The following is a 288358-nucleotide window of genomic DNA, read 5'->3' as shown; positions in this document are numbered from 1 at the left end:
TGGAGACTTGTCACACTCAGTTATTTCAGTTGTAGTCTGATAATTTGTATCCCAAAAGCATCTAACACAAGTGTGGGATTTACCCAATATGTCACGTTTTTGTTTCATATTTGTTTGGTTATGTGAAAAATGCATTATTTTTAATAGCTTCTGTTACACCAGCACAGATCATAGAAACACATCTGAGACCAATGTGAAATAATATTGTATGACTCCAGTTTTATCAGGCCCACTCACAGGTCTGCAACCAAAGTTGTTTGTCACAAAAGATCTTGCTTATGAGGAAGAACCAAACCAATTCATCTGATAGAAAAGCTACAGCTAATAGTACTTGAATGTTACAACCGCCCTTGTAACATTCAAGTGTGATCCCACTTTGACCATATTCCTACTGCTTTTAGGAAATTCAACACTGCAAACATAACCAATGTGATGACATTATATTTTAGTTAACTTACAAAATAAACCACTTGTTTTTGAGTGTATAGAAGCTACCCTTAGCTGATCCATGTATGAAAATTAACACTATTGTGTTTGAATTACATACAGTAATTGCATTAGTATCCTGTTCTCCAATGTATTTGTTCTACAATAATCAATAATGTTAAGTCTTGTTAATTGCCAGTTTTTTTTAATTAATGGGTTGACACAAAAAAAACGTGCTTGTACCCTAGTGGTCTGTCAAGCCTGCTGTCCAATTTACACTTCCCTTTCTCTCAAAGTTGGTGCTTGAGCAAACTAAGAAGGGAGGGTAATGTGATGGAGCAAGCTGAGGCTTAATTGGGGCCTCTTCCTTCACTGCAGTAAAGTGGACACAGCTGCCTTGACTGAGTGATTGAACTCGACAGGAAAGTGATCAGCTGTTTGGCCTTGTGCTTTAACTGGGCATTGCTCAGCTGTAGCAGCAGTCAGTATAACAGTGTTTATTCAACTTCTGTGCTTTAACATCAGCAGCCCCAGCTGACTGTGCTAACCAGTTTTAGGCTTGAAAGGGTAGAGAAATGAAGGCTTGCAAGGATTTTGTTAGGCGTAGGATTAGGCATAGAAAGAGGTCAACAGAGAGTGTAGCATTTGTTTCTCTAGTTTGTACTCCATTCCTGGATTTATTGGAATTCTCCAGAATCTCTAAGGAGTAGGAGACTAAGGCTCATAGTTTGAAATTGGGTGCCAGTAAGTCTCAGGAGAAATGGTGAATGTGTACTTTCCAATGAAAAGAAGACAGTCTATGAATGGAAGAATCTGGTTGAGTGTGCCAAGGGTTGCAGGGAAAGTAATGTTTATCTAAACATATGCAAAATAGCTGCATGGAAGAGAAATGAAAAATTCTGGAGTTTGTCAGACATCTGTCTGTTCCAGCTCTCTCAGTAGAATAGAGGGTTGGAGAGTTCTTCCACATATAAAGAGGAACTGGAGATCTTTTTAGGGACTAATACCTCTGTGAAAGACTAGTTTTTGGGATTAAGAAGGCTTCTCAGAAAGGGGACCACTTAGAAGCCCAGAGGGGTTCAGCTAGCCAACAGCAACAGATAACTGAATTGTGCACTCTTAATCTGATGAAGTGCTGACTCGGTGTTACATGATTTCCTAGTTTACACATCGGTTTTCCCTACAGACATGCTGACGAAGTTAACGGCAGGTTCTCAATTGAGTGTGTGCCCTGTCACAGACTGATGTCCCATCCAGGGTCTAGTCCCACTTTACACACAGTGCTTCCAGGATAGGATCTGAAATGTCACAACCCTTACCACGAATATGAGGGTTTCTGATGAACCTTTACAGTAGAACAATTAGATGAACATCAGAGCCTTGACAGAGTCTTGACATCTTGACAGTGCTGCTGCCTCTAATTATAAGTTACAAATAAAGCCAAAATTCTAGAATGGTAGGGAGTTAAGACCAGAGTCTAAGACGAGAGATTCACACTCAGATAATCTAGTTGAAGTCTGATCTCTTTTAATCCCAAAAGCATCTTACTTAGTGTGAGAGTGACCCAATTAAGTGGTTGAATATTTGTTTTGTATTATAAATGGAGATGTGCATATTACTGTACATTATTTTTTATCAGTCTCTGTTATGTCAGCACAGATCACTGCTACATGTCTGAGAGCAGTGTCAGTAATACTGTATGACTTCAGTTTCATCGTGCCACCTCAGAGGTCTCCAACCAGAATTGAGGAAATTTAGGAAATACATGTTGATCTGAAAGAGAAGCTACTGCAGAAACAGAACTTGAGGTGCCATAACAGGGAAGCCTCCAGAATGTTTTTCTAGCTCTGCCTGATGGCTAGCCTAATTTAGCATCTCCAAACCATTTGCATGCCGTATTCCTGGCTCAGAGCTCTGTATGCCAAGTAACACTTAACTGTATGCCAAGTAACATAACTGTCATCCCACCCTCGCTTGGCTCATAGGCTACTTCTGCTGCAGGAGCCAGTCACACCCCTTCTCCTTGTCATGGAAATGCTATCAGGAAGCTCGCTTCACCTTCACCTGTGATCATATCATCCCCAGTCTCCGAGTGAAGCAGTCTATATGCAGATGCTCCATTGTAGAGATCAGCTCTGAGCCACTGCTTTGTTCCCAAATTTAGTCCATGTTTTTTTGGGGTCTCCCAACCATGTTTTGTGTTGACTCTGGCTTCGCATCCCCCTTATATTCTCCCAGCTATGTACCTGGATTGCTTCCCTGGGCCTCAGCTTTGAACTGTGCTTGGTTCCTGGCTTCCATTCTGGTGTGTGTTTTATGTCTTTGCAATGCTCACCTGCTGCACAATACTTACCTGTTCCAGCTCTAGGTTTCATAGTTTGACCCAAAAACTACAGTTCCACCTTAAGTAGCAATTTCTTACAATAACTCCCTGTGATAACCCTTTCATGCCTTGCTTTGCTTTCATGACCTCCTCCAAGGTCATGCGTGAGGTCCTACTGCAGCTCTCACTAACTCTTCTTCTTCGCATTTTCCCATTTATGTGGTGTCTGCTTGTTTGCACCAATTTTTCCACTTTGTACGGTCTGTGGCATCTCGGCAGGTGAATTTTGAAAGGCGCTTGTCGTCTTTCAGCTGATCCAGCCAGCGCGTAAATGGTCGTTCACAGGGCCAGCGGCCTTCCACATTCAATTCGAGGGCGGTCTTTGCCATTGATGTGTCATTGCTGGGGAGCACGTGTCCATACCATTGCAGGCGCGATTCCCTCATTTTCTTAGTGATCGGGGTGACTTTGAATGTTTTTCGCACCTCTTCATTCATGACATGGTCTAGTCTTGTGTAGCGGCGAGGCTTAATAATAATGCAGAATTAAGTGTTTCTGAGCTTCCCAAATGAGGCCCCATTTCTCTGTTCATCTCTGTGGTGCAGCCACAGAGAAACCATTCATGCAAGATGTTTTCTTTTGATAAAGACAGCTCCCAAAGGGGGATGCACTTAGCTAAGCCTGGCTATCATGATCAATGGTCATCCATTGGTGCCTATCTGTCTAGGGAGTGCGAGTTGGACATCTGGATTGCATTCCTAAGTGTCAGGACTAAGTGACTCATATCTCACCTTGATCAACCAATCAGGGACTGGTAGGGCCGAGTAACCCACGTGGGACTCTGATGCCCATGGAACTTTCAGCCAATCAATGAGCTGAAGTTCCTCCAGGTAAAAACAGGCAACACAGAGAGCCTGGGAGATTCAGATTCAGATTCAGATTCAGATTCAACAATTCTAAAGGGAATTCAAAGGAGAATTCCAGGGCAGGACGGCCCAAGAGCAGAAGGCGCCCAAGGGCAGGACATTCTCGCAGCGCGCCCCCTGACCATCCTGAGACTTAGCCCGGACAACCACGGAACGGCCAGTGTGTCCGAGTGCCAGAACTTTCCTTTGTTCTATGAGTCTAGAGTGGAGGTTGCCAGAGAGTAACCAGCAGCAGGCCTCGTGAACAGGACGGAACTGTGGACAGCTGAATTACTATTCAGAACTAGCTCTTCATCAGGAACGAACCGGTCTTCTTCCTGACTTGCTGGGACCCACAGTCATCTTTTCTCCTGTGCACAAACTTTGCTAGTTAAAGCCAACAGTGAGCATCAGCAGCGCACCATCACAAGCCGCACAGCACAGCCTGGCACCGAGCCAGAGAGCACGGATTGGACAGCAACAGCCTGCAACTGTTTCTTTGTGCCCGCAGGAGATCTGAATCCCCAAAGATTGGATGAGTATTCAACTTCAATGCATTACAGCTCGAGAATTCAATTGTTATCCCAACCAGTTGATATCAATTTAATTCCTAAGAGTTATGTACTTGTTTTGAGTATCTAATGTAGAAGTTGTAACCAAGTTCACTTTACGAAACGGTCTAAATGAATGATATACTGAACGTATGTCCTCTTGAGATGTGTAACACTTTGTAACTGATTGAATATATATCTTTTGTATTCTGATAACCCTCTTGATAAGATCTGTTAGGTTTATATGCATATTCTATGTATTAATAAATGTATCCTCGTGTATTAGTACCTGTGTGTGTGCGTTGTTTGAGTTATATCGCATGGTTGGATTCTAAAGCCACCAAAAGAATCAACTTTGTGATTTACTGCTACAATTAATAATTGTCTCAGTAAATGCCCAAACCCTACAGAACTGGTGCCTTCAGAGAGCCACTATGATTACATATTTGGCGTCCCTGAACCGGTTTTCCCTACATTATTTGGCGTCCCTGGGCCAGCTTAATCTACATTATTTGGCGTCCCTGGGCCGGCTTAATCTACACTTGTCAAGCCGAGAGTCCGTCGCAGCATCTTCATTTCCAACGTATGGAGTGCCTGTTCATGTTTCTTTGTTGTTTGCCGGCATTCGGTTCCGTATAGGGCCACTGGTCTGACCACTGGTGCGTCTTCCACTCCTGAACTTGCTGTTCGAAGCCGTGTCGTGTTTCACTTGCTATCATAACATCGTCGGCATACAATATCGTCCATGGATGCCTCGTTTGGATACTTTGGTCACCGTATCCATGCAATGTATGAAGAGTAGAGGAGACAAGGCTGAGCCTTGGTGGACACCAGCATTGATCGAGAAGGTGTCTGAAGTTCCAGCTGCAAAACGTACTGAGCTAGTGGCCTTTTGGTACAGGAGCTTTGTCCAGCTGACATAGGCTTCGGGGACGTGGTCCTGTCGCAGCGCCAGCCAGATGAGATCGTGCGGTAATTACGGTAATTTGGTAATTACTCTCACCTTTTCTGTCCATATGTTTTTGGTACTCCATCCAGGATCCTCTTAAATAGAGTGAGAGTAAGATGGCGCCGACAGGGAAGGCAGCCGTCCTGCTAGCTCCCCTATGTCCTTGTCAATTTCCTTATTCTTTGTTGATTTTCGTACTGTGAACTGTTTGCTCTGTGATTAGATATAACCAACAAACATTTATGGACATAAGATCAAATATTGGAGCAGTTAAATCTACACCAATAATTACTGCCAACTATCTGGACTGTGGTGACTTACCTGTACTTGTACTGAAGAAGAAGAAGACAATGTTGGAGGAAGAGGGGTAAATGGGCAGGCATTCTGGCAAGACTGAGGCAGCACAGCAATCGTGCCCCACTCGCGAGTATACTTCTTGCTAATGTTCAGTCACTGGACAATAAACTGGATGAGATCAGAGCAAGACTTGCTTTCCAACAGGACATCAAGAACTGCAACGTGTTGGCGCTTACTGAAACCTGGCTTGACCCGTCTGTTGACCCTGACTCTGCTATCCTCCAGGGAGGATTTTATATTTACCGTCAGGACAGAACAACAGATTCGGGTAAGAGCAAAGGCGGCGGGGTATGTTTCATAGTAAACAATTCCTGGTGCACAGACATGAAGATTATTTCAACATCATGCTCTACACATCTTGAACATCTGACAATAAAATGTCGCCCTTTCTATCTACCAAAGGAGTTCAAATTGGTAGTTCTCACAGTGGTGTATATTCTGCCACAGGTAAATTTCACATGGGCACTGGATGAATTACACGGTTACCTTAACAAACATGATAATTAACAGGAGAGGCCAATGTTAAGAACCATTCAACGTTGGCTGGATTTTATATTAAGTCACTGTTTTGCTATCACTGACTGGCAAATCTTCCACGAAGCTGCCAGCAATAATATCAATCTGTATGTGGACTACGTTACTGGCTACATCAACAATTGCATTGAAGATGTGGTTCCTAGGATTACTGTCAGCACCTACCCAAATCAAAAACCGTGGGTAAATGGTGAGATACGTGCCAAAGTTAGGACAGTTGCTTTCAATTCTGACAATATGGATTGATACAAAAAATCCAGATATTACCTCAAGAAAGCCATCAAAATAGCTAAATACAACTATAGAGGTAAATTAGAGTCATATTATCACGGCTGCAACACACAGAACATGTGGAGTGGTATACACACCATTACAGACTACAAAATGCAAGCCAGCTATATCACACAACAGTCTCCCTCTCTTCCCGATGAGCTAAATTCATTCTATACTCAGTTTGAGGTCGGTAACGCAGATCCAGCTAGGAGGATTCCAGAAATCCCAGACGGATGCTCTCACGAGGCACCAGTTCTGTAGGGTTTGGGCATTTACGGGGACAATTATTAATTGTAGCAGTAAATCACAAAATGATTCTTTTAATGGCTTTAGAATCCAACCTTGCGGTATAACTCAAACAACGCACCCACACAGGTACTAATACACAAGATACATTTATTAATACATAAAATATGCATATAAACCTAACAGATCTTATCGTGAGGGTTATCAGAATACAAAAGGTATATATTCATTCAGTTACGAAGAGTTACACATATCAAGAGGACATACTTTCAGTATATCATTCATTAAGACCGTTTCGTAATTGAACTTGGTTACAACTTCTACATTAGATACTCAAAACAAGTACATCTTAACTCTTAGGAATTAAATTGATATCAACTGGTTGGGATAACAATTGAATTCTCGAGCAGTAATGCAGTGAAGTTGAAAACTCATCCAATCTCTGGGGATTCAGATCTCCTGCAGGCTTGTTGCTGTCCAATCCGCGCTCTCTGGCTCTGTGCCAGGCTGTCCTGTGTGGCTTGCGACGGTGTGCTGCTGATGCTCTCTGAAGACCGGCTAGTTAGTGTTGGCTTTAACTAGCAAAGTTTGTGCACAGTAGAAAAGATGACTGTGGGTCCCAGCAGGTCAGGAAGAGGACCGGTTTGGTCCTGATGAAGCGCTAGTTCTGAATAGTGATATAGCTGTCCACAGTTCCGACCTGTTCACGAGGCTTGCTGCTGGTGCTAACCTTGGGTGGATCCTCTGGTTACTCTCTGGCAACCTCCGCTCTAGACTCTTAGAACAGAGGAAAGTTCTGGCACTCGGACACACTGGCCGTTCCGTGGTTGTCCGGGCTGAGTCTCAGGATGGTCAGGAGGTGCGCTGTGAGAATGTCCTGCCCTTGGGAGCCTTTCTGCTCCTGGGCTGTCCTGTCCTGGAATTGTCTCACACCCCTGGAATTCTCCTTAGGGATTCTCCTTAGAATAGTCCCTACAGGCTCTCTGTGTTGCCTGTTTTTACCTGGAGGAACTACAGCTCATTCATTGGCTGAAAGTTTCATGGGCATCAGAGACCCACATGGTTTACTCGGCCCTACCAGTCCCTGATTGGTTGATCAAGGTGAGATATGAGTCACTTACTCCTGACACTTAGGAATGCAGTCCAGATGTCCATCTGCCACTTCCTAGACAGATAGGCGCCAATGGATGACCATTGATCATGATAGCCAGGCTTAGCTAAGTGCATCCCCATTTGGGAGCTGTCCCTTATCAAAAGAAAACATCTTTAAATCAGCCTGCATGAATAGTTTCTTTGTGGCTACACCACAGAGATGAAGAGAGAGATGGGGCCTCATTTGGGAAAGCACAGCAACACTTAATTCTGTCTTATTAACAAGCATTGCCACTACAACTCACATCAGTTATCGTGAAGTGTTTTGAGCAGTTGGTCAAAGCATACATCACCTCCTCACAGCCTGACATCCTAGACCCACTGCAATCTGCTTATTGCCAGAACAGGTCAACAGAGGATGCTATTGCCACTGACCTTAGCTCAGCATTCAATACCATAGTGCCCTCAAAACTCATTATCAAGCTCCAGCACCTGGGACTGAACACCTTCCTTTGTAATTGGATCCTGGACTACTTGACAGAACATCTGCAGGTGGTAAGGGTGGGCATATCCTCTACCCTAACTCTAAACACTGGAGCCCCCCAAGGCTGTGTGCTTAGCCCTTTCCTCTACTCCTTCTTTACCCATGATTGTGTCACCAGGCATAACTCAAACTCCATCATTAAGTTTGTGGACGATACAAAAGTCATCGTCCTGATCACAGATGGTGAAGAGTCTGCATACAGGAAGGAGGTTGAAACAACCTCTCTCTGAGCATCAGTAAGACTAAGGAGATAATTGTGGATTATAGGAAACAACAAGGAGGAGATCACAAACCTATTTATATCAATGGGACTGCAGTGGAGAGGGTCAACAGTTTTAAGTTCCTGGGAATTAACATCAAAGAGGAATTAACCTGGACCCACCATACCAACATTGTGGTCAAAACAGCACAGCAGCGCTGTCACATCTCCAGGCCAGGTTCTACAGGTGCACTATTGAGAGTATTCTGACTGGTTGCATCACTGTCTGGTATGGGAGCTGCTCCTCCCGGGATCTCAAAGTATTGCAGAAGGTGGTAAAGTCAGTGCAGCTCATTACCGGCTGTGAGGTACCAAACATCCAGGATATCTACTCAGCTAGATGTCTTAAGCAGGCCAGGTCCATTCTCAAGGACCCCAGTCACCCCAGTCACAAACTGCTTTCTCTTCTACCATCCAGTAAACGGTATCGAAGCATTCGGTCAAAGTCCAACAGATAACAGAGCAGCTTCTACCTCCAGGCAATAAGACTGCTAAACAGCCAACCTGTAGCTCCTTTAGCAAATCACCCGTAATGGCTACATGGACATAGTTTTCATCGTATTCGGCACACTGCACTACATTTACATAACATTTTGCATACACCCTAAACACATAGCAGCTCTATTTATATTGAGTTTTGTCTGAGGTTATTTTATTCAATTTCTATTGCACTATTATCTATTATTATCTTACCTCATTTTGTAACTTTAATTTTGTGATTTTTATCCCTCCCGGTGAGCTCATAGAAAATACATTTCATTGCTAGCAACTAATGCTGCACACTTTATTGTCATGCATTTGATAAACTTTGATTGATTGAAATATAATTACACACGTGTTCAATAGAGCATAACAACAACAGAGTTGATTTTCTAAATAGAGCTACATATAATAGATCAGTTAATGATATGCATGGCCACAAGTCACAAGTAGAGCTTCTATGCCCACAAAAACATGTGATTTATTTTAGAAACTATTCAGAATATAGTGCTGTCACACTGGGCCTGTATTTATGTTGGAGTGTTCTAAATGTGGTAGGACTGTGGTCAAAATGGAATCACAATACACTTCAGTCTAGGCATATTAACTTGTCATATGTACAGTACTATATATAGAGTACTTATACAGTACAGTACATATACAGAACATAGCTTGCATGTTACTGTGTGGTGTATTTGTTCTGCTTGTTTGCTTGGTGTGTGATAGCATGCATGCATGCAGGGGGAGAGGATCTCTACAGTGTGCTGTCTTATGCAAGGCTGTGTGTTTAAAGAGACCGATGTTGCATGTCTGAGCAAGGAGCTTCATTCAGATGCTTCAGTAAAACACTCTATAAATGAGTACAAACATAACTATCTTTGGATTATAACATCTGATAAATAAGAAAATAAAAAAGTTACAAACAACAGAGGGCAAGTTGGCCCATCTAGCCTATTTGTTAGCTAGTAGCTAATTGATCCAAGGATCTCATCCAACCATTTCTTGAAAAGGTTACAGTATCAAGAACATTGCTTCTTCCACACTCCCATAACCCCTGTGTAAAGACGCTTCCTGATCTCAGTTCTAAATGCACTTTGATATATTGGAGTGGTGTGGTGGCTCTGTGGCTAAGGTCTGGGCCTGTAGCTGGAAGGTTGCTGGCTTGTATCCCGTGGCTGGCAGAGGAATCCTACTCTGGTGGGGCCCCTGAGCAAGGCCCTTAACCCCAACTGCTCCAGGGGTGCTATATAAATGGCTGACCCCGTGCTCTGACTCCAAGCTTCTCTTTCCCCATCTGTGTGTCTCATGAAGGAAAAGCTGGGGTATGTAAAAAGACATATTCCTAATACAAAAAATTGTATATGGCCAATAAAGTGATCTTATCTTATATTTGGGAAACTTTGTCAGTGCATTTTGAGGACTTTGAATACTTGGATCAAGTAACCTTAAAATGTATCAACAGTAATTATTGACACAACATTTCCACTTCCAGACAATTACTCCTTTTATCCTGTGCAGCCAATATGATTAAATTCACTGAGAGAAAAATGAACTGCCTCAGCCACAGTGAAGATATATGTTTTGAAAAATATAGCACACTTAAAAAATCGAGAAGAAGCTCTGCCTTATTTAGGAAACCACAATCAAGTGTTAAAAGAGCAAGATCCTGCTCTGCTTGTCACCAGAAGACATAAATAGGAGGAACTAGCTTTACTGCATTAGTGCCAGGGAGATACAGAACAGAGCTTGATGCAGAAATTAAGATGTCTATTGTTAAATAAAGGACCACAGTCTTTCTGCTTGCTGGGTCAGCTCTGAAATCAGAAAGGTGGCGACATTATAAAACAGCTCAGTCCTAATTTCTTGAAATCCTTTTCTTTGAAGGGAAAGACATCTTTGTTGGCTGAAGTGGGTCACAAAGACCAGACTTCCACCAAGAACAGCGCCCAGTCTACACAACAGTACAGCAGCTGCAGCTTGGACCTGTTGGGTTCGTACAGAGTGACTCTTAATGTACATCTCATTGATTTTAACTGTTGTTCTTGTTTGTTGGTAAAAGGCTTCTTTGTGATTCATAGAGGAGAGATGAAGAAGAAAATGCTATGGAAACTCAGACTGTGTAATATATATACATGGATGACAATTGTGAAATGTCTAGTGTTGAAATGATAAGGTGTTAAAAATGGCTTAACTAATGTTTCAGAGAAAAAGAAGACTCAAGACTCAAGACTGTCCTTAGATGTGCATTTTTTGAAGAGCCAATGGCCACATTTCAACCTAAGGTCTTCAATAGATGCTGTTAAAAAGGTTAAATAAATTACCATAAAAAAATAAGAAAATCTTATTTCAAAACACCAAACGTCTAATGACATCACCAATCAGATAATCAATTGCAGCTAATATCTATACGAATACATAGATGAACATGATAAGTCTATTTAAACCGAGGCATCAAAGGTGAAACTACAACTTTTCAATGGTCTAATTATATAACAGTATGACCTTCAAAAGGATACACCCACTCTCAAATAATTTATAAATCGGTCATTTGAAAGTATCACTCATCAGAGAAAACAGTGCAATATAATAGCATACAGTACCATTACTGCACTAAAGTTAGGATCACATGTAACATCATCATAAAAATAATATATATAAATTATACTAAGATAATTACGGGCTAGGTAACACAATCTTCTTGGACCTTCTGAATTGTCCAGTAAAAATATTGAAAAGGCTGGCTAAAACTACTTCATGAGAAAATTTCTGAGAACTACCTAGATAACAATTAAAAGCCTATCAGATTGTGAAGAATAAACCACTTACAACTGAAAGAAATGGAAGCAACCGATAACATGTAGGGTATATTTAACCCCATTATTACCTGACCCCCAAATCGTTAACAGTTTAAAATTTGAAAACACAACCAACAGCGCATACTGAATGTAACACAGTTATAATTGTGCTGTGAAAATCCTGCAATAAAATACAAACCTTTTAATTTATAAGGGTTCATTTTAAGCTATGTAACTGTGTAAACTAGTCAGTTGTGAAAACAGTTATAATAAAAATAGTAAATTTTTAATTTTACAGTATGTTCTTCAGCTTTTCTCAGATATTATACAGTGGTGTGAAAAAGTGTTTGCCCCCTTCCTGATTTCTTTTTTTTTTTTGCATGTTTGTCACACTGAAATGTTTCAGATCATCAAACAAATTGAAATATTAGACAAAGATAACACAAGTAAACACAAAATACAGTTTTTAAATGAAGGTTTTTATTATTAAGGGAAAAAAAAATCCAAACCTACATGGCCCTGTGTGAAAAAGTGATTGCCCCCTAAACCTAATAACTGGTTGGGCCACCCTTAGCAGCAACAACTGCAATCAAGCATTTGCGATAGCTGACAATGAGTCTTTTACAGTGCTGTGGAGGAATTTTGGCCCACTCATCCTTGCAGAGTTGTTGTAATTCAGCCACATTGGAGGGTTTTCGAGCCTTAACCGCTTTTTTAAGGTCATGCCACAACATCTCAATTGGATTCAGGTCAGGACTTTGACTAGGCCACTCCAAAGTCTCCATTTTGTTTTTCTTAAGCCATTCAGAGGTGGACTTGCTGGTGTGTTTTGGATCATTGTCCTGCTGCAGAAACCAAATCCGCTTCAGCTTGAGGTCACGAACAGATGGCCGGACATTCTCCTATTGAGTTGTGAAAATCTTTATGATAAAAAATAGTAAATAAATTGTATGATATGTTCTTCAGCTTTTAAAGCTTATAACTACGACAAAAAATAGTCTTCAGAAACATGGGTGTTCAATAAGCCCCATGTTTTTTTTCCCTTGAAGGCTAAAGACAAGTCTCTCCCATTGGAGAGAGTGGGAGAAGTCAGTGGTCCTCAGGCCTGGTTCTGAAGAATCCCTGTGTTTGTCAATAATCTACTTGTCGGTTTAGAATTTTTCTGCCCTCAATACTTCAAAAATACACCAATTGAAGTGCATTATTTCACCTCCAGCACACAGAACCTTATGCCATCTCTCCTCAGCTTGCTAATTAAGAACAAGCTCCCTTATTTCAGAATACACAGATCTTAACAGGTGACCATGAACAGACACAGGTGGGAATGACACTGTATCACACAACTCCCACAGTGAGTCATTCCAATATTTCAGCTCACACACATGAATAAGGGCATCGCTGATTAACACAGGGTTCGAACTGATTTCAAATCTCATTCAGCTCGTTAAGAGCTGAAAGCATTTTTTTTAAGTTCTGACAAAGAAAATTGAACAAACGATTTGTAACAAAGACCTCGATGAGAGCAAAACAAGATGATTCAGGGTTACCCAGAACTAGGATTGAGAACAAATAAATTAAGTAATTCTAGACTTCCTTAATTTTAAAATTAATTTACAAACTCAGAAGAAACAGCTATTAGATCAAACAATGAAAGGCTGTTACACTAAATGAAGATAATCCCCAAATTTATGTCAGACCAAGAAAGCGATCAGCTTAATTCATTGTTCATTGTTCAAGCATGTAGGACTGAAATTCTTTCCTTCTGTATTTCCCACAGATCTTGAGTACAAGGAGACATGGTGAAGATGGTGATAATGGGCCTTGCCTTGCTGGCACTTCTGCACTGTGCTGTCCAGCAAGCTTGCTACTATCAGAACCAACATGGCTATGACAGCTTCAGAATAAAACATATTCTAGGTTCCAAACCAACCAACAATAGGGGATGGAGTAGTTTAATGCGCCAGAGAAGACTGTGTCACAGGAAATTAAACTCCTTTATCACTAACGGCACTTCAGAAGTGATCAGGGTGTGCCAGAATGAAGGACAGAGAGTCAATCTTAATAATCTGTGTAAAAGTATTAGACGGTTTGAAGTCTGTGAAGTGAAAAAGAGAACAAACACACAATGTTCCTACAGAGCCAAGTGTAAATACAGGAAAATCATTCTCGGCTGTGACTTGAAAGACAATACATGTAAACCTGTGCATTATGAAGGAAGACCATACACTATCCCAAGGGGAGCTCCTTTATGCCACTGAAGTAAAATTCCCCTCACAGGTCAGTCCAGGCACTAGGATTAGGACCTGTGACAGGTATACATACAACACAAGAACAAGCAAAAGTCTCACTTTATTTTTCTTGCATTACGCATAACAGTATCCTGTCAGTTTCCACCAAGCATCATTTCCTTTCCAATATTGTTCAAATATTATATGCATACATTTTTTTTTAATTTACTTAAGATTTGAATTAATTAACTGTCAGTATGTTGTAGAACAGGGGCAGCCAGTGGCAGTGCTTCAACGTCGCATTTCGGTCCCGTTTTCATTCCTCTTTAGACCTTAAAGAATCAGAACAGAAGAAGAGAGCTTGAAGAAGAGTGGAGGCCAAATGGTCACCTACAGTGGTGCTGTAGGTTGATACGTCTCTTCAAAGCTGCAGCAGCTGAAGAGCTGCAGATGGAGAAGCTGGAGAATTGGCCTTCAAGCCACTCAAGAGCCACCACTTACTGCAGGTGGTTAAGAGCTGAGCTCAGCTTTGATCCAGTCTAGTGGTTGCCTGTCCTGGTGCCCCACACACCTCCATCAGATCATTGAAGCCTTGATTGATCTAAGAAGTGACTTTATTGGAATATTTGTAATTTGTTGCTAGTCGCAAGTTTGGGATTTTATTTTACTTACAAAACACAATGGGCAAAGCTACAATGTGTTAAAGAGCTGGGAACAAACAGTTCAGATTAATCTGAATTATTATCAAGTCAGAGATGGGTTTGATTATGTTACTAGAGGCTGGGCTGCAGCAAAAAACAGCAGGTGTGTGGGTAACCAGAACTGGGAACCACTGATCTAGAACATTTGGTAGTTAACAGATAATTGATCCAGGAATTGCACCCAGTCATCCATATAGATGTCCATTAATTGAACTAATTAAGAATAACAATCAGTTGTGTTTTAATCATGTGCTGCTGCCGTTCAGCAGTGCCAAAACCTGCAGGACTGGAGCTGCCTGTCCCTGATCTACAATCTGCAGTATTACTGTATCTTTTGTTTTATCCTTCTTATTGTATCTTTTTGAACAATTTTGTGCACTTTTCTCTTACCTTTTGAGTATTGACTCTTAAGTGATTGATTGTACTGCTGTTTCTTGAATAAAGACTTTGCTTTGACTGCAATAAGCCTCCACTGCCTTCTTGTCCACATCTTGTTGACAACATTGTTCATGAAACAACCATCTATATGAAACTGTATCTACAGTACTGTATAGTCACATACTGTGTCCTCCGATCTCTACAAATGTTAATTATAATTATAATTATAATTATGACTTTGATTAATGATAAACTGGGAGTTTCAAGTTTATTTCCTGTATGGCTGGAATATATCTTAATTGGTCTAATTACCATTACTTGTTAATTATTGTAATTAATTTCAATTGCTATTGATAATCTTTCATGAATTAAATTTGGGTTTTGAAGAATTTGCTTGTTAGTAGCAAATACAAGTCAGTGACTAAACCACCAAGTATTGGGAGAAGCTCAGTTAGAATATGAGTCTTCATTTTTATAATTTGATGTTAAAAACGTGGCCTTGTAGTCAGTGAGAATTGTGTGCCCTAGGCGTGCCCAAGCAGTTGACAAACCCTGCCTAAACCTTGACGGGTTCTCCATTCTGTCTCTCCTCCTGTCCTACACTTTCTGATCCCTACACAAGACTTCCTCTACTAGCTTCGCATTCACTCTCAGTCTTCCTGCTGTAGGCTTTGTCTTTGGTCTTGTAATAGACTCTTTAGAAATGAAACCAGCTCTAATCAGCTTTCTTGCATATCACCTCAACGAAAGAGTCTTTTAACACCTATTTATACATCAGCACCATGACACCAAGAATCCACCCACCATCCATTTTCTAATCACTCTATCCAATCCCGGGTCACAGGGGAGCTGGAGCCAATCCCAGCAAGGAAAGTTTGCCAGGCAGGATACACCCTGGATGGGACACCAGCTCATCACAGGACACACTGAGGCACAGACACTGACACAAACACATGTCTCTGGAATACAGGATGGACCCTAAGAATTTCCTGTTTAATTCCTACAAGTTTCAATTAGATGCAAACATTATTATTCTATTGCTGTCCTTTCTTATCAATCCAGGTGTCCAGCTGGTTGTGCTGGTACACATGGCTTTCAACTCCTTTCAGATTGACCGTCCCCGTTATAGACCTCTGCAATCCTCTCAAGCCTCGGTTTGCCCTGGAGGGAAGGATAACTGACACGGCTCACTGTTAGAGGTCCTCAGAGAACCAGGAATTCGATTCGGCTCTCACCTCCTTGACAGCAAGTACAAGATCATTGCCAGCAGCCCCTCCCACTCAGAGGAGCAACGATACAGGATACCCATGATTCTTTGTTCATTACAGAACCTTGCCTATAGCTCCCCAGCCAGGGCTCAATTGTTTGTTTCAGTCCCAGAAAGTAAATTGTATTTCTGTCCCAGAGAGAGATTATATTCTACCTCTGAGCCACACAAACTCACCTTAAAAAACATTTTTTTTCTCACAGTGACCTCATGCTGGTCCTCTACCCCTGTCAAAGAGACATTGATTCAACCCTGCGACCGCTGCGGCACCTCTCAAACCCCACACTGTGACACTCATAGCTGCTCACTGCTGACTGTGGGAGCATGTGTCCTTGTGTCAGTTTGGTCAGTCTGTGGTCACTGAGCCTCATAAAACAAAGGCATCCTCTCTCATCCTAGCGTTAATCCCGCATCAGCAGGGTCCGCTTGTCGGCACTCCCGTCTCCATTTGGTGGTTTGAACCAAATCTTTGAGCTGATGTTGCCATTAAATGCGACCGAGAATACTCCAACCAGCGTGTAGCTCTGCCTGCCGTCAGAGTGGGGGGGGGGGAGGAGAACAAAGTAATGTAGCCAATTCATAGAGGGGGATTATTAGGAGGCATATGAAATTTGGCCAGAATGCCGGGGTTACACCCCTTCTCTTTTCAAGAAACACCCTGGGATTTTTAATGACCACAGAGAGTCAGGACCTCGGTTTTACATCTCTTCTGAAAGACGGCGCCTGTTTACAGTATAGTGCCCCCGTCACTATACTGGGGCATTAGGACCCACATGAACCACAGGGTGAGCGCCCCCTGCTGGCCTCACTAACAAAACAAAGGCATCCTGACAAGGACTAAATTTCCTTCTCTAAACAGATAATGTAGTAACAGGTAAATGACCAGGGAGACAAGAAGGTCACTGAGCTCTGCTTTCACCTACACATTTTGTATGCTCATGCAGAACAAAATGTCTCCATACATACTGGGCGGTGCCCCATCACACAGTATGACAATGACCCAAACGACACAGCCAGTGCAAAGTGGAAATTCCTATACTATGTAAATCTCCAGACTTAAATGCTTTTTAACATGATTTTTTTTTCTTCAGCAAGATCAGAACACCCCAAAATAGTGAAGAACTGAAAGTGACCTCTGCAATACATCTCGAATAATTACACAAAGTGTTAGATAAGCTCACAGGCTACATGCAGTTATTGCTACAAAAGTAATATGCTTTCTTCAACTTTTACTTGAAGTGAATCTATCCTAATCCTAGCAGTACGGCCACTTGAAATTACTGAGTTGAATGCAAAGTATGTTTGTTCTAATACGATAAGTATATGCATGGAATTAAAAATTAAAATGATTAATTTTATTAATCATTCACATTAATCAAAAATACAAATATCTTGACTGCAAAGCAACATTAAGTTTTGACCCTGCCTTCCCAATATTATTGTAGGGCACTGTATACTCTGTACTTTGTCGAAAGAAATCCATAGTATGTCAGACTGTAATGTTAATCAATCAGTATTGTTACCTGCTGATTCTGTTATAGTTTTATTGTTCATCAGTTTAATTTAGATATACTGTATGGTAGACTCTGAACCTTGATAGAAAGAATGAGGCCCAGATGGATGAAGAAATATTCAGTTAATGCAGTTTTTCATTATGTATGCCTCTAAAGATGACAACCAGTTTGAAAATGCATGTCCTCGATTTACTCCACAGAAATCACGATCAGTTTCTCATTATATGATAAAAGAAAAAATAGAATCACCCTAAAGGTGACAATACCATTTTCATCCCATCATGTCAGTGAGGCAAGCCAGCTGTAGGGAGGATGGTAGTTACAGATGACTTGCCACTAGAGGTCAATACCTCTGTTATCTATGAATAAATTCATACAAGGCACATTGTGTATTTATAGAATTTATATAAGTGGTTAATTAGAGGGTAAGATACATAGTTTCATATTGGGATTAGACTAATATATATCGTATACCACTCACAGTGGTAGTTGGGTGTTGGGGTATTTTAGAGCATGTCTTGTTGGTCTATGTGGCAAATAAGGACTCTGTACACTGCATTTTATTATTCATGATGAGATTCGTGTTCTCAGCCCTCAAGATCCACCTACAAATTTGGAGACGTCCCCAGCACAAAGGTGAGAGCAGAGGCTCTGTGGTTAAGGATCTGTGCCCGTGGCTGGAAGGCTGGTTCAAATCCCATGGCTGGTAGAGGAATCCTACTCCATTGGGCCCCTGACCAAGGCCCTTAACCCCAACTGCTCCAGGGGTGCTGTGTAAATGGCTGACCCTGTGCTCCGACCCCAAATTTCCCTCCCTGTCTGTGTGACTCATGGAGAGCAATCTGGGGTATGTGAAAAGACAAATTCCTAATGCAAGAAATTGTATATGGCAAATAAAGTGATCTTATCTTATCTCATTATTTTGTATTATGGTGATGTGCATAAAGGATAATTTTTTAGCAGCTTCTCTTATACATCCGAGATCAGTATATATTGTGCAACTCCGGCTTCATCAGGCCTACTCTGCAACCAGAATAGTTTGTTGCAAAAGATCTTGCTTATGAGGAAGCGCCACACTTGTGTTCATCTGAAAGAGAAGCTACAGTTGCTGATCTTCAGTGATACTATGTGAATGTTACAACATCCCTACAGTGTAGTGTGATCCTGCTTTGACCACAGTCGAGACCTATCGCATTTAGGAAATTCAACACTGGAAACAAAGCCACAACACAAATAATGACAACACTATACCCTGATTAACTTACAAAAATAAACTACTTGTTTTTGAGAGATAGAATTTGCACTGAACTGATCCATGTATGTCTATTTAGAAAATCAACTTTGATGTATTTTGAATTTCATAGTTGTATCAGTTCCTGCTCTCTCTATATTTATTCTACAATAATTGACCATGTTTAATCTTGTTAACTACATGATTTCTTAAACTAATGGGTTTATACAAACAATATTTTCATACCCTGGTGGTATGTCAAGCCTGCTGTTCAATTTACATTCCCCTTTTGTTCAAATCTGGTGTGAGGGGTGGTAATGTGATGGAGCAGGCTGAGGCTTAGTTAAAGCCTCTTCCTTCACTGCAGTAAAGTGGACACCAGCCTTGACTGACTGATTGGGCTCCTGTGGAATGGAATTCCACAGGCAGGAAAGTGATCAGCTGATTGGCCCTGTGCTTTAACTGGACATTGCTCAGCAGTAACAGCAGTCAGTATAACAGCAGGCAGGTGCAGAGGTCATAAGAGCTGCATCTAAGCTTCTGTTGTTCAGGGAGGGTGTGTGTTTTAATATATTATTGAATTATTGAAAGTTTAGATAGCACAGGAGTTTTTCTTCAAATGCCAGCAGCCATATCACCCTGCAACTCACAACTGGCAACCCACTGAAGCTAAGCAGGTGTGAGCCTGGTCAGTACCTGGATGGGAGACCTCCTGGGAAAAACTAAGGTTACTGCTGGAAGAGGTGTTAGTGAGGCCAGCAGGGGGTGGTCACCCTGTGGTCCAGGTGGGTCCTAAGGCCCCAGTATAGTGACGGGGACACTATACTGTAAATAAGTGCCGTCCTTCAGATGAGACGTAAAACCGAGGTCCTGACTCTCTGTGGTCATTAAAAATACCAGGGTGTTTCTTGAAAAGAGAAGGGGTGTAACCCCGGTGTCCTGGCCAAATTTCCCATGCCTCCTAATAATCCCTCTCTATGAATTGGCTACATTACTTTGTTCTACTCCCCCCCCCCCTCCCACTCCGATGGCAGATGGAGTGACGCGTATAAGTATTTCTTAGTCGCAGTTAATGTCAACGTCAGCTCAAAGATTTGGTTCAAACCACCAAATGGAAACGGGCGTGCCGACAAGCGGACCCTGCTGATGTGGGATTAACGCTAGGAAAGAGAGAGAGGAGTGTTTCTTCAACTCCTGTGCTTAAACATCAGCAGCCAGCTGGCAGTGCTAACCTGTTTTAGGCTTGAGAAGTTTGAGACAATGAAGGCTTGCAAGGATTTTGTTAGGCATAGGATTTAGTTAAAAAAAGAGATACAGAGTATAGCATTTGTTTTTCTAGTGTGTACTGTATTCCTGGATTTATTACAATTTTCAGGAATCTCTTAGGAGTAGTAGACTAGTACTAGTAGTTGTAAACTGGGTGCTAAAGGGTAAGGCATGTCAGTAAGTCTCAAAAATCATGGAACACATATCTTCCAGGGAAGGGAAGACTAGTTGTGGAAGGGTAAGCCCAGCTGAGCGTGCCAGGGGTCCTGGAGTAGGAATGGGACAGGTTTGTCCCTTTCATCCACACCCCTATCTGATGAAGACCAAACTCACAATGGCTCTGATCTTTATAGAGGATGGGCCTTCCCCCCCACAGCCTCCACGCTGTACCTAATTTTTTAAACAGATGATTCTAATTATTCTCATAATTGAGCCATTGAAACTATGGATTCACTTTTTCACATCCAATATTTTTTAAGACGATTTTATTTCAAGAAGGATTTTCTGGTAAAAACTGAAATTTCCATTATCTTTTCAGGCTTTTTTTCAGCACTGTGTGTGCAGTTATGCATATTTATTTAAATGTATCTAATAATCAAAATTAATATGTGCACTGTTGCTTTATTAAAATGATTAAAAAACTGAAGGAACTCAAATTATTAAACCCTTAGGTACCTACCAGATTGGTTGATAATAAAAGGATCACATCTAGTCATTTATTGGAAAAAAAGGTATTAAGTTATCAGATTCAAGAATATGGCTGGGTAGCTTGTTCCATACTCCCCCAACACTATGTAGAGACATGTCTCCTGTTCTCATTTTAAAATACGCTTCAACAAAGTTGCTTATATCCTCTGGTTTATTTGGAGAAATGCATTGGACAAACTTTTTTTAGTGTATTTGAGGATTTTTAATACTTTGTCACCTCAAATTATGTTGATTGTCACTATTGACACGCAGTGCAACTTAAAACTTTCTCTTTCAGATAAATCAGCATCTTTTGTTCAATTATTCCTTTTATTCTGTGAAGCAGTACTGAAGAAATCCAGTAAGAGAAACAAACTACCTCAGTCACAGCAAAGTGAAGATAATAAAATACACTTCACTTGACAATTTAAGAAGCAGTTTTGCCTTTAGGAAACAACAACAGTGTGTTAAAGAATGATATCTAATCACACTCAATATCAAGATGCTGCTCTGCTTGTCACTATAAAATGCAAATAAGAGGAACTTCAAGCCACACGTCTCTAGAGACAGGGAGAGAGGTAAATACAGTAACTTGGTGCAGAAAGTAAGACATCTGTTCTTCTATAAGACACATTCTTTTTAGTTTATTGGGAAAAGCTAAGTATTATCAGCTCTGAAGTCAAAAAGGTTGTATTATAAAACAGTCCTAATTTCTTGAAGTCCTTTTCTTTGAAGGGAAAGACATCTTTGTTGGCTGAAGTGGATCACAAAGACCAGACCCTCCACCAAGAACAGCGCCCAGTCTACACAACAGTACAACAGCTGCAGCTTGGACCTGTTGGGTTCGTATAGAGTGACTCTTAATGTACATCTCATTGATTTTAATTGTTCTTCTTGTTTGTTGTTAAAAGACTTCTTTGTGTTTCACAGAGGAGAGATGAAGATGAAAATGTACAGTACTAATTTAATTTAGGCCTAATGGAAACTGTTTACAGTATAATATATGCACAGGCTTATGAGAAATGTCTAGTGTTGAAATAAGGTGTTCAAAAATAACTTTAAGTGCCTTGCTGCAACCTTGTTGTGAAAGGCACTATATAAAAATCAATTGAATAGGATTTTAAAATTGCTGTACTCAAATAATGTTTCAGAGAAAATGAAAACTACACACCTAAGACATTACTTAGACGTGTATTTTATGTTGAGGCAATTAAAACAGTTAAATCTAAGATCCTCCTTTATATGCAGTGAAAAATGAAGCACTGAATGAATTAAATAAATAGGAACAAGTAATAGGTTTATTCCATGCTGAAAAGAGAAGAAAGAAAACACCATGTTTCGGCTGTGGAGCCTTCTTCGGGTGAGACCAGTGTCTTTTCAGCATGGAATAAACCTCTTGCTTTTTCCTTTGCAGCCTACGCATGCTGACAGAGCTACCCACCTGAATTAAATAAATTACTATTGAAAAAGTTCAGAATGGCAGAAAATCGTTGCTGCCTATTTGAATTCACCAAACATCTAAAGATTAATGACATCACAAATCAAATAATTGATAGCATCCAGTATCTATACGAATCCATTTAAAACATTATTCACCAGACACAGATCAACATGATTAGTCAATTCAAAGCACGTCATCCAAAGGTGACATAAGAACTTTTCAAAGGTACTATATAATTATATAACATTATGGATATTATGGATATAACAATAAGGATACACCCACTCAAATCATTTCCAAATCCAAAATGCATTTGAAAATATCACTCATCAGAGAAACAGTGCAATATAATAGCATACCATCACTGCACTAAAGTGAAGAACAAAAACTAACGTAAAGAACAAAGCTAACATGTTGACAGTCAGTGCCAAAGCAGAACCATATGAATTGTCCAATAAGGATGTCGAAAAGGCTAGTGGAAAAATAATGAGAAGTGATAGCACATAGGCCAGGGTATATTTGCACCTCGTATTGTCTGAATACCCAAATCTGTAAGTTTAAAATTGGAAATTATAATCAACAGCTCTTACTGAATGCAATACAAAGAGTTATAATTTTGCAGTGAAAAAAATCCTGCAATAAAATATCAGCTTTTTAATCTAAAAGGCTTATTTTAACCTATTGAGTTGTGAAAATCATTATGATAAAAAATAGTACATAAATTGTATGATGTTAATAAATTGTATGTTTTTCAGCTTTTAAAGCTTATAACTATGATAAAAAATAGTCTTCAAAAACATGGGTATTCAATAAGCCCCATGTTTTTTTCCCTTGAAGGCTAAAGACAAGTCTCTCCCACTGGAGTGCAGTGAAGTCGGTGGTCCTCAGGCCTGGTTCTGAAGAATCCCTGTGTTTGTCAATAATCTACTTGTCGGTTTAGAATTTTTCTGCCCTCAATACTTCAAAAATACACCAATTGAAGTGCATTATTTCACCTCCAGCACACAGAACCTTATGCCATCTCTCCTCAGCTTGCTAATTAAGAACAAGCTCCCTTATTTCAGAATACACAGATCTTAACAGGTGACCATGAACAGACACAGGTGGGAATGACGCTGTATCACACAACTCCCACAGTGAGTCATTCCAATATTTCAGCTCACACACATGAATAAGGGCATCGCTGATTAACACAGGGTTCAAACTGATTTCAAATCTCATTCAGCTCATTAAGAGCTGAAAGCATTTTTTTAAAGTTCTGACAAAGAAAATTGAACAAACGATTTGTAACAAAGACCTCGATGAGAGCAAAACAAGATGATTCAGGGGTTACCCAGAACTAGGATTGAGAACAAATAAATTAAGTAATTCTAGACTTCCTTAATTTTAAAATTAATTTATAAACTCAAAGGAAAAAGCTATTAGATAAAACAATGAAAGGCTGTTACACTAAATGAAGATAATCCCCAAATTTATGTCAGACCAAGAAAGTGATCAGCTTAATTCATTGTTCATTGTTCAAGCATGTAGGACTGAAATTCTTTCCTTCTGTATTTCCCACAGATCTTGAGTACAAGGAGACATGGTGAAGATGGTGATAATGGGCCTTGCCTTGCTGGCACTTCTGCACTGTGCTGTCCAGCAAGCTTGCTACTATCAGAACCAACATGGCTATGACAGCTTCAGAATAAAACATATTCTAGGTTCCAAACCAACCAACAATAGGGGATGGAGTAGTTTAATGCGCCAGAGAAGACTGTGTCACAGGAAATTAAACTCCTTTATCACTAACGGCACTTCAGAAGTGATCAGGGTGTGCCAGAATGAAGGACGGAGAGTCAATCTTAATAATCTGTGTAAAAGTATTAGACGGTTTGAAGTCTGTGAAGTGAAAAAGAGAACAAACACACGATGTTCCTACAGAGCCAAGTGTAAATACAGGAAAATCATTCTCGGCTGTGACTTGAAAGACAATACATGTAAACCTGTGCATTATGAAGGAAGACCATACACTGTCCCAAGGGGAGCTCCTTTATGCCACTGAAGTAAAATTCCCCTCACAGGTCAGTCCAGGCACTAGGATTAGGACCTGTGACAGGTATACATACAACACAAGAACAAGCAAATGTCTCACTTTATTTTTCTTGCATTACGCATAACAGTATCCTGTCAGTTTCCACCAAGCATCATTTCCTTTCCAAAAATGTTCAAATACTATATGCATACATTTTTTTTAATTTACTTAAGATTTGAATTAATTAACCGTCAGTATGGTGTAGAAAAGGGGCAGCCAGTGGCAGTGCTTTAACTTCGTATTTCGGTCCCATTTTCATTCCTCTCAGACCTTAAAGAATCAGAACAGAAGAGAGCTTGAAGAAGAGTGGAGGCCACATGGTCACCTACCTCGGTGCTGCGTCTGCAGGTTGATACGTCTCTTCAAAGCTGCAGCAGTTGAAGAGCTGCAGAGGGAGAAGCTGGTGAATTGGCCTTCAAGCCACTCAAGAGCTTATTTACTGCAGGTGGTTAAGAGCTGAGCTGAGCTGAGCTTTGATCCAGTCCAGTGGTTGCCTGTCCTGGTCCTGGTGCCCCACACACCTCCATCAGATCATTGAAGCCTTGATTGATCTAGTGAAGTAGAGGCTTCATTGGAATATTTGTAATTTGTTACTTGTCACAAGTTAGGGATTTTATTTCACTTACTAAACACAATGGTCAAAGCTCCAACATGTTAAAGAGCTGGGAACAAACAGTTCAGATTAATCTGAATTATTATCAAGTCAGAGATGGGTTTGATTGTGTTACAAGAGGCTCAGCTGCAACAAAAACCAGCAGGTGTGTGGGTAACCAGAACTGGGAACCACTGATCTAGAATATTTGGTAGTTAACAGATAATTGATCCAGGAATTGCACCCAGGCATCCATATAGATCATGTCCATTAATTGAACTAATTAAGAATAACAATCAGTTGTGTTTTAATCATGTGCTGCTGCTGTTCAGCAGTGCCAAAACCTGCAGGACTGGAGCTGCCTGTCCCTGATTTACAATCTGCAGTATTACTGTATCTTTTGTTTTATCCTTCTTATTGTATCTTTTTAACCAATTCTGTGCACTTTTCTCTTGCCTTTTGAGCAGTGACTCTTAAGTGATTGATTGTGCGGTTGTTCCTTAAAATAAAGTCTTTGCTTTGACTGCAATAAGCCTCCACCGCCTTCTTGTCCACATCTTTAGAACGTTGTTCATGAGACAACCATCTTTGTTATCTGGTCTCTTTTTTAGGACCCAACTGTATCTATAGTCACATACACTCTGATCCTTACAAATGCTAATTATAATTATGACTTTGATTAATTATTAACTTTACTAATTATCATTACTTGTCAATTATTATAATTAAAACAATGATATCATTAATGCCATCATTTGAGATTAAAAACTAGAAGATACTGCCACCTTCAGCACTAGAGCCCGAGACCTTTACCTTAAAACAGAAGTTCTCAGTTTTGAAAACACAGTGCCCCCGTTTCAGTTATCACAAATCCACAACACTCCCTGTCTAGGTGTATGGGCTAATAATTTGATTTTAACACTTAAAAAAATAAATAAATTGCAATTTTATTTTGGGTTTTGAAGAATTAGCTGTTTAGTAGCAAATACAAGTCAGTGACTAAACCACCAAATATTGGGAGAAGCTCAGTTAGAATATGAGTCTTCATTTTTATAAATTGATGTTTAAAACGTGGCCTTGTAGTCAGTGAGAATTGTGTGCCCTAGGCGTGCCCAAGCAGTTGACAAACCCTGCCTAAACCTTGACGGGTTCTCCATTCTGTCTCTCCTCCTGTCCTACACTTTCAGATCTCTACACGAGACTTCCTCTACTGGCTTCACATTCACTCTCAGTCTTTCCGCTGTAGGCTTTGGCTTTGGTCTTGTAATAGACTCTTTAGAAATGAAACCAGCTCTAACCAGCGTGCTTGCATATCATCTCAACGGAAGAGTTTTTAAACACATTTATAGATAGATACTTTATTGATCCCGTGAGGAAAATTGCAGAACTGATGGTACCATGACACCAAAAATCCACCCACCATCCATTTTCTAATCCCTCTATCCAATCCCAGGTCACAGGGGAGCTGGAGCCAATCCCAGCAAGGAAAGGGTGCCAGGCGGGATACACCCTGGATGGGACACCAGTTCATAGCAGGACACACAGAGGCACAGACACTGACAAACACTTTCCCAGAAGCCAATTAACCTGCAACTATGTATCTGGAATACGGGATGGACACTAAGAATGTCCTGTTTAATTCCAACAATCTTCTAGTAGATGCAAACATTATTATTCTGTTGCTGTCATTTCTTATCAATCCAGGTGTCCAGTTGCTCTCAGTTTGTTGTGCTGGTACACGTGGCTTTCAACCTTTCAGACTGACCATCCCCATTATAGACCTCTCCAGTGCTGACAGACAACCACCTCAATTGACAAGTGTTTCAAGTTTACTTGTAAAAAAAACAGATTAGACTCTTTTGAGGATGGAATTTGTAATGGGAGAGAAGAAATGAGGGGGAGAACTGAAATTATAGAAATATTTTGAGAATCAACAAGACAGCAATATTTAAATATTAGCAAGTCCAAAATAATAAAAACGATACATTTAAAAGATAAATGACCTGTATTTTGATACATGGTAAAAAAAAAACATTTTCAGTCCAGCAAAGGTTTAATACCTGTGTTAAATACTTCTGTTAAAAGTGTCAGATATGTGATGGTTCCAGTTACCTAGCCTATGTTTGTGTTTAAAATAACCTTGGAGTCATAAAGGGTCCTAGGCTTGGCACATGTTCACATCACTATTTCTCAAACGTTCCCACATAAACAAACCCATTTCTGATTAAGATGACCACAGTGCAGTACAGATGAAGCCTGATGCCTGACAGGTTTTTCTCTACAGATAACAGATAAACTTTATTCTTTTGCGTTTACTAAAATGCATTGGTTTGCGGTTTAGATTAAAGTCCACTATAAAGAATCTTAAAGCATTCAGCTTCAATCTTTCTCTTCCTCACGTCATTTATATTTACATTTGGCCTCATATTTATTCATACCCCTGCTACAATGTAATTAAATGAAAACAGGTTTTATGAAAAAAGACAATATGTATTAGCCAGATCAATGTTGTTAGAGAAATCATTCAATCAATCAATAAACTGAAAGATTGGTTTATACCACCAGGTAGGCAGATGTATCCATTGAACTACGAAGTTTAAAAATGGTATTTAATCCCACTGCATAAACCATCTTAGGAGCTGTACTCAAAAATATTGCATCTAGTCCAACTCAGTCCATATACACTGCAGTACATTGTCTTGTTTAGTCAGGACTAATGCTGAACACATATCAATTGTAGGTCAGTATTACACCATTCACTCTGCTGACAAACTGCACTATTTCATGTGACCAAATTAGAACTGGACTGTAGATACCCCACCTTGTAGTAGTCTTTAGTCCAGTTTTCAAGTACACTATTAAATGGGCTGCACTGTTGGCATATATAGCACCATCAAGCCACTTTAAAGGTGACTAAAGCATGTAGGGTGTGGAAAGGGTCAGAGTTGCTTCTTCAGACTTGAAAACATTTTACCCCTGACCCACCTGACTGATCTTTGTTGTTAATGTTTCTATTAGCCCTTTCACAACAGTGCAACATGAAGCTCCCCAACTATTAGTACAAAACAACACCCATCTACCCTAGAAGCACTAAGGAGCAAATCTACAGAAAGATACAGGCAGATATTCATGGACAAACTGTCAAAGCTGCAGAAGTATTGCACCCTCTTTAAATCTAACAGCACCTGATTCAATAAATAGCAATTCCATGTACACCTGAAGTGTAGTTCCTATAGTCCTGTCAAAACCTGACCTACATAGAGTAACACTCCATATTTCAGCATAGAACTATCCAATGGAAAAGAAATAACTGGCTTAGTGGCAGATCCAGAATATTTAAATAAGACAATGTTGCCAATGACAGGAGTGTAATCAGATTGGAAAACAGCAGATAGTTTCTTCGACTTTCATGATAAGAGCAGTTTTCAATCTATGTGACATCAAAACCTTAACATCCTTGAGCATTTAGTTTTCCAAGTGAATTGAAATAATTTTACAAAAATGTTACAAAACAATGTTGTAATGATGTCAATTAATTTAGAGCAACATTGTGTTGATACATTAATCTTAGGACATACAATCAGGAATATGTATTTAACAACCTGTTTCCTCAAGGCATTAAAATACAATTACCCAGAAACAGTGGGAGCCACTCTGTTAACACAACCCCAGACAAATCTTTAATAAACACACAACCAAGTTTATATATATAAAAAACAACACAAAAAACAATGTAATTCCAGAATCACAACTCTTCTTTGGCACTGTGCGAGTCCACTGCTGCACTGACAGCAGGTTTGCTATCCTCAGTGTCTAAACCCTGCGCCTCCGGAGAGGAGGAGTCCGATCTGTTAATTGTAGAGGGGTCAGAAACAGATGCCGTCTCAGCTGGTACTGATGATGTCCCTGAGTCACTGCTGGGGGGCTCAGCAGTGGCCTGTGTTGTATCCTTCCCACCTTCAGACTGTGTGGGTGTCTCTGGGATGCTTTCTTTAGCTGTACCCTGAAACTCTGCATCCACAGGGCTGATGAGCATCTTCAGAAGGTCTTCAGCTTGTATCCGTTCCTGGAAGAGAGATGGAAAAATTAAAAAGAGATGTTTTACACACAGACTGCACAGAATGTCCAAGACTCAAGACTCAAACACTGTGGGAACAAAGTCACAAGATATGTGGTTGAATGGGTTATGTCAACAATGGTGGAAGAGCTGAAAATGTAAAAGGTGGAATGGGTTAAAACTGCTTGCAATGCATTTATTGTAGGATGATTCTTCATCAGGAGGATTTAAATAAAATCACTGATGCTGCAATACAACACCCACCCTTTATCAGGAAGTCACTTGTGCCTGGTAAAAATTGCCACAACCTGCAGCCTAAACTGGTAGCAAGAAACTACAGACTCTAGTCCATCGCAGGGCACACACAGATAAGTTAGAGACAACAATACTCAACCTAGCCTTTAGAAGCTGCAGAGAACATGAAGCGACTAGCAAAAACCCATGTGAACACCTTGAGAACATGAAAACTCCACCCGTAAGTCTGCAGAGTCAGGAGCTGTGAGGTAGCAGTGCTAGCTACCATGCCACCATGCTGTGTGCAAGGGAGCAGGAAAGGGGAACCGAAACGCTTTTTTCATATTTCTGGGTTACAAAGAATCACCACTGATAAGTACATTTCTAACCACAATGAAAGTAAAATATAACAGTAACATGTAAAAAAATAAACTGAATTTACAGTGCAGCGCCATGTTGCCGTCAATGCCTGCAATTCAGAACAAGGCAACAAAACGTCCAATGGCTTGAAGCTGCCCTATCACACTGCAAACAAGCAGGGTTGTGAACACATCTCCTTTAATATTGCTCACGACTTCAAGACGGCTTTGCCGACATAATAGTTAACTCTGCCTGCAGATCACTTTGCAACATTTCTGTGGTGAAAAGCCTGCTGCACAACCTGTAAATTGTTGTACTTTGTTACAGATATTTTAAAACTGGTCTGAAAAATTGGGACTTCGGTTCCCCTTTAAAATGTCAAAGCAGCCAAAGCTGAAGCTGCTTGGAATACATAGAACCGTAAACTCTAGGTTTGACCTAAAATTAAGACGGACTTGATGCAGCTGTGCTGCTGAATAATTAGTGTTCTAATAATCAGTGAACAGCTGCTTCACTACCAGTAGACTGTAAAGGGGTGTCCTTAAGAGCTACAGTTTTAAACATGAGAATATAGATAAATTAACTAAATAATTACTCACCATTTTCATACCTTACTGTACTTTTGCAATTATACCCGAAACCACTTACCAAATATCTTGCACAGCATTATTGCTTTGGTGCGACTCAACAAATCAGTTATATTTCGTAACACATTAAATAAATGTTTCAGGGAGATAATAGATAATAATAAGAGCTTTCATTTGTCCTACATGAAATTATTAAAACCTTTACACAGCATGTCTAGCAGAGAGGTGAAAACTTTACCGATTGATTTCACACCAAAACACCATCTTAGGAACAGTTTCATGGATTCTTTAATGACCAAGTAGTCAGGGTTTCATGTGAATGACAGTTCCTGTATCTCCTAAAGCCAGGTGTAGAATCAAGCTTCAGCTTGGTTCAGACTGAAGAATAGGCCACCTATTGGCCACTAATACCATTCATAATGGCCAACTTAATTTTAAATAAATTGGTTTAAATTAGGGAGACATGGTCATCCTGTGTTTGTATGGGTTTCCTCCCATAGCCCAGAGACCAGGTTAACTGGCTTCTGTAGAAACTGGCCCTGGAGAGAGAGTGTGCACATCTGTTTCTGTGTCTCTCCTATATTAGCCCTACAGTGAACTGGGCTGGTGTACCCTGGCTTGCGCCCACTGCTGGCCTGGATAGGCTCTGGCACCCTTGAAACCCTGAATTAATAAAGCAATGACAGTGGTCATCTGATCCAGTGCTGACCAGGCTCAGCCTTGTTTTGTCTCTGAGACCAGGCTGCAAGATGCTAAATTATTATCCACCCACCCAACTTCTAACCATTCTTCTACTCAGGATCACGGGGGAGCCAGAGCCTATCCCAACGGGCACAAGGCAGGGTACAGCATTGGGATGGGACTCCAGCCCATCGCAGGTCACACACAGACACAAACACACTCACAATCACACCAGGGCCAGTTTTCCCAGAAGCCAATTAACCTGCCATTATCTCTGGACTGTGTGAGAAAACTGAAGCACCTGAAGGAAACCCACATAAAAAAGAGAGAACATACAAACTCCACATAGACAGCAGCCTAGGTCTGGAATTGAACTGCAAGGCGGCAGTGCTAACCACTGCGCCACAGTGTCATCCTAAACTTTTATTAATAACAGCAATAATAAATCATAATACAAACTGAGATGAAATGAAATCAAGGTAATGTTGAATCATGACTCCTGAGGTAATGAAGAGCCAGGATTTAAAAAGCGAGCACCAGCTTTTATTGTTCACCCTGAGAAAGTGGAGTGGAGCAGATGGCCGGTTGTCACTGCTGTACCTTCTCATTGTGACGCGGGTCCAGTGTGAACCACAGAGCCACGGCGCAGCGCTGCCCCCTGGTCACGGCTCTCACTCCGTGTGGGTTCTCCTTCCCGGCCCCGAACCCCACCACTCGGCCGCACTGGGGCCTGACCACAGCCTGCAACACAAGACACCTCCTGAATAACAGACAGACTCACCCCTCAGAGGGCTGTACAGGTAATGGGGATCCCCTCCACCACCACCAGTGTGCAGCCCCACCTGGAGGGCAGCCAGAGTGCACCAGTCTGCTCCCCACACACCAGCTCTCAGTGGGGAAGAGAGCAGAGTGATGAAGCCAGTTATGAGATGGGGATTATTAGGAGGCCATGATTGGTAAAGACCAGTCTCATCTGAAGGATGGCACCTATTTACAGTATAGTGTTCCCGTCACTATACTGGAGCATTAGGACCCACACAGACTGCAGGGTGAGCGCCCCCTAGTGGCCCCACTAACACCTCTTCCAGCAGCAACCTTAGACTTTTCCCAGGAGTCTCCCATCCAGGTACTGACCAGGCTCACACTGCTGAGCTCCAGTGGGCTGCAAGTTATCTTCTTTTGACTTTCTGTGAGAAAGAGCTTAGCCTTCACATCCAATTTTACAATAAATACTTTCACTCAGTAAGAATGAAGTCTAAATCTAAGGATGTACGTGTGTTTACAAAACATTTCTACAAGCAAACCAAACCTCCCTGGATAGTTTGTTCAAAGAAAAGACCTACATTTAATTAATTCAGTACTAAACGAGAATATGGTCTTGTTCTGCTTACATCAAATAATTAAACAGAAACAAAACACATACTGTACAATCAAATCACTTACTGTGACAGTTTTGGCATCCAGCTGAGTGAAAATGAAATCACCCCCTTCAAAGTCATCATTCAGATACAGGATAGCACTGAAATACAGGGGAAGATTTAGACATTTGCAAGTCTTTGAAGAAAGTCTACTTTGGTCTAAACATAAGCTGCTAATTAATTGCTTACATTTGGTTGGAAGACTTCTACCACTGTCTTTTTGGACTGGGTAGAAACGAGAGCACCCAGAGGAAAACCATGCAAACAGAGGGAAACATACAAATTCCACATAGATAACACCCCAGGAATTGAACCCAGAGCCCCAGTGTTGAGAAGCAGCAATGCTAACTACTGCAACACTATACTGCCTGCTTAGGTGACACTCACATGATTAAAATATGTAGGATCATCAAAATTGGAAAGGTGTTGAAAAAGTAATAGCTCCAAAAAAATGTTTAAAATGTTGTTGTTTTTTATAACACAGAAAGAAAAAAAGTGAAAGAAATTCACTTCTGGTACGATAGCCACCGCCCTGCAATTATATTGAGAAATCCAGCATCTCAGTCACTTAAGACTTGGAAACGGTTAGTTAAGACCAGTAAAGAAAGACACTGACTGAGTTTAGACTTTAAGGTACCAAGACCAGCAGCAAGGTTACAAAACACACTGTAAACACTTAAAGAGCCACGTAACCTCAGCTGGATGTTAAAAAAAGTTTGAATGAAATTGCTGTGTTTGACTGCTTGAATATTAAAGGATCCTCTATTGATGAACCACAAAGTCTAACCCAGGTGTGCACAACCCTGACGTCACAGAGCAACAGGTCTCCAATATCACCCTCATGTAAAGAAATGTATTAAAGTTTGGAGCACCTGCTGGTTTTTAAACAACACACAGGGTAATACAGTATATTCAGGTACATGAGAAGTAAGCAGCTCTGACACTAAAAAGTTGGTCACAGTTCAATCAAAATGATCTCTAAATTACTGAATGACCTGCAGAACTGGATACAACATCAATATGTGACATGCCTTTCTCCAGTTTCACTTTTAAATGTGGCCTCGATGTACTCTGATTCAATATGAAAGCTGCTGGATGTATTTGAGTGCACCGTGATCTTTCCATGTTTCAGTGGGAGTTACTGTTGCCCACAGTGTACTGATATCATTTGGCAGATTGGCCTGAGTGGACAGTAATACACTTATTCACCATCCCGTGTGTGAGTCTGCAGGTTTTGAAAAATGCAGGATGGTGATGAGACATGAAAAATGCAGGATGGTGATGCCAAATCAGGTGGGTTTACAACAAGAAAAAATTGGCAATGTGTTTAAAAAGAAGCCCACTGGTGGACACAGCTGAACCATACCTGTAGTCTCTGTATGTGTAGGCCGGGGGCTCTTTGATGCACTCCATGAGTTCTGAAACCAGCAGGCAGTTATCCACATGAACAGAGTGGCTCAGATCCTCACGCCCCTCCTGTTTCTCTGGGTTGCAAGAAAGAAAAATATTCAGGGGAACATGAAAGTTGTTTTTACTCAGTTCCCAGAGACAGCAATCAGAAGGCATCTTTGGAATCTTTTGGAAAGCACAGATACTTCCACTCCCCTCCCTGGATAATCTGACAGTAACCCATGCTTAACAGGAGTCATGTTTGAGATGCATTGCTCTGTTTCCCTTCCTATGGAATAGAATCTTCAGAGTTTCTCTAAGAGCATATTCGACTTAATCATAAATGATTCTGAAAACACAGCCAGACTTGTGCATCCTTAATCCAAGAATGACAGACAGAATAATAAGATTATCCTTTAATCTTTATAATGGACCTCTCTGCTCCAAGCTCACTAAAAGACCAGAAATATGCGACCGGGTATCCTCGATTAGGGTGGGATGATGATCAAAAAGTCAATAATATTGTCGTAAAAATATTCAATGACAAACATGCTATAGTTTTTATCATCAATGTAGTTATCCAGATGTTCTGCACCAGGGTGCGAATTACATCTAGGCATAAGGGGCACCCCTGGAGGCACGGGAGACATATTACACATGAAGGGCCAGTCGACAGGAGTGACCACAGAGGTCTGTGCTTAGCTATCTTTGGTGTCCATCATGTTGCCCATGAAGTTGTCTGACGAGCAACTCCTATCAGCAACAGTCAGATCGCCCAGTTTTGGTTGTTTTGTGAACCCAAAATTAGCTAGTCAAGTTCCCTGTTTTCTCCTGGGCATTATTGTCGCTTTTCAGTCACATATATAGAAAACTAAATGTAAATAGAAATTTTCTATGCAAATTCACTGTCTGCCTTTTTTTAAATCTAAAGAAGAAACATTGCCTACTAACAGTAACAGTGCTGCCAATGGCCTTGATCAGTAATAGTATTAAGTTGCTTAGTTATTTCTATGGCAACAACATGCTCAAAAAAGAAACAAATAAACCGGAAAAAAGTGACGTATATAAACAGGAAATTTTTAAAGTTTCCATATTTTAGAGACCCCCACCAAAATTTCACAAATGGTCTCTTCAGGGAAGCTTGTGCCTTATTCAGAGGAGCTCAGCTCCCCCTGGTTCCCCTGTAATTCACACCTCATTCTGCACTATTGCCATTAGCACTGACCACTTCTCTTTCTGCCTAACAGACACTTCGCAAGTAACTGAGCTCACGAAACCAGACGTTTGATTTGAAGGGTATCTTCAGTTCATCTGCCTGTATTGGTGACACAGCTCTACAGCCCTGCTCCACAGTGTTTCAAGAAATGTCCCACTCTGAGGAGAGTGAAACTTTTCAGTCTTGAACACAGAAGGCTACAAGTTGACCTTATACAAGTACTGAAACTATACAAGCATTGACAAAGTCAACTCAGTGAACGTTTTCAGAACAAATATTGCAAAATAAACCTCAGGCACAAATGGAAGTGCATTTAAAACCAATAACTGGATGTACTTCTATACCCAAAGAATTGTAGGAGGATGGAACAAGCTTCTCAGGCATGTTATTGAAGCTCATACCCTTATAATTTTGAAAGAAACAATCATTGGATCAATTACAAGATGACTATCATCCAGGCTAGGTGGGCTGAATGGCCTCCTCTTATTTGTTCTAATGCTCACATGCTAGACAGAATTCTCACTTCCTTTGACTCTAAAGTGTTCCAAGTGACTCAAGTATTTCAGACTCGAGGCAATGACTGCCTTGCATAATACCTGGGCGCAAACTACATACAAAGATGTGAAATAATGAAAAGGCAAAAAATTGCCACTTAAGGCTTAAGGCTGTTGTGTTTGCAAGATGCTTCACTTAAGTTCAGAGGTGCTTTGTTCATAGTAAGCTAGATTCCTCGCCTAACTCTAGAAAAATGAGGATGATGCCCTAAATTGCAGTACAGTCTAAATATTTCTGTAAACGTCAGTTGATTTTTTTTACTGTATTCATCGGAAAATAATTTGCATCTCTTAACGAGTTTTAAACACTGCATCAAGAAATGTGAAAATACACTATCAGCCTAATCCATAACAAATTGCATCATTACACTGGTAGTGCCCAGCTTTGACAGAGGGACAGTTTAAAGAAGCAGCCGCAATGCCAGCCCATGCCACTTCTGATGCACAAACGTATACAGGAAGTTGTTTTACCCTGCACATCACTCTGATTTCAAAATGGCTGTGAGAAAGAGGTCTACTGTTCGACAGGAAGCAACAGAACTAGGCCTGCTGCCGTTGCCATGGTTTCAAAACTTTGTTCCTCCATTATCGTCCCAACACCAGGCCTCACCGTCAATGGCAGAGCGGCACACCAAGTGTGTGTAAGAGAAGTAGAGGGGAGTCTCCAGGCGGAAGTAGGACTCCACGATTTTGCGGACCTTCTCACTGATGTCAAAAAACAGACTGGCGCTCCTCATGGACACCTTCCCCTCCTGGCCCAACTGCAGCAGCAAAAGGGACAAAATCCACTATTACGTAATGACTGTCCCCCAGGACACAACGACAGATAACCGCAATGATGAGAGATCACCTGTCTATAAGGGAATACTAAATGAAATGTCTTGTTAAATTTTGTTAAACTCTGGCCTTATAACTAAGTTATCTTACAGAGTTAAATGGTTTAGGCAACAGTGTGCAGGAATAATTAGACCTCTGGCCTTGAAAATGGAGGGGTGCTCACTCAAAGGTTACAATTACCGTAGTGCCGTTGAGTAAAGCACTTCACTCACATTACTGCAGTAAAATACCCAGCTGTATAAATGGGTACACATGTAAGTCCCTTTGGATATAATATGTCAAACAAATAAAATACAGATAAATTGCAGGAAGGCAGCGCTGAATATAGACTAATGTTTGGACCACAGGTACTCAGAATACTACAAACCACTATGAAAGCTGTGTATGAAAATAATAATAATAATAATAATTGCTTACACTTATATAGCACTTTTCTGGACACTTCACTCAAAGAGCTTTACAAGTAATGGGGACTCCCCTCCACCACCACCAATGTGCAGCCCCACCTGGATGATGCGACGGCAGCCATAGTACGCCAGAACGCTCACCACACATCAGCTATCAGTGGGGAGGAGAGCAGAGTAATGAAGCCAATTCATAGATGGGGATTATTAGGAGGCCATGATTGGTAAGGGCCAATGGGAAATTTGGCCAGGATGCCGGGGTTACACCACTACTCTTTTTGAGAAACACCCTGGGATTTTTAATGACCACAGAGAATCAGGACTTCGGCTTTACATCTCATGCGAAGGACAGCGCCTGTTTACAGTACAGTATCACTATACTGGGGCATTAGGACCCACATGGACCGCAGGGAGAGCGCCCTCTGCTGACCTCACTAACACCTCTTCCAGCAGCAACCTTAGTTTTTCCCAGGAGGTCTCCCATCCAAGTACTGACCAGGCTCACACCTGCTTAGCTTTCAGTGGGTTGTCAGTTGTGAGTTGCAGAGTGATATGGCTGCTGGCCATATCAATAAACAGTTTATTTTTAAGGGATCTGGAACTGCCACAGTGTTGTGCAGGATGCTGGACATCTTGGAGCACCAAGATGCCGTTTTTAGGGCAGTATTATGTGTAGGTAGAGGGGGCATTCTGGCTGTTAAGAAATAGCAATAACAATACAAAACAAGAGAGCCAGTAGTATATGAAGATTTCTAATGATTTTTTCTTGGCCTGGACTAACTCAGGGACTGTCCTACAGTATGTTGGTATACCTATCAAGCTATATATAAATTACTTCCAGAAACACTTGAATATTTACTAGCACCACCACAGTGTGATGTTCTAGATGGAAGTAAACACTGGTATAATTTAGCAAACTGCAATATTTACCAATGTAAAACCTGAAAACTTTGGCATATTTTGTAAAACACTTTGTAATATTTTACATGGTAACCTTTGTTCTTAATCAGCATAGTATGCTTAATCCTAGGAAATACTTTTAAATACTATTACAAACTTTTTAAATACTTTTTAACAAACAAAGATTTATCCCCGTGGTGCATGTGAACTGAAATCTTACAATAATTACAGGACATTCTGTAATACGACATTTGGACACCAGAGAGCAGTATAAGTGAAAAAACAACACACCCTCAATACCACTGCACTCAAAAGCAGAAACACACAAGGTAAAAGTCTGCAGAAATGAGCTGAGCTAACACTGACACTTGGCAGAGGTAACAGAACTACCGAGACCACAACAGCAAAACCTGCCTTCAGAGCTTTGAGGACAGTGACTCCCTGGAACATCTCACTGGGTGTGTGAGGAGACGGTTTCCCCCTGTATCCATCACCCTTCAGAGCAGCAGCCTGGGAAACAGAAAAAACACATGGCTGTTCTCTGTGTACTCCAAATAATCCAGCCACAACTACTGTGCGTTTACCTGTTTACAAACAACCAGCACAGCATATGACACGGCGTCACTTGGATTGTGGGTCTGAAACAAGGTGCCCAGAAACACTGGTGAAGCTGAAACCCTGGTTTCCTTCAAGGCTGGGACTCTCTCACCAATTAGCTATTAACTCTCAAATGTGACAGACAGGCTGAACTGACTCCTCTCCTCTGCAACCTTACATCGGTATGACATTTGACCGCTTGAACAATATAATGTGCAGAAGCCACAGATGCAAAACAAGACATCGAATATTTTATTTTTCTTTGCTTTTTACTCCCAATACTAGAAAAAAGGGAACTGTAAATGAAAAACAAAACTCATGAGGTTAACCAGAAAAAATAGTTACAGGTTAGAAGGAAAGATCTCAAATGAGAGCTTTAACCTCTGCCTGCGAGGAAACAGCACATCTGAAACACACTAATTACTTTCAGTGGCCAGTAGAATAATTCTCACTGTGCTGAGTGCTGGTATAACACAATACTTATTACATTATTCCTTATTTCTTTATAAAAATAAGAATAAAAAAAAAACACATCCTATCAGTGTATAAAATGCCAGACTCATAGGCAGTCTAATAAAATGCATAAAGTCAAGGTAAGAGCAGCCACGTCACAAGATTAGAATTCTGCATTGCCAACTGTAGGCAGCCAATCTCTCCAGTTGGGAGCGCTTGTGCAGTGTGCAGACACTACTGAGGGACAGGGTCAGGGGGAACTGTCAGGATGAGATGTTAGAATAATCAGGGTTATGATGAAGAGCAGAGTAAGGATTTAGGTGGGGTTACAGTTGAGATGCAGAGCTGCGAGTTGGCTTGAGGAGCTCGGAGGAAACCTGCACACCTACATTGGACAGGCGGTGGAGCTCCCTGCACTCGTCCTCTGTGATGACGTCATCCAGCACCACCCTCTGGGACCCGTTCAGGGCTTTGGAGGCCATGGTCACCTTGATGCCATCGTACAGCACGCTGCCACCTGGAGGAGCCAGCAGGGAACATGAGGCACAGCCTCTGCAGCAGGCACATCAACTCACAACCCTTAACAGACGTTCCAGCAGAGCTTCCTGAGTGAATTTAAATTTTTATTAAGAATTCTTAGAATAATAGGCTTGTAGACCCAATGTACTCAGTTGTCTTGACTGCTGTAGTTCCCTGAGCCACATGCGGTGGAGGGGATACATGAGGCTGAGGCTGGTTTAAAAAGATCAGGGCCTTAGGCAAGGCAGGACTTTACAAGTATACAAGAGGCACACTGTCACACCACCTTTCATGTTCTTTCTGTGCCATTTCTGTGATTACTAGCTGTTCCTAAGCAAAACCCTCAGGAGGCATGGGTTTTTAAGAACAGAAGCCTCTTGAATATCTTCTTTCCTCCTTTAAGACTTGTTTTGAGAAAAGGCTTGTTACACAGATGACCCCCAATGTGTTCTGGCAAGCACAAGTAACTGATGTTACAAGTTCCCTACCCATGTCTCCGATGCTCACCTTCCCTCACCATCCTGGAAATCTCTGTGGACTCCTTGTTCTTCTCCTCCACCAGAGTCTCAATCTCCTTCATCAGATTCCCAATTTCCTCAGTGATTCTAGCTGCCGTTTCCCGCTCTGCTCTGGAAAAGCAAAGGTACAGACATCCATGTCAGGCACAAGGAACATGAGTTACCAATATTCCAGGTCCGATGCACTGTACATTACCAAAGTCCAGTATATGTAAATTTCTGCAAAATAATTCTGGCAACATATGCAAGAAATATCAGGGATACATCTTGCTTTGTAGCCCAGAAATGGAGGAAGGGATACATAAGTGCATCCCAGCCCAGATCCTGAGAGACAAATGTTTTGTTCCAAATGGGACCCTTAAATCACCAATACTTACTAATAGATCTGCGTGCTTGTTTAGGCTTTTTTCTGTATTCTGTCCTTTCTTTCAAAAATACTCTAAAGCATAATATTCCCAAGAATGTACATACAGAATTTCACACATCCTTTCCTCAACTTCATAAATAAGAATTTGTTCTCTTATTTCTAACTAAGAAGTTTTTAATAGGTGAGATATTTATGATGAACAGATACGGGTGGGAATGACAGTGTGTCAAACTCTCCCACAATTAATGTTTATTTTTTCCATCTTGCCTAAGATAGGTTGTTTATATTGTAGCCAAGCACACCTGAATCAGGGCAGCTCTCGCACTCATTAATTAACAAAGTGCTCAAATAATAAATTACAAACCCTATATAGCTTGTAAAGAGCTGGAAGACATTTTAAGAACACACCTAAAAGAGAAAATTGAAATCAAATTGCCTGTGATTAAAAACGTAGCTGGAACACAAACCAGGAGACACAGTGATCCCTCAGGACCAAGGCTGAGAACCACAGCTCTACTTTCAAATGCTGTACAGATCTGTCCACTCACACATTTTTAGACTTATTCATGTCCGCAAGAGTCAAAAACACACGTGAGCTGCCATTAACCCAAGCCCACAAGCAATTCTGTGCTAATTGCTTAAAGAGGGGTAATTGTTCTTAAAACAGATGTCAGGCCTGCTACAGGCAACATGTTTGAATGACTGTGCAAATGCTGAAATATTACATGATGACCTGGAATCAGGACTATTTATTATATAAGGGTATGCTGTAGGAGCTTCATTCCTCAGATTAATTGATGGAAATCAAAGTCCCACCTGCATTTTGGACTTCATTTAGGAAATTGTGCTACTCTACAGTCTAGAATTTGCGGGCATTTCCTTTCCTCTCATCAGATCACAACCTGTTTCTGGCCTGTTTTCAGCAAAAACCCTAATGTTCCTTATTACCAAAGGATTCTTCTCAAAAAAGAAGGTGATTATTATTATTACTATTACTAGTTAACCAGTCTGAATACAGAGACTTTGGAGACTCATGTGAAAGCAGAACTGTATGCAACTGTCAATGTAACTATAATAACACCATTCATTGCTCTGTAAATGCATCCTACTGAGAGTGCAGTCTGGAGAACAGGGTCTTACTTCTGTTTCTCCCGAAGCTTTGGTGGCATAATGTCTATGGGTGTCCAAGAATCCTGAAAAACAAGATTGCAAGAGGATTAAAGTGTTTACAGGCAAAAAAGCTTTTACAGTTGGAACTGAGATACAGATGACATGACTATGATCCTTTTGCTATGTCATGATCGTGCTCTTAGAGCATAGCTGATGCAGAAAAGATGGCAACCTTGTTTGGAGCACAACAGCAGTAAGAAGCAGTAAGAAGAGGCTTATGTGTTAATTGGTGATATTTGCTATTTGGATGCCAGAGAGCAGATACTCTGTTTGCAGTCTTGCCAGAGGATAAAGGACTGACCATGAACTTTAGAGCTATGAGATCCTAGTACATGTGGAAGTATTCTGAAAGAGTGTGAGAGGGGGGGTGTCTGTGCTTGGATGACTGTTTTTTGTAGATAGTCTTTGGGAGAGACTTCTGTTTGAGATGTTCGCAAAGAGGTCACAGAGAGAAACTGAAGCTGTTCGTTTTGAAGCCAGTATGCAAGGATAGTCAGGGACCTGAAGAAGTAAGTTAGGAGCTCAAAATGGAGTTAGGCTTTTGTTTGGCTTATTTTGTTTCCTTTCACTGTAAACAAAGATCACTATTTTGAACCTTCCAGTTGTGTATGTGTGTCTGCTGTCCTGGACCTGCCTACTTTTAAATATCTCATTATGGCACGCCGTCACAATGTATTATCATCTCACAGTCTTTCACGCTATTTCTTACAAACTTTGTATTTATTTTTGTGAGAAGCACATGCGTGTAGAGTTTGATGTTGTAGAAGAAACAATCTGCATGTAGTTCGTCAAAGCCCTGCCATACACTGGCATCTACCTTGTTCCCTATACTTCTGGGATACATGCTGAGTTGCTGATACCCTTGCCAGGAATCAGTTTTCTTATAATAGGTGGATGGAACATGGCTAGAGAGAAAGAAACAGAAAGTTAAATAGTATAAAAGATTATTTAAGAATTCACTTATCCTTCTGAGAGTGTTTACTGTGGAGGTGCCTTATCATTATTGCTAAGGGGAGGTTTAAAACTGCATTAACTAAAAAACAGAACTGTCATCTTGCGCACAACATTTTTTAACGGATCCTCTCTACCATAAGAAACATGTGTCATCAGGTGTGAGAAGGCTCCACAGCCGAAACATTGTGTTTTCTTTCTTCTCTTTTCAGCAAGGAATAAACCTATTACTTGTTCCTTTGCAGCCTATGCATGCTGACGCAGCTCCCCACCTGAACTATCTTAAAATAAAGATGGGGAAAAATGAAATCAGAAAACACAAATGCTCATAAATCTTTTGAGTCAAATGCATGTGGCTAAAATGCTGTGGACAGCTACAGCATTTGTTTAGTTGAGCAGTCACTTAAAAAAGAAACATTACTTTAAACACCTTCACTGCTTTTCTGTGCTGCACTTATACTAAATAACTAGGTATAACTGCATTTAAGACCTGTGCAGCACATAAGTGAAGAGTCCTATCACTTTCAGCTTCTTAATTTTCTTTCTTTGAACAGAACAGTCTACGGCACATTCATAGAACTATATGATGCTAATGTTAGAGAGATGTGTGTTCTGAGAGAGTCATCCATTTATCCAATAGCAGAAAAAGATTTACTCCTGGTAAGGATCCTGTAAACTCAAGAGCCTTACCTAGGAACATAGGGCATAATGCAGGACTACGCACTGGACAGAACATCAGCCCATCACAGGGTGTTACACACACATATACACAGGGACAATTTAATGACACCAACAGACCAGGCTAGCATGTCTCTGGAAGATGGGAGCACCAGGCTCATGAAAATGACAAAGGACAAAGAGAGAACAAACAAATTTCACATACAAGGTGCTCCAGTCTGGAATTTAACCCATAAAACTACAGCTCGGAGGCAGTGGTGCTAAAGGTGACTCATTTATGAGTCAAATTTATAGTAATTCCAGTAAAGGACTATTCTGGTACTCTCTGCTACAGAAAATACCAATGTATAGATTCTGATATAAGTCATAAAAATGTTTTATTAAAAGCTACTGGAATACACAAAAGCATAAACTCTGGATCACTCAAAATAACGCCTGTGCTTGTTTTACAATATGGGAAAGGTTTCACAGTATGCATTTTATTAATGAATACATTTTTTATTATGTATTAATTTAATCAATCCATGAATACTTGAATTTTGTAGAATCTTTGGAAGTGTAGCCTCATTCAGTTCCTGTCCAGCACCTATTACTGCCAAAAATCATACTTGTTTATGATTACTTAAAGGACTAAAGGGAAAAATAATTTAACAGATGAAATAAAATTCACCTACCGGATCAATAAAAGTGATTCCAAAAACTTCATAAGCAAAATACAGCAGCTCTTTCTCCAGAAGGGATTGCTGTATGTACTGGCGGACATTCTGAGAGAACATTGATCACCAGTAAGTTAGTATTGCATTCTACACTTTCAACAATATCAACCACCTTCATCATGAAAAATGCTTTCGAGAAACACAAGCAGGAAAAACAATGACATTTTAAAATTCAAAAGCCTTTTTGTCTCCATACAGTTTCAGATTCAAAGTAACCTTAAACTACTTCATTATATTTTAGAGGTCCTTATTTATTTATATGCTGTTTTATCTTTTCTGCTAATGCACCATATAATTTACTTGATGTAAGACAATTAAATCTCCATAGTTAATGAAAACACAAAAACAGACGCGTTTCCTACACTTATAATGAGGCACAATTCAACCTACAAAAAGACTTAAACATTGGAGGGTGAATTAATCTTTTTTTAAAAAACAAACATTTTATGGTGTGATGTAAAAGCCAGTTTATTGACTTTAAAATGGCTATAATAGATAGAAAATGATAGAAAACATGGTCAGCTCACTGCTGCTCACCTCTCTGGGAGTGATGGTGGCAGCCTTCTCCTCCCCAAGCACTGCAGAATAGTAAGCCAGGTTCTGGTTCATAACCTCTTCAGCAGGGTGGAACAGAAGGTATGTTTTTGTGCACTCGATGGCCTTCTCGTAGTTTTCACCTGCAGAAGAATCAGAATACGTGTCTGTCTGGAAGGCACAGAGGGCTCCTAGGCTTTGCACATTTAAAGGGTTGAGCTACCTACAGTAATTCAGATGGATTCAAGACTTTCAGTAACATCAGTGTCAGGCACAGTAATACATGTACCTGCTGAGATATAATTTGTGAACCCCTTCAGCAGGTCTGTATTCTCTTAAATTTTAGACCCAAGATCTCATAAAGTAAGAAGACCTTCATGAAAGTCTTAATTAAAACACAAAGAGAGAAGATATATTTGAATTGTTTAATTAACAAAATGTTTGGATTCGGTGGCCCCTCCTTAAACAGAAAAGACTTCAGCTAGACCTTCCCTGTATCTTGCATCATACTTTAGGGATTTTGGCCCATTCTTCCTTAAAAGAACTGCTTCAAGCTGGTGGCATTTGGGGGTTTCCTTGCATGAACAGCTCTCTTTGGGTGCTACTATAACATTACAAGTGGGTTTAGAACAAGACTTTAACCTGACCAATCCAAAATACACAATTTCTTCCTTCTTCACTATATACTGTAGATCTGCTTGTATATTTAGGATCATTGTCTTGCTGCATGAACCACTTTCAGCTGAGTTACCGCTGACAAATCGATCACCTGACATTCTCTTCCAAAGTTTGCTGACAACACCAAATTCATGGTTTTGTCAGTGATGGCAAGTAGCCCAGGTCCTGAGGCAGCAAAGCAGCCCCAAACCATAATTTTCCCACCACCAGGCTTGACGGTCAGGATGAGATTCTTATAATGTAAGGCAATGTCTATTTTTCACTGCTGAAAATATTCCTTTTTGTGGTATAACGTTTAATTTTTGACTGGTCTGTACAGAGGACATTCTTCCACTAATCTTGTGGATCATCCAGCTGCTCTTTACAAAATCCTAGATGGGTAGCAATTTTCTTTTCTAGGGAGCAATGGTTTCTTCCCATGGGGGCTCTGCACCCATGAAAACCTTTCCAGTTCAGTCTTTTCCTGATGATTGAGGGATGGACAATGACATTAGCCACAGCAGGAGAGGTCTAGAGGTCATTAGGTGTTAGTGTGGGGTTCTCTGTGACTCCTGTATGATTTTCCAAGTCTCTCTTGTGGAGATCTTGGCAGGACAACTGGTCCTAGAAGACTCACTGTGGTGTTGAATATCTTCCATTTGTATACTGCCTGTCTGACAGTGGGTGGATGAAGCCTCAAAGCAAGCAATAGTTTAGAAATAGTTTTGTATCCCTCTCCAGACTGATGAGAAAGTAGTTTTCTGAGATCCTCTGAAATCTCTTTTTATTGTACGAGTAATGATGTGTTTAACCCGTATGATGAAGATGAAATTCATAAACTCGTTTTCTGATCATTAAAAAGAACAGGGCTTCTCAATCGCCATTAACCACAGTTAAACCACTTGATTCTTATTACTCCCTTAATTGTGCAAAAGCTACTAGGGCTTCCTTTATTATTTAAAAAACAATACTGGGATTATAAACCTTATTACTTTTTTAAGAATAACCAATATTGATTAAAAAAGTGATATGAAGTTGTAATATCCATAATTATATTGGGGTTAATAAACTCTTTCTCTGCACTGTAACAAACATATGACTAAAGTCACTATTTTCAAATGGAAAGGACTGAAAGACGCACAGCATACTAATCACTTTCCTACTGCATACTCCCTCAACACTGAGATAGCCTCCAGGCTTGGTGACCCTGCCGTCTTCTGCACAGTGCGACAACAGCGATCCTTGCCAAGTCGAGCATTTAATGTTTGCGCATTTTAATCCAGTGAGGATTTCCTCCTCTTTCTAGTCTGAGGCACTCAGAAGAACATAAAACTCTAAGAACATAAGATGGTTACAAACAAGGGGCCCCTTCGTCCCTTCATGCTCAATGGGTTTCGTTCTGTACATAGGTGCTCTTCAATTTTTCTGGAAGAACTGGGATCAGCAACAAGCCTGAGAGCTTGTGTTTCACAAGCTTTGCCCGAAACAAACTCCCTGTACTCATTTCCCTGTCACTATGGGTTGTGCTCTCATGTTCTTGTGCCACTGCTAGATGTAAACTAATCCACTGGGTGGCTTTGTGATTTTCACAATGTCTTCCAAGATTCTGAATGATCGCATGAAGTCTGATTGTAATCTACTTGTCTAAACATTTTCCTGCGTGCCTGATACTATAAACCACAAAGGATGTAACCAAAGGTTTAACTATAAATCTGAATGCCAGACATCACTGGCATTTCTCCGGACTTACTGTTGTAGTACGCAAACTGCAGGTAGTTGAAATGGGCAGGCAGGAAGTCTTCAACAGGCTTGTCTTTGCCTGGTTTGGTAGCCAGTTCCACTGCACAGTTCTGCTTGCAGTTCAGCACCTGCATGTAGTGGTCTGTGAGGGAAAATAGCAACAGTGTTAAAGACAAAAATAGACAAAACATGACAGTAGACATAACTTGTTATTTAGTAGACAGTCTCCTCCAAATCAGATAACAAAAACTGAGGATGCATGAGTAATTGCTACACCATAGTCACTGATGATACAGAGAATTACTGTAACTTAATACTTACAAGTTCATTTCATTTTCCAAGATTAATATATGTTCATTAATATTAATATTCAATTTTATCTTTTTAGCTTTGTATAGCCATTTTTAACATGAAAGGCTCTTTGTAACACAAGACTATCACAATAGTGTCCTTGACTTCAGATCCCATCCAAAGTTTGAGGAAGCTAAGTATTTTGTTCAGGATGATCTATAACAAGTCAAGACTTGAACTGGGAACATCCTGATAAACTCTTTACCACTGGACAGCACAGCCCCTAAAAGTTCTGAAATTCACATGAGGAACATTCAAGGAGACTGAATGTGATAATCAAGTCTGTTCTCCCCTGCCAGCTCTCAGAGGGAAAATTAAGGCTGCAAACAAATCTCAAAAGCTCAATTTTCATTGTAGTATACCACATTCCAGATCAACTGTGTGACTCAAATCTGTGATTCTCTTTGCTATTTCATTTAGTTAGCTTTTTCTTGGAAAACATGATAAATATTAGATCAGGAAGGTCCATTTTCTGACTTATACAAAGTATTCACATGTATGTTGTGGTTTCTTGTCATTTTTAGTGCGAGATTAATTGTGATACACGCTGTTGTAAATATGAGATCAGCTTGTTAAATTCAAAATAAACTAGTCTGTCATTCTAAATTAGTTCAAGATTAGTATTTTTTATTGGTGTATTGATGTTTTGGGAGTTTGTAAAAGTTCAAAGAACACACTGCTTAGCTGGTTGCTCCAGGCAAGGTTGAATAAACGTGCACAAAACTTGCATTTCTTATGTGGCACCATTTACCTGTGATCATGTTATGTGATAGTCAGGAAATGTATCAATTTTGCTAGAAAAACAATTTTCACAGACAGGAAAGATTTGACTAATTCCATGCTGTAACAGAAAGCCAACTCTCTTTAAAACACCCACAGCTGAAAACAGCTCTCGGTTTTGGAAAAAGTCAGTACTATTTTGACACCAGAGTGTCAACAGCAGTAAATGGATGTGTATTCACCATCCTGTCAGTTAAATATGTGAGACTCATAGTGCTAAGTGCATATTCACATTGACAGCTCAGTAGCTTTCATTAAGAGGTGGATTTTTTTCATTCAAGCCAGTTCTACATGTGAAAGGTAAGAATGAGCAGAATTGGTTTCCTGTCTGTGTGGAGAAAAAGAACTTTTACCAAAAATTATGTTTTACCTCATTTGAATAAAGGCTAATGGGGGAAACTGGAAACCCTTGGTCCAAGAGAATACAAGATAGAAATATCAATACCGTGGAATTACATCAATTACAACAGAGGAATAGTCTTTGCACAAAGAGACCTGGTGTGTCAAACAAATAGTCCTGTCATCTCGTGGATACGAAGTGAAGACAACTGATTGTTTTATTTTCATTTAAACTTGAAACAAACAGATGAATAATTACCGTTCTCTTCTATACCATTTGCTCTGTAATTAAATCCTAACATCTTCTCTAAGTCTGTCTCCATCACAACGCCTAGATCTCAAATGGACCGAAAATTAGTGAAAAAGAGTAGTTCAGTCCCACACACTTCTAATCAAACCACAGCCTAGTATTTTTCCAGTTAGTATTTGATGCCTTCAGCCTTCTGAAACATATGCATTATATTATACTGTACACGCATGAACATCTTAGCTGTCTTGAGGAAATTTCAAAGCTCCATTCAGCCAAACAGTGCTCACCTGTCATAGACTGGAAGAGGTCTGCACTGTAATCCAGGTAGTTGTAGCCCTCATAGTCATAGTCTCCCTCACAGAGCGCACGGCACTCCTGATAGGCTACGAAGTACTCCTCCACTGCGGCCTCAAAGTGTTCAGTCGCAGGGAGGAAACTGTCTGCTGTGTAGAACTTCACACCTTGTTGGAACTCTTCCTGAAAATCCAGAAAGATGGGCAAAAACACAAGTAAGAGAGAGATTCTGAAAGAAGTGAACCTGATACAGAGAGATTGGCTGTTAGATGTCATTATCATCATGATCACTTTCAACAACCACTTATCCAAATCAGGCTTGCAAGAGAGACGGAGCCTATCCCAGGAAGCACTGGGGACAAGCAAGGATACAACCTGGACAGGAAGCCAGTCCATCGCAGGACACACACAGACACAAACATGCACCAGGGCCAGTTTTCCCAGAAGCCAATGAACCCACCAGCATGTCTTTGGACTGCTGAAGGAAACCGGAGCAACAGGGGGAAACTAACATGAACACAGGGAGAACACAAAACTCCACACAAACAGCACCCCAGGAACTAAACATAGGACCCCCGCACAATGCCAACCTCTGCACCTCTGTGCCACCTACTGCACCTATAGAACAGTGGGTCCCTGTTGAAGGTACTACTGGTTGCAAACAGATCAGGTTTTTATCCAAAACAAACAAATGGTGCACAAACTGACTGAGGAGCATACAGCATGCTGGGTACCAAAAGCAACTGTTCAACACTCAAGAAATACATAAAATATTCTATCACACTTTGATTAAATAAAGATTCATGTGGTAACTAGCACTTTAAAATCTGGATTCCATTAAGGATAGAATTTGGCACACATGACATGAAGAGTTTTGTTTATGGTAGCAGACTCATGCAGATTAATGCAGAACTTTCTTAGAAAAGTTTAAAAACTCATTGGTAAAATAAATGGTCCACCAGTATAGACAAACTGGAGCCTTTATTGGAAGCACAAGTCAGGACTAAATCCTTATGGGACCAAATTAAATCCCATGTAGGGAGAACATGCAAACTCCACACCAAGGTTGGGCATAGATTTGCGAAAACAATGCAAACCTGAAATGTAATTTTCGGTTTAGTACACAATTTATCGAATGTATTAGATACAAATACACATATAAACAGTGTTAAAGATATGTTATACTGAGAATTTTTCAAAACATTTTATATGTATGTTATATATAACATTATACAGTAGTTCAGGTGTGTAGCTGCATCAGCATTATACATTATACATTGATATACATTATACAGTATATCAGCAACAGCCCAGAGGTATGCTGTTTTTAAGAAGCTCTTGAAAAGATCATTAATGCACAGACAAGAGAGCAGCCCCTCACCATGTGGGTTCTCGCCTCCAGGTCTTTGAAGTCAGTCTCCTGCACCCCCGCCATCATCCTGTAGTACTCCAGGTTCTGCCTCATTTCCATGTGCTCGGGGTTGGCCAGGTAGAAGGTGTGCGCAGCTGCCACCGCTTTGTCCAGGCGGTTGATCTAGGAGAAGGTAGAACAGCGGGATACAGCACAAACCCGTCTCCGGAAACCTGCGCGGATTGTGTAGAGGTGCGCCTGGGTAGCATATTGCTTTGCAGTTCATCCGAGCACACAGACGCAAATTAAATTACAATGTACAAGCATTGGGAAAGTGAAATATTGCACTGGACCGATTTATGTTTCCTTGAGAGAATGAAAGAAAATAAAACAATTCACGAAGTGTACCATTTTTATTTAAAATCTCATTGTCTGAAGTCTTCGGTATGTGAAAAGTCTTTGGCCAAGTTCCGTCAGAGCGTGTGGGACGTTTCCTTTGATTTGCAGTCTGACCCGCTGGAAAGGGCGCCTGTCCCTTTAAATTTTACTTAAACATCGGGGAGGTTAAAAGCACAGAGCCGCCACCTAACTACGTGGCACAGAAATTGTGGATGGGGGGGAGGGAGAACTATAATTGAAGCATGTGCGAAAGTACATAATACGCGAAACAGTCAGTTACGATTTTAAACTGTTTAAGTTACTGTTCATTGCGACAACGTGGAGTTAAATTGTTAAACATTTAGACTGCTCTACCGGAGTCCTGGGCGATTTGGAAACATTTTACATATTTAACTAGTCCTTTTTCATGCTTGAAGCTGTTTTTCCATAAAACCCTGAACGGGATATAATGGTATTTCTGACAAATCACCGTAGAAACAACAGTTACATTGAAAACTGAACTGTGCCAAAATACAAGTGGCCTGTAGGAGCCGTGAGACTTGGAAACATGCAGACATCCCCATGTAAGAAAATTCATTCTACATACTTTTCGGGGGTTTGTTATTAACATTTCAATACATCTGCACGATTGTAACAATAAATAAACTTTATTCCATTGTTTTAGTAGACTTAGAACCAATTTTACTTCGATATTTGCATGTATTGCATACTTTTTCATACAAGAACAACTATTAAAAGTTGAAAAAGACGTTGTTTCAAAAAGTTTTCAATTAAAAGTGACTTCAGCACTACCTCTTGCATTACACTATATGCATGTGGTTTAAAATGACTGTGTTACCTTGAAGTAAGCCACTTGGAGATAATTATAAGGAGACCTCTTCCGAAACTCGATTTCTACTTCTTCGCTGATCTTATGCAGAGACGGTGGTCCCAGTTTCTCTTCTTCACACGCACTGACGCACTGGGCCCGTTTTAATACGTTTTGGAAAAACCCGAGGTCCGCCACAGCTCCGTTGCCTGGCACGGGTATCTCCCCCAAGCCTGGTAAGGACTCCCCAAACCCGGTCTGGTTGGCGCAGAGGAGCCGGCAGTGCGCCTTCACTCGCCGTAATGCGCCCTTGTTCAGCAGCGCCCGCTCCATGTTCAGGATGACCGACTTCCAGTCCCCCTTGTAGTAGGCTTCCACCCCGTTATCGAAAAGCAAGTCGTACGGTTCCAGGGGGACAGTGCCGCTGAGCTGTACATCCGTGGAGGATCTTGGAAGCAGGGAAAGAGCAAAAAGTACGCCGATGCACAGGAACATGGTGGTGGTAACCGGGCCTCGCTGGTGGAAAGCGAGCGATTCCAAGAGATCCCGTCGGCGTGTGCCTGCGCTGGAGAAGCCTACATTCCTGGCCAGAGGCAGCAGCCCAGATTTGGGAGGGTGGAGTTAACGGAGACCCGCTCAACACTCCCCTTAAAATCTCAGCACCTCTTTCGCAGCCTGCGTGGACGTGGATTTTTCCTGTCCCGAGTTAAGATCAATACTTGTAAACCGCTTCCAGACGATAGCTCCCGAGCGAGCACCGAGTTACAGACTGGTTTTATTACGAAGGAACACGCATGCAAATATGGGCGACCTTAGAGCGTGTTTTAATCTGCTTCCAAAACGGGTAAATCTAAAAATAAGTAAAAAACAAGCAAAAAAAGACGTAAAGCGTATTAGTATTTTTAACGTAAATCCGTTTGGAAATCTTCGATACTACTTTCATATTATTTTCCTACTTTAATACAAGTGTTTTGTTCTTCTTGAATTATGATTTTTGAGTGTAATTTCTGTAAAAATAATGTGTTACTAATTATGGAACGAACACGTCTCAATACTCCCATGCCTACAACCGCCACACCTTACATGCAGTGACCTTACTGTATTTTTACTGCAACGTACTGTACAATACTTAAATTATTTCATTTATTTCACTTCGTGAATCTGATGTTCCCTTTACAGGAAACTTGTGATTGTGAAGAGCAGCACACAGTCATGGGGGTCAGTGCTCTTGCCTTGCAACTCTGGGTTTTGATGCAATATGGGACACTTTCTATGTGGATTTTGCATGTTATACTCACGTCCACGTGGCTTGTGTCCAGGTGCTTTCTACCCACAGTCCAAAGACATGCTGTCCAGGGTAACTGATGTCTCTTAATTGCCCTTTTGAATGTGTGTAGCGTGCAATGGACTTGCATCCCACACAGTGTGTTGTCCTGCGTTAATTTCTGTCTCACCATTACCCTCTAAGGCAGGGGTATGAGTACGGTCAAGGAACCCACTGTCTCCTGGTTTTGTTCCACCCATGTTGTTAATTACATAGTTGGTCTAATTATTCAATTAACTGCATAATTGTAATACTTTCATGCGGCTCTGAAGGCAAGTTATAGGTAACTGTACCCTTAAAGTGATGTCTAGTGTAATCAACTTCAAAGCCTTTAAGAAAAAATCTAGTTTTGCAAATAATTCGGTGAATTTTTTGACTGACTTCTCAGGGCAGAATAAAAAACATAACAGGCCTACCAGGAACTGAGTTTGAAAGCATTTGAACCCTGGTCTTGGGGCACTGATACAGTATGTCTCCTGTTTTTACTCCTTCTTAATCATTGGCTAATTGAGTGAAGTCTTCTAGCTGGGGCAAATTGTTCAATTTGCTTTCAGCTTTTAAAAGCTTGTATGAGATGTAAATTGCTATGATCCCTGTATCAATTCTCTGAGTTTCAGAGCTCCCCTCATTCAGTTGTGTCAGCAGAAATGTGACCAATTGCATTTCCTTTGCAGAAGGATAAAAATGCATGCAATTGAAAACATTGCATTTATGCTTATACGGCACTTTTTTGGACACTCCACTCAAAGCGCTTTAGAGGTAATGGGGACTCTCTTATCTCTCCCCTCCACCACCTCCAGTGCAGCCCCACACCAGCTCTCAGTGGGGAGGAGAGTAGAGTGATGAAGCCAGTTCGGAGATGGGGATTATTAAGAGGGCATGCTTGGTAAAGGCCAGGGGGAAGTTTGGCCCGGATACAGGGGTAACTCTCCTACTCTTTAAAATAACACCTGGGGGCACTTTTTTACAGTATAGTGTCCCCCTGCTGGCCCCATTAACACCTCTTCAACCATCAACCTTAGTTTTTCCCAGGAGGTCTCCCATCCAGGTACTGACCAGGCTCACACCTGCTTAACTTCAGTGAGTTGCCAGCTGTGAGTTTCAGGGTGATATACAGTAGCTGCTGGTCAAATAAAGTTGTAGCTGAACCACTTTCTGACATTGCCATTGAAACTCGTTTTCACAACAATAGATATGGAGTTATTATCATGATTTAATGGTAAATGTAATTCTTAAAAATCATAAGCAGAAGTGTAACCAGGTACAATAACAATCGTATAATGGATGCTGCACATTGGTGTTGGTGGAGGGGGGTCCCCATTACTTGTAAAGCACTTTGAGTGGAGTGTCCAGAAAAAGCGCTATATAAGTGTAAGCAATTATTATTATTATTATTATTATTATTATTATTATTATTATTATTATTATTAACTTGCATTGCGGATCTCCTAGGTCTTGCCGTCGTGAATATTTCATTATTCATTAGGCCGCAAGAGGTCGCTCAAACCCAATGATCTGGCCATATCAGGCTGTTTCTCAAATCCACATTGGCACTAAATCAGTATTATCTAGTGTTATTTTCAAGCAAACAAGGGTAGGAGTTTAGCTAATATTGAAACCAGCCACACGACTATTACATAAATCAGGAAATAATGGTCACTTTTATAAAATGTGTACGTTCATAAACGTAATATTAACTCACAAAAACAAACACACACTGGGCTATTTGCAAAGAACTGAAATCAGCATACTAACCTGGAGTTAAAAACCACCCTGCTCAGTCCTTATTCTGTACATGTACGGTTTATACCTTGTTTTTTAATGCTTTATTTATAACCATTAACAAAAACACGAACATCCTTAATTGACATTAAACGAAGTAAAATATTGTAAACATACATTATAAGAAAGTCAGAGGTACTTAACTAATTTACAGAAACAGCTTAACATAACTTAACATGTCAGTGGTTCAGTGATTTTTAATAGTTTTAACGTAAAATTCCATTTCTATTTTAAATAGGTTAATTGTTGGAGTGGACGTTGTCCATTTCATTTTATGGAGATGGTATCTCCGCATAATTAGTAATAAATTTATTATAAATATAAACTTTTGGTACATATCCGGGCAAGTAAAATAAAGTAAGGTGTCAAACCCATTAAACCGGCTTATATCATCTTGCATGGGATCGTGTTCTTGGTTTGCGTAACTCTGTCAAAAGACATTTAGGTGGCCTTCGCGCAGTCTAATAGTAAACAGCTTGTTATTTATCTACAGTATTATTCGCAGGTTTTTAATGGTACCAGGTGAGCTAAGAGTTAGTTAGAAGCCAATACTTGTTTTGTTAACATCCACATACCCCATTATCAGAGTCCATACGGGTGATTTACAGTCAGGCGTTATCTACGGAAACCATAATGAACCTTGCTTGCCATCTAGGACCCAGAGACACCCACAACTAGGGAACTGGACTTCATTCTGGGAGATTAGTTGTGCAGCAGTGTGTTTAGTGTGCATTTGGACTTCGCTGATTTTAAACTACCTTTTACTTTGGAAGACAGTTCGACTTCTTTATTTGAAACGCTTCTGTACACACAATGGAAAAAGCCGTGAGCTTATCAAAGTCAACAACAGCTGGAACTACAGCAGGTAAGATATGCAGCACACATGTCTGTGTTATACAATCCGTTTGCTGTGCTTCACTGATGTAACATCACAGTAGTATCGAGAAGTGATCTGAAAAACGCTGTATACATGTGGATAATTCATTTATAATGTGCATTTGTTCTGCAGGAGGTTGTTTTGTTCATTTTAGTTATACGTCTGGCTGAAGTTTAGAAAATTAAAAGCTTAACATAAACCAAATGTAAATTTCTAAACGTATTTCATAAAGATGGACTGTAACTATTATTTTTGTAAGTTATATAAATACATTTCCTTAAAATACGCCCATAGTTTTGACAAATTAAGGTGTAATATCTCTTGCCTATGTCAAGTGTTGTATAATCATTACAGTCACAGCCTCTCCTACCAGAAAGCCTACATGTATAAAGCTTTCATTACACAAGAACTCACAGCCTCCATTTACGTCTAATCGTACCTTTCCAGACGAGGGTAAGGGAAGGAGAGAAGACAGTTGCCTCGCGTGTCCTGTGGAGCAATAAACAAAATGTAATCAGGATATTATTATTATATTACACCTTATTTGTTTAGGTTTAAAACAGATATATAAAACCCGATTTTGAAATAATTTACATAATCGAGACAATAATCGAGTTAATTTACTAAATTGAGTCTGGAGCTTCAAAGAGGAGATTAATGTTATCGCTTATTTAACGATCCACACCCAATTTTGATGTTTATATCGTCTTTTATTTAAAAAAGTAAGTTAAAAAAAGTGTTGCAGCAGTAGCACATTTTTCTTAAAACCTTAAATATCAGAACATCATCTGGCACTTTACTGTGCTGCATTATGCCAGCTCACATTTCCTTTTTCCTTCTGTTATGTTTTTGGTTCGGAAGAGCTAATGTAGTATTACAGGCGCCACTTGTGGGCGCAGGGGTAGTTCGCCAGTTGGGCAATGGGAGCCCAGGGGTGAGGGGGTGTCAACTATCCAGTGCTGACTGTGCTGCCCTGTTGTCTGCTCTGCAGTGGTCCTTGTGGAGAGCAACAGCAATCCTACAGGCCTACAGCTGGTCAGCTCCTACCACACCAACCGCGTGGGGGACCCCATGGACCTCGTAGCTCTGGCCCAGCAGGTGCAGAAGGTGGGTGAGCCATTAGAGCCATGACAGCCAGCTCTTCTCTTCTGCCTTCTGAAGCCTGAGGCATAAGCGCCCATTCATTTACTGTAGGCTTCCTCTTTCAGCTTGTAGGGTCCTGCAGGGGAAGAAGCAGGAGAAATGCAACGCTGTTTTTATATTTTGGGGTTAGAAAGAATCAGGATTGATGAGAGCATTTTAGATCACAAAGAAAGTAAAATCTACACAGCAACTTGTAAAACCTCCAATTTACATCACAAAGTAGATTAAATTTCCAGATAGGCGCAGCGCCATGTTCTACAATTCAAGTAACAAAACCTCCGGTGACATGATGCAGCCCTGTGACATTGTAAGCTAGCAGGCTAGTGAATACATCTCTATTAATCCAATAGAACTATTGCTCTCGATTTAGAGACGGTTTTGCAGACAAATGCCAGCAGCCATATTACCCTGCAACTCACAGCTGGCAGCCCACTGGAGCTCAGCAGGTGTGAGCCTGGTCAGGACTGGGATGGGAGACCTCCTGTGAAATACTAAGGTTGCTCCTGGAAGAGGTGTTAGTGTAGGCCAGCAGGGGGCGCCCACCCTGTGGTCTATGTGGGTCCAAATGCCCCAGTATAGTGATGGGGACGCTATACTGTAAAAAGGTGTGGTCCTTTGGATGAGACATAAAACCAAGGTCCTGACTCTCTGTGGTCATTAAAAATCCCCAGGGCGATTTCTCGAAAAGAGTTGGGGTGTAACCCCGGCATCCTGGCCTTTAGCAATCGTGGCCTCCTAACAATCCCCATCTTGAATTGGCTCTGTTCTCCTCCCCACTTAAGGCTGATGCGTGGTGAGTGTTCTGGCACACTCTGGCTGCATCATCCATGTGGGTCTGGTGGTAGTGGAGGGGAGTCCCCATTACCTGTAAAGTGCATTAAGTCGAGTGTCCACAAGAGCGCTATATAAGTGTAAGCAATTATTATTATTATTATTATTATTATTATTAAATACTACAATCTTGTTAACTCTGCCTGCAGATCAGGTTGGAACATTTCTGTGGTGAAATGTCTGCTGTACAACCTGTACTTACTCACTCATACATCACATTACATTAGTCATCACGGTGACTAGTGAGCAGGAAGGGCGGCATCAGGTTGCAATTCTCACAAACTCTCGCTCTCGCTATTGGCAAGACCAGGGCTTTGCAACAACAATGCCAACTGTACAGTACTTTCACAAAGTTCACAGTTTTGTGCTTAATTCAAATGTTTTAATTTTTTCTACAACTTAGAGTTTCATCAGTGCTGCTGCCATGTTTGTCTACCACTGTTTCACGTATCAACCCAAACAGGTTGTAGGAGGTTAACAACAGTATCCTTTTAGATTAGTGCTCCATCAGAAGGGATGATGGGAGGTGGTGGATACAGGGCCTGGATGCGTCTTAAGTGTTAAATATGGAGACAATAAGAAACATTTAACATTTAACGAGCTGTCTCATGCAGTTGACCCTAGGGAATGAACTTGGCGTTATTAATGTATCACATGAACAACTTTACATTATCTCGGAGATAAAATGTTAGGGTAATATCAGGGAAGGGCTGTACTCGATCCTTCCTGTTCGTAAGAATGTATAAAAAAAGGTTACATTTGAGACCCAGAGTTCATTCAGTAATCAAGCCCAACCAAATATATTTTGTTAATTTAATATCCCTGCATCCCTCACCATACGTAGTTAGAAAATGGATAGATGGAAGTATCCTCAGCTCCAGTAATGTTGATGACCAGTGGGCATGTGAACCAGTTTGGGTACATTTTGTTCTTAACTATGAATGTGGATTTTGAATAATCTAGTGTTCTGAGTGTTTAAATTCATATACTGCATATTTTTTTATAACAGGTTTAAAAATATTATGAGGACCCTAGATCTCAGTTTGAAAAATGAAGCATGTGAACTCTACACATCGAAGTGTGCAAACTTTAAGTTATGTAGTTTAAATGGAGAACCAGTGCCAATTGAAAACCTTTTTTTTCTCCGACAGGCTGATGAGTTTGTTCGAGCTAATGCATGCAACAAGCTGACTGTCATAGCAGAGCAAATCAGACACCTGCAGGAACAAGCAAGAAAGGTATGACATAAGGAGATTTCTGAGTAAACATATTCATAATTAAAGAGAGAATTCTGACAAGAAGTATACAGAAAAGCCTTAAATGGCTTTGTGTTGATGTCCATACTAACTTACAATTTACATCTTAGATCAGAGCCAGAGGTCTCAAGCCTTGGTCTTAGGACCTTGTTCTAGTTAGACTTATAATATACCTCTTTCTAAACATTGGCAACACCTGTCAGATATTAATAAATTAAGTGAGTGATCCTTTCAGTTTAGACAATGCTGATCCTTGAGTGCTAAAGAGCACTCAGATTGTATACCAAAGTGATCTCCAAATACTTAATTTAATGTCCCCTGCTTAACTGATGACGATGAAATCCAATCTACTAGATCCATGACGGCACCCTATGAAACATTACAAATATGTACTAAAAGAAAACTGGAAGAGAGTGACATGGAGATCAGCTCCTGGGGCCTTTGACCAAGCTAGGTGGAGGAAGAATATTCTTGAAGAAGCCCAGCACTTTGAGACCATAAAAAAGACCCACCAGGGAGTGTGTGGAAAAATTAATAAATTCCATGGAAATTTCCATAAATTCATGGAAGTCGATCGTCTTTCCAGAGGGGGATAGCCAGTGAATGATAAAACCTGCTGGACTGGGGCTCTCCAGGTCTGGAGACTCCTGTCCTGGGTGATTTTTAGTCACTCAAATAATGGGGAGAAGAAAGATGTAATAAGGAGGCTTCTGAGTTACAAATAGATTAAAGCATCATCATTTATTTTGGTATTTGGTATAAGTTTTCTCAGGTTCCAGCCTTAATTAAACCAGGTAAAACTGAACTTTCCATTTTGGGTTAGCATTTAAGAATTGGGTTAGCTTGTAACTCAGGCTGGGCCAGTTCAGAAGGAAACGGAAATTGTATCTGGTTATGTATGTGTCAGGTTTAAACCACTGGTACATTACTTTTGTATTGCTCTTAATCATAGCAGTGGTTGAAAGCTGGAGTAGGCCATTCAACTCCAAACTGCTTTTCTTGCAGCCTCCTATCAGCTGAAAATTTACATCAAGCAGGACAAACCGGAACAAATTTCAGGTCCCTTTCGATATGTCGCAGTTTCCGCTGGGAAAGAGATGCCAGTTAGACGAGTTGAATTGCTCTTCACTTTGGCAGTTCTCCAAAGGCCTAGTCCTTTGTGAAACTCCCCCTTTGTGTCTTCTTCAGGTTCTGGAGGACGCGAAGAAGGACGCTGACCTGCACCACGCCGCCTGCAATGTTGTCAAGAAGCCGGGGAATATGTATTACCTGTACGTGCGCGAGTCTGGCCAGCGCTATTTCTCCATCCTCTCCCCGCAGGTAACTAGAGATTTGAGACAGGAGCTAAGAACAAAACGCTAGATTGCAAGGAAAAGAGATTCCTCACAAAACACTGATTGGAAGTCTCAGCTGTGTTTATGACACTAGATATTGGGAGTTAAACAATGTGACTTGAAGACACAATCTCGGACATCTAGGTCCTAAGCTTCGTTACTGTATGTATATTATTCAAAACAATTTGACTTGATGCAGCTTGCAACACTTATCACAAAATTATACTACTTAAATTCACACTTTGAATTACACAAGTGAGTATGAATTCTGACCCATTCTTTGTCTAACTGTGTCATACAATTCAGAGTCGCGGGGGGCCAGGAGCGTGTCCTGACAAGATTGGAGGGTGCACCTGGTACGGGACACCAGTGTGAATCCTGAATCTTACCGTACAAATTGGACACACAGACTGACTAAAAAGAACCATTTTAAGAAGTTAAAAAATTGTTATAATTAACCCATGTAACCATGTGTCCTTATGTGACCCTGGAACTCCTGTCTCTTTAGCGCCATAGGCTTGAGTTAACCCCCTTCTTCCCATTAGTAGCGGCTTAACAATGTGAATTGACAATGAAAATTGTTGGACAGAATGAAGTATATACAAAGCAATAGTCACGCAAGCTGATGGAATCGTACCAGATGGTGTGGTGTACTGTAAGAATGCTTGGTGTGTTTGGGACTGTGTAGATTAAATTAATTTCCCTTTCTTTCTGCAGGACTGGGGACCCAGCTGCCCACACAAGTTCCTTGGCGGCTACAAGCTGCAGTACGACATGTCCTGGACTCCAGCTGAGGAGATGGACAGGCGGGACTCCGAGATCAACATCATTGACAAGCTGCTGACCCAGCAGACTGCCCTGCCTTCCTGCGCAGAGCCCAACTTCCAGGGCCTGTCTTCCTAAACCAGGGCTTGGCAAAGACTTTCGTGGTGACTGAGACTTTGTTGGATTCATGGGTTTTACTTTGGGGTTTGTGTGGCATTTGAGAGATATGGGTGCAGTGGGAGATGTTTTTTTGTGTGGTTTTCATGAATGCAAGTAAGGGCAATATTCATCCCCTTTTCTCCAATGTCCTCCTTGATCGGATCATGTCTATCCAGTCAGATTCTGCTGCTAACTACTGATCTTGAGACCTGGAGCAAGTATCTAGTCTTTACTATCGGCACCTGCAGAGAGGATACAGATAACTTTTTGTTTCTAGTTTTAAGTGACATTCACCAATTTTTAATATAGATAATATAAATGGTCGGATGTCGTTTGGTGTATTGTTTTTAAATCTATCAGTGCCATTTTATTTGTAGGTTTAGAATAATGGCAAGTTGAAATGTCTGCCCACTTTCCTGGGTGACTCCAGTGGTGAATGGTGATGGTCTCTGGGGATGAAAATGTCTGTGGGCCTTTGAGAGACCATCATCAGACAACTGTGTCCCTCTCTGCTGTCTTGAGAGGGCAGCTGTATGGCTATTCAGTGGAAGTGTCCATTTCCTTCACAGCTTAATCTGTTGCCATTTTCCTCCTCCTGTTTCTCAGTTTAGAAGTTCAGTATTTCCCTCTTCAAGGAGGGAGTCTGTATGGAGCTGCTGTTCTCCACAGCCATGTCTTCACTGGCTGGGTCACAGCACACATCTTCACAGTTTACAGCAGCTGCATGCAAGATGACTGCGTGTAAATACAATAGTATAAATATAAATTGTGTTTTCAATTACATTTCTAACTTCAAATTGTCTATCTCCAAATTGTATTATTGGAAACGGTACTTTTATTGAAGCGAATATTATGAGTTATTGAATGTAAAAGGTCATAAGAAACATCCTGTATGTGTCTAAGAAAGTAATTAAGTTAATTGGTCACATTTATGAATACATCAGAGATATAAAAGAGGCAAAGGGCACAGTATACCAAAATACCATTCCATAACAGTGTGGTCTAAATATAAAACAGGCTGTTCAGACTTTGTAAAAACTGCTTTACAATAATGAGGTATATTAACTTTCCCTCTAGGAGAGAAGATGAAGATCCATATGACCTCTTACTGTATGCAGGACTGCTTTGTGTAATGAGAAATACATAATGGAGAACTTTCAAAGCCACTTCTGATTCAGATTTTTAAATTACTGTAAAGTTTATTCTGCTTACATGTACATCATATTTCTAATATTAGATTTTTACATTTAAAAGAATTAACAGAATTGATTAAGCTAGCTATTGCTATTATCAACACCAAATACAAACACTAAAAACATGGACATGAAGTATGTTTATTTTTACTGGGTTAGATAAATATTTTTTTGTGCATTACTGTGCATTAAACACTGTTAACACAGTGTGACCTTGACCTTTTTATTTCTTCTTTTACTTGGTTACTGAACTGCAGGGCTCTTGTACCGTGTTTACACAGTGGATGTCACACCTATTTTAAAAAGAGATCAGATTAGGAGAGGAGTTTCCACCCCTGGTATTGAAGAGCCGCCGTACTCCAAGATTTATACATTTTTCTGTAAAGCAGATCATTAGTTAAACCAACGCCCGAGTACCTTTCATTCCTCAGTGGGCACAGTTTGCTAACGTGAACAAAACATAATCTGTATCTTCAGAAACAGGTGACCTGAACTGGACCCAGGAAACACACACTCAGTCTAACTTAACTAACAGACTCTATTCCATTAATTCTTAATCAATTAATCAATCAATCATTCATTCTGCTTTAAGTCACTGGGCAAAATTTACATTCTTAACGATTCTGAACCCTGCATTAAATCGTTCTTATGGGGAACAATTTCCTTTTATACATCATTTAGCTGTATGTCGTGACTTTCTGATACTTAACCCTGAGGTGCATCAGAGACCACTTGTATACAACACTACAGTATTGTAATCATTCACTGTGGTAAAACTGTTAAACTATTAAGAGAGATTATAGAGGTAAACTCATAAGGAAAATAGAAAAATTCCATAACTATTCAGGAAGAGTTATGTTTCAAAGTAACTTTAATTTTATGATATTTCCACTGACATTCTTCAGGCTTTTCTAGGACAATTCTAGACTTCAGTCTTGGAGGTATTGCTCAGGATTCTGAACAAATAATTTCAAATAATACTGTACGTCTAGTCATATCATGAATGCACAAATGCCTTATGTAAAAAATATATAGCTGATGTGACATCTTGAAATTTGTGCAAAGTGACTTCCTAGTTGCTTGACCAATAAAGGTTCACTTAAAGGGTCCAGGTGGCATCAGTTTAAGCCTGCGTTGCCACACCAGCTGAGCAGCAGCCTGTAAGTGTTTGAGGATCCAGGGTTGGAAAGCCTTTAGTAAGCCATGGTCCCACCAGATTGGCGACTCTGTGGACCTGCTAGGCTCCTGTGACATTGCTGTTACATCAGCAAGAGCCTTGACATGACTTCTGTAAGGCACTATGAAGCTTGCAGTATATCAGACTGTCAGGTGTGGACAAGTCACAGGATCAGTTGTTTCCAAACAATTTAAATGAGTCCCTGACCCTGATCATCCCAGGCTGGATTTGTAATGCTTTTAAGGTAAGAGTTAATGAAGGGCAACAGCTTCCAATTGTCCATGGCAACATCAACACGAGCCGCATCCTCTGCGTTCCTGATCTTCAACAAGACATGAAACTGTGGAGGGAGGAAAAGCAAGGCCTTCTGCAACTCCTGGTCGGCCTGCTTAGAGATTAAGAAGCGGTGAAAGTGGGAGTCGATGATATCTCTTAGAGACCTCTCCCCAATTTCAAAGCAGAACAGGCTAATGGCAGACTGTCGAGACTCATCAGCACACAAGGACTTCCACAGGTTCTCAAAGAGCTGCTCTCTGGTTTCCAGCGGCCAGTCCGCTGGCACAGGCAAGGGTTGGAAAATATCTGGGAAAGCAACAGGAACGTCCGCCAAATCAGTGTGCCAAGAAAGCCCATCCTCCGTGGTGAATATGGCACAGGCACGCAGTGAGGTAGGGTACGGCTGCCGTGGCTTAAGTTTAAGGAAGACCACAGGCGGCTTTCTGTTTATGAACAAACAAGGCACACTGATGTCACTCATTTCTTCATAATTAGAGTCAGTGAGATCAAAATGCAAGCAGATGGAGAAAAGCTTGTGAAAGAGAGAATCTACCTCCCCTGCAAAGGTTAAATGGTATTTCAGAACTACCTCAGAGGCAAAGCCAGGGCTGAGGAACTGGTCGTGATAGTTTTTTAGGAAGTCTTCACCTTTGCTGATCTCTGTTCTGCCATTACACAGTGTGCCCAGCATGCCATCATCTCGTAGTCTGACAAGTTGCAGCACTGGTTGTTTGGTTGGCTGAATGGTCAAGCAGCTGGACTGCTCCTCACTCTCAGCCATGATGGATGACAGAGATCTGACCTTGGCTTGGCCCACTTCGGGCCCCATCGCCAGAACCCCAGAGAGCTTTTCTCGTGACAAATTGGTCAGCAGAGTGTAGTAGAAGCGGGCGTGATCTCGGATGTCTGTGTCCTCGTAGCGGTGCATCATGAACTGCAAGAGATCCGCCAGGTCAACGAACACCTGATCCAAGCTGGGATGCTGGAGCAAGTTGCGACAGATGGCAAGAATGGCATTGCCCATACGCCAGTCTCCAGACCCACACAGGTCAGAGCTGATAAGGAGGTTAAAGAGGAAGTGCACAGTGCTCCTCTGGGAAACCTGAGTCTCCTTTGCTACCCTACCCAGGATTTTGAGGTGCCAACACAGACTCTGAAGACTAACCTGGGACACAGGCAGCTCCATGATTTGATTTTGCAAGGCATTCAGCAGTTTGATCACCCATCCAGGGTCTTCCAAATGCTTTTGGATTTGATCGGTTAGGTTAATCAGATTTGGTGCCAAGTTGCAGTGCCTGGAATAGAGTTCACAGAGGCTCTTTGTCATCTCATTAGCAAGTTTTTCATTGTGGTAGAAATAACTTAGGAAAAGGAAGACCGCTTTAAAAAAAGTGGTTGTCATCTCTCGGGTGCCATGGTTATCTACAATTTTACGAAGCGCCATCAGATGATCGTAAAGGTAGCCAACTCCTTCCTCATTATCGGCCTCCAGGTAGACAAGGCAGAGGAGGTTCATTCTGCAGAGCATGGTACTGCTGTCATTGAAAACAGTAGGCAAGAGCGAGATGGCCAAGCGTGGGGTGACCAGCACTGGCAGGCTCTCCTCTCCGTTTAAGGACATGGGACGATTCTCAGGGAAGTGGAGGATGCAATCCATATAGAAAAGCTTCTGCGAGGTGTTCAAGAGTGGGTGTTGAGCCATGCCCAGTAAGCGCTTGAGAAGGAAGTTCTCATCCTCGGTTGTGAACAGGCTGTCTGTGAAGGCTCCCTTCATCAGGAGAGTGGAGTGCAGCAAGCTGATGTCCATCGTCCCAAAGAGACGCAGAAGCTGGGACTTGAAGATGGCAGGGGAGAGGGCCTGAACCATAGCAACCACCTGAATCAGCTCCCGAAGCAAGGCAGATTGGGAAACCGGGTTGTGCAGGTAGGACTCCTCCAAAAGCAAGGAGACGACCGACTTCAGCTCCTTGGTTTCTGTGCTGGTCTGAAGCATGGGGATCTGCTCCATGGTGCTCACGCGAAAGGGCGGCAGGGTCTTCTCAGTGGCCTGCCAGTCAAAGTCTTCGTTGCCCGCCAAAAGAGACTTCAGATCACCATCTCCTGCTCCTGTCTGCTGAGAAAGGAGGTGTACAGCATTCTTTAGCACCAAGGTATACAAGAGAGAGTACGCCTGATGCAGAGTTGTTGTCTCCTGCTGCTTTAGAAAGTAAAGAGCTTCCAGCTTCTGAGATAGCAGTCCAGGGAAGCAGGTCTCCATCTCTCTGAGGCAGTCACATGCCATGGCCCTGAGGGGCCGAAAAGCACTACCATCCTTGTGATCATTAGTGTCCTGAATCGTCAGAACTAACAGGTCCAGAAAGCTTCCCGCCACTTTCACGTCCCTCTTCATACAGGACGTGCATATTAGCACACTGGTGATGGCCAGCATCAGGTGACACCTGAGATTCAGCGACTTGGGCGGCGCATGTGCAAACAGAGCCATCAACGCCTCTGCTGTTTCCTCCCCCACTGAGGCGGATGGACAGAGGACAAGAGGGTACTCCTGGAGAGGGGACAACAGGAGGACCTGAAACACCAAGGTGAGACAAGGCTGGTTATACTGCAGCAGCAGATAATGTGGAACATTCCTGATATTGATAGAGTGGCCCAGACCTCCCAGGTGGACTCCCTGGTAAAACAAGACCGACTCAGGTTCAGCTTGGGGAGCTCTTCCCTCTCTGGACACATGATGTCCCCCGTGTGTCTCTTTACACCCTATATAGAATACTGATTCAGGTGTAAAGAGACACATGGGGGGGGCATCTTGTGTCACTCCTCTTTTCCAGTTCTTTTCAACTGGTGGGTTTCCTGGCTCTTCCTTTCCCATGTCCTCCTGGTACTTTACTCTTAACTGCATAAACTTTTCCCTTGGCTACAGTAAGAAGGGAACATGGTGGTCACAAAGAACCTCCTTCTCTGAGCCCGAACACCAGCCATGAACTGACACTGTTCAAGCAGTATTTTTTTCTTGGGACCCATCCCTGAACTTTGGCAGGTGTGTGCTGTGACTATATCTAGTGTGTGCCACATCGGCAGACAATCTGGATGAATGTTTCATTCCACATCATTAAAGATCAAAGAGCATTCCAATAAATGATTTTTTGAATTGATCCTTGACTGATTAATTTAAATAAATTATCCAGTTTCAGGCTCATTGCACTCGTACAAATGTCAAATAAACTGAACATTTTTATTCTATAATATAATATTTAGCTCAACTCAACAGTCTTTTTTACTTCATAGTTTCACACTTCCTATTGCTTTAGTGCTTTAGGACAGAGGCTCTGAACCCTGGTTCTGAGGACCCATATGCCCGTTGTAGGCTGAGCTGCAGATGAGGGTTTTGCTCAAATCTACAAGCTGGCTCTTTAGAACATTTGCGTGTTTCTTTTTCTACTCAGATGTTGGAGATTTTGATTTATTTAGGAAATGCTGTAGTTAAAAGGCAACCTTCCACATGTTCAGAAACTGCAACCAACTCAAGTTCAAATTCAGCCTATTAAGAGGTCCGTTAAGGGCCCTGTTTTCAGTTATTTAATTAAGTGCTCAGATGGAACCAGTGTGTGGGTCTCCATGATCAGAACTGGGAACTTCAGCCTCCAAGGGTACAGAGTTAAACCCTGTACTGAAAAATCGATATTCCGCGTCCGTTATTAAAGCATCACAGAGCATAACCAATGTATCACCTCCGTTTCAGTATAATAAGAAATTATTTGCTGCCATATGGTTCCATGATGTCAAAACATAAACATACAGTATGACATAATGGACTTCTTTCGTCTAAATAAAATATACTACGAAAACCAATAGCACAAAGCTATTTCTAATCAAAATGTTTGGAATAACAGCGATTAGCCATGTATTTGAAATACAGTTAAGCAAAACAATCCTTTGGTCACTGAAGAAAACTAAAAAATGTGTTTATCGTTACCACTTAAAATTTCCGAAAACAGCAAATTAGTTTTTAAGTTCTAAAATGTTGCAATTGCTTATGAACTAGTTTAATAATTAGACTATAATTAGTAGAGTCCCTGCATTAAAAAAAAAATACAATTGACTAACTTACGTCCTGGTTTGCATTGCACAGAGACTGCAATTAAGAACAGTTATTTCGTTAACGAGGCAGCCGTGCGCCATATTTACGACCCAAGCAGGAAGCCCTCCTCCCACCGCGAGCCCCCCGCGCACCTTGGTGGCTTCGCTGGTCCGGTCGTCCCGCAGGTCCCGCAGCAGCTCGCCCAGGAACGCCTCGGGGCTCGTGCCGGAGAGGAACCGGCTCGGGCTGCCGGAAAAGGCTGCGACCCGCGGGGCCCACGAGATCGGGCCGGGGGCTGCCATGACGACGCTCTGCTAGCCTGCAGGCTGAACCCCCTCTCCGGGTCACCCTCACCGAGTAGACCCTACTCGAAACACTGCGCCCACGACCTAAAAGGAAACAAGCTGCGATATATTAATGTGTAGAGATAGGTACCCTTCGACAGCTCTCCGATCCACAGAACCCACAGGCAGCTGTGTTTTTTTTTTTAATTTATAAAAGCTCTAAATATGGGCTACTGTGTCTTAAGCATCTCTGCGTTGAACAAAAAGTAACCTTTTTTTTTAAATTGGCAGCAGGTTCATTCATGAGCTAAGGGCAGTGATCCAGTGAGTTTTAAAACGCGTTATAAACTAGTACAGACACCTCAGTATATACATTCTAAAAACACAAATTCACATTTTCGTACAGTTTCACTTACGCTCTTAAATAATAAGGGAAAAAATAATGCAGTTATATGCTCATTTTGGAATTCTCTTCCCTCGCCATTTACTGTATTCTCCAGTTCCTGTTTTCAGTATCATGTGACTACGCTGCTGTGTCATATGACAAACTTGTTCTCACACAAACGGGCTCTCTCGTCCTCTAGAGGGAGACTAACGCAGCACAATCTGTTTAGAAATGCAAAGGGTCTATTTTTCCGGATCCTATTGCACATCTCCTAGGAATTGTTTCACTACTCTGTTTTCCTGGAAAACCTTAAGGTGTCAAAAGCACACCGAAACATGCAATACTACTTAACGTATGTGGTATATGCATCAGGATGATTGGATATTTTCTTTAGATTACATTGAAGCCCTGGCTGATTACAGTACTTTGAGAAAACTTAATAATCTACTCCAAAGTTCTGTGTTGCTTTTTTACTCATCTATGCTTTGTGTTTTATAGAAAGACCTTAAGTGATGCTACCAATCACATAATTAAAATTGTACCATCCGTCCATTTGCAAATTGATTTTTGTCCAGTACAGGGCTGCGGGGAAGCCAGAGTCTATCCCAGCAAGCAACAGGCTCCAATGATACAAACTGGACAGGATGCCAGTCCATCACGGAGGAAACACATATATGCACACTAGGGCCAGTTTTCCCAGAGGTTATTTAACCTATGGTATGTCTTTGGACTGTGGGAGGAAACCCATGTGAACATGGGGAAAACATACAGACTCCACACAGACAGCACCCCAGGAATTGCACCCAAGGACCAGCGCTGCAAGGCAGCAATGCTAGTTTGAACATACTTAGCATGCTTTCATAAACGTCCTAATCTTTATACAAGAGTGGTCTATAAAAACTGTTGAGTGAGACACTGCAGGATAGGGTTGGAGACCCCTGGCCTTATTGGGAAAGTATAATGTATACTTTACAAATGGAGATGTGTAGAATACTGTTACTTTGCTGCTTGAGTATAATCACCATGGGCAGTATGTAGCTGCAGCAGGAATGGTACTTCAATATTGTGTGTGAAACATTTTCAAACCAACCCTGTGAAACAAAATGTGACAAACCCCTCTGTGGTGCTCCACAGGTAAACAAAAAAACATTGTCTTCATTGCCCAACTAAAATTCAGTTGCTGACTGACTCAATCAAGTTCCAGAAGTAAAACTGGACTGGAACTCATGGATGTCCGCATTGTGAAAGTCCTTATGTGTCACTAGTGTGGTTATGAAACAGGGTACTAAGCAAAAAGTGTGATTTTGTTAGCATGCGACTATTGAGCTAATTTCTATTCCAAAGTTCAGGTATAATCAAGATTTCTTTCTAAGCAGGGAATTATGTTAGGAAATGAATAACTTAAGACTGATTTGACTATTACAAACTTTTTCCTTCTTCAGATGCAGGTACTTTTCTATTAACATATAGGAGATGCCACTGATTCTAATACTAGTGTGACTTGCTGTGACTGTGTGATTTGCTTGCAACATCTCTCCTAAGGGTTTCCCCAGTTAGTTTAATAACTTTTAGGGAATAGTTTCTGGAATGCACCACTTAACAATCACCTCACCCTTCAGCTTTGAAAACACTGCAGGATTTAATCACTGAACAGTCACCTGCCGAGAAGGCCTAAAGCTAACAACAGGAGGCGTTGAGTTTTGCGAGCATTGGAACAAGCAACCCAGACATGTTGTTGAAGCGGATACCCTGGCTTCTTTCAAGAAGTGGTTGGATGAGATGCTTGGATCAATGAGCTGTTACGTACCAAGCAAGCTAGAATAACAAAACAGAAATTTTCTTGTTAACCAGCAAATACTCCTTAAGAGACACACCCAGGTCTGTTGAGATACACCTATGGTGCCAGAATATCATGTTGGATGGAATCTGAATTTACTTTATTGTCCACATACAGTGGAAATTGGCCTTTGGCCTCACTGAGACAACAATAAAAATGGTGTATATACACAGTACATAAAACATACATTGGGTTTTAGAGATGTACTGTATACAATTAAACTAATATAATTAGCAATACCATTCAATACAATACAGTTCAAAACATAAGATTCAAGTGTAAGTTCCATGCACATACAGTATATATATACGCTGTCAATGCAATGCACTGAAGGGGCTCATTCATCAGAGTTTAAATGAGTAATGGCACTCATTAAAATTGTTTTCTGCAACCTCCTGCAATGTCATCCTGATGGCAATTTTTCAATTTGGAAGTGTATTGGATGTGAGGCATCATCTATTATTAACATGGCTTTCCTGTAAACACTCCTAGTATAGATGTGATTCAGCTGGTTGTGTTTTTGACCAATAATTCTGCTACCTATACCTATGCTACCTCCACAAACACAGTCTCTTTGCATGTATTCATCAAATAAATACGTATTTGATCTGAAAAATAGTGAAGGAGAACGGCTCAATGGTATAGAAAACTTATCTGTAAAGCCTGCTCTAAAAAGAGTATTGTCCCCTCTTGCTATGTGCTGTGTGTTACTACATATCCTCCATCTGTTTCCTTTATGGTATATGGTGAGTATTTTTAGGACCCCTTTGGAATTGTTTCTTCGTTGTACAGTTGGCTTAATATGGTGGTGCCATATTTGAGCTTTAGTCTCTGATCTCTTTGTCCTTTCACAATCTCACTTCCAGCAGAAAAGTTCAATATTGCTTGAAAAGCAAAACCCCACATAGCATCAAGCGGGGAGCTATGTCCATGTGTATGCTGCAAAGGTACAAGAAGAACTTAATTCCACGCAGAAAAATGGAGAGAACAAAAACATTTTGACTGCGGAGTCTTCTTCAGGTGTGTGGATGAATGAGGAAGAGCAGGAGGAGGAGGAGGCAATGTTGAGAAGGAGAATGAGGGAGAGTGTCCAGTGAAATCGAAATCTGCTAGAGGAGGGGAATCCTGAAATCTGTAAATCATGGTTATTTCCAAGAATTGAAAGTTCGCACATTTCTGCAGCTCTACATGATAGACCACATTTAAGGAAAAATACATCTTCTGATGGTTTTCTTAGTAAGATTCCTCTATCCCTGTGAAAGGATACAGTCAGAAAGGTGAGTATTGCCACGGACAGAGTACTGTCCTGATATTTTCCCTGAAAGGATCAGCCAGTCTTTTTGTTTCACTGATGTAAATGGCAAAAAAAGTGATGCAATAAATACAATTGTTGAACTAATCTGATGACCTCTCTGTAACCCTGGAATGTCTAGGTTACGTGTGTGCACTTGGTATAGTCTATACTTGTTTAAATATCCTCATACTTCAGGTACCGTACTGTATGTCAACAGTGCTATAATGGCCAAATCCCCAGACAGGATATAATAAAATAAACATAATAAAACGTGTTCTGGATCAAATTGCTTAATTGAGTAAAACTCTGTTTCGTGCTCTGTCCCTAGGTCTTTTGTTGGAATGATCTCAGTGGAACTTCCTTTTTAAAGATGGGTTAAAGAAAATATTGTAGCTTCCCAGATGCAGGGTGGGGTGTAACAGCTCCTCTGGACCTTGGAACAGCTTTGCAAAGTTGGAAACTGCCATATTTTGCAGGTCACTGCTGGACGTAGATATGAAAGACAGGCATGACCCCCTGTGAATACAACGTGTTCTGAGGTGTCTCCTGCACTCCCACCATGCTGGGGTCCATGCTACAGGGAGCATGGCACACAGAAAAGCCTTACCCTTCTGCCAAAGTTTCAGGATATGCACATCCTTGGCAGTCATTTAGATTTGTATTATTTTCCATGGTTTTTGTGATGCTAATGCTCAGAACTGGTGGTTTGTGTTCTCTTTCTTCTGTGGGTGAGTTTTGTCTCTCTTTCTCTCATACATTGAATTAAGTTACTTTGTTTTATAGTGAATACATTATTGTTACAAATATACTGTTAAAACGTCATTAAATGAGTACAAAATATCAGCCATTTAACTAATTTATGTGTTTATTTCAAGAATCTAAGTGTTTGGAAAAGCAATTGATGATAGGTAGTAGAGAAACTTTACTTTTAATGCTTCCTTTAATTAATGTGAGTCTATAAAAATAAAGACAGCCAACAGCCATGTCACCCTGCAACTCACAACTATCAGCCCACTGAAGCTAAGCAGGTATGAGCCTGGTCAGTACCTGGATGAGAGACCTCCTAGGAAAAATTAAGGTTGCTGCTGGAAGACATGTTAGTGGGGCCAGCAGGGGGTGCTCACCCTGTGGTTTATGTGAGTCCTAATGCCCCAGTATAGTGACAGAGACACTACACTGTAAAAAGGCATTTCCTTTGGATGAGATGTAAAACTGAGGTCCTGACTCTGTGGTCATTAAAAATCCCAGGACATTTTTCAAAAAGAGTAGGGGGTTTAACCTCAGTGTCCTGGCCAAATTTTCCATTGGCCTTTACCAATCATGGCCTCCTAATAATCCCCATCTATGAATTGGGTTCATTACTCTGTTCTCCTCCCCACTAATGGCTGATGTGTGGTGAGCGTTCTGGCGCACTATGGCTGCCGTCGCATCATCCACGTGGATGCTGCACATTGGTGGTGGTGGAGGGGAGTCCCCATTACCTGTAAAGCGCTTTGAGTGGAGTGTCCAGAAAAGCACTATATAAGTGTAAGCAATTATTAATTATTATTATTATTATTTAAGTTGGTGGTTTTCATTCTAACAGATGTCTGTTCCGATCATTCTGCTCTTAAATTTACCTGTTTGGATATTTAAAACCATTTGAGTGTTAGCAGAATGAGGTTTGAGGCACATAGATTGTGCCAGTCCCTGGGTTTCAACCCTCCTCTCACTTTATAGTCAGGTTTATTATTTAAAAGACTTGATCGAGTGAACAATGGGCCCATGCAGCACTAAGAATGCAGGATGTGAGAGTGCTCGACAGTATCACCCCCACCTTTGTCTGCACATCATTAATACACAACAATAGTTGTTTAGAAAGTTCTAGAGGAACAATCATTTTAAATCAAGTTGAAAGCTCACTCTGTTTCTTGGAAAACATGCACATAAAAGATATAGTGAGATAAATCCTGGGCACCGAAAACATGTTAAAAATCAATCCATTGGGTCAATTATGGGTGACACAGTGGCACAGTGGTTAAGCATTTCTGCCTCACAGTGCAGGGACTCTGGGTTCTGGACTAAGGGTTATCTATCTGGGTGGAGTTTGTATGTGCTGCTCATGTTTGTCAGGGTTTCCTCTGGCTGTTCTGGTTTCCTCTCACAGTCCAAAAACATACAGGTAGGTTAATTAGCTTCCAGGAAAACTGGAACTGGGGTGAGTGTGTGTGTTTGCTGTTTGCCCTGCAACAGACTGGCGTCCCACCCAGGGTGTATCCTGCCTTGCACCCATTACTTATTGAGATAGCCTCCAGCTCCCCTGCTACCCTGAATTGGATGAAGAGGTTAGACAATGGACGGATGACTCGGCAAGTGTTATTGACTAAAAGTTCAGATGGAATTCAAGCTAAAAGACACAAGGGTACTTCAAGGACCAGATCTGGGAAACAGCGCTTTGGAGAAGACACCTCGAACTCGGTTCATGGAGGGCATAATGGCTTCTGTTTTTGTTCCAAACTGAACAGTCAATTACACAACTTAATCTATTTCTTTGACATAAGTAAAATCATTCTTTCATAGCTGATTATTACTCAAAACTACATTACAGTTCACTACATTAAAGTACAGCAGACTATGAACATGCTCAATGAAAAGCTCAATTATAGAGTTAATTATAAGGCCAATAATTAGAAACTGAGGGCTTGGAAAGAAGAAAAAATAGAAGATATTTGTCTCTCCAGGAGGCAAGTTGGAAATTCCTGCTTTAGAGACTGACTTCAGTTGTGTTGTCCTCATCACTTCAGTCTTTGTAGGTGGTGCATTCCTGCTGAATCCTTTATTAATTAATTAAAACCCTTAAATGAACTAATTTGATAAGTGAATATCCTGTCTTCCATAAAATGTTGCAGATTACTTATAAAACTTCAGACTTGAACCACTTTAAGAAAGAAAAACACTAAAAACAAGTAATCAGTTCAGTAACTGGGATGACCAAATAAAGACAGCAATTGACAGCTCAGCTAGACTGACAGCTAGCAGGACCAGGACGGACTGGGACGCCTACAACAACAGCTGGTTTCAAAGTTAGCTCTCCAGAAACATTTGTTCTTCCTTAGAAAACAATGCTTTCATAACAATAAAACACCTCAAAATACCATTCCTTCAATTAAGAAAGGGACAACGTCGTGATTGTGCTGCTTTCAAGCCCTGCATTAATCATCAGATTAGAAAGGATTTCCTTAAGACTGACCAACGCTGTTGAAATGTTGGGAACTGGTGGCTCGGGATACCCAGGCACGCCACAGCGCTGCCCCGCCCCCGGTGACGTCACTCTCCCCAGCGACCGGAAGTCCGACGCGACGCAGTACGTGCCCCTGTAGCTTTGAGTGAGGAACCCCGAGCGCGGAGCTGCCAACGCCCGGCGCAGAGACACCAGCAGCGAGCGGCACGGTAAGGCTGCCCGTCCGAAATTTATTTCACATTTCTCCCTAAAAAAGCGGCGGATCACCTTTCGGCTCCCGTGCAGGGTCGCGTCTCTTCTCTCGCCGAACGTCGGTTTTCGCTTTTGTTTTCTCCTAGTGTGCGTGAAAGCCAGGAGCTTTTGCGGACGAGCGAATTTCTCGTATTCAGCAATAAAAAAAAAATAACAATAAAATGTTCTGCGGCGGACAGTTGGGGAAGTGTCCGACCGTCGCACCCAGGAGGACAAATGCTTGCATTAAGATCGGGAGCGATTGGGACTGTTTTTCTGTTTTAAATGTAAAATTGAGACCTCTGTCTTTTATGCGCCGGACGGCAGCGGAATGGCGATGAGCCCGCAGGAGGGGGAGGAAGGAAACGGGAGACACATCGACCAGCGGTTTATAAGGCCGGCTGTCGACCGGTTGGGATTTCCCGATACGGATGCCCCCGTTAAGCGATTTAAAGCGGTTATTGTACGGCAGCGAAACCCGTGATTGCCCCCCGGAAGCGGGGGTCCTGGGCGATTTAAATGCCCTCCCGGAAGCCGGGCGCTGAGGGGCTGCTGGCCGGGCGAGGGATTAGGGCATCTGTGTGGGTTTGAGAGGCGTGACCTGCTTAGGATAAGAAAAAAAAACCGTTAGGCACATGTCCCTCTCCCTCTGGAGTGGTAACGGGCTGCGGCTGGAGATTGCCAGAGCGTTACTGCCCATGTCCGGGGAGGGGTGCTCCTGTCCGTACCGCCGGGACACGGTGAAATGCAGCTGGTGAAATGCCACCGATTTCAGCTCGCCGTGCCGTCCCGTCCCCTTTCGCTCGCCCGGGTGTGTTTCCAGCAGGATCCCTGTCCTTGTTCGTGGCAGCTTCTCACGCCCCTGAAAGCGCTTTTCAGTTCCTGCCACAGTGATGTTGTGGGGAAAATGTTTTGAGAGCTCCCCCAGTAGGGGGGTATGGTTGCCTGGCTGGATATGCATATCGATTTATTATTTGACAGCATATCAATAGTCTGTAGCTCTGAGATTTGTCGGAGGTGGGCAGTAGTCTTTTAATGTAGTTTCAAAACCGGGACTTGGCAGAAGAATTAGCTCGCAAAGACACCTCTTCTCACATAGGGAAGAAAGTGCTTCTGAACGTAGGTCAGTTTTGCTGCTGGGGTGTGAGGTACTGGTAACCCACTTTCGCAGAGGTCCCAGAGGGGTTTTGTCTAGGAGTTGTATTTTTAGATGTGTGTCCTGGAGCAGTGTAGTTTACTGAACACCGCGGTAAGGGCGCTGAGTTAAGAGGACATGATCTCCTTTCTTAGTCTAGAAAACAACCAGTTGTTTAAAAATAAATACTGAAAACAAATTATGGCAACAACGTATGGGGGGGGTTGTTCAAGAAAAACCTACATGTGAAACTGGCTTGCTTATTTTCAGGATATTTCTGAAACCATGCATCTGTTTCAAGCAAAATAAATCTGAGCCCAGTTGGTCATTTGTGGGAGGGGAATCTTGGCTATGACTGTATGTACTAGCTGGAGGATTTAATACAGCAACATTTCGATGGTAGAGGTTGATACGCTGGTTGCCAGGGCTGTTTTCAAAGGTTGCTGATGCTGGAAAATAACTTCATCCCTTTTCCTCTTGTGCCTTTTAAGAGCATTTGCCTGTGTAAATGTTGCTGAAGAATCCCCCAGTATTTTTTAATCCCTTCTCGTTTTTTTCACTTGTGAAATGATTTAGAAAGGATTTTACATTATCGTGTCAGTATAGTGCTTGGAAAAGCCTTTCATGATGAGGAAGGGGCAATTGATTATTGAGAGATGTTGAAATTGTGCTCTGTAACTCCAAAATCTGTTTTACAAAGAGAATCATTGAATGGAATTGACAGGGCAGTAACTTTCTTTTGAAATATGAAAAGTAGCTTGACAATATAAGTTAATCGCTTGTTTTTCTGGATCTGCATGGACTGTTTTTGTCATGCGTGTTTTATTATTTTATGTGAACTTTTCAAATGAGTAAGCATTGTGAAACAGGAAATCGGTTATTTAGGAGTGGTACTTTTTTCTCCCCTGAGATTTTTTTCCCCCACTTTTCTTTCATCTTCAAATGACATCCAATTTGCTACTGTTATTGACTAAAAGCCATGATCAGATATATTGATTCAGTCTGTCTAAATGATGGATTATCAGGATCTATAGACAGTAAAGGATAGATTTTTAGGGTCAGTTATTTTACCTTCTGCTTTCTCCGTGTTAAAACTAGTCCTGGCCTTAGTGCTTTTTCAGCTGCATATTTGTGTCTTTGTCTTCTGATGAAAAATGCAAGAACAGAAGAGGTCTGAGATGAGATGAGAGGAGGCCATTCAGCCCAGCCCATCGCATGCTTGGTTGCTAGTAGCTTATTGATCCAGGGATCTCTTCTGTTTCTCTTGAAGGATCCAGTGCTCCAGAGCTGTAGTTGTGTTTTTCATCCCCAAAGGTCCCAGAGACCTTGATGTAAAGTGAAGCACCAGGCCTAGGTGACAGTGCAGCCGTTCTGCCCCAGCAGAGCTACTGCACAGCACATCAGGGGAGGAGTGAGGAGTCAGTTCACCACTGGAATGTAAGGGGGGACGTTGGGGGGACCAGATGGTTCCAGGCCAGGACCCTCACAGTGTCTCTTGTCGCCACACTGGGATATTTGGTTAGGAAAATGTGGTCTTGAAGGAAGGCGCGGAGCACACGGTGGCTCGCTGGCTCCGACTTTGTGATATAGATCAGTCGTCATGTCCCGCTGTGTAAACGTGGACGTCGCACAAAATGCAAGAAGGATGCTAACGGAGACAGGCTCTTCTTTTTCTGCGCAGACGACGGCACATCGTCACCTCTTCTTGCCAGCTGATGGCTTTGACCCAGAAGCAGCCTGACCTCCCCCATTGCTGACCAATTCAAAACCGTCTCTTTCTTCTTGCATCAGTGATCGTATGCATTTACCTCCTATCAACTGAAAGTCAGACATGTTCTCTGTAGCTGTCCAGAAGACTAATTGCTCCTGAATTTATTACCGTTTTCCCTTACAATGCATTAGGCATTCTGCTCTCCTATAAAATTTAGGAAATGGGATATTTAACTTCAACCTGTTCTGTTTTGGCTATAAATACGTTTGTATCTATACAAGTAATAAATCTGTAGCATTTTTTGTTAATACTGTTGAGTTCAGAGATTTTTGTAGTTGTAAGTTAAGCACGGTTGTCTTTCTTAAGTTGATGAGTGATAACAGACCGTAAAAAAATTATTGTAATCTTGTTGATCATTTTTGTAGCTTGTTTCCCTTTGTGCGTCATTTTGGTACACACTGTAGCCCTGAAACAGTCGTGCAGCTTAGATAAAGCTCCTTGCCAAATGAACAGTAAATCTGTGTGTAAATTATCCAATGCAATGCAGATCGATTCCAGCCATATTTATGTTAGTTTTGTAGCAAGACGCCTTGGTTACTTCTGACTGAAATTTAGTCCTGGTTGCCAGATCAGTGTTGTATCTCAACTGCTGTCTTTATTAGTGCAACAAGACAGGGTGCTGTAGAATGTTATTACGCATTGTTGTTACTGTTAATATCGAACAATAACCAATCTTGTTATATTGGAGCTTCCCCTCCGGGGTGCGTGCTTTGCTCGTCTTGCTGGTCGTGCCGTGCGAACACTTTGCCCAGTGGGCCGCTCGTATCCTGGCGGTCCCGGAGCGGTGACGGGGATTGAGGCTGACTGCTTGCCACATGAGTGGAGGGCGACAATGTGCCCACGAAGCGTGGCTGCCGGTGCAGGGGGAGGGCGCGTCGCAGTTAGCGGAGCACGCCCGAGGGCCGCGTTGGAAACCGCGTTCGCTGCACCTGGGTCTTTGGCAGGGCTAGCTGGGAGGGCGCCCAGCAGACAAGCCCGTTCTGTCTATTTGCATGCTGTCTTCCCCTCCTCCCCCCCTGGTTCACTATTTTGTTTCTGCTTGGAACTTGATGTAGTTGGCGTTGTTCTGGACTGTGCGGTGTGCAAAGCTGATCTCTTTTTAGTGGTCCTTTAGCGATTTTGATTGTTGCTTAAGAGGCTTCTTTACCCGAAGGGCTGTGGGTGTCTGGAGCAGCTAACCAGTCATGTTATGAAAGCCGATACCCAGGCTTCTTTCACACAACAGCTGGGTGAGTTCCTAGGTTGAAGGGCCTCTTGTTTTGTAACCTTTATTTTCTTACTTCTGCACTTTATCACTGTGACCAAAGGGTGGAGCGCATCCTTGAATCAGGGTTTGTCAGCTGGAGTTTAAGCAGCTTTCCCATGTTTCAGAATGGGTGTGCCTTTGAGCACAGTCTGGTCTAATTATCAGAGCCTAGACTCTGTTCCCTCTTCCTCCGGTCCCTGCTTGAAGCCTTATGCGGTGAAGCTCGCTCTGCACCCTTCCCCAAGTCCTAACACTTTTCCAAAGGGTTAAGTGTCTGTAATCTGGGGGTTGCTGATGTTCTGTGTTTCATAATAAAATACTCACGTCCTAATTCTGTTTGAAATAGGGGATGTGTGAATGCTTTTTGCTCTGAGGAGCTATCTGGTCACAGTGTTGCAAAACCAGCAACACTGATCTTCTCAAATATGGAATGACTAAATGTTGCGCAGTTTCAGTCGAAGTCTGATCTGTGTTTTATCTCTCCCCTGTCAGATGTTTGGGTGACAGTCATCAGAATATGCACGCCTGCTTTTAATATTAATAATAATTGCTTACATTAATATAGTGCTTTTCTTGAAACTCCACTCAAAGTGCTTTACAGGTAATGGGGATCCCATCCACCACCACCACCAATGTGCAGCCCCACCTGGATGATGTGACAGCAGCCATAGTGCACCAGAACGCTCACCACACACCGGCTCTCAGTGGGGAGGAGAGCAGAGTGATGAAGCCAATTTACAGATTTTACCTTTTCGGATGTAAGATTTTTACAGGTCTCCTAGCTTTGATCTGCAAAGCCTTTTACAGCCACACTGAAGAGACATTGTGAGGGTGGTGTAGGAAAGGTGCAGTCCAGTTTTGGCACATTTCTGCAGACTGTGCAACTTCCTCTCCTATTGAGCAAGAGATTGAGTTTAAACTGCTTAACAAAATAGTCCTGTGAATGAAACCATAGAGCAGCTTTTCCCAAACCTTCAGCTTGTAGCACACCTAGGGTCCCAAGCTTCACACACCAAATAATTTTAAAAAAATCAGTACTAATACTGCAAGAAATAATTAATCAAATTGTAATGGGGCTAAACTTTAATGTGAAATGTTAACTTCAAAAAATGATTTCAGTTTGGGATCGAAATGCTAGATTTAATGTAACTTCGGTTCAGTGTCTGAAGTGCTGGTGAAAAGGGCTGTTGAATTTGTGGCTCTTTTGAATTTAGCTTTGCTGATGCTTGGTTCAGTTTATGAATCTCAATGAACAGGGATCTGCTAAAACATATGGGAAGTTTCTTTTTTCACAATTTGGATATTTTGGCATTTTAAATTATCCAGCACCTCTAGATTCTTATGTGGTTCTACAGGTTTATTCTATCAAACTTAAATATATGTTTGACTGGATTTTTCTACAGTAGACTGGAGTTTGAGGTTACAGAAAGTAATCCTCTGCAGTTTTTTTCTCTGTCTTGCTGAATTAAAGTTAGGGCTGAGGGCAGCGGGGAACTGCTGCTTCCTGTTCAGTCTGTGGTTGGGAGTTTGTGCTTTACAGGAAGGTGGCTGCCTTGTGTTTCCAGCTGTGCCAGAGAAGTATGGAACATTTCTCTTGATAGGATGCAAAATAATTCTGCTATGTGACAGGCTGTATAACATTTTACCCTTGTTGATGGAAATGAGGTACGAGTTAAAAGCAGTTGTAGGGTTTTCTAACTGGAGAACAAGGAAAAAAACCAAGAAGTTGCATGCATCTCTTTGATAGTTATTTTAGTTTTTAAGGGGATCCGCCAAGACTAATACTACCTTTGATGTTGATCACAGCACAGATTGGAAAAAAATAAAATGGAATATCATTAAGTCACAGTACCGGGAAGTATTACAGGAACTGCTGGTGATTTTTAATCCAATGTAAGTATAAGAATCAGAATTCAAGATCTCTTTCCAAAAAGAGATGGGTTGGTATTGTTTGACTTTTTTTTTCCATTTTGATTGTTGTGACATTCAGTTGGAAAACTCCTCTCTGCTGGACAGTCTGGGGATGTTGAACTGCTGTTTGAATGTTTTAGGTGTTGAAGCATTAGGGCCTCAGCAGCAGTGAAGAGATCTCTTTCTGCCTTCTTCAGCAGTGCTGTTTTCAATGATTGTTAGGAAAAAGGGGATTACTTAACGCTGCTTGGATTAACCAAACTCTGCATTTGTGCATGGCTTGAACAATGGATCTTACTTTTTGTTTGGTTTCAGAAAAGTACTGTTTTTCCATGTTGGAAGTTGCAGTAAGAGAAAAATAAAAGCTAAATGTCATCAGACATCTAAAACATACTGAACTCCGGATATGCTAAAGTTAAATAAGCACCTGCTTTTCTACAGCACTTCTTGTCCTAAAGGATCTCAAAGATCTTTGTCTAGGAGAGGATCAACCACCTGCCTGGGCGACATACGGTAAATGTTTTTCTTTAGTAATCCCATTAAACAATCGGGTAGAAATGTGCGAAATTGCTTTGATTTGATTTTAACTGGCAAGAGGTAAGTAAGGAAGCCCCGAGTGGAATTCAGCCAGGCACTAGGGTTAACACCTTTTTTTTTTTAGGAACAGTGCTGTGGCATCTTTATTGACCAAGTGGTCAGTACCTTAATACTGCTGTTGCTGTACAGTCCTTTGGTCACCACTGTTGGACTTGGCCATTTTGTTGGAGGATTGGTTTTAAATTCTCATCCAAGGCGAAGAGACCTGAATCTCTTGAGACAGCACATAAGTGTCCACTTTTTGTAGCAGTGGGATGTAATCTAGTTTCTGTGCTGCAGGCTCTTGCCCAAGTACACAGCAGGTGTTTGATATTTCAGGCTTGTTTCACTAATTGCAATTTTTTTGCAAATTGAGATGCATAAACCTTTTTTCCTGCCTCAGAAGTATAGGTTGTAAAATTCTGCAGCTTCCAATTCGTAAATGGACCCTAGTGCTCTGCAGTAATTTTGGTTCTCTGAGCTGAAAAGCTTTTGAATGAAAAGGGAGCACGGTGTTAACGCACTGTGACTTACTGGGTCAAATAAAAGCATGAATATCGAAAGCTGCTGTTCATTGTAACTCCCATAAATTTGATACTCCATCTGTAAGGCAGCCCGCTGCAGTTGGGGAGGCTGGGAGATGGCTGCAGTGCAGTTGCTCCTCAGGTCTGAATTGCAGAGATGAGGTCAGAGCCGACTTCCGCAGCTGTCGGGCTGCGTGGAAGGAAGTCAGGGCTGAGCAGTCCCCCTTGGTTTCAGTGTGCTGTTGCCTTATTGCAGCGCAGCTCTGCAGAGGCAGTGAATGCACCGAGGAGAGAAGCAGCCTGTCACGGCCTCATTGCAACAGGAAGGAGGAGGTAGAGACGTTTTAGAATGTTCTCTTTTAGAAAGCAGGGGGAGATGTATCTGTCTGCACGTTTAGCATTTGCTGCAAGCGCTCACGCCTTATCATTATAGCTGGTCGCAAACGCCCTTGCTTCTTGTTTTATGCATGGGTGGTGTAGCTGTTAACGAGATGATGTCATGCTTTATTTTAAAGCCGCAGTGCCCCCCCCCCCACTGCAAGCATGCACGGGAGGGGGGGTGATGAACTGAACGTTGCCGTGGTTTTGTTGAGTGACAGGCTGTGTTGAAAAGGATCGTCTCCCAGGGATGGGTCAAGGATGCATACTGGTTGTTTATTTCGAGTTACCTCTAGGCAGCCTGGAAACAGAAATAGGCAAATTAATATCCTAACGGGCTTGTTGTGGAAACAGATGTCTTCATACTGCCTTGCTGGTATTTGATTCCCGTTGTACACTTCTGCTGTTTGAGGGAATTTCTGTTATATGCTGGTGAAAGCACATACATGTTGCCTTGTGTGTTTCATATGGGTTTGGGGACAGTTTTGGTCAAGGAGTTTGTCTGTTTTTCAAGCCTGTATGTTAATGAAGACCTTTCTTCTCCAAAGTTGCTTGGGCAGTGATGAGCAGGGTATAGTATATGCCTGGTATAGTAGTGATCCAATTATGTATATTGGTTATTAATCTGAAAGCTTTTGATCTAGATATATGCTGTAATACTGTTGCTGTAGGTTCTTGTTCCGATTAGTTTGAATGCCTGGTTTTTAAGTGTCTGTGTGCAGACAGGCTCTGAGGGTTGATGCCTTTTTAAATTAACCTTTTTTCTGTTTCCTGTCAGCTGGGTGGCTTTGCTCCAAAACACCAACATATATTCATCAATGTTGTGCTGCCTGTTTTTCAAAGAGAGATGCAATGTGTTTTTGTGAATGAAATTTTAAAACTGTGATGGGAGATTTCTTCAAGTCCATAATGGCATAATTAAAAATATTAAGCTGTACTATACAGTTTTTTTATTCCAATGTTTCGTATCTGGAGATAGCATTTTAGAAGGTGAGCTGAATCTGAACTTGAGATGCCAATCGTTAGTTTCGTTCTGAATGATTGTTCAACTGCTTGGGAGCTGGAGATGTTTGTTTCGGTTCTGACCAGACTCCACGCATGTACTCTGAGCCATGTGGAGCGTTTCCTTCTTGAACCAGGTGAACCGGACTTTCACACTGGTTCAATGCCCGTCTTCCTTCAATTTGAAGTGTGAGTAACTTCAATGTCTTTCTGAAATAACAGAAAATCTAATCAGATAATTGAATATAACGGTTTTGTGCATCTTGCCATTTGTAGGGATGCTTTGATCTGAAAGATCTTATTGAAGGTTTGCTTTTAAATGCATCCTGTCTAGTTTACTTTTGTTAGTTGAGGGGGACTCCGTATCGCAGCCTTGTACAAGTCCTACTTGAACAGCCCCTTTCTGAACTGATGTATTCTCTCCAGTAATCAGAGTTTTTTCAAAAATCCATTCTGTCAGAGCCTGTGAGGAAATGCATTTTCCACTTCGAGAAGCTCAGCGCACCGTTCAGCGCGAGCGGTTGTTACTCTTGGGAGTGTATCGATTACTTTGATTTAATACGGCCACTCAGGTCTCAAGTGGAGCTCCTTTCGGAATTCAAGAGCCAGAAAATGTGAAAGCTATATGTCGGTTTAATGAAGGTTGAACCTGAATTTGCCGAGTATAGCGAGTGGCTGGACTGCAATGGTAACATACATGGAACTGCTGTTAATGTTTTGCCTGTGTGGACCATAGGAAGATGTTTAATAATAATAATAATAATAATAATAATTGCTTACACTTATATAGCGCTTTTCTGGACACTCCACTCAAAGCGCTTTACAGGTATAAATATAGGGGGATTATTAGGAGGCCATGATTGGTAAGGGCCAATGGGAAATTTGGCCAGGACGCCCTAGGGGAGTCACCCCCCTACTCTTTTCGAGAAACACCCTGGGATTTTTAATGACCAGGTTTTACGTCTCATCCGAAGGACGGCACCTCTTTACAGTATAGTGTCCCCGTCACTATACTGGGGCATTAGGACCCACATGGACTGCAGGGTGAGCGCCCCCTGCTGGCCCCACTAACACCTCTTCCAGCAGCAACCTTAGTTTTTCCCAGGAGGTCTCCCATCCAGGTACTGACCAGGCTAACACCTGCTTAGCTTCAGTGGGCTGCCAGTTGTGAGTTGCAGGGTGATATGGCTGCTGGCATGTCTGGTTTAGACCCCCCCTACAACCCCTATGTCTGGTTTAGATCTCAAGAGGCAGGTGGCTTGGTTTTCTAATTCAGTCAGAGCCCTGGTCCTTCAGAATTCTGTTTGTTTTTGTTAGTTGCTAAATCCTTCATGGGCTTTAGAAACATTTCTTCGTTTTCCGATTGGGAATTGTCTTTGGAAACCTCAAGTCGTGAGAAACAAGGCTCTGGGATTAGATCCGTTAAAGCTGCTGCCCAGAAAGTCTCTTAAGGTCGTTAGCCACTTAAAACCTGTAATGAAGGGTGAAACCTGTTCAGTTCCACCTTCAAATGGGACAGTTGACCCATGTTTAAAGCTGTTTATTAGTTTTGAGTTAAGTTTTGTATTTCTGTTCTTCACAAAGAACTGGACTGCACTGGAAACACTTTTTCAGTGCTTTATTCTGAAGTGGTTTTAATTTACTTAAAAAGTCTTGTTTAGCTGTTGACAGCAGAGGTTACAAACTTAATGTTCTTCGCCTCTCAAAACTAATATCAGGGGCAGTACCTTAATGCTTGTAAATTAGTTTTCACCAAATATGAAATGTTGTGTTATAATATTTTGTTTAACCCAAATCAGCTATAGAAGTATTTCCAAACACCTGAAGAAGGCTCCACGGCCGAAACGTTGTGTTCTCTTCTTTTTTTCAGCATGGAATAAACCTATTACTTGTTCCTTTCCAAACAGAAGTCCGACTTGCCAGCCTGTAAGGCTACAGTAGAGAAACTCTTAAAATTAATATTTTATTCATGCGATTGGACTGGGAAAAGAGATAATGAGGCAGGTATGCCTGTGTGCTTTGGAGTACTAGATTGCTACTGGTTATAGCAATCCAGCTGATTTTTCTTAATCATTATTGATTGGGCTTCTATCTGTGGCTTGATATTGTATGTTCTGGTACTATATATAGTTCGTGTTCTGAATTTTATTGTAAGTTGAGGATCCAAGTCCTTCTTGCTGGATCAGGTGTTAACTGGTGTTCTGGCCAAATTTAAACTGTTTATTAACGCTGGTTTCCCAGAAACCCCTCAGTTTTAATTAAGCTGGTAGGTCTGTTGCTGACACAGCTCTCACCCCTGCTCTCCCTGTGCAGAGAGATCTTGAGTTGAAACCACCTGACCATGAAGCATCTTATTTGTATTTTGTCAGCGTTCCTTGCAATGGATTGTTCTTTCAGCAGGACTGTAGATTTCATTTAAACTCATCACCCTTTTTCGAGAAATGTAACAGACATGTTTGTGCCTTAGGGTGAGCCATCCTCCCTACATACCTTTGTTCTTTTTGTTTGCACTTAGAATACATTAACCACTTTTATTTAAGTCCTCATGTAAAGCACTGACTCTGAACTTGACCTACAGCTTTAACCCTGAGTTGCATTCTGAGTTGGTTCTGTTGTAATAACCTGCCATGATGTGCACATTATAGTGGGGAAAAAAGCTTGTTCTTTGGGAAGTAGTTCCTAGCAGGTTTAAATATATTAATGAGAAAAACAAAAAAAATTGTTTTTGACACTCATGATTCAGGCACTAGTGACCACTATGAGCATTGATGGAAGATTCCATTTTAAGTGTGCTGTTAGCTTATTTGCTATGCTCTAAGGGCAAGAAGAGTCAGCTAGCTTTCTTGATTCTGGTGGCTTCACCCTGAGGTACCCTGAGGTTCCCTGAGGATGCAGTTAGCATCGTTGTAGGAAAGTGGCTTAACTGCTTTCACATCAGTCAGCTCACAGCACTCATGACCTAGAGGAGAGGGGACCCAGGAGGGTCTGTGGAAGTTGCTGGTCCCTCGCTTGTTACAAGAACACCGCAGTAAGCATATTAGAAAAATGCACACTTGGCCCTCGTTTTTCACCTAATCATCACGCAAGTGGGTCCTGAGGAGACTTTGCTGCAGAAAACCAGCAGTTGGCGCATGCATTGTTCAGAAATTTGCCATGTTCCGTCCCCCCATTTTTTTAACCCCTTCATCCAATTCAGGACCACGGGGGAGGCGGTGTCTATCCCGTCAAGCAGCAGGCGCATGGTGGGCTACACCCTGGACAGGACACCAGTCCAGCACGGGACAGACATGCACACACGCACCAGGGCCGCTTTTCCCACAAGCCACTTAACCTGCCAGTATGTCTTTGGACTGTGGGAGGAAACCCAAGTGAATACGGGGAGGAATCCTCCACACGGCTAGTTGATACAGCAGTTGAACCCCTCAGCAATGCTTATCACTGTGCCACCCAGCCATGGACCAAGTTATACCATATATATATCTTCCCCTACTGATTGACTTCATTTCTAAAGTAGCACATTTCTGGAATAAATGTACGGGTTTCACTGCTTTTTCACTGATATACTGTAAACAATATATTGTGATTAAAATGGATGTTTCGTTTTTAAGGTTATAACATGTTTTTTAATTACATTTCCAGTGTGATTTCCAAAACTCTTGCAACTGAGTAGTCTATCTAATAATTTAGTCTAATTCAAGATTGAAATTTTATATTCCTGTGTTTGTAAGAATCATACTTAATTTGCATACCTAAGAATTCTTACCCTCTTCTATATCTGTAACTGCAAACTGTTAATTTGATGTACTGTTAGATTGGAAGAAATTCTGAAACACTCTCACTCTTAATTTACACCAAATGTTCAGTACATAGATGACGAACGTCCTAAGCTATTTTGGAGCTGAGAATCACAAGTGTCATCGGCAGTGCTAATCAGAGCTTGTTTTCGACGTTCCTACCATCCTTGGGCTGCTGATTCCAGTTTTTTCTTGTCGCCAGTGAACTCGGGGCTTTCAGACACCGATCAGTGATATGCCTTTGAGAGAGGTGACTGCATTTCAGAGGCGAAGCATTCACAGTGCAAACAATTGATCTAACTTTGTGGGATAAAATAGAATTGTCATGGCAGCTTCCTTGTGCCAGGGAGTTTTACTCTGTGGTGACTTTTTCAGGGATCCATTCTGTTGCCTGATAAGCAGGTTTATGTTAAAGTATCCTGTCTCAGTTCTAAGCAGCGTTGCTTTGTTTTAAGCAAATGGTGCAGCTTGGACTATTTGTCCCTTTGTTCGGTCTTTTTGCCAGAGAAATAAAGCTTGACAGCTCTCATTACTTACAAAGCTAAGTTAACCCAGCGGTATTCCACTTGTTTCACTGTTGCTTACTTTGTCAGTGGGGAAAGCTAGCTGTGATTCGATAAGGAGTCTTGGGTTCCAGGCGATTTTCTCTAAAATATTCACCACCTGCCGTTAATTCTTGCTGTAATGATGTTTCGTCATCAAACTGTTCTCTTGAACGACTTGCCTCCTAACTGGTAACTTCTGATGGCATATTTGTAGGGGATAAATACTCGGTCCTGTATTTTGTTTAATACAAGATCTTGGGTTGCATGAGGAGACCTATTCTGTACTGTAAACTCTCAAAAAAGCTTTAGTATCTAGTTGTTTACTAACTGGAATTTTCTCCATAAACCACTTTAAAATCATCCTCTGTCGCTGCCATCATTCAGTGCGCTCCATTACAGTAGACATTCACCATAGCACAGACAGTAGATCATTTGCTTAGTTTTATCACAAAATATTTTCACTATCCAGCAAAGCTTGAGTCGTATCTTCCTTTACATGCACATGGTCTGGCATAGGTTTTACAGTTTGTAGTATAATATTGTAATTACTTACTGCACTGTAAAAAGTTGAAATAGTGAATTTACAGTACAAAAAAAATAATGTGCTCCAACTTGCTTTTTGTGATAACGTGCTTATATTTTGATAACCAGCTTATTTGGCACCATGAATGCCAGATAGTAAAGATTGTACTGAAATTTCCATTCAAGTACTACACAACTGTGCTTACTGCAAATCCCAGAAATCATTCAAAATAAGCTTCAGCTTCCTGCAGAAGAATCTGCAGTAACTTTCAGAAATGTTACCACCTTGTGGACCGGTTGTGTCAGAACTCGGAAGACAGGCCAGGCCTGATCAGTACTGGGATGGTGGGATGGGCGACTTCCAAGGAAAACCCATTTGCCGCTGTGCTTGGTGCTGGAAGACCAGTAGGCAGTGCTTTTCCCTTTAGACCAGACTTTGTAAACCAATACCCTAGACTGGTAACTGGGGACGTTGTGCTGTTTGATGAGACCTTTAAATTTATATTTAAAATACTTCAATTAAATGATTTAAGGCCCTGATATACACATGCAATTGATCTAGGAAGAGAAAAACAAATAGTGAAATAACTTGGTAGATGTATTTAGAATACTACATGGATTTATTATTTTTTCTATCTGGGAATAAACCTTGACAATTTCAAGATATTAATGACCCTTGCCGTCAAGTGCAGGGACTAAGAACCTAACTTTCCATTTTATCATGGGCTCAATCAGTATGTGAAGGTGTTGTAATAGATGTAACTGACATTGTCCAGGATGTGGGGTGAATAATAAGAAAACTGCGTGTTTAGTGGTGTGCTGTTATGTTCAGAGAGAGCAGCTCAAGAGCAACATTCTGAGGGTTTTGGCTTTTCAGCTTAACCAGAAGGAGCCACAGAAACAGCTCCATCCTTTCTTAAGGTGGTGGTGAAACTGCTACTGCATGACAAGGCAGAAAGGACCTTTTTTTTTCTTCTGGGGAAAGGATACTTTTTTAACATCAGTGCCACAACCCTACCATTCAGGGTCACATTTTCATCATTTCCTTATAATTCAAACTCAACCTTATTTGATGTAATTGGCCCTTCTTTAATGCATCTTAACTTCATTGTGCTTTTGTTTCTACGCTTTACAGGCATAAATGAGCAACTAGTAGAGATTTAGCTATTACTTTGGTTAAAAGCATGAATGAATAATTGACCCTCGGAACTGGGATTCTAGTGCCTTTGATTAAAATTTGCCATTGTTTTCAGGTATAGTTTGTCATTGGGCTTAAGTTTGTAAATGAGCGCTGACCCACTCCGTTAGCGAAGTTCTACAGCCGTCGCTCTGTTAACAAGCTGTGGGAGCTGTTTGCATATGCCCTCCGTGAGCAATAAAGTAGTAGTTAAATGCGATGGTGTGGCTGGCCTAGGAATGTGTTAATTTCCTGCGAGAAGAGCCTGGGTCAGCATGTACAGGCCCCTCCAAGAAAAACAATAAGCAGCGAAGAAGGTGGACTTAATAAAGCTCTGTCAGCGCCGTCCATCTCTTCCAGGCCAGCGGCAGCCCTGTTCATTCAAGCGGTTTTTCTCCACCGCCAGGAGTATTCTTGTCTTTTCTGGCATGAAGGATGTTCTTTTAGGACTTTTCCAAATGGGTTGCTGCTCTCTCTGGGCTGTCCAGGATTTCCAGAGGTGGCTTTCTCGATGAGCAGCGTGACGCTTGATGAAAGCTCCTCTTTAGGAGCAAGTTTCACTGCTTCACACCTGTGATGAGCTTTCACGGGTGTGAAAAGGAGTACGTTTGCCCTCCATCCTGATTTCTCCAGGTATTCGTTATCCTTCTTTTAATACCTACATGAATTAAAATGAAGCGAATGAAGTTGACTGTCTGGAAGGGGGTCATGTGGAGAAATTGAACACGCTACTGATCTCTTTAGTTTTTAGATCACACTTGTACAGAACTCGTGTTTGCTGTTCAGATCTGTTTCAAGTCAATCTCTGATATGAAGCAACTTTATTCCATCTGCCAAAGGGTTTCTTGCATTTCTGTATACAGAAAAGGGTTTTGGAAAAAATACTGAATTAAAAGAAGATACATTGCATATAACAAGTATGTTTGAACTACAATTACCATACTTATAAATTGAGAACTGTATGCTGTATAATTTGTACATATAAGGTATTAAAGGTAATGCTTCCAGCTATAGAACAGCCCATTACAGGCCACTTCTGTGAGTTAATTAAGCAAAAGGAGTATTTTTACTGTAATGACTTTTTCATGCTGTAAGGCAGCACGAAGGTTGAAAGCTGTTCTGTTATACTGTGAATTGCAAGCTTTCATTTGAGTCCGCACACTGTAAAAAATACAAGGGGCTGAATGGTGTAAAATGCATAACTGCTCTGTGAAAAATTTATTATGACTTTTTTTTCCCCACACGTTTGTGTCCATTGTTGCTCAAATATGGATTTCTGTGGTGTGGTTTTGAGCAACAAATTTAAATATTTCAAGCAAAGCCATTAACTGTTGCTGTTTCAAGATGTCCGTAAAACACATGAGATTGCTTCTTCTGCAGTGTGTGTTGCCTGGGCGATCAAGTGAAGGAAGATTTTACGGAGGGAGGGTGGGGTTCATGTTTGACTGCCTGCTTTCTGTGATGCCTTTTGAAAGGCTGTATTTTGAATTTATGTAAAATAGATTTTTGCACTAGTTCTTTTTTATCTGCAAATCCGCGATACCCTTGAAATGAGAAACGCCTGTTCGGGCTGGCACTGTACAAACCCCAAAAAGCCCTCCAGCTGGATCCACCCTACTTTTACACAGCTGTTCTGAAGACCTGTGCTGATTTTTCTCTTGTGCTTTGCACATGTTTTTAACCCAGAGAGAGTGAAACACAATCTGCAAAGAAACGCAAACTTCTCCCTTCAGGCTTAACGGATTCTGTTACGCTGCAGTCTGTAAAAACAGAACAGCCTTCAGTAAGAAAACACTGCTGACTGAGCCAGCCGCAGACTGCTCTCAATTATCTGGGCTCGTGGGGAAAGTTACAGTATCCCTTACAGTATGAGGTCTGAATTCAGAATGCAGTTTTCTGGCATTTCTGTATACAGAAAAGCAGCGTACCTTTCTGTGAGGTAGCGAAGTGGGTAATGCAAATACACATTGAGGACTAACACTATAATCAAATCAAAATATGCCAAACTGCCTTTTCTCTATTAATAAGAAATGGTGAGGGACTAACCTGTTGTATGCTTTTGAGAGGTTGGCAGCCATAAATGTGGTCAGTGAGTACTGTAATGTTTAGAAAAACAAAAGTACAGAGGAGTTGCGCTTATCCGACCTATGTTTATTCGACATTTTGTTTTATCCGACATAGCCAATCACCTCAGTGTGCAGTGTATACAGTACAGTGTATACAGTACACTGTGTGCGCGTGCATAATATTTTGCCCAGTCCGATGCTGCTCTGTCTCTCCGTGTGTGACGTGCTTCGCTTGCTGATATCACGCTCGTGATGATTATTTTTCTGATTATCTTTTCGGAACGGCACTAGCTTACGTTGAACAGCAAGAGGAGGCCACTGCTGCTGCTGTCATGTTACTAAGACGTGGGCGATACCTTGCTGTAAGGAAGAGAAGCACATCTGGGAAACGGATTCCAGTCACTCATTTTTTTTTAAAATAATAACTATCAATAGTTCTGTACTCTGTTATTTTAGTATTACAGTAGATTAATAAATCAAATTTTATACTTATGCTGCTCTTCAATTAATATATGATTTGTCTACTCAGTTTCCGTATTATCTGACAAACTATCTGTCCCGTTTAGGTTGAATAATCGGGACTCGACTGTAATGTGTAAATTAAAATTAGCAGGCTGCATTGCATGCAATCAGACGAAACGATGAAAAACATGCATCCTCTGGTCAGTCTTGCCTCGTTTCACCCCTTCAAAGATCCTGCATCCGCACTTCCCCACTTCGTTTACATGAAGACAAGTTGTCCTTCGAATGAGACGTGAAACTGAGGTCCTGACTCTCTGTGGTCATTAAAAATCCCAGGGCGTTTCTTGAAAAGAGTAGGAGTGTCCTGGCCAAATTTCCCATTGGCCCTTACCAATCATGGCCTTCTAATAATCACCATCTTTGAATTGGCTTCATTACTCTCTGCTCTCCTCCCCTAGTGATAGCTGACGTGTTCTGGCGCACTATGGCTGCTGTCGCATCATCCAGGTGTGGCTGCACACTGGTGGTGGTGGAGGGGAGTCCCCATTACCTGTAAAGTGCTTTGAGTGGAGTGTCCAGAAAAGTGCTATATAAGTGTAAGCAAATTATTATTATTATAGGAGCATTACCGCTTTGGAGCCTCAGGTTCACGTTGAAATCTAAGTAGGACTAAGTCTGCTCAGAACTATTAAGTGACTTCGAAAGAAAACTCCAGGCTGCTGCCGTAAGTGATCCAGGTGATGCTCTTCCTTGTGCACCAGAATTTCCGAACCAGTGCTCTGGTGTGGTGGCAGGACTGTGCTGTTCTGCTTTGCGCTCACCCGGCCTCACCTTCACCCTTAGCGGAATCATTCCTCACTCCGCTAGCTCATCTGGTGTGTAGAGGGGCTGCTGGCACAGGATGGTTACTCCTCCTCACCCAGGTGGGCGAAAGCACTTCGAGATGGTCTATCCAAATGCAAATAAGACCTTTCGTTGGAAAGAACAGGTCATCAGTCTGGGCCACATATACTAAGATTTCACAAACTTGAAATAACAAAAGATGCAGAAACATACCCTGAAGATGGGTGATATCCATTGTTTTGACAAAAGAATGCCCCTCTTCCTGTCTTGGTTATAATATACGATATTGCTGTTAGATTGACAGCTGTTGATTTAAAATTAAGGATTTCTATGAAATTGAGGTTGGCAAACTGATCATGCAGAGTTTCCGTAAGTATTCAGTTTGTATTAAGGGGTAAGACTGGGATTAGGCAGGGGAAAGATCTAGATAGCAGCATCATGGAGGAAAATTGTTACACAATATTGTATCTTACAGTTCTGTGATATCGTTCATTATCTGAATGCTTGTGAAAATGCTTGAGTCAGGAAATGTTGCAGTGGAGGATGGGAAAGAATGTGATGAAGATGGAGGAAGGGTTTACATTTTAAGTGAAAACTTAATTCGTAACAATAATAATTACCACTCATGTTGAACTGTTTTCCACGTTCTTGGTCACGTGATAACTAGGTCTCACTCGTGTTGTAATTCGACATTTTATATCCTTTATGTGCTGTGAGAAAAGGTATCAGAATTGACTTTTTTTAAGAGTGTCTGTTAATTAAAACGTATATCCCTATACTGGGGCATTAGGACCCACACAGACTGCATGGTGAGCTCCCCCTGCTGGCCACACTAACACCTCTTCCAGCAGCAGCCTTAGTTTTTCCCAGGAGGTCTCCCATCCAGGTACTGACCAGGCTCACACCTGCTGAGCTCAAGTGGGCTGCCAGTTGTGAGTTGCAGAGTGACATGGGTGCATTACTATCATGCACAACACCAAGTTTAATTATTACATCTTTTTTTTTAGTGTACAATTAAAATTGTGGTCTCAGCTATACAACTGAATGCTAACTCCTACTCTGTCCTCTTTTCCAGGTCCTGGTGAATGAAAGTAGCAGATTTTAACCGAGCGCAGCCATGCAGACAATTAAGTGCGTTGTGGTGGGGGATGGTGCCGTGGGTAAAACTTGTCTCTTAATCTCGTATACAACCAACAAATTCCCCTCTGAATATGTACCAACGGTAAGTCCTGTTCTCTTCGGAGTTAATATTCTGTTTATTTGTGGGCATTGTTCTTTAAATTCGCACCACAGCTGTCATTGTTGTGTGATGATTTAAATGCAGTCAAATGCTGTGGAGGTCTAGATTGGGAGGCGAGTTGAGAAGTGTTTTATTCTATCGTGCAGGAAGCATGTTGCCACATTATGAGCTTTGTGTTGCAAATGATGAGTGGATGAGCTGTTATAGGTGTGTGCCCAGAGGGCAGGTTGTTGCCTGTAGTCCAGAGGCAACTTGCTCAAATTGGGATTTTTTCAGTAGATGATTTGGGGGGGTGCTGAAGGGCCCCCGGGTGTGGGTAGCTGACTTTAGGTTCTTTGTTTAATAGTGGCCTCTTACTAGTCATTGTGGGAGTCGCCACAGTCTCGATCTGCTGCCTCAGCTCTCTCTGGTGTGTGGACTTGGTCTTCCCATTGCACCTTCTGATCTTGTGGTTGAGATCTTAGCTCATAGATTAAGACGCAGTCATGATCTGCCAGTTCAGAAAGCAGTATCTTGTATACAGACTTTTTAAGAATCCCAGACTGAAGTGGTAGTTGCCAAGTAAGGCTTTTCAAACACTGATCTAGTTGCTTTAAGAAGTGAACCCACATACCCATTATGACCGGATCCTCATGAAAATGTGGCTAGTTTGTTAGAGGAAGATGGGTAGTTTGATTTAAGTGGAGACACTAACTGGATATCGGAGATAATGTTGAAGTTTGACAAGAAAATAAAATCCTTTTGCTTTTCTGGTTCAATTTGTGATACGAAATGCATTAAACATCTTGGCAGTTGAATGGTGTGGAAGTCAGACTTTGAAATGGCAGATAGCTGTCAGAATAACATTCTCCACATGTCTTGATCACAGGCTCTGAAGTGCAAGGGCAGAACTGCTCCTCAATCCCTTGTGGTTGCTTATTGTTTCTTTTAGAAAGAAAATACTGTGAAGTGGCTCCTTCTAGTGTCTATTTAAAAATAATTGAAATATTTGTACTGAACAAAGGTCTCATTTATCTTTTCCCTGTCTTGTTTCAGGTCTTTGATAATTATGCAGTTACGGTTATGATTGGTGGGGAGCCATACACCCTAGGATTATTTGATACTGCAGGTACAGTATTTTTTTTAATGACAGTATTTTTTTTTGTATATACAGTGTCTACTTCAGATGTTTAATGGTGTGAAACACCATATATTGAAAGTGCAAAAACCAGGTCCTCTTGTCTGTCTGTATAAAAGTGTGCTAGCCTGGATTTTCATGACTGAGTACCAGATCTCCTTCATTCTGACTTGTTGCATATTAAATCTGGAATGAAGATTAACAGAAACCTTTAAGTCTTTGCTCAGGTTAGAATTGAGATTTAACCTTCAGAAGCAGGTTACAGTGATAATACTGTTAAATAGTCAATGTTCAGTTTTTCCTTTTGAATGTCTATCAGCCCCCTGCAGGTTGGATCCCTACTCTTTTCCTGTTTAAGCATGATTTAATTGCTTTAAGATCGGAAACCTTAGCCTTAGAAAACAATTTTGCTCTTCTAGGAAAAGCCTCAAATATATGAAATAAGGACTGACATGTATCCAGATGTTCTCTACCCACTGTTGAAAATAGTTAGGGTTTGTTCTCCATACACAAGAGGCGTTCCTGGAGTTGACCTCATTTCTAGCTCTCATGCGCTCTGGCTCTGGGAGACTGTGGTGTGGAAAGGGAAGTGCTGGATCTGTGCCACTGGGCGTGCTTCCTGCCAGAGTCTCCTGGCGCGGAGGCCAGCTGTGCAGGAAAGGAGTGTGCCGCAGCACTGGGCGGCTCAGCTGCCTGCCATAAAAACCCTCCCATGTCGGTTCAGCGGGGGTGACTGGTAAACTTACCTCAGTCACGTTCGGCTTTGACTGCACATGGGATTCAGTGGCTCGTTTCTTGGGTGTGACTGAGCCGATCATGCCAGTGAGCATTTGTCTTGCATGCCTTTTACTCCGGTTTCAAGTTGCGCTGTGGAGGCCTTGCCCTGCCCAGCTGCAGGACTGTGCCTCCTGCCCTCCCAGGCAAGACGACCGGTGAGGAAGTCTCACCTGCAGAGGAAAGGCTCTTACTGACCTGGGTGTCAAAGATACATAAACATATCTGAATGTTCATAGCAGTTTTTTTCATACATTTATAAGTTTAATTCCAAAATCTTTCTGGCGTGAACACTGCATTATAGTATTAACAGAACATAGCAGTACGCAATGCATTATAATTAACATATTTAAGGTGTAAGGAGAAGAAGACGTGAATAAGCCTTAAAGATATTTGTACACATTGGTTTAGTTTTCTTTTTAGGGCTCAAAAGATTAATAGAAAATATAAACATGGCAAATTTAAAACTGGCCAAAGATATTTGAATATATGAAACAGGACCCCTCCCTTCTGCTCTCTTGGCTGCAATGCTGTGTTGGGAGGAAGTTATTTGGCAAAATCACTAAATAAAATACACATTTAAATGTACGTGATTTTGAGACTAACTCACTGTTGTCCCATTTAAAAACAACTGTTTGCTCTGAAGTTTTTCAATAATTTCTTACTTGACCAGTACAGACCTCATCCTTTAACTTGGACAAGGCAGAGCAGAAGCAGGAACAGTATTGATTTTGACTTGAACGAGGTAGTGGAGACGTGTGACGAATGCTGGAACATAGTGATGTAGAGACGCACTATAGATTCACACAGGATGTGTGGCTGTTAATTGAAGCTTATTTTCATCCGGAACTTTAAAATCTGTCATTGTCTTAACAACATTACAGCATAATCCCTTAATGAAAAAACAGTCAGTGCACCAATACATGTTCTTATGCATGTTTTGTTCTTGGGTGAAAATTATCATCAGTAACAAAAGTCAGATTTTGGGTGGTTTTTGTTACTGCAGCTGCTCTTATTTATTTTTGTGATTATGTGATCATTTCAGAAATGTTTTCTCAGGATCTAACTACCTCATTGTATTTTAAAGCAGTATACTCATTATTTCTTTGGTTATTTAAAAATCAGTGTTATGTCTATCCATACCAGATAGTGATAAAAACCTCTGTCCCTTCCAGTAACTTACAATTTGTTTTATTCTTGAGTTTCAAGGTTAGTTTTTCTGTTGAGTTCTGTTTTCCTGGCTCTTGAGTATCCTTTGTGAAGATGGTGCCCACTCACAGCTATTTGTCCTGCATGGGTGTAAGAGATGACACCAGGTGTGGAAACCGGCTTGCAGCTGTACCTGGCTCAGGCCCGCAGCAGGACACCAGACATGAGTGACCACAGCTGTGCTCATGTGCTCACTGGAAATGTTCCTCTGCGAGAGCTCTGTCTGAAGGAGCAGTGTTGTCCCATGAAGGAACACCTTTTCAGGCACCTTCGTCATCCGATGGAAACCTTGTGAGAGGGGTGTAGTTCTAATTGGTTACACTTTTATATAGCACTTTCTGGACACTCCACTCAAAGCGCTTTACAGGTAATGGGGATCCCCTTCACCAATGTGCAGCCCCACCTGGAAGATGCGACAGCAGTTATAGTGCGCCAGAATGCTCAAGATACATCAGCTATTAATGGGGAGGAGAACAGAGTAATGAAGCCAATTCATAGATGGGGATTATTAGGAGGCCATGATTGGTAAGGACCAATGGGAAATTTGGCCAGGACACCCCTACTCTTTTCGAGAAACGCCCTGGGATTTTTAATGACCACAGAGAGTCAGGACCTCAGTTTCACGTCTCATTCGAAGGACAACACCTGGTTACAGTGTAGTGTGCCTGTCACTATACTGGGGCGTTAGGACCCACACAGACTGCAGGGTGAGCGCCCCTGCTGGCCCCAATAACATCTCTTCCAGCAGCAACCTTAGTATTTCCCAGGAGGTCTCCCATCCAGGTACTGACCAGGCTCACACCTGCTGAGCTCCAGTGGGCTGCCAGCTGTGAGTTGTAGAATGATATGGCTGCTGGCTATTAAGTCCCCTTGCTGGAAAACCACTTGCTTGGAGTTCCTCTCTGCAGCTCACCGAGGCAGAAGCCAAAAGTAGTTTTAACCCTTTTTTTATTATCTTTCAGGTCAGGAAGATTACGATAGGTTACGACCACTGAGCTACCCTCAGACCGATGTCTTTTTAGTCTGTTTCTCTGTTGTTTCACCTTCTTCATTTGAAAACGTTAAAGAAAAGGTGAGTTCTCTTATTTTGTAATAGAGAAAACTGACTGACTGCCACCTTGAACTTTTTGACCTTTTCTTAGTGTGTAAGTGGGAGTTGGTGTAAAGTAGTAAGTTTCTGAACTCCTTCCTGGAGGATTGTGGGTTTGAGAAAAAGTAGTTATTTTACCCACATTGCTCCAGTCCACCCAAGTCTATAAATAAGTACCAGCATTGTTGGCGATAAACCTGTTGTCAAAAAAAATGTTTTGACTCTGGGAGAAGGCTGAGTCTGATGAGCTTCTAGGCTACAGTATGCATTTAATATGATCTATATCCATGTTCTGTTTTCAAAAGCCAAAATAAGGCTCATCTGGACCAACCTCTGTACTAAACTGCACCTCTTCCCACGCAGTGAAGTGTGATGTTGGTATTGCCTTTGGGAATGGTGTGAAAAACAAAACTGTTTTTCTAGATTTCTGATGGGAGTTGGTTTCATAAAGTTTCATTATTCATGGGGTTTTCATAAGAAAAAATGCAGTAGGTAATGCATGAAACCAGTGTTTTCAAGTTAGCCTTTAGCAAAAAAAATGCTTGTTGAATGGCTTAGTTACCTGTGTCTTTCTGTGACAAGTATGTTGCTATGTGCAGATATAAAATCAAGTGTAGTTTAGTATTTTCCTTCTACTAATGGCATTCCAGTATATTACAGTAGAAAAGTCTAAGAATTTGGCCCTCTTGATGGCAAGCTGAAGTGAAATGGACTGGGAGTGGATGTCGAAATGGATCCTTCAGTTTCCTTTCAGAAAGGGAGTTTTTGACGAGGTCTTCATTGTTTGCAGTGGGTACCTGAAATCACTCACCACTGTCCAAAGACTCCATTCCTACTGGTGGGGACACAGATCGACTTGCGAGATGACCCCTCAACAATCGAGAAGCTTGCCAAGAACAAACAGAAGCCCATTACTCCCGAGACGGCCGAGAAGCTGGCCCGCGACCTGAAGGCTGTCAAATACGTGGAGTGCTCCGCTCTCACGCAGGTAAGACGCACAGCCGAACTTTTATCAAATAATACCAAAGCCCGCCCCCTGACATGGCAGTGCCACTTTGCCTTCTGTCATGGGAGGTTTGGGGTCCATAAGGTGCTGGTTTCTGTCATTTTCAGCATTAAACATGAGCTAATAAAGAAGAGGGACTAAAGACAATGATAAGCTCCAGGGGCCAATAATAAGTGCAAAAAGGAATAATGGAAAAGAGGCTATTGATGTTTTATAATGTATCAAAGTTCCATTACACTAAGATATAATCAAATACATTGCAGTAAGCAGGGGAGTCTCATGAAGCCAGTGGAACTGAAGTATTTGGAGCCTCAGACTTTGCTACCTTTAGTGCAAAGATAAATGATGTAATAGCTTAACCTACACAATTAAAATTCATTTAGCAGTCGTGTATAATACACTAACTTAATTGTTGCCTAACAAAATCAATGGAAGTATTCAAGCATGCAAATGTTACCATTATTATATATTGTTTGCTTATGTGGTGGAACTTGGGTTATATTTGTTAAAGGACTACATTGCTTTTCACTACTGAAAAGAGTTTTCTTTGCATTCTGTACAATTTCTGTGACTGCCCAAGGTAAGTTGGAGTGTTTTTATTTCAGCACTGAGGGGAAAATAATTGTTGCCAATGGAATGCTTCATATTGTGACTTTTTAATACATGAAACGTGGAAAAAATGTAAAAACAAGAAAGTGGAGGCATGACCTTGTTTGTTTGCACAGAGACACGGGCATAAATGGCTTTTTGTCATTTGGAATGCAGTGGTTAAATTTCACTTATGTTCCCAGCTAGATTCCTGCCAGTGTTCTTGTATGCAACTTTGCATGCTAAAGTCATACCTTGCTATATAGACTGTACTGTCATTAGTAGATGAGGTTCTGAACTATGGCTCTGTGTGTCTGGATTTGGTAGTTGGAATTTTACAGGTGATTTAATCAGTTGTGCTGTTTTTTCCCCAATCTGCCTATTCCACCTATTCCTTTTTTTCCCTCAATTTATTAAGCCAGTGCAGGGTTAGATTTAATTTGTTGCTTTATATTTCCTGGGAGAAGCTTAAACATTGCATAAATTCACCTAATAGATTTTTGTATCAAACAATTGAAATATACAGGTCAGACTGAAATGTGTTTTTGGACTGTGGGAGGAAATCAGAGTATGCTGAAGAAAGCCATGTAAATGCAGGGAGAACATACTAACTCCCCACAGACAGCACCCCAGGGGCTGAACCCAGGGCCCCAGCACTGCGAGGCACCAATGCTAACCACTGTGCCACCATGCTGCTATTGTGTTTGTGTTGGACTGGAACTAAAGCATTGGGAAGTATTGGGAGTTTTTATTCCTTTAATGATATTTAAAGGCAAAAAAGCAATTCTAATAGAAGACATTTATTGTGCTGTTGAAAGTGAGTCCGAATATGTAGATCTGTTTTGGAAAGTTGATAGTATGATGCTGTTTAAGTTTTACCTGCCCCATTTTAAAGAAATGTTTACTCCTAATTTGTTTTCAAAACGTGAGCAAAATCCACTGAACATAGGGGAAATTAGTATATTCTGTAGAGTCAGAGTGACTGCTGAGGTAGGAACCTATTGCAGAATTGCTGACACTGACAGTATTTTTTGCATATGGCAGTGTTTCTTTTTACAAGCAAGAGTTAATTGAATGTGGTGATGATTTCATGTTTTTATCCTCCTAGGCCTCGGCCCTCAATTGTCGTCATTTCTCCCATATTTTACACAGTCCCTACAAGCTAACCTTCTGTTAGCCTTCTGTTTTAAACAGTGGGAACCTTCTGCTAAGCGATCAGTGGGCAGATGAAGTATGAGTGTTTAAATGCATAATGATTTTTATTGCATTATTTCTCCAGAGGGATGTATTGACACTAGGGGGCTTGACGTCAGTCCTACAAAGTTACTTAGAATAGGCTTATAGTTTTTCTCATTTACCTCTTACTCAGGTGTGACATGCAGTGAATCAGTAGCTGCTGCCAGTATTTGAAATAGAGAGCCTGCCTAGTAACTCTGTGACCTCAGAGTGCATGGCTGCATATATATGTATGATCTGCTTTTCAGACCTTTAAATGCATTGCTACCAAAAGCTCTTGTGCAAAGTACAACAGATTTGTCAGATGTTGTTGCTTCCATAGTATCAGGATTAATCAAAGGTCATCACTCCTTGTAAGGACACAACTGTCCTCTGAAACCTGCTTACAAACTCTTTGGTAGCATGTTCTTCAGCCATGTTTGGGATTGGTTACTGCACTGTGACATTGTGCAGTCAAGAAATCTAAATATTTTATGGACACTTGTTAATTTCCATAATTTTTCCTTCTCTAAATCCAGTTGCTGATCTCTTGGCCTAAAATATGATAATGGATCCAGCTAAAAGCTTATGTATCTCACTGCATAAAACTGAATTTTAGTAGAAAAGTTACTCTACTGATGTGCACCTTTTGTACATTGGAGTTTGTAGTTTAAGGGTATAAGATGGTCCATTTAAACATGGATATCTTAGATAAGACCATAAAACCTAGCAGCATCACCAGGCTATTTTGTCACACATTAAAGGAGAGAAGACTGTAGAAGTAGTTATTATCTCTGTGATTAATAAACATGTGAAATGAACAGGTCACAGTTCTTCAGCATGCCCTGTTAATGGCCTAACAGGTGTGTGGATGTCTCCTTTCTTGGAGTTCCTATACGTTAAGGGCCAGAACGTATATCCCAACGGGATAATTTAATTTCCTGGTTCTGCTTCATAAAGTGTGCTACTAAACTGCATTTTGTGTAAAATCCCTCCTAGATTTAAGCGGCATTCCGCAACTGTACCAATGGCAGTGTTTTCCATTCATTCTATGTAATATGACATTTCTTTTAGCAGCCAAGTGTAGTCTGGCAATTAACCTTTATTTTAATATACTCAAAGCTCTTAAAATGTTAACAGATGGACAAGTTAATATCCAAGATAGTCAATTAAAATTAATCTTCAAACTGTGAGGACTGAGTTTAAGTACTAGCAAAATATTTTCAGCTGAGGAGTTCTGCTTTCTGTCCTATTAAGAAAGCAGGTTGAAAAAACAATTGTGCCTAAGAACATAGTTTCCAAATGTGATGAGGCTGTTTGGCCATAATGCTCATTCAGTTTTTAGTGGTTCATGATGGGGAGCATCACCATGTTGTAACTGCTTAAGAAACATACTCGTCTCGTTTTGCTCCCATTCTAATGACATTTTAACCTTAAGCTGTGTTTAATGCACTGTCATACAAATTGGTACGCCAGTGCGAATCTTTGAGGCAGCTGTCTGTCCTCAGCTAGCATAAAAATGTATTTCTCTTACAAGGACACACCAAGGACCTACAGGATACATTTTTGATCCTAGAAGAATGGATCTATACTTGTACTCTGCATTCTGTTCTGTGGTGTCATGGGTAATAGGATGGACTTTGTTCCACTTCTGTCTCTTGAGAAACCTATATTCTAATGTCTGGGGTTGTCCAGCCTGCAACAGCAAGTGGTTCTCAACAGGTGAGACTACATTTTAAGCTGCATACACTTGTTTTCGTACCCTGCGTTCCTTTTGCAAATTAGTTTTTCAAAAGGCACAGTTTTGAACAATAAATGTATCCATGATGATATTCTATGGCATCACTGCTGAAAATCAAAGGTTAAGTTTCTTCTACCAGTACGGTTTTGAGTTTTTTCTGCTTTGGAAAACACCTTTGTAGCTTTGCATGTTGACTAGTCAGTAAAGATACTGTAGCTCTTGATAGGGAAACTTTAAGCATCATTTGTGTATAAATCATTTAATAGTTGTGCTACCTCTAGTATTTTGCAAAAGCCGCATGGGTTATGAAAACCAGTGAAGAGTATGGAGGTCTTATTTTTGTGGTGGTGCATTAAAACGACCATTTCATGGTCTGACTTTATTCATTTGCATCTCTAGTTCGGGAAAAACCTCCAGCAAATGCCTTGTCCTTGATGGCCAAGCTTTGCCTTCCTTACCTGAGAAATGAGTAAAACTGGTTCAGTGAGGTGAATATTTGGTTCCAATTATACTTCTGTTTTTGCCTAAAGAGCAGTAGACCTTTTAGCTTGAGGATGGGAGTTGAGGAGTGCCAAACTTTCTAACATGCTTTCAGATGCTGGCAGCCTTTGGGTACTTGTATCGGAGCTTTGTTCTCTCATACTGTTCCTCTCTTTCAGCGCTATCGTTGCCAAGCTTAGCGTCTTTTCCTGTCCGGCCGCTGTGCCAGGTCCTCGAGACGCACAGAAGGACTCCTTGTTGTGCTTGCTCTCTAACCTGTTTGCTGTGACTGCTAACCTTGATGCTGTTCTCTCCCCCTTCCCCTCTGTCTTTGTAGAGAGGTCTGAAGAATGTATTTGACGAAGCTATCCTAGCTGCCCTCGAACCACCTGAAACTCAGCGAAAACGGAAGTGCTGTATATTCTAAAAGTCTTTTTTCCCCATTGTTTGCTGCTTCCTTTTTTCCTTCCACCTCTTCTGTAAAGATGTCTCTACATCCAATAAACTCCGCTACTCCCCCCTTTTTAAAATTGTGACTGGTTTCCTAGCCTCGGAGGGAATCTTGCTTTACTGTAAATTGTGCTATTTTTTTCTTTTGCCTTACTCTAAGGACTAATAACACATTCTTGAATAACCTCCAGTAAGAGGATGTTAACATGTATTCCTCCATTGAAAATCGCCTTCTCTACATCAGCACTTTATAGGCATTTGCGATAAAGATGTTGAAATAGTTCTTGGAGTCAGTTTTTACTTTCTTTTTAAGGAAAAGAAATGGTTTATATGGTGTTCTCAGTGGTTGGTGTTTTTTTGATAGGATTCAAGAGAAGCTGTTTTTTCTTTATCTACAGTTGAATGCATTGTGAATTAATACTGATTTTAAGATATTTTCCATTCCTTATGTCAATGTATTATTTTTTTGTACTACTACAAATGTATGATAGAATATTAATTCTATACATGGTACACCATGGCTGTAGTTTGCCATAGGAGGAAGATGTTGGTGTCAACATGAGATCTTGAATGCAAACCCAGTATACTCTTGTGAAATGATGTGTGAACTGAATAAAGGAAACTGAAATTGTCACCCTCTTCTTGTCTATCTCTTGCTTTCCTGCAGTATTTCAGCAGAACTCCAGAAAACATACTGTTGCACCAGTTTGGACTGTTACAATAGAGCTATGGATTATAGTGTTATCTTTAGAGCAATGTGAAAATTGTTTATTCCTCCTACCTAAAACATCATTTTATTGCCTAGGGAGAGATTATGCTTTGATTTCCTTGTAGGTTTATGGTTAAATCATGTGATTACAGACTGTGTTTCAGCCTATAAAACGGGCATAATAAAATCTGAATTGAAAACTAGGTTGGATGACCTCTCTGGTCTGTGCTGTCAGGTGAATCGATTGTTTTTCCATCACAGGTCTTATAATCTGTATGAACTTCCTATTGCTAATGAGCAGATTTCTAAGCCCCTACAAAACTGAATTGTGGATTTTTGCTTAGTTGGTATATTTGCCTGGTTGTCAGTTGATCCTGCACCGAGAACAAAGCCAGTAATAACTGTAAGCTCCCTGTTACCTGTTTAAACACAAGGACTGGGGTCTGTGATTGACAGATTGATACTGCACTCCCTCAGGCAGGGAGGCAGTGTGACTTACCGTGAAATCATGTGTGAAGGTAATCAAATACTGACGGCAAGCGAAGATTGAAATATCTGTAAAAACTGAGGTATGTGCATCAAGGGGGATGAGGCTCAAAGCCTGCAATTCGGAGTAAGCAGGGAGTCCCGTTTTCTTTTCTTTCTGTCTAAAGCCAGGCTTTGTGTATTGCAGCCCCTCACCCCTCACCTAGGCCCCAATTGTTTGAGTCCTGAGCAATCCGTGTCTACCTGTGCTCCACACCTCCACTTTCTTGTTAACCGTCTCGTTTTCAGTGGTCACATTCCTGTCTTGAGTTTTCATTTTTTGGCATGCATTTCCTCCCATTGAATGTGGGTTTTTTTTTCTTTGCCAGCAAACTTTCCCACTTGTCAAAAGCATGTTGACTAAACATTTTTTTCCCCATTGTAGGTTTTGTCAAAATAATTGACCAGTTATGTCAAGACTCTTATCAGCACAATGTCTGTACATCTGTGCCTTTATGTATTTAGTGATATTCACACGGTACTGTGTAAATGACTGGCTTGTTTTCAGTTTTGGATTTGCAATTGGGGTTGTTCCTGCTGTTCAACATAAGCTATAAATATGGCTAAAGGCACGCCTGACGTTAATGGGTTGAAAGTGCTGGAAAGCCTGTCAAATCCTGTTGAGGTTTTATACAGAGAATCTATCAAAGTTCCACACTTGTAGAAGTTTCACATGACCCAAGTGTGTAAAATGTTAAACCTGATATATAGAGCAGAAGTGGACAATCCTGGTCCTGAAGAGCCACTACCCATTAGGTCTTCTGTCACCCTTTACAATTGACTTGAAGCCTGTGTGAGTGTTGAGCAGTTTAGAAAGTTAATAGATTTGGTTAAATCAGGAATTGCTACTCTGCTGAGCTTTAAAGCTACAGGGAGTTGGTCCACTGTTTTAGGCGATAACTGAACTAATTGAACAAATGTAACTTTCCAGGGAAAGAGATGGAAAATCAAAATATTAAACCAACTAAACATTTACACAATTTAAAACAAATCTCCACATGGTGCAATTTATTTTAGGTACTACTTTAGAATGGAGAAAGACATTTCTAAATGCTTTATTAATGCTATCTAGTAGTGTTCATAGAACAATTTGAGAGCCAACCTCTCTATATCTATATGGATTGAGTTTTTATATGGATATCCTAAACTGTACCTCTGACCACCCAAAGTGGAAAGTGCAAGGGGCTTCTCTAAATTGATCTCTCCCAGGGATACAAATGGACCCACTTGCATCCACTCCCAGGTTGTCAGATCTAATGCCCTTTCAGCTAAAGATATAGAAGCCATTTTCTAGGAAATGCTTGTTTTTATCATGATTTGTGCCCTCTCTTCCTTGTTCTCTTGTTTTAATCTGTGTTTTCCGAGCAATGAAATGAGGCCCGACCTCGTCTCCCACTCTCTCTGTTTTCAGAAAGGACTAAAGAATGTATTTGACGAAGCAATTTTGGCTGCCCTGGAGCCACCAGAGCCCAAGAAGAAACGCAAGTGTAAGCTGCTATGAGCACCCTGCCTCTCCCCTTCCTTCCTCCGCTAAGAGCTGCTCGTCAGCTTTGTACTCTAAAGCAATGTTTGAAAAAACAAATACAAGATTCAGATTTTTTTCTGCAATAGAGAATTAAAGAAATCCCCCTGCATTCGGCATGGGCTGAAAAAAAATGAAGCATACCTTTTTTGTGACCACATTCCCTTTAATCTAACAATGTAGTAGTTGACGTTTTTAATGATTTGTACTGTCAGGATCTTATTTTATTTTATAGAGCCACTGCTGTGATTTATCAATTTGTAACATTTCAGTAAATTGGGTTGGGGGGAGATCTTAATTGCAATCCTGAGTGCCACATTGGAATAACCAAAAACAGGGTTATGTAGATTTTTCTTTTTCCATTTAAAACCGTGACGGGTGACGGTTTAAAATAGAAGTTCATAGGCAAAGCATCGTATGACCATGATTTGCTGACTAAGCCACTTTTCATTACAGTTCCAGCGTCAAGCTCAGAGAGTGTCTAGAGATTCCTTTAGCAGGAGCTTGGCTTTCTTTATTGTTGAGCAGTGGGAGATGAGCCTTAATTCGTCCCCCTTCCGAAACAAAGCAGCGGTCTGCACGAGTGGCCCTGTGTGCACGTCCGGATTAGAAAACGTGCCCTAGTCACCACGCAGACTACAGTCTTAGCAGCTCTGTAGTTTACTTACTGTATAATAGGAATTTAATGAAGTGCATGGAGATTTTTATGCCAGATGTATAATTTTATGTGTTTTTTTTTGTTCCGTGAAACTCACATTAGTTTGCAGCGTTAACAAAACCTTTCTTTAGAGGAGTATTTAAGGGGGCAAGGGAGGGAGAATCAGAAACGGTCTGAAAGGCAGGTAACTTTACAGTATTGTGGTATTCTGGTATTCTAATGTGGTGCCCGGGACCAATTAGGCGTTGGCCAGAACTTGTTGAAGTAAATGTGAGCAAAGTCTGGTTCCTCTGGTTAGATGAATATTAATACTGATAATGTAAGCTGGTAAAGTTGCTGTTGTAGACACCAGTGTTATGTATTTTTATCAAAACCTTTTTTGTTGTTTTTCATTTTATAAAGGAACGTTTCACCTTTCACCAACTAGATCTTATAACCTTTTGGTGTTGAACCAAATGCTTTGTCTGATGTCTCAGTTCTTTGTATATGCATTCTTTTCAAAAATATTAAACATACTTTAATTGCCTTTACTACCTTCTTTGTTTTTTTTTTCTTTTTGGAATATTGATTTTCATTCTGGAAGATACACAATAAGCCAAGCTCCTAAAGTATCCTGATTTCTAACATAGCAGTGCTCTCCACAAAACAGGCTTGTCCTTTCAACATTTGCTGCAGTAAATCGATAGAACCTCTTTCATTGTGACTGCATTGGTATTGATCCAGTGTGGGTTTAACATTGCTTAACGAGTGAAGTAGTTGGTCATTTTAAACTTTGGAAAAAGTTTGAAAAAGCTAGCACTGCTGATGACCTTTTGCAGACATCCGGTTGCAGGGAGCCACAGGTTCTGTTTTGCCACCTTCTTTCCATTCAAAGAAGTAATGATTTTAACTGACACAATACCGAGCTCAGAGTTCTGAACAGAAAATTTGCAGATTAATGTAAAACTTTACATGTGAGTTCTTTGGACAAGTGGAGTTACAAAAAGGGATGCAGATCAATTTGAATTTGTGCATCTCGATTGATCTTCAGCATGCAGATTGTTAAATCCCCTTTAAAAGCATCCAGCTACAGATGAATGTAATGTAAGACAATAATATAAAAGTGTTACTTTGCTATGTCTAGCATCAGGGTTAAATGGGGATCTGGGCAGCTATACCTGTTCTGCTACAAGCTAGAGGTGAATACAGGTAAATGCATCCTCTTACCAGTACTTGACTAATCAAGAATGAAAAAGACCCTTTGTATTGAGTGTTTCTCCAATAAATCAATCATGCAAGTCCTGGAGTGTTTAAACTTTGTTATAAGCAGATGTTTTATTTCAGTGTCCAAGTTTGGAAGACTCCTGTTCTTGTAAAGATTCATTTTATATCCTTCTGGTCCCAGGAGGACAAAAATCCCTTTTGACTCTGCAAGACTTTCAAGAGCCATTGTGACTGTTGCTTTCAGACCTTTCGGGTACATGGCTGCAGTGAAGGTACATGCTTTCCAGGGGCTAATACACTTAGTGACTCTTCAGAAACTGCTAGTCCAACTTAAAATGTGTTAGGTATGCTATAAAACTTGTGAACAATTAACCACCCTTGAGGAAGGTGCTTCACTTCGATTCAGTTAAATGCACTGTTGTACAAATTAATGTAAACAAAAAATTCTCAATTGACTTATACAGTTAAATACTGAATGCTAGCATAGTACAGTGTACAAAAATAAAAACATGAGGGACACCAAATATATTGAAAGTAAGGGCTTCCACACCAGCATGGCTGATGTGTTAATTAAGGATGCTGAGCATGCCAGCATGCTTAGGTCATGTATGAAGATGTGGGACAGCCCTGGTTGGCTGGCTGGCCTGTAAGAGGAGACCTGTCAGTTTAACAGAGGGGTGATTGTTGGGGCACCTGTGGTAGTCGAATCCATGACCAGGACAGTTCAACCTGCAGCTGTGTAATTAGTAGTGTCTTAGGTGTCAGCATGGAACTCTGGGGGAAAGAGGGGCAGCGAGATTAAGGCTTAATCCATAATCTCCGTGCACTCATTTAAAGTTCAAGGCAAAAGAGGTGAGCATCTCTTAACGGCAATTTTTAACCGGGGGCATGAGCAACCAGTTTCATCACGTATAGTCACCGAGAGCTCCACAGAGCAGGTTCAAGTTTCCAAACGGCACAGCCAATGGACTACTAAGTGGTGAGGAAATGTGACGCGGTTGGATGAATCTTCCTTCACCATACTCTCCACACACGGACCAAATAACTCTACAGTCCTGAGTGCTCGGTTCCAGTAGTGAAGGGTTCTGCTAGTTCTGTCATGTTATGGTTGTGCCTTTTCCTGGCATGGTTTGGATGCCCCCATTCTCTTAAGAGAGCTGATCATCACCATTCCAGGATCTTATATTCCAGGATCTTGTTCTTGTTGGGAAGGGTATATTCTAGGGTGACCTTTTGTGGATAATGCCCTTATCCACAAAACACGTGATGCTTCCCAGTGTTTGATGAGCCTGACACTGATGTTAGTGATGACACTAACCACGCTTCATGGCCTTCATAACCCTATCAAACATTAATTGGTGGTTGTGGATCAACTCACAAAACTGCATTTTCCACCTCTATCACCCAGATGTGAGCTAATTAACATTCTCATTAAACCGTGATACTGTCTGTCATGTGAAATTCCAGACACTGGCAGACTCTTTCACTGGTAATAAAGACAATACAGTAGGTTAAATGCCCTATTACAGTGGTCTGTCCACTACCTGTATATTTGCATATTGTGCACATTTTATGGAGAGCACTCTTAAAATTCACAAATTAAATGGTAATGTGAATACTCTCCACGAATGAATGATGGTGAATGTGAAAGTGATTTGATTTCTGTGGTGTACTTCATTTTTTTTCCGTCAAGAAGATCAAGTCCTGGACGAGTAAAGAATTCAAACAGCTGAGTTCCTTGGAATTTGATGTCGACTTGTCGGGAGCTTTGTGTGGGCATGTGTTTCTCAGAATACACATCCCGTAGGGTCAGTGTGGATTGAAGGAGTGGCGTCTCTGAGCCTGCGATGACCCCTGAGCTTCAGCTGGCTTATCCAGACAGTGGAGCGCCACTGCTTGGGGCGTCCTGACCTGAGCAGCTGACCTGACCCAGACTTGAACCAGCACCTGGGTTCGAGATGCTCCTTTATCAGCTGAGCCGTCCTGCAACCCTGGGATTTGTCTTTTAGCCCCCTTCATTCAGCAGGGATATCAGACCCTCTACACCACGATTTCGCAGTGGGGACTAACAAGACAAGAAATTAGCACAGAGATCACAAGCTGGAACGTCTTGAGAATGTGCTTTGCAGTTTGATATTTGATGTAAAAAGCAACATTTTCTTCAGCTTTTTTAGTACTGCTGATTTGCAGGGCAAAACACATAGTTTAACCCTTAAGTTAAGAATATTGGTGCTATCTGCTCTTTACTGGTGCTGACAATAACACACCAGTAACTGTTTCAGACACACAGGACATGAACTTCCAGCATCAGTGCAGGTGAGTTTTTTTTAAGCGGTAACATGAAAAAAATAACCATTAAATACTCCGCTGGATGCATATGAAGTGCGATATACTCTGAGTATTATTCTTTCTGTCCAAAGTTAATAGATTTATTAAACACTGAAAACAAACCATCAAAATAAAAGCTCCAGGAGATCAAATCCATTTTAAAGTTGTTGTTTTTTTGTAAAAGACGAGTCAAGAATTCAAACAGCTTAGTTCCTTGTAATTTGATGTTGACTTGTGAGATCACAAGCTGGAACTGCTTTTATAAGAGAATGTGGTTTGGAGTTTGATGGTAATTAGTCTTCAATGTAAAAAGCAACATTTTGTTCAGCTTTTTAGTACTGCCAATTAGCAGGGCAAGAATAATAGTTTAAAAAAATCACCAATATCTCTATCATATTGATTTGATATTCTCTTAAGATTATTTTTAATATTTGAGCAAGTTTTGATTGGCATATTTCTAGATAAATTCTTGTTCCTACACTTTGGTGTGTTTACTCAGTTACATATACTACTGGTCTCAAAGGGCTTTCCAGTGGTGAAAGAAATGGTATTACTCAATATGCTTAATTGAATGTTTTATTTACTGTAAGCTTGTGCACTCAGAAGAGCTCTTAACCATCTCTATTTAAATATAGCATCTTTCAGAAAAATGCAAGTTATAAAGAGGTGAGGGTTTAGTGTCTCTAAATATTTCACACAGGATAATAAATACTGTTAACAGAGGGCCTGCAGTAGCTGTTATGTGCTCATACAGAAGGCATTGTGTGCACTGGGTATGCCTGATTTACAATAAGCAGGCCTGCTGTCGCTCAAATTTCACAAAACCTCAACATAACATTAACAAAACACATGCTTCCCCTAAATCAGCACACAGGGCGATAACGCATTTTTAAGTTGTGTGGGGCTGTTGTTTTATCAGCATACAAGCAGGTAAGAATGCTCCTAGTTGGCGATAGGAGCCTGTCATCTGAATTCCTGGGTGACTGGGATTAATTTGATGGAGTTGGAATTAAGCCTGCATTCTTATTGGTTTACAGCCACAGCAAATGGCTAAAATTGCCAACCTGCAAATGTGCCTCAGCCAGACCAGATGTGCTTGTGTGAAGTACTTAAGAATTAACAGCTGTTTAAAAAGCACATTAACCCTTCATTCTCACGTAGGAAATCAGGGTTACATTGTGGTGGTGGTGGAGGGGAGACCCCATTACCTGTAAGCGCTTTGAGTGGAGTGTCCAGAAAAGCGCTATATAAGTGTAAGCAATTATTATTATTATTATTATTATTATTTATTATTATTATTATTATTATTATTACATTACTGGGCTGCAGTGAGGTTCCTTTCAAATTATTGGGACATGACATCCATTCTGCAATGTTTGCACTGTTTTTGTCTCCAGCAAATCTGTAGAACGTGTTCAAGGCTACCAGACATTAAGGCTGATCTTCACGTACTTCACGTATGCCCTGAGCAATAGCAAAATATTTAAAGAAGAAATGGTTACTGCAAAAAGGATAAAGAAATGGCTTGTTAGTTGCAGACTTTTTGCAATCTAAATAATGTATTAGAAAAAGTAAAGGTTTATTCCATGCTGAAAAGAGAAGAAAAGAAACACAACGTTTCGGCTGTGGAGCCTTCACACCTGAGCAGCAGACGCAGCCACCTACTTGAACTAATGTATTATACTTAATAACACATCTATACATAAAATACATTACAAAATGTGTACAGCAGTCATTTAACAAACCTATTTCATTCCACACAGTATAACAGCATTGTATAACAGGAGCAAAGCACTGACAGACAATATGTACATGTGAGATACCAAAATAAACAGCATCTAAATGTTCTCCAAGTTACCTTTACAAAAACAAAACAAATTACTTGAACTGCAGTCCAAGATCATTTATTTCCCAGAGGAAGTGCTGTTGATCCATGAACCTGCAGCTCAGTTATGTCAGAAAGCCTGTCCCACAGCTCAAGGCCATGAAAAACAGGAGCAGTTTCAGATACTTTCTAGAGAACTGCCAGCACCCATCAATATGCAAATACAGTACAAACGGGTCTCGGTCGAAAAAACAAATATTTGTGTTTTTCCGCAAACTCTGAAAAGTAAAAATTGTCTGTTAAATGTAAATATTATGTTTTTCCCTAGCAAAGAATTTAGTGGAAATAAATGCTTGGACATTGGCTGTGTGCAAGGTAAGTAAACATGATTTAATAGGATTTTGCAGGACACGATTTTCCCACTTTAGAACTAAAAATAAAAAAATACATGTTTTGGTTGATGCCAATTATGGAGATTCTGTTTGAGCTATGTTTTCATATGACAAATATTTACATTACAACATCAACACTGGATAAGGGTAACACGTACAGTGTTGCAGAAGAACAAAAGATACAAGAGGAGGCCTTTTGGCCAATTGAACTTTTTTCAACTTTCTAGCAGATAAGTTATCTGAGCCAGAGTATAAGTTGCTTGTCCTAGACATCAACAACACTTTGTGTAAAGAACGTTCAGTTTTAAATGCGCTTCTCTATACTTTCCACTTGTGTCTCCTCTGGTTCATTAAATGACTCTCCAGTCAAGCTGGAAGTGTGTAAATTAATGTATCACATTCTGAAATGCAGAATATGCATATATACTGTATATTACACAGACTAGAGACTTCAATCTGTACTGACACAGCTTTGGTTACTAAAACCAAACTGTAAAACTACCCATTCTGTCAATAGTGATCATTTATCTCTATTAACAGGCTATATAATGCAGACATCTTGATCATGTAACAAGGGATTTAATTGTGTTTGCATAGCACCTTTAATCCTCAAGGGTCACACAGTGCTTCATGTATAGGAGTGGAGTCACTTCACCCTCCACTGGAGCGCAGCCCCACCTGTGTGACACACTTCAGCCCCACTGCACACAGATCCGGGGCAGAAGTGAGAATTGAAAATAAAGGCAGGTCAACATGATGGCCACGTTGCCGCTCTTGGTCTGCAAATGTTAACTTTGTTCAGTGTTTTACATAGTTTATTAATAATCACCTTTATGTTTATTATAAGCAGATTTTAATTCCACTGGTTGTCACGTTCGTTACTCCTCCTCTTAAGGGCGCTCCAGCCCTTCCTCGTTCTGTCGCATTCCCCACACCTGTTCCTTATTCCAGCCCCTCTTTAGTTCCACCTTTAAAGCCAGATGCAGGCGTTTGCCCGAGGCTTCTCATTGAATCCCGTTTCCTGAGATCCCGGGGTCCTGCTGCGTCTGGCTCCGTTATGGTTTTAGTTTCCTGTTCCTGATTCCCTGCCCCGCCGGTCCCGACCCGGTTCTGGTTTTTAATTACTTTGGACGGATCCCCTGGTCTTGGACTCTGCCTCCCGTATTGGATTTCCCTTTTGGATTCATGCTTGGATTGTTCGCCCCGGACTCACTTCCCCTGGACACCTGCTCACCTCGGACACGCCCCCCTGTGTCCTGGCCCACTCCTGCATGATATTTTCCCCTATTGTTCCTTCACCTTCCGGATCGTGTCGTCCGCATAGGGCCCGGAAAGAACTGTTTGTGACACTTGGGTTTTGTCTCTGATCCCCAGCTAAGCTGGAAATCGAAGTGAAAAAGCTCATTGAATTAAAGAGGAGTGGAGGAGTGGCCCTGAGCACTGCAGGTCAGAAGAATGTGATGTTTCATGGTTAATTTTTCTTCTTGTGTCTCTGATAAAAAGAAATGCTGTGAGCTGTACATATCTTATGCCTATACTGTACATGCTAGTCCTCAGAACATTTGAAATTCTAACTGCTTGTATTTTTTTAATTTCTTGTTTGTGTATTTGATTTTAATTCCATCTGGTCACTGTAGTCTCCAACATGTTGTTCCCCAAACTCGATAAAAAGAACATCCATTTTGGTCAATACCAGCGTGAGGGAAGTAAATATTTTCTTAGACATGTTTTTAGCCCTCTGGTTTAGCTCCGAAACCAGTGCTGGAGACGTTGAGACTTGATCTTTGCTCACTGTGGATTTTGTCCAGATTAGAAGGAAGAACAGTGCAGCAGCCCTAATAAAGAATGTGATGTAATTTCTCCTTTATGATTGAAGGAAAAAGTCCTTCGAACTCTCAAGGAGATGCAGTAAGAAGGGCTTTTTAAGGCACTGTCAACTTGGGAGAGCCTCAAGTGTTAAACTGCTTGGGGCTGGAGTGTGTGACTCTCAGAATGAAACTGAATAAGCAGAGCTGGGACAAGAACAGATACAGGGGCTGGAAATATATCTGTGGTAGATGTGTGCTCCACATTTTCCTATTAATAACTACAAATATCACCTATGTTTTGTTCAGAAAAACCAATTGTGGGAAGTAGACAGAGCTCCGCCATCTTACCTAGGAACCCCTAGAAGTCCCCTAGAGGAGAGCATCATTTAGAGTAATGTCACGCCTGAAAGATGTCATTTGCATTTTCACACCCCCAAAACCATGTTGGCATTTGGAAAATTTGAGGAGTTGGCAGTTAGGGTAATGTGACCCTAGTTAAATATTAATAGTCATGTTACAAATGCAAGACTCTGAACCACTGGAACATGTACTAGCAACTTAAGAGGAATAACGAAGGAGAGATGGAACTGGTCCCACCTGGGGGGCTGTGTCACCATGACTCTCCAGATCGCCTCTGCAGGAAGAGCGAGCCACTGGCTGAACTGCCAAAACACCATCAAGAACGAGCAGGAAAATAAAATTAAGATCACTTCCAACCTGGGATACACGACACGCACCTAGAGAGAAAACACAGACACTCTCCAGATTAGTTGTTTTTTAAAAAAACAGGATTTATTTAATGTCTTGCGAGGAAAAAATCAGTTTTGCCTCCAGTGTGTTCACCCCCCCTCCCTGGCTGTGGCAGTTATGGGAAGTTCTCCATGCACCCGGAAGCGATACACACACGTGTAGTCTGGGTGTCCCCAGTTGCTGAAAATGTCCAGCTTCACCAGCTTGAATGTCCCAGCCACAGGTTCCTATAGCCAAGGGGAGAGAGATTAGCAGTGGTCAGCAATCCTGTAACACAGAGCTAACTGATTCCCACAGTCATCTGTGTCTGAGAGAACACATTAGGGGACATGCTCTTCATCTCACTGGCTTTTAGCGTCTCATACATGCTGATTAGAAATAGGCAGCCTTGGTGCTTCTATTGCACTCCACTGTGAGCCCGAGCTCTAACAAGTCCTTCATGATGTACGTGATGCTGGGGAGCGGGGTTGATCTACTGAGAAAAGAGCTGGTCAGATCAGAGTCCCCCATTGCACTGGAATGGGGGACTTATATCACTACTTATATCACAGGATAAGGCTGTGTTTCAAAGCACACCAGCCACTACAACATCACGTGCTGAAGCATCAGCAGTTTCTTGTGAAGATGTTGTTCTTTTATCACTGTATAGTATGTGCACCTCTCACAGTTTGAAGGGTGTCCTAGTGTGGTTCCTGTCTTACCGAGATGGTGAATGTTTGGATGGGACTGCCGTGTTTATTGTAGGTGAAGGTTCCCAGTAGAGTCCCATCTTCCGTTTCATCATTCATTCCCTGTGGAGAGAGAAAATCCCTTCACACACGAATCACCCTCTCCACAAGTAGTGTGTACAAGAAGTAACTTCTTTTGCCTTTCCACAAGTCTCTTAGCTCTGACCACCGGCCAACACTATCTCCTTTAGTTTTGTTAGAGAGTCTGTTATTGTGTTATAATGTGAGGTACAGGGTTTTATATTATATTTCATTGGCACATTGCTGCCTCGCAGAGCTGGGGCCCTGGGTTCAATTCCTGGGATACTATCTGTGTGGAGTTTGTATGTTCTCCTCATATGTTTCCTCTGGGTGCTCGAGTTTCTCCCAGTGGTCCAAAGACATATTGGCAGGTGAATTGACTTCTGGGAAACATTGGCCCTGGTGTGAGTGTGTGTGTGTGACCTACATCCCATCCTGGGTGTACCCTGCCATGTGCCTGGTGCTTGCTGGGATAAACTCCAGCTCCCCCTCCACCCTGAACTGTTAAATGTGGTTAGAAAATGAAGAGAAGTTCCACTGTCACACAATACTGTTACTCACGTATACAGTGAAGTCTTGAGGAGCGCTGTCAGTCTGGCCCAGTGGGGACACAGATTTTGGGACATGCTCTATTGTGAAAGCTGTGGGCTGGATCGGCACAATCAGCTGGATAATCACAGATCCCTGAGAGCCCCGGAAAGCCCAGCACTTCCCAGGATGGACGTCTGGCTGAGGGAGGAAAAGGGGGATCGAGGGGACAGACAGTTCAAAGGTATTAACAGTGTAAGCGACACTTTAAATTTCAGCTCCAGGACAATTTCAGCAAAAGCCTGCTCAACTGCAGAATACAACCCCAGTACAAAGGAGTATTCTCGAAACTACAGGTACAGCCCAATCCAGTCCTGGAAATCTGCAGGGCTTTCAATTTTGTTTAACACTAATGTGCTCTAGGAAAGCTTTTGGATTGTGGGTCCCCAGGAGCAGAGGTGCCCCCTAGTTTTACAGCCTCACCTGTATGAGGGACCGGGGAGTCTGGGTGTTTAACCAGATGGTAACACCAAACAGGCTGAATACTGACACCTTGGCCTCATACGTCTCGGTTCCAGGAGTGCTTATGATACTGCCACCTGGGATAAAGACAGCAGTACCCAGCACAGTGTGAGGCATGCTTGAAGACATGGAGACATGGAGTTTCTTCCAGGTATCTGGGGACTTGGTGACAGCAAATCAAAGAAAAAGAAGCTGCAGGCATAAGAGTGCCAATCAGACTGAAAGCACATACCCAGGAGCTCAAGCTGATTTTATTTCTGTCCTCCCCACACTAGCTTTTGGAAGTGCTAATTAACAGGAACTTAATTTGCTGAATTCTTGTTACCTGCAGATTCGAGAGCATAATCCGCCAATCCAATGTTGTCGGCTCTGAATTCCTTGAGCGCTCTTTCAGTGATTGCATGGACATCCTGGGTCAGAGAGATAAGCACTGCAGTTCATGAGGCACAAGCACAGAGAGAGGAGACAACCCATCCTTAAACATATGAAGAAATAGAAACAGACAAGTGGGGAAAACAGACCCACATTTTAACACAGAGGGACAATTTACTGTTCTGCTTTAAAATATTCTCTATATTTTCTAAAACTCAATTTGCAAAGGAGGGAGAATTAGGAAGAGCCATCAAAGGTAAGAAAAATGATCATTAATATTTTTGCAGTTCAACGTTATTTTGCAAGATGGAGCTCATCTGGACCGAAACAATCAGACTCTCAATCACTCTGACCAACCTGCAGTGTAACTGCAGTGATGTCCTCACTCTCCAAAATCTTGTCCACACTGTGCCACGCCCACTCCTGCTCTTCCCCCTGCACCAGCCTGGCCAGAATCTTCTGCTCCAAATCCTGCAGCTCTTCCTGCAGCTCAGGACTCAGCACCAGGGGCACATCGCCCTCCTTTGGGCTGGAGCGGTACTGCACCAGATACTCTGCCAGCTCTGAGCGCATCTGCAAGGCAGTGAGAAAGGGGCCAAAGACAGAGCAAGGAGAAGCAGAGAGAGAATGATTGAGTGACACGGAGAGAGAGGCACAGGAGGAGAGCAAGTAAACGGGCAGTAGGAAAAGAGGACAGAGGCACAAGAAGACAGGGAGACTGATTTATAATCAAAGTCCATTTCATCAAAGATAAAACTAACAAACTTGCATCTACTGTCACTGCCGTAGTGTGAGTTAGTGAAGATCAGTGTATCTGGGCCTGTGCAGCAGCTGTGTCAAATGGAAAGCTTTGGTCGAAATGATGATAAACAATTCCTTCCACTTCACCTGCTGTAGGATTCTGTATGTTTCAGTAAATCAGTACCTGGCTTTTCAGACTTTCCAGCAAGTCCAGTCGGTCCTTCTGAGAGCAGTGGTCAGTGCGCAGTGCGCTGAATTTGTGCCGTAGTGCGGTCAGACTCTCTTCCAGTCGAGAGAGTCCCGCCAGGGCAGGGCGGTTGCTCCCGGACTGCACACTAAAGACAGCAGACAACAGGAGTCACCACAACAGCTGTGACTGACCGACCGGCAGGCTTTGGACTGGGAACTGAAATTACGGACTCTTAGTTACTCCTCCTGAGCTGTTTTCTTGGATATTATGGACTATACTGTGGCACATTTTCATTCCCCTGGAATCTATTAATTGTAAAATTATTCACAAATTTTGGCATCTTTTTAAGTTACAAATTTTGTCATTTACGGATTTTAGACGGACTGGAGTGAACAAGGTCTCAGGGTTGGGAGTTCTTATTCCTTTCTTTTTGGGTAGGGGTGAAAGCAGGAATTTGTTTTACTGATGTCTAACCAGAACTGTAGAACTAAAAATAACTGAGGGAAGTGTCGTCTCTTGCTCTTGCTCTTAATTCCCTTTAATATAATTCAGACTTTAAACCTTCTTGTCTTAAAGCTCATCTAAAAGCTCAAGGTGGTGAGAAGCTTGCATGGAAATTACAACATTTCAAATAGTTTCCATACAAGGGCCACAGTGGCTCACTGGCAAAGAGTTCATCCATGGTTTCTGTTGTTTTAAGAGGACCAGAGAGCTTGTGACTCCCTCCCTCTCACTGGACAGGACACTGGTCCGTCACAGGGATCACTCCCGCCCAGCAATGCTGGTCCACACTCATAGTGCTGGGTGGACTGGAGCCACTGGGGTACAGTACCTCACTCAAGGTGCAACAGCAATGTCTGCAGCAGGGACTCTGACCCACAACCCACCGGCTATTAAACCACTTACCACTACATCCACAGACCAGTGGACTAATGACTGGAGGTTCCAGTCTAAGGTAGGTATCAGGGGTATAAGACCAGTCTAAGGTAGGTATCAGGGGTATAAGACCACACCAGTCTCAGGAGTAATACAGAATGCATTCAGCCCCGACAAAACAGGATTAGTGAACATTCTCTTACCTTTTCAAAGCAGTTTTCATGGCCAACAAGTCAGCTTCCCATTCCTGAAGGAAAGGCAAGTCAAAAGAAGAAATCGGTGATAAGAGCTCATTAATTTTATGCTTACACAGGCATTCTCTTGCAATGACAATATGCATCTATTCATTTTCTCACTGCTTTATTCAATAGAGGGTTACAGGGGAGCTGGAGTCTATCCCAGCAAGCAACAGGTGCAAGGCAGGATACACCCCGGGCAGGGTGCCAGTCCATTGCAGGGCACACAGACACAAACACCACCACGCACACACAAACACAAACACTGCCACACACACACAGACACACCAGGGCCAATTATCCCAGGAGCCAGTTAAGCTACCAATATATCTTTGGAATGGAACACCTGGTGGAAACCCACACAAACACAGGGAGACCATACAAACTCCACAAAGACAGTACCCCAGGCCTGGAATTAAACCCAGGGCCCAGTGCTGTGAGGCAGCAATGCTGACCACTGCATCACCTGGCGCCGCTATTCAATAATCTTTTCTTAAAATACAAAGTGTTTCATAAAGGATGCCACCAGTGTTACTGATTGCATATGCAAACATGCAATACCCTAGGTGCATGTTTGCACTTGTGTGTATTTCTTGAGCCGTGCACATCATCTGCACAATTAATGATGGAAGTGTTTATTAGCTTGCAGTTGCAATGAAACAGATTTCCAGTCCAGAGATATTCTGGAGGGCATGCTGATTACATTCTGTGACAAGCTAGTCTGGGTTTTTGAGTGCATGGTACCTCAGATACATGGTGAAATGATTTGATTATGTCAGTCCATCTCCTCTCTCCTTCTTCTTTCAGCAGCGCGATTTCTTTCTGCAACAAAGAAACGAGTTCAAAACACTACCACCTGGGAACATTTTGACAAGGGAGATGGGTGCTTGTTAAACTGTATTTCTGACTGGGCCAATAAAAACACATTACAGTCATCAAATGTAACTGGAAAAGGAGGCAGGACTGTTAATACTTTGCTCATCACAAGATCCCCCTTCCCCTTCCATATTCACATGACTGTGCTGCCCCAACGGGGTACCTGGATTCTCCCCCATTTTTCAGTCTCGGAGACCCCAAGGTAGGCAAATTCAGGTGCTTGTGTCCCCTTCAGTCCTCCCTCCCTCTGTTTCTCATGCCCTCCCTCTCTCTTCAGCCTCTGCACTTCCAACTCCAGAGCTGACAGACGCGTCAGGACTTCAGGGTGCTGCCAAGACAGAGGGGAACAGACAGTGAAGAAGGAAAGTGAATGAAAGACCTCATCCATTCAGAGCAGTACCTATAGTACCTAACCAGTGCAGTTCCTTTTAGAACCAGCAGGTGGCAGCACAAACACAAAGCTCAGGCAGCACACTTGACACCTGTGACACTATGCCTGTGCATGTGTGATTTATTGGCACATAAAAAGAAGATATCATTTATACTGCATATTTTTCTACTGTGACACCTTGCAAGGTCTCTGGATTGTGCTATAATCTCAGGCTGAAACTGAACTGCCTTACTGCTGTCTATTCCAAGCCCACGATCCATCCCCTCCAGGTAAATAATGCTGAAATAACGTCCAAATATACAGCATTCTTTTACATGGGAAACCTCAGATTTATATTTAGAGTTAAATATTTAGTTTAATATTAGAGTTATTATTTAAACTAATATTAGAGTTAATATTTAGTTACTCAGATTTAAGATTTAACGTAAACATTTATTTCAAGGTTATTTTATTATATATTGTCACATTTATGTCTGAAAATGCTCAATTAAACACTTAATTCTTAATTCTTGAACCTGAGTTTTTTAATGTTCATTGGCTTAGTCCCTGCACTCATTAAAACAGCATGAATAAAGTATAATTGATGTATGTGACTTTATTGGCATGGATTGAGTATTCTACTTCACTGTAGTGTTCTTACTCTAGTTTCTTTCTCAGCATATTTACAGCCTCAGGAAGGCTGGAAGTATCACTAAGGACACCAGTCATCCTGGCTTCTAATTTTTCTCCCCCCTTCCCTCTAGTAAACGTTATAGGAGCATAAAGGCACGAACATCAGATTCTGTCAGATTACTGATTATATTTTTGGTGTTTCCTAAATGTCTTGTATTGGAGCATACATGCAAATAAGCATTTAATTGCACTTGTGCATATGACAATAAACTGAACTGAACTGATTACATTTGTTACATAACCAGAAAGGAAGCATTAAATGATTCTGGTGGGCAATCAAAAGGCAGCAGAGTGCAATAGTGAAGGCTGGTCTGGGCTTAGAATCAGAAGGCAGTGGCTCAGATCCCCGATGTTGATAAAGTATACTTTTTGTGTACTGTTCTGGTTTGTTCTTTGTATGTTCTGGACTGTGAGTAACTCTTATTAGTGCACTTCTCACTGTACTGATTGTATTGTATGTATTATTATTATTATTATTATTATTATTATTATTATTATTATTATTATTATTATTATAATATCATTCATTACACTGTTTTGTGTTGACTGTGTTAAGCTGCTGGTGCACTGCAATTTCCCTCACGGGATCAATAAAGTATCTATCTAAAGGTACTTCACTCAATTCAATTCAATTCAAGCCTTATTGTCCCCTGGGGGAAATTTGTTTTATGGCACAGTCAAACACAACACAAACAGACATCACCAAAATGGAAGAGAACACAGTAGTGTTACAGGAGGTAAGAGACAAGGTAGTTACTTTGCATTGTTTAAGAGTGTATTTGCAGTGGTAATGAAAGATTTCCTGAGTCTGTTGGGTTTACACCTGGAGGCACAGAGGTGTCTCCCAGATGCTCTCTCAGACTGCTTAGGTAAAGACAGTAACAGGTCATCAAAAAGTAAAGATTTCTGTAATTCAGGGTCATTCTGGGTGTGAGACACTCATCCTACCTTGGCACCTCCACTGCCTGCCAGAGAACCTGCTGAGCTGGAGGAAACACTGAGCGGATAAAACCCACAGCAAACGCCTGCCAGGAACAGAGACGGGAAGACTGAGACCCCTGTTGGAGAACAGTGCCCAACACAAGCCGCCCCGAGGAAACACGACACTCGCCACTACACAAGCTGTACACAGTTGCTCTAGCAAAAAAAAAAATAATTCAAAGCAAATATATATTTTCCTACTAATGAAATAAACTTTAGATAAACAGTAGTGAGAATCATATTGCCTTTTGATTGGCTTATTTACGGCTATTACTCCTGTGCCTTGCGAGGTTTTTGGTAACTCTTCAGTTAACAATCTTTGTGTTCATTTTTTTGACAGTTGATATTATATTTCTTCGCCAAATCCCTATTTTACACCCCTCTGCATTATATATCCTTGCATTGTTGTTCTTTTTTACAGTTTATTGGATTTTAATATTGCCTCTGATATAGGTATTAACTGAATGAAGTATTATTAGTCAAATGTTTTAATGAATTGCATAGTCTGTATGCTACAAGGTACATCGCTGAATACAGAAATGTGCTATTCTAAACTAATGTTGCACTGGTCTTGGCCTGATGACAAATACTTTTACAAAGGTGCTTCTTATGATAAACCAAACTCCTAAGGAAATACCACAGTAGTAAAAATGCGGTTGCAGACGATAAACTCCTATTTCTTTCATGATCTAAGAAACAAACACAGTCACACAAAGAAAAACGACATTGTAATAGTTACGAAAATTCAGCATGACCACTTACCAACGGCCAATAATACCAGAAGAACAAACAGAAGAAGCATCTTTTTCACAGAGCTGTGAGGAGACACATAATATTATTATTATTATCATTAATAATAATAATAATAATTGCTTATATACACTTATATAGTGCTTTTTCTGGACACTCCACTCAAAGTGCTTTACAGGTAATGGGGATCCCCTTCACCACAACCAATGTGCAGCCCCACCTGGATGATGCGATGGCAGCCATAGTGCACCAGAACGCTCACCGCACACCAGCTCTCAGTGGGGAGGAGAGCAAAATAATGAAGCCAGCTCATAGATGGGGATTATAAGGAGGCCATGATTGGTAAGGGCCAATGGGAAATTTGGCCAGGACACCAGGGTTACACCCCTACTCTTTTCGAGAAACATGGGATTTTTAATGACCACAGAGAGTCAGGACCTCGGTTTTACGTCTCATCCGAAGGACGGATGCACCGAGTCAGACAGAAAAATACAGCAGCAAAGCATAATGCACAGGCTGGATGGACAGGAGAATAACCATGCCAACACAACTTCAAACACACCATCACATATGTACCAAGACCCTGCTATACCTCTTTAACAGATTGGGATCTATTGTGGTGTTTTACAGAACAGTTACAGGACACACAGACACTGGGTTTGCTTACCTGGACTGCACAGCAGGTTGTGCAACTTGTGCTGTAAGAAGGGGAGAAAGAGGTTAAAAAACAGCATATCTGAGCTAGACTGGATCTGTTATTGAGAATTTACTAGGCCTGAGCTCCTTGTGGTTTTAAGGATTTGGTGCTGGAAGAGTTCACAGATTCTAGTATGATTCTGGTCTTGAGAATATTTCATATACATTTATGGGCTATAATGAGTCAGAGCAATAATAATTAAGTTTAAAACTACTATTAGAAGTGCAAAACTGGAAATAATTTATTTATTTTTATGGAATATACTAGAGGCAATAATGTGGTGTGTTCTTCAATGGAAATGTTAATTATTTGGAATTTCATCAAAAGAGAAAAGATTAATGTCACCAGCCTTTTGATTGCATTTCTTTTTTTTTTTACCCTAAAAAATAATCGTGGGCCTTAGAAAAAAGCAAAATGTAAAAAACAAATCACACCTGAACAACACTGTAGAAAAATGTCACCTGCCTAGTGAATGAGAGGCATTAATCTATCAACAGAGCAAAGGCAAGACACACCCACCACTGGCTGATGTGGTGGCCCTGACTGGCTCCTCAGAATCACTGCAGGTACATACAGGTGCATGACACCTGACACGCACACCCCTCCTCTTCTTGAAGATCCTGCATCAGAGAAGAAACACTGACACAAACTGCACTGGGCTGACAGGCACAGGGAGAGACAGAGAGAGACTGCACTGGGCTGACAGACACAGGGAGAGACAGACAGAGACAATGCACATGGCAGAGAGACACAGGGGAACAGAGAGAGACACTGCACTGGGCTGACAGACACAGAGAGCCTGAGACACTGAACTGGGCTGACAGACACAGAGACAGAGAGAGACACTGCAGTGGGCTGACAGACACAGAGAGACAGAAGCACTGCACTGGGCTGACAGACACAGAGAGAGACAGAAACACTGCACTGGGCTGACAGACACAGAGAGACAGACAGAGACTGCACTGGGCTGACAGACACAGAGAGACAGACAGAGACTGCACTGGGCTGACAGACACAGAGAGACAGACAGAGACTGCACTGGGCTGACAGACACAGAGAGAGACACTGCACTGGGCTGACAGACACAGAGAGAGACACTGCACTGGGCTGACAGACACAGAGAGCCTGAGACACTGAACTGGGCTGACAGACACAAGGAGGGTGAAACTCTCCAGGATCTCTAGAAGATAAATTACTTGAAAGGATCATAATGTGTATTTATTTTATTTCCAATGACATTTACATGGGTTGTGGTATGGGCTGCTGTTTTGGGCAATTTTCTATTCAACTCGGGCAGAGGGATATTTCTCTGGGTTAAGTGCCTGTTCGGAGGGGAGGATGGGATCCCAGGTCAAGCGATTGCCCTCCCTTGGCCCACCAGGGGGCACTAATCAAGGCTGCGCCCCCAGCAAGCCTGGCATCACCTGTGAGTCTCCACACTCCAGGGCCACAACCACCTCGTGCCCATCTGGATTCACATCACTGCTGGTGACACACGGGGAGCGAGAGAGGTTCACCCACAAACACATGGCCATGTGGAGTCTCTGCGCCTCCAGTATCGCCACCTGCAAGACCCTGCGGCTTCCTCGGACTGTGACCCAGCCCAGTCTCAACAGGGTTCAGCACACTGGCAGGGAATCGGGGGGTACCTGACAGGCGTCTCTCTGTAGGAAACCTGGCTGTAAGTGGGGATCCCAAAGGAAGCTTCATCCTCCGACCCTGTTCTTAACCTCTGGCTGCGCCTCGACATCCCTGCGGGAGGGGAGTCAGGGTTAGAGCACCGTTAGAGACAGTGAACACTGGACCAGCTCCTGTATCACCACTATCTGAAATGACAAAGAGCTCGAGGTTAATGTTAAATATTAAAAATGACTGAACAGCACAGGTAAGGTGTCGTTGAACTGCAAAATAATGCATTGGGTGCAATTACCTTTAAACGGAAGACTCGGTGAAGAGAGAGGGGTTACGAGAATTAATACCTTTACCAAGTATAGATTTATCGTAATTGTTGTGTCTGGTATTGTTTAGCTGACAGCAGAATAACTTACATGCAAACCTGTTTTGAATTTAAAGGTGCCTTTAATTAAGTTACGAAGTTTTTACACTAACTGCATACCATTGTGTCAAAAGAGTAATGTATTTCCACGCATATTTATGGATTGGAGATCGGACAAACAAGCATATAAGAAAAAACGGTTAAAGATGACAGAATTTTTAAGAATGTGGACATATCGCAACATCCCCATTCTACTAGATTTTACGTTTCCCAAATCAAAATGAAACCCTCTGCTGATTTACCTAGCGCGCTCCTTGTCCTGTCTCGGCGAACGAAAGAGCCACAGGATGTTGACATTTATCCGTTAGAGACAGAAGAATCTTCGAACATCGCGAAGTGACGTTTAATGGTTTATGACATCATCGCACATCACCTAACCAGCACAACGTGCTCGACCGTCCAATACGACCTCAGTTCGAATTGGCTTTGTATGTAATTAAAAAAGTATATTATTATTAACACTACTAATACTAATATGCAGAACATAACTTAACAGACTAAAGTTCCTGCATTTGCACAAAACTGTATCAGACCGTGATACCACTAAAATATCGTTATTCAGCGTGGATAAAATCAATCAAAACTTCTAATCTGAAAAAAAAATGTTCTGCTAAATTTAATCTTTATTAAAATATCATTAGCTGAGTGAACATAAATGTAATTGTCCAATCAGAGCTGGTTTACCTACCGGACTGTCCAGGAAAGAAAGCGATCCACAAAATGTAATGAAAACACAGGTTTTATAAGAAAAAACGGTACTGGATATAGTCAAGATAATGCGGGGGAAAAAAAACAGATAATATCGATGATAATGTTTTGCTCTTTTATGACGTTACCTCTTTCGTCACGATATATCACAATCTGCATTACAGGGCTATCTGCAGCGATATTTTCCCCGCAACAGAAAATACCCAGGTTAAGGTTGACGACCGGTACTTCTGATGTGAAAACTTAATAATGCATTTCAATACGTGGTCAGTGTATTTTAATTTCAAGTGGAGGCCCAATTACTATTAAAAAATAACTCCCCACTGTATTTTCGGAAATTATTTTAAGGGACTTTCTTTGCTCTAGAAATAAAATGAAACCTATTGTAGTGTGTTGCCGGATTTCCTTATATCAATGTACAGTATATATATATATGATTCCGGTTATTAAAAGAGTTGTCATTACTCAGTAATGACTTGCAATATTGGCTATGCTGAATACTTAAGGACAATGGGACCTAATGCAAAGCCCTTAAGTTCTTAAATTTCCACACATTCCGCGGTTAGGATTTCAGCGTTTAGGGATTTTGTAGATTACATAGGACCCGACGATTTTTAGTGTTTTACAGCACGTTCAAATACAGTACTGTATACCCAAAGTCCTACATTTGGTTAGTTTGTCATTTTACTAAATTAATGTATAAAACAAGAGTTTAATCCTGCTTTGAACTGTATCTGGTATTGAACTAATTTTATACGGGGACAATTAAAAAAATACGAAGAGTAAAACCAGGTAAAATTCTTAAAGACGTGATTAAATATGGACTGAAGGGTACAGTCTTCTTCTTCATGGGAAATTGGACTTTGTGAATGTCTTTAATTCTGTTGGTTTTTCGGTTTTGTTGAACTGTAACGCGTATAGCAGAACTATTGAATCCCATTGATTGTTAATTCGTCAATATGTACCTCAATAATGTCCATAAAACTAGAAGCAGTTTTGGTTGGGGTGTAAGGACTGATCAAAATGGGGATGAGATTTGGGGATTCCTAAATATAAAATATATTCAAAGAAAGACAACATTTTTCGAAATCACAACGGTTGAAAAAAGAAATTAGTCGCTTTAGTCTTCTCATAACAATTTCTGAAAACACTGGAAGATGGCAGTACTGCACCGCGCGCGTTTTAGTGCAGCTTTAAATGACAACCTTATTATTAATTCAAAGCTTCTTCTGAACTCTCTGAAACGACGAGGATGGTTAATCTGTGCGATTTTTGTATTTGCATATATACAAAACTGAACAATGGCTATTTTGTTTCTTAAACGTCTTGTTTTGCGTTATAGTAGATTTTGTGCCTTTGTCAAAAATTGTATTCATATCGTAGACAATATATCAGTAGTCTGCATCATTGTATGGTTGATCAGAATGGATTTACATGGGTGTCTCCCAGCCTGAGGTGTGCTCTGGTGCTCCTGTTTTCTCCCATAGTCCAAAAACATGGTTAATTGGCTTCTGGGAAAACTGGCCTTGTTGCGAGAGTGTGTGGTTGTGTCTGTGTATCTGCCCTGTAATGGACTGGCATCCTGTCCTGGCTGTACCCTGCCTTGTGCCTGTTTTTTGCTGACTCCAGCTCTCCCGTAACCTGGAATTAGAAGACGCAGTTAGAAAATAGATGGAGTTAGTTAAAGCAGAGTTACTTTAAAAAAGTTATCCATTACAGTTTTAAGTTACATGGGTAAGAGAATGTAAGTGATGACATTAAAATTAGGATCAGTAATTTTAATGTAATCACTTACCCTGATCCATATAGTGTGTGTATACTTACTTTGCAAAGTAAGACATTACCTGTTCAAAGCAATTTCCCCCAATTTCAGTTGAATTTTCAGAAAGTAATCCCTTACATAAATAACTTGTGATGGATTACCATTTAAAGGTAACTTTCTCTAACACTACTCATAAGAGCAGAGGGTATCTCAGATTACTGTACCGTTCACCCCTGGGACTGGACTGTGAAACACAGCCCTCTGACCACTCACCTGCTACCTTTTCCAAACGCACTCAACCCCCCCTTCTCTCTCCTCATAAAAAGTGGGGAGGATCCCTTCAAATTCAAATTCACGGGGCTTTATTGGCATGACTGGTTAATCAGAGTGTTGCCAAAGTAAATATAATTTACCCATTTACAGACATTAATAGTACAAATATATTATTGGACATTTACATACATTACATAAAACATTACTGTAAGACAGACTCTGTCTACTCCACTTGCTGGGACAGGGGATCACATACTGCTCTGCATCTCTTTTGATTTCCTTCCCACAGTAAAACTGGAGCTTTTCTGATTTTGGCATCCGCCTTGAGGATTAATAAAGTGTATCATATTGTAAGAGCTGGAATTCTGGGATTCGTTCATTATTTTAGAGAAGAATGTTTGTCTAATCCCAGAATTTTTCTTGCAGTGCAGCAGGAAATTGCAGCTCCAGCTCTACTTCTCCCTGCTGGCAGCAGGAGCACAGCCTGTCCTCTCTGGGCAGCCAGGTCCAGCTGAGTCGCTCAGTTTCCATGGCCAGACTCTGGTCACTGAGCCTGGACTTCGTCAGTGTCTGTTTCTCCCTGCTGTTTCTTACCCTGGTCAGATACTCATCTAATGTGTATTGTGCTTTTAGCATTCTGTGGCTTTCTCTTTCTACTTCATGGAGTGCTACAGTAGCTGCTGCTGCACTCTCTCTCCTGGTTGCTGGTTTCACCCCTTTCCAAGACCAGCACACACACACACCTATTGATCAGAAGAGGCCAATAAACCCTGCTGGGCATGAAACTCTGTTCTCCTGCCTCTCCTTCACTGACACAACTTGGGAATATAGGGGAGGATAATACTATTAATTCCTTACACTTAAATAGCACATTTCAGGACACTCCACTCAAAGTGCTTTACAGATAATGGGGATCTCCACCACCACCAGTGTGCAGCCCCACCTGGATGATGCGATGGCAGTCACCACACACCAGCTCTCAGTGGGGAGGAAAACAGAGTCATGAAGCCAGGATGGGGATTATTAGGAGGCCATGATTGGTAAGGGCCAATGGGAAATTTGGCCAGGACACCAGGGTTACACCCCTACTCTTTTCGAGAAACATCCTGGGATTTTTAATGACCACAGAGAGGTCAGGATCTCGGATTTACATCTCATCTGAAGGACAGTGCCTTTTTACAGTATAGTGTCCCCTTCACTATACGGGGGTATTAGGTCCCACACAGACTGCAGGGTGAGCACCCCTTGCTGACCCCACTAACACCTCTTCCTCCAGCAACCTTAGTTTTTCCCAGGAGGTCTCCCATCCAGGTACAGACTAGGCTCACACCTGCTGAGTTTCAGTGGGCTGCCAGTGGTGAGTGGTGAGGTGAGGGTGAAATGATTGCTGGATCACTACTTTGTCACTATGCATCCTCAAAGTGATACTGTAATAGCATCTAACTCAGGTGTCTGTCTTCCCCTTCTCAACTCTGTGCTTTTCTTGGTTCTGATTCTGACTTCTAATTTCTGACAGATGGTCTGATTCAGAGTGATTCTGAACTCATTTCAGCATTCTATGATCCCAAGACTTTAAGTCAAGCTCATATTTAAGCACAATGTCAGTAAAAACCTTTGAGGAAATAAGATTGTTTTCCAAGAGAGCAAAATGTCACAGAGTGACTAAAGTGGGTGACAGTTGTCAGGGACTGTACTGACTTGAAGTTTGCATCTGATGGCCAATGGTTTTGATGTCTGTTTTCTCCCTCTTAACAAATCCTTCACATAATGGGGCAGGTGCCAATCAACACAGACTGAGTGTCACTCAATAACCACACAGAAAGGGCTGGCATGGTGAGGCATGCGGACTGGACCTGGGGCAGAGCGGGCAGAGCTCCAGGACAATTGGTACTCTGCAGTCAGTTCGTTAATTGACCCCCAGCCGTCAGCTCTGGCTACACCCCATGACTGGACAAGGACACCTTCACCGCTCATAACGAGTCCTGAGCCCCGGCCAGGGAGATGCTTTTTAAGGCCTCGGTAGGGAGGACTCAGAGGAGGAGAAGAGCAGAATTTGGGGGCACATGGATTACAGTAGTGGACACAGGAGAGGACTCGAATGTCCGAGGGTTGATCTGCAGAGAGCGTTTGGCATCATAGTCCTCCCTCCCTACCTGATACTGGACTTGGACTTGGAGAAAACGGGGTAGGCCTGTTCCAATGTGGGCATAATAGACCACATTGTTTGAATCTGTCGAGACTGATATGGATGTCTGAGATCATCATAAAACTACACCGAGTTTTATGTACACAAAGGAGGCATGTCAGGGTGCTCGAGGAGAATAGCAACGCTGGACTTTTGGGACATTAAGTTTTGCGTAACTGGGGGTCCATGACGATTCATGTGTGTCTGTGAGTGCAAGTGTCTCACTCATGGGAATACTTCTTTTTTTGTTGTCTTTTGGGGAGTAGATAACCAGTAACTGATTGTAGCTGAAGAGCAATAAACATAACTACTACAGTAATGTAGTAATGCTGTCTTCTCTGGTCTGTGGGTGCGCTGGTGGCTCTGGGAGATATGAAGAACTTGGAGGGAAAAATTGTCCTTGTAGCCTTAATGTTGCTAGGAAACATAATCGGCTACAAATTATCCTGCTCTTTGGGTTCACATACCAAGGTTCTATATATATAGTATATGTGTGTGTGTATGAGTCAAGTACTTTAATTAACAGATTCATGCAAAAGAAGAAACAGAAAACACTTTAACTCTGAAAAACTAGTGTGGCACATTACCCAAAATAGACTAGACAGAAGCTTGTGTGCTAAGGAATGTAAACTGGACACAGGGAAGGAAAAGACCTGACAAAAGACAATTTGGTATCCTTTTGGTATCCAACAAACAGAACCTAACAAATATGAATCACTTTCTGTGTATGAAAAAGGCTGTTTCCAAATTCTATTTTTGGTTTAAATCTGATTTTGCGCAATAATAATTTATGTCCACTGCATTTTTCAGGACAAATTCCATTTAGAATTAGCTGCTGCAGTCAACCTTATTTATTCATTTTAATATTGTAAAGAGCTTAAGTCTCCCTTTAGTCGCTGTGTGCTGATGACATACAGATAAATTTCTTTCAGGCATAATTCATCTTCTACAGACCCTCCTTTTAAACCTCTCCAAGGTATCTACATTAGCTGAAAATTATTTGATTACACCTATCTTTAGTTCACTAGGTTGTGCATCTGCAGTTGAGAATTCCTGAAAGGCACTGCAAACTCTGAAGAACACATGCAGGTCTTAGAAGAGCTCCAAGCTGCTCATCTGGATCATGAGGACAGTACCCTTGTTAGTGTCTTCCTTCTCCTTAAGAAACCTTCACTGGATCCATTCCCCCAATTTAGTAATCAGTGAAAGAAATGGAAAGATCCTCAAAAATGGTGATCACCCACCCAGGTTTGCAGCCTGGACTGAAATCTCTGGCTTTATAAACTCACCTTCATGATGAGCCGTTCATGATAAGGTATGTGTTCAAGGTTAAGAGTGTGTAAGTCCACAGCAACCTCCTGGCATTGTGGGTTTGATGTCCTTCTAGCTGTGTGGCGGGATGAGAAATGAGTCCCATGTCTGGCTGCATAAACTGCACATGCATGACCCCCACTTCCCCTAGACAGATGAGACAACATGTAGAGCTGTCCTGGCCAAAGGTATTTCTGAGGGGAGGGAATGTCTTGCTGCACATTTATTAGTGTAAATGTTGCTATTTACTTGATTGGTACAACTTGCTCTTAGAACTGCACTTAGAAATGTAAAGAGCATTAAAGGGAGGCTTTGCCAGTAAAAGTGCACTTTCAGAGCACAGGTCGAACCCTGTCACTCAGACATCCCCGGTTTGAGGACTGGGTCACCGAGCAGTGGGGGGCACCGCTGATGCTGGTTGGGTTTGACTCATCCAGTACATCCTCAGCTATCAGCCCGATAGCAAGCCGGGAGTTTCTCACGGATTGACAGTGGGACCTTATTTTCTACATTAAAAAAGTTCACACTGTACAAACATCCCACAGAACAAAAACAACACATCGGCTTAAAGCTGGCGCTTGCCCCTCCCTGGAGCTCTGTGTGAGGTAGCTTCAGCACTGCTGTGCAGCCAGCCTGCTCCAGGGCTCTGTGGCCAGATCCTCGTCCATCCGCTGCTGCGCCTCAGCAAGGTGTGGCCCCTGCAGCTCAGCTTTTCCCCATCCTCGGACCCCAGCAGAGCGGTGCTGGCTGCGTTCGGCTCTTTGTCTGAGGCCCAGTCTCCTTGCGCCTCACGTCCAGCCCCCACTTGCTCCAGCTGGATCACCGAACAGCACCCACCAGCTGTACTAAGCACCTGGGTTTAACCAGTGCACATCCCTGTGGCTGGAACCTGGTCCCCTGGTCAGGAACACTTGTCCGTACAGCCACCCTGGTGGACGACACCCTCTGCACCCCTTTTCAGCAAGGGTTGTAATGTGGGATAGGAAAGAAGAAAACATTATAGATATTATGAAAAACAGGGAGCTATTGGGCTCATATAAATCATTTAGTTTAAGAACATGAGAATTTAAGAAATGTTATGGCCCTTGGCTAGTTAGTAGTTAATTAATCAGGGGATCTCATCCAGCTTTTTCTCAAGAGAACCCAAAGTATCGGCTTCAACAGCAAGGCTGGGTAGCTTGTTCCACACTCCCACAAATACCACGGGACTGAGTGCTTGTTGAACCAGGACACTTCAACAGGCGATTGATCTCCATCGTGCTGGAGCCACAGGACAGTTTTTGTTTGCTGGGAAATTCCAACTTGAACACTGCCGGAACTGTGCTGCAATGACAATTTCTGTTTTCTGTTCTTGAATGTTTAAATCTGTGTATAAATACAATTTAAACAGATGTAAACACAGATACACAGATTTTTAAACTTTAATTATAGAGTAAATCTTTTAATTAAAGAGATATTATGTGGCTGTGGTGTTTTTCATTTTTTTAATCACAGACAGGTGAACTGAGAGCAGTTGATGGAGCATCAAGTGAATCAAAAGGAAATGCAGAGTGATCCACATTTTGGGTGTAAATAATAATTGTGCAGCTGGAAGGGCCGTATATCTTCATGCAACAAGGAAATTTATTGCCAGCAAGTGGATTTTGTTCAGTGCAGACAGATGCTCTATTTTTGCCAAGACAAGTCCATGATTCTCTCAGAGTGCCATAAATGTCAGAAATACAGCACAAGGCAGAAGTGAGGGGGCAGGGTGGATGGTTGTGAAATGAATCCCATATAATCCTCTAATGGGAAAAGCCTGCCTGAAATCAATCTGCTTGATTTAAAACCCTGTGAGTGGGGCTTTGTCAGGTTCAAGAGGCACCACTGTCCTCTGTCCCTTTCATCTGTGTACTGTGGTACCATTGATTTCTGATGAGATACGGTCAGGTAACTATAGGAGGATCTGCAACTTATATTTTTTTCGCAGAACTGGAAAAAATAAGTTTTAGTCTTCTTGCAAGCAGTCTGGAAGAGAAAAGCACTGTAAGTAAAAATGAGGAACTTGATTTTGTTGCCTCCTTTCTCCTTTTCTGAATTGACAGTGACTTTTTCTTCTGCTGTTCTTATGGCTGCTGTAAGTCACACTGGCGATGTCAGAATAATCTGTAAGAACTCTAGTGTGCATTTCACAGTTTGATGAAGGTTTATTTCTGGAGATCGAAAAAAGAAGGTCATCCTCTGTTCTTCTCCAAGTTTGGAAGGCTGCAGGATTTGCAGAATGTTTTTATTGCAATTAATATCATACGTTACCTGTTCAGTTGATCCAACTGAAATTCTATTTCCATGGTTTTCTAAACGGTTGTAAATCTGAAGTTTGTAAACCCTCCTGAGTAATGCTGGGTAGTAGCTCTCCAATCTCTACGTTTACTTTGTACTCCGGATGTTACATCTGGGTTATGTTCTCAATCTATGAGTTATTGTTAGTGGTTGTGTATGTGAAATACATTTGAATATAGAATTACTTTGGTATTCCAAATGTCAATCAATAATCCTAATTGTTTTTGCAATTAAAGCCTGGACAAATATGGGATTAAGGGAGGGATTGAGTAATTCTTGGCAGAAAACATAATGTATTTGTAGGTGGGAATCTTTTGTAGTCCACCTTGCAAGTTCATAAACTGCAGGCTGTAATTGAGCACTGACATGAGACAGTTCCAATACTGACTAGACCTGTCAGCTATACAGCTCTTGTGCTCTTCTGAGGTGATGGCCACCAGCCCAGCTCATGAGTGCATGAGCGTGGCAACCGGCCGCCTCTCGCGACACGAGTGAGAAAGCCAGCTGGGCCCTGCCCCTAAACCCCCAAAACCGAGGGAGGTGGCAGGAGGTTTGGAAAGAGGCGAGGCCGGCATCCAAGCGCAGTGACTTTGGCAGCCGGGGCTCATAGTTCCAGGCCACCGCAAGACCACAGTGGAAAGCAGAGTTCATTTTCACACGAAATGCCAATTAAACATGTATTTTCACAAAAGAAATGTTGTATATAAAACACAAAATCCACAAATGCTCCAGGGTTGGGTTGAACAGCATACAAGAGATATTGCAGACATTCAGAGTCTTCAGTAAAGTAGAGACACACAAGTATAGTGCACATACAACGTGAAGTTCTGTGCATCTACGGTATATTCATACTTCATTTCCAGAACCACTTATTAGTGTCTGTATTTCCAATATAATCATGCATGAAATTGCACAGAGAATATAGAGAGAATATACAAGCATGTACTCACATCATTATACATTATCTGTGAATCCTTCCATTTTGTAATCTCTTTATCTATCCTGAGAAGCAATGGGCTCAAGGCAGGATACACCCTCAATGGTACACCAGATCATCACAGTACAGATACTCACTCACACCAGGGCCAATTTTCCCAGAAACCAATTAACCTACCAGTCCGACTTTGCGCTGTGGGAGGAAACTGGAGCACCTGAAGGAAACCCAAACAAACACAGGGAGAACAAACTCCACACAGATAGCACCTCAGGAATTGAACCCAGGGCCCCAGCGCTGCAAGGCAGCAATACTAATCACTGTGCCAATCCTGTACATTAGTTAACACAAAAAATGATTTTACACACTTATAAAATGTCTTCTGACACACACCAGGGATTCGCAGCCAGTGGCTCTTCTGGTAAGGAGGTTTGCTGTAGCCAGGTTTACCACAATTTCCATTTACGTACTGTTCAAGTCTGGACGGAACTCATAAAAATCCAGTGCAGACTTGCCCCTTCTTCAAACAGAAGACCCACCATCAAATCATGGATTTATAGTCTTAGGATGTAAAACTTTTGATGTAATCCGGGACATGCTCCTCCTGACTGTACACTGTTTAGCCTTTCTAATACAGTACTTTCTTCCCCACCAGTGTTTCATTCCCTGTCTGTAATTTGGGGTTAAATGCAGTTTGTGATGCATTCGTCCACCACCCTGCATCATGGCAAGACTTCGTGTTTTTATACAGCCTGTCCTAGACCTGCTGTTGCTGTGTGGGAGGAAGAGAGGAAGAAGGAAGGAAGAAAATACCGAAGCAGAGAAGGAAGAGAGAAGAGAAGAGGGATACAGAAGGGAGTAAGGTTGATTCCTGTCAAGTGAGTGGGAGCAAACTCCATACCATTAATCCTGGGCTTTATTGTCCTTTAATGCCAAAACCAACAGGCAGGAGTTTTCAAGGAGGCAGCGGTGACAGTTTTATTTGCTTTATTAAAGCAGATTCGTTTTGTTTTTCTCATGCTTGGTCAGCCACTTAATGCTTGAATCCCTCAATCTAGTGCAGACATAACCCAGACTCTTGCCTTTTGGGTTCGAATGGAGTGAGGGGGTGTGAAGATATAAGCAGGCAAGACGTGTCCTCTGACTTTCATTCCCACTAATCTCGACTTGCTTTTTGAGGCCTCAAGGGTGTCTTTAAAAGTTGAGTGGGAATTTGCAATTATTATCGTCATATACTCACCTGTCAATTACAACTAATGAATCAAACCTAGTCAGAGCAGTTTAAAGAGGTAGGAGTAAACTCTCAGCAATAACCCAGTTGAACACAGCAGAAACATGCAGACTTCACACAGCTAGTCCTAGCTGCAATAAAACTCAGGATGCTGGAGCTTTAAAAAGACCTAATGAAGCAAGTACTACAATGAAAGGAATTAATTGTCTCAGTTAATGTAGGGCTTGGCTTGAAGACAAACAAGAAGATACAGGAGTTCTCTGAGACCAGTGGTAAGAACCTTGGTGTAAGACAATTATAACACAACATTGCGGATGCACAAAGGCTCAGAACCTTGTCCTGTGAACATACTGTACAGGTCCTATTGTCTAACTGTGCATTTCGATTAGTATGAAACTAACAAGTTACAGTCTGGAGAAAAGCAATCTCTGTTACTGAGGAAAAGCAAAATAAATTAGAGCCTGGAGATGCATTTTTATAATTTAAATAGAACATTTTTTTGAACGCCACAGGATCATTAAAATTAATTGTAGCTGTTTTTCTTTCCTTTACAATTCTACGGTACGACCTGTACCATTTTATTTTGCTGTTGGCTTCTTAATTCTGGATGTACCTAGACAATTCTAGTACAGTATGTGGCTGCATAACACATTGTAGAAGAATCCCTTAAAAGAAAGCCATTGGACTGCTTACACCCGCACATTGTGCTGATGTTACTCTGCATTAAAGGAACTTAAAATTTACCCAGTTACTACAATACACTTAAGTATTTTGTTTCACTTGTCATAGAGCATAAGGTTTTAAAAGCCATTCCACACAGTTTAACTTAAATATACTGAATTAAAAAAAAAGAAACAGACTATACATAATCAAGAAATTAAGTTTATTAAGTTAAAATAAATACAATAACAAAATTCTTCAACACAGCATAATATGAAGTAAAACTGCATTGAAGCCTTTATGGCTCAGGAGTCATCCTTCAAAATTAAGAATTGTAAGTGGATTACAGCAGTAGCTGTGAATATTGCATCAGCTATATCTCCTAAGGCTACAGGTTAGATTTTGCATATATATTGTTTATGTTTTCTCTTTAAAAGCTCAGTGCCCAAAATAAACCCTTGTTTGCCACTATACAGTTATCAAGATTTTGTTGTACTTTGGTTTTAACCTTTGATAAAGCCACAACTTTCACAGCAATTATCTTTTCTAAATAGCATTACGTTTATTAGCCTTCATGAAAAATGTAAATGCAGAAAGGGAATTGGTATAAAATTGCATATGTAATTTTATACCACAGAATATATGAAGTCATTATAACCTGTTCCTTCAAATGAACCACTACCAACTCACCCATTTACTGTGACTAAGGTTAGCTTTTGACCCAGAAGTTAACACCACCATTTATTTAAAAAGCAAAAAGACAAAGTTTCAATCACATTAGAACACACTCCCAAAAAAAGGAACATGTCAGTGGTAGATGGACAACTAACTACTACCAACTGACATGTTAAGATGGCCTTTTTTGTGACCAAAGGCTGATGATTTGCATAATAAAGTAACTGAGACATTATGAGGGACTTAATTCCAAGTAGTTTCCTCAAGTGCCGAGTTCAGCAATTAATTAGGGGGCGAATCTTATATAAGATGAACTGGAATGAAGATCTTCAGGATCACAGCTCAGGACCCCTGATCTGGAGTTATAAAATCAAGTGATCAAACAGAAATGAGCTGCTCTATTTTGTGTATTAAAAACTGAGAAATGCAGTGGGCAGAAGATTCTCCCTATAATTTTCATGAGAATGGATACTGTAGTATCACAGTGTCGAGACTGAGGCTGATTCTTGTTTTTAAATACACACGCTATTCCCAGTTTCTCGTAAATACTAATTCCCAATTTGAATTCCATTTGCAGGACAGATCTTACTGTGTAAATAAGAACATGTGTTGATGTAGCTGTGTCGTCCAAGCAACCACACAGTTCTAATTTAAATCTGCAAGCACGTTTGACAAGCTGTATACATGTTGCTCAGTAATGCCTTATATAATGAGATGGAAATGGAAGACATTAAAAGGGAATAGTAACTGAAAATGAATTTAAAAGGATTTTGAAAATGGAACTGGATTTCAAAATCTGAATGCATCTCTGCCAATTGTGGTGTACTCAGGTTTAAAAGAAGAAAGTTATCCAAGACTGTGAATGCGCAGTCTCGGAGGATAAACAGAAGGAACGGATTTTACAGTGTTTATTTTTAGGCTTCGGAATCACCATAATAGTAAAAGCACTTATTTTTCTAGCCAGGAATAAGAACATTTCTAACACTGGCACATAAAAGTAGATTAATCGAAAAGATTGCACAACATTTTCCAATGACATTTTGTGCAAACAATTGTCCCGGTATAAAAACTACACTATTCTGATTTTGTGAGTTTGGCCGATGCCTCCTTCAGGTAAGTTCACACTGCATTATAGAAATTCACATCTGAACCAGAACTTGATTTGCAATGATTATTTCATTTTTCATTATTTGTAAAATTCTAGCCAAGGAGTGGGCAGAATAAATACAAATTAATCCCCAAGGTTTATATTAACACAGTTAAAACATTATAGCACTTTTAACAAGATTGCAACTAAGAAGGTTTACCACTGTCTCTTCCAAGGGGGGATTACAGCGATATCATAAATAAAACTTGTGATAAACTGGAACTAGTCAAGAAACTCACAAGATCAACAGCAGCAATTCTCAATTTAAGAGCTGTGTTATAGTTACTCAGGCCATGTGATTTTAGCAGTGCACCTCCAGACAAAGTGACTGTGAGAAAAACCTTAAATTTATTTATTTATAAAAAATATTTTCAAAGCAAAAAAGATGTCCATCATAAAAAGAAATTAAGTATACTACCCTGTAGCAGCCTACTGAACACTATTAGAGCCTGACCTTTATGATACACCACAATAGCATTTTAATCATTTTTTTAATCAGGAAACCAATAGAAATAATGGTACATCCCATCTCAAAATATAACACATTGTTACAACAATTCAGACAACATGTTTCACCATGAGAGTGAATAAGATGTAATAGACCAGTCTACCACCAAAGGTTGGTCCCGGTTTGTCTGTTTAAATATTTTTAACCTAACCAGAGACAAAATGTTCAGCTTTCAGGTGTGCACTACAGGGGCTGTTTTTCAGTTAATGCTGCATCAAACTGAAAAGGTTACACTCCACTGCCTCTTTGTGATAAAAAGGGTGAAGATCTCTTCATCAGAAATGCGCTGCTCTCCTTACCAAGAAGTGCATTAGATAACCCTACGAATACAGACCACATGAATAAAACCCAGACTCCGCTGTAAAAAGTTGCCTGAAGTTGGTGTTGAACCTGCATGTATAACAAGGCTGCAACAGCTAAAGGAAACTGTGGATTTCCTGTGTGATTGGCCACAGGTGAAAGCTGTCGGAAAGCTGGCTTCGTCCCGCGGTTTTGCTGCAGGTGTGTCCAAACAAGGCCTCTTGCTCACTGTCCCTGTGACTGCATCTGCTTGCAGAAAGCCTCAAACTGCTGCTGCTCCAGTTCAGTCATCACCTTGTTCAGGGCGTAGATCTAGCAGGACAGGCAGACAGGACACTCGTCTCAGTTTGAAAGGAAGAAAAACACTGCATTTTGCTTGTATCACACTGTAAGTAGTAATCAAACTTTTCTTTTCTAGACTTCTGTCAGCTTAACCGCATCTAAAATTTGGTAAAACATGGACCGACATAACTTGTTTTCTACCAAAAATCTCAAATTCTTCAGCATCAGAAGTTAAGTCACCGTGAAGCATGAACAGGCTTGTAAGACGAAATGATTTGTGAAGAGAAACTCCCCAAATTTTAAAACATCAAGTCCAATAATTCTGTGTAATGTCTGCACTGGCACTCATGACACTCAACACAAAGAGCGCACTGTGGGGTAAGATGTTAAACTGAGATCCTGACTACTTGGTCATTGGAGATCCCGTGTCCTGATGTGGTTCTCTTCTTTCTTTTCTGATCATAGTATGGCAAGTGGTAGACAAACAGTAAAAGTGGAACAAGGTAATATTTGCATTTCTCTATTTTTCATAATGTAACTGTCTTGACAGGTGATTGACCCTTAGCTTTTCCTCAATGTTCAGATATGTGAATCCATATTCTGGCAGACATTCTGCAAGACAACTATCTTATATACTATATGTAGTATAGTCCAACAATTATGTTAAAACCTACTGGGTACATTTTTATCTGTATATTTAACCCACAAAGCAAACTTGTGGGGTTCCATAGGGCAGAGATTTTAATTTCACTCCTGGAACAAAATACAGAACACAAGATGCAGAACAGTGGTGCTGGTCTCTTGTCTCTATACCCATTTAAGGAGACCTTGAGAATCTTTAGAACTGAATGTTTTTAATCTTGTACAGAGAAAATTATGGAAGGACTGACAAAACGCATCTCAATGGACTTCTTGAAAGTAAATTGTGATTCAAGAACCAGTGGAGACAAGGGAAAGAGCATTTAAAACTGAGAACAGGAGGCACATCTTTACTTAATGGGTTGTGGAAGTATGGAACTGGCAACCCAGCCTTGTAGAGGAATCTGATATCCTGGTTTCTTTCAAGAAAAGACTGGATTAATTAGCTACTTAGTGCCAAATGAGTCAGATGGTCTCTGTGTCTAAGATTGGCCTTAGTTCTAACGGTTGCTTAATTAAAGGAGAACTGTAACGCTATTTTTATATTTTGGGGTTAGAAAGATGAGTGCAAATCAAACCACAATAAAAGTATGTAATGTACACAGTAACTTGTAAAACCTCCAATCTAGATGACAAAATAGACAACATTTCCGGGTATGTGCAGCACCATGTTCTGCGATTCAGAACGAGGCAACAGAATTTCCGGTGATGTGAAGCGGTGCTATTACACTGTGAACAAGCAGGCTAGTGAAGACATGTCTTTTAATCCAGTAGAATTACTGCTCTCATCTTTTCACGATTCACGAAAAAATTGCTTAGTTCGAAATTTGTCAAAGTTTTCGGTACCTTCAATGAATTTATTTTCTTACCGAGATCTAATAACGAGTCTGTGAAATTGGGACTGCAGTTCCCCTTTAAGTGGAGTCAACATACTGTATTTCCATCCGAGTGAACTGAATTTTTAAAGCACTCTGTAGGACTGCAGGACTGCAGTTCTATATGAACAGGGCTGCAGATCCCCAGTGTAGGTGTAGGGTGGCCACCAGGCAATAAACTGGACACTTTCAGACAGAACAGAAGTTTGAAGTTACTGAAACTGAAAGCAAAAAACCTTTATACACGAAAACAAAAACATGTTCTAAACATATCAATCGCCTCAATACTCGGACAATAAAATAGTCAAAGGAAATAAAAACAAGTAGTTGCAGGGTCACTATTGATACCTATTATTCATTTTTCTTTTTTTTATATGACCTGCTGTGATCAGCTGTTCATGAATCCCATCACTGATCAGAACAAGCACAGCTGTTCAGTCACTATTTGGTTTGGGAGATCAGTGCAGCTTGGAGCTATTGATCAGTATTCAGTTGATAACAAAAAGCAAATTTCAAATAATGGTGATTAAAACAAAATAATTTAAAGATGCAGTTTAACTGCTGATTTTTGTAAAACCATATGAAGGTGGGATATAATTAGCTAACAATGATCAATTTGAATTCTGATCTGGTCCAGGTGTCCACTTTTCTGGAGTCTGGTTGCTATAATATTACTATATTACTATGACATTCAGGTTCCAGGAAGGTGATGCAAATCTCTCACACCAGCCATGTGCTGCCTGCCACTGAATCTATTAACTTTGCTCCTCCTATATTTTGTTCAACAGGTTCACATGATCCAAGTATCTAAAGTCCAAACCTCTGCTCTCTGTCGTTGCTTTAGTTCCTGTTGGGCAGACTTCTGTTTGGCTTTGTCCCCGCGATTTGGGGTCTCCTTCTGTTTCTGCTTGTCTTTGCGGCAGGCTGGCTCCATGACTGCTTCTCCTTGGGCCTGGGAAGAAGGTGACGCGGGGAGAGAGAACATGAATGAGACCATAGGTTCCCTATGATCTAAACCGAATACTCAGCATGAAGCAGTCATGCTGTAACAAGAGCAGCACAAATTCAAATTTAGACCCAAGAGAACTGAGACCACGAAAAAACAGCCGAAAAATAAGACAACACTGTATTAAACATTTACAGGGCACATTGAGATTTATTTTCACCTGGTAAACCACGACTCATTGGCAATCAGTATCTGTTCTTAGATTTTGTTTTACTACTGTAACACTCACAGCAGTACTTGAAGGATGATGATCATGCATGTCTAATTTATTGACGAAGAATCTCAATATAGTTTACTATAGTATCTTTGAATCTTACAAAGCACTTTTACTTTTAACTCACCTGTATGATACCGTACAGATGTTTACCAAGAAAGTGTTAGAAATCACTTCATAAATTACAGGAAGAATCCTAACACTCAGGATCTAGGGAGCTGTGGCCAAACTACTGAACACTGACTGCCCTCACGGTTTTACAGGCCAGCCTGAAACCAGCAATTTGTAAAGATTAGGAACATGTGAGATTGGATCAATGTGGTACTGTATATTCAACAACCAATTTTATTCTTACACAGCACCTTTCAATACAGGGCATTCTAAAGGCAATTTTTCTAAATTACACTCATAAAACAGTAAACAAAAAATACTCTGCAACCAGATATAAGTGAGAAATTAAAAGAAATAGGTTAAGACTTAACTTAAGTGTTTCAATTAAGTCAGAAACAGCATTAAGTGATCCAGGTGTTGTTGCTTTACTTTCAAATCATCTCACTGCTATTCAACTCAATAAAGCCCCCTTAGTGAGATAAGAATAAAACTTTTTAGAGTGTAGAAATTGATCGCTGTTGGGTGACCCTGCTGAATTTTGGTTTTCTGGGACCTAGCTCCATGAAATCCAGATACAATTATGCTGGGACCACTGTAGCTCCCAGGAGATTTCCTTTCTGCCCGATTCTTCTCCTTCGCTGTTCTTTCAGCAGTTTTAACATCAATGGGAGAGACTACCTAGTGAGTATCTACCCAAGGCGCCTTACAACTACAGGACTGTAAACAGTAAAAGTAACCCCTAACGTATAAAGCAAATGTGGAGTGATTAATCCTAGACTACAATACCACAACAGAGAAAGTACAGAAAAATCTTAAAAGCCCAATGTGCCATGGTAACTAGAAATAGAAACAGTATTTTTTAATAATATTATTATTTTTCGCGGACCCCTCCTCAGTTTCTGTTGTTTCGATTCTTATACATGTAAAAACAACTCACGTCATAAATCACTCCATGATTCTTTTTACAAACACGACGATATACAGTACATCGGGTCTGTTAAGAATTCCATACTAGATGCATGTAAAACATCGCGTTATTTTATTCCACAGCTGCCAAAATCTCACTTGTTCTGTTTTGTCACGGAGAGGAATGTTGTCCATTTTCTAACAACCTGTGGAAGTAAAAAAATCTGGAACAGGAGGGAAATCTCTTTTTACAGAGTATGCCTAACTTAAGAAAAAAAACATTTTTTGGCGTTAAGAAAAAAAAAGTTACTCTTACAGAAAGTGTCTTGTATCCATGCAAGCAACTTTCGTTTTAAGGGTAAGTAAATGCAACGTAAGTGACGATACACTGGACCAAGAACTTGACATTAAGCTCGTCTATTTGCAAATACACATCTTACAGATATTAACTCAGAAATACACCATGTTATAAAAATAACACTACCTTGTTTAAAACCGTAATACCGCGTTACTTCGTTATTTCTAACAATGAATTTTCAACCAGTCTACTCTCCATTCAGTTGTGTGGTGCACTTCCTAGTGTGTCGCTGTAATGTTTCCGGTTGCCTAAAGACCTCGTTCACTACGTTCCGCCGCTTGGGAAAGGTGAGTACATGAGCTGGACTGTTAAGGTCACCTATTACTGGATTCTTTATACTGTATACTCTCTGGGTTTAATAATGACTTTATCAAATAGTATGGTCTTGTTTATAAAATGAATTTAATACATGTAAAGCAGGGGTCTTCAGCTTTGAAATTAGTTTTGAATTTTCAATCGCCATTAAATTAATTTTAAAAGCGTATTTATGGCCTTAATGAGGTTTGGGGAAGTCTTTACCAGTATAGTCTTATTGTGTTATAAATGATTTGCGACCTTCTTAGAAATGTCTTATAGTTTTTTCTTATAAACCACAAGCTTGTGCACACAGAGAAGACGAAAACCTGCAAAACTCTTAGCAGATTTACCACAAGAGGACCCCCTTGTTACACGATAAACCAGAGCGAAACGTTGAAAGTCATATTCTCTGCACCTTCGTTGTGTATTTGAGACTCACAATACCACCCCCTGACTGGGGTTGCTTACCACTTTAGTTGGTTGTGTTGCAACCAAAATGAGTTTGAAGAAAGAAAAAACGTGACTACAGTTAACTTAGTTATAGGAAACTGTTTACCAGACATTGTGTGACAACCCGGTCTAGTTACCTGTTGATATTTCTTAGGTAAATTAAGAGCAATATTATAATTTGTAAAGTGCCAGTGAATGCTAATTTAAGAGGGTCCATGGCAAAGTCATTACGTTCTGGTTTCTTTTTGATCCCTGTGAATTGTTTTCTAGTTTTATTTTGTCCAGTTTATCCATAAACACTTAGTTTACAAAAAACGCCTCTGCATTAATTATCTTTAGACCGCAGAGAATTATAGTTGCATGCATTACAATACAACATATTCTATTGTTTCAGTTCTCAACTGTTGCGTTTTTAATACATATTAATTTAATTAATATTAAATTAATATTTATTAAATTAGTATTAATTTAATTAATACGCAGATTTAATAAGTGTATATTCTATATGTACTGTCTATATCACAGTATGTCCTGGTTTAAACTATGTATAAAAATTGACATAAACCCAGTTCCTCAGCTGTATTTTTAAATTATAAAGAGACATGCTTCTTAAGTTCGGCTAAATGAAACCCGCGGTCCTGATTAAATCATATTGTCTATCGACCCATCAATAGCAAATTCCAAACCCACTAATGGGTTGATGCAGAAACCCTCTGGCACACGGGGTGGCCACGGAGTGACATATTTGGAATGAGCTGCTGCCGTGTGGGTTGAGGTTTTGATTGAATCCGGGCTAAGGCATATACATGTAACACAATCACCCCGAATCACGACAAACCCCTCGCCCCCAGCCGTTTTTTCGGTTTCAAACGATTCGCAGATTTAACACCATCAGTTTCTAAATGGTATACTAGTTCATACAAGACGTTATGCCACATAAAGTGAAAATTTAGACGTACTGTACATCTTTTGGCTTTCTAAGTTACAGTTGCAAAGCAATTTTTACATGATTCTGTTTAATTACAATTAATGTGAATAATTAGTGTTATTAATATTAATATTTGGAGTTTTTGTTTCAGAAGGTGTGGCTTTCAGTTTTCAGATTGCAGTATTCTGCTACTAGTCTTTTCTTTTCTGTTATTTACTGTATACTCTAAAGTGCTGAGAAGTCATTAAATACCATTTGCTGATCAAATATTTATGCTGGAGAGCATTCTTTGTGTTGGATAGACATAAACAGTGCATCCGTGATTGATCATTCTGAACTACCAGCAATAGCTTTTTTATTGCTATTATTTATTAGTATTTCCTTGCACTATTTACAGATTACCTCATGTCACAAATTCTTTTCATTCACCAAAAAAAGTGCTTAGTGTCTCTTTGCGGAAATGATTTTTCCCCGATATGTGAACTGTCTGCTTTTCCTGAAACAGTTTGATATTGGTGTACTTACAATATTTGTTCTACTACGAGTCTGTTTCATATTTTCTATGCCTATCACAGGAAAAAAAAACACTCCCATAAACCTTTTTTTCTGTCAGTCGATTTTCTTTGAAAAAACATACTCTGTCAGGGACGATGTTGTTATCCAATTAAAATGGGCACTGGCAGACAGTTTTTCTAAGTTTCATGTTAGTACACTAGTGGTAGTTTTTGCCTCAGGTCTCTTGTACATAACATCTGAACTGGGTTTTGGTCTGAGATTATCCACCTGTTGGCAGTACTCCACATCTTAAGGGTCGTGATTTCGGTCTGTTTACTGAGCTCCAGGAGAGAGACCTCTCTAACACACCGCTGTCATTGGCAAAGTGTTTTTTTTTAAGTTTGGTTCTGCACAAACAATTTCAAAGGCCCCTAAAATTAATCTTTATTGACAAGTTTCTCCACTGGAAATGAAATCTAATAATGTCCTATACAGACACCAATGGATTTCTTAAAAGGATAATTGAAACGTTTAAAGGAAACTCTAAAGAAAACAGAAACCTTGTGTTTGGTTTAATTTTACACAACACATTCAAGGCCAAACATTTTAGTTGAGGTTAAGTTTGTTTTTACAAGGGTGCTATTAAGAATTTTTTCTACCACCCTGTACTGTTGACAGAATCTCTGCATTTCTTAAATTAAATTGAGATACTGACAGAAGCATGCTAAGAGTTACAATTAAAATACGATCCCATTGTGTAAACATGACACCTTTCAGAGCATTTTAGAATTCTGTCACATTGTAGTGTTCATAATAAATCACTAAAGATTTGAGATTCTTAACAGGTCTTGGCAAAAAAAATATCTGTAATTTGAGATTATCTGTCAGATCTCTGAATTTCGTAGCGTCTGACTTTGGATAATATTTGTTTAATATACATGTAAATAGCAATGAAATCTTGACAAAAAAGGCAATGTTGTGTTCCCAGTCAGTGTCATCTTAGAGCTCAAATGACAAGTACATTCATATGTCTGCAGTCTCCAGACACAGCAGAGAGGCACTAATAATTACTTGGACTAATCAAGTGGCAGTTGTTCAGATACCCAAAGACCACCCAGGGAAAAAAATAAAAAAAGTTTCTTATTACACATCGCTGACTAAACTTTATTATGACACGCCAGGGTGGTTTGAAATACTGTTTGGAGCTTAATACCAAAGGAAATTCCAGATACAACTGCAATTGCAACTGCTAATGCTTTAATTCAACTTGAGTACACTTGAACAGCCAAGTCAGAACTCTCTAGACTAAAATATTGTAGAGAACCTCTGTGATCATCGACTGGCTACATATGAATATCACAACTCTCCAATCCTCAATCACTTTAATCTGAATGTATTTTCAAGTTGCCCTTATTCATTGGGATTTCAGAAAAGAGCTGACTTTATTATTGATTGATCCGAGCAGCAACATATAACAAAGAGGGTTATGTTTTTTGTATCGAATAAGTAAAAAGTAGGTACTGTACATGAACTGACCTAAGTGGCAGGGCACATAGTAAAATGGGAATGAAGAAAACACAAGTCCATATGTGCTGTTAGTAAAAATTGACATGATACAGGGTGCACCGGTGATACAGGCTTATGTAACCCAAGGGGTTATATTATACTGTAAGTAGTTTAGGCTAGTAATGCATTACTAGGGAGCAAATGTCAAATGCTAACTTCAGTTCAATGCTACATGAAGGAAAGGAAAGACTAGAAATGTCTTTTGTCCAGTCCTCAGTTTTGAAATGATGCCCCTGATCCAGTCAATGCAGGCTCTCCTGTGTGCAATTTAGAAAGCCCTTCATGAAAAATAATGGGCAGATGAGATGGAAAAGCTGAGATGAAAAGCTCCAAATGTGGAGGCAGGAAAGATTAAAAAAAATACCTGGAGATTCCAAAGTTAATCTGCATTCAGATGTGTTACCGTGACTTATGGATTCACAGCAAGCACAGGATCCTCTATGTACCCAGGCACAATGGAGTATTAGCTTTAGGCTTAAGACCTGAGGTTAGCAAGAGTGCAGGAATCCTTCACTATAATCAGACACATCCAGGTATATAGTATGTAAGTATTGCCCAATATTACCCTGCCAGTAGACACAAGGTTTCCACTCTTGAACCAAGAAATGACATTTCTGAGAAATTGATTGAAGGAAAGGTACAGAAAAGGTTGTCCTTTGTGCAGTTATTTCTTCACCTCTGTACCAGGCTCAGTGACGTAACTCCAGGAAGCACCTACAGGACACGTCACTTGTATGATCCATCCATTTTCTGAACTCGGCATATTCCCGGTGAACCTACCCCTGTCACGAAGGGGTACAAGGCAGGATGCCACTCAAGACAGGTACACTTGCCCTGGACAGACCACTCACACACAAAGCAAGAGACTCCAGTTAACCAAATGAACATGCGTCCACATTTGAATCTAACCCAGTTCCCAGCATCTGTGAGACAGCAGTGCTGCCTGTCATTCCATCATCAGGCCTTTTATTTATGTTTAGCATTACGGAGCTTAGCATTAGTATTTTTAGGAGAAAAGACTTGTGAGACAGGTTATTTGCTCAATACAGTACACGACTCTTACCATATTCATGTTATTTTTTAACTTATCTTCTAGTCCCTTTGAAAAGCTGAAAGCTAAATTCTCTTTCTGAATTGATTATTTGATGTGCAGGCTTAATCAAGCAGCTTACCTCATCTGGTTTACGACTGGATTTGTCAGTTCTAGACTCTGTGGTCAAACCTAGAGCATTAAAAGGGGTGATTCTATTTGCTACTTTGGTGACTTCTGTAAAAATGTTTTAGAAGCATTTTCTTTAAAGAGAGTAACATCTGGCGACAGGTAATTGATGTTGTTGTGTTCTTTTTTGCAGTGAATGCCGCAAGCATCATAACTGGGCTTTAAATTTATTATGTCACATTCCATTGTGCTTTTTTAGATTCCGATCCCGAACATATAGATGCATTTTCTCTGTAATAATAACCAGAAAAGAACAGCTGATCCTAAGTAAAACACACGGTAGGCTCCTCCAATACATCTTCCATCGGGCAGAGCAGCTTAAAGCAACTCTAACTCTTTAAGAAAAACAGAGCTCTTCATCTGGGTGTCTGGAGGGCTTTCGGTTGCCTCTGCCTGGTATGATAAAAAAATGAAAGACAGACAGAAATGTTGCCAGAAAAAAAAATCAGTGTGGTTGGTCCACTTTGCAGCAGCAATGTTTCACACAAGCCTGTTTGGAGGTGCCACCTTTGCCTTCTGCCTGGTGTTTTGAACTATTTTTATTTGTAGCAGTCTCTCCAAATATGTATGGCATCATCAGTGCTGACTTTATTTGTTTGCTTCTTGTGAAACAAGTCAGCAAGAAATGTGTTTGGAAAGTGAAAAGTAGGCTGTGGGTAATAAGAGAGGCAAACCTGCTCATCAGATGCTAAATCCATTTTTGGGTCTCATTCCATTGCAGACCATGATTGCTTAATTCAACCAGTTAAGTGGATAAGAAGCATGACCAGCGTGGTATTTGGATCTTATAGATCACTCGGGTGGCAATTGAAAAGTACCTTTAATTATACCGCTGGGATCTGGCACTCAAGAAGTGAGGTTGCCAGCCCCTGTCCCAGGCTGTGTAATGTCCTTGTCAATGAAAATTAAAAGACTGAATTTGTAGAGTTTTCTAGTTTTGAGTCAAACATCACTTTGTTAAAAAAACATTTTTTAAAGACTGGGTTTACTTTTTCTATTTTATTGTCTATTTTTTGTGTACAATGCTCTACAATGACATTTTATAATGCACTTTTTTAAAATAACTTTATCAAATAATCTTTATCAATTATTGTTTAAACAATAATCCAGCACCAAGTTTTCAGTTTATCTCTTGCTAAAATCTCTAGTTTTGGGAAATCAATGTTCTGCGTAATGATTGTGAAGGATTTCTAATTGCTGTCTGCATTCAATTGCATCTCCACTGGAAGATGTGAGTAGAGTACTCAGTGTCCCCCTGCTCGGGCCTACACGGGCAGTGTGCACACCCCAATGCACAGCTGGGGACCCCTGGAATAGCACAGGAGATAGATGTATTTTTGCCAATGAATTCTTTCACAGCTTTCCATAAGAAACAGTCATGACAGAGCAACTGTTTTCAACTTTTACTTTCCAGCTCTACATTTGATTCTAGTCTTTTTCTAGGGATCATCCTGCAATTTCCTTTGCTGCGTGTATGGCTGATAAAAAACACATTTACATTCCTCTTTGTGTTTTCAGTAGTCAGTGCATTTGAAACAGCAACACTCGAGCACCCAAAAATTAAATAAGCTGTGGAACGTCTTTTTATGAAGACTGCAAATTTACCTATAAATACAAAGTGGAGGGAACTTTTATGGAGGAAACAGAAAAGTCATAAGATAATGAGCTTTGTGGCAAAAAGTAAACTTCCCTGACATCATAGGGCTTTTAATTTGTATATTATGATTTATAGAAAAAAAATACTTGATATAATTGGATGTTTAATTATTTTGATTTATTGAAAGCAACTGATATTTTTGTTCTCTGGGAATAATGATCTCCTGTTGTGTAGTCTCCTCCTTCATATGAACTGATGTCAGAAGGACTAGATTGTCAAAGATTTAAAACCTCTACAGTACCAGCCAGTGGGCGATTCTGAGAAATGAGCTGTATTAATTATTTAAGTTCAAGTAGGTAACTGGGTCAGCATGCGTAGGCTGCAAAGGAACAAGTAAAGGTTTATTCCATGCTGAAATGAAAAGAGACACAACGTTTCAGCTGTGGAGCTTTCTTTAGGTGTCAGCCTTCACAGCCAAAACATTGTCTCTTTTAATTTATTTTCAGCATGTATTTATTTTATTATATTATACAAAATATCTAAAAGATACAGTCTTCTTTTAACGCTTGCTGGTTTAAACAGAAAAGCCTTTTTTCAGATTTAACAGAATGGGATGAGCTAACTATATTAATTGCACTTTGTAATTAAGTTTATTTTCTGTTCTGAAGCTGAACCATCTAATATTTACACAAATAACTTGTTGGATATGTACTTAATGTTATTTAATATTCTTGAGTGAGCAGATGGGTTTGTTGATTGAGTAGTAGGTTGCCATGGGATAATCAAAAGCTTACACTAAGTCATGTAATTTCCACAAAGGTGCTCCAAGTTATGTGTTCTCAGCCCTCTCCGTCTGGTTGCAGCAGCTCATGAAGACTATCACAACATTTAAGATAAGGTAAGATAACTTTATTAGCCATATACAATTTCTTGCATTAGGAATTTGTATTTTCGCATATCCCAGCTTGCTCTCCATGAGACACACAAGCAGTCTGTCCAGAGGCAGATCAGGTGTAGGTGTCTGCACTGCCAGGATTGTGTTAATGCTAAAAGAGAGATCATTTTCACAGTATGTCACATTGAATGCTGAAAACAGACCATGACCATGATTCTTTTATCTGTATCTTCTGTGAGTTTGTTTGACATGTGTGTCACTTTTGTGCATCAGGATCATTTTTTGTGTATATAATAATAAAGCATTTTATTTGCTAAGGTTATGGCTTGTTTTCACTATGAGCAAGTGGTGTATAAATATTCATCGACGACTGTAATGAGAAATCTGCTATGTATGCGTATTATGTGATGGGCATATACAAGTCCATGCCAGGTGCAGTCGGTAAAGAAACTTTTTATTCTGAAGATATATCTACACACAGCAAATCTATATACAGCATATATTATTTAAAACACATTTTTGTTTAATTGATGCCACCTATCTCTTAATTTAAGTGCTATTTGATAGTCAATAGATTAAATTAAATAAAACTCTCTAACAGATCTTTCATTTGAACAGGAAGGCTTGGCCTCTCTGGATCCTTTTCTGCACAGAGGTTTTATAATGTTAGTTCAATCAGGAAACTTGTGTGTTTTTTCCTAGCTGCCAAAAACTTGGCATAATATTGAGCTTTTCTACCTAAAAATAACTCACCTTCAGTACGAATGTGGCCCAAAATAAACACTGACTTGAAACCCTTTTACACCTGTAATGTGGTCTCTCAGTTTTGCAGGGCTTAGCAGACACTGAGAATTGTCAGGAATTGTGAGAATTGTCACATTGTGGATATTCTGCTGGATGGTGTCTGAATGTTTATTGTTCAGCTGGCTTAAATCAGTTTTTTTAAAACAGGTTACAAATAAGAAAAAAAACATCTTTATCTCAGGATCTCAACCAGTGGTTTCTTGAAAGAAGCTATAAGACTTGGAAGCTTCCCTTGTTGCAGACTCCCGCAACCCTTTGTGTAAAGAAGTGCCTGCTGTTCTTGGTTTTAAATACATTTCCAATAGTTTGCTTCTGTGTACTTTTTGTTGGAGAAATTGGGCATCTACAATCTTTGATAGATCATTTTGTACAGATAATGTGTGTCTACAATTCATTATCCATAATGACTTATAATAAACTATATATGAAAAAAAAAATTAGTTACAAACTTACCAGTTTTATCAAACAGTTCTCAGAAAAGAAAAGAAAATGTCCTTTATACATTATTTATACAAAGCTAAGTCTTAAATATATATGCAGTAATGTATGGCACATACAAGTAAAGGTATGATTAAAAAAATGATCACATCTAACCAAAACCCTCTTTGGGGAGAGGGGTGTATGGAGTGTATGTATTATAGTTTGTTTGTTATTTTTCGGGGTACTGCCCTACAACTACAACTTGAGATTTGACAAAGACTGTCAGCTCTTAACATGCTGGAATCTTTGAGATTTCAAGTTTTTAATCTTCCATATCCTTTGCCAAACAGTTTTCTGGGGGAAAATATAAACAATATTAATTGGGGCACAAAGTTAAACATATCTCCTTTTTAAGTATGAGTGTGTGTTCTTCAAGATGTTGGTTTTGTCCTCGGTAAAATCAAGGGCAAGTCAGTGGATCACAATGTCTTGTGTGATCAGTGAAAGTAGAGTTAAGTTTAATTTGTGACATTTCAAAGCAGGAGAAGATGTGCTCAGTGGCCACAATATTACTGTGGCCACTGTGCTATGTATTGGGTCCTGGACAGAAGCAAGGATAGATTGAAAAGATGTGGCTGTTCACAAGGTTTGGCAGTCTTTGTAGACCAGTTCCATATCATTCCTTGGGAAGGACTGCCTTCATTTAGAATGATCCATCCTTCCATGTTCTTATCCGTTATTCCAGAACAATGGGCTCAAAGCAGGATAAGCACAGGACATGAGGCCATCACTGGACAGACACAGACACACACTCAACATTGCTGACTACTGTGTCATCATGCTGCCCACTCGAATCTTGGTTAAGGTTAAGATCTGAAGCTGTGTGGGACTGAGCTGCATGTTCCACTAATTCCACTTTTCAGTAGGGATGAGGTTGGAGGATTATTCCGATAGAGAAAAGATAATTGAAATCCATCTCATGCTCCTCCAACCAAACGTGCATCAGCTGGCAAAGAGATAGTCTATTCCTGTCAGCGGCTGTTCCTAATATTTTGGCCAGTGAGAAACGCAGTGAGATTTGGACAGCTTTGTAAAGGTGGTGTGCTGCTCTTGAGCAGATGCTTCACCACAAACATGAGGGATGTTTTGCTGTATCGGTTCATGTAGGGCAGTCGAGTCTTTTAGCAATGTTTATGCAGTGATATGACCTAGAATGAAAACCTACACTTTCCACATTTCTGCATTTAAGACAGAAAACTGGATGAATGTTTTTTTTTTCTTGTGGTGTTTGCAATGTAACAGTTACTTGATGCTCATTATCTTACTAGGTTTAGATAGGTATGTCTTTGGCATTCTTTACAAAAAATGATAATATTTTACAAACAAATATGATCAGGCATATGGCTTTAACTATCTCGAGTTCTTGGCGTGGAATAAGGCACGAGTTTCTGGTGTCTCACACTTTCAGGTCACATCCACTTCAGCTTCTCAAACCACAAAGACAAGCCTGAAATAATTGGCTGGTTTTGGTTTAAGACTGATTATGAATAAGATAATTAACAACACAGAAGAATCACTTTAGTTTTTACTGAAGGCAGATTAAATTGCTTGAGGAGATATCTCGTGTATCTCATCTTTTTCTGGTTAAAGAATAGTTAGCTCTAGTTCACAACGCAAAACGTTTACAATACTGATCATTTCGTATTCCACAAGAGATAGTTACATAGTTATAAGGTCAAAAAGAAACGGGAAGACTTTTTCCTTGAGAAAATATACATGGGGGATTAGTCAAAGACCTCACTGCCTTTAGAAAAGGTTCCTTTATCTTAGTCCCAAGTCTCCCAATGGCTAACTGTATTTTACCCTGAGTGACCTGGAGAGCCTCCTTGTGCTCTGTCCTTATGCTGTATCTGCTAATTATCAACTACTTTTTTTCGTCTTATTTTTTAATAATAATAATAATAATAATAATAATAATAATAATAATAATAATAATAAAAAATTATGTGAGCATTTTGGATAGTTGTTTATTGTTAATTGCATAGGTGACATTCTAATGCCTAATTGTAATTTGGCATTAGTAATTGTAATTGCTGACAACAGTATAAAACAGGAGTCAACATTTCCTACAAAGCTGATGCACAGGGGTGCAAACTCGCATAGATCTCTTTTCTTCTAGCCCTGCAAGGAGTATTTCTGCGAGTCTATCAGCATACAGTGAACTTCTAAACACACAATCGTCCTGCTGTGGGGGTCAGCACACTACCGGAGGAGATCTGCTCTGCTTTCCAGAGCTTGTGGTTTCACAGGTATGCGTGTGGTAAACGGAGTTCTTATTTTATATATTTTGCGAATACATCCTTGGCTGGAGAATATGTCTTTTTTTTATTTTGGACATAAATAAACACTCCAGCAATAAATCTTTACTTGTTATTTCCTCGGTTTTGCTCCCTTGAGCTGATGTTCAAATACAGGATTTGCTTGTTGGACGTGACCCCTCCTTCCCTTCCCCCACCTCCTTCTGCAGCCTCTCAGGTTGAGAGGGGTGAACAGTTGCTCTTTCAGCCCTGGATGACAGCGCTTCCAGTGTGTGTGTGCCCTGGCAAGTCCCAGGCTGTGGGGGCGGCCTCTTTACCCAGGAGCTGCTTTTCATTATTCGTGTTTGTTTTGGCAGTGGCCAGATGGCACTTAGGAGCTCACAGCAGTGCAAGTGTCCAGACCAACACGCAACGCTTGTGTTTGGAATACATGGACACCGGTTCAGTTTAGATGGACTTTTGTGCGTTCCAGCCATTTTTCAAGTGAAAGCAATCCTCGAGCTTTAAAACTGAAAGAAAAAAAAACATTGCAGAAAAACCAAACAACAGCTCGCTTTTCTGTCAGAGGACTCACAATCCAGTTTTCTCGGCTGCTTGAGAATAAGAATGGTCAAGGTGGTTAAACACTGACACAATGCACGCCTTCTGTGCAGGACTGTAGCTGAGCGCACCCCACGAAAGCCCACAACAGTACATGCCTATTTGAGACCTGGCTAGTGTTTGCATAGTTATAAAACCTGTAGTGCTTAACAACCATCAGTGTCATTCCATCTGTGGGCTGACTACATTTGCACAAAACTCTGAAAATTCATTTGTATGTTTCCTGCTTAATAAGTACCAGGATCCAGTGGCACACAACAGGCCTCCCTCCTTGAATTGAATCAAACTGCATCAAAATAAAACCATTTCTCTCCATTTTCATGCCTGTTTAATACATTAAAAAAATGAAACTGTCATCCCTCCCTCACCTGTTAGTAATTTCTTTTTTCACTGTACTGATAAGTTACTCAATGTCTTGGGGTCTAGTGCAGTTAATCTTGAGCCCTTCGGATTTAATTAGGCACTTCCAGACACTGTCCATTTCTGTGTACACTAGAAGCAAGGTTGTGAAACTGTCTGTGTGGGATGAAACACTGTTTGGTTGGTTTCACTTCACGCAGAGCAAGTTTGTGCACAGAAAACAGATCTCAAAAGCAGGGCTTGGCTAAGTACACCCTGATGAATTTACTGTATCTTTATGTTTTCACACCTTAACCATGTTGTCACTGTGTTGCACCATGGAAATTCTATGACATATTACATGCAATCTTTGAAAGGAATGTTTATTCTTGTTGCCCATGTAATGACCATTTAATGTCTTTCAATCAGAAACACAACCTTGCAGGGATCGTCACTCATTTTTATAAGAGAAATAAATAAATATTTTGATGCATAGGAACACAATGAGTGATCTTGCTTGTTCATTTAGCTTCTAGTAGCTCTCTGATGTATTGAACCCTCCTAGAGCAGTAGCTTCATATATTGTAGCAGTTTGATTTTTTTTCAACCCATCCACAGCTCCTGTGTACAATAAAGTATCTAATATCTGCAGAATGCAGTAGGTTCAGTGAGGTAAGGAAATATTGAACAGAATGTCAGACAGGCAATGTGAAACATTTTTGCATTTCACCTGTAGTGTGGTATTGGGTATTAATGACTATAGAAAGTTTAAGTAACTTAAGCAGGGTTGTGTTGTGTTTTTACTTATACATGTATCCAGTTATGTTTTAATGACAAAAGTTTCAATTTGAGAGAAGCAGTTAGTTTATGACCTTACTTCCTGTGGTATGAACTTTTTTAGCCAGTTACCATATTGTAAGCGCTGGATACTGGTAAACAGCTCTACATGGGACAATATCTAATCATACCTTTGTGGTTTTCTCGATGGCTTGTGCCCTGACTTGTTATATCTCAGAACTGGGAGGAAGTATAAAAATGTATCCTGCCACTGCAGCAGTGAGGACACAGCCTGACATCTGTTACCATGCAACATGTGTGTTCAGACAGCTAATGTGATCTGGAGGCGTTTTGAGTGGCCTAGATACTGTGTGCAAACTGAAATCTTTGAAGATTCGAGACAAATGTTGACATTTAAAAATAAGTGCACATTTGGAGTTTCTTCTCATTATTTGGTAAACTCCTGCACACTGTACTTGGCATTTTTCCTTGATTTCAAAAAATGATTCTCACATTTTGGATTGTAAATTCCTTATTGCTTCTTTTTCTTTGTTTTTAGGACAAACACACCTGAAAACGTGAAGCCTGCTGCCCTCCCCAGGGGGCGCTATGTCATTCTTAATCCTCGTAACTCTGCATTTATTGACACAGGGAAAAATATGGCTGGTGGATCCCCAAGGGACGGTGGGCTTGACATTCGCTGGGAACACTGTTAAACCAAACAGCCTTAATTGAAGGAGACGCTACAGTTGCTCCACTGTTTGACTTGGGGCAGAATTTATGCTGGCAGAATTTTAACCGCTGGCAAAGGAGCCCTGATTTAAAGATCAGCAGACACTGAGCTTTCGTGTGCCAAAGATGCACTTGGGAGCATGTGCTTTATTAAGAGCTGTTTTTTTAAATGCACTGTAACAAGGTAAAATAATAAAGAACCCCCCCCTGAAGGAGCTGTAGCTAACATTTTAACAAAATAACCAATGATATTAAATCAGGAGCACCAGATAAACTACCATTATTGATTTTTAGCAATATGGTGTTAGAAGGACATTTATACCTCTGACTCTAGATTTATATAGAAATCAGAATTGATGTGGTCTAGGTTTTTGTGAGGAAAACAAATGACATATACCTGTAATATTTTCAGTTCATAAAGCATGTTCTTACTATGATCAGATTGGTAGGTAAAATATGAAAAATGTACACGTTCCTCATGTGTTGAGTGGAACAGAGCCTGAATTGGACAGTAACGTGGAAGAGTCATGCCCATATCATTAGAGAAGATGTTCCTCAAGAAACCTGAGAGCACTTCAAGAACATTTACAAACGAGAGGAGGCTTGTTCTTGAGGTGTGAATGTGGTAATCGACCCGTGGCAATGAAATGATTATTATACAATTTTAGTTTGAGGCTTCTATTAAGAGAATGTGGAGCCTTTTCTGCATTGCAGCAAAAACAAGGGCAAAGATGGGGAAAAAAACCTTCACATCTTTCATTTCCGCTTCCATCAATAAGAGCAAAACAGTAAGATCCGTGCAATGGGGCACATCTTTTGCTCACTGTAATGGAAATATTTCTATCTAAAAGTAAAATGAGATCTTTGCTATGATTTTTAATTAGCTAATTTGCCATGTGGAGTTCATGTCTCTTATGTTCCTGTGAAACTCTCAGTTGTTCACTTTGATAACTCACTGTAGACTTTCTGTTACATTGTGTCAGCTTGCTTTAGATTCTTCTGAATCGGCCTCTGATTAATTAGTCTATGACGTAACTTCCAAAAATGTATTAATGGATCAAACAATTCAGAGAACCAAAGTCAGAGACTGCATTTTGCATTGGAGTGGATGCGGTGCAATTTACAAAAACAGGGAGATGAATAAGTATAACCCATGATTTTCTGCAAATTATCCTAGATATTTTTAGCATATATTATGTTTTTGCACTGCTTGCTATTTTCTAAAATTACTACTGGGCAGATTTGACTTTTATTTCCCTTTAAGACAACAACACAAACAAGTTTTAAAGTGTCACATAAATATTTCAGAGAGTTTCCATGTGTATTCTAAATCATTTTTATTTAGATTTGGTAACACAAGGGTCTTATTTTTCCTTTTTCAGCTAAGTGCCATAAACTACATACTGTATGGCAAGAAACCTTTTTTATGAACACAGTCATGCGTGTTTAAAGTGAGATGTGAAAAAAAGTATTACAGTATTTTTCGCCAGTTGAAAAAGTTGCCAGCACTCAGTATCTGGGGGAGAGTTCCAAGCATTATAAAGCAGGTGTTGCCTTCATACTCTGTGCTGTTCCCTGCTTAACTATCAATACGAGCTTCTGCAGTAAGTGCTTGATTTTATTGTTTAGTGCTGAGATTATTTTATAGAGGAATTATTAAGTACTGGTTTTTACTTAAAGAGAAACTTAAAACATGTCAGTTTTTTGGAATGTCAGTTTTGCTGCATCTGCAACGGTGCTAAAAAATTTAGTTCCAAACCTCTATGTGAGTAGTTAATTGGTATAGAACACCGTTGTCCATAAACAATTTCATGTTGGTATTTGCTGTTTTTAATTTGGTGAAGGGGACTCTGGGCACAAGTTCTGGAAGAAGTATCTGGGTTTTTTAACCTGGAATGAGGTGAAAGTAAGAATAAAAAAAAAGAAACCAGAAATGAAAGACATTTTTGTTGTATCTTTCTGAACTCCTTCTCTTTTCCTGGTCAGCTCCCTCTGCGGGCCTCTGTGGGTTTTCAGATGTGCTGTTTTATTTAAGTGTGTCTGGTTTATTTAGCACGACCAGCAAGCCCATTGAATTTGGCCTCAGTCTGAGCATTTGGTAGTGTGGGCTGATTCTTTTGTGTTACATGACTTTCATGTTAGGATAATAAACTTGGAAAAGCACTACTGCTGAACACAAGCTCACTAGAAAAAAATGGAAAAGGAAGAAACAAAAGCAATAATAAGAAATGGATGCAGATCTGAAACTGTGGCTAGATTAGAACAAGTCAGCTGGCGAAGGCTGAATCATAAGAGCAATAATGGTCATCTTTATTTCATAAAGCGCCTTTCTTGGCAAACATGTCTGGTCTAAGCAATATAATACACATAATACTAAACAAAAGATATAAAAGTGACAAAAATTACAAAATTGAGACCCAGGGCTTTTTTAAAGAAAGGCTTAAAAAGCAGCTTCAGTTTCTGTGATTTGCCACAGCCTAGTCAAGGGGTGGCCAGCCCTGCCAGGACCAGTGTTCAGTCGTTCAAGGCTTTCAAAGACAGGAGTCCAGCAATGTTGTTGAAACTCATACCCTGCTTTCATTTTAAGTAATTGGTCATTGTGATTCTGGAATCTATTAATCAATTATGAGCAACCAAGCAGGCTAGATGGACTAGATTGATTTTATATTCTTAAATATATCTGTATCTGTCTGCCTGGGCCTTTTCCATTGTTAAGCACAAATGAATCCAAATGGGAGGTGGATCTTTATGCCACTGGCATTGATGTATTGTGAGATGATAGGGCACTTGCTCATTTTAATATAGCACGGCTCAGTGGTGGAGGAAGGGGTGGGTCATATATCAGAGGCTTTCATTTAGCTGCTGCTTCAGTGGATCTAATGAAGAAGTGACAGTTCCTAACTAATACTGGACATGATCTTTATGGAACTGAGTGTGTTTGGAACTGGTGGGGCAGTGATGCTGCCTGAAAAAATGTAAGATGGATTTTGAGAGTTCCATGGTGTATACAGAAACAAGTAATAGGTTAATTCCATGCTGAAAAGAGAAAAAAGAAAACACAATGTTTCGGCCGTGGAGCCTTCTTCAGGTGTGAGGTATACAGAGAGTCTAGTGAAAGTGCAAAGAAAAAAGTACCTTAAATGTACATTAACGCCTGTCATCAGTACCCATTGTTGTGTCACAACCCTGTCATCAGTTCTCAATGAACCATTAACTATGGTCATGTTGAGCTATATATTCTGTATATCTTGTTTATTCATAGATTTCTTCTACCTTGATACAACATCCAGACTGAGATCAGTGTTTTAAAAAATTGTCTAATTGTACTGAGTCACATAATTGCTCAGCTTTTATTTAGAATTCAGAACAGAACAAAAACATGCCTTACAGAAATTAAGTGTTGTTGGAATAAGACCATTTTTGACATTGTTGTCTGACTGAAACAAGCACCTAGCGCCAAGCATCAAGACGTTTAATCGTGCTTCCAAAGAGATCTATTAGAAATGACCAAAAAGAAGAACAACAGTCTGACAAGCTTGAGAATACATGTGACCAGAAGTCAGCAGCACTGTCATGCATCACTGCACCAGAAGACTGAGCCACACTTGCTCTTTGCACCAAACTAATGTTGTTTACATACTGTACTCTGCATTCTGACAGTCTGACTGTTTAAATGAGACCACTTCCACATTAAGCAAGGTTGCCTGCCTAGCAATAGCAGAGAAGTGCTGTTAACCTATACTATACTGTAAAAAGGCGCCATCCTTCCGTTGAGACGTAAAACTGAGGCCCTGACTCTCTGTGGTCATTAAAAATTCCAGGGTGTTCCTTGAAAAGGGTAGGGGTGTAACCCTGGCGTCCTGGCCAAATTTCCCATTGGCCCTTCCCAATCATGGCCTCCTAATAATCTCCATCTCTGAACTGGCTTAATCACTCAGTTCTCCTCCTACTGAGAGCTGGTGTGTGGCGAGCGTTCTCGTGCACTATGACTGCTGTCCCATCATCAAACTGGGTGCTGCACACTGGTGGTGGTGGATCCCCATTACCTGTAAAGCGCTTTAAGTGGAGTGTCCAGAAAAGCTCTATATAAGTGTAAGCAACTATTATTAATTATTATTATTAATCTGAAATATTGTTTGTCCCAGATAAAGATAAGATTCTCCTCATGCTATCTGCATCAGAACTAAGGTATTGGATGGAAGACTAATGCAGCTCATTGACAAAACTGCTGCTTGATGTCTGGTAAGCAATGAGACAGCAGACTCAGGAAACCTAAGAACATAAGAAAGAGAGGAGGCATTTGACTCATCTGGGTCTTTTAGCTGTTAGCAACAAGTCTGGCCAAGTCTCAGGCCAGATACTGTACCTCTCATTGCACTGTCTCTGAATAGTTCTAGCTTTTTTTCTGTGGGGCTCAGCTGTTTTATCAACCACTGAATTAGCAAAGGAATCATCTCTTCAGATAACACACTTATCCATTTCTTCTTATAATATAGATTTGGTGAAGAAAGGGGAACATGGTCAGTTTTCCTACACCTGCTAGCCTGTTTTGTCATGGTTTACTATCAACTAAAAAGCTCCAAATTGCTATGCTTGATTTCTATGGTGACTAGTAAAAACTAGCAAGTAGTCTCTTTTAGGCCATCTGTGCTTAGAAAGTTCATGTTTTAGAACTGAAAGCTGATAACTGGTAACTTAAAAAAATGCAAATTCATTTCCATTAATTTTTATGAGTTCTAATTTTGGTTGGATAGAATATTAAAATTAAATAGTTTTCTTTATTTTTTTCATGACCTTTGTAAAACATTTAATGACACAGTTCTCACTGCATGCCAGTGTGTCATGGCACAGCGGTTGAAAACCACTAATGTATTTTATTTCTAATTATCATCTCTAAATTTACATGTAAAAAGTAGGACTTATTCATCTATAATTTGCTTTGTTCTGTTATGCAATCCTTTTTGTGGCTGCCACATTAGTCATTTTTCCAACCAGTGTGTATTACACAGTGTGGAGAGACTGTTAAAAGAGTAGTTGACATCGTGTTTATAAATTTGTAAGAGTTGCTAAATACAAAATCCCTCATTTCCTTTAGTACAATTGTTGTTGTATTACCTGGCTTGGGGAGTTATCATATGTGTGTCTAGTACTGGTAACTAACTTCTGTCTCTTATATGCTGATACTCTTTAATTAGCAATTATGTCTTTGTTCCTCTGAGGAACGTAAACACTTGAGTGAAATATTCAAGTCATTTTCCTTTCTTCTTCTAAATTACCACCTCTGAGACTCCATACAGAATCCTTTTCTCAGGTTGCATTGTATTATCTTAATTTAACTTGTTTGTAATTCATCGTGCTCATTTTTGTTAATTTTATTCTGATGTTGCTGTTTTTACATCATGCAACAAAGTGTTATCTTTCTGCTGTTTGTGTAACTGCTTTCCATCTGTCCATTTTCTAATTGTTTCTTCCAATTTAGGGTCGTGGGGGAAAACTTTGTTTTGGACTCTACCTGTAAATTCTGATCACAGTTGAGGCATTCATCCCTGGTCAACAGACAAGACCAATTCAGGTATTCTTTCTGATAAAATGAAAAATAAAGCAGTCTTTAACCATTTTTACTGTTTCAACTATAACTTCTGATGTGCTTGATGATTTTTCTCAATGTATGTGTCAGAAATTTAAATAACATATAATTGCCATTTCTTCCTAATTACATAGCTCCCTGATTTCATTACAGACGGCTACAGAACTAGTAAGGTATCACTGCAGCAACACTGTGTCTTTAAAATATTTTGCTATGCTTGATCCATAAATTTGATCCATTTGAATACTGGGACTTGTAATGCATTCAGATTCCTGTGCCTGAATGCTCTTTCTGATATGTAGGGCTACACCTGCACCTCTTCCATCTTTTCTGTCTCTCTGGAATGCTCTGTATCTGCTAAGGATGTTGTGTCCTTCCCCATAAGACTCTGTGAGTCATGCTTCTCTGATCCCAGTAGCATAAGTATATGCCAGTGCAGTAGCTTCTATGTCTTGCAATTTATTCCTAACACTCCTGGTATTTAGGTATACGTTTAGGCATAAGTCAGGTGTTTCCAACCCTTGTACTGGAGAGCCTTAAAGGTCACCTGTTTTCAAAGAAGCAGCACCTGTAAGCTACTGATGAATCTGTTCAGTTTACGAGAAGTCTGATCCTAGGGGGCTGAGGACTTCAGTCCTAAATGATCTCTAAATACTTATTCTAGCAAATCACCTCTTTGATTACAATGGAATTGTCCTAGTTCTTTAGAAATTTGTGAAACTAGCAGTTCTGTGACTCTCCTGGACCAGGTTTAAAGACCCCTGATATAAAGACTTAATACTCCTGGTCCTTCGATGATTCGATTTTCTCTCTGGTCCTCTTTTGGGTGAGGCTTGCAGTAACTAAAACTGTTATGACTGAAGTTGCCATGTCTTGCATTAGACAACATGGTGAAGGGAGGTACTGTCTGGAGCTTCCTGTTCTTGATTGTCTGTCTCTAGGTCCCGGGGAGAGCACACTTGTTTGGCAAGTGTCAGGTGGCAGTATTGGGAATCACTGCCATACCCCTCTTCCTCCGACACCTGTTCCCCACTTTTCTCTTTTACCTTCTCCGTGTAGGTGCTCTGTGATTTAAGGGTTTGCATCTCCATGAGTGTGGGGTTAGCGAGTTCCTCCTGCTCATGATGTTCCCTCAGTTCCTGAAGCCCTTTCACTTTTCTCAAGGAGGACCTGGGCCTTGTGGCAGTTTTGTGGTTGAATGCAAGACAGAATACAAACAACAAGAGGCCATTCAGCCTGTTTTGTAATTAGTAGCTTATTGATCCACGGATCTGATTCAGCCATTTCTTGAAAGAAGCCAGGGCATTTGTCTTGGAAACATGGAAAGGTAGTTTGTTCCATACTCTTGCAATGCTTTGAATAAAGAAATGCCTCCTGTTTTTATTTTTCAGCGCGCTTACATGTAGTTTCCACTTGTCCTCTGGTTTGTGTTTCACTGTGGATTCTGAAGGAGTCTGGTTGACTTTGTCAGTGCCATTGAGGACTTTCAATAGAAACCGGTCCCCTGTATAGTCTTCTCTGTTTAAGACTATAAAGGTTCAGTGCTTTTAATTACCCAGTGTAAGACAATCCATTAAGCCTGAAAATATGGGTACTCTTCTCTTGTCTGATTGGACTGATTCCAAAAGATCAACATATTTTTCTTCATGGAGGGACAGACACTCTTTAACAGACAATCCCTTAATTTAAATTCTTATTTTGTACTTCTGTTTAATTTCGTATGGTAATAGCTTTGTACATCGGTCACTTCCTTTTAATTGCCAAGAAGTGTCCCTTTATTGTACCAGATACAATACACAACATGTTTCTTTTCATATAGTAATATTGAAATAACCCTTTTTTTGTTTTATTTACGTACTTTTAGCCTCCATTTCAGTATTTATTTCTCTCTCAAGGCCTTTCTAATCTCTCTTTTTACCTGTGCTTGCAGTTTACTGATCACCTTTTCTTTAACTGGATTTATTTTATAAAGTGCCTTCTGTCTGTTTGTTATAACTAATATCTTAAACCTTTTTGGCCTCTTCTTTGTTTTTAGCCATTTTAGATCTCCTTATGCTTGGGATAAATCTGTTCTATAATTCAAGCAGAATCCATTAATCTTGTTGCCATTCATTCTGCACTGACTCCTTATCTTTCCTGTCCCTTTGTATGTCTGTTGAGCTGTATCATTCCTCCAAAACCTGCTTTCCTGACATTGTAAACTTTTGATTTGGACCCAGATTGTATTATTACAAAATTTACTTTAAACACACCATAAAGTGATCACAGCTTCCTAATGGTTCTCTCACCTCTGTTTCCCTCACTTTCTTTTGTTTAAGAGGTCTAGATCAGAATAAACATTTACCCTTGGAGGTACTCTAATAAACAGGGTAAGACAGCAGTCATTAACCATGCCTACCATTTCAGTTTTGGCTGAAAGTTATAGGTTGTAGACCTACAGTATAGGTCTTTTCTAGTCTTCTTTCCCATGTGGGGGAACTTGAAGTATCCCTTAAAATACTTGTTTGCACATTAAATTTTATATCACTATAGTGCTAAATAATAATTAATGCATTTGAAGGTCCATAGTAGACAAGTACCACTAACCATTGCACTTTTCTATAATTCTAAATCATACAGATTCTTATACCCTTGATTTCTCTAGTCTAAGTATACCTGAATACTCTTTCTCATATATAGAGCTACATCTCTCCTTCTTCATCTCTCCAGAACAGTGTATATATACTAATATTACATTTATCTCAATCCCTTTCAGTTGACTACAGTATGTATCTCAAATTCCATCATGATTGCTTCTAGGCTTCTAGCATTTTGTTTCTAGTGTTTAGGCATAAGTACTTAATTACCAGGTCCTTTGTTTTTCCTTTGGGTGTCACTGTGCTTTTTTAGCTTTTTACTTGAATTATCCAAGATATCTGTTAGAGATCTCTGTTTCTTCTAAAGTGATCGATGAAATATGAAGAAGGAATGTAACATGGTTCTTGACTTAGAACCATGGAATGGAATCACAGAATATACTTTCCCTTTCTTTGCAAAATCTGATGCTGTGAAATGAAATGATTAAGGTTAAACACAGAAGCCCTTCAAGTAAATGTTTACAGGCTGTATGAGGGTGCCAACACCCTTGTTTCAGCTCATACAGTATGTTTCTTCACCTTACTGCCTGATAAGATCAAACTCTCCTTTTCTTACTCTCCACGGTTAGTTGTTCTAATGGTATCAGGGACCTCTCTGTGCAATGCTGATGGTTGCTCTGGGTGTGAAAGTAAGTATCAGACTTTTCAGATTTTCTGCTGTTTCAATAGTGTCACGGGGGACCGACGTATAGTATGTGCTGCACATACTGTAACTGGATCCCAAAAAACAATTTCGTTTTTTAAATATAAAATATATGTCTGCATCAGTGGAAAAATACGTTCTGCTAATTTTTTCTGGATTTATTTTTTCTGCTTATTTTTGTGCTTGGGGTCCTCTTGCTGCACCATGAAATGTTTTCAGTTTGTGGTCATACCAGTGTTTCAAGGCCAGTGGTGACCTTTCGTTTACAGGTTTTTAAACTACCTTAGGTTCGTGACAAATACATGAAAACACTGTGAGGCACCAGCTGCTCGTGTAAGCCTCGTGGGAAAAGCCTCTTTCTTGCAAAGGGTTTAATATCTTTCTGGGGACAGTGCTATGGAAATGCAAGGAAATATTGATATTACTATTAAAATTAATATTATAATTTGACTCTACTATGTTTTTATGAGCTCATGGACTTGATTTCGGTTTGAGACCTTGTCTTGTTAGCAGAGCAGAGAATGAACTGACTGGAATTAATCAACATAATACCTCTGTCTGAACTGAAAGCTGTCATATCGTTTCAAGTACTTATTTTATATACAGTATATATGCACTTGAATTACCATCATCCTGTGGCAATTTTCTGGCACACAGGACCCGTCAGATTATAATTTTATATTAGGATTCTATGGTGACTCAATTACACCCCCTCCTGTTATATAAATCAAACAAAAAATAGACTGAGAGCCTTATTAGTGTAGGACTGGGTCGGGAATCATGAAGCGTTTTATTTCTGCAAATTATTACAGCAAAACTTGAATTTCAATTCCCCCACGTGCCCTTCTGGAATATCCATCAGATGGTTTTCGTTTTTTTTTTTTAAACGCCAGCCTCTGTTTTAGCTCTGTTACTCTGTGCAGGGTGGGATGAAGGAGAGGGCACTCCCTTTCGCATGATGGACTGACATAGCCAGGATCTGTGACCTCTGACTGGGCCCTGCTCTGCTCCCTGTTGCTGCAGATCACCTCCACAGCCACAGCTGCCTGTAAAACATTTCAAAACGAAGAAAGGGAAGACTGGTGTGTGAGGGTGGTACTGCACAGTCCCCGGTTAAAGCAAGTGAGAAAACCGCTAATGAAAAAAATATTCTTGCAGGGGTCTAACGAGAACCAGACGGACAGGGCAGGCCTTTCTGCAATTAGAGGGAAATTAGAGCAATAATTACCCAATAAATGCAACACATTTAAAAAGTGCAGGCCATATTGAAGTCAACTGGCTTGGAAGGGATGCGGTTAGCCTTGCAAGATATGTGCCAAGTCAAAGGCTGACTATGACCTCAACAGCGCCACCCTGATCTGCAGGTGATCTAGTGCAACTGCAACAGTGCACACATTTCTTGAAAAGCCGCGACCTCCTCACCTTATTGAGCTCTGCAAACAGGACACTTTCTCATTACTTATCTGCTTTTTCTAGCAGCCCGAGGCATGAATCTGGCTGTTTTATGTGATAATCAATACTGTAGGCATATTGATCTTTTTCCAGGACTTCCAGGAGACAGCTTGGCTTGAAGATTTGATGGATTTTCGAGATCACAGAATCAATAAAGTGTTCTAATGTTTCTATTTTTTCAGAAATAACATTTATACTATAGTTAATTGATTGTAGCTTTAAAGCAAGACTGAACTGACTTTAGAAAATAAATGAAATCCATGTACTCATGTGCTTTGGTGTTACGGATCATAATTGCTCCTAAAGTCACAAAGGGACTGTGGTACTGTTTACGAGCTAGTGCTTTGAACTCCTGACAAGGGAGTTGCGGGTTCAAATCCCTCGTGGTGCCACCTGGATCATAACATAAAAACCCAAATTAATAACAATACATAATCAATATGTATCCATATCTACAGTATGTCAGGATCTTTCACCATTCTCTTCACTTTATTGGAACAAGTCAGATTTAAAGTGTGGTGTTATCTGATGCAGAGTTGCATGCTTTTTCAGAAGTAAACTAATCATGTTTGCACAGATTAATCAATGAAGTGATACTCAGAGCCTTACTCATTCTGTTTTGTAACGAGATCAAATTATTTCAAGATCTGAGTTTTCAACAGAAACCTTTTCTTGTGGGTGATAGCACAGAACCTGATTAGTCTCATCCCAGACTTGCTTGTCGAGATTAACATTAGGCGTTTCAGGTATAGTGAAATAAATAGGATCAGTGAAAGAAGTGGTTAATATTCCCCCATGAAACAGTGCAATTTCAAGAATTAAGTCAATTTTCTATCACCTTGTACCTAATTTTAACAATCTGTTATTGAAATGTTAAGTTCTTTTTGCGGGAAATGGGTTATAAGGATAATGCATTTTAATTAATGAACCTACTGTCTTTGTCTCATTTGGATTTAAAATGGTTTTGAATCCACAGAGACAACAACATGACACTCAGAGCGTATGTTTAACCTCCTGCAGAGTTAAATGCAGAGTTAACAATCACCCTGAAATTTATTGTTGCTTATTATTCACTGGTTGACTCTGCTAGAGGTTTCACTTTATTAGAAGACAGCCTAACTTAGTTTTCATCATTGCAAAAGAGATTTTGTGTCTGCATTACAGGTGCGTTACATTCATCTGGCAGTTCCATGTTGTAAAAAGACAGGTGATACAAACCATGTCCTTTTTCACACAAGCAGGAAAATGGGAGAGAGCAGGTGGTTTTTGCACAGCAAGACGGAAGTGAGGATGCCTGTGGTTCTTTGGAAAGGACGGAGAGGTTTGGAAGATATATTTTATAGCCTTGGATTCAGGAGAACTAGAATGGGCAATTCTGCAACAAGAACGAGAGATTCTAATGCCAGACTCACTCCATCTAAGTATTCTCTAAGTAAGCGCTTAATACTAAGAGGGTATCAGCCTTTTTTTCACCCCAGTGCTGCCCTTGGAGAGAGAGGTGACAGCTTTACAGGGAGACCAAAATTATGCATTTGTGTTAAAACTGCTTTTCTTGGAGGCCATGGCCATCTAGCACACTTCAGCATCTGATTTGACATTTCTGCTGTGTGGTTTAAACAGTTAAATTTGTCCAGGTAGACATTAATGAGACTTAATTCACATTATGTTTCATTCATTTGTGCAATCTGTTAATTTAAGATCTAAAAACCCCAAGAGAATGTGCTGGATCGAGGTTTTCGAGGAGGATAATTGGGGGTTCTCAGTGATAATGTAGTTTTGAGGCTGTCTAATAGGAAATCATTGCATTTAGTTTGCTGAAATGAATGGGTTAAAAAAGCACTTAGGAAATTAAATGTGAAAATAAATGCTCAAATGCCAGCTATCAAGATCATGTTCCAAGAGTTGCAGATGCGCTTTAGAGCCTTGCATTCCCTTTCTTTGCTGACTTCATCCATGCCTAAGAATTTAATTACAGATCAGGGTCTCATTTCATTAAGAGAAGCCAGTGGAGGTGGGAGAGCTGAGAAGGTTCACATTAGCTGTCGTAAGGGGATCAGATGCTGACAGCTTAGCATAACAGGCAGCGATGTTTATAGGGGTAGCTGTGGGCATGATGGTGAGGGACTGCAGATACACAGCTGCCTGCTGGCTGCAGTTGACAAATGAAATGATCTGTTCTGTGGAGCAGTAAGAACAGACTTGAGAGCACAAGAAATGTTACCAATGGGATGGAGAGTTTTTTGCTTAGTTACTATTGATTGTTGAGTTGATGTTGTCATTCATAAGGGTCCCATTACAATGCCTTTAGTAGCAAGGCTATAACTCCTTTGGATTAATCTAAACAGCTTGAAGGCTTTTTTCGAAGAAGTGACTTTTACGCTCCCAGAGGTGGCAAATCATTCATTATTCCAAGCTTGCAGTCATGAAAAAAAGAAAGAAGTAAATAGATAATAAATGGAAAAGTCATGATTATACAAGCATTCAAACCCATTTCTGTGGCAAGCCTAAATTGACTTAAGTAGGTAGCTGCGTCAGCATGCGTAGGCTGCAAAGGAACAAGTAAAGGTTTATTCCATGCTGAAAAGAGAAGAAAAGAAACACAACAACCTTGATACCTGAAAAAGGCTCCATAGCCGAAACATTGTGTTTCTTTTCTTCTCTTTGCGGCTTGGAATAAACCTTTTCTTGGTCCTAAATTAACTTAGGTGCACCTTAAATTAAGAAAAGAATTGAGCTGTCAGCAGGGCAGGGACCTAGAACACCAGGCCAAAGCAGCACTGCAGTGGTTTAGGAATAGAAAACTGAACGTCCCATAGTGGTCCAGTCAAACACCTGCCTTGAATCCTACCGTGAGGGTGAATGTGTGAGAAGGCTTGAAAACGTTTTACTTTTTCACATGATGCTCATTTACACTAGTTTTGTAAATAAAGGGACTTAGTGTAGTAGTTGGTGTTGGGTTGATTAGAGTCCTTGGCATTGTGAGGAGTTGGCTTAATGAAGACTACTGTGCTCAATATCCTGCTGTCTGACATGGTATTCATGTGCTCATGCCTCACGGGCAGCCTGTTTAGAGGTATCTGGCTCACTATTCCTTTAACCTGCCTGAGTATGGCTGGAGTTGTCCATGTTGCTCTCAACAGAGGGGTTTATCACATGCTGGTGTCATTGTTTTCAATGAAGCCAACTAAAAAAGACAAATGAAAGCTGGGACTGACTGGTACTGATTACAGTATTAATTGACCACAAGGTTTGGTATTTGGCTCCATCATCACTGATGGCTGCTTATGAGTTACAGCTTCATCAAATGAAAAGGATTGAATTCACTGGCATTTTTCTTTAATACAGTGCACTATAGTAAAGAGCACTTTAACAATTTTCTACTCAGTACAAGATCAAGCAAAGGTGAATGTAAAATTTAAATTGAAAAATAAAAGTTCTTGTAGGCTGTCGGTTATTATTATGAAATTACACTGCACCGGTTTTTAAATTGTCTTCCATGAATGCATGTTTCTGGGTTGTTACTGTACATTCTTCAAAAAACAATATAAGAAAATATATTGAAAATAAATAAATAAAGAATTTGGAAAATATATGTATCTTTTTAAACACTTTCAGAGTTTTACTTCATTTAGATTGGAATTTATCACACACACCTCTCAGAATGACAATTTAAGAGTCTGAAGATAGTTTAGATTTTTTTAAGGATTCGTGACATTAGTACTTTATTTTTCATTTTTCAAAAATGACAGAAAGCACTGTATGAATCAGGCACTTTTTTGTCTTTAATTGCCTCATCCATTCTCAGATGTTGTACAGTTTGTGAAAAGCCAGGTAAATATGTTTGAATTCCTAAAGCCTCTCCTCTCTCTCTTTCTGGATAAATATTCTTGCATAAATAAATACTCTTGGTATTTAAATGCTTAATTTTTGCACAAAAAATGGGACAGCTAACATTTGCCAGATGTTTCTTTCCAAAACATGATATGTCATTATTAAGCCCTCATCTAAACACATTCTGGGACTGTGATTGATCACATGCAGCTATAAAAATAGATTACTACTGGTAATTCACATCATTACCTGATAGAGGTCAAGTATATCACACAAATGGAGGAAGAATATTGTGTTACGATCATGCGAGCACAGATGCGAAACAAAATGGATACAAAATATGTCAAATGCAGACTTTTTAGACAAGAGGCATCCAACCAGCAATTTTCAGTAGCTGCTCTTTCCTTAGAGGTAATTGGTGAGCAAGAGTCTAACTAGACATACAGGAGGCAAGGAAGGGCTATGGAGTCTAAGAGGACACTGGACATTGTAGGGAACACACACATGTAGTTACTCACAGACACATGGTGGGCAATTCAGAGACTTCTATTAACCTGGACAGCATAATTTTGCACTGTGAGAAACAACTGGAACACCTGAACAAAGTTTAGAGTAGAATCCTATGAAATCCTTCAGAGGTAATCAGACATTAATACTGCAGTCACTTCAGAGGGCACTATGCCCTCCCAACTCCTTGGTGTCAATTAAACAGTGGAGCATGTTGGAATTGCTTCTCTTAAGATTTTGCCATCCGGTGTGCAACCACCTGATTCTAGCATTCAGGTCTAATATAGGAAGACAGGGCTCTTTGTAATTGAATGTGAAGGAGGCGCAGAGAGAACTTGATGTTTATTTTATGAATCTGTAGGTGTTTCGCAATGTGGCTGTGCATGTTTATTGGCAAAACCATGATTATATTTTTCAGAAAACCTTTTTGGGTAGTTGTGTCATCTTACGAACTGCAAAGGATGGAGCGGAGGTTAACTCTATGTTGAAAGGGAAAAAGAAAAAACAGTTTGAATGTAGCCTTCTTCAACTGTGACGCTTGTCCCCGTTGATGAAACCCTCTTTTGATGTGACAGTAGCGCCAGTGTGACAAGAGAATCACTTATTTTTACTTAAATGTCTTGCAAACAGTAGTGTTGAAAAATACTCCCCAAACTAAGCAAGAACATGGGAATGGTCACAAATGACAAGAGGGCATCTAGATCGTTTAATAGATTTAGCAACCTAGATCACGGTCTTATTGGCTTTTTTCTAGAAGTTAAAACATCTCCAATTAAAAGTTTTAGTATGTTCTGTTTGAAATCCTTTAGTATTATGCAGCTCTAGTCGCAAAAAAATTGCAAACATGGGTTTAAATCTGTCTGATATGTTATGAACTGTCTTCCTACATTTTCCATTTTACGTAGATTGTACATCTACTATTGCAAGAGAAGAGGGATAGCATACATTCATTGCATTGTATCCTAGTATTTCATAGACATAACTCAATGCAGTGGCCTAGTATTCAACAGGGCCTCTCAGCTTCAACCACCTGCATCCAAGCCTTGTTTAACCTGAACTGGTTCACCACAATGTGGCCTCAGCATGGAAATGGACTGAAATCAGATTGAGGAGATGAAAGGGACTCCTTCACCTGAGAAACGGGTGGAATTTAAATTCCGCCTTTGAAAGAAAACCTCCCAACTGTTTTGTTGTTTTGTACCAATGAATTATTTGCTCCACCGCCAGATTGGGTGGCTTTTCATCAGCTGAGGGAAAACCACAGCAAATTGAGTGAAACACCCTAGCAGACCACATTTTATCCATCACATCTTTGTTCACTTACTCTGGGGCTAAGAGAGTACTCCCTTTCCACTGCTTTTAGAAGTGGGTCAGGGGGCTTTTGGAGAGAGAGAATCAATAACAGATGATTTTCAGTAAGGAGCACAAATGTGCTTCTTAAATTTGTTTGGCTTTTCCTTCATTTCACTCCATTCTTTGACTTTTGCTTACTTTTTAGCTCATTAGTGTTTTTTATGTCGTCTATGTCATCTAGGATATTTCAGTTATTGTTACAACTTCTCATAGTTGCTAAAATGCAACTTTGAACTCAGTTCCATGCTGGAATCTATACATTAAAATCAAAATAAAAAGAAAATTAAACAAATTAAAAGACTTGTACCTGTTAATACGGGTGTTCATTTCCCTAGGAAATACTTAACATCCAATCCGTTTTTCATGTCACATGCACTTGAGCTACAGTATTAACCTTTCTAAAGTGCCTCACGATACCTGCTTTAGCTAGTGCTGGATCCCAAATAGCATGACACCACCACAGTAGATGATGTATACGTATCAGATGCCATTGGCCAGCTGAACCAGCTACAGTGGTCCATTGACACAGGCGATTTCTCCACTACTGAGGGACTAGGGAATGATGCGATCAGAACAGGCTCTTTAAGAAACACATTACACTCTCCCTCTCTAAACTCTGCTGGTGTTTCAATGACTGATAGGGATCAGTCTGCTTGAGCCAGCTCCTTGACCTCATGGTCCACCTTAAGCTCTACATTCAGATAACTTGTTGGGAGCTACTGTCTCAATCATACTTGACATTTACTTACATACTGTTTAATAAAAATGGCAACATCACAATTCCTGTGCACTGAATTCTTTATTACATTTACTTGTCTACATAAAACAGGGGATTATCAGTTGAGCACTGGGGTTTTGCAGCCTGCCCTTATGGATGACTTGAGCAGTTTCATGTACATTACTGGAGCACGATTGAAGGTTGACTTGTGGAAACAGGATGCATTCTGACAGTCATTGAGTCGGACCAAAGAATAAATACTGAAACCAGTTTTGACCTTGGTGAGTTATACAAACCTCAGTTCCCTTTGAGCTGCATTTCTTGAGAGGTCTTTGTGGAAGTGATGAGCCTAAAGCCGAAGGATTCTTGATACACGGGTGTTATTGGAGAGATGTTTAGGGACTAAATGTGTTGAAAGGTTTTCTGAGGACAGCATCACAGTTGTGTGACATCTGCATAAGCAAATGTTGCAGAAAACAGGAGATCTCAGCATTGTACTGTACCTACAGATATGGTAGGTAGCATTCTGAGTTCAGCATTGTTCCTCCAGGTGTTTGTGATATACACCTTGGGTCTAATTTGGAATCACAGCTGGATGTAATTGTAAGTCAGACACGCAAAGCCGTCTGTTATCAATAATAAACCCTTTTTAGCCTTTTCTTTCTTTCCATCTGTGCTGCACTGTACATGTCCTGACTCTCCCTACAAGGATAAAATACAGTGAGCTTGACAGAACTGTGCATTCCTGTGCCTTCGAAGATGTATGTATTAATCTTCTATGTTTAAAAAAAAAAAACATAGGCATATTACATTTCGTGACGGTTGATGTGTATGCCAAAATATTATGTTATTAGTTCCCTATTTACATGAATAATGGCTCAGGCACACCTGTGAGCACATAAAAATTGAAACACTTTGTCAATAATTGTGGTGTGGTATCCCACACCATCCTCTTCCAGGTCGGTGCTTGACTGTGTTTAATTTAACATTTAATGTAATAGGGCCATCTTCTGATAATCGGTGACAGGTGTGAATGTGAAAAAATAAACCTGAATACTCTTGCATTTGGGTTAAAAGTTCTCCAGCAATCCATTAGATCATTATCTCCACAAAGAATATTAATGTGGCATATGTTTGGTGAAGCAGTTATTCATTGATTAACGGTCCATCCATGCAAAAGTAGTGTGGAGACTGCTTGCAGTGTTTGCAGGTGTATATCTGTTGAGAACAAAATAATAAATGATCTGTCACAGCACCATGCGATTCTCATTATCATACTTCAGACTCTGGTAGAGTTTATCTTTGCAAACAGATATCCTGACTTTGCAACATCACATTTTTTAATTTAATACAGGTAACGCATATGTGACCCTATTGGACACATAAGAGGCAATGTGTTAATGCATCTTTCTGTGTGCATGGATTACATTTTCTCACAATACATTATATTCAAGAGTGCAGAAATAAGGGTGATATATTACATTATATTACAATAATGGAGACACATTCTTGAGACTTTCCACATGGAAAACACATACATTTTGATGATTCAGAAAGTTATTCTACTGAATAATTTATTTATAATGCTTAAACGTATAATAATGAAGATGCTTTGTTCTTGTTTTAAGTAACATACTTAAAAAACACACAATTCATTATGTTTAGTAAAACAGCTGAATTCTCTTTTCATTAAATTTTATGGAGTTTATTCAAACTTTATTTAATACAGCTGTTAAAAAAGTAGATATTCTATGTCCACACCTAATGTTATTGTTAAACCTTTGTTTAGAAAGCATCAGTGAGACTATCCTTGCTAACTGACAGAAAGCTTAGAATAAAGCTGGGCAGCACTTATGATCTGTGCATAGAAGATAAATACATCCATCCTTCCATGTTGATCTTGGCAAGCAACAGGCGTAAAGCAGGATACCCCCTGGATGGGACGCCAGTCCATCCCAGAGCACATACACTCACACCAGGGCCAGTTTTCCCAGAAGCCAGATAACCTAAAAGTATCCCCTTGTACTTTGGGAGGAAACCAGCGTACCTGTTGGAAACCCACGTGAACACACAACCCAGGGCCCTGTTAGCCACATGAATATCTAATTTAGACCATCAATAACAATTATATTAATTCTGAAGGTTCCATAACTGCCGGTCAGAAAAGTGAAGAGGTCAAGGGGTCTGTTTTAGTTTTTGGCAATGAGGAATATTTTTGCATTTAAATACTTCTATGTCTGCTTATAGAGGGGAATCTTCTTCTTCCCTCACTGAAGTGCTGCCCCCACCTGGGTGAAACGTAACAGCCTCTGGGCGCCAGCTGTTCCAGCAACAGATCAGAAAGAGAGGAGTGAGAAATTACTTCCACAATCAAAGTCAGGGGGAACTGTAGAGAGGCCAGATTGTTCAAGCACAGTGTGCAATTTCGCCAGGATCCCAGCGTTAGCAACCCTACTCCCACTCCTGGATCTTTAATGACCCAGTAGTTAGGACTTTAGTTTAACATCTCATCAGAAGGGTGGAAAGTACAGTAAGTAGTTTGTGGTAATAGGATCCTCACTATCCTAAAACAAAATAATGGCATAATTGTTTAAAAACCTTATATAAACCTCTCAGTATAATATTCATTAATAATTTGTGTAGTATTAATGATCTAAGAGTTTCACTTCTGAAATAACCAAGTGCTTACTGTATATTAATAAATCAATTACAATTTCCCTGTAGAATGCAAATTTAAAAACATCAAATGCAATTGAAAGTTTTGTAGATCCTGACAAGTAAGTAAGTGTATTTAATAACATATTAATAGGTTTATGTCATCCCTTTAATAATTACCAATTAGCTAGCCAGACTAAACTGACCTTTTCTGGGGGTAAGATAAAATTATAAGCAGAACAGGCAAATGGGAAAAACTGTCTGGGAAAAATTGGAGGCTTTTTTTTAGTTTTGAAGTCTGCATCCTTTTAAAACGTGGCTGCTGGAAAGGGCTTCTTTGCTGGGTATACGGCTTCCAGTGTGGTTTTCTTTCCCTGAAATCAGCTCAAGTGATTTCTGTGAAGCTTGTGCCATCTGTGCTGTGTGTCGGAATAACTTCTGAAGCTCTGGCTTCTGGCCATCGATACTCCTCGGAAGAGGCAGATGCTCCTCGCTCAGTGACGGTCCGCCCCACCTGGCCCTGAGTGAGGAGCTCAGCTCAAGCGATCATGGCCACCTGTGGGTTCAGAGCAGGCAGAGCGCTGATCCCCAGACAGCGGCGAACTCTGCTGAATTGACAGACCAGGCCCTCCGCTGAAGGAGAATTCTGTGCTGTCGAGGTTTCAAAGGGAGCGACATTGATTCTGTTACAGGCTTGGGGACTAAAATGCTTGGAATGGCTAAAATTAAGGACTGTGCAACACTCTGCTGTCCCTGTGGCATTCCCTGGATAACAGGGTTAAAATACACTCGCTGACTCTGAATATGCTATTTAAAAAAGAGCTGCAGCCTGAAATCTCCAATCTGCTGAAAACTGTTCACCCAGCAAAGAAACAGAACAGACCAAATTCACACCAATTGGCAAGCTGCCATTGAATGTGCACAGGTGAAGTCCCTCTCACGTCAAATTTTATTTTATCATGCCACAGAGCATTTATTTTTTACTTTCATTTTTTTGGGAGGCCTATCTAAACAAAGGAAAGAAAAAAAGCCCAAGTGTTTACAACTGCTCTTGTTTCTCCTCTTTTGGTTTGCTCTGAGTTTATTGCTGAGCCTTTAACAGTTTCCCTGCTGTGTAAACTGTTGTGACCCTGGTGAAGCCTGCGTGACCATGAAGGCTCTGTGCAAATAAACATCTTCTTATCTCCACTGCCTTTTTTCCCTTTATTTACCAGGAACAAAATGTGCTTACCCTAATGCCTTTGTCTGGCAGTTTCCCTGCAATATGAGATTTCCAACATATGGACTAAGTTTTTGCCCTGCAGATAGTAGTAGGATCATATTCAGCTCAGTCTTTTAACGGTGCTGTGGTGGCCGCGAGACAGCATTAGAAGAACCGACACCTGCAGTATCATTTAAGATGTCACTACAAAAAGAGTCACCTACAAACCCTAATGACATTTTCTTTGGGTTTTAGTACAAAGCTCCACACCCACTGCATTTTGTTTTTGTTGCTCTTTCATAGTAATCTCACAGACCAAGTTTATGTTGATCGCACTCTTCTCTTTTGCTTTTCTGATCACATCATCCCAAATTAACTTTTTCAAGGGAGTTTTTTCTCAGACACTGTTCAGTTTGGGGGCTGAAAATTTTTTGTCTTCTGTAGGAAAAACATTCTCCAATATTCGCTTGACCTAAATAGTTTCCTCATCTCACAAAGCGCTTCTTGCCTGCTACTTCTCTCCTGATCAGAACAGCTTCCTGAAGTTGTGATGCTAACGGTTCATTTCGCATGTAACAATTTGATGTAGAATTTTCAGATCAGGAGAAATGTGCTGTGTATGAAAGTGGGGCAGCACACTGGCAAAGTGATTAGTGTTGCTGCCTTGAATTGCTGGGGTCCTTGGTTAATTTTCTGGGGTACTATGATTGTGAATTTTGTATGTTCTCCCTGTATTTGCATGTCTTTTCTCTGGGTGCTCTGGTTTCCTCCCACAGTCCAAAGACATACTGGTAGGTTGATTAGCTTCTGGGAAAATTGTCCCTGGAGTTTGTGTCTGTCCTGCAATGGACGGATGTCCTATCCACAGTGTACTCTGCTTTGCACTTGCTGCTTGCCATGATATGCTGTGTCTCCCCTGCAACCTCTGTACTGTGGCATCCCCCATATCCCCACAGTCCCCACAGTGTATATATGATAAAGTGGTTGGAAAATGGGTGGAAGGATACTATCCTTATGCCTGCCGTGGAGTAAAAAAGAAGACCCCCAGAAGTGTGATCTTGTCAGAACGATGTGTCATTTTTCAGGGAGGGTCCTGTGGTGCCTGAATGGGGGAGTTTGCTTTGATGAGGAGTGTTGATACCCAGCAAGTCAGTTCTCGGAAGATGCCTGCAGGACTTAAGTTGATAATAATGGTCCAAGCTTAAAAATCGAATGTGCTGCTTGGAAAAGGCAAAAACCAAAGAAGGTAGCACAGCAGAACTCAAGCCATAACTTTACAGATGAATCTACCTAGGAACGCCATGGTTACATGTATTTAACGTTGCGGACTAATCACACTATGACGTTTTCTACTGCTCTGGTTTTCATCTGAGTTTAAGTTGTGTTCAGTTTATTGACTACTTTTACGTTTACACAACCAAAAATATAGATGTTTGATTTCTTGTCACAGGGTCATACTACCCATAATTCTGCCAAGAAATTAGAATAATAGAGGGTTTTAAGCCATGTTCTGTCAGAGAGTTTTCTGGAACTACAGCAAGTAGGCAGTTTTCATCCAACATTCAAATGTTCTTAGTATTAGTAATAAGTATCATAGGCTTGATTCTTTGTGCTAAGCAAATGTTAAAGACAAATATTGTATTTCAAATAGCTCTTTACTTCTGTTAATATGTGGTTTATAAAGACACAGAGGAACAGCTGTGCCTAAATGCTTTCATTGAGATTTTAATTTACAAAGTTTAATGTTTTATTACTTATATCATTACATATTTAAATGGTTGGCAAACATTTCAAGATGGGGCATTTATATTAATTTATGTTTAAAGTAAGACAATGCTTTAAATGTAATAAAGTGCTTAATCAATGATTCTGTTGCTTTAGTGTAAGCAATAATAATTATTACCATCCGAAGTCTTAAATTAGAAACAATAATGGCTGCTTATTACTGACTTCTCGCTGTGATTCATTTGTTTTAACATGCAAAATCTCTAAACACAGATGTGTTCTTGCAGTTTTCTGTAGAAAGATGTTAGGCCACTCACATATTGCTGGCCAAGGTTTATCTACTCTTTCTGAGCAGGAGTTTAAATGGGCACAGAAGATGAGCTGTATGTTAAGTACATCTCTTTCTGCCATTTGGTCCTGGTCATTCATGGGCTCCGAGCACACTCAGCCCCACTCTCTAGACCAGAACTAATTTCAGCGGGATCATGATGATTTTTGTAACTGGTTCAGTGCTGCTGGAAGACGTGTAAGTGGGGTCTTGCGGTTTGTGTGGGTCCTAATGCCCCAGTAGTGACGGGGACAATATACTGTAAATAATAACAATAAACTTTTTTTTATATTGTTTTATATAGCACCTTTAGGTGGCTTCTCAAAGCACTTTTGCAGAAAGACATAATATATACACCCTGGACACATAGCAGCTCTATTTATATTGAGTTTTGTCTGTTTTTATTTTATTCAATTTCTATTTCTATTGCAGTATTATCTATTATTTTGTAACCTTAATTTTGTGATTTTTAAGCAGTTACTATCAGGCGTAGAATGAAAACTGAGGGAGATAATCATTCTTGATTTAAATAAACCAAAATGTCAAAAAGAATTGCTGGATTGCTCAGATTTTATTTTTGTTTAATCATTTCTCAATTGAAGTGACCGTGCTTTTCACTACTCTCTGCTACATTCTAAATGGCTTTTGGATTTTTTTGGTATCATAGTTTGCTTTGACCTCGTGTTCCTATGTCACAGCGCCTGCACCCTGCTGTGCTTACCGTGCCGTGCTCTTTTTCCTTGATGTGTTTCCTTGATGAAAGCCTTTTTGTGGGTGCCGGCAGTGAGCCGTAATATTAAATGAACATTTCTCCCTCAGCTTTCCTCCACCACCAGTGCTGACAGGCAGTCATGCTGCCTGACGAACGAAAATCCCAAATCAGATATCGTACTGCTAAGGGCAAACTAACAGATAATGATAAACATTTGAGTGTTTTTTTTCTTTTTGTGACCCAAACGCGGTTCGGCTTCAGCTAGCGCAGGTGATAATATAACACATCTCCCTCCGTCGGCCTGCGCAGGTGGGATTGAGGGGAACTCAAGTGTGGAGGAGTGGCAGGAGAGAAAAACTCTGATAATAGGCTTAGTTTATAAAACACATTCCCCACAGCTGTATTATTCGGAATTTGGAATTTGCAAACCTGGCACTTAGTGTCATAAACAGACGGGGCACCATGATGAATTGACCCGCTGTTGCCAAATATCATCCCGAAATGCTGGGGAAGTCTTGTGGAACGGTGTTTTTTTTCTTTTTAAATTTACGTGTAGTTGCTGGTAAAAAATGTTTTAATGTGCGTGTTTCGCGGCTTTCTGTTTCTACCCTTTTTCTCCCTAAGTGTCGGGCAGGATGGTAGTAAGATTATTGCAGTTATTAGCTGATTAACTTTTTTACAGTGATACAACTGCTGTCTGACTTCAGGCATCAGAGATGATAATTGTGTCTTTTCACTACATTTTTCATTCACTTGCCTTGCTGTCACTTATTTTCTTATGGTGTTACTGTCGCTGATATCTTCAATCTTTTTTTTACTAAGATCAAACCATCTGATACCACGCTATGTGGTAATTATGGATGCACGATACCTACTATTACTCAGAAGTGTTCAGAACTGGACATGGAATCACAATTTTCTTTCTCCCTCTCAGGGTCACAGAACAGTCCTCAGCACTGATGATCTGGGTAACATTCTTGTCTACCCGTATTTCTGGGTTAAACTCAAAGCCAAACCACCTTTTTTTTGGGTAAGGCTCTCGACATATTCCACATTGTCCACATTTCAGCATCTTCACATCAGTCTGTTAGATGACAGTTATCATCTTACTACGGCATTGTTCAAGATTAAAAATTGGCTTAATGGAACAACAGTTTCCTGGTTTTAAGAAAGAAGATGACATAGAAGTCATAATGCAGAAATCAGTCATAACAATATTGAGAAAAGGATTTTTATTTTGCACACGACCCAAGTATTCTAGTGAAAGTCTTCACGAATCTGACTCTTCCATGTTCCAGTATGGTGATGAGGTTACATGCAGGAGAATGTAAGGATTTTGGACCCAAAGCTGAAACGCTTTTGGATTTGTATGGGAGTATTTGCCTTGGTAACAGAATCTCAGGTTTATTATGATGGCTACCAGGAGATCTGTTTGTTCTGTAGGAGGCCCATGCATGCTTTCATGTGTAGAGTCTGTCTGCTGAAAGGGACACTCATTTCACATCACCACCCCTGAGAGAGGCCTGTGCTCTGCTATCTAATCAGATGATCGGATTGTTGTTCACTCAGAGGGTGTCTGTCAACCCCAGTGTGCTCCAGAGAAAATGCCAGGCGTGCTGAACCTGTTTGCAGATTTAGGAGGGGAGAAGCCCACACTTCACTTAAAACAAGAGCAGAGAAGCTACTGATAAGAGTTCATTACAGGATCACATTTCTAAATAAGAGTGAACATCATCATCCATCTGTTTTTTATTAGCATTATTTTATTCAAGTCAAGGAGGGAATTGTTTTGGAATGTCTTTTTAAAAAGGAGCCTATAGGGGCACTGATTTGTTTAAGCCACCATATAATCTTCCCCTCCACACGCAATGCAGACTCTTCTTTGCCATTTGAGTGAAGCCATGTGATGTGCTTGGCATGGTTTTTCACTTCTTGGAAATTCAGAAAATATTATGGGTTTGATTTTGGTAAATAAAAAAAAAGTAAAAGTCTAAATCCAGACACAAGGCACTAAGTCAGCTGCGACAGCATTCCATTTCGCCAAAACATGCCTTTGATGCGAATTTCAAAGCATCGAGTGCCCAATGCACTGCTGCTGGCCAAAACAGTGGAAGTGCTTGTGATGAGATGCATTCATTGGAAAATGTGGAGGTTTTTTTTTTCCATGCAACTTTTTTATAATCCATGTGCTCTTCTTGGAAATTGACATCCACAGGACAGAAAAGAATGTTGCTCTCAGTGCTGTGATAGCATCTCAGCTAATGTTCCACAGATGAAACATCTGCTTATTACAGCCATGTGAGTCATGCCTCAGCCATGATGTGGTAAGTTTTAACTCACATTGATTGGAACTTTACATGGCTTCTTCCTAATGGATATGTCATTGTTAGCAAAATAAGCTCATTCCACAGTGCTGAGAGAGCATTATCTCTGATAAATGCTTATTAATAAGTTTGTACCCGGGGTGACTCATGCACTCAGATATATATTTCTGGTAAACCAATATGTTTTTAAAGCATGAGTCTTAAATTTAACAGCTCCACTGTTACACAAATATTTCTTAATATTTCTTACTTCTTGGGGCCACAAGCTTTAATATGTAGCAGAGTACAGACATTAAAAGAATATTTGTGAATATTCAACGTGACCATGACTAGAAACAGTCCATTGCCTAGCAGAGGTATCCACCCTTTCCGATGTCCAGTTTTGTCTAATTATAAATGATGCCTGCATGCATCCCTACATTTTAAAGTGAATAGGTATGATCTGAACTTGGAGACTCAGCCTCTACACTATGTGTAAGAGAAGGTAAATGTCAGCAAAAATTGCAAAGAAAAATCCAGAACATTTGATTGCTGCCCTGTATCACTGGGATCCAGGGTTCAACTGGTGGGATGCTATTTGCTTGGAGTTCATATGCTCTCCCTGTGTTTGTTTGGGGTTGCTCCGGGCCCCTTTTGAGTGTGTATGTTTTGGGCTATGTGTGCTCTGAGATAGATTTGTGTCCCATCCAGGATGTGTCCTTCCTTGTGCCTGTTGCTTGCTGGGACAGGCTTTGGCTCCTCTGCAACTCATTATTGGATAAAACGGTTTGAAAATAGATGGATAGATGCATGTAAAATATGTTGATTGCATATTAGCCCCCTTTGTTAAGGGAAGCCTAAGTTGCCTCTGTCTGTGTACAATAATGGTGGCTAACATGATTTCAGAATAAACAAATCTGTTTCTGTGAGATCTCTCAGCCAGGGAGTAAATTTCAAGCAAAGGTTCAACCATGAAGACCAAAGCTTCCAATTTTAACATCAAATTTAACATTTAACAGAGAGGCCAGACTAACAGCTCTGTTCCGCAGTGGTAAGGTCACTTCTGTCCTTCCAGCAGAGAAGAGCTCAAATCCAAGTGACAGCAGACTGTAAAATCGCTGTTATTTATAGGTTATCGTAACATCCTTAAATTAATTCAGATTAATTTTTATGTTTGTGTCAATATATATACATGAGTGACTTTAAAGATAGAGTATCCTACTATGACTTACCTGGCAGATTCAAGTGTTATAACAGGAATCTTCATACAGTTTAAGTCTTTTGGTGGAAAACATTCTGAACAAGAGAAGCTATTTTTAAACAAAGTCACGAATGTCTGTTCCTGTCTAATTTTCTCTTTTCACGCTATGGCACGTTAGAACTCACAATTTTGGCAGAGCTGCTTTATAAATCAGGGCAAATTAAAATAGGTTACATAATGTAGAATATTAAAAAGGAATTGACACTGAGGTTTACATGCACCCACAGACTGCACATACAGTATTTAATTAAAGATAGCGGGTTGGGTAAATTCTCTGTTTTCATAATGAAATAATGTTACTGTTCGTGCACTGTGATCTTGTCCAGCCCTGACCACTTTTTTGCATCTTGCGTGACTGCTGCACATCTGTGGCTTCCCACAGTGTGTCTGGTATTCCTGAAAGCTGTCCATTTTGTTCCCAAAGTTCTGGGTTCTAATGGATACATTTCCTGATATGTTTCCGTTTTGAAATGACCTTCAGGACTACTCCAGCTCAGATGTTCCTTAAAGAACTGCTGTTGTACTCCCTCCTTCCAAAGCCTCTTAGCTGTTCCCCAATCAAATACTTGGACTCTTTCAGTTGCAGGGAGTGAATGGCTGTCTTAAGGAGGACTTAAGATACCCATCACCTTTCCTTTGCGGAACAAACCCTAGATCGCCATACTAAAGATAACTGGTGGAACAAGCAAAATGCAGTATGCTCCCACACATCATTTCCCTCATCACAAACTCAAAGTGAAACAGTCGTGATGGAAAAATGGACCATTCACCAGGAAACATGCTACCTTACAGAACAGTGTACATGCCATGTGCAGTTCATTTTGGTCTAGAATGTTGTTAGATTTGGGATCCTAATATTTTGATTGAATTAAACATAATACTTGCAGTTCATATGTTTTATTTAAATGTAGCTGGGTCTACAGTATTATGTCTTGTATCTTTAATTAATTGCAAATGCTTCCTTTAACCATAATAACTTTAAATGTTATAATTGCCCATAATATCTTATGCAGGGTGTAAAGTTTGTCACAGCAATCATCGGAAACAGTGAATTCAATGAGCACACTGGTCATATTTAAATGCAGTGAAAGTATTCCAAAAATCCATGACCCAGAATAAATACATCTTGTTAAGATTATATCCTCACTAGGGACAATTTTGTTGGCAACTTTTACCTGTCATAAAAAGTTACAGACCTAACCTGCCCTTTTATGTCAGTCTTGGGACTTTGACAAGCAAAATCTACTTTAGAAATCTCAATTCCACCATCTCACTTTGGGTTCATAACTTCCAACACTGAACCTCTTCCATCAAGCCTGATTGAAATTGTTTATTTCTTTCTTTATTTTATCGTCATTTTATCTCCCTGTACAGAATATTCGCCTTTTAGGAAGAAGGGGAAAAGATTAGTAAATCCTTTCGTTAATATATAATTCCTTTTTCCCTGCATTATGTTGGAATAGATAGATAACAATGTCTGCACTAATTGTAATTTACAGGCTTCTTAAACTTGTTTGTGTGTTCAAACAGACAGAAAAGCTCAGGGGCCCTGTCAGAACACATGCATTTGAAAAGATGCAGGAAAAGCAATTAAACTGACCTTGTTTTCTTCCTATCCAGACTCATTCTGACTCCTCTTTCTGTGCAATTTAGATAATGCGGGTTTGTTAAAGTTGAACTCCATGGTGAACCTGTCCAGATAGTGGTGTTAATCAGCTGACCATAAAAGATTCTCTCATGTTAGCACCCAGCACACATTTTTACAAAGCACAGACTGGTTCCTATTTGCTTTTGCAGTGTTCACTGGAACAATTCGGATAAATTGTTTTGCAGTGCCGACTCATAGAATTTTACCTGCAGTCTCTAGTGCTCCCGAGCTCAAAACATAACTTTATTTTACCCTGTATACAGTTGTAACTTACAAATCTTATCTTATATGATTACAGTCATTAGAAGTAGTGAAGTTTATCAGGTTCCTGGTATCGTTTAACCTTTTCATCTGTCTAGATTAATGACCCTGGATACAGATGCTTTGAAATGTCTTGTCATCTATGAATACACCAAAGGAAGTGTAAACTGACCAGCTTATTGTTTGCTGTTTGTATCTTACTGACTTACTGATTATATACTGTACACTGAAGATGCCACTGATGCAATTATTATATAGTTTATTTTACATAAGCTTCTATTAATTGTGCTAATTAATTAATAATTGTGAACATTTTAATAATTGTGAACATTCCATCCAGCCTTAAATCTTTAATTTACATCTCTTAATTTGTATTTGTAATTATAGAAATACTAGACATGTAGGTAGCTGCGTCAGCATGCATAGGCTGCACAGGAACAGGTAAAGGTTTATTCCACACTGAAAAGAGAAGAAACACAATGTGCTATGTCTCTTTCCTCTTCTGTATGAAATAAACCTTTACCTGTTTCCAGCATACTAGCTACATACCACATAATTTATTATTTGTTATATGTTTGCAGTTCCCCATTGTGCTAGTGCACTTTCTTGGATTATGAAGTGCGGTTTTAATTGACTAATGCAATACTTAACCTTGGGATCAGGATTTTAAACAAAGTGACTGTATATGAAGTCTTCATATAGTTTCAACAGGGAGAAAATATGCATAATAGCAGAAACTACCCCTGCTGACTAAACAAGGTCAGGGAGGGCTTCAGCATGAATGTAATTTCAGTTGCCAACAGATTTCAGCAGTATGTATTGCAAATGCATAACTTGATTTCTTTACAGTGTTTGCTGAAGACAAAGGTCTCAGGCCCTTGTCTAAATTATTGAATGAGGCTTCTAAATAATAAAAACTTTGCCTTGGGATTGCTTTTTTTACGTATTGTGAGAGACTGATTTGGGGAGGAATTTTACCGAAAAAGTTAATTCTGCCCCCATTTATTGCTTTTAAACCTGGGTGGCTTGACACTACCTCCTGTTAGCTCCTCAACCCACCCGCCTGGAATGCGTTATCTGGAATCGGTCTATCTTTACACAGAAGTAATAAAAAATAGTCCATGGCTTTGTGCCTGCTGCCTCTTTAAACCAGGATATTACAGAAAGCTGTCTCCACAGGATCTGGAACACCTCAGGATTTATTAATGTGCTGGGAAAGAGCAGGGCTGTGGCCAGTGCCAAACACGACAACACAACATGCTCTTTAGCAATATGAAATTTATTATCTCATCCTGCTGGGTGATGGGTTTTTCTTTTATTAACTTTTCTGTGTGTGTGTGTAAGAAGAAGCACTCATCAAGGTGATTAATGCCAGGGAGAAGGAATGTCCTCTTTTTTCACCCTCTCCTCTTGTTTTCATTTCTAGGTGCTCGTCAGGATGAGTGATGGGACTATTAACAGAAGACTCTTCGCCCACTGTTTTTGCTCTTGAGAGGCAACTGAGAGCTCAAGAGTGCCTGCCCCGTGAATCGAGTGAATCATTTCCAGTTTCGGGCCATTCTTCTGCAATTTCAGCTGGGGCCGAAGGTCAGTTTTGTTAGCCATCTCCTTATGAATGGTTGTCATGAATCTGCATTGTGGTTTTGCGCATTTATTATGATTTTGCTGTACTTTCCTATGTTACTTGCCACTGTTTTTTTCTCTTTATGCCTTCTGAATTCGGATTCGGCAGTTGCATTCCTGCAGACGTTCTTTCCTGATCTGCAGGCTCTGCACTCCGCTGAGCCTTACTGGAGAGCTGGCACACTGCAAACTTGCAGCGAGCACGCAGGTGCCTTGCAAATCCTAGTGGATGTTGTTGTATGGTAATCTAACTGGAGCACTAGTGACGTTGAACCGATATTGCAATATTTGTATTATTGCGACATTGAGAATCCCGTTTGGTAAATTTTTAAAGTGTATTTTACTGAATGTTCTAAGAAAAAATGTACTTTGGCAGCTTTGAATATTTATAACAGAAGTGCCCTACTACATTGGAAAATGCTTGTAGTTGTTAGCTGTTGATCACTGTGGGACTGTCATCTTAGAGCAAGGTAGCAAAGTTAGAAATCACAGTGCATCCAGGTGTCACAACAGTTTATCTCTCTCCATACAGATTTAAATTCAGAACCTTGACCTTCTAATGAGCTCATTAGTAAAACAGTCTGGTTTGCCCTATATATTTCAGCCCTGTGATCCAAAAAATCAGCCTTGATATGTTTGTGTCTATTCCTTTCAGGCTTTGTCATTGTGTCACAGTCATTGTATCTGTCGTAAGGCTGATGGCCTCAGCATGACCCATGTATTGATGTGACAGGAAAGTACAGTATATCAGTTTCTGCCAAAAGGATTTCATCTCTCATCAGCCTTCCCCTGCTAATCAAAGTCCGTTCACTAGAAATATGCCTAATTTTCTTGCAGTCAGCTTCTTTGCTTCAAATTATATTTATGTTGTCACAACATTTGCCAAACACTTCTGAACTCATCCATCTGAGAAAAGTCCCAGAGCTCATGTTCCCCTGACAGAGCATGATTCCCTCCCAGCAAATCCAGAAAATTAATTGCGAACTCCACGGTCAATTCAGAATCTGAGTCCTTGGGTTTGGGTTTGGAACCCTGAGCATGATTAGCACTGCTGTTTTTCGAGCCGATCTCTTACTTAATAAATTAGAAACATTTGTGGTGAAATAAAAACTTTATGTGAGTCAAAGCAGGAGAAATGACAGTGAAATGACATGTTCCCCAAGGGAGATCATAAAGCTGTCAAGACGTTTGTCCTTCTGTTACAGATTAGTAATACCTGACGTGCCTGCTGAGGTGGGAATGACAGTGGCCAGGTTATGTCAGGTACACAAGCAGGGCAGTAAGTTACCTACTGTTCCCTAATGAGTGGCTTGTGTAGAAAACATGAAGCATATTGGGCCCAATACTGCAAGTAACATTGTGAATGAAAAAAGAGATCTGGGATCTTTAATGTATAGAAATGAGCTTTGAATAAATTTGAATTTTTTTGAATAAGTAATCTGTGAGAACTTTGGTTTCCTTCTTCCCTCCTCCTCCCCTCAAAAATATGTTTTGTTTGCTCTGTTGGCTTAAAATGTATAATACTAACTTTTAGTATTATATTTATTAGTAATTTAGTAATTTTGGAATTACTCAGAAAATACAAGTAATTCAAGACACATTTCCTTCAATATTCTCCATTTCTGTTGGGATTCGTGAGTCACATGACAGCTGGGATTCAGTCAATAAAAACTTGGAGAACTTTTATCTCCACACCACACTCAGTAAGGTAGGAAACAAGGAAACAAGCAAGACTGTGCAGCAGCCTGTTCAAATCTGAGACCTGCGAAAACTGTAGGTAAAATTGTCAGCTGCCATCTGAATTATTTTTTGCTTGGCAGGTGGGTAAATACTATATATCTCAAGACAACTGACAAAGAAGACGGTGGTGATTTACAAAGACAATCATCCTTTACTTACACTCTTGAGGTTGAGATATTTCTATGATGCTTTGGGTATTATTAATTTCAAAGAAATACAGAACGCAATATTTTTTTTTTACTTGCAATAAAGTTAAACTTTTCCAGACTGAAATTTGGAAAGGTTGAAAAAATTGAAAATAACGTTTTCAGTTTCACAAAAACCATAATAAACTCAGAAAAGAACCATGGGTGACCCAACACATATTTTAGGCACAAACCTTCTTATTGTGTGTGACTCTTAAATTTGTTTATTCTTACTGGTGTCACAGCTGATGCACTGGTGAGATCCTCTGTGAACTGTCGTTACCACATGAGCTATACCGATACTTAAAAATGAAAAAAATGAAGAAAGAGTACATAAAGTCAGTACAGCTTTGTGTTCGCAGCACATCAAATAAAAACACTGGACCCTGAATAATAGCTGTTTTCTTTACCAACATAACCTCTGTACAAACCTGCGTGACAAATGAGTAATTATAACCGTATAAAGCTGTAAATTTAATAACTCACTTGGAAAAAGATGAGCTTCCCTTAGTTTTTTAAACATGTGAGCTTGAGCTTTTTATTTCATTTTTTGGCCTTTATAGGAAATCTGTTATGTGTTAACCTAGAGCAAAATGTGTTAGTTTAACATATAATGTGTGAAACTTGGCGCTTGCAAAAAAAAAGAAGAAAAATCCATCAAGTGACTGAGAGTCTAAGAGCTGTGATGGAAATAACTAGACAGTGAGTGTCCGCATTATAGACATGGTGGTCTTTATCTATCCCTCATCTCGACATGGGATTGATTATTCTGTCACGTGCAGCTTCCTCCCAGTCCACCCCTCCGAACAGCCCAACACTTAATACCGCCTTCGGCATCTGGTCTTAATAACATGAAGCGAAAAGAGAGACAAAATCGGCCGAGTAGAGGTTTTCACCCAGGGTTCATCAATTCCGGGCAACCAGAGCTGTTGGCGTTGGGCACTGGGATGACCGTAAATTCTGTAACTGTTCTGAGTGGTGCGATGTAATATGCAAGGAGTTTAATTACACGGCCAATTTTGTGTCCTCTCTCATTAAAGTCGAATGTAAGGGTAGCAGACATAAGAGGTTTTTCTTATGCATAGAAAAGGGATTGCATACTGTATCATATATACCATAGTATGCTGTAAGTTAATACTATTACACATATTATATCAGTATAATATATAGAGGTCTTTTTTAAATCAGTGTTAAATGGTGCATTTTTGTGGTCAAAAGGGATATCCGTCTTTCCCTGACAGGATATTTATAGAAATATGATTGAATGTTCCAACTCCTTTGCTCATTTGCAGTGTGCTCTTGCTCTAGGTAAAAATAGGAAGTGTTTTGTGAATTTAATTTAGAACAAAAAGAAACTGTTTAAAGTGTTTTAATGTATGCTTCCTTTCTTTCTTCATTTCAAAGAACTGCAGTTTGAAGCACCAAATCATAATTAACTTTTTTTGTATAGCATTGCTGTTTCTGTTCCTCTGATGCGCAGAGAAGCTTTAAAGTAATAGATCAGCACTACAAAAGGTTTAAGCGGTTTTACAAATCTGAGCCAGCCAAACGATTACAGCCAGCCATAAACTGTTGATTTTATTTATTGTTATTTAAAATAAAACAGGCAATAGAGATTTGCATAATTTCACTTGCTTTATTCAACTAACAATGAGTCTTAAATTGCATTTAAAGGAAAACAAGTACAATAAACATGGGCAACTGCCTGAAATAAGTACAACTTAATGCCATCCCACCTAAAACCAACTCCATCTGAAACATGTTGAAATATTCCAACAAACACATTAACATTAAAGATTTGATAGATGTGTACGCGCACAAAAAGGAAATGTTTGTGTTCTTCAACATGAAAGTGACATTAATGCCAAAGAGAGATCTACAGTACCTGTAGTCTTCTGGGTTTTATTCCGGAGTTTGCATGCTTTTCTCTTGTTTTTATGGGCTTCTTTCAGGTATTTTGTTTTCCTTCCACCTCCCAAACTCATGCCAGAAGGTTAACTGGCTACATTAAATAGCCAGTTCCATCAAGAGTGGAAATCAGGCACTTCGTTATTAACCCTCCCTGTGACGAGTATCTGTGCTGCAGTTCTCTGATATTCTGCTACTCTACTAACTAACCTAGAAGAGGAGTGTGACAGATCAGAAAAGTGGCTTGGCTTTAAAGTATCAATTCTTGATTATATATGCAGTATATAACTATTTTATGGGATCTGTCTAAATAACTCTTGTGCAGACCAAGATTCACAATATGAGTCCTACCCATGGAGTACATTGTAAGAAGCCAGTTCAGTTCACTTCTTGATAATCGGCTGTATTTAGACCATAAACAGGAGACCCTTCAAAGGACGTCTGCAGCCTCCTGTTACAGACACATCATAATTTTGTCACCCAGAGTGGCCTCGTTTTTAAATTGTAATCTACTTTTTGACAGCACGGGAAAATGTTTCTTTTTTCATCTCGCACGCTTGATAACGACACAATGAATACGGCATGTGGTTCGAAAAAAAACAACCCCATCGCTGCGAGTTTTCACAATTCCAATTTCGCTTTTCATGTATCTGGAGGAACAAAAATTCCGAGACGATGATGCTGGATTGGAAAATCACACTCCATCCTATTAGATCGGTTTTATTTGCACAACTACGTTTTCCATATGGGCCTGCTGATCTTCACACTTTCTTCACACAGAAAGATTGATGGCTTGGAAGCTGTTAACCCCTACAGTGAGTTTCAGTCTCAGCCCGTTTACTGAGAGAGTCTGGGCACGCCAAGTGTAACCACTCCTTTCACTTGCTTTTCTGTACCCCAACATGAGGATTGACTTCATTTTCACATTTTCTAAATCTGTCATTATCAAGAGTTATAAGTGTGTGTTAGAACCACAACCATCCTTTTTACGCTGTCAAATCATTATTTCCTCAATAAAGTTACTAAAGCTATCACAATAGTATCCACTCATTCCCAGTGTGTCCCATTCTGTTGAATTGCAAATGTTGTAAACGCAGTTCTGGATGCTCACCTTGAACTCTTTTCTGGCTGAAAGAAGTCAAATGCCAGCAAAATTTAGACAAGGCTGGATGTCCTCCTCTTTAAAACCTCAGGTGTTTCAGGTGTTTGCTCTGTCATGTTGTTTATTGGTTGACAGAATCAGTCCCCCTTGCATCTCTTCAAAATTATTAATAAAATGTTAAAATCCTACCAGATTGTGGCTCAGGATCAGGGAGATCCCCCTGAAGAAGCTATTGACAATAGGTGCACATCTTTGGTCTTTTACTGTATGTTGCAACAGTGCACTTGTATCCAACATGAACATGTATTTCTCAGAAACCTGAACATAATCCTAAGAGATATTAATTATTGTTCATGCCTCTTTTGCTGCTGTGAATGTGCATTGTAAAGTAACCTCCAGCGCTGTTTTTAACTGTGATGGTAATGAATGGTTTTAATATGAAAAGCTAGTTTCCCCAAAGAATGGAATATGTTTTGTAATGGTTCATGCTATTTTTTTATTAATTTGGTGGATCTCTTGTTATGGCTTATTAGCCCTACATTGATTTATGGCAGAAACAATGAATCCACCCTTCTGCAATTTTAATGACAATAAAAAAGAATTAAATCACTGATTTGTGAGAGAAAAGGGGGGCTCTGGATTGTTAATCAGCCTTTGGGTATGAAACAGCTGCCTGAACGCAGTGTGTGCGGAACATTTGTATTCAATTTCGACAGAAAGGGGAAACAGAAACAGCCCGAGGAAAGAGACGAGAATCATTGTCTTCTCTCAACAAAGGCCTGTCTAGTCCTCACACTGCCCTCATTTTCTTAATAACTTCCAGTCGCTCATAAAATGAAGAGAGATGGGGTTTTATCAGGCAAAAAAAATCTGTGACAGCAGAATAGCTTTAAAATATGTTCAGATCGCCTTGTCCAAAATCGAGATTGGCCAACCGCATACTTCAGACGTGACGGATTGCAGGGGTTCTGTCGCCTAATAAGGACAAAACACTTCACAGGTAGTGGATGAAGGGGTTCATGCAACAATGTTACTGGTAAGACAAAGTCAGGTTTGTGAAGTTCTTTACAAATAACATTTAAATGTTTTAAAAGCCCGACTCTCTTTCTTCTAGCATGTGGCCTTTCTGGAAACACCTATTTTCCTAGTGTCTGCAACCTCCAGGCTGTCACAACAAGGTCAAGCTGTTCTGTGCTATCCTCTGACTGCTGTTTTCCATAGTGCTGTCCTTCTGCTAGTTTCCATCTTACTGTGGTTATACAGTACAATGGGCAGAGCACTCATCAAGTTAATTGTCTTCTGACCTCTAAGCTGAGTTTTCTCTTGAAAGCCATTAGAAATCTTATATGCAGTGGAATGTTCCATAGGGTCATAGTAATACACTGTCCAGGTGACACTTCTTCATTCACACCACAGACACAGTTACTGTAAAGATTGAAAATAAAAAAATCAAAACAACATTACAAAACCAAAAGAATGGTGCAATGTTGTGAGACCATGTAAATATTGGGGTCAACCAGCAGCAACATATTTCAAGATCAAGGTCATAATGTTTTGATATGAGTGATACATTTCGTGGGAAGCACAGTGGTCGGCATTCCTGCCTTTCAGTACTGGGGCCCTGGGTTCAATTCCTGGGGTGCTGTCTGTGTGGAGTTTGTATGTTCTCCCTGTGTTCGTGTGGGTTTTCCTCTGGGTGCTCCAGTTTCCTCCCATAGTCTAAAACCTTACTGGTAGGTTGATTAGCTCCTGAGAAGATTATCATGATTGTGAGTGTTTCTGCCTTTATGTGCCCTGCAATGGACTGGTGTCCCATCCAGGGTGTATCCTGACTTGTGGCCATTGCTTGCTGGGATAGGCTGTGGTTCTTTGAGACTCTGTAAAATGGTTAGAAGATAGAAAGATGGATAGATATAGCTAATATTACGCATAGAGCCACAGTGAGAAACTCTGTTTTGATATGGCCACCTCTGAGGAATACTCAGTTTATTACAGATTTTCTTCAAGTCATCAGACAGGGTGGTAGAAGTAATTCAACAAACTAGAAATAAAGTAAGTCTGTATTACAGGAATAAAGTCTTCAGGTCAGTCCCTAACTTCAGCTGGACTTCCCACAGCTGGAAAGACTCAGACAAAGCCTAGATGATAATAAAGTTCAGCAGCAAGCGAAACAGTTAAATGATGCTACAGTGAATAGGAACTAACTCTAGAAGGAATCTTTGTATGCCAATTTTACAATTAATATTATTGTACTGTTTATTTAGCAGCTATATCTGCAACTATATGCCACTGTAGATAAGTGGAACTTCCGTAAAGTTTTTTTTGTAGGGAGATTGGTTTATAATTATAAAGCTTGTTATGTACATGGAGAAGTATGTCTCCGCACATCAGTTCATCCTCTTTAGGAACAAAACTGTCTCCATATTTAAGGGAATTGACTAATTGGTGTGTACTTGATTGTGAGGTAGTGCAATATGGACATTGTTTCTCTTTTTGCTAATTTTTATAAAATTAATTGGCTATGAAAATAAAGTAAATTACAATTCCACATTTAAGAATGATTTAGTTTTGACTGGCTAATAAGTAAAACTCTGGTAACGTCAGTTACTAAGCAGAGCCAAGAAAAAGTTTTAAGCTCTCATTTAGTCATAAAAGTAAGATGGTGGTTAAATGTGAATCCAAGCAAGTGAATGAACAGCTTTTCACTATTCACTCATTGTTGTGAAAAATGACCACAAAATTTATGCCATGTTCAATAAACACAGAGGAAAAGCCTGATTTTCCCAAGCTGGGAAAGTGCTTGCCTTTGAGAAAATACAGTAGGTACATTGTAGTAGATTATATAACAATAGTGTTATTGAAAAAAATAGTCAAGGATTCTAAAGACAAACAATGTGTTTATTTGAAAATACAATTCTTGAACAATTATGCATTTAACAAATGTATATGCTATTTTGCAAAATCTCTTTAAAATGCAAAATATTTTATTATCTAAAATATAAAATATAATTAGTAAGACATCCAAACTGGTCTTAATAATTAAGAAATTGCCATCTAGGCCCTCATAGCCTAGAATGGCCACTTCAGTGTCCTGATGCTCCAATGAGCCATGAAGGAGCTTCTGTGTTTATTTTTAGAAATCAAAAATAGAAGTTCCATTCTGGAACCTAAACTAAGAAAATAAACTTGTTAAATGGATTTTTGCTACAAGTCAAATTTACGGAGATAAGTACTCCTGGAACAAATATAGTGCATTCCCCACTGTGCATTACAATAACTGTGGTGTACTTTGACAAATACTATACAGTTCTTTTCCTCATGGATTAACAATGTTTTAATTATGATTTATGTACTAAATTATTAAGATTGTCTGTTTCACTGTGAAAATTGTACTTTGGTATACTTTTTTTCATACAGTACATGCATTCACTTTCAGATTTAGTGGTGGCTCTGTGGCTAAGGATCTGCACCTGTGACTGGGAGGTTGCTGGTTCAAATCCTGTGGCTGGCAGAGGAATCCTACTCTGTTGGGCCCCTGAGCAAGGCCCTTAACCCTAACTGCTCCAGGGGCGCTGTACAATGGCAGACCCTGCGCTCTGACCCCAAGCTTCTCTCCCTGTCTGTGTGTCTGTGTCTCCATGGAGAAAAGCTGGGGTATGTGAAAAGATGAATTCCTAATGCAAGAAATTGTATAGGGCTAATAAAGAAACATTATTATTATATTTTGAGGCTATTGTTTTCACATATTGTTTGCTTTAACTGGGAGAATGTACAGTAGTTCCTGCTCTTTCATCCTCCTCTGTGAAATGTAAGGTTGCAGATGAACTCTACTTTCCCCACTACTCCCCTTCCCATCTGAGCCTCACAACACGTCACTCATATTAGCTTTACAATACGACCTTTTTCATGGTTTTATCGACTTGATGCCACACTTATTTCTACATGGACATTCGTGCTAACAATCCGATTACAGCTCTCACGATGGTTGTAGGTCCTCTCCAGGGAAGAGAGGATACTTTCTTCTCATGATCTTCCCCTTTTTTCATACATACACAAAAATCCCCAGTCAATAGTATTCATTTTAATTAACTTCATAGCACTCGGCTCCTTCTCACACTCATTCTTTCCAAGGAAGAAATTCTGTTCCTTATCGTGCCTTCTAAAAACTAGTGGTCATCAAGCAAGCAGCTGTAATGCAGTTTGAGTCCTGAAGGGGTTGCTTCATTCCTGAAGACTCCTGAAGATGGCTGGATTGAGGCAAGAACCTATGAAAACAGCTCTTTGTACTTCTTTCAGATAGCTCATAACTTAATTATGATATTTTATGTATATTATTTATATCCTTTTATATTTACTTAAAGCCCCACTTTCATTCAAGACATACTGTACATGCAGCCTGTGCTGACCTGTGAGTTTGACCTTTAGAACTGGGAGTCTTACATGTTTATCTCATTTTAAAGATGGAAACAGCATAAACGTTTACAGAAACACAATAATGTGAAAATCTGCACAACATAAACAACTGTGCCCTTCACAAAGCTCTCTTTCATCTATAGGGAGCTCAGACCAACTATAATAAACAGTCAGGCCAATTAACACAAAGCAGGAAAATGGAGCTTCAAAGAGACAAAAGAAGATTTAATGACAAAAAGAGGACTTGGATTTTTTAAGTAAATAAGAAACCAAAGTGTTTTCTGTCCTTTAAACTCTGCAACGATACAATAAAATCTTGAGAAAGTACAACTGTTACAAAATGGCAGGCACTGACAGAAGCAGACAAAAGCACTTGTTTCTTACAGATCGACCCAGGCTCTCAGGCTTGGTGTGACATTTACTGTCTAGGAGAAGGCTTATGTTTCTTATATAGTCCTGGGAGTTATCAAAGGTCAAGTCCTCCTTAAGCCAAGCAGATGCTAGGGGCTGAATTTGTTTGACTTTCTACAGTATGTCATTGAAAGGGAAATCTAGTGTGAAAGAAAATCCAAACATATATGATTCCAAAACTGCACTTTGGTATATAATTGAACATAGGCCCACACTCTCAATCAAAAACAGTCTTCTCAGTGCTGCCTTCTAAGCCAGTAAAGATGCCTTTCTATACATAATGCAAGGAGAGACACTTATGCAGCCTGTTCTAAAGCATACCCAAAGCCACGTTTGCCTGAGTGCCTTAATTGCTGCGTTAAGACAACACTAGGGCTGTGGACAAGACAAGTCATGAGTGCGCTCTAGCCAATCACTAGAGCGTGGCAATATTGAGTACATATGTAATATAATCTTAATGAATATTGAAATATTCAATGTAATACTGGATATTCTGTATGTCAGTACCTCTTCCTTAGGGGTAGGTACTGTACATAGAAAAATAAGCATTACAATGAGCAAATAAATAAGATATATGATTAAAATAACATTGGAAGCTAATTTAGTGCATTGTAAAGTTGGTGCAGAAATATGTAGCCAGACAGCAGCCAGGTTCACCTCACCTACCCCAATTTCCTGACGTTACTTCCTAACTGTAAATACCACGCCTTTTCTCCTTCACCTCTGTGTCTTACATCACTCCTCCCACCCTGTCTCCATCTGTCCAGCTGTCCCCTGGTCACTCGTCACTCTGCAGGGGGTCCCAGCCTCCTCTTCCTGTGGCCAGTGGCTCAGCCCCCAGCTCTTGTGTATGCTGACACATAATGCATGACACAAACTGAACCGGTGAACTTTTTACAGACACATACAACAACTTGCGTGGGTCTCCTCATGCCTGTGCTCTTGAACACTGCGCAGTAACTGCACCAGCGTAACATTCAAACAAACAAAAACATTTAGCCAAATCTTACTGCGACTAAACACCCAACAAACACTTTTCAATACACTTGATAATTATAACTTTACTTATAAAGTGCCTTTCCAAACCCAAGGTTGCTGTCCATAGTAATAAAATAATAATAATAATAATAATAATAATAATAATAATACAGTAAAATAAAATAATTAAAATAACCATGGTAGAAATTAGGGCAATAAAATATAGGCCCTAGTAAAAGGGTGAGTTTTGAAGTTTGATTTGTCTTTTTGCAAAACATTAGCATTTATAAATCAATCTACTGTATGTAATAATCCATTTTCCGGTGTTGGCAGAAGCTTGTGGAAGTTTCTGGAACTTCATACTGTATACAACATGTAGTGTAGCGGATGACTGGTAATCCATGTAATATGTAATACTGTTAAAGGGAACTGCAGCTCTATTTTTACATTTCAGGGTTATAAAGAATCAGCACTGATGAGTGCATTTCCACCCACAATGAAAGTAAAATGTACATAGCAACAAGTACAACTGCTGTGTTCTGCCATTCAGAATGAGGCCACAAAACCTCCGGTGTGGCGAAGCAGCCCTATTACACTGTAAACCTGAAGGCCAGTCAATACATCTCTTTTAATCCAATAGAAATATTGCTCTCGACTTTTGAGAGGGTTTCCCGACAAATACAACTTGTATGCAGATCACACTGGAAAATTTCTGTGGTGAAGTGTCTGCTGCACCATCTGTACGTATTCACTTATACATCACCTTACGTAAGTTGGCTGTGACTAGTGAGCAGGAAGGGCTGGTTTTATGTCACAATTCTTGCGAACTGTCATTCTTGCATGTGGTGAGACCGGCAATTTTTAACAAGATGGTGACTATACCAATTCACAAAATTGTACGATATTGTCAATTAATTTATTTTGTTACAGAGACTTAACCAGTCTGAGAAACTGCAGTTCTCCTTCCAAATAAAGATTTTAGAAATGCTTTCCTTTCTGTTTTTTTTTAACAAAGGGGTAGGTGCAGGGGCAGTGATGGGGAAGAGGAGAGATCCATGGACTTTATCCTCAGTTTTTAATCTGTGTTGGTAAACTTTAAGAGACTCTAAAATGAATAGAAAAATCTGCCCATGGTTTAGGTGGATAATGATTCTAGTGTCTGCAATTATTCTGTCTGTAATTATTCTACTGTCTGCACTAATGATCCGTGGAAGTAGAGGCTTAAAAGCAATGGCAAAATTAGTTTTCAAATGAAGGAAAGGAAAGAGGTCTCCCATCTTCTTGCATATTTATGCTCCTATTTAATAGTGGTCATGCACTCACTGAGCCAACAATAAAAAAAATTATCTTTGAAGTACTGTAAAGAAATTGTTGTCTTACTCCATCTCATTTGAGCTTTGCGTTTCATGGTGGTGGTGTGAATTACTTTTCGTCCCCCATTCTATTACCTTATCTTTATCAGCAGAAAAAATGTCTCTCTGCTTAAGGTGTTGCACAATCCTGAAAAGCTTTGCTCCCTCTGTCAGGTAGCTTTGCAGAAGACGTTTCAACTCCACAGCACACGGCCTACGGCTCTCGAGAGTATATCTGTACAGAAACTTCATCTTAGAAGAGCATCTGTGCTTTGTTTTCAAAATTGTCTAACATAATCAGAAAAAAATGATTTAATGAAAAGGGGATTGCTCAGTTTTTCTTTGCTTTTCAGATTTGCTGTCAGCAAGGTAGCTCTTTATGATCCTTTCAACATGATGGCATACAGTTCTTCTGAGATGATAATTAAGGGCTTTTATGGTTAAGGGACTCACTACAAATTAGTTTAATCATACAGTATTTCTAATTTCTGTAGTAGTGTTCATGTCTGTGGGAAACTCACATATCTTGTTCAGGTAGTTTTTTAGGCACCATATTTGACTGTTGAACAAAGAAAGAGCATCCTTTCATTTTATCTGGAGTCTATAAGATCCCTGAGGGGTTGAATCAGACAGACTTATTTAGCTGATCAGCACTGCCCAGAATTGTTCTGCATGATATTTAATATTCCTGTTTAGGAAAGTCACGGGGGTGATATCAGTGAGAAAAAATGTTTAAGCTAATTTTGCTTTGACAATATTAAAGAGTCATACTGTAGGTGTCTGGAAAAGCTGCCCAACCATGTTGTTAAAGTTGGCTCTAAGAGGGATCTTTCAAGAAATGTGTGGATGCGATTCTGGGATTGATTAGCTTCTGGCACCCAGACAAGCAGCATGGGCCAAATGGCCTCCTGTGGCTTGTAAATGCTTCTTAATGTGCACAATTTCCACAGCAGAAGTTTTGATCGATATGTAAATACTCATTAAAATTCATAATTATGGCAGATATTTAGATCATTTAACACATAAGGTATAGCCATAAATGAGAAGTAATCCTTTTATATCAAGAAAAATGCTTGTCCTTATTTGTATTTTTTTCCAAAACAATAAAAACGTCTTTTGCTCAGATTCCTTTTGCAGTGCAAATGACAAATTAACTTTTTATTCTTATTGTGCGGCTGAGACCTTTTTTTCGGCTGAACAACCAGAAGCTACCTAATTAACTGCCTAATTAACACGGAAACTAATTTACATTGCCACTTAAACAATCTGCCAATAATAAGATATATTGTACAATAATTCTAATATATTGTAATACAATAATAACAATAATTAGCATTTAATTAGAAAATTACCAGCTGAGCTAGAGAGACAGCCCAGATTCACAGAGTCCTCCAGATGTGGAGTTGGGCAGCTCTGATCTAAAACAGGGCCTTGTGGTTTGTGTTTCACCCGAGCTCTTCATTACATGCTGTCGATGGTCTTAATCTTTAATGAAGAGCATAGTCTGCTTTACTATGCAGACTAATTAAGAAAATAATTAGAATAACTGTTTAATTTATAACATGAGTTGGGCCCTCCAAGAACTGTGGTTGATACCCCTGATCTCCCAGCGAAGCCATGTCATTCCTGTGGTGGTGTGAATGTTATTTACTCAAAATGTCATTGCTTCTGTCTGTCTTCGGGGGGCTGCTGTGGCAGAGGTTGCTGGCATCTCCCAATCCGCATTTTCTGTTCATCTTCATCAAAACAAATACACATATTCCCATTCCCGTATAACCAGGTGTGGGAGTGGTGGGGAAGCAGTGTGGTAATGGGTGGGCCTCAGATAACAGACACATGCGCACAGTCACAAAATAAAAAAGCAAACAATATTATTTACAATGCAGGGAAAAGCACAGGGCTCACGCAAACCTAGCTTAAGCTGTCTTCATAAATGCTAAGCTGCTGACTGATATAATAATACTCAAGATATTAACAGTGGAAACAAAATCTTACAACCTTCCACTGCCATAGTGACCCATGTAAATATGTACAGTAATTTACATTCTTAGGACAGTCTTTATCTACCCTTTAAGACCATGGCCTTCAGCCTATTAAATACATATTGAACAGCTGTTTTCTATTATTTGAATGCTGTACTTTTTGTGACACAATACCTTGTATCTTGATACTGCTCTTAAAACGGAAATGATCATCAACATTTACTGCTGAAGAAACAGTAAAATGGGATAACTTTCTTTACCTGTTGTACTCACTGCAAGGAAGCTGTTTTTTTAATGAGGCTTTTAAGAATCTGCAAATTCTGTCGTGCAAGGGATTCCGGGCGTAAAGAGCTGATTTATTTCTTGTCACGTAAAATATTGTAGTCTGATGTGACCTTTTATTCACATTCGGCAGAGGTGCTGTAATTCTGTCGCGTTTTCGGACCCCCTGGAGTTAAATAACTCTTGCCATGTCTTGTGAAAAAATCAATTCAAATTAATGTCAAACGAAACACTTTCATCCTGTCCTAAGATCAAGAACAGGTTTCAGTGAAGAAGTGGAGTCAACCACCTTCCATAAAATGTGTCATCTTGCATGTTTTCATGAATTGGAAACAGAATTAGGTCTTCCTAAGGGACAGTTTTCTATTTGTAGCTTTATTTTTGTTAATCCTATTAAATGTGCCTGAAACAACTTATTCTCAAAAGTATCTTTCCACAGTGCTATGCTTCTAATCCAGATGTACAGGTTGTCACTGAGTTACATACTGTATTACACATTGTATTGTAACGCTTATGGCCGACAAGCACTGTGTGTAAGAGCCGGCGTACCAGAGCAGGTGACGTCACCGCCCTTCCCTGTGATAGCAGGACCACAGCTACTGGGCTGTGGAGAGATCTCTCTTTAGCTCACGGGGCTAGGTCGCTGCAGAGAGACGCGGAAGTCCCGAGTTCGAGCCTCCAGTCGGGATGGGGCCGACCAGATGCGGCAAGGGCGCCCGTCTGAGCCCCCGTTGCGTTACATTGGTGTTAGAAGTGGGGTGGGATAGCCCTTCGCCGGGGACGGCGATTTAAGCGGGGGAGAGTGTAACGCTTACGGCCGACAAGCACTGTGTGTAAGAGCCGGCGTACCAGAGCGGGTGACGTCACCGCCCTTCCCTGTGATAGCAGGACCACAGCTACTGGGCTGTGGAGAGATCTCTCTTTAACTCACGGGGCTAGGTTGCTGCAGAGAGACGCGGAAGTCCCGGGTTCGAGCCTCCAGTCGGGATGGTGCCGACCAGATGCGGCAAGGGCTCCCGCCTGAGCCCCCGTTGCGTTACAGTATATATAGTAACGCATTGTACATCGTCTATATAGTAAATATTGAGTAGCACCACCTAAAATTCAAACTTTCATATGATCGGGTACATAGCAGCATTACACAAATCTCCATGCTGTTGAGTAGCGAAGTTGTGCTGGCAGAAGAATGCTTACTCTGTACTGTGCTCAGCAGTGCATTCTTTGTAGCTCACACACTTTTTTTTTTATTAATGTATTTTAACCTTGGCCAACAATGTGAGAAGTGATAATGGTGCAGAAGCATCAAAAAATGATTTCGCTGAAAGCAGAAATGGGTATATAGGAAATACTGTAGATATGAAAAAGATTCTTCATTACAGACAAATTTCTCCCTGGCCTTTCCATATCATGGTCCTAATAATCCCCATCTCTGAACTGGCTTCATCACTCTGCTCTCCTCCCCACTGAGAGCTGGTGTGTGGGGAGTGTACTGGTGCACTATGGCTGCTGGCGCATCATCCAGGTGGGGGTGCACACTGGTGGTGGTGGAGGGGAGTCCCCCTTACCTGTAAAGCGCTTTGAGTGGAGTGTCCAGAAAAAAAAAAAATTTTGGTGATAGAATATCGAACATAAAGACAAATCCCTCTCAGCACTTCTTCTCATCAATTAAGGTACTGTGTCATTCTATGATTGCGTTAGATCATTTCTTTCTCAGTTTAAGTTTTTTTTTTACTATATAACATAGAAAATACAGTATATGCATGTGTTGTGATGTTTTCATACAGAAATTGAATCATGTCTGTAATGCTGAGCTTCACTGTACTGTAGGTGTCAGGGTCATTACATGCATTGTTTCAAACATGGCTATTCCTTTAAAAACTGACTGCATCCCTTTGTACACTTTTCTTTACCTGAACTGAGTCTTCAGAACAACCAATGGACAGCAGGTAGAACCCTGATAAACAGTTCTCCTTATTCCTTGTCAAGAGCCATAGGTCCCATGGGGAAACAAAACACGCAATTTCCACCTATATTGTTACAGACAGTTTCAAACCCATATACAAAGCCGCAGTTAATTATGTGCTAGTGCTTTTCCTGAAGATTTTGTCTAAAAGATAATATTGTAGTTTAAGTACAGCCCTGTCTAGGGTGTCTAGGCTCTGGCTGTATTGGAAAAAGCGGTCAGGAAACGGATGTATAAATGTACAGTATAAACAGATCGAATCATGTTTCTATTGCATGAGTTTACTGTAGGTATTTGGCTCAATATGTATTGAAATCCTTGACATATACAATTAAAATATGAAAATGCAGACTTGCGTGGAATTTGGATTACACAGCAGGTTCTGTAACGTAATCCCTACGTAAAGTCAATGACCATCTGCGTTGGAAACCTTAATGGCTTTGATCATCCCTCACCTCCACCCCTTTGCTTTTCCCAATAGATATGAGCTTCTCAAACCTTCCATTTCAAATCCTGGTTTAGGTGAGGACATTCGTGTCTTTGGGCTGACATCATGTTTTTCCATGACTGGACTCATCTGATATGCTTTTCACACCCTGTTTCATGCACAGCTTGCCGTTTTATCTGCACAATCCCCTTTTCTATAAAATCACTCAACCTGAGAGGGTGGGAGAAGCTCAGGCCTCCATCCTTCTTCACTGTAAAGTGAGCCCTCACAGCTTCACGAGGTCATAAGGGTATGAGCATACAGTAGGTTGCTCCCTTGCCAGAATGAATATTTCCCTCTGTTCACCTGGATTACTTCTGTCTGAAATGTTTAAGGCATTTCTTACATTTTCACATTGTCTTATACTCTCATATGGTCAACACCAGCCAACTCAGACCCTTCTTGATGTTAGTAAAGTTAGTAAAGTATTTATGTTTGTAGATGATAAATAGGGGGCTTAGCAATGCTGTAGAAGCTGCAAAGGAAATGCAAAATACTCTAGATGGAATTCAAGACTGGGCAATCACCTAACAATAGACATGAGAAGGTTCCAATGAAAGTTCAGGAGGGACTCACAGCACTCACATTCACTTTCACCTAATCTACCCTAACTCGTAACCATTCTTGACACCTTCTATTAAAATAAAACAATTAAAAGTACCATAAGTAGACCTTTTCTCTTTATGTTTGTATTTTACTTGGGCTGTGCTATAACTCTTCATTACTAGTTTACTATTAACTAATCTCCCTGCTTCACTACTGTTTTCTATACAATTCTCAATTTTTCACCATGGATCTTCAGATCTGCTGCTCAGATGAAGACCTACTTGATATCTGGAAAGAATCTCCATCTCCTCATGGACAGCTTGCCCCTACATCTTCTCCCTCTGTCCTTTCACGAGGTTTCTCAGTCTCAGCCAATCTGGTTTGCATATCGGTCATCTCACCCTTCCCTGCATTGCGGGAGACTGAGATCTCCTGCTGTAATTCCTCTGTTTGCAAAACCATTATTCTCTCAACCACCTCCACCAGTTTCTCCTCCAAACGCAGGCTCTGGACAGTTACAGTACATACAAGCCACAGAAAAGTCATCGCCACCTCCAATACACCTTCTGTCATCAACAGATCTACGCTTCTACAAACTCTTTAGAAATGCAGGATTCTTTTCAGAAGAAACACTTCAAAGACAGAACTATTTTTGTGAAACTTAACTGAGACCTACAATACACAAAGCCTGGTCCTCTGATGGCATCATCAACCATGTCAATACTCCAGTCTGCTGCAAGAACCTCTGGCCTGCCTGTGCCTCCACCCAATGGACTTCCATCATGCCTCGTCAGTTTATTCCTGTGACATCCTCTATGGCTTCCTCACCAGTTTGCTGGAAGACAATTGGTCAGGTAAAAGTTTGGTTTCAATGGAGGGAAGAGAAAGTGACCAACCACATGGCTGTAAAGCTATAGAACCGCTAGACTGTTGCAAATCTGAGTTTCAAAAATATATATTTTTTGAAAGAACTTGTGAAGATCCTCAGTGAGTTTTTATGCAGTCTGGGAATCCTGTAAGCAGCTTAGCTGCTGAGCATGGATAGAGAGGGACTGGAGTGTCCATGTTGCAGATAAAAAGGTAGTTAAAGGTTAAAAGTTAAAATAAACATTTTTTGTTTTATATTTTGTATTTCCCTGCACTGTGTTTTTTTTCTGAGACCCACCTGTCTTAAAGATCCTATTACACACCAACTCCTGGGGAGTCACAGCTAAGAATCTTTGCTTTTGGAGTCCTGGCCCACATTTTTCTCCCTTTTTGTCTCTGCTGCTCCTTAACACACCTCCTCTGTCCCGGGTCTGTCAGGCATCCTACTCTCAGCTCAGCCAGAAGACATCTACAATTCCATCACCTCTCTGCACCTGGTGCCCAACATGACTCGGTGGCCCCCCTCCATCAATCCCCCACACCACACGGTGTCTTCTCGGCTCTACATTTTCATGCTGTGCCAAATGCCTCACCCATTGAGTTTCAGACCCCAGGCCTGTCGAATCTTCCTCCCTTAATTTATAACCTGATTTCTGCCCCTTAAAATCATTCTTCTGCCTCTGTCTCCCATCCAGCTCAGTTCAAATACATTAAGTAATTTCAATACTAGTCTTTTGGCACAGTGACACACACAGTTTATTACAGGTTGTCATAAAATAGGACCTTTGATAGACAGGTCAGTGCTTATTTATTTACAACATACAGGGACATAAACCAAACACCGAAACAAAAAGCCTAAGCTCCTTTTTGAGCTGCTTTCTAATCTTCAAGTCCCGCACTATAAATATTGCCAGGAAGCTGAACTGCAAAACAATTCAAAACAACTCTAAGACTCTTCACGAAACACTTTCAAAATTATTCACAACTCGCAGTTCCAAAGTTCTGCAGTCTCATGGTCAGTCACTCCTCTGGTGCAGCTGCTCACAGAGCTTCTGCTCTCTCTTCCCCAGACAGATAATTGGAAGCCACAGTTTCCCACTTTTTAAATTTTTACCTGACCAACTGTCTTCCGCCATGTTGTCAAAGTGACAGAGTGCAGCAGCTCATGCCCACACGGCCCAGACAAGAATCTCCATCTAGGCTGAACCTACTACCCACTCACGGCACTCTATAACACATTCTCTCTCTTCTGTCTCCAGGCATCCAGCATAACTCAATATGGTCAAAATTAAGCAAACATAAATTGTCAAACTCAATAAAATCATACATAATTTTAAATTAATAAAGTATGTGGATTTGAAGAATGTTTGAAGAATGTATTTTGCTAATAATTTCAGGCCGCATTGATTTGACGTTCCAAAATTTCTGTATTATTTCAGACTACTAATAATAAAATACAAATATTAAACTAATTGTACTGACTACAAGAGGGGTGCATTTTATCAGTTTCAAAGTTTCAATTGTGTATACATTATTTTATCTTCAGCTGTAAATACAAATATGTTCTTGAGTAGATAAATCACAAACTGTTATATTGCTGTTTTATTCATTTTCCATTATCATTCCACTTTCATTTAGCTGATTACCTTAATCTGATTTGATGTGTTCAGAAATATTAATTTAAAAATTGACGTTACTGTTTTATTACTTTTTACTTACTTTTTTATGTCATAATATCCCATGATGTATTTTACTTTACTTATGGTGAGATGTTTATTTCTAAATAATTACATTGATGTCGTATTGTTCTTTTACAAACTAATCACCTCTTTTAACGGGTTTGTAAAAAGTCAGTACAGTATAATTAAATGAGTGTACTGTGAATGTTATATATAATAGATTTAATCGCACTTTGATCTCAGTTTATATGTTTTAAATTGGTAGTTCCTCTTGTTATGGACCAAACATATCTACAGTCATAATTCAGTCTTCAGAATTATTCTAAATTCAGAAATTCATGATGAGTTTGATCACATGGAATTGTATTATTCTACCTACTCAGTAAAGTCTTACACTTGAAAAACTTCTCGTCCTTGTTGGGTCTTCCCAATTATGTCAATCAAATCATTCCTCAAGATTGGGCATTTATTTCATATCATCAAGACCTCGTACCATCACTCTCCTCCTTCAAATCTTATTTCTATGTAACCCTGCAAAACGGAGCTTTAGTTCTGGCACTTATTCTTGGAAAACTGGAATAAGCTGCCCTTCCTTTACTACACTTTTTGTCATTTCCCAAGGAGTTTTACAGATGCAGCCATTCCTGGCTTTTGAAGGATTTATCAGTGCCAGTGGTTCGCAGGATCCTGACCTTTTGAGTTTTTGTCAATCTCTCCTATTGAACATTCCTCAACCATGAGGAATCTGGAAACACAAATTGGTTGTTATTCAATCAGATAACCTTGCAGTTGTCCATAAAATCAACCACAGATTATCTTCTCAACTTGTCATGATATTTCTCTGTTGTCTCAAACTGCTCTTTCTTGATTATTAATTTTTAAACTCTGCAGGTGGCATCTCAGGACAGTATTGCTGTCTTTTTTCTTGCTTCCAGTTTCATAAGTTCAAGAACTTGGCTCCTGATGTCCATCTAGATCCTTACCTCATTCCTCATTATTCACATCTCATATTCCTCTGAAAGAGACTGTATTTGAAACTGAGAACAGGAGACACTTCTTTACACAAAGGGTTGTCTGGAAGTCTGGAAGGAGCTGCCTAGCCATGTTGTCAAAATTGATGCCATTACTCGTTCCTAGAGGTGGCTGGTTGAAATGCTCAGATTCATTAGATTGCACACCTAAATGAACTATGTGGGCCAGATTGCCTCTTTCCATTTGCAAACTTTTTATGTGTTTAATATTTGGGTTGAATTCTTTCACACAAAAAAAATTCCCTTCTCTTGTTGATCTAAGGCACTTGGTTACTCAAAGTATAATTCTATTGTAAGAATAAAATTACCAATATTATAATACATACTGTATATTTAGATTGGTTTAAATGTTTACATTAGTGGATTTTAATAATAAAATGCAGACTTCTCTGCTTCTAGCTGTTTAACAAATTGGAGCTGAGTCAGACCATAATCTTGATGGTTTCATCTAAATTGCTTAGTGATTTCGACCAAACCGTCAGAGTTTCAAAAGGTATTGCTATATGTTAAGATTCAAGAATCCCTCTTTTTTCTAATTTCAGATTCCCAATTCTCTCCGGAAAATTTGATTCTTGTAGACCTGTTGTTGTTGGAAATAGTGTGCATACCATAGTCCTCTATAGTGCCAAAGAGCATTTCTAATGAAATCCTAGTGAAAAAAATAAATCTGAATATTATATAAAATATATTATGTAAAGTGGCCTGAAATACTAAACAAAGTAGAAGACACTTTCAAAAAATGATGTAACTGACATATTACAAAGCTCATCCTGGTGTCTGAATCACGGGGCACAGTCCTGACATTTTGAAGTGAGTTGACCTGTACAGTATGTCTTTATGTCTGCAGAGATCCTAAACAGGTATTTACAGTGTCTCAGAATTCATTGTGGTCATTCATGCCAACTTATTTAGAAATATGGGTAGGCATGTGTAGGCTGCAAAGGATGGTAAAGGTTTATTCAATTCTGAAAGGAAAATAAACATAACGTTTTGGCCCTGAAGCCTTCTTCAGGAGTTACCTTTCAGCATTGAATAAACCTTTACCTGCTCCTTATTAAGCAATACAGTGTGCATTACAGAGTACGCATGAGAGAGATTTGCCATTTTCATGATTCTTTATAAAACCCAGGGAATTAAATGGCAGATAAAACTGAAATAAATGGCTAAAAAACTAAACTAGGCATACACTCATGGTTTTACACAAGGTGACTAAAAATTAGACACTTATCTGGTGATGACAGCTTTTTACATAGTATTTTTACTGGGGAGTGTGCACTCCAGAGCTTGTTCATCAAAATATCAGAATGTGGATTTGCCACTGTAACAAGAGAAAATGCAATGATGCATTTGTTTTAAACCTATCTGGAACAAAGACACTCTGAGTACTCGACAGAATACCACCTTTGTATGGCCTCTTCCAAAGGTAGGATTTGACTAGAAGTGAACTCTATCTCTGAATTAGGGCTTTTCATGGATTTAATAACCCTTCAGGTTACAGGGGGCCTGGAGTTCTGCCATTTCTGTAGGAAATTTGAACATTATATTAATTCATAGTCTACAGCTGCCAACATGATGGTGGTGGTGGCGGCAGGTCTATGTGTGTGTGAGAATGAAATTTGTACTAATGTCAAATCAGTTATTTTCCCAGTTGCTGCCAGGAGGTACCCCATGCAGTGCAGTATTTGGAAAAACCTTCGAACTCCAGCTAAATTAATGCCTCACTGGAAAATAATCTCTGGCAAATAATCTCAGGTCCCCCAGATTCATATCCACTGCAGTCAAAAGGTCTTAGACCTCTTAGACAATTAGAAGTTACAGCATATGGTATGTTGGGTGGATCAGCATCAACAATCTCCTCACAGTCATCACCATTGTAATGTTTTCTCATATTAAAAAAGCTTTTACTGTTATTTTGTACCATCTAGTAATCCATAACTCACACTGAAAATAAAGTAAAAAAAATCACCTTGAACATATCAAGGTAAACTATATGTAGACAACTGATATGAAGTGTTGTTATAGCTAATTTGTTATATTTACCATCCATCCATTTTCTAAACCACTAATCCATTGCGGGGCAAGTGGTTGGTAGCAGGTGCACAGACCTGAAGTGTACTACAAGAATGCTGATAAAAAGACTCTCTTTGTGACCCAGTAGTGAAGGTGATGACCTTGTATTGTTACTGTACTCAGCTGGAGCTGAAGTCCCAGCAGTATCCTAGCTGGTATTGTTCTACCCTACAAATCCAGTTTTGCTACTTAGGGCCTGCACCTTAGAGGCTGTGCCTCATGGGCATGACTCCCTCGGCCCTGTCACTGGGGTGTGCACGTGGCCCGGGTCAGTCTGGAGTCTGGTGCAGCCCGACAGTGAGTGTCCTGCCCAGGCCTGGCGCTGACCCCTCAGCCCTGCACTGCACCCTGGAGCAAAGCACAGCTCCGGGCTCGGCTGACTCTCCCTTCCTGCACCTGTTATCCCTGCATAAGCCGCAGTGTTACATACATATTAAGTATTAGAATAAATATTAGAAATAAAGTCTTCAATATTTAAAGTTTATGTTACTGTTATGATTTTGCCATTCTCTATTATTATGAATTTGCTTGTGTACCCAGTACACAATTAAATGTATCACTAAATTCACACACTGTTTGCAAAGCATCATCACCACTGATCAGATGTGCAGATTACCTAAAGCTAATGACTGCATATTGTTCATTTCTTTCAGTCTGAGACAAAGCTCTGACCATATTATACTGGTCCATTAGACCCACTTCCAGCAAGGTATATTCTGAGCAGTGATCCTCATTGGTCCTTAAAGATTAAACTGAATCAATTATTGACTTTATTCTCTTAATTATGTTTCCGGCTTTTGTCATTGAAGAGTTTGAGCTCCTTTCTCAACTTGCGGGGATGTGGTGCTTCAAGAGCAGGTGTATATTAAATGAAAGGTATAGTAAGAAATATTCCAGTGTATGTCACTGGAATTTAGCCCTGCTCTTTCACAGCTCAAGGTCCTGTGTTAGATTCAGGCCTGCAGCACCTTCTGCGTGGAGTTCGTGTGTTCTCCACATGTCCACCTGGGTTTGCGCTGAGTGCTCCAATTTCCTTCCTCCTCCAAAAAGACTTGTTCATGGCCATTTTTACATCAGCATCCCTCTCTAAAGTGTCTCTCTGTGTGTGTTTGCCCTGCAAGTCACTAGCATCTTATCCAGGGTGTGGTCCAGCTTTGTACCTGTGCATCAAAGATAAGTTCTGGGTTGCCATGATCTTTACCTGACACAGGATGATTTTTCATAATGGATGGATAGGTGATTACATTATATGTTGCTTTCTCTGAAAAGCACTAACAACTGCTGACTACAACCTTACTTCACAATCCTAGTTCTATTCCATCGTAGAACTTTGCAGACTTATACACCGAACAAGCAGCACACTCTAGTGACAGAGTCCTCTGTTTGCTTGATGGCACGCCATTGCTTCCAGGCTTTCAGTGGTTCTTCACTTTTTACTTTTTCCACCAGTTTTCATGCCCTGTCCAAGGCCTGCGAGAAAAAGAATAGAGTTTGTACAAGTTCCAGAACCCAACTCGAAACAGACTCTTCTCCCAGGCTTTTTATTCCCATCTGTCAGCGGCAGCAAGTGATTGATTGGCCAGCAAATCAGGAACTGCATTCCTAAAATGTTCCGGGCAATCAAAGCATTTAACTGCAGTCAGACAGTCACCAGCTAGGACTCACATTTAATCAAAACATCAGCCCACCCTGCCACAAACTCTTACAATGTCATCTGATGGTGATCTGTTTGCCAGATCTACCTAGCTGAAAGCCAGATCCGTACATTGACGAAGAGCTAGGAAAGATGTTTTCATACTGGTGTGACTTCCTCAACAAACATGCTGGAATAAAATGTGGTGTTTCCATTTCAGCTAACGGTCGTCTTTAATGTCAGCTGCTAAAAGCCAAAAATTGAATACTGCACATGCTGTATCTAAAAGGAACAAGTCCCGAATACAGGTTAAAATCATTCAGGAAATGTTTGCGTAGTTTGGGCTATGATCATCTTCTAATAATGTCATAATATATTTTTAAAATAAAATTGTAAGCTTTAAAGTTCAGTACATTAAGCCTTAAATCCTTTGAATGTTTTTTTTTGGAGGATGATCTGGAGCTGTTTTAAATATGTGCAATGTTTGAAGCTGCCATGAAATATGGTGTGTGCATTGACTTCTCAGTAATGGGAGGTGTGTGATAAATTGGTCTGGATGAAACACTTGAGGTGCTTTCCGTGGAAGATTGTGCCAGGAAGTGAGTATTTAGCCATGGGATAGGCCAGTCGACTAAACTGCTGAATGTGCAGGTTCATGGTGATACAGATCACAGGGAGACTGTGGACAACATGGCTCTCTGTTTCAGAGATAGACTGGAACACTGAACTGAACAAATAACAGCTATGCAGGGGGAGCTATTTTCTAAGTTCAACAATGCATTGTGCAGTAGAAAGATTGGGTATGAGAAATAGAAATGTTTTCATATAATTAGTATTCCGTTGTTCAGTTGCTAATTTGGTTGAAAACCCACTTCATATTCAGTAATCTGTTCAGCTGAGACCAAGACTCCCCATATAGCAACACACAATTGGCTCAGTGGCGCTGCCTGTAGGGCTGGGTTAAGATGGCAGGATTATCTTACCTGCCAGTGAAACAGTGACTTCCCAGGCTAAAAACACAGTTGGGTCATTATATAGAAAAAAATAATAAGTGATCTGTAAATCGAAGTGTTAAGTGTTTGTTTTTCTGAATATTCTTTTACAGACTTCCCAGAGGGTGGTAAAAGAATAGGGTTGTCTTCACATGGGAGCTGGATGTCAAAATTGTCTTCAGAAGAGGTAGTGGACATTATTTCCACAAGGAAATTCTCAGTATTACTCCAGATGATCATACAGGATATTTGGTATGACCAAGTTAGAATTTCTAAATGTTGTTTTATCTGTCTCTTTGTTGCAAACTACCAGCACAGAAGAAAACGAGAAACCTAACAAATTCCCACCATCATGTGTGATGTAGTGTAACAAATATTGGTTCGTGATCATTTTCCAGGCAGTATTATGCTATGGAAAGTTGGTTGCTCTTTGCCAGAAATGTCCTGTTTTACGGAAATTCAAAATATTTGATGACAGAGCCTAGATTTGAACCAGCAATCTCTATATTGTGAATGCGTGAGTCCCCACTGACTGGAGGGTTTTGCAGCATAAAATCCAGTTAGAATGTGTTATCAGGAGCCAGGGTTCTTGCAATAGGCATGGTGCTTAAAAATGCATAGTGCTTAAAAATCACCAACTATGGCAGAAAAACAAGGAAAAATGACCACAGCAAGAATCTCAAAGTATAGAATGGACAGAAGTGGAAAACAGATAACAAAAAGAGAAATCCCTTCAGACAGGCTGTCCCGAACATGCTTAATCTAACACTGCGTTGTGAGGGTGGCTGTCCAGTCCTCTGCTGCAGGGGGCAGAGCGGTGGTTCTGTGGCTAAGGATCTGGGCCTGTGGCTGGAAGGTTGCTGGTCCAAATCTTACAGCAGGCAGAGGAATCCTACTTCGTTGGGCCCCTGAGCAAGGCCCTTAACCCCAACTGCTCCAGGGGCACTGTACAATGGCTGACCCTGTGCTCCCCAGGCCTCTCTCCCTATCTATGTGTCTCACAGAGAGCAAGCTGGGGTATGTGAAAAGATGAATTCCTAATGCAAGAAATTATATAGGACTGTTATGATGTTATGTTATGTTAGATGTGTGAGGAAAATAGTCAATGAGAAACATCGTTGTCAGCATTTTTGTAATGAAATAAAGCCTGACAAAGACACCGCAAATATCTGACAATAATGCATCCAGAATGCAGAAATTGGACTCCATCTTGTTGTAGGTAAGAGAAATGAACTGTCAGGCTGCACTGGCCAGAGTATCTTGTTCTCACAGTGCTGGCAGGAGTGCCACAGCCCTTTCTCATTTTGTAAAACAACTGGGTGGGCAGATAAGCGATCTAGAACAGCAAAAGGATTTAAGCAGAGTATTATTGCATTCTTTGCCTTAATAAGATACTCTCCCCCAGATCAGTTCTACTGACTGATTTTTTTTAATTTACATTTTGGATAGGGAGGTGGATGGTATCCAACAAATGGATTTTAAAGTGCAACTGGAACCAGTGCTTAAAAATGTGATTACTTGCAGTCTTTTAGCAAAATGTCTTTGCCTATGTTAGAATACAGTTCTTTAAAGACAAAAGCTCCGTGACTCCAAAGACACAGTGAGACAAAAGGTATAATGACAATGATTCAGTCTTCTTTTATTTTGCTGTTTCATTAAGCCTACTGACATGAGGGTTCACTTTGTCATTAAACTTAACATAATCCTCTTAAGTAGTTTAAGAAATAAAGTACACAAGCTGTTGTTCTTACATTTCTTTTCACGATAAGCTATTTCAGTTCAGGTCTTGCTTCCTGCATTGAGAGACTTTCTCAGAAATTATGCAAAACTTTCATAATATGTCCTATGCTTGTTTTCCAGAAGGTAAGTATTTAAGGTTTAATTATTTTTTATTAGTGTGGCGGTTCATTTTGGGCCATTGTTATAAACTTAGTGTTACTTCCAGCAACATTGTAGAAGCCAATTATTTGAACTCCAGAAATCCTCTGTGTATAGTTCCTCTCTGACAAATTATTTTAAATTATTGCCTCATAACATTCTCATGGTTTCATGAGTACATGTAGTATAATTATGATTTGACATTAATTATTTTAAATTAAAATGGGACCATATTTGATTTTTTTCCCCAAATCAGTCTCATGAACTGGGATTTTAGATCATTTTAATTTCTGAGACTTACCATAGATAAAAACAGCCATTACATTTTACACTTCAAAGCTCAATTCTTTCTCATACAGTCTGTTTATGATTATTTTATTATTGTATTTTCAGCCTTTTGTATTAGTGGGATTTTGCCTCTATAAGATTTTATGATAATCACATCCATTCTCTGTCTTTAATAGTGCTAAGTGCTTAGTCTCAGTTGGTGTGGCACTGTGTCACATTGTCAGGATGGCTGGTTGCTCATTTCAAAACCCTCCCTCTTGCACACAGCTGCTCTGGATGAGTAATTGGTGGAGACATTCCAATGAGGGAAAGGGCCTGGTGTCACAGGCTTCATGTGTGATTGGTCACTCCTCTGGGCTCATTGAGAGGCAGCTGGGAGGAAAAGGGCATCCGTTTGTGTTTAGACTCCTCCATGAGAGGAGAAAATATGATGAGAGGCTCAGGGAGAGATGATTACTTAAGAAAATACAACTGACGTCTGTACCAAGCTCCTGCACAGGTTGCTGGGTAGATTGTAAGGCTTGGTGTGTTAGGGGTGCACTGCAAAGGATAGGAGTGGGCCATCTGAACCAGAGCTGGAGCATCACTGAAGAAAGGACAGACCACTTACATGCAAAAAGCAAATGTGATGTTCTGGCACTGTTGCAATAAGTGTGTGCCAGTGCTGTCTTACCCATTGTGAGCTGGGGAGAAAAAATAGGAAATAACTTTAAGAATGATGTGGTTAAGGGCAATCTGGAGTGTTTCTGCCATACATCTCTTGGGCCCCTGAGCCTGATTCTGGACTGTGGTGTCTTCTGTATTTTTTGCACATGTCTGCATCCAAGTCTTAATCCAGGTGGACCAGATTCCTTACACCTTCTGCAACAGCTAGGCTAATTGGTTCCTCAGAACTGATCTTGTGTGTGCCTTGTGATGGGCTGACATCTAATCCAGTGTTTGCTCCTGCCTTGTGCTCTATGCTGCCAGGACATACAGTATACTGTATATACTAGGAGCTGGGTTTATGTGACCTAATAGAAATACTTTCAAATCATGGTGTATGGATTGTGACTTGTGGTGAAGATGGATTCCAAATTCATGGCTTTTCTCTACTATGTTCCGAAGCGTGCCATTTGCATCATGGTAACATCCACAGTGCCTGTAGTGCACAAAGCGAACGGCTGAAGCTCTCGCTATCAGTCAGCCTGAGCCCGTCAGGCACCCCTTCTTCCGGAATCCCAGACTCCACTTTTCTCCTCCAGACTTGGTGCACTAATAGATGGAAAATGGGATACCAGTTTGCCCTCTCAATAAACGTCTTTACTGTTTGAACCAACAATTCATTATTAATAATAAGAGAATTTATTCAATATATTCTTTGAAGCTTTGAAACATGCAGGCTGCTATACTTCCATCTATTTTCTAACAGTTCTGGGGGCTCACAGACACAAGCACACTCCCGCCAGGGCCAGTCTTCCCAGAAGCCAATCAACCCACTGCTAGGCAGTCTATGGGCGGCAGGAGGAAACCAAATCACTGAGAAAAAACCCACATGAACACAGGGAGATCATAAACTCACACAAATAGCACCCCAGGTCCAGAATTGAACCCAGGGCCCCCATCCTGCAAGGCAGCAATGATAACCACTGAACCACAGTGCCAGCTTGTAAAATCACTTGCTCAATAACTTTCAGAAACTACCTTGTCATTCTTTTTCACAATGAATTCATTTAGGCTTTTTTTCCATTGATCAGCACAAAACACTTTATAAAGTTAAATTGATCTTCCTAAATTAATTATAAATAATAAAACAGAAAATACTGGAAGTGATTGCATACCTGTGCATCCCATTTTACAATGACACACCTAAACAGGCTCTGTTGCAACCAAATGCATTTAGATGTCACATCATTTGCTGAATGATCCACCTGTGTGCAATCAGGGTGTTTCACACTAGTTTGGGATAAATGTACCTATCTCCTGCAATCTATTAGTACAACTCCCAACTAAAACTGCATCAAAAACTAAAGAAGACAAATTTTCAAAGTAAATCTGGGGTTATTGAAAAGCACAAATCAGGGGAAGGGTATAAGATAATTTTCAAGGCATTACAAATCCCCCAAAGCACAGTACAGTCCATTATATAATAATAATAAACTTTATTTTATATAGTGCCTTTAAAGGTGGCTTCTCAAAGCGCTATACAGGATGACAACAACGATAAATAAGAAGAATACACAAGATAAAACACAATTACAATATATAGAGGAGACAGTGGATGGTGGTACTAAGAAAAGCAGAGGGGTGAAGAATGGAACCAGTTAAGTAAAGGCTTTTCTAAAGAAGAGGGTTTTGAGTCTGGATATAGAAATGTAGAAAATAATGGCATGCCTCTGAAACTGTGAAGAACAGGGGCCTCAAAAACTGAGTATCCAGGTGAGAAGAGCACAAGCACTAGTCAGGGAGGCCACAGTCTTCCATGGCTGTGGTGGAAGAAACCATGCATTGTCCGGGAGCTTCGCAAATCTGGGCTTCATGGGAGAGTGCCAAAACCTCACATCAAATCTCTACTATACTGTACTTTGTCAGGAGACATATGGGACTCTGAGACCAAGTTGAAGACGATTACATGGTCTGATGAGATCTAAATTGACCTTTTTGGCCTCAGTGGTAAGCATTATGTTTGGCGCAAGCGTAACAGTGAACGTCCTAAGAGATGACATCCCTACTGTGAAGCATGGTGGTGGCTGTATCATGCTATGGGGAATCTTTGCTGCATCAGAGCCCGGAAGATTTTTGAAGATAAAAAGAAAATGGATACGGTAAATTAAAGAGAAATCCTGGAGGAAAACCTGCTGCAGTCTGCAAGCGACATGGGACTTCGGAGAAGAATGACCCGAAACATGCAGCCAAAGCTACACTGGAGTGTCAGTGTTCAAAATGTCAATGTTCTGGAGTGGCCCAGTCAAAGGCCAAACCTTAACCTTAAGAATCTGTGGCAGGAGTTGAAAATTGCTGTTCACCATTGCATTTTCATCCAACCTGAAGTGGTTTGAACTACTTTTGCAAAGAAGAAGCAGAAATGACAGTGTCCAAATATGCAAAGCAAGTAGAAAGTCATCCAATTCAATTCAACTTTATTTGTCATTATACTTACATGGGTGCATTGTATAGTGAAAAGTGTTTCTCATTAGTCACTCAGGTGCAATATATGAATAGAACAGAAGACAAGACAATAGACAGTAACACAATAACAATAACAGTGTAATAACATAACAGTGTAATCAAAACTGTGCAGATACGCAAACAGAGAAAAGAACACGACAAAAACAGTGCAAAAGTAATTCGGGGAACAGGGCAAAAATAATACGGTGATTAATAAATATTACAACTAGTACAGTTTTAAGTACAATTTCGGCTTACATTCAGTTGTCGTGTATGTACAGTAGTGGTTTTGGAGTACAGTCATTGTGGGTACAGGAAGAAGTTAGGAGAGATCATAGTATGATAGGAGGGAGTGGGGGAGTCACCAGTTTGAAGGCTCTGGGGAAGAAGCTATTTTGGAGTCTAGTTGTGTGTGACTGGAGCGTCTGGATCCTTCTGCCAGATGCGGTGCAGCTGCCATACCAGACTGTGATGCAGCTGGTCAGTATGCTCTCCACTGTACATCTGTAGAAGTTGGTGAGGATCTGTGGAGGCAGGCGTATTTTCTTCAGCCTTCTCAGGAAGTACAGCTGTTGTGCCTTCTTGATGAGACTGGAGGTGTTGAGTGCCCATGTGAGGTCCTTCTTGGTTCGGCACCAGTCTGCAAGTTGTTTTATCTCCTCCCTGTAGGCAGTCTCATTGTTGTCAGTGATCAGGCCTAACTCCCAGTTAAATAGATTATGATTCCAAATTAAAACCCAATAAAATGTAAAAACATCCAAAGGGGTGAATACTTTTGATAGCCACTGTACGTACTGTACTTAATGTTACAAAACTGTCACAAATATAGTACATAGAGACAGATTCTCTCAAATGTAAGAACCAGGCAATCTGTTTCTCCTTAAGTGCCTGCAGTAAAATATCCATATATAACCAAATTAAATACACATCAGTTTTGTTTGTGATGTGAGTGTTTCACTGTTTGAGCTTCCTTTCCCCCAGTGTGATATAGAGAACAATGATTGGCCTGTGTAGCAGGTTCAGTCAGAACTTCTAATTCCAAAACCTCTGACACCTAAAGAGTGGTTCCCTGTTGAGGTGAGTTTAACTGCACAGCATGTTCATTAACAACAGGGGAATTTACATGAAAATATTTAGATGGTCGAGTGCATTACTAGGAACTTCAATTCAATTCTGTATAGTTTTGGTAAAAAAATATTAGTACTGAAATCAAACCTACAAAGAGCATCCAAGTAAATTCATAGGCTTGAGAGAATGTCCTACACTGACCTGTTTAAAGAAATTACTCTTTTTAGTCTTGAACTAAAAAGACAAGGAACCTAATCCAAGTAATTTAGCTCCTCCAAAAATATTGATAATGTCAACTCGAGAGACGTCATGTAAATCAGCAGTGTTCACCGTCAATCAGCTAGTCTCTGCAATTGTCATGGAAGTGTCACGGACAGTTCTTTTCGGGCCCTATGCAGACGACGCAATCCGGATTTGTGTGGAAACACTGGGGAAAAAGTCATGCAGGAGAGGGTATGGAGACAGTGGGCGTGTCCAAGGAGTGCAGGTGTCCAGGGGAAGTGAGTCCGGGGCGAACAATCCATATAGCAAATCCAAACGGGTAATCAAAAACAGAGGCAAAAGTCCATGGCCAGGCGATCCATCCAGGGAGAATAAGGAACAGGAACCGGGTCGGAACCGGCAGGGGGAATCAGATACAGAAAGTTAAAATCATAATGGAGCCAACGCTGCAGGACCCGGGCTCTCACGAAACGGGACGTTCAACGAGGAACCTCGAGTAACGTCTATGTCTGGCTTTTAAGGTGGAACTAAAGGGGGGCTGGAATAAGGAACAGGTGTGGGGAATGAGGTAGAACAAGGAAGGGCTGGAGCACCCTTAAGAGGAGGAGTAGCGATCGTGACAGTAAGAGAAATTGAGGAAACCCCGAGCAACTGAATTACACCTTAGTCCTGACGACCGTGAGTAACTGGCCCATTTCAGAGTCAGAAACCCTACTGGACTTGCATCCAGGTTTTGAAACTGGGCTTGAGGTAAGAATAACCTGTTAACCCAGTCACTCAGCTCAGCTCCAGTAAGATGCTGGATTGATTGTTTGATTGTGACAATTCAGGAGGCTGGAACAAGGAGCAGGTGCACAAAATCAACTCAGAAGTGAAAGAGCCAGAGTGCCCTCAAGGGGGAGGGACTACAATCGTAACAAATTCAGACCTTCATGTACAGCATGTTACTTTTCCACATAGTCAGAACATTGTTCAAACTATTTAGCACAAATCAAAAAAATAAATGCTAAAGCTTTCAGAATGTAATACAAAATGACTGAAAAAAATGGTATGCTTGAGTCCACTGCATAGTTCAAACAAAACAATTCAGTCAAGGTGTTGAAATATATCCGTACATCTGTTAAATTCATAAAAAGAGAGAAGGCAAAGCTCTGAATCCAGTGTATCCCTGACTGATTCCTGTGGCAGAGAGAAAACAATGGCTGCTCGCAGAATTGATGGCAGTCAGACTCCTGCTGTAGTTAGAAAAGCCACACAAAACTGCTACAATTAGTATCTAGGTTATTAAATAAGACAATTATAATTGAAAAGCTTTTTATTAACTGTTACATTCACAGCAAACAATGGCAAAAACTCCCAGTTAAATAGATTATGATTATTCAGCAAGTTTATAGGTGAATAAGACCCAAGACTGGACGTTGAGGTGAATGAGCCCTGTGAAAAGCAGAGATTATCACTTGAAGTCAGGACATCCACAGATATCCTGGCAGGCTGATTTGAGAAATGTGCATGTTGTTCACAGCCACAGCCTCCTTTGGCCTGCCCTATGAAATCATGTGCAGTAGGTATTTGTGGCTGAAGGCTGCCATCCAGGAATCACATCCCAGAACAAGATAAGAACGCTGTATGTAATTAAAAAAAGAGCAGTATTTTTTTTAGTTGAATTTTTCCAAAATTACAAACCAGAGTTCATTGGCACCCACTTGTACTTCAGAGTTAAATTAGCCACAAGGCATGCTGACAGTTTTACAAAAATGAGCAAAATAAGGATTCAGTGTTGTCATTTTTAAAGTAACTGTGGTGATCGCTTGCTTGGCAAACATGTCACTTTTCCCAGTACTGGTTTGAGGGTGAAGCCAAATGACAGACATTGTTGATCTCAAAGTCTGGGAAACTGGAGCAGAGCAACTGGCCATGCTGAGCAAAACTGCCTGTCCCTCCAGGATAAACCTTTTCTTCCTGTGTGTAACAGAAATGGAGGGAAAGACAATGTATCTGTCATCAGTGAGCTGTTGCTTCACAAGAATTTGGCACATATCTTAAAGCATTTTCCGTCATACTAACGTAAAAGGTTTCATTCACCCTTGTGGGTAAACATCCTACTCCATAGAAAAAGAATTACACATGCACTTTTCATGCAGTTGTTCACAGGGAGAGCTGGACAGACTTTGAAAGATTTTCTGCTCCAGAATGAAATAAAGCAAAAATAAAAACCTCTTATCCTATATAAAATAAAAGATCCAAATAGAAGATCCTTATCTTATATTTCCTTTATTTTTTAACAGGACAAAAGAGGAAATGTACTGAATCACCCTGTGTACTGCACCTTAGTTTAATTTCAGGTTTTAAACACCAAAAACTCTAAAATTAATTATAGCAAAGATTTACTGTTTATGAAGTCTTCAGTCAACATTCTGAAAGGTAAACTTTTCTCATGTTTTGAGTGATATAGATAACAGATCTAAATATTTTTAAGGTGAACCTTTATACAGTATAGAGGTACAATTGGTCCTGTCCATTTCAGTAGCACCTCTCTGACCTGATAGCTATGGAAATTGCCCGCAGTGCAGAGCTACTGTCTAATCACATGCCATTGTAGTTTGACTCCTTCACTGGTGTTTTCAGTGGAAGCTTTGGGATGCTAAAAAACCAAACTGGCTGAAAACCAAAGCAGTCAGTCTGAGATTACTGCAATTTAGGGTCTCTCAAACCAGGCAAAAATGTTCACACATATCCTGCTTTCATTTGAAAATGTAAAGTTTACTTTGTGTTTAGTTACTTAATGACTATTTATTGTTAGACTCTATTATTGTTAGATTGTTGATAGTACATATTAATGACACTACCTTTTGAGATTAAATATTACCCTGGTTCAATCAATAAAGGATTTTGCTGGAGCAGACGTTGAGCACTAAGATCTGGACATCGTAAGTGTGATCCAGAGCCGTGGTGTTATCTCACAGTGATCAGAGTGACCAGGATTCCTGTCGGTCAGGGAGTCATGGTCTTACCATGCACTAGTGGGCCTAGAGCCGTACCAGAGCACTTAAGGCTGGACTTCTTATTATTGCAGTAATATCAGTGAGAGCTTCTCTTGCAGGGCTGACTCTCCTCTAACTCCACACTGAGTGTGCTCTCATGGAGGCTCAAGAGATGTACCCTGTAAGACGATTGGACTGGCAACTCCAAATTGGGTGGGTAAAACATGCAAAAGTAAAAATATAGGTAAAGGTTTTGAAATCAATATTTTGCCTTCTTTTACTTAAAAATACTTGATGCCCATTGTACTGTATGATGGTATAGAACCCATTGTGCTGGCTGTTATGGCATGTTGCCACTTTTTAGGGTGTCTGAAAGAGTGGGCTTCACCGAGCAGAAGCAGGGCAATATTGAAAAACAGAGCCCACTGTTGAGGTGACATATTATAGGGCTGGTTTAACATAGCTATAGTTCTGCACTATTTATTCACTAACCCTATAAAACAAGAAAGCACATTGCCACATTCTGTACACTGTATACATCTAAATTCTGAGACAATGTCCAGAGAATGGGCTTGAAGCCTTTCATTTCTTATTTTTACAGGCTTTTGTTTTCTTTGCAGGAGACACGTAGGGAATGATGCACTGACTTGGGATGGCTGAAAGCCCTCATTTTAAAGGCATAAAAGAATCTGGGTGTGTGGTTCTGTTGTAAAGCAAACTGCTGAAATCGCCGCCGTCTCCTTGCATTCTGCCAAGCCACGAACATTTTATACGATGGAAAATGCGCTAAGTTTATGGTGCAATGGTAGGATTCTTTTTTAATATGATTCTTATTTTAAATGGGGAGTACACAGTGCTCTTTGTCTAACCAACACGGGCAGCAATTATTTTTGTAAAATACAAGCAACCCAATTGGTACCCAATACTTGGTCAGTCAAGGGTCACATACTCACGTAACAGTTCCACGCCCGTTAGCAGGTCCGTCGTAGGTAGGAGAGTTCTGAACCCTTCTCAAAGGATTCACGGCAGACGCCACATTCAAAGACCGAGACAAACAGCACTTAGAAGCTGGCATGCTCTGTGTTGACATTTCATGAGACCTCTGCCTCTTATTATAGTCAATACTCAGCTCAACCTCATTCTTTGTTATTCATTCCTGAATATGTTAGAAGCCCATGGATCTAAAACGTTGTGCAGAACTCTTGGTTATTTCAATTAAATTTAATCTTTAAGGGTTTAACTTGTAACTCTTGTAATATAGTTTTGTTTTTTATTAAACACAATGGAAACCAACAATATGAACAGCAATGTAACAATATATACAGTATTTGTCATGCTGAAGTTTAATATTTAGTGTTTCCATCCTTGGCTTTTTTGTGGGAACATTTGCTTCTCTATGTTTGCTCATGTTTCCAGTGTATGACTGGAAATTCTACAAGTTTACGCCTGTGGGATGCCTGTTATTTTTCTGTCTTTCTGGCTAATCCCATATGGCCTCGATTGAATGCATGGATTGGGTTGTGATCTCACTGGAAAATTTCTGATTAACTTCATAAAACTGAAAGTAACCCAAGCATCTATCATGGTGCTGTATTGTCACACTGTGTCCTTGCACTGAGTGGAACATGTTTCCTGGAGGCAGAGACTTCAAGCTCCTTTTGACTGAATTAGTCCATTTGCACCATCTGTAAATATGATTTAGTATCCATTAAAGTCTGTAAAAAAGACTCCTAGACTCCTGCTTGGGAGAGCTCTACTAGGTTAGGTCAGTGCTCTGTTGCATTGCAGATGTTCACAGGAGGCAGCAGCAGGGTTGTTCAGGTTCAAATCCAAGACTGAGGGAGCCTGAAGGTCGGAGGGATAGGAGCTTTTCAGAGACATCTGAGGGCACGGTGAGAATGCAGGTGACTGATGTGCAGACTGGCGCAGCTGTAGAAGTCACAGCATGCTGATGCGGACGACACTGAGCAAACAGGTTGAGACAGGTTCTGGAGTCCGCGGTCCTGAAAGGGTGTGCTAGCACGTCCATTGCTGAGGACTGCCGCTGGTAGCTCTGTGAGGGAGTGCTTACTCAGTGGTGATTTGGGTTTGTACAGGGAGTTCGTGAAAATTGATAAATTGATTATGGGTGCCTGATTGGTAGGGGAGCCAAAAAGAGACCCAACCACCTCCCGAGAGCTCCTGGACGACTGTGAATGCTCAACGTAAACTGCCGTCAGCCCAGGTGTAACAAGATCAGCATGAACTACAAACCCATGACAAACTGCATCTTCTTGTTTCCCTGAGACTTTGCTGATTTGAACAGTGGAAATGGACCATCAATTCAGTCCTAGCTCAGACTTGAGATGACATTATGAATTATTTAGACCTCCTGGGTTAATGCAATTAGGATCGAAAAGGAGGAAAACTGACTATTAGAACAAAGACCTTTCAAAGTTAGTTTAGAAGTTAAAAGCAGCAAAAATGCAATGGATTTTGGGAATGAACATTAATTGCCCCTTTTTCTGATCAGAAGTCTGTGGAAGACTGGAGACGGTTCTTTCCAGACACTTCCTTCTGTTGTGATTGGACAGAGAACTCATGAATCTTCCTACTCAGAGTTCATATGTATGTATTTATCCACCCACATGTCCATTCATCCAGGAGACTGAGAGAAAGAGCACACTAACGAGACATGAAAACCTGGTGCGGTGTCCTTAGTTCTCCCAGCTGATTTAATAACACTGCTTTGTCAAAGGTATGAAGACAGCTGCAGAAAGATTGGATGTTTCTTGTGGTCTTTTTCATAGTATGACTTTCATACATCCATACATTTTCTAACTGTTTCACCAGATTCAGGGTCATGGGGGAGCCGGAGTATATCCCAGCAGGCAATGGGTGCAAGGTGGGATACACCCAGGACACCAGCCCATCACAGGACACACAGACAGTCACACCAGGACCAATTTTTTCAGAAGCCAATTAACCTACCAGTATGTTTTTGGACTGTGGGTGGAAACAGAAGCAACTGGGAGAAACCTGCACAAACCCAGAGAGCACATACAAACTCCACACAGACAGCACCCAAGGTACAGAATTGAACCCAGGGCCCCAGCGCTAAAAGGTAGCAATGCTGACCCCCGCACCACCCTGCCGCTCCTGGATGTTTCATTAGAATTAAATTTGAACACACTGCTGCAGGTGTAATTTTCACACAATTAAAATAAATCAATTTATTTTCACTGACCTTCCCTTTCTCTGACCTATTTTTTGTCAGAATCAGTTAAACAGTAGAAAAATATTGCAGTCATTTTCTGGAAGATATATAGTCAGTAAAATTACGTGCAGATTAGTAATGTTTATTGAGGGCTGTCAAAGACAGCAGTTTGGTTCTAAGCATGTACAGTTATTAAATTTAGTAATTTTCCATTTTGGCATATAGTTTTCTTTTTCTGAAATGTACAGTATTTACTGATTTCAGCAAGTTGGATACTTCTCAAGAGTTACAGAAAATCTACTTAACATGGGAGCTAAACTAGAGAAAGGCCATTTTCAGATATACTGAATCTGGTATTTTCCAGCTCATAGACTGGAACCTGTGGTCCATGACTGTTTCAGGCTTTGAGTGAAAAATGGTACAGTATGCTTTCTATCATGCATCACCAAAACTGCTAGAGAATGAAGACAGTTAGTGGTGTTGATAACTGAAATGGGTTGCATCTAGCTTTGGGCTGTCAGTGCACTTTGAGAGATCTGGGATCTTTTGCATTATGAGCTGACGTACTCTATGTACTGCACTGTTTACAGTATGTGCTCCAAGCAGAACCACAGTGACCTTTATTGTCGACCCTGTCTTGTTCACTGTCCAAGTGGCGCTGTTTTAATAAGAGTGTGCTGTATGGTACAGAGAAGTCTGAAATGATGTCTTGTCACTGTTTCTACGGCAAAAATGCCTGCTCCTTAAATGTTTAATAAAGTAGGTCAATTTTTTATTTAAGCTCTCAAATGCTAGGCTAGCACTTCCAATTTCTTGACACTCAGAAAGCACCATTAGCCCTGTCCATGAGGTTATCCAGTAAGTTGATAGCTACATTAGTCATATCTGAAAATCTAATTGAGCTCTCATATGGTTTAATCTGTTTTTAATATCTTGTAGTTTTCCCTTTCACATTAGTCTGCAGAACAGAAACGTAGGGCAGTATTCCCAGAAAAGGGCTATGCCAAATCCAGTTGCAATATTTTGAATGTGCTCCTGATTTCATTCAATAATGTATAGTATAACATCTTTCAGTAGAGCACTTTTTACTCTGGTCAATGCTATCATATCAGAGGCAATGAGTGGTGGAGTGTCTAGCCAGCAGTAATGATAGCATAGTTACTTGGAGCAAATCCTGCAGAAAGGTATGACTTAAGACACAAGACCTTTTTATTGTAAACCAAACTGGTTTCATGTTTTATTTAATCTGCTACCATATCTGCTATTCATAGGGAAAAACAACTTTCTTTTACTGTTGTGGTAAAGAACATGAAAACAGTGACATCAGCAGCAGCAGAAAGAGAAGACAATTTTCACACGACGATCTCTCCTCCCCAACAACACAGCTCAACTGAGCAGAAGATCTGCCCCACTGATGCGATGGCCAATGCAGTAAAAGTGGGTAACGAATGGAACAAACCTTAAAATAAATAAATATTTGTAAGGAGAAACATAGGCTGCCTGGTTTGTCTGAGAATAAATAAAAATAGAGCAACACAAACAAAAAATAAACATAAAAGCCACATAAAACCAAACTGCCACAATCCACCTCTTTTTCGCACAGATAGATGAAAAACAAGCATACAAGGTAAGCAATATTTATTATTTATCAGTCCTACGGTATCTGCATCCCAGCAGAGTGAATTTTCCATGTTTTTCACAGTGTTTAATTTGAGTCTTTAGTTTCATTCCTAAACTGAATCCCTTAGATTGACACCTGGTTTAAAGCCACAAAAAAATACATGCTGTATTTGTTATCTCTCAAGCGTTACATTGAATCCGACAGATTTAAGGTCTTTGCTGGAATCCTGCTGTTTGTTGGTTTGCTGTTCTGATTAATGGCACGACTCGGTGAAATTATACGTCTAAGGGTGGACTGAATTTATATTGCTGATTTATGAGCTATATTTGATTTCCTCCTCTGTTTTTTTCAAAGGCATCTGGTGGAGGTCTGTACTTGGACAGCATGATTAAAAAATAATGGCTCTTAAGTTGTTAGTGGGTCTAAAAGTTCCAAAAAAATATTTTGTTAAAAAAATGAATCAATAAAATGTTGGTAGTGTCACGTAAGTTAAAGTTTTTGTTTACAACAATGAATCCAGAAATATTCTAATTAAAAGAAAATCCCAGTTTGAGAGTTGAGGTTTGGCTGAACTCTGATACAATTTCAATGTAGAGAAAAAGAAAGCAGATGGAATCTTTTCCTTAACTAAATCATTGCTGAATTGTCAGAGAAATATCACAGAAGTCAGAGATTATTCATATGTAAGAGGACAAAACTTTAGAAAGGTAATATTTTAGGCTGGGCTTAAATAGTGGTTCATTCATTACATACATTCTTTGTGTACAGACCCCCAGGACCATATGCATTGTTTCTTGCCAAATTTGGTGAACTGCTCTCTGATTTAGTTAATTAATTTAGACAAAGTTGTAATATTAGGCAGCTGTAACATACATATGGACACACAGACAGACACCTTCTTGCCTCTTCTTGACTCTGTAGGTTGTAGTCAGCATATAACTGGACCAACACACGTATACAATCATACGCTAGACTTAATCATCACTCATAGAGCTGATATTCTTCAAGTACTAGTCCATCCCATCAATAACTCTTTTTCTGACCACTCTTTAATTACTTTTGAAATTCAACTGCCCTTGATAGCTGCCAAGGAGAAGACTATTACAACAGGACACATCAACGTACTTAATTAAATTTCATGAACACGATGAACAATGCTAACTTCATCTCCAGTAATAATGTTCACAAAATCACACATAACTATTATACAGGGCTCAGACAGGCCCTTGATGAAATTGCCCCGTTAAAGACGAAAGTAATCAAAACCACTAGACACTTTCCATGGTATTATGATCACACATGATCCCTTAAACAGGAGTGCCGCAAACTAGAGCACTAAAGAATACTAAAGTATTCAAGCTGGCATGGACTGATAGCCTGCAACAATATAAGAAAGCCCTATACAGAGCTTGTTCGGTTTACTACTCTGAACTTATAGAAAGCAATAAAAATAACCCTCGCTACCTATTTAAGACTATAGCCAATCTTACAAATAAGACCAATTCTATAGCCCCATCTAACCTTAGTACTTCTTTAACGATAAATTGAACACTATCAGACTTCAAACACAATCAAATAAGCTGCAAAGAAGTCTGGTACAGAAACAATATGCGCACCTCTTTAGAGTTTTTCAATTAGTTAATGAACAAGAACTCAAGAAATTAATTATTTAGACAAAGTCAACCATGTGTCTGCTAGATCCCATCCCTTCTCAGCTGAGATTCCCTCGAAGTACAGGGAGGACCTATAATTAGTATGATGAACATGTCTCTTGCATCAGGCGTTGTACCTGATACATTTAAGGTAGCGGATGTTAGACTGCTCCTTAAGAAGCCAAATTTGGATCCACAAGTTCTTAACAACTACAGGCCTGTCTCAAACATCCCATTTCTATCTAAAATTCTTGAGAGAATACTTGTGGCCCAACTTCAGTCGTATCTGGACTCAAATAATATACTTGAGAAATTCCAGTCTGGGTTCCGCCTAGGCCACAACACTGAAACTGCACAAACAAGAGTTGTAAATTATATTCTGTCAGCAACTGACACAGGGAATGCAACAGTGCTTGTGCTCCTAGATCTTAGTGCTGCCTTTGACATAGTTGGCCACTCTGTTTGAAGTTGGCTTACATGGAACTGTCCTTAAGTGGTTTACTTCATATTTAACTAATCTTTTTCATTATGTTCAAATATCTAATAATTGTACTGCTTCGACAATGTCACCAGTTCAGTTTGGGGTACCACAGGGATCAGTGCTGGGACCAATATTGTTCTCTCTCTACATGGTGCCGCTATGTAGGATAATACGAAAACATCATATTAACTTTCATTCATATGCTGTTGACACTCAAATATACATTTAATTTACACCTAATGACAACTCGTCTGTTATCACTTTAGTTAATTGCATTAATGAAGTAAAGACTTGGATGTGCAAAAACTTTTTGTTACTCAACTCTGATAAAACTGAGGTTCTGTTGTCTGGAGGCAACAATACTGATAGGACTACAATAACTTCAATACTTAACTAAGAGGATTTAAAAATTTAACTCAGCACGTAACATAGGTGTCATATTAGACACAAGGCTCTTGTTTAACTCTCATGTTAAAACAGTATCGAAAACATGCTCCTACAGTTAAGAAATATTGAAAAACTAAGGTAGTTTCTCTCCATTCAAGAAAAGAAAAATTAATACAGGCTCTTGTATACAGCAGGTTAAACTACTGCAATGCCCTACTGTCAGGGAGCACCCATCTCTTTCAACACCTTACAGCGAATTCAGAATGCAGCAGCTAAAATTGTTTCTAATACTAATTTTAATGTTACTGTTACTAATGGATTAATACCTTTATTTATTTTTCCCCTTATTTTAAAAATTGTATAATGTTAGCATGCCCAAAGGGGTTGGGCAGCCAGTTGACCATGGACCCCTAGAGGTTTTTTTTCTCCTTACTAAAGAGTTTTTGGTTCCTCTCCTCCGTTGTCTTCTGGCCTTTTCTGTTCTGTATTCACAACATGTATGGCCACTTGCTTTGTTAAGCACCTGTTGTTGTGAAAGACGCTATAAAAAATAAATTGAATTGCATTGAAATAGTGGAAGAATCCTATGATTCACTACACTTAACTTAACTGTGTACTTTTTTAGGTTTGGAAAAATACAAATAATCACTTTGTAACGGGAGCCGGTCCTGACTCCCATGTGGTGACTCCCATGTGGTGCGTACTGTAGTTCAGGACCCTATGCAGATGGTTTTATCTGGAAGAAAGTAGAGAAGGACAACAGGGAAGAGACATAGAGGGTCAGGATGGGTTGACAGACAGGGGAGTGTGACGATGGTGATCTGCCTTGGGGCAACCTTGTTGTGAAAGGTGCTATAAAAAATGAATTGAATTGAATTGAAGCTGGTGCTTGGGGTGTGTGGCAGAGGCAAACAAGTCCGGACAGTCCAAAGGGGGGATCTGGGGCGCAGCCCAGAGTTGGAAAACCGGGTGATCCATCCAAGACGAGACAGGGTTAAAATCCGGATCTAGAACCGGAACAGGAGGTTTAAAAACAAGGACGTGGCCAGGTGCTCCGAGCCCCGGACTCAGCTGGTCAGGATGCTGATCGGAAGCCTGAGCCCTCAAGCCGTGGACGTAGGGTGACTTGATGCTAGGCGGGCCTCCCGGTGTCCGTCTTCCAATGCAGAGCCAGGAATGGCAGGAGTGCCAGGCTTAAATAATGAGAGACAAAACAGGGGGCAGGTGCACATAAACAACTAAAATACGAAAGGGTCGGAGGGATGATGATCGTGACACACTTGTTCTAAAAAATATTTTTGGTGGAATCATTTATTATATCATACGTACATAAAAAGGGTAATAATTCTTTCTGTGCTACAGAGTATAGGGATCACTTTTAACGTCTCTTTGAAAGGTCCAGTCTAAGTTAAATTTTATCGACTGTAGCTAAAATTCAGCAGTGAAAAATAACAACAGAAATGATTTATTTTTCTCTGTATATCATTGCTTGATAGATTCACACCTTTAACTTTCGAAATTTCAGATGTGTCATTTCAGAAAAGCAGAAAACCACATGTCACTAAGAATAAACACATGGATGAGTAAGAAAACAAACATTATAGTAGCTCTTGACATTTTTGTTTCACTATATTCTGTATTCCATAAAACAGGTAGTTGTTCCTTTCTCTCATCCATATATATGAGTCTGTCCTCTCATGTTTATTTAGATTGATGTATTCTTAAATTTCATTGCATTTTTGTGAGTTCTGCCTTTCTCTTAGATATAGTTTCATGGATGTCTGTAGGAATAAATTAGCCAGACATGAAGTTTAATTATTCTATTCACTTTTGGATGATTTCCTATGTTTTAGTTTAATGCATTGCATTTCAACAGTGTTGTAAAAGAAGTGTGTCATTGCAGCAGTAGTGATGGTGATGATAAGGATGATGAAGAAAGAGGTTCCTCCTCTTTTTTGTTTGTTGGATAGCAATTAATAATAATAATAATAAAAATAATAATTAATAATTGCTTACACTTATATAGCTCTTTTCTGGACACTCCATTCAAAGCACTTAACAGGTAATGGGGATCCCCTCCACCACCACCAATGTGCAGCATCCACCTGGATGATGCGATGGCAGCCATAGTGCGCCAGAATGCTCCCCACACATGAGCTATCAGTGGGGAAGAGAGCAGAGTAATGAAGTCGATTCATAGATGTCCTGGCCAAATTTCCAATTGGCCCTTACCAATCATGGCCTCCTAATAATCCCCCTCTATGAATTGGCTACATCACTCTGCTCTCCTCCCCACTGATAGCTGATGTGTGGTGAGCGTTCTGGCGCACTATGGCTGCCGTCGCATCATCCAGGTGGATGCTACACATTGGTGGTGGTGGAGGGGAGTCCCCATTACCTGTAAAGCGCTTTGAGTGGAGTGTCCAGAAAAGCGCTATATAAGTGTAAGCAATTATTATTATTATTATTATAGATGAGGATTATTAGGAGGCCATGATTGGTAAGGGCCAATGGGAAGTTTGGCCATAACGCTGGGGTTACACCCCTACTCTTTTCGAGAAATGCCCTGGGATTTTTAATGACCATAGAGAGTCAGGACCTTGGTTTTATGTCTCATCTAAAGTACGGCACCTGTTTACAGTATAATGTCCCCATCACTATACTGGGGCATTAGGACCCACATGGACTGCAGGGTGAGCACCCCCTGCTGACCTCACTAACACTGCCCACTAACACGGTCTCCCATCCAGGTACTGACCAGGCTCACACCTGGTCAAATGGGAAAGAAACAACTGTAGATAAAATGATGGAACTTGTGACAGCTTTACAATGAAATTCTTAGATAACTCCCTTTCAGACCTAATGCCTGCAAACTGGAGTATACAAATACTCTGGGGATAATAGAACTCAAGATCAATAACTGCTACTCTTTTCTTTTCCTTCCATAACTGTGACTTTGTTTTGAAATTAAAAAAAAAAACTTAAACCATATTGAAGTCAATCATTAAGAAGAGTGCACCCAGACACAGCCTAGATCAGGTTGTCCTTTCAAGCTTAATAGCTGGTCATGGAGGAAACTAGTAATACCTACCTCAAACACTGCATGGAGCTTGCAAGAAAGCATTCGAGTGGTACTGCAAAATGGCAAATGCTTTTGTTGTTAGACAAGACAAAATTAGAACATTTCGATCTAAATGCAAAACATTTGATGCAAACCCTACATAGTGCATCGCTCAATCACACCAGCCCCACTGTCAAGCAGAGTGTTGTTAGCATTATGTTACAGTTCTGCTTCCCATCAGCAGGGACTGGGAAGCTTGTCAAGACTGATGGGAACATATCCCATCTAAGACAAACCTTATAACCTGCTTCAGAACTAACACTAGGATGAAAATTCACTGTTCAGCAGGACAATGATTCAAAACACAAGGCCAGAACCTATACCGGAGTAGCTTAAGAAGAAAATTGTATGTCCTTGAATGGCCCAGTGAATGGCCCAGTGATTATCTACCGATAATCCTAATGAGAATCTGTGGACAGAAACTGAAATCTCAGAGCAATAGAGAGAGCTGAGAAAAACTGCCAAGAAGAAAGAATGGGCATAAATTGCTCCAAGCCAACAAGCAAGGTTGGTAGACACTTTCTCCCCAAAACTGCAGCTGTAATCACTGCCAAAGGTGCTTCCATCAAATATTGAGTTCAGGGGTCTGAATACTTATGCAATCAACATATTTCAGTTTTTTTTTTCTTTTTGGTGCTTGATGACCGTAACTTATCCTTAGAAGTTTTAAGGTTGAGCATTCAGGTTTGGAATAAATTATTAAATTCTTTGTAAAATGTATGTAGTAAAATGAAGTATCATCAATATTGAGGATTGGGTGTTGGCTTGTATACAGGAGCATCTGAAGAACATATGGCTCACAAAGAAGAAGCCAATTGGCCTTCAGTCCCACAGGCAATCCCAGAATCCCAGAGACTATGCTTTTTAATTATGGACAGCTAAGCTGCAGTACTCTTCGTAGACGTGCTTCCTACTGTCAGTCTGGATTGAGTGAAGGATCCAAGAGGCTCTGGACCCAAGAGATAGTAAGTAATTAAAGAACAATTTAGGTGAGAAAGTCACTCCTGACATTAGTTTGCCTAACAAGTAAAATGATAAAGAATACAAATTTTGGCCCTTATAGTCATAGATTGCAGTGTGATCTCATGGTTTTTACGTCCCCAGTTACAGTGTTGTTTCAGAGCAAAATAGCAAGTTACAACTTAAAAGATGAACATTTGGTTAATTAGGAGACAGACAAAACATACTTGACCCATCTTTTTACAAAACAGATACAGCCAGCTGACAGGAAGAGCCAATCACCATCATAATGAGACACAAGTTCAGTAGCAGAAAGGTACTGTACAGCCACTCTTATTCAATAAAGGGCCATGCTCAGGATGAGACTGCTCTCTAAAGTGATGTTAAGCTGGAGAGAATCATCTATCCATTTTCTAACTGCTTTTTCAAATTCAGGATAGTGGGGGGGTCAGTGGAAGGCGGAGCCTATCCCAGCAAGCAATGGGTGTAAGGCAGGGTACGCTCTGGGTGGGACACCTAGTCATTGCTACAGGCAACCACTCTCTCTTCATATCCAATAATGTCTCAAAATAGACAAGTATAAAAACAGGTTCTAAATGTACTTTAGTCTCTTGCGGTAATACCTTGCAAGTTTCTGGACTTCAAAGACAAAGTCCCCCAGCACTGGAAGTGTGGCCTGTATAGAATCACAGTGCTGCGTCTTTTTTTGTCTGGGTTAAATAGAGAGTGAGGAAGATAGAAGGCAGAATCTTCTACGAGGATTACCTGGACTGCCCGTTTCTGAAGCCTTTTTTTCTCATAAAGGCCTTCCTCCTATTTGCACCCCCCACTCAAAGGTTGGATAGGTGAAATCATTACGTGGCCTCATAACCAAAGGAGACATCCAGGTAAGCACAGGGAGCAAGTGTCCTGCAAGTACCACCAACCTTCACCTCCTGTATGCAAGCCTGACTAATGCTGACCTGTATTGAACTGAATGGTTATCACAATGATCAGTGTCTGTACATACCCCATGCTGTTATCAGCCACACTCCATGACACCCACCCACTGTAACATGTACAGTAGACTGATTACAGGCAGTGAATATGAGAATTCAAAAGCCGATTTCTGGTGGATCTTGAAGAGATGTGAAGTAAGCACATACACATGTACCTCTTTTTACAAATGTAATTTGTTCCCAGAAACCCTTCCATATAGCAAAAATTGGGAAAAGGAAAAACATATTTCCATTAATTCTTATGGGGAAAGTTTTGATCCGTTCAGGCCCCCCAAAATTTAGCTTTTACTTAAAAAATGACAAATGAAATAACAATAACTAGAATTCATATTGTGGTTTGAGTTTTAGTAATAAAAAACACTTCTAATCTAATTAGACATCATTAATCATACCAAAGTATAGTACTGTTCAGTAACCACTTCATTTGCTTGTTGCGTAATTACACACACAATTTTAATGTTCTTAACACCTTCACGGTGCGTGATAAACCACCAATTTAAACCACACATTTTCTTACACGAAAAGTAAGAGCGCACACAATAGGGAAAAAGGCACTAAGCAAGGCGAGGTGAACTCTATCACGCGTGTCTGTCCTGCCACTCCGCAGGCTCTTTCCTGGCTCTCACCCAGACTAGTTCGTGGAATTTAAAGTAAATATGAAATGAGTCTAAAGCCCTTTCCTGTTCACTCTCTCTGTTTGGCGGAGGTTTCGAACTTTTTTCGTTGTATCGCTTCTTCGTGATTTCGAATTTGGCTTTCCATTCAAAATGTGGGCATCAATTCACATGCTTCACTGTGTCCAATTGAAAAAGAACATTCATAAAAAGAGGTACAGGTGTATTCTTGAAACTTTCCATGTTTATATGTTTTTATTCACTTGTTAGGAATAAATTAGAGTATTTCTGAAAAGGCTCTTGTTGTTAAGCCTATCCAGGAAAGCCAGGAGAGGGGGCATCTTGTGCCTGCAGGCCTGAATGCTAGCCTGTGAGAGCAGCACCTCAGTTCAGATACAGAGTGGCCAGCCTTGATTTAATGAAAGCTGACTGATGGAGGATTACTTTTTCATTGCCAGCACTGTGCAGTTTCTCTCCTAGTGCCTGCAGATTGTCATTGCTGGAAACTGGAAGGACTCCCATTAATGGGATGATTCATGGCAGGTAACATCCGCCAGAGCAGAACGTGATGACTCCTCTTTCTCTCTTTTCCCAGGGCTACAGTACGTGCGCTTCCCAACTGCTCGAAAGCAGAAAAATCTGCTCTGCGTTTTTTCAAGCCGAGTCCTTGAGACATTTAAATTTATAGTGATAACCTAGAAGTCTTGAAGCTTTTTGGACAAGCAGATATATTGGTGTTTAAATAACAGATGATTTAGGGTTATTGCGGCCAAAAGATTCCTGTTCTGTAATTGTTACAAACCCCCTTTGAACCAATTAATGTGGGAATTGACAGAGCATTTTTAATCACTGCGCCAGACATGTTTCGGTCAATTTCCTTCTCCATCTTGTTCTCCGTGCTTTCTTTTTAAATTTTTGTCACTTGCATTTAAAAACATCACATTTTGTGACTTTAAAAAGGTGAGTTAGAGATCCAGAATAAGAAAACCTATCTTCAGCATAAGATACAGTACTGTAACAAATGCATGCTTGTAAAATACTTGTCAGCATAGCATCTGTGATGCATAATAGATATGAACTGAAACAATGTACAGTACACATTATAGTATTATATTGACATGCTACAATGTCATTGGTTATCATGCTGCCAATCAGAAAGTGTCACATTACCTGTTTTAAATAATGAATTTTGTGTCTCATGGGAAGGACATTTTTCATGAAAAGAACATAGAAATGAATGTTTTAGCTAGTGAAGACTACTCCTGTTGACAGATTTCAGCCCAACTTCATATTTCATCCAGAGCTATACTGTATGTAAGGTTCACAAAGTTGATATTACTGACAATAGGCAAGCTTGAAGAAGAAAAACTACCCAATGCAAGCGAATGCTTCTTCAAGAGCAGTAAGATAGAAATGACCACAGTATGTAGCTACTGAGGAGAAGTCATAAAATATTAAAGAATGTAGCTGCTAATAACTTCCAATATTTTACAGAGGAGTGTGAGAGAAATCTGCAAAGGGAAAGGAGGAGAGATGTACTGTATATTTACACAGGAGAGCAGAATTTGGCAAGATTAGGATCTAATCATCTTCCAGTTACAGTATAACCTTCATTTATAAATATAGAATGTTTATATTACATCTCTAACCTGGCCACAGACATCTGTCATTCCCTGGCTGTTTCAGTTATTTCTAACTAGTATCAAAGCCTGTCATAGAACATTGTGTACCATGAAATGGAGATCCATCCCATTTCTAATTTCTTTTAGCAGTACAGAGTCGTGGTGTCCTGGAGCCTTTCCCGGGAAGCATTGGACGCAAAGCAGGACAGAGCCTGGATGGGACTCCAGTCTATTGCAGGGAAAATACACACGGACATAGACATTCACATAATTAATTACCAGGGTCCATTTTCCGAAAGTCAATTTACCTACCAGTATGTCTTTGGGCTGTGGGAGGAAACTGGCACACTCACTTGGAAGAAACCCACACAAAAATGGAACAAACACCACACAGCTAGCAGGAATTGAACCCAGGGTCTCAACAGTGCTAGGCCATGAAGCTAACCACTGCACCACTGTCAACACAAAGAGACTGTTTTAATTATTTTTAATTATACAAACTATCAACTCCATACAGTACAAGAGCAACTATATGGAAGGTGACATCTTGGAAAGGGATCTCACAAACCCGAGAAACTAGGAACCACCATAAAAGAGGGCTGTTGTTTTTAAAGTTGAATAGATATGTATATATATTGTTTTCCACCTCCTTTCACCTACTCCTTCTGTATACTCTGGTCCTCTCCTTTTCCCATCTTCTCTGTGGAGGATTGGAGCCAAGCACAAAGGCATTTTATTAACCTCATTTCAATTAATCTTCCTAAAGCACCCTGTAAAACATGTCTTCTCAAATTAGTAATATATGGCAGCCTGGTTGCAGAATTTATAAACCATGTCTCGCTGACAAAGGTTACATGTGTAAATTATTAAATGTTTAGCATGCCCGGTTCTGTTTATTATACTTTGTCCTATATTCACCGTTGCTCAGAAATGATTTAATAAATCATTGCCTTCCCCCTCCCACAGGCCCTATGGGAGATACTTCAGACCCAAACATTCTTAATATGGCATTACATTATGCACAGCATTCCCACTTGTTTCAGAATAAAATACAAGAATTGAGGTCAAATTTATGTTCTTGCAGGATTTTCATCTGTCTCCTCCTGCTAAGTGCTGCAGAGAACAGTCAGTTTGTTTTTAATTGAACCTCAAGGTACAATACATGCATACGATCCGAGAAATAATCTCTGGTCAACATCCCAGCAATTCCCACAGATAGCTAAAGAAGGAGGGCTTAGTATGCTAAAACAAAAGTGTACTTGAGAAGGGTAGTTCTATTGGTTCCCATAATTAATTAATTGTAATAATTCCTTACACTAAGGCTTTTCTGGACACTCCACTCAAAGTGCTTTATAGGTAATGGGGATCCCCTCCACCACCACCAGGATGATGCGACGGCAGCCATAGTGCGCCAGAACCCTCCCCACACACCAGCTCTTAGTGGGGAGGAGAATAGAGTGATGAAGCCAGTTCATAGATGGGGATTATTAGGAGGCCATGACTGGTAAAGGCCAATGGGAAATTTTGCCAGGACACTGGGGTAACACCCTCTTTTTGAGAAATGTCCTGGGATTTTCAATGACCGCAGAGAGTCAGGAAGGTATAGTGTCCCCGTCACCAGAATGGGGCACTAGGACACATAAGACCACAGGGCGAGTGCCCCTACTGGCCCCAGTTACACCTCTTCCAATTGCAACCTTAGCTTTCCCAGAAGGTCTCCCATCCAGGTACTGGCCAAGCTGAGCTTCAGTGGGCTGGCAGTTGTGAGTTGCAGGGAGATTAGCTGCTGGCAGTTATACCCTTGTAGCTTCATCAGTAAAGGCCCTTGCGCAGCCTGCACATTGAGGCCTGATACAGACATTGCCAATACAGTATAATACAATCCAGTGTGAGTGTGGGCTATGTGATTAGTTGATTGTGGCTGGGATTCTCAGAGTGGTGCTGTGGAATTGTTTGAATATTGCCAGGATTGGGTCTGTTTCATCTCAGTCTGGAACAGTAACAGCTGGGACATGCAGTATTGTCAGTGAGAGCCATGTCCCTCCTTCAGTAGGTTGAATTAATGTGGTAAGTGGTTAGATGATACTACAAGCACAGTAGCCCTTTCTTTATGTGTTGTATTCTTTCCTTGTGCTGATGTGCAAGTTATAGTAGTGAGCTGAATGGGTTAACAGGTGCAGATTCTGAATGGAGAGAGTACAAAATAGACAAATACCTGGCAAATCCAAATTAAAACAGTAGCTCCAGCACTCACAATGCGGTAAATAGGCTGGCTTAAATTACAGCGTTTGCTTACACAGTGGCCTGTATCCAGTATCTACAAAACTGTCTCAAGAAAAATCCTTAAGTAACAAAAAGGAGAATACTGATGTTCTGCCAGAAGCTGTCATTATCATTTAAAAAAAACAGTAAAAATCCAGTGTTGAGAGGATTAAGCTGACTGAACAATACAGTATGCAGTTGTTTAATGGTGCTCATTTAAAACTTAATATATGCAGCAATAGCTCAGTGGGGGTTTCAAACCACAGTTTAGAGTTGTTAATGGGTGTGATTTTATGTAGCCAAGCACACAATTTGGGATGCAGAATTCCCACTTCTCTCTTGAGATGAAAAGGTAATTTGTTTTGTGACCTGAATCTAATGTTGGAGAGTCTAGCACATGCAAAATCAGAAGATTAATGGCAAGAAAAGAGCTAAAAACATAGTCATCTGCCTTTTTCTTTAAAAGAAAATCTATTCTTCGTTATTTTAGGAAATATCATAGTCAGTGAAACAAGATTTAAACACTGCAAATCCCCATGACAGGTGACTGGTACATGAGAAATGAAGCAAAGCAAAATATTTAAAAGAGATATAAATTTGCTTAGAGTAGCTTAGTCTAGAGGGAGCGTGGGAATTTCACTGTACCCCTGGGTAACATATCAGGAAACCATCCTTGTTAGTTAAAATTTCCCATCTTGCAGAAGCCATTGTGTCACAAATGCAGGATACAATTAACACTTATCCATGAGAAAATTGTTTAAATTGGTTGGACATATTTGTAGGGCTAACATAATATTATTCTCAAAGCTCCACTATGTCATCATCATGCAATGTGAATCCTAACAGCATCTAATAATAATAGCATCGTTCTTGTTGCTAAAAATAAAATTGTGTTTAATTAATAGGCATCTGCCCCAGCCCTAACCCTCCTGTTTCAGTGCTGGGTTTTGGCTTTTCATTCACTGGCTCCTTGTTGTGTCCCAGCATACAGCTGCAACAGGTACACCTCCTCTTCATCCTGGCCACAGGAGGCCCACAGCACTGCAGCGACCCCTGAATCCCCCCAAGTTCTGCCCACAGCAATGCTGGTACAGGCCTTCTATAGTGTACCCATCTCAGAGACCATTGCTTTAGGCTGAATGGTGGGGAAAGGGTGCTTGGGGTCCAACCTTATTCATTTAGATGTAGCAAATGGATGTTTTCTACCAATTTCTCTGGTCTTATGAATCTGTTTACTTTTCCCACTCAGTCATTCCATCCATTCGCTGGCAAGCATTAGCCTTTGGCCATGTCAGGCTAACCAACGCCTACCTCAGCACTGATACCTTTTGGGTTACACTTTCCTGTTCTTTCTGAGCATCTTCGCAAGCCCATTCTGGCATTCCAATCACTGCCATCGAACATCAGTGATCCTCCAGAGTCTATTTTGCGTGTATCTGAACCAACCTGATTAACTCAAAACACTCTGTAATTAAGGACTCTACATCTGTGTGTAGGGTTTCTGCAGGCTCCCTTGGGGTCCTGTCAGCCACAAGCCTTGCAGCAGCTTCCTGGCTCATTCCCTGCAACGCCCCCTGACAGGGGTCCTACTGATCAGGTTGTATTACCTCAGTCAGGCAAGTTATGCTGAAAAAACTATACTGTAAATACAGTACACTTTCCCTATAATCAGTGTCACGTGGAAGCCATAATCAGGGTTGGACTGAGATACTGAAATGGTGATTCTTGTAATATTATAATTGCAATTCCTGTACATCATGTGCTTTTATGAGAAGAATATTGAAAAAAGGATACCAGTGCCCAGAGGAAAATACAGTAAATCTAAATAGTAAACTAGAAAATAAAACTTTAGCAACTGTGGAAGGGTTTTTAAGACAAATGAAGACAAGGCAGACAGCTTTGGGAAGTAAAAGTAAAATGGTGTATTTATGGTGTGTGGCAAGTTAAAAAGGTATTTTATTAAACCATTAAAACAAGTAACAGTTAACAACTAATTTATTCAGAAAATAAATATTGAAAAATAGAATCAGCTACCATGGGTTAAATATGCCATGTTGGTGCCTGTACATTTTGAGCTACATGGTTGCCCCTCTTTTCAATCAACATTTATTATAGCTGCGCAAAAAACAAGAACTAAATCTTTTTACAAATCTAATCTAGAAAGGTATCAATTAAAATCTGAGTTAATGAAAAGATTCTCAACTGCTAAGGACCCTTTCATCTACCCTTGTTTAGTCAATTATCATTCCAAAAATGCTTAGAGATTTGAAGAGATGGTAATTAAATTAACAGTGGCAGTCAAAAGCTGTTTTTAAATCCTGCGGCAGTATTTTGTGAAACCCATTGAGCATGAGCTAGTAGCAATTCATCTTTTAAAGACACTCTTTCTCAAATCTTCAGTGTATAGATATATTTTGTTTAAAAGTTCATCCTAATTAGAAATTCCTTAGCGTAATACCGTTCCCACAAGAGGGAAGAGGTCAAGATGTTTATTATTCCACTGTTAGAATATTAAATTAAGCTCCACATGACAGGCTGCACCAAGCGCAAATAACCAGTGAAATACAGCAGAGACTGCTTGGCAGCCTGTTGAGAGCTAACTCAACTGTATTATCTGTTAATGGGAGTACACCAAATGCCTCTTGACACGTTGTTTATGGAATAGTGTATTGAGGCCAGGGGTTTTTAGAGGATGGCTGTCAGGTGATTACAAGGTTTCTACAGCAGGCAAAGGCCCATAATTAGCAGGACACGCATAGCTTTGTGTTGGCAAAAAGGGCACTTTTCAGGATGATTGAAATCCAGATGTCTCTCGTCTTGAAATCAGGCAGTCCTCTCACTGTGCCTCTGATGAGCTACATTGTTTTGGTGAGAGAACTGAGCTGACTTGATCTCCCTGTTACAAGAATAACAGCAGTGCTGGCAGAGTTGGCTGTGATGAAACCCAGTTAAAAGATTTACATGTCGATTCTAATATCCGATAACTTTTCAGGGCTTGAATGTGTGTATTTGAAGCAAGACCAGTGATCTTCTCAGATGACATGTGGCATGCTGCAGTTTGGATGAGCTTCTGTTAACACTTTGTATAGTCTTTTTTACAGTAGTATGGGGATGGACCCCTGCTTGAAGCTTAATTGAGTACCAAGTCAAGGCAAGGCTCTGTTCATCTGGTGTCAAGCAGTTCTATAAAATCGCTTTCTACATCCACTATAGGGTCGTGCAGGAGCCAGAGCATATCCCAGCAAACAAGCAAGGTAGTCCACTGCAGAGTACAAACAGATACAGACACACACTCACACCAGGGTCAGTTTTTCCAGAAGCCAGTTAACCTAACAGTAATTCTTTGGACTCTTGGAAGAAACGGAATCACCCAGAAGAAAACCCTATAACCTTGGGGAGACCAGTTCATGCCAATAGCACCCTAGGAATTGAACCCAGGGCTCCAACATCATGAGACATAAACGACAACCACCACACCACTGTGACACATACTGATCAATAAAAACTTTCAGAAACTACCTTGCCGTTCCTTTTTCAAAAATGTTTGTTAGTATTATATACAGTATATATAGGTACATTATGGTTGTTGGGTGGTTTTGTTGAAGGCATGGAAGTATCACATTCCATTTGAACAAGTCTTGATTTCTTTTTTTCAAATTCAATTTTAATGTGATGGACATCGAATATCATAATCAAAGCATTAGGCTGAAGCTTAGATTTGATTCCCACAAAAGAGTTCTAACACTGATCTTGACTATAAGCAGGGGTGCTGCCACTCTTCTTTCAGTGAAGGAGCTACATTAGGGATACTTAAAAAAAAACTATTTCTCCTTAGGGAGCTGTAACCTCTGCAGTCCAAACAATGATATGTGAAAAAAGGGTCTGCAGTACTCTGCACACAGAGTGCCATTCTGGGATTTTAATGAAAGATATAAGAAATGTCATAGTGTGTTTTAGTTTCATATTATTTCCATGTGAGATAACATCATGGTGCTGTAGGATTTTAATTTCATGCCAGCAAAACACATAACATGCTGTTATTACTTCGTAAAGCCTTTTAAATGCTGATGAGAAATCATGTACATAAGGAAGTTTGTGACTGGAGTAAGAAGTTCTAAGCCTCTTATTACAGGATGCAGTAGTGCATGATGCTCTGTCAGTCCAGGTGCATTCAGAAGAGTCAGTCTTCTGTTACACCTTGCTCCTTATTCATGCCTCATCTTTTGTCAGTTAGCTATTATTAGAGCTAAAAATAATAAATACTAACAAAAAGTGCTGTAATCAGACTTCTGAAGCTATAGATCCAAACTGTAATATATGGACCTGAAGGACATTTCTGAATGCAGTTAGAAAATATCACAAGAGCTGAAAATTTAAAAGCAGGAATGATACGTGGACAACTGACGTCCAGGCTTTGTAGGACGAAGAACGAAAATTGATTTGCAAGCAATGATTAAAGAACCTATTGATTTTGATTTTCTCTTCCATGTCTTAAGCGAGGAATGAGCTCTTGTTCTTTGACGATCTAGACCAGAAAAACAATGATGCAGCCGCTGGTACACCTCCCTGAAACAAGAGGTAGTTGTGTCGCAGCCCCCTCACCTTGAAGGTCAAAGGTAAAAGTTGATCCCCTGGGCTTGGCCCTGTCTGGCCCAAGTGGTACTGAAGGAGAGTTTCTAGTTCAGAGAAAGAATCTTTTGATTGTACAGTGTGCGCTGCAGTATATGGGCACGAAGACAGCATTCATGTTCACGCTTAGCCTCCTATTTACACAGATGTTGAGCTGTGCTGAAATCAGGCCAGAGGCTTGCTGTGGTTTTCCTGGTGGTGACGTGAGCTGTGCTGCAGATACCAACAAAGAGAAAAATGAACCTAGTTGTTTCGGGTTCCAATGGATTTTGTATATTTCCATAGTTGCTCTATGCCTCGGCCTGTCGGAAACACCCCAATCAATCTGCATGTTAAACGTGGAACCCAGCTTAAGTCATGACAAACTATGAAGAGACACTTCTCTCCAGCACAGAAACCTAGAAACCCCCAAATCAAGTACACTATTGTATGTCTTGCTATAAAGGTATTTTGTAAACCTATTTATTTGCTTCTAGTATCCGAGTTGTGATACTACTACAATTTTACACTTGAATTGAAGTCCAAAGAGCTAAAGCAGTGATCTTCTACACAGTGATCTGTACTCTGTTCCCTTTGGGCTAAACTAACATTAATAATTAAGATAAATAATTAATATTCATAATATTAATTCAGTTTTTGAAATTTTTAATTATCCTCTGTTTCAGGTTATATACATCACAAGCTTCATCTTTAATTCTTATATTGAAGCATTTAAGAAGCTGATTGGTTCAGTGTCTGAAGTAATGTGCAGGTTTCAAACAGTTTTGTCTTTTTCTCTGATTCACCCTGAGCAACTTTCTGAATATCCATGTTCCTTTGGATGTCGAATTGTAGTCCTATTATTTGTGACTCTGCAGTGGTACTTGATGATGCTCTGTGAGTTGCTTTAGATTAAAATATCTAATTTATTGCAGCATTAGGTTTTGATTTTAGATTGTGGTTTCATGTGGACCCCTGAATGCAGACAAGGGTGCAAGCAGCTTACTGTATAATGAGGTCATAAAGCAGATGTAGCGAAGATGATGATATATCATTGTAAGATTAAATTTTTCTACACAAATATAGGTACAGTACGCAGATAAAGTGAATTCAGAATAGAATATAGGGAATTCAGAAACTGAAACTTTTGAAATGATTAATGATTGCTTTTTAACCTAGTTTGCAAACAATCAAGATAGTATTGAGGGAATAGATTTAATAGTTTTGATGTATAATAATCATTTCAGAAAAATAAACTATGAAGAAATAAATTAGGTTTTACAAGCAGTGAACTGCAAAAAGGTGGTTCAACAACAAAAGGCAAATAAATTTAAGTCTCTCAAAACAAGACCTACAATAAATGGTCTAATTAAGAGATTAAGAATCAAATTATTAAAAAAGAGAGCAGCCTACAAACTGTGCATAAAAACCCCCAAATTAAAGATTGACAGAGAGTAGTTTTGATTTACAGACATAGAAATTCCAACAGAAAGAAAGAATACCATAAAAATTAGTATTTTTTCAGTAATATGACAGTAACCAACCTGTAAAAACAAACTAGTAGGGGAATATAAGATAAAAGGGGATTAATGTTAGAAGACAAAATGAAGATAAAATCACATTTTGACATTAGAACATATCAATAACATGCTCCACATTATAGAGGGAGCTTCATTAATATTTGATCATTGTTGCAGCACACAGTAGGTAAGCTTAAAGCTAAAAAATAATAAATTACCAGGGCCTGGTGCTACTTCTCCAGCTGAGGGATGTTATTTATAGACCCCCTAACAAAAATATTTAACCCTCATTTAGGATGGAAGTTATTTCTGCAAATTGTAGAATTGCAAATGTGAAACTAGTTTGTAAAAATGGAGCAAAAACCAGCAAGGAATACTGTAGCTCAACCAATATTGTGTTACTAGCAGAGTTACAGAAGCAATAGTAAAAGCTACACTGGAAGAATACTGACATGACAAAGGCATTTTAAAAACAGGATTTATAAAGGGAACATTTTGTACTAATTGCAAATCTTGGGATTATTGGCTAACACTAAAGCATGGACCACAATAAGACTGATAAGTGATAAGATTCCTCATAAAATATTAATTTTCAAATGCACATGATTAATATAGAGTACAGGAAACATCTTCATTAGCATCAGATTAAGAGGCATGATCTCTGACTGGCCTGACATTAGCAATTGTGTAATGCAGTGATTTGTTTTAGTCCTATTTCTCTTCCTGATCTATATGAACAATATAGATCAGGTTCTGTTAACAAGAAACCTCATAAAATATTAAGGTAATAGCAAGAAAAGTAGTATTAGGAAGAATTACAAACAAAATGCAATTTAATGTTTATTAATGCAAGGTGATCCAGTGGAAGAAGGAATATAAATGATGCATAGTGCATGTGTCATTAGGTGCAAGTAGAAGCTATAGATGAAGGGATCTAGGTATTGGAAGAATATTAACCCTCAGGCTATTGCAACCTGACTACATGTGACTCACACTAGATGTGCCATGACTTTATTGGGCTGCCACTGGATAGCTGCCATGCCTATTCCATCTTCATGCCTCTTGTGTCACGGATGTCCAAAGGGACTAACCGTGGGGAGCAGGAGAGTGGAAAAAGACCCATATGCGTAGCGGCGAGACGGGAAAAAGGCCCGGGCTCATTAGTGCAAAGAGTTCAGGAATGCCGTATAGAAACCTATGCCCTCAGGGAGCGGACGTGGGGCGCCCTGGTGCTAGGCGGGTCTCAGGACATCCGAACATCAATGCTGAGCCAGGACAGAGAGCAAGACTCGGAAATATATAGCCCAAGGGAAAGAGAGGGACAGGAAGGACAGCAGACCGGAAACTAGGGACAGGACAGAGAAGGAGCGCCCTCTGGCTGCAGAGGGCGTGACATCTTGGATTCCTCTGGGATTGCACCTCTCGCTGGCTGCCTTCACGGGAGATTGAAGGGACTCTCCACATCTTCTCTCACTACTATAAGTCCTGGCACCAAGTATACTGCCTGCTCTGGGTTGCCCACTATTTCACCCTCTTTCTCACAATGTACATTACTGCTCTCCATGGGCACAGGAGTTATCATTTAAACTCTCTCCATAATGAACACACATTAATTCAATTCAATTCAATGTATTTTTATATAGCACCTTTCGCAACAAGGTTGCCCCAAGGCGCTTAACAAAGCAAGTGACCGTACATTGTTGTTAAAGGAGAAAAAAAAAACTCTAGGGGTCCAAGGTCAACTAGCCAACTAGCCAACTAACCCCTTTGGGCATGCTAACATTATACAATTAAAAAAAAGGAAAAAATGAATAGAGGTATTAATCCATTCATCATGTCTTCTGTATGTCAGTACTCCATTCAGATCTTTGTAAACCAATAAAATCTTCCTAAACAATAGCTATATACACAATGTCCCTCTTGGATCCATGGCAGTGATGCAGCATCCAATTTGGGGAGGAGAATAAGATAGTTTGGTCAGAACTAGATGTATCTACCTGGTGGGCCAACACAGAGACACACAATGGCATGTACAGCAGCACCAGCAGCCATGGTTGCAGCAGGCTATGGCATCCCAAACATGGGGTGGGAGACGTGTCCATAAACTAGGGGCCCTGTAACTAAAGGCTTTACCGCCAACTGTTTTTTTATTAATGCACGGATAATGAGGAAGACCTGCATTCTGTGATCTAAGCGGGCAACTTGGATTGTATACATTAATAAGTTCCATTAGATAAACAGGTGCATGACCTCTGAGAGCCTTGTAAGTAAGTAGAAGGATTTTGAAGTCCACCCTGTACCTGACAGAAGGCCAATGAAGAGAGCTACGTATTGGTGTTAAATGGTCGTACTTTCTGCTCCTAGTAACAATTCTAGCTGCTGCATTTTGAATTTGCTGTAAGGTGTTGAAAGACTGATTCGTGCTCCCTGATAATAGGGCATTGCAGTAATCTAACCTGCTGTACACAAGAGCATGTATTAATTTCTCTTTGTCTTGAGTGGAGAGAAACTGCACTCAAAAATCATTAACTTGCACTCTTTTCTCTCAAGGCATGTCTTGTTCTCGGGATCTTCAGATCTCTCTCTTGGGCTGCCCGTCCATCGGCACTAATGACACGGCATGTTACGTTCTGATTTATTCTGTGAAGCCTCACCTCTGCTGCTCTCTCATCTGTGGTAAGAGGATATGCTGCTACCTTGCCAAGCAATACCTCACTCCTCCATGTGCTAATGCCTCTTGTCAGCCTGTGTCCAGCAGGCCACTCCTGTGTCTTTGTAACACACTTCTTCACCGTTAAGCCGATATACAAGCTACTATGCAACCTGCCTGTCCAGAACCCATGGACACCCAGTACAGCAGCATTGGATAGATATTCTCAAGTTGGCTCATAGCTCACAGCGTCAAAGGCCAATAATATTTTATTGATATGCTTCAGTAAAATTAGATCTGCAAAGGTATGTTAACAATGTGGGTAACTATAGAAGCACTATGTTAAAATCACAGCAAAAACAGACATACTATAATACATTAAACAAGATTAATTATCATAGGGGATAACTCTTGTTAAAGCAGTAAAGATTTATATAAATGATGAAGAGTCATAAGAAAATTTAGTCTTATTTTTTATTTGAGTTTACCGGAATCTCTGGATTTTGTCCAGCATGTTTGAAGGCCAAGATTACAGCACTGGCCATGTTCTTGATATTATCGTATTCCTGTGCTTTGAGTTATACAGTACAAAACATTGTCTGTTGATCTTATCACATCTGATCACTTTGCTGTTAGCTTAAACATATTTTCGGGGTAAGGAGACAGTCAAAGAAATGAAACACATTTTTCCTGATGGAGTTACAGCGCACATTATACTGGCTGTAGGAGTTCCATTAAACAAATCTGATTGCTAGTCTTTGCCTTAGCTGTGTAAGTTCTCATAGGGACTCAGAAAAGAAATAATCAAAGTGTTTGATATTCTTTGAAGAATATCACTAAAATTAGACTAGTCTGAAATTTAAACTTTCAACTAATGATGTCCTTAGATTAATTCTCACCTAAAACAACATACTGTAGCAAATAGATGTCTTCTCTGTCAAAGCTGATTATATCAGGCTTTACTGAAGAACACAACTCTGATTACTATTATTTATTGTCCAACAGCCTCTGATTCAGGAACTGAGTGGACTGGAATTAGCATCTTTCCTGGGATAGTGGGCGCCTCAGTGATTTGCAGAGCACCTGGTTTATGAAGGAGAACTTCAGGCACATAATTAAGAAGCATGCCATCTACAGAACATATCTTGTGGAACTTTAATTGTGTACCTCAGAAAACCAGCTGCCTCACTTCAGACTCAGAACAGCAAGACTAAAAGATAAAGCCAGGTGATGAAATCATGGGAACTATCAGCAATGTTTAGCTCTCTGGTGCAGTGTTTTAGGTCTTCAGCCTTAATCTATGTAAAATAAAGAGCAACAGATTGAAGTGTTCCCCTGTAAACACTACAGCACAGGCTGTAAATTATTTCTTTATTAGGGAGCTGGGCATAGATCAGGAAAACATATTTCCCACATGGTCGGAATTTATGAATGAGGCTGTCAAAATGGAGTTTCCTCTCGGAAGGAGTCCGACTCCAGGGGACCATGGTCGCACAATGAGCGCCAGCGATGAAATATTATTGGGCAGGTACCGAAGAAAGCCCAGTCCAAGGTTTCTGAGGATGTGGAAGGAATTTTCACAAAATTTGAAGAGGTTTCGCAAATTTCTAGTGAAAACACAATACTGTACATCTTGTGTCCTGAAATGTGAAGCTTGTCCTGAAAAACTAACCTTTACTGCTTCTGTGAAAACAATATGATTACATGTAAGGCTGTGGAATATACTGTATAATTTGAAATGAGGTATGCAGGTCTTAACATCTATAACCCCTTAACATATCTTTCTTAAAACAAATACCTGTAGATTTCTGAGGTGTCTTAATGGCGGGTCTTATAGCTTTTACAGGGTGAGATGATGAGTCCTGAGTGAACTGGTTTGATAGGCAGTACAATGAAATATCATGCTCCATTTCAGAGTAACACTACAGGGTATTTTATACCATACAAAGTAAAATATTTACTGTATATCTTGATTATTATAGTTAATATTCTAATCTTATGTTCTCGATATTTTGCAGTTTTCAAAATGTTGGAATACGCTTAAATCTTTAGGTTTAAATAGGTTTTAAACAGATTGATGACCTCATTCTTAATTATTCCCCATCTTAGGAATCTAGTCACTGTTCGGACAGTGTTAAATTGGAGATTTCTTTGATCCTGCACTACTTTAAAACATTAAAATTTCTCTCTGGAAAGATCATGGAAAGATTCTCTCTCTCCATGCAAAATGGAGGTTTGTATGTGAAGCTTTGTTTTTATTCATTTCTATTACATCCAATACTTTGAGTCTCTAAAGCAAATAGCACCCTTGGTTTGCTTTGGTGGTTATTTTGTTTATGATCTGGAACGTGTATTTCATCCCATTTCATCCTGGCAGCCCCAAGATCCTGTCGGGAGAGGTTGTGGTCTGGGTCTCTTGAGAAAGAGAGAGCCAACTTGATTTCTGCTCCATCAAGGATTCATTCAGCCCTTGCTCTTAAGACTTTATCCAGGGTGTTCATTTTACCAGTTAATTTAACAAAATGCAAATACAGCTAAAAGAAACACAAGATGGAGTTCAGGGAAACATAAAGCCTTATCGTACAAGAACCAAGACATTGTAACAGTCTTGGTGCCAACATGCTGCTAACGGTGTCATGCTGTAGTCCATGTCCAGCAATATTCATTCACCTGTGCAGCATTTTGCTTTTTGTAATCACTCATGAGGTTGTGTATTTGTCAATCACCAGTCCTTTATATTTGAATTCATCTGGTTTAGCTAAGAAACTAAACCAGCTGGGTTTTGAGGCTTCACTTGCTGAGCCCCACCACCAGTTCCTGAGTCACTGTGTGATAAGATAGGCAGACCTTTACACAATCACTTCATTCTAGTAGCAATTCACAGAGATCCAAAGAGATGGAGGAAGAAAACTGCCTGATGGAATCATTTTAAGAGGGTAGGACATCAGGAAGTGGGCACACAAACCTTCACATCATTGATATTGTTTTCATAGAACAAGGTCTATAAAGTGATTTTGGTGCTCCACACAACACTAGGAAAATGTCACGCCCTGTACAACTGGAGGGTGTGTCTTGTTGTGTAGCCTGTTTACTTCCTGTGTCTGCTCTGCTTCTGGCTCAGCATTGAGGGTACGGATGTCATGAGACCCACCTAGCATCAGGTCGCCTCACGTCCATGGCCTGGGGTCATAGGTTTCTATATCGACATCGTCTGACCCCCTGAGCCTGGGCTAACCTCCGGGTTGCCCCTTTTACCGCTACGCATAGGGTCTTTACTGCTCTCCTTGTCATTCCACTTGTATATCCGGCATCTTTGACAGAAAATGGTCAGACCTATTGAGCTCAACATATTCAAAGAATGATAGAAAACACAGGGTAGACAGAGAATGTCTGCCAGTGTTCACAAAAACCAGCATGAGTATTTTTCCAGGGCTATAAAGACCAAAAGTGAGAATGGAACATTTTCAAAGCAAAAATTAAAGATCTGTAAAAGCCAAGGCATGAATTAGATCCGGGTCTATTAAAAAGTTAAAAAGGAGATGGAAGACAAGAAAGGGATCTCTGGGACAAATAATAAAGGTGCTGACAGCAGTGGCTTCTCCTCCTCTATCTATTGTCCAAAACCCCAGATTAAAATGGGGCCTTGTGAGTTGTCTGTTTGGAGGACAGAAAGAACCCTAGTTAAGCCAGAACTGAGAGACAGTTTTTACCCCCGGACTATCAAACTATTAAACTCCCAGCCACTCTCACTCTCACCTCACCTCACACCTATGATCTGTACTTCACGGTGCCTTCTTTCTTACCAAAAACCCAAACACACATTGAAAATCTACCTCTACCATACATGTCAAAAGCTCACTCCCCATAATTTCTATCCCTTTATTTTATTCTGTTGATGCATGGTTTTGCACATAACCTGTTACCTTTTTGTTGTTTTTGCACATTGCCTGTTGTTGTTTTTGCACATTGCCTGTTGTTGTTTTGCACACTGCCTGTTGTCTCTGTCTTTCTTTTATTATACAATTGTATTATTGTTTTTTTGTACTACTTATCATCCGAGAGCTAGCTAAACAGCATTCCGTTATATCAGATACCTGTATATGAGTATAATGACAATAAACTTGAACTTGAACTTGAACTCACACAGTGGCTGGTGTGCTGGCTGTGCCCTTGAGCCTGCATGTAATTAACTGAGGACCAACACTTTACCCGATTTATCTGCCACTGAAGTGCAGATAAAAGTTTTGTGCCGGCAGCCCTACTACACAGCAGACCATATGGAGAAGTGAGAACTAACATGTTAATTAAAGGCTAAATTTATGTGGGCCGGGTTGTTCAAGTCCAGAATAGAATTGACCTGGTACTTCGGAGCTCTTTTGGCTGTAGTCAGAAGTAGTCAAGGACAAGGACCCCCTCTAACAGAAATCCACATTATCGTCCTTGAATGCTGGGGTTGAAGTAGTGGTCAGAGGAAACATATGCTACCTACTAGCTTAAAACTCTTACAGCATCGCCCCAAGGCTGACCAGACTCAACCTTTCCTAGCTTCTGTGATCTGAAAAGATCAGCATGTAGTCTATAAATGACATCCTGTCATGGGTCAACACCTCACAAAGTCCACCATTCATGTCCGTGTGACAACAGATCAACATAGGCTTGACCTGTCACGTCTGAAGTTAACGTTCTTTACAATCAAATGAGGTACCGTATAAGTGTTCCACAAATCTGGGGGAAAAAAAACTCTCTCTACATTTGTTGGAATATTAAGCCTCATCTTCAATCAAAGCAACTTTTTTTTTTAGAAAAAGGGAAATCCAATTTGAAAAATAAGCTCAATATTTCTTAATAGTGAAAGTTTGATGTGGTGGTAATTTGTAACTGAGTTGATTCTACTCATTTCCCCGTACAGAATGAAGCACCAAGATTGCACTATGGAAGAGACTAATTACTCCCATACATCCCATCAAAGAGCTTTCTAGATGTCATGCAGGCCTCAGGCTTGAGGATTATGTTGGCAGTACCATGGGATGAGTGCCAAAGGGAGGCTTTGTAACGACTTTGTCAAAAACAAATAAACACCATTCAGAGTGATGGGCAGCAGAAGGGGAGATCTGATTGGTTCTCTGTCAACATGACTTTTCTGGGAGGTGATTTATTCCCTGCCAGACAGCCCTGTTCCAGGAGGCCTACATCAATGTAGATGAATCTGCGAAACGCACTGGCCCCAGAGGTTTTTTTTAACTACAGCATAAATCAGGAAGTTATGTTTTCCTGCCTAAACTGCAGACAATTTATGAATCCTTGAGTTTGTTGCCAAGTGATTTTGGCAGAAGGATCCAATGTTGTAATTAAGTAGAACCTGTCAGGTCCAGGGCAGCATGCATCCATTTCTGTGGAAAAAAAAAGAAATTTCTTTGTAAAAGGAAAAACAAATCTCACATTTTAAGGTTAGGAAGCTTATTTCCTAGTCTTGTAGTGTGCCTTCTTACTTGCTTTATTTACTTACTTACTCCAGATGGGAAATATGCTTTGCAGGTGGGTAAAATACATCACACAATGACAAAGTACTTTTAACACAAAATGAAGCCACTAAACAAATCAGAAATATATAATACATGTCTGATGAGAAAGAAATATACCGTATCTATAAATACAGTCATTATACAATTGTCCCAATTAATCATGTTAGTTATCTTCATCAAGAAATTAATGTAGGCTGCAGTTTTTATGGTATTTAATCAATTTAACAGTTTTATATGCGAATGTTTGTTTGTTTTTCAGTTGATTTTGAAATATTTCTGCTGCAAATTTATACTTTAAATTATTGTGCCCATTGCAGAAGGAGACAGCAGTTTCTTTCTCTTAATTTCCATTCCTGGTTCTTAAAGGTCACAATCCTTTATATCATCAATCACCACATATCTCCTACACATTTTGTCTTTCAATCACATTCATTAGGTTCTAATAAAACTACTGAACTGGTCCTTAGTGTTAATGAATATGATTTTTTCTTGGGTCAAGATAGGTTTGACATTTCCATTAAAATGCCTTACTCGTTTAACGTTTGGTCTAGTAAGAAAAGTAGAAATCCCTATCTTCGTAAAATAATTTAAACATCTTCCATGCCTTCTGTTTGAGTCTAAAAAAGGGTATTTCACTTTAAAGTTAAACAAAAGAAATAATTTCACATATGCTCAAACCATAAGAGACCTTCCAGAGCCATTACACTAAGCAGGGTTTTTAAAGAACAAGTTTTGGCTGTGCACAGCTTACAACAAAAGCATCTGATATGGAAAAGGATGATGTGTATTTCTTCACTCCACAGAAGTTTTCCAGAAGTCCCACTTTCAGATGATGTATTCATGACTGAATGAAACTATTGAACAATTGCTGAAGTGTTTAGGGACAGCTGTTCTTTCTTAGGTTTTCACTGACAGAGAAATCCTCTGTACCAGTCAACCCTTGATGAAATGGGTTATCTCCTACATGATTCTAATATTTTTTTAAACACCAAACAGTGACTGGTAAAATCGATACATGGAAGGTGTAAATAATTGTCTGGTGTACAGCTGTGAACATGAAATCCATAGATTAATTTTCTAACTGCTTTATCTAAAACAGGTCACAGGGGAGCCAGAGTCTATCACAGCAAGCAGCAGGAGCAAGGCAGGATACACCCTGGACAGGCCACCACTCCATCGCAGGAATCAGGACACAGGTCACAGGACAGACACATACGCACACACCAGCACCAATTTTCCAAGAACACACTTAACCCACCAGTATATCTGTAGACTGTAGGATAAAACTGGAGCACCTGGAGGTAACCCTCACAAAGACAAGGAGACCATACAAACTCCACACAGATGGCACCCCAGGTGCTGGACCCAAGTCAGCTTTTCTAACCGTGTCGCCTGTCAACATTACAGGCTACTGTACTGTACATCCTAGTGAAGCCCAAAGATCTAAGAGTAAGGTCTCCTTACAGGATGAACTGTACCACTTCATATCCGATTTAGAAATTTAGAACACGATCATCCAAAGAAATGGTCATCTGAACCATTAAAACAATATAGATAACAAGCTAGAATAAGTTTGTTGAAACAGTGCACTAGCTATCATTTCTCATGCTAGTCTAGAATTTCTTCATGATTATTCTCCCAAGACTGGGTTTATATTCAAAGATGCAATGATATCTTAGCTAATTCTATACCTGTACACGCTACGCACAGCACATAACCCTTCCAACCTGTTCTTGACATAATGTTTGTGTAAGCACCCTACTAACGTTCCCCTACTGATTACTCATGGCGTAAGTGTAATGCCAGACTCCAGTATGTTTATTATTGTTTGAAAGATTCACACAAAACACTTGAGCTTAATTTTTCCAAATAAAACTTAATCACCTTTAAGTCAAAGGTGGGGATCTCCCAGAAATGTATTAGTTGAGACCATTACACATTGGTGGCATAAAAAAACACTAATGGAAATGTTGGGGATGTGAAGTACTCCCTAAATGGATTCTAAACAAATGAAAATATATATCCTCGTTCCAAATAATGCATCACTGAAAAGGAGTAAGATATCTCTAGTCTGGTGGTAACCACAAAATGGGAAATCTATTTTTCCAAAACAATAAACAGTCCCTTACCAAAAGCCTAAATTTGGTTTCTTCTGTGCTCAGATTTCCTAAATGCACTCTGTACAAAAGGAAGATCCCTCTCATGTGATTAGCTTCTTCTCCTATATTCTAATTTTGATTGTCTGCATACCTCTATTCACTCTGTCCAGAGACCCACCTTTCCTTAGTATCACCGTCTATGACACTAAGAATGATCTAGTCTCTTTGAAATCTTAGTGAAATGGCCACCTGGATTTTTCTAAATTATTATCAGAGAATGCTCATTTGTCTTACCTTAAACAATTGTACTGTTAGGTGAAGTGAAACATGTAATTTCCTGCTCTCACATAGCAGTATAATAAGTTTTGTTTTTGATTTATATTAACTAGCTTTGTTTTTTGTTTGTACCTTTTTTGAAGTTAATTTAATTGTATGTAAAATAAGAACAGGGCTTTCCCTTTGCCAGGGGAATGAGAGAGTTGAAATGCTGGGCTACTGGCCTAGAGAAGTCTTTGATCCTCACTGATCTCACTTGTTTGCTGAAATATAAATGAGAGGCTGTTCTCTGTAGGAAAAGGAATGAAAGAGTTTGCTGGACTAGCATGATGCCTGCAGGCTGATCCTGAAATGGCCAGGCGGACTATGCAGTTGACTTCTGCTGTACATTTCTGCGCAGGTAATACTACAGTGTGGCTCCTGTGGGGTGTGGCTGGCTGCTGCGAACAGCTAAAGGAACAATGTACAAGAAGGCTGTGTGGATTAGTGGGCTGATGGTGTGTGATGATCAGTGGGTCTGAAAAAAGGTTCCAGTGAAGTGTCCATCTGTAAAATAGAGCAATACTGTTTGACAATCCTGGGAATAGACAGAGTGTTAGGGTAGAAGGGGAGGACAAGTGGAATGCAGTTCTGGGTGTGGCTATTTCTCCTGGGGTTGATATTGTGGAGGCTATTTCTGGCTCGGGTGAGAGTTCTGTCAATGATGTGTGAAGGATATCCCCTGTTAAAGAAAAAAGGCTGCATTCTCAAGGCTTCATTTTGGAAGTCCGTCTCATTCCCTTCCCTGCCTCTCTCCCTCTTGTTCCTGCCCTGTGCCTCGCTTCCTTACACACCTGGTGGAGACACCATACTGTAGCTGAAACCATGTGTGTGTTTTCTGTATGTTGCTCTTTTATTTTGCACCCTGGAACTCTCTTCTGCTTGTTACTCCCGATCTCTAACTGAAACAAATTATAATGATCAGCATCGCGCTATTGATCATGTCATTGGCTTATAACCAGTCTGTCAATAGGCAGTGTCAATAGAGCAGTCCTCGCCGTCCGCTGAATTTTTCTGTTTGACTTTGACTGAACATCAGAAAGCCGGAATCAACAAGAGAAGGCCATTCAGGCCATCTTGTTTATTAGGTAGTTCTGTACTTCAGTGAATGTAAAATTTTATCTTTCATTTAGGGCCTTAACCCTCTTCTTAGGGTTAAGAAGAGGGTTTTGTTCCAGATGCTCATATCCCTTTGCGTAAAGAAACATTAACCCAGTGTCCTCATTCCATTATTGAGTATAAATAGAGATAGGTTGATAGTGCCTTAATTTGTAAATCATAAGGTGCTGAAGCTTAATCTGAACAGAGAAAGCAGATATACTGTTCGTGTATGAGGGGCAAAGGAGGTACCACAGCCCTGAGCCATGGCATGTTCATAACATGAATATATTGAATGCACTTTTAATGCATTTTCAAGCCACTACTATGGATAACTTTCTTACAAGAAAAATAAAAAAAAAACATTTTAGTTAGTAAATTTAAATAGCATAAACATATACTGTATTATTGGGCCTACTCTAGCTTTGAAACGTTTCCACTCTTTTGGGCATTTTGTCTGTTCCATAGGATTTCAGAATCTGACTGAATGATCTCCCGCTACCTTATACATACAGTATATGTAACAACTTTTAGTCCAGTGAACATTTTACAGACGTGCCATCACCCCCTTGAAACCTAGACCTTGCAGAAGACCAAGTCGTCTGAGTTAGCAGAGTTATGCACTGTCAATGTTTGGTGGTGAGTTCGTTTCTTATCTACCACTGACCGTGACAGCATTCCAGGAGGGATACAGCAGAGCTATTATAGCAAAAGAAGTATATCATTTTATTTTAAGGACAAAGTTATTTTCCTCTACATGGTTTTCATAAAACTATGATCTTAAACACAATTTTAGCTTAAAAAACTACAGGAACATGTGTTACACCATCAAGGTGTATGAATTGGTATGAATCTATGAATTGGCTTCATTTACTCTGCTCTCCTTCCCACTGATAGCTGATGTATGGTGAGCGTTCTGGTGCACTATGGCTGCTGTCACATCATCCAGGTGGGGCTGCACATTGGTGGTGGTGGAGGGAGTCCCCATTACCTGTAAAGGGCTTTGAGTGGAGTGTCCAGAAAAGCGCTATATAAGTGTAAGCAATTATTATTATTATTATTATTATTATTATTATTATTATTATTATTATTATTATTATTATTATTATTATTATTATTAAGGTACTTCTTTTGTGTAAACTAGTAGTCTCATCTACCAGATCTAAAATTGCACTGTACTATATTTTCATGCAGTCTTCTAATTTCGGAGGAAATGTGTTATTGAAAGTTTGAGAATGCAACATTGTTATGCAAAATCTATGAATCTTGTGAATCCCATTTATCTATCGATTTTCTTACCGTTTCATCCAAGTTAGGGTTGTGTGGGAGCCCGAGCCTGTCCCAGAAAGCAATGGACGTAAGGCAGGATACACCTTGGACTGGACGCCAGTCCATTGCTGGGCACACATAGGCACAGACACACAGGGGAGGCAAATTTTCCCAGAAGACATAAACTTACCAGTATGTCTTTGGACTGTGGGAAAAAAACGGAGTTCCCAGAAGACACCCATGCAAACACAGGGAACACATACAAACTCTATCCCAGGTCTAGAATTGAACCCAGGGACTTACAGTATTGTGAGGCAGCAATGCTAATCTCTGCACCACCATGGCACTCCCATCTTGACAATTTCATGTCCAAAATCGTAAGAGTGGTCATGATGTTTAGACTTGTGGTCTAAAATGGGTGGATGTTCGTTCAGATGGATCATTGATGATGGTCTGCACTGAAGCATCCCCACTAGCTTTTCATAAAATACTGGATGTGGCTAAATGCACCTTGATTCAAATACGTTCCACGGCCTTTTCCCTGAGTGCCCTTCGCTTTTTTACATCTGGGGCAGAGGAGGTCAAAGTGCATACTGTATGACCCTCCTCACCCAGAGTATGCAATGCATCGGTAGCACAAACAATCACGACTGTCACGAACAGTACTTTCCAGGCCCTATGCAGACGACACAATCCGTAATTGTGAGGAAACGCTGGGGAAAAAGTCATGCAGGAGAGGGTATGGAGACAGGGGGCGTGTCCAAGTGTAGGTGTCCAGGGGAAGTGAGTCTTGGGCGAACAATCCATGAGAAAATCAAAACGGGTAATACAAGACAGAAGCTAAAGTCCAAGGCCAGGGGATCCATCCAGGGGATTAAAACCATGAACCGGATTGGGACTGGCGGGGGGGGGGGGGAAATCTGGAACAGAAGGTTAAAATCATAACGGAGCCAGACGCAGCAGGACCCGGGCTCTCACAAAGCAGAATTCAATGAAGAGCCTCGAGTGACGTCTGCGTCTGGCTTTTAAGGAGGAACTGAAATAGGGAACAGGTGTGGGTAATGGGAGAGAACGAGGAAGGACTAGAGCGCCCTTAAGAGGAGGAGTAGCGTTCGTGACATCGAGGCTCTGTGCACTGTTACGTTTTCTTACACTTCAAGTCTTTTTTAAGGTATTTTTAAAGTGTAAAGTAATCTCTCAAACTCTTCACTAAGATGGCCTTGGAAAAAAAAAAACTCAGGAAAGAATGCTTAGTGTGCCAACGATGTGATCCATTAAGCTAACTGAGCCCTTACACTGGTACAAAAGCCAGAAAACCATGCAGGACAGAAGGTTGGCACCCCTGACTGAAAAACCAAAAGAAAATAAAAACCCAAACCGCGACTTAACTGATAAGTGAGAAGGCATAATTATGGACTATGGTGAAGGATCAGCTTCCAGGTTTGCCATTTGAGAGTGACAGTTTCTCTCCAGCAATGTAGAAATAAAGAGCACATGGCGGATTGGGGTGCCGGCTTCCTCCTGTTTAATCCTGCTGGTTTGTGAGGGTGGTGGGAATTGGCTTGCTCGAGAGAAACCGAGAAGCCACTGGTTCATGTCTCCGTCACATGACTGCTCGTGTGGTCTTTTAAATCCATTCATTGTTCACTCACCTGTCTGGTATTATTGACGTCTGGGATCGTCATCATCCAGCGTCCTGGAACATACTGTATGTCAAGCAAACAGGTAGCAAAGAACATTTTAGAAAATGCATTCATTTTCTATGTTGTGACTATTGCTAGTTCTGTTACTTCCAAATGGATATCGTCTTGTGTGTTTGTTATTTGTATATTGCCAGTTGTGTCGGATGCACAATGTTTTCATTGTCTCCAGTCTATCAGACCATTTCTGCCTGTCAGGAGGAGCAGCAGGTGGAACTCTTTAACCTGACACCAGTGGTGTAGCTGATAGTCTTGTGTTAGGCTTTGTTCAGGTATAGAAAGTCTAGGTCTATGTGCTGCATTGCCTGTACTTTTCAAAATCATTTGTGGTGAATTCCTTTTAAAGCTACCATTTAAACCTATCTGTCATTGGTTTTGTCTCCTTCTTTGGTAAATATTTATCTTGCATTAGAGCTCTTGGTAAACCATACTTGCTTTTCTCTAGATTTTAGTCTCCTATTTATTTTTATTCCTGTGACCAGCTCTGGATTTACTGCAAGGCAGTAGATGCAGTATGTCAAACAACTACTCATCCATCCAACACATTTTATTCAATACAGGATCATGGTGAGCAAAGCCTATTCCAGAAAACAACAGGCGCAAGGTAGGGTACATGTGGACAGAATGTCAGTCCATTGCAGGACACACACACACTCACACAAGGTCCAATTTTCCCAGAATCCAATTAGCATGTCTTTGGATATTAGGAGAGTATACAAACTCCATGCTGATAATACACCAGGAACTGAACCCAAGATCCCAGAAATATGAGGCAGCACTGCTAACCAGAGCTCCACTACTTTGACCCCAAAGCCAAACATGAAGAAAAAAAGGGTAAGGTGAATTTTAATTCATTAAAATAGATGAGTGATCTGTTTGAGGTTTCCTTCATTTCTTTTGACTCTCCTGGTCACCCCAAGTGAAAACACAAATCAATTCCCAGAAATAATGGTCAGTTCAATAAGATGATCTGTTATTCTCATACAGTAACAGGCTGAGAGCTGCGTATGCAGGCCCAATTCACCCTGAGAATGGAACTACAGCACGGATTTTGTTAATCCCACAGGAAGGAGTAATATAAGGGAGCATATCCTACATTGGAAAATATAATGAAATACATTTATAAAATAAATTTTTTGACACTGATGTGCAGTATAGTGGATGTGCTGTTGACCTCATAACTGTTGGGTTGTGGGTTCAAGTCCCTGCTGCAGATGCTGTTGCATCTTCGGTGAGGTAGTTTACCCCAGTTGCTCCTGTCCACCCAGCTGTATAAGTGGGGACAAGCATTCCATTCAGTGGGGGAGTCTGTTTAATGCTCCAGAATCCTCTATGAGCTCTGGCCCAGTGACCTGTTGTGGCTCTGATCTGGAACCTTCCCTTTCATCTTGTGCTTACTTGGATTATTTACATATGTTTAAGTCGATGCATTCTCAACAGTAAGTAAATATGTTTTTATCTTAAACATATTTCAATATGTTGGGCTTAAGTTCCCCTGTGACTGTATTGGATAAAGTAGTTAGAAATGGATGGATGCATTTTTCACTATGTATTCAATCCAATTTTAATATACTTTCAGATGTCTGCTATAAACTGGATCTTTGTTATAAATGCGATCATCATTAAACTGTTAACACAGCACAGAAAGCACTTATGCTGTGCAGTATTTCATTTAGTTTATTCTTTTCCAACTCCTGTCCTAAGGGATCCCTAACACCCCAGTGTTTTTTTATCATTCAGCCAGCACCTAATCATGTATTTCATAACCTTTCCTGCTTTACAGTACATTTCATATAAAACACTCACATGTCCTCATTTGTTTTAAAATCTGGGACATGTCAGGTTCTTCTGTGTAAAATATAGCAGAGCAAATCTCATTAGAGGCCCTCCTGCAGTAACTGTGATTAGTCCATACACTCACAAAGTAAAATAAACACTTTTTATTAAGCTTTTGTTCTAAAACATTAAGTTTCATTACAGCATCGGAATAAGTAATTAATATGGGACCCTGTACACTGATATACTGTTTACTATAAGCAAAGCTCTGTACAAGCTAAATGGTGCAACTGTGATAAGAGAACACAGAGCTTAATGAAACATTTCTTGTTCTTTTGCAACCAATGCACAGTGACTCAGCTCCCAACACGTGGAACAGTTTTAAGTATTGAAATTAAACAAAGGACACTTACATCTACTTATATGTAGCCAAAAACAAGAGTTAATAGCATGGTAATTAAAAAAATGGGGTAGTTTATATTGGACAGTAAGAAGAGCAGTAGATGTCATAGTGCAAAACACAAAATGGGTTAGGCGCAGTAATAAAGTGCAAGATAGCAGATAACAGAGAGCACAATCTGAATACAGCAGTAAGTGCAGAAGTGGGTACTGTAGGGAGAGACTTTAGCTGTACCAATGAAGCTCAAAGCTGTTCATTAACTGTGAATTAGAAAGTTTATGGACTTAATTGTGAGCTAGAAGGAGCTAGAAAAAGTACAATAACCTCATTATAAATCAGAACCGCTGTACAGTAGTAGCCTGTAGTAGCCTGTAGCAGCTTTGATCTGGGCATCGGTAGTCAACAGGTATATTCTGAAGGAGGTGAGAGAGGGAGAGAGACAGGGCCGATGTTCACGAGCAGAGGGGCCCCCGCGGGAGGCAGGGGGTCCAGAGGCTCAGGGGGCTGAAGAGTGAGGCAGGCCCTGACCAGGAGTAGGCAGGCACAAGGGACAGGGGCACAGACATATCTCTTGTCCGCATAGCACACTGAAGCAACTAAAGCATTTTCATCCAAGTCTGTGAATTCTGAAAGTGGTCCTATGGGATATATAGAAGTATTTCTTGTGCTGCTACAGGCAGCAGTAACCACATAATGATACTGAAACTTAATGCTGGGATATGATGCAGAAGAGCTATGTGGACTATGGATAATGTCAATTAAGCAGTCTGTCTCTGCTGGCAAGAATATGGGAAGGGGAGGTGCTGGAGTTGCTGCCACACAGATGTCTTCTTGTTAACCTCTTGTGTGTAAGTGTGGCACGGCTGCCCAGCATGCAGTCGTGCCATGAATCAGCTGCTGCTGCTGGTTATTGTTGCTCTTCTCCGGCTGGCATTTAGAGTTCAAGGCTAGGCTTTGCCATCTGAAGGTGGGCACGTGGTGTTTGAGCCCACCAGACCTTGTTCTGTGCTTTTCCTGGAATAACTGCACTCATCTGGGTCACGCGGCAAATCCTGTAAACAGCTTTCACTGTGGTTTCCAGCTCCACATTACAAAGAAGGTTGTCTTGCCAGTCATTGAGCAGACTGGTTGCACTTGAAAAGAGGAGGATGAATTTTGACAGCAAAGGTGAGGAAAAAAAACATGGACCACTCCAAGGTCTTTCACTTAAAGACAATAATAATAATGATAATAGCATATTAAAGTGCCCCGTAATGTTGAAAGCCTCAGACAGAACTTTAAGCTCCTCTGAACGTTTTACATGGTAAAACAATCGTTGGCCTACAAGAATCTCCGACTCCTGGGGTCAACTGGCCTCGGTTACGGTAGCTCACAAGAGCCAAACTGCTGGGTTTGGCTGTAATAATTTAAACACAGGGTACAGAGTGCAGCTAATAAGTTCCAAATGGGCGTCCTGCAACTCTTCATTTTTGCAGTGTTTACACAGCTTTGCTGGTCCCGAGGAAAAGAGGCTGTGGCTCGTCGTGGATTAAGCCAAAGAGTACCCGACTGTCGATGAGGGGAAGCCACTTCAGCTCGTTTCAGGAGCGAAGGGCTTCCCATGCTGTGGGTTGTGATGGATTCGTATTTTTAGCCTGTGTTGATTCACTTCGATTCTCAGAATAGTAGCCCAGAAGAACGCTTGGAACTTTCAAAGAGCAGTTAGGCAGCGAAAGGGAAAAAGCTCAGACGGTTTGCAGCTGAGCTGAAATTATCCAGAAGGCATGAAGGAAAAATTATTAGCAGAAGGGGAAAAAGTACAAATCACCATTCTAGAACACTGATATTTTTATTAATCTCCATATATCAGCTCCCAACAAATAGAACAAATATATACATAAATATGTATAAAAGGATTTCTGATTTCCGAATCCTAGGAAAATCTGGCTACTCAGAATATTTTTTTGTTTTTAAAAAATAGGCTCCTGTACAATCAGCACTAAATACATCAGACTCAGTAAGCTGTTTGATTTCAATATACACAATGAAATGTCCACTTGTGAGTAACATCCTCCTTCACCACAATTTTGACTCATACAAAGAGCCACAACTGCAGAGGCTAGGAGGTGAGTTAATGTGCATATCACTCTGCCACCCAGCTCCCAGCACAGGCCTGTGTAAACATGCTTTGGATTTTTATTAAAGATAATATTTAGGAGAGGAGTGACAGTCTGAGGAAACGTGATACATTGATACCATCACTGGCTCTGCCACTCATTACAAGAACCTCGTTAACTGAAATGGATAAACTGCAGTCGTAATTCAGCCTGATACATGTTCCTTTAAATTCCCTCTCCCTTCAGAATCCTGTAAAATAAGCATCATAAATTCAAGAAAAAGCTTTCCTGTTCTAATGGCTGTTCTCTCAATCTGGCCAGCAGTGCTATACAGCTCTCGAGCAGGTTATACAAACACTAAAACATTTCTGGAATTCACATTTTTTTATTCTCTGATATGTGCAGTGTTTGTGTAAATATTATTTAGCATGTTTATGCATAGATAAATATATATATATATTCTGTATATGCATTTTATTTTCCCCATCTAGTCTGCAATTAAAAACAAATCTTATTTTGTTAGGGATAAAGCTCAAGACTAAAGAACATTTGCAGATTAAATAAAATTTAAAAAAAATGAAAACAAAGAAATATCTAGAGTGTCTTACAAATATACTACAAATTTGTTTTTTTCAAAGTGGTCTTAGATTCCAAAATGTTTTCTAATCTCCAAGTCATAAACATCTTAAAGCTTCAGTAACAAACACCAAGCCCCCCGCTGAAGCAACATAATTAGCCTATAGAACATTAGCCTATAGAACATTTCATATAAAAGTTATGTTTTCATAAAAAGGTTGTTTAATGATTAACATGACATGCACCATTAAATACACTGTGGCACAGAACCTGTGCAGCTCTTCTCTGGGTGTGCTGTGGAATCATGGCTTCTGTTAATGAATGCCCACTCAATTGCTCGAAACTGACCAGACTCTGAGATCCACATTTTTCTCAGATCTCGGAGTGGTCATACCATGAGCAGCACAGTGGCACAGTGCTTAGTATTGCTGGTTCACAGTGCTGGGCCCCTGGGTTCAGTTCCTGCAGTGCTGTAGGTGTTGAGTTTGTATGTTCTCCCTACAGTATGTTTGTGTGGGTTATCTTCAGGTATTCTGGAGGAAAGTATACTTCTTACAGTCCAAATATGTATAATCCCTCCATCCATTTCCTTACCTATTCTTCCAATTCAGGGTTGCAGGGGAGTCGAAACCATGCAATGGGTCAAGACAGGGTACACCTGGGACAGGATGCCAGTCCTGCAGGCCAGACACAAACAAAGGCACTTGCACACTCACACACTGTGGCCAATTTTCCCAGAAGCTAATTAACCTACCAGTACATTTGCAACTCCACATATAGCAGCCAGGGAATTGAACCCAGGTTCCCAGCTCCATGAGGCAGCAACGTCAACCACTTAACCATCATCTCATCCCAAAGACATACTGGTCGGTTAATTGGCTTCTGGGAAAAATTGGTCCTATTGTGCGTGAGTGTGTCCTGCGATAGGCTGGCATCCTGGCTGTTTCCCAGTTTGTCCCTGCTGCTTGCTGATTTAGGATCTGGGGTACCTTTTGACCCTGAACGGGACAGAGCAGTTAGAAAATGGATGGATAGTCTAACCAGGACCAGCTGGAGCCAAAGTAAGGCTGCAGTTCAACATGAGACATGGCAGTTACCAATCAGGCCTAAGCAACACTAACAAGTAGAAGTGACAAGAATGATCTGACTGTATTGCTTTACAGTGGGCAGAAAATAATGGTGTAGGAGAGTGCAAAAAAAAAAATGCAGCATGATACCTCAAGAAAGCACCTGTAAGTCCAAGTCAGTATTTCCTATGGCATGTTCAGGAAGTCTATTTAATATAATGGTCAGTTTTAGTATTGTTTTTATAAATTTAACTAGAGAGGTGCTATTAGTATGACTATTATTTATTTAAGAGACACCCTTATCTAGGACAACTGAGGATATTGAAAATTCAAATTTAATGTAAGTGCAAGGAGCAAGCATGCAGAAGCAATAATGTCAAATAAATTAATTCATAAAATTACAATAAAGCAAGTGCAAACTGTCCGAGCAGCACAATGTCCAAACAATTAAAACAAATGGCCAAAATTAAAACAGAGTAGCCGTGCAAACAACCTGAACTAAAAGTCTGAATTTTTTATGGTTAAATGGGTTTATGTTTTGCATATTTTATCATGCTAATATCCTTGTGGGTGTAACTGTGTTTCATAAGATAAACCTTGACAACTGCACTAGGCCCGAAGAGCTCAATAACAGCTGAAGCAAGGTATTGGCAGTGTTTCTATAGACACTTCTACAGAAAACTGATTGCCCCCTTGTGTAGGGAGTTCACTTGGTTTCAAGGTTACGAGGTTTTAACATCAGAATTACCACGTATTTTTTATTTTATATACCCACCCAGTTTAAAGCTGTCAAAGGTGGATAAAGTATTCAAACGTGTTGCCACATGTTTTCACCAATTATATTCATCAGGGCTTATCACTCGTTCCCATACATTTACAGTGACGTTGAAATCTCAAAGCAGGAACTGAAATCAAACACTTCTTGTAGTGTAAAATATTGCAGATGTGACATTCTGTTTTTGAACTGCATCCCTTTATTCTTCTAAACTACTAACTAGCATCTTTCACAGCCAAACAGGGACAAACACAATAAACACTGATGAGGAAAAGCACAGGAAAAGTAATAATCAAGAGGACAAAGCATTCAGCTTATTTAGCTCCCCTGGTTGTTTTTAGCTACTATACTTCATCCAAGAATTTTATCCAGAAATTTCTTTAAAAGAAGTCGGGTCCAATTTCTTAAATCTTTAATATATGTATGATCAAATGTGTGCATTAATATTAATATTTTCCAATTGTGCATTTTAAACAATTCATCTTTACTCTGGATTTAAAAAAATAGAGTCCAGTCTTAGTGGTGCTCTCTATGGGCTCAGTAAGAGTGCAGCAACACTTAAGAGAGTCTCTCAGAGGCAGTGAGACTCTATAAAATGACCTCAACATCTTGTGTGTTGAACAGGTAAAATATTATTCCAGATATTTGTTACTTTCTGATATAAATGAAAACTTCATGGAGGCAAAAATGTCCTCAGCACCAGTTGGTATGTGGCTTATTGAGATCTAGTAAAGGCTCCATCGGCAGCTTAATTGGGCCAGACCTGTACTGGACAATAACTGGTAGCCTTACTGAAAACTGGGACATGATACTGATGTTACACTAACGCAAAGTGAAAAACATCCATCCATTCTCTAACCACTTCATCCAATACAGGGTTGCGGGGAAGCAAACAAGGGGCACAGGTGGGTTACAGTGCAGATCGGACATCAGTCCATCACAGGACACAGACACACTCAGATGAGGGGCAATTTTCCCAGAAGCCAATTAAACTACCAGTATGTATTTGGACTGTGGGAGGAAACCGGAGCACCCAAAGGAAACCCACACAAACATGGGGAGAACATAAAAACCTCATGCAGATAGTACCTCGGGTCCAGGATTGAACCCAGGGCCCCAGTGCTGTGAAGAAGCAATACTATCCACTGCACAACTGTGCAGCCCAAATGACTTTCCAACAATGCATTGCTCAGGAGAGAGGGACACAAATGTCCCAACCATTTGCCATTAGCTTCATAGTACCTGTCAGGAGAACCAGAGCTGATTAGAGGAGTGGTGATCACGGTGGTGTCTCTATGACATCACTGTAAGACTGCACATGCCTGGAATCAGAGTGCGCTGGTTTACTTATCCTGCGTCATCCCATTGGTCAGCCACTCTGCCAGTTGTGCACCACTGCTTGTGGAATTTCTGTCACAGTCAGCTAGTGACATGATCAAAGTGAATCTGTTTTCTGCAAGATTTGACTTGCACACTTCTGAAATGTGTTTTCAAACGACAAAACATTTTCTTTACCTGTTTGTAAGATGCATTCTCAGGTCCAGACTGATCAGTTCTGTACCTGGACATGAGAAGAATAGATATTTGAGGAGCAAGAAAGAAGAAAGATTTTACACAGGCATTCCCTGACAGCTTCTGCTTCATGTGCTTAAATTAATACTGTACAGTATATAGTGGTACAGCTACTGTATGCATTGTATATAGTATATGCACACAGGCTGTCAGAATCGTAAAACTTCTCCACACTTATAAAGCAGTATGGAATTAGTGACCACACTATTTTCACAATATTGTCATATCCTAAACATCTCTTAAAAAAGTGCATATTAGTCTGTTCACAAAGTTCACAGACTTAGTTAGGGCCCAGACTTTCTTTGTTGATAGACTGTGGGAAAATAACCTACTTTTTAGAATTTCCCCATGAAAAAACACAGATGTATAACTTTTTCCATTCATGGGCCATCAAGAGTCTTTATTTTTATATCTCATGCACCTCATTATCAGTGTAACTTTACTCATCTGTGTTAATATTTGGCTCAGAGCAGAACCATCCTAATGATGATGTGATATTACCACAATTAAGAACTGGGACAAATGTGTCACGATGGACTGGGAAATGTATACTACATTTTGAGAAAATGAGCATTAAAAATAATTGGCAGATGGTGTAGTGAACCCCCAATTTTTTAAAAACAATTTGGATTAGTTAAACAGTCACAGGGTTTAGTATTTCTTTATTAAACTTTGTCCTGATATCTTTGCTCACCACTCTTCTACTAAGCCAAATAACGTGACAGAACACTGACACTTTTAAACAGAAAAGTACATCTGAAACCGATTTTGGTGCTTATGTCAGTATTTCAGCAAACACTATCTATTCCAATCACTCCTCAAATGGACCCCTGAGATATATGGTTTTTTTTGCGGTCAGGAGAATAAATTCAGACAAAAAAAAGTACAGCTAAACTGTAATCAGTTGGAAATCTGGTTTTCCAGCATTTGTTTTAACACTGCATAATTTTATTTTATCTTGCAACAAAAAATAGATGGCTTTTATGGGATTGTTTACTTCAGCAATCACCGGAAGTGACTTCTGCAATGTTTACTCATCTCTACCTACAATGCCAGACCTCACCTTAACAGAAGGAAAGTTGACCTTAAGATGCCCATTGTGAGCTGTTAAGTGGTTTTGGTGTTTAGAGGTTCTGTCGGTGCTACAGACAGAGATGACAGCTAGGAAGGGAATTGCTTCGGTAATCACTCTCAATATCTTTTTTGCTCAGTGGTGATGTCAACCTTCCTTGTTCTTCTCAAGATTCACATTCATGTTGTGCTGACATACTTTACCAATGCAATCATTTTCTTCTCTAAACATTCTGTATATTTGGGGTTTCAGTTATTTGGTGTTTGTTGTCAGGTGACTCCTCTCCTTCAAATGATAACTACTATTACTGTTTTTGTCATCTCTGTGCACAAGGAGAAAACTTAGCTACGCCTTTTGCACTTTTCTTTTTTAACAAATGATTAAAATTTCAGCGGTGGATATTGCTTTTGTTTCAGGCAGTAAAAACAGATGTTTGATGCTAAAATCCTGTTTGTCAGCACCTTCTGTACAAGAGGTGAGGAAAGTCCAGAGACAACACTGGAGACATCAGAATCCCCTGTCAGTGTGTGTTCCCATTGCAAATAAACAAGAAACAATCAGGAGTTCAGTCAAGACTTCAACTTAATACAACCAAACTTGTTTCATCATTACCGATTTTTTGTGTTATTAGTTATCAAACTACTCTGGTTCACAGTATTTTTAAACCCTCGTCGTGTGCACAAAAATAGAGTTTCAAACTTCATTGCAATTTTGACGTTTGGGAAACAAATAAAGGCAACCCGTGAGGATACTTGCTGTACCTGCGCTCAGAATCTGCAGTTCTGGGACTAACAGCTAGGTGTCACTATAGGCGTTACAGCTGGAATTCCTGCAGAAGAATTGGCCACTTGAAGCAGCTTCTCGTTTGGTACTGTAGTTCCAGCAAATTACTATTGTAAAGACTCTGTATTAAAACTGTGGCTCTCTGCTCACTCCACCAGGTTAATTTCAGACATAAAGAACTCACTCTCATTACACTAGTGCCAAATAAGGGGATGTCAGTTACATTGTAATACAACACTGAGGAAGACTAGATCCCCGCTATGCACACGTTTTTATTCGTTCACGTTTTATAAGTTGTAAGATATAACACGTTACAATGCTGAAGCAGAACTGTAGAAATTGATTACCATTTAAATACCAGACATCTGTCAATGCAGATTCTCATATCGCAAATTTGAAATATACGGCAGCTATGAGCCTACTGCTGCAACCTCTGAAACCTGAAACGTAAGTAACTGAAATGCTTTTGGCTGATTACCTGGTATGTATTGAAATTAATGTTTTTTTCCTCACTAAACGAAAAAGACAGCACTGCTAGGCCGGCGTTTGTAGTTCATCTGTCGTTTCTGTTCCGTTTGTACAGCATGTGTTGTCCTCTCTATTGATTTAAAATATAACCAAAGCAATCACACTGTAGCATTTTTCATTCTGAAACAAGAGTGCTGCTTAAAAGTGCAAAGGCCCAACTTGCTCACAAGGAGCAAGAAAAAAAGTAACATTACTTAAAACATAATTAGAACAGTACAATAAAAGACTCAGTACTCTCATTGTGAATTGTGTTATTCATATCAATGTCAAATGAGTATTCCAGATGAGAAATTCACATTTTATTTCTTAAAGTTAGCATTCACATTTATGAAGTTCCAGTACTTCAGTGTATTTCAGTACTGTACCTTCTCTAAACCCCTTCAAATCCAGACTCAAAACCTTCTTTAGAAGAGCCTTTACTTAACTGGTTCCCTTCGTCACCCCTCTGCTTTTCTTAGTACCACCGTCCAATGTCTCCTCTGTATATTGTAATTGTGTTTTATCTCGTGTATTCTTTTTATTGATTGTTGTTGTCATTCTGTAAAGCGCTTTGAGAAGCCACCTTTAAAGGTGCTATATAAAATAATGTTTTTTTTTAAAAATATAATTATTATTACTTCAGTGTTTGCAGAATTGTATTTCAGAATACAAGAAAGGCCATAAGCAAAATAAGGGTTTTCAGCTTGTATATGCATGTGTTATAAAAAGGTTTAAGTAATAATTTCTATGATATGATAAATAAATTGTATTTTTTTTCAGCATTTCTTTTTCAAAATGTTGGTAGGCCTGCAGAATGGAATTCGAAGTGGTGAGCACTCTGTGTGGTTTTTTTAAAAATATTATTGCTTTTTCAAAAGCTAGCAGGAAGCCTATTCTTAGATTTCAAGTCATAGGAAATTGGAAAGGTTTAAGGAAATGCAGGTCATTTAAAATGCCAGTATTTGCACTCAGGAGGGGAACAGGATGGTTTGTGGCTCATATTTTGTAGCATAGGAGTTCACAGTCATGGAATTTGGAAAACCCGATTATTATACATAACACATTTGTGAAATAAAGCTGTTGATTATAAAAACAACCTAAATATGAACAAATCCTGGGTAAGCTTGATTGAAGTTGTTAGACCATAGGACAAGGGTGGAGAAAGATCTCTATTACTTTCCCTCGCCTAAACAGAGGACTCAAACAGACTGCCAGCATGGGGGTGGCTCATTCTTGATCATATTGACTCCCACTGTTTTGTTAAAAGAGGTATGACATCCTCGCAAATATTTTAAGAAGGAGAACACATCTATTTATAAACAGGACCACTTCTTATGACAATGGGCAAAGACACCCCCTCCCTCGCCTGTTGTTCCTAATTTAAGCACTGTTTCCTTAGTGATACCTTCTGACAGATGGCCTCTCATCTGAAAACCGATAAATACATCACAGCCTTTCTCCTGTAATTAAAATCTGAATTTAATGAAACAGAGAAGTGAAACTTTCATTATTCTGGCAGTGGAGGCCTTGAGATATTAAACTATTGAACTGATACTTTGTGTTGGTAGTTTTGATCTGGCTGCTTAAATGACAAAGTAAAGTTTCTTAGTGAACGTCCCTGAAACAGCAGGGCTGCTATTGTACTGTGTTGGACATGTTTTTAACAGCAGCCAAAACAGATTACTTCACTCCATCTAGTGGGGTTTGGGTGCTGGTGGGAAGAAGGGAGTTTAGACCAGTTAAAACAATTGACTCCTCTAAGGAGGGCAGCAAACATCAAACAATCAGGACTTTTGGCCAGAATCAGTCTTTATGATTCAGTAATTGATTAGTCATAAATCAATAATCTGTCCTTCATGACTCAAGCAGCTAAAGTTGGAAATAGTGCACTCAAGCCATAGCCTTTAAGATTGTGAGAGCAGTTCAGTGTGAGAACAGGCTTTTCATTGTGTAAGAGTGTAACAGATACTCGTAGTGTGAGAAAAGAGAGTGTTACAGTGGAGTAACAGCACAGAATGTGCAGTACTGCAGAAGTCCCTGCGCCGATCAGCTGACCTTTTGATGAAGCTGACTTCTCTGCATGGGAGGAATGGCGAAGATCTTACTCTTAACTAAGCAAATATGAACTTTACTTTTTATTCTAATGTTGCATTTTCACCACATGAAAAATCAGTGACCTGTAAATCGTAGTTTTTTCCAACTGGATGAAGAATACGGTGAGAGAAATAGCAGAAGTTGAGTTAAAATGAGTGGTTAGCATCGCTGCCTTGTGTGCTGGGGCCTTGGGTTAAATTCTAGACCTGTGGTGCTGTCTGTGTGGAGTTTGTATGTTCTCCCTGTGTACTTGTGGGTGTCGTCCATGTGCTCCAATTTTCTCCCGCAGTTGAAAGACATACCAGTAGGTTATGGCTAAAATTGATTTCTTAAGACTTGGTATAAACTGCCAAGTCAGCTCAATAAAATCATTGTCTTCAAGGATCTATGCTGGAGCAAAAACCAGTTGTGGGGTCACAAGGACCACGATTGAGAAACTCTGGGTTGCAGGTTTGTGTGACGTAAATTAGAGGATTCTAGAAACCCCTACATATAAGCGAAATTGTTCTGTCCTGCTACGGAAGGCTAGAACTATGCAGCAAATGTATCTATTTTTATGAGCATTTGTTCAAATGTGTTTTTACCGTGACAAAAAGGCAGCCAAAATAATTGTTGGTTCTCTTCCAAATTAGGCCAAGGTATGCACTATTTGTGGACCTGGAAACACTGTTTCTTTTAACTTCTGAACATGTAACATGTTTGCTTAGGTCCTTCCCAAAATGAGTTGGGATGACCTACACATGGCCCCTGTGATGTTCAAGAGAAAACAGCCCCTGCGGTTTCCTGTGTGGAGCTCCTGCTGTTACATGCAAAGGTGCCATTCAGAAAATGTGACCAGGACACTGCTGCCTTGTTCTACAAAATAATTACAGTAGTAGAAAAGCAATCACTTTTCATTCAAGCGCAACCAAAGTGACCAGAAGTCTTAGAACATCTCTCAAAAAATACAGTTTGCAAGTATTTTGAGCCTGTTGTTGAATTTTGTTGGTAATTTTTGGTTTAGGGCTATTACTCCATTTTTTCCCCCCTTTTCAAAGGTTTAGCTTTTCTTTTGACATGGCATTATTGAACTGAGAAAGAGCAGGTCTGTGTGCCTGGATTTGTTTTTATTTGAGGTCAGCTTGGGCCTGACAATTTGCCAAGCCTGGTCGTGTTGGGGACGTAAGGTTGCCAACCTAAATATTCTCAATCAGGGCTAGTACCCAGTTTCTGCAGGCAAAGTGTCTTTCAGCAGATTTTTTTGGTGCATTTTTACTGTAAATATTGGATTCTGAGACACCCTACCAAAGAGCATTTTTGATTTTTCTTATGTTAGTCTCTTTGTTTGTCCAGCTAAGTTTTATGCATTGCATAGTGTAGATTGTACAGAGACGTGACTTTGGGAATGTTATTTCAGTCAGAGATGCCTAAATGAAACTCAACAGTGCTTTCCAATATGGCCTCATGCCACGTTTCATGAATGCATTATTGCATTTCTAATAAGGTACTGAATGTACTGTATATTTTAGAAGTGCAGTGGAGGTTCTTATTCTGGACTATTTAATGCTCATATGGTGAATTAAATGTGAAGTGTCCTGAAAAGGCCTGTTTAGATATATCTAATATTTATTAATCATTGTGTATGTTTTGTCTGAGGGAGGTGTTTACTGTGTGTGGTTTATTGACAGATAGTTTTGTTACAAATAGCAGCCACAGATAACATAGTTGTATATGACTTGCTGTTGAGATGATTATGTTTGAAGTAAATATGTTTCCAGAACTTATTTGGTTATAGCTTTCCAAGAACACAAACAGAGAAACCAAAGGCGCCTATTTGCGCAAATCTCCTATTTGCCCACAGTCAGTTTCGTTTTTCAAAATACAGTACCGTAGCTGGATTAATTGTTTTTTTCTATCCATCGACCTTTCTTCATGAATGGATAGCTTTACCTGTGAAATCGTTGACAAATCTTACATGACCGGGATCTTCTTTTTAATCGATCCATTTTCTGACTGCTTTATTCATAATAGGGTTGGGAGTGAGCTGGAGCCGGCAAGCCTGAGTCCCAGGCAGCCTAACAGCGCACACACACACAGACATGAATACACTCACACCAGGGCCTGTTTTTCTAGAAGCCAGTTAACCTGACAGTATGTCTTTGGGCTGTGGGAGTAAATGAGAGCACACAGAGGAAATCCAAGAAAACAAATGGAGAACACAGATAGTACCCAAGGTCTAGGACTAAACCCAGGGCCCCAATGTTGAGAAGCAACGATGGTAACCACTGCACCACCATGCTACCCTTCCTTTTAACCTTTCCAATAATTATCATGTGCTGCAAAATCACTTGCTGTACATCAAAGCGCCATTTTACAGCAAATGTCAGAGATGCCATTTCTGGGTATTTTCTAAACGATTCATTCTTTGCTCACTTACAGTAAAATGCTCACAAAAATGTAAGAGGTGTGTATTGATGAGTCCATGGCATGAATAGCGTAATGGTCAGAGCAAAGAATTTGAGATTTTTCAAGTTGGAGTGATGTAATTTGTGCAATTCAACCGCTACTCTTCCTAACTTATTTCAATGATCTTGATTATGTTTAATAACTGTTTATTTATATATGACACCAACAGAGTAGAAACCTCTGTAGGTACAGTAGCAAGGTAAATTCAAAAGGCCAATATGCACGACAGGATATTGATGGCATTGAATGTACAGTATACACAAGCAGTGGATTACATGCAGGTAGGAAATCAATTGTAGATATAAAATTAAAACACTTAAGGTGTTATGTTGATTTGTCACTTTTCTCTTCCACAAAATGTGGCAAAATCACAAGAGGCAACATTATTAGAATATGCTTTTAAAAGTTTAGAATTCTTCCCAAGAGATGCTGTTAATATTGTTCAATGCATAGTATAATTAGAATGTTATACAGTACACAATTTGAGTCACCACGTTAGGAAAAATATATTTCTGCTCTGTTTCTGAGAAGAGTGATCGGATACACTGCTGAGCTTCAGAGAATATCTTAAGGCTAAAACAAATTAATTTTGATTGAAGATCGAATACGTGATTCATATCAACTAAATGGATTTCTTCAGGATCAGTTATTCCAGCATGCAAGTTAAAACGAAGAGGAAGGGCTTTTATAACTGAGAATAGGAGGAGGTTCTTTACACAGAGGATTGTGGGAGATAGGGGCAATGTGTCAGCTTTTGCTGTTACCCTGACTTCTTTAACAAAATGTCTGGATAAGAACCTCAGATCAATTTGCAATCGAATTGGGTTATTCTCACTTAACCGTTGGGACTCCAATGGTATGATTTTATTATGTCAAAGCATGTCTGAAGAACAGTGAGTCATTCTTCCTGTGGGTTCACACTAGTCCACAGTCCTTGGTGATGCAGGCTTGACCCTGGCTCCTTTCTCCAGTGAGCTGACTGAGCTGTTCCTGAGGGATCGGGTGTAATCACTGAGGATTCAGCTCCTGTCATTTCTGGGGGTTGCTGACCCTACTGGACATTTTTGCTTGGAATGTCCTTGGCATATTCATTATATAACAAGTCTTGGGACATTGCTGACCAATACAAGCTATTATATAGTATTTGTCCTTGCCCATTACATAGCATAGCCATGCAGGGCATTGTGTGGGTCATTACTAAAGAAATGTACACTCAGTAGTTTAGTAAATTGGTTGCCTGTCTTTCTAATGGAGAATTTACTATCTACCATTTAGGTGTATTTTAAAGGTGCATTTTTAAAAATTTGAAAAATGTATTAATAACTGTATAAGAAAATAATGTCCTAATGTGATTTTTGACATCTTTTATCTTGTTACAAGCAGTGATTTTAAAAAATTGATCTACATCTTCCTTCCACTCCCCACCCACCTTACCCCAATTCCACTTCAAAGCACAAACTATTTTTGGATGCCATTGGAAAGTGAAACAATTGTCTCAAAGAAGGTACAGTAACTTGATTATGGAAAAATCCTGGCCTTCCCGATGGGCAGACCTTGATCTGTGAGAATAGGCAACGACATCTCCTTCACTCTGATCCTCAACACAGGAGCCTTCCAGGGCTGTGTGCTTAGTGCCTTGCTCTAATCCCTGTTCACCTATGATTGTGGCTAGACACAGGTCCAGCACTATCCTTGCGTTTGCTGACGACACACCATTGTAGGTCTGATCACAAACAACATAACACAGGAATGAAGTTAAGGATCTGGTGGTATGGTACCAGGACAACAACCTCTCTCTCAAAGTCAGCAAATCTAAGGAGCGGGTTGTTGATTTCAGGAAGCAAGGAGGAGGCCACACTCCTGTCTCTATCAATGGGGTTGCTGAGGAGATGGTCAGCAGCTTCAAGTTCCTGGGTGTTCACATTACCAACGACCTGACCTGGTCCCATCGCATAGACGAAGTCATCTTGAGAGCACACCAGCACCTCTACTTCCTCAGGAGACTCAGGAGATTTGGTATGTGTTCACAAGCACTCACACATTTCTACAGGTGTGCTCTAGAAAGTATTCTCGTCGGATGCATTACAGTTCGTTATGCCAATTGCTCAGCTCAGGAACGTAAAAAACAAATACAGGAGGTGGTGGAGACAGCTGAGGCCATCACTGGTATAGAATTCCTTGCCATTTAGACCATCTTCATCACACGCTGTCTCAGAACGGCAAATAATAGAATCAAAGACCAAACCCAACCAGGGAATATTCCACCCAGGGCACCTTTCTCTCCTCTACCTTCTGGCAGAAGATTTAGGAGTATAAAAACCGTACCTGTAAGTCCAAAGAAAGCTTGTACCCTACAGCCATTAGACTCCTAAACTCCTCCTCTTAACCCTCCCCTCCTGACACCCCTGTGTTTCACACTGAGCTCAAAAGACTGCCAATACTTGTATTTTGCACTGTACTGAAAATACTGCTACTGCTAAATTTTGCACACAGCTACTTTCTAAATGCTGGTTACATTTCTTGCTACTCCACTGTTCCCGTCTCCAAGAATTGTTATGTCATTTGTTATGGCATTTTCTATGTCAATGTTTTGTCATTTGTTGTATGAGGAAAACATATAAGTTAGCATTGCATTGTACTCAACTACATACTGTATGACAATAAACTTGAACTTGAACTTTAATCTTAACACCTAAATTACAGGCAGAAAATTACTTGAGAAAACTTTATAGCTTCTGTTATAAACCACAGAGAATCTGAAGTGGCAGTTATTATGGATTATCTGTATGTAGAACAGGGGGATATACAACTTTCACTCTTATTGATTTATTATTCTGTTTTTTTGGAATTGGAATTTTAATTTTTCATGGTGTTGCTGTAGATTTGGAGAATGTGCTGTAATGAAATATCAACCTTAAGAATTTGTCTTCTTCATGAAGGTTTGTTAACTGTCTAGCTTATCTGTCATCTTATCTGAGTAAGTCTCCTGCAAATTAAATGTATGAAGAAATCAATGAAAGATTTGAGAATTGCCACCCTTTTGCACAAATGTGCAATTATAGATCGGGAAGATTGTTCAAAGGCTGAGCTTCTAGGTCTGTCTGTGACTGGACAGTGGTAGGTCAAGGTTTGTGCCCATTTAAGAGTCAGAAATAAACAGTGCATTAAAATGTATTTCATCTGATCTGTCTGCCCAAATAACACAAATAACAGATGCCAGAGCAGGCTTGGTGAAAACAATGGTCTTCATAAGCAGGGATAATGAGATAGACAGTTTCATTTGTTTCCTTACAAACAACTTAAAACAGATAACCTAGAGGACTGAAAAATTGTACTGTACATTGTTCTACAGGTTAGGCTCTGACTGCTGGCCTTTCTAAGCATGTTTAGCCTTGGCAGTCATGCACTTTATCTCCTGTGTGCCCTCTCGCTTCAAGCATAGGCCTCATATCAGCAGAAGACTGTCAGACGTGAGAGTCCCCATGTGGCTTTAATCACACTAACACCTGAATGTCTATGAATTGGAAGAGCAACATTTGCCAAGGTTATTGAACTAAAAATAGCTGAAGGAAGATGAAGGAACCTTCTGTGTTTGCTCGCTTTGCCTCCCTGGCCAGCAGCAGAGAGAAGAGCCACCAGATACAGTAGTTAGAGAAAGACCTTTTTAAGCCTTTGACATTTAATTTGCCTTTAGCACTTGACGTGTCTGACTCCTGCTGGAAGGGATTTTAAAACCTGGTATGAAAATGTGATTTTTCTCTCTGTGGAACAAATGTAAAACTTCTTCAAAATTCTTTTGAGCTCTCACAGGCAAAAAGTCATAATTTATCATGTTTTATAAGTGTAAGGATTTACCTAATTAAGTCACTGCAAGATAATGCTGATGTATAAAAGGCTTATCAAAGCCACATTCATTTCATTGTTTTGTAAGAAATAATAATAATACTATCTCTGGTTAATATATTTTCCTCTGGCTTTATATAAGAGCAGTGTAGTGGAATTATAATGTCGTTTTGTTTCTTGATTAATGATTTGGCCATTACTGCTGACTGACACCTTATTTCTGAGTGAAACAGGCATCTGCCCAAAACAGACGCATTAACTGCACACAATTTCATTATATTGAATTGTCATCAATCAGTATTTCAGACAAAGTATACAACAAGTAAAGTGACTAAGGTATAGCTGATATGTTCCTCAATTAACCTATATTGACCATAAATTCTTTATTGCAATAGATTACTATAAAAACAAAACGTTTAATGGGTTTAGTTGTCTTCCGTACTGTAGGTCCATGCACCCATTATGAGAAAATCAATTGTCGATTGAAGTGAAGTATTGGAAGTGTTTCTGTAACCACCTGGGCTTCCAGGTATCACAGGGCACAAGACAAGATTTGGGCTGTCCCATATCTGGATGGGACACCAGTCTGTCACAGGGCACACATGGACATTTTATAGACATTAATTTAGCCATTGTCTTTTGTAGTAAGTGTTTTGGAAAAATAGACAAAAACCCTCGTAAACAGAACATGCAAACTCCACACTGACACTGCTATAGTTCAGAATCAAACCTGGAATCCAGGAACTGTCCAATAGCTGTGCTAAATCTCAGATGTTTCATGGGTTTTGAAAAGTTCTGCATACTTTATAACCACTGCCCTCTACCTTAACTGTAATTGGACATAATCTGTTCTAATTGCTTTAGCTTTTGTACTGGACTTTTAAAATATACATCACAGATTCAGAGCAATAATGTATTTCCCCTTTTCTTTTCATCTCTATTGCAAGGCTGGTTGCTCCAGTAATGGAAATGTGCCTTTTGAGGACTGCCTGAAGCACTGACGAGACTGCACGTTCTAAAAACCAGTATTCTGATTTGCTCTCACACGTCCTATATTCCCAGTTTACGTGCTGAATCAAAATTTTGAAAAGTAGCCATTGTAAAACCCGGTCGGTATTGGCCGGCATGCAAGTATAGCCACTGCAGATAGAAATTGCAGACATGCATGAACTCCCTTAATTATGGGTTATTCCTGGGTCAGTTTGCAATAAAGAAATACTGGAAAGCAAGAGAAGTCACATCAGGAAAGAAAGGAGCTCTACAAGTTCACTTCTCCCTGCAGCTACAAGCGTGAACTGTAAAGTATGCAGCACGTTTCTCCTGGTTTTCAGTCTTTGGCAAAGGATGATGAGCACAGGCTATAAAATTTGTTAAAAAAACAAAAAATACTTCCCCAGGGGTGTTTTGAAATGAAGATTTCTGGAGCAAAAGAAACTGTAAATTAAGCTACCTACCAAAGTCCCAGTTTAGTTTCTCTTTTTTTCTTTTCAAAATATTTTCAATATTTTTGTTGACTGCTTGCACAGAGCAGTAATTCTTTCCCCTGGTAAGCCAATGGCTCCCTCAGGATGTGTTAAATTAAAGTCCTCGAAGGTTAAGTGTTTTTATAAACTTTGCATTAGCAGTCGTTCCGCTGCTGCTGCTGTTTGGTCTCAGTAGCAGGCAGACACCAGCCCCGGCCTGTCAGAAGGCCGGACACACAGGGCTGGCTGTACAGAGTTTTTCCCACGACCTCAGGCAGACTGGCATCCTCAAGCTTATCTTCATTTGCATGTTATTAATCAATCTCTCCTAGATTAAGTCCTATGTAAGGATAATTGTATAACCATAGCATGCGTGTCTATAGAAACGCATGTCAGTAAGAAAACTTGCGTGCAAATGTCTTTACTTATCTTACTCTGATTTGAACATTGCTGTGACCTCATAGTACTGTTTTTGTAACAGCATGGCACATTTGGTGCACAGTGGCGCTGAGCCGACCTTCAGAAGTGATGTCACCTATTAAAACCCATATAGTGTAAAATTCTGTAGTGGCAGAATACCTGATGCTACTGTGTAGGGGGTACTGCTGTGTCTGCTCTGACCAGTGGTAAATGTATTCACCAATTAAATTAAACTTATTTGTGTTAATTTACTTATTGGTTCACATTTCCTTTATAGTACAGAGGATTTTCACAGGCCCTCTAAGAGCACATTCCCTTGAAAAAAAGTCAAAGGAATAGTCATACTATACATAATTAAAGAGATATGAGATACTGTGGGGTGACTTGGTGATGCAGTGTTAGCATTGCTGTCTTGCAGCAATGAGATCCTGGGTTCTGTGCTAGACCTGTGTGGCATCTGCTTTCCTTGGAGGAATAAGTTTCCTCCAGGTGATCTGGCAAAATGGCTTCTGGGAAAAGTGGCCCAGGTGTGAGTGTGTCTGTGCCCTGTGATAGACTGGTGTCCTTTCCAGGGTGTACCCTGCCTTGCGCCTGTCGCTTGCCAGGATAGGCTCCCTCATGACCCTGAATTGGATGAAGCAGTGAATGACATAATCTGTCAGAGTGGAACAAATATAAATGTTAATAACATTGTTATTCTGTGTGGTCCCCGAAACAGACTTGGCTGGAGGGGAAGAAGGCATCAGAGCATCTCTACTCACGGAAGACTAATGAGCTGGGGAGGCCAGACAATTTTCACTTGGGGACGAACCCAGAGGAATACAATTTTTTTTTTTGTTGAAAAAGACACAAAAATACAAAGGGGACATGCTAACTCTATAAAGACACCCAAGAGCAGACTCCAAATAGAGGTGTGATGCAGCCATATTTACTGTCAAGCCGCTGTGCCAAATATTTTATATTTAATAAAACATTTAAACAATTAAATTGTGCGCGAAGTGAGTATGTTATAAATCTCAGATTTTGGTGAAGTATAGATTAATGTACAACAAAACGGAAGTATTTTTGCTTCTAGATTCACACATTTTTACAAAATATTGTAAAACAATATTATGGGTCACAAAATATTTATAAATGTTATAAAAAATATTCTCATTACCAACTCCCTGTCCTTGTAGCCTGATCCCACAGATCTCAGGAGCACAAGGTTGGGCCTGGTCAGTACTGGGAGGCAAGAGCTGGAAGAAAAAATAGGTTGTTGATTTAAATGGTATTGGTGGAGCAGTACAGTAGGTAGTGCTTTCTCCTTGGGCTACATCTATTGATTTTGTAACCACTTCATCCAATTTAGGGATGAATTTGCAGAGGAGCTGATGTCTATCCCGGCAAGCAATAGGGTAAGGCAGAGTACTGGATGAGCAGGCACAGACACACACTCACACCAGAGCCACTTCACCCAGATTCCAATTGACTTACCAGTATGCTTTTGGACAGTGGGAGGAAACCAGAGCACCTATAGGACCCCAGGCATTGAACCCATAGCCCCAGCAGTCCTGGACCAGGTTTTCCAAACAAGGAATCGACAAGAAAATCTGACTAAGAAACATTGAAATATTTGAAGTGGGTGAAATAGTCTTACCATTTGTTAAAACGGTTTTGAATATTATGTTTAGTAGAACATAGGCTTGGAAAACGTGTAAAAAACAAGAGATGGCCATTTGATGGATAGATCTTTTAGATAATTGTATTAGCCATATATAGTTTTTTGCATGAGGATTTTGTCTTTTTGCATACCTCATCTTGCTCTCCATGAGACGCACAGGCACACAGATGGGGAGAGAAAAGCTTGGGGTCAGAGCGCAGGGTCAGCCATTTATATGGCACCCCTTGAGCAGCTGGGGTTGAGGGCCTTGCTATGGGGCCCAACGGAGTAGGATTCCTCTGCTGGCTGCGGTATTTGAACCAGCAACCTTCCAGCCACAGTTGCAGATCTTTAGCCACAGTGCCACCGCTCCTTAGTCAACATGAGCATTAATGACATGGCAGGTGTGCTTGTTCTAGATCCACATAACTTTTGGCATAAAAAATTGCCCCTGTACTCAGACTTAAATTCCCTTGTCACAATAATGCATTATGTAAAAAATGCCATTTATCATACAGGTATGCATAACGCAGAGTAAAGGCAACTTCCCCAACTGGGTGATGCATTAAATACTGTAGCTCATTGGCTGGATACTGTACAGTATGTCAGCCAGCCTACCTGAGGACAGCAACCTCCATCCAGGTTCCACCAGAGGGCTGGTTTGCCTGACTGTCTGCTTTTGCTGCAGTGTGTGGATTTCGATGTTAACTGATTTAAAAAAGCTCATTAAAATACACAGTAGCAATAATTTCTTTTAAAATTTGTGTTACCTATAACAATGTAATTTTACCACAAAGAACAGAGACACAATGGATTCACACAAAAAGACCATCTGGCTGTGCTCATATTGTGCTAAGGATTGTCATCAGAGCCCCTAAATGGCTGTAAATATACAGCATAATGTCATCTCTTCTGTGAATTACAGAGCAGTAATAGATTTAATATGTCAGTTTTGGATAAAAGTTCCAAACTAAAGCACAAAACGCACAGAAACGTAAGTGTGTGCACTGTGGTACTCCTACAATTAAAAATACATTTGTAATATTCATTATTTGATCATCAATTACCTTGAATCTTTTGCAATAACTAATTCAACAGAAGAAAAAAAGTTGAAGGAATTCAGTTCAATTTTAGATAGTGACTTTTAGATTGCGCCTTTCACAACAAGGTTGCCCCAAGGCACTTACCAATGCAAGTAACCATACATTTTATGAATATAGAGCAGAAAAGACCAGAAGACAACGGAGGAGAGAATCCAAAAACTTAGTGAGGAGAAAAAAAAAGTCAACTGGCTGCCCAACCCCTTTGGGCATGCCAACATTATATAATTTAAAAAAGGGAAATAAATGAATGAGGGTATTCATCCATCACGTCTTCTTTATGTTAGTACTCCATGCAGATCTCTGTAGACCAGCAAAATCCTCCTAAACAATAGCTATATCCACGATGTCCCTCTTGGATCCATGGCAGTGATGCAGCATCCAATTCAGATGGTACCCAGCCTGGGCGCTATCCGGACATGTGGGGAGGAGAATAGAATAGTTTGGTCAGATGTATCTACCTGGAATGATGAGATGGTCCCACAAAAAGGCTGTTTGTGCACCAGCTCATTCTTTAACCCAAAGTCTGAAAACAACAGACAACATAACAGACTTGCCAATATACAACATTTCTTTATACTGGAAATGTTTGATTCTGATTACATTCTCCAAGGTTAACAGGGAACCATGCCTTACTGCTGAATAGCTCAGCAATGGAATGTTTTGCCTTTGCAAGACATCACTCTTTAATTTAATAATTAAGGATTAATAATGAATAATTAATTTAAAATTATAATTAATAATAATTTACTGTATCTCCTGCAAAAAATGCCCAGCTATCTACATTGGGGAAACCAGAAGGAGACTAGAAGACTGCTTCAGAGAACATGTTAGGGCTGTGAAGATTAAAGATCTCTGCAAGCCCATAGTTTCTCATTTCACCTCAGACGGCCATGATCACACTGATCTCTCTGTCTCTGTTCTCAAGGGTTTCTCAACTCCCATAGCAGAAAGACAACAGAAACAAAACTCATCCTGAAACTAGGTTCACACCATTCCCCTTCTCTCAATGACCAATTTATTTTTGTGTACTCTTCTCTATTCTCATGCCGGTTTTGACTTCACACCTTTCTTCACCCCTCTCCACTTTTCACTTCCTGAATGGCCTCTCTGCCCCTCCTGCCTCCTCCCCTCTCCCAGCTTTTGTTCTCCTGTTCTATTTAATCTTTGCTGTCTGCCTTGTCTTTCTCAAACCTAAAGAAGGCTTCACAGCCGAAACATTGTGTTTTCTCTCTTCTCTTTTCAACATGGAATAAACCCTTTGCATCACTCCTAAATGTATGTTTTTGGGTACATACATCTCCCTCAGCTAGCCTTAAATCAAGCCCTGTCCAGTGTAAAGAATGAAATTCATTGGCCCAGGCCTTAACTTCCTGATTCCAGCTAGTGATCCTTTATGCCTGTACAATACCTTTCCAGCAGGGACGTTCTGTTACACGTGTACAGTCATTCAAGTAATGGATTCACACACTGTGCAGACTTTGGCTGAAATGTTTCCATTGGTACAGTACAGTATTGTATTTGACATTTTATCAGGCTTGTGGCTTACTGTATAGGTTTGTAATTTTGACTCAGTTATTTTCCTGCAACACCCGTGTTGTTAGTTCTATTTGTCTATACTGTGTGTGCATCAGGATATTTGATGAGTTTGGGGTATGTTTTCGGAATTGTCAGTCTGACTTGCTTTAAGAAGAATGTTTGTTACATTTATTTTAACTGTTTGGAAAAATAAAATCCAATCAAAACTTATCCTGTGCTTAGCGTTCATATTTATATAGTTCAGTATACTGTATACAGTGCTATTTGTGAGCCCAAGACAGGACTCATACATACAGTGCTATTTCCATTATGTCATAACAGCAAGTTCTTAGTGCATTATTTTATTATTTTCTACCCTCTGTTTTGTCAAAATGTTCTGGAGGTTCCTGCTACAGTGGAATACGCAGTAAATGCCGATGACGGTATTAGACAGCTCGGAAGCAAATGAACGTTTGAGGTATAGTACATTCCTCTGGGTGTCATCCTTGCCTTGATATTCGGTCCATTAGTTACACCTATCTCAGCTGCCGTTAGTGAAAAGACGCATGTGGTGCGGTGACGTGCAGATACTCAGATCCCTCATGATTCTGGCGGAAAGCCATCCATGTCTGAAGTCAAAGTACAGGAAGAAGACAGAGGCCCACAGTTTGGCAGTGCCCTAGCTGCTGAAGGTAACTAACAGGAGAATCAAGAGGTTTGCTGAACACAGTATGAAGGTCTGGTTCAGCCCATAAGCTACTGCTTGTTTTCCACTTGGCTGGGTGGCATAAGGGGTTAAATGTTTCCACTTGTTCAGTTGCATAAGGAAATGAACTGAGAAGTGATGCTAAACCACTTACGTCAAAGGACTTGAATGTATAAATGCTAGAAATGTGTTGTGTAAATACACTGACCCACTAAATATCAAGAAAATGACTCAAATGATTTCTTCAGAATAAACAGTATAGCATAAATCAGGAGAAATGAGTGGGCACAGTGAATGGACTGTACTGTATATTGTAAAAAAGGTGCCGGCCTTTGAGATGTAAAACCTGACTCTCCATGGTCATTGAAAATCCCTGGCTGTTTTTTTTTAAAAGAGTAGGGGTGTTACCCTAGCATCCTGGGCAAATTTCCTTCTGGCCTTTACCATAATAATCTGTATCTATGAACTGGCTTCATCACTCTGCTCTCCTCCCCACTGAGAGCTGGTGTGTGTATTTACAACCAAGAGCTGGAGGTACTTCTATACCCAAAGGGTTGTGGGGAACAAGTTACCCAGCCAATTAGTTAAAGCTGATGAATGGACTTCTTCAACAAAATGGCGGGATTAATTTCTCATATTAATAAGATATTAACTGCCAAACAAGGCAGAATGGCTTCCTTTCCTTTCTAACCTTTCTGATGTTCTTACGACACAGTGCCTTGGTCTCCTCCGCCAACTACAGCTGCAGCCTGTCACAGCATTACATCCGGGTTATTCCCAGATGTCTTCGTTCAACAGCCCCGCACGAGAAGCAAAAAGTTAGGTACTTCCTTTTTTAATCTTCCGGCACTCCATAGAAAAACCCTTGTGCCTCCCAGAATTGGCACCTCAGCCAGGTCTGCTGTTGTCTTTCACAATGAACATCAGGCACCACACTGAGAAAAGGGCCTGACCTGGTGCTTTCAAACACCTCTTGGTGCACACCATGTGCTGGATTATTCCCATTAATGGACCTTTCTCTAATATTTTGGTAAGGCAGAGTGCAAACCACATTTGAAATCCCTTACAACAGTTTCTCAGGACAATACATTTGCTGTTTGAAAACCCCATCAGGGCTCAGCAGTTTTTTCAGCTGTCCTGGTTTTCCTCCAGACTTTTTTTAAAATCAAAACCTTAGTATTTCAGTAATTGTTTCCAAGACACGTTACCTACTTTTTATCTGATTCTGTCATGAAAAGATACCATGAAAAATTGTTATTATCAGATTATTATTCCCGTAATATTTTTACTTTAATTATAATAATAATAATTGCTTACACTTATATAGCGCTTTTCTGGACACTCCACTCTTTACAGCGCTTTACAGGTAATGGGGACTCCCCTCCACCACCACCAATGTGCAGCATCCACCTTCATTTAAATTACATTAGATTA

General features: G+C 40.3%; 6 protein-coding genes and 3 long non-coding RNA genes across 22 annotated transcripts; 5 read left to right on the top strand and 4 right to left on the bottom strand.

Moving 5' to 3' along the window:
* The first annotated feature begins 21568 nt into the window (after positions 1-21568).
* LOC138225077 (uncharacterized) lies at positions 21569-25631 on the top strand. The gene is made up of 3 exons (XR_011183662.1): positions 21569-21610; positions 21742-21848; positions 24011-25631. It is a non-coding gene; the product is annotated as an uncharacterized lncRNA (long non-coding RNA).
* Positions 25632-27705: 2074 nt separating this feature from the next.
* Positions 27706-51985, bottom strand: p3h1 (prolyl 3-hydroxylase 1). The gene is made up of 15 exons (XM_006641872.3): positions 51253-51985; positions 50046-50198; positions 48658-48847; positions 46661-46792; positions 44257-44396; positions 43678-43767; positions 41345-41397; positions 39827-39948; positions 39190-39317; positions 38165-38260; positions 36220-36370; positions 33817-33934; positions 32476-32551; positions 31633-31773; positions 27706-29179 (listed from the first exon to the last, which is right to left on the bottom strand). The coding sequence occupies exons 1-15, from the start codon at positions 51715-51717 to the stop codon at positions 28859-28861; spliced, it is 2376 nt and encodes a 791-aa protein (XP_006641935.2). The 5' UTR covers positions 51718-51985; the 3' UTR covers positions 27706-28858.
* Positions 51986-54972: 2987 nt separating this feature from the next.
* Positions 54973-62104, top strand: c25h1orf50 (chromosome 25 C1orf50 homolog). The gene is made up of 5 exons (XM_015336804.2): positions 54973-55193; positions 56197-56312; positions 58331-58417; positions 59624-59755; positions 60487-62104. Exons 1-5 carry the CDS (start codon positions 55142-55144, stop codon positions 60670-60672), a joined length of 573 nt encoding a protein of 190 aa, XP_015192290.2. The 5' UTR covers positions 54973-55141; the 3' UTR covers positions 60673-62104.
* ap5b1 (adaptor related protein complex 5 subunit beta 1) lies at positions 62012-68204 on the bottom strand. Of its 2 annotated transcripts, XM_006641874.3 has the most exons (3): positions 68115-68204; positions 67567-67803; positions 62012-65905 (listed from the first exon to the last, which is right to left on the bottom strand). In XM_006641874.3, exons 2-3 carry the CDS (start codon positions 67714-67716, stop codon positions 63254-63256), a joined length of 2802 nt encoding a protein of 933 aa, XP_006641937.2. In that variant the 5' UTR covers positions 67717-67803; positions 68115-68204; the 3' UTR covers positions 62012-63253. The 2 variants fall into 2 exon arrangements, with proteins under 2 accessions (XP_006641937.2, XP_015192288.2); XM_015336802.2 differs by lacking the exons at positions 67567-67803; positions 68115-68204 and adding an exon at positions 67445-67552.
* A 6338-nt stretch (positions 68205-74542) lies between these two features.
* cdc42 (cell division cycle 42) lies at positions 74543-107471 on the top strand. 2 transcript variants are annotated; one of them, XM_015336783.2, is made up of 6 exons: positions 74543-74643; positions 93693-93839; positions 94893-94965; positions 97920-98029; positions 98838-99035; positions 106173-107471. In XM_015336783.2, exons 2-6 carry the CDS (start codon positions 93735-93737, stop codon positions 106260-106262), a joined length of 576 nt encoding a protein of 191 aa, XP_015192269.1. In that variant the 5' UTR covers positions 74543-74643; positions 93693-93734; the 3' UTR covers positions 106263-107471. The 2 variants fall into 2 exon arrangements, with proteins under 2 accessions (XP_015192269.1, XP_006641922.1); XM_006641859.3 differs by lacking the exon at positions 106173-107471 and adding an exon at positions 103415-104161.
* Positions 107472-115267: 7796 nt separating this feature from the next.
* LOC102686585 (SUN domain-containing protein 2-like) lies at positions 115268-126659 on the bottom strand. Of its 9 annotated transcripts, none has more exons than XM_069183909.1 (16): positions 126573-126659; positions 125478-125654; positions 124348-124448; positions 123799-123829; positions 123144-123196; positions 122349-122425; positions 120501-120665; positions 120206-120283; positions 119429-119472; positions 118344-118494; positions 117776-117991; positions 117372-117456; positions 117008-117123; positions 116558-116725; positions 115949-116038; positions 115268-115474 (listed from the first exon to the last, which is right to left on the bottom strand). In XM_069183909.1, exons 2-16 carry the CDS (start codon positions 125576-125578, stop codon positions 115337-115339), a joined length of 1614 nt encoding a protein of 537 aa, XP_069040010.1. In that variant the 5' UTR covers positions 125579-125654; positions 126573-126659; the 3' UTR covers positions 115268-115336. The 9 variants fall into 9 exon arrangements, with proteins under 9 accessions (XP_069040010.1, XP_069040011.1, XP_015192244.2 ...); XM_069183910.1 differs by having other exon boundaries at positions 125478-125580; positions 126573-126657; XM_015336758.2 differs by lacking the exon at positions 126573-126659 and adding an exon at positions 126127-126298 and having other exon boundaries at positions 125478-125580.
* A 10817-nt stretch (positions 126660-137476) lies between these two features.
* On the bottom strand, positions 137477-144516 carry svbp (small vasohibin binding protein). Of its 4 annotated transcripts, XM_015336799.2 has the most exons (4): positions 144415-144505; positions 144090-144136; positions 142514-142645; positions 137477-140209 (listed from the first exon to the last, which is right to left on the bottom strand). In XM_015336799.2, exons 2-4 carry the CDS (start codon positions 144123-144125, stop codon positions 140123-140125), a joined length of 255 nt encoding a protein of 84 aa, XP_015192285.2. In that variant the 5' UTR covers positions 144126-144136; positions 144415-144505; the 3' UTR covers positions 137477-140122. The 4 variants fall into 4 exon arrangements, with proteins under 4 accessions (XP_015192285.2, XP_006641924.2, XP_015192287.2 ...); XM_006641861.3 differs by lacking the exon at positions 144090-144136 and having other exon boundaries at positions 144415-144516; XM_015336801.2 differs by lacking the exons at positions 144090-144136; positions 144415-144505 and adding an exon at positions 144247-144369.
* On the top strand, positions 144513-226584 carry LOC107075498 (uncharacterized). The gene is made up of 8 exons (XR_001477019.2): positions 144513-144575; positions 163205-163297; positions 167515-167713; positions 187973-188133; positions 213904-213977; positions 223494-223587; positions 223995-224179; positions 226207-226584. It is a non-coding gene; the product is annotated as an uncharacterized lncRNA (long non-coding RNA).
* Positions 226585-271256: 44672 nt separating this feature from the next.
* LOC138225097 (uncharacterized) lies at positions 271257-282894 on the top strand. Its single transcript, XR_011183667.1, has 3 exons — positions 271257-271633; positions 278070-278248; positions 282677-282894. It is a non-coding gene; the product is annotated as an uncharacterized lncRNA (long non-coding RNA).
* The last annotated feature ends 5464 nt before the right edge of the window (positions 282895-288358 follow it).

This window comes from Lepisosteus oculatus, chromosome 25 (genome assembly GCF_040954835.1).
Source record: "Lepisosteus oculatus isolate fLepOcu1 chromosome 25, fLepOcu1.hap2, whole genome shotgun sequence".
Classification (NCBI taxonomy): domain Eukaryota; kingdom Metazoa; phylum Chordata; class Actinopteri; order Semionotiformes; family Lepisosteidae; genus Lepisosteus; species Lepisosteus oculatus.
The sequence above is the reverse complement of the archived record's forward strand: the minus strand, read 5'-3'. Positions and strand labels throughout refer to the sequence as shown.

Excerpts from the sequence above, each read along its gene's own strand:
- ap5b1 (XM_006641874.3), bottom strand. The coding sequence starts at position 67,716 with ATGGCAGCCCCCGGCCCGATCTCGTGGGCCCCGCGGGTCGCAGCCTTT. Across the intron at positions 65,906-67,566 it reads GGACCAGCGAAGCCACCAAG|GTCCTCCTGTTGTCCCCTCT; the intron begins GTGCGCGGGGGG and ends TTGGTGTTTCAG.
- LOC102686585 (XM_015336758.2), bottom strand. The coding sequence starts at position 126,181 with ATGTCAACATCCTGTGGCTCTTTCGTTCGCCGAGACAGGACAAGGAGC. Across the intron at positions 123,830-124,347 it reads GGCCACCACATCAGCCAGTG|CACAAGTTGCACAACCTGCT; the intron begins GTGGGTGTGTCT and ends CCCTTCTTACAG. Across the intron at positions 116,726-117,007 it reads CTCCCCGGTCCCTCATACAG|CCAGACGTCCATCCTGGGAA; the intron begins GTGAGGCTGTAA and ends TTCCTCCCTCAG.
- p3h1 (XM_006641872.3), bottom strand. The coding sequence starts at position 51,717 with ATGTTCCTGTGCATCGGCGTACTTTTTGCTCTTTCCCTGCTTCCAAGA. Across the intron at positions 39,949-41,344 it reads AAGCTTCGGGAGAAACAGAA|AGCAGAGCGGGAAACGGCAG; the intron begins GTAAGACCCTGT and ends TTGCTTTTCCAG. Across the intron at positions 38,261-39,189 it reads AGCTCCACCGCCTGTCCAAT|GCTGCTGCTCTGAAGGGTGA; the intron begins GTAGGTGTGCAG and ends TCTGTTTCCCAG.
- cdc42 (XM_015336783.2), top strand. The coding sequence starts at position 93,735 with ATGCAGACAATTAAGTGCGTTGTGGTGGGGGATGGTGCCGTGGGTAAA. Across the intron at positions 94,966-97,919 it reads AGGATTATTTGATACTGCAG|GTCAGGAAGATTACGATAGG; the intron begins GTACAGTATTTT and ends ATTATCTTTCAG. Across the intron at positions 98,030-98,837 it reads TTGAAAACGTTAAAGAAAAG|TGGGTACCTGAAATCACTCA; the intron begins GTGAGTTCTCTT and ends CATTGTTTGCAG.
- svbp (XM_015336799.2), bottom strand. The coding sequence starts at position 144,125 with ATGGACAACATTCCTCTCCGTGACAAAACAGAACAA. Across the intron at positions 142,646-144,089 it reads TCCGTGACAAAACAGAACAA|GCCCAAGGAGAAGCAGTCAT; the intron begins GTGAGATTTTGG and ends CCTTCTTCCCAG. Across the intron at positions 140,210-142,513 it reads AGCAACGACAGAGAGCAGAG|ATCTACGCCCTGAACAAGGT; the intron begins GTTTGGACTTTA and ends CTGTCCTGCTAG.
- c25h1orf50 (XM_015336804.2), top strand. The coding sequence starts at position 55,142 with ATGGAAAAAGCCGTGAGCTTATCAAAGTCAACAACAGCTGGAACTACA. Across the intron at positions 58,418-59,623 it reads TGCAGGAACAAGCAAGAAAG|GTTCTGGAGGACGCGAAGAA; the intron begins GTATGACATAAG and ends TGTCTTCTTCAG. Across the intron at positions 59,756-60,486 it reads TCTCCATCCTCTCCCCGCAG|GACTGGGGACCCAGCTGCCC; the intron begins GTAACTAGAGAT and ends TTCTTTCTGCAG.